We start from the raw sequence: 281,253 nt of genomic DNA, 5'->3' as shown, positions 1-281,253 counted from the left end.
GCGCTCAGGGGAGTCCTCAGGCCCAGGGCTGGCACCCAGGAGGCACGTGTCCTTAATGGACGCCCAGGTGGGCGAGAGCTGAGTAAGGACACAAGGGGGCACCTAGCTTACAGCTTGCAGAAAGTGAGGTTTCACAAAAGAAGCCACTTTTCACATGCCTACCCGTAAACCACACCAGGGCACGCTTCCTGCTTCTAGGCATTAGCCACAGGAGAGCAGAATTCAGGCTGGGGTCAAAGAGAAGGCCAGCGGGGTAAGAAATTACAAATATGACCTTTAAAACATGCACAATAAAGATTTCCTGCTGTGACGGACACCAAACCCAGAGGAACGCGTATGTCTCTCACAACCCTGGCGGGTCTTTCGACGGCCCTGCCAACCCAGGGCGTTGCCCGCCCAGTGCATTGCGGTGGGGGTGTGTCTGGCCACCACTGGTCAGTCCCGCCAGGAAAAAGTAGTGGCCAGAACACCTCTCCCTTCAGGGCTGGTCAGAACCCGCTCCTTCATCAGCACTTGGCCACTCTCTCTGTATAGAGAACAGAGTCCCTGGGGAAGGTCTCTCCTAACTAGTTAAAGGAAGAGAGAAGGAGAGATTCTGGTGGCCAGTTAGCAACCCTTCTTCGGTACTTGTCGTCGTGGCTCTTGGTCACCAGACCCCAGTCTTTCCCTCCTCCCACATCCCCCGCTCCCGCCCACCTCACCCGACACTGGGTCATCCCAGCCTCCGTGGCTCCACCCACCAGACCCTCCAGCCTGGGTTTGCTTCCCTTCCCTCCCCCTCCCCGCTTCCCCCAGCTTTGTTGAGATATAACCCACCCATTTAGAGCCTACGATTCCATGGCTTTTAGCGGACCCACAGAGGGATGCACCCATCACCACGCTCCACTTTAGAGCACGTCCCCCACCCCCAAGAAGCCCTGCACCCTTCGCGGTCGCAGGCCGCTCCTTCCCCTGCCCCCAGCCCCTGGCAGCCACGAATCTCCTTTATGTCGCCTAGACTTGCCTGTCCTGCACATTTCATGTAAATGGGACTGTACGGTTTGTGACATTTTGTCTCTGTTTTTTTTTCCACTGAGCATAGTGTCCCCAAGTGTCATCCACGTGGTAGCCTGTGTCAGAATCTCCTTCCTTTTTTTTTTTGCGGTACGCGGGCCTCTCACTGTTGTGGCCTCTCCCGTTGCGGAGCACAGGCTCCGGACGCGCAGGCTCAGCGGCCATGGCTCACGGGCCCAGCCGCTCCGCGGCACGTGGGATCTTCCCGGACCGGGGCACGAACCCGCGTCCCCTGCATCGGCAGGCGGACTCTCAACCACTGCGCCACCAGGGAAGCCCAGAATCTCCTTCCTTTTTAAGGACGAATAATATTTCACGGTACACACAGACCACATTTTGCTTATCCGTCCATCCATCTGTGGACACCTGCGCTGTTGCTGCGTCTTGGCTGTTGTGAACGATGCTGCTGTGAACACAGGTGTGCAAGTACCTGTTTGAGAGCCTGCTTTCCTCTCTGCTTCGTGCTTCTTTATGGCCAAACAACATTCCATTGTGTGGATACACCATTTTGTTTATTGATTCATCAGATGCTGGGCATTTGGGCTGTTTCCATTTGTTGCTGTTATGAATAACATTGCTGTGAATATTACAAGTTTTGTGTGGACATATTTTCGTTTCTCTTGGGTATTCCAATGTGTGTTTTTTTCCCACACCCCCAAGTGATTCTCCTGTGAGACACTACCTGGGTGTCTCACAAATTTAATTCAATTCTGACACTACCTGCCTAGAGTTAGCATCAGACCCCACAGGTAAAGGGCTCAGTCTCACATCTCCACCTTAAGATGCCAATCCCAGATCCAGGTTGTCACCTGTGCTTCTGACCGACTGGGTATAGGTTGGAGGTTCCTAAGACCCCCTCTTGGGGTTTGATTTGCTAGAGTGGCTCACAGAACTCAGAGAAACATTTTACTCACTAGATCATCAGTTTATTATAAAACGATGTAACTCTGGTGGAAGAGACGCCTGGGGCAATGTGTGGGGAAAGGGTCAGGAGCCCCCATGCCGCCTCCAGGTGCGCAGTCCCCAGACCTCCGTGTGTTCACAGCCCGGTCCTTTTCAGTGCTTTCGAGCCTTCATTGCCTGATTGATTAAATCATTGGCCACTGGCGATTGAACTGAACCCCCAGCCCCCTCCCCTCCTCAGAGGTCTGGGGGATGGAATGAGAGTGACAGCCGTCTAATCACACCATTGTTCCCCCTGGTGACCTGCCTTTCGTCAAGGGCAAATACAAATCTTAAAAGTGTTCTCCACAGATAATAAAAGACTTTAGCCGTCTGAGTGAGTAGACTTAATTTATTCCAACTGTTATTTATAAACTAGTGAGTTTTGTATTGTGATTCATGACGAAAGTTTTAAAATGGAAACTATGAGATCTCTGTCTGCGTCTGTCTGGGTGACTGTGCGAATATCTATGTATGTCCTTATGGATATGGTATGTTTCTACCTCTGGAGGGTATTGCCAAAATTAACTTGTCAAAGAGCTCTATATAACTGACTTAAAGAAAATTAAGTGCTTATATAAGTTTTTAGAAATATAATAGAAACTAACCCAAATGAATTTCAGGTTCATGTGATCTGGGAAATTTTCAGTATTAAATTAATATTTGTTATTAAAACTAGTTTAACTTTGTTGGTTTAATTCATATAGACATTTCTTCAGCATCAACATTAAGTATAATACTTTTATTGTATCAATACCTAGGTTTACTAAAAGTCAAAAAGTTCATGTTATCTTTGTTATAAAATTTGTCAAAAAAAATAGTTCGTATGATGATATCTTCATAAGTGAATTAAATGTAAATGAGATAAGAGTTGTTAGGTGAATTCTTTATGTTTTATGACACTTAAAAATATTTTTTCCATTCTTTTTGGTAACTGGAAACTTTAGAGTTTTGTTAAGTTAAATGACAGAAATTTATTAAATATCTAGGTCATTCCCCCCAAAATAAGATGCTGAAACATTAATTACTGAACATAGGCTTCCTTTTACAGAGAAACTAAAGATATTTGGGGCTATTAGTAAATATATTCGGTGCCACCCTGAGTAATTATCTGTGAGAAAGTCCATGTTTCTAGAAATTGTAAAAAGTATTTGTAATTCGCCAACCTACAGAATGCTAATGCAAAAGACAGTCCATGATTGCCTACTTCTTAATTTTTACTAGAAATTAAGGTTTCTAAGGGTTAAAATTCTAATTAATATGTGTAATTAAAACTACCAAAATTAATAAGGAAAACATCTTCACATGCAAGGCAATTTGTTTTAAAAAGTCTAAGGAATGGAAATGCATTTTGTTAAGGGAAAAAAAGTGACTTTGTCCTAAAGCTGCTGGTTTCTAAATGGGAAAGAAAACAGGGGACAAACAATATGGATATAGGAAGTTATAGAAAGTTTGTAAACAAAATGAAACAAAAAAGCAAACGTTTAGAAGGGAATTTTATATATGGTCAGAACTGGCTAACACTGGAATGAATTCAATTAAGTAAATGATTTTTAATATCAAAAGCAAGCTTTGTTTAAAAAATTAAACTCTGTTTTCTCTGTTGAAAGGAAACGTTTTCTTAGATTATTGGTCTGATCTTAATGAGAAATTGTAGACAAAGGTTTTTTTTATCTTTAATGTAATCTGTCTAGAAAAACAAAGATTCTATATTGTATAGCTCAGGCTTTTTACAATATACATAATTTTTTATATTTGCCTGTGAAGCCTTTAATTGTTATTTTGGTAAAATGGATAACTAAGCACTGCTTCACAGTTACCTATGATCCGATTTGACCAAGTGCTTTTTTAAAAAACTTTTGGTATTTGTTGCAAAATTCCCCGAACCAAATTCTAAATGAAGTCTTTTTGACTTAGAACTAACTTCGAGGTATGAGATGTTTCAGAGGGCCCCTGAAATAACACAAAGATTTGTTCTCTCTCCTTGTAAAAAGGAGATGTTAAATGAATTAGGCTTATTTGATATTTTAAATTGCACGGGAAGCATTGTCAAATAAGAAGTAATACTAAGCCTCCTTTATGTTGTGTCCGTGTAGGTGTATGTTAAATATGTTTCTGAAACTATGTGAAATTTCTGGAAATCTGGTGCATCCTGGTATAATGTCATCAGTCATAATTCTAGTTATTATCTTAAAATGCTGTATGTCAGTGAAATAACCTAATTTCCTTGTCAATTGCATTGTGATCAGGTCTTTAACCAGCCATTTTAAGTCTTTTTTCATTTATACACATTGCTTTACTCTGGTCTTTATTAATGTTTCCTCTTCAGAGAGATTCCTGGAAAGGGCTCTGACACTTTCTCTAGACTACAGGTTTCTGATAAACTTTTAGATCATACCATTCAACTGGGTAAGAATTCACAGAACTCTACTGAAGAAACTGATGGCTTCATAAAACTACTAACAACAGGTCAAGATCAAGAATTAATTCCATGGGGGGCTTCCCTGGTGGCGCAGTGGTTGAGAGTCCGCCTGCCGATGCAGGGGACATGGGTTCGTGCCCCGGTCCGGGAAGATCCCACATGGCGCGGAGCGGCTGGGCCCGTGAGCCATGGCCGCTGAGCCTGCGCGTCCGGAGCCTGTGCTCCGCAACGGGAGAGGCCACAGCAGTGAGAGGCCCGCGTACCGCCAAAAAAAAAAAAAAAAAAAAAAGAATTAATTCCATGAAACTGAATGAACTGGTGAGGAGAATTATCACTTTTATGACTTTTTGTTTTAAACATTGCGGGTCATTTTATGTTTTGCTTTTCCAGATTTAAGCAAACCTTTCCTCTCAAGCTATCTAGGACTTGCAGCAATTTGATAAAGTATACCTTTGTAGACAAAGATGAAATATCGATCTTTTCTCCCTACCTAATCCCTCCAGAATTTGGAAACTCTGAGTGGGTATTCTTGTTTCCATGGCAATATAATTATTTGCATAATTTCAATAAGACTCTGTTCTCCTTATAACAGGACATAATTGGAAGCATTGGTTCTTTTACCAAGGCTTTGACTGGAATGTCATATTTGAGAGGGACATGCATTGTCTCAGGCCAGAAAGCTTTAAGGAACTAAGCCTGACTTTATGGAGCCAAAAGCCCATTGGGAAAACAGCCTGGGACCTGGCTTACAGGGTTCCCAGCAGCCTAAACATGTGAGTAGGGAAAGTCACTTCCTGGCAGGTGCATAAACCTCAAGATATTTGGGGACCTGGAGAAAAGACGAATGGAACCCAATCTGCAGGTACTGCAGGCGAAATCTGATGTCAAGTTCTTGCTTGGCTTTCCTGGCCTTGAGAGGACTTTAAAAGTTCAGGCCGGGGGCTTCCCTCATGGCGCAGTGGTTAAGAATCTGCCTGCCAACGCAGGGGACACGGGTTCGAGCCCTGCTCCGGGAAGATCCCACATGCCGCAGAGCAACTAAGCCCGTGCGCCACAACTACTGAGGCTGCGCTCTAGAACCTGCGAGCCACAACTACTGCACCCACGTGCCACAACCACTGAGGCCCGCATGCCTAGAGCCCCGTGCTCTGCAACAAGAGAAATCACCACAATGAGAAGCCCGCACACCGCAACAAAGAGTAGCCCCCGCTCGCCGCAACTAGAGAAAAGCCCGCGCCCAGCAACAATGACCCAACGCAGCCAAAAATAAAAATAAATAAATAAATAAAAGTTCAGCCTGAGGGGCTTTGCTGGTGGCGCAGTGGTTAAGAATCCACCTGCCAACACAGGGGACATGGGTTCGATCCCTCGGCCGGGAAGATCCCACATGCCGTGGAACAATTAAGCCCGTGCGCCACAACTACTGAGCCTGTGCTCTAGAGCCCGTGTGCGTAGAACCCATGCTTCACAACGAGAGAAGCCACCGCAATGAGAAGCCTGCGCACCGCAAAGAAGAGTAGCCCCTGCTCGCCGCAACTAGAGAGAGCCCGCGCGCAGCAGTGAAGACCCAACACAGCCAAAAATAAACAAATAAGTAAATTTTTAAAAAAAGTTCAATCTGAGATTCTTTATCAACAGTTCCAGCAAAGCCAATTTAAATTATCATAAAAATATGAACAATTGCTCTTCTTGTTCCACTTATGTAAATAATTGGGTTGAGTTTATTGAAATCAGACTTACTTTGCAAAAAAAATTACTTTGGCTAACTTTGGTAGAAATGAGGGTAATTTTAGAGAGAAAAGTTATGTTTCAGTAATACTTTTGCGGATATCAGGTTCTAGTGCTGTTAAATTGCCTTTGAGGTTTTGGTATTTACCCATAATCTGGACTAGATCCTGAATTCTCCTAGTTTCCTCTAATATCTGGCTATGACTCCAAGCTAACATTTCCAGTTTCCCTCCCATCCCTTTGACTTGGAAATGTTTAGAACTAAAAATGCCCTTTTCCCAAAGTCATGCAAGCTAACATCAGACAACTTGATTTAAATTTCAGAGAAATCACCATAACAGCTCAAGTACAGACAATCTTCACGTCTGCTGTTGTACGAGCCACTCAGAAAGTTTACCTAAACCCTTGATGACATGATCAGAGACATTTCACACTGCAAAAGATGCTCTGACCCTGACATCGAGAAACCTTCAGCGGGCTCCCTTCTGCACTTAGTGCCTTATCGTGACCTGGATTGCAACTCATTATACTAATCGTTGTTCTACTCTGTTCTCTCCGTGTTGTTTTTAAAGTGTTTGTGCTTTGTGTCTCTCTCTGCTGTACTGTGATGCCCTCCACAGCAGTGATGGTGGTTTGATGTCAGCATGACTGGCCACTCCTGTAAGATTCGTCCTGATAATCCACTTTGAGCTCGTTCTTCCGTGTGGTGTGAGGGACCTGCCTCTAGGAGTGATTCCTGATTCCTCTGCCTGCAAGTCCCTCTCCACCACCTGCTACCTGGAAAACTCATATGCGTACATCAAGACCCTGCCCCGTCACTGACATATATACACTACCAAATGTAAAATAGATAGCTAGTGGGAAGCAGCTGCATAGCACAGGGAGATCAGCTCGGTGCTTTGTGACCACCTAGAGGGGAGGGATAGGGAGGGTGGCAGGGAGACGCAAGAGTGAGGGGACATGGGGATATATGTATACGAATAGCTGATTCACTTTGTTATACAGCAGAAACTAACACAACATTTTAAAGCAATTACACTCCAATAAAGATGTTGAAAAAAGCCCCAAAAGCCCCTGCCCCACGTCGCCTCCTGTGTCGAGGCTGTCGCCACACTCCTGGGCAGCTTTAACTGCTCCCCGGGATGTGGGCTCACAGCCAGTCCTGCGCGGAAGCTGGTCATCTCTGAGTCACACCGTTAGGTGCACAGGAGGCTGACAATCACGCAGCCAACATTTACGCCAACGTTCACCGAGCGGGGCCTACGGCAGGGACTTTGCAGTCCCCCCACGCTTTGCAGGAGCCACGCAGCCCCGTGATACAAGCGGGGAAACTGTGGCTCAGGGACATAAGCACCTTTCCCAAGTCCACATAAGTAGTGAATGGATGGATAGATGAACAGATGAATTGTTTGTAAGAGATGGATTCTACGTGATGAGACTAAATTGAAGCCCAAAACTCTCTCTTTGAGCCCCTGAGAGCATCTTAGAGGTGTGCCCTAGGAAACACAAAAATCAGATACCCAGTGTAGGGATGTCAACGGAGAAAACAGCTACATTGGAGAGCAACCTCGTGGGCTTTCAAGAGAATCTGCTAAAACCCAGAACTCCTATAACTAGCAGCTCTTGCAAGACATCGGGTGTCAATTTTCCAAGTGCTAACTAATTCAGAGATGTTTGGAGTGGAAGTTCCATACACCACAATCTCTGGGAACGAAACTCCATTGTAACAAAGCCGAGTCTTTGTTTTTAATACGTGTCCTAATACATCTTCAAGATGGAGCGAACCTGCTGGCCAGTTTTCTCCAGGTGGTCCCTGCCTGGTTGTAAGCGAACAGGTCAGCCCAGCGAGGGGCTGGTCTTGTGGGTCCCGGGCTCCCTCCCCCCTCCCAGCTCCCTGTGCCACCCAGCTTCAGCCCTGCAGGCCCGGCCCGGGGCCAGCGCTGGGTCAAGGCCACTGCACCATCCCCCGCCAACCAAACCCCCACCCCAGCTCACGCCAGCTCTAGCCCCGCCCCGCCCCCACCCCACCCCCTCTCCCCACCCCCCCTCCCCCTCCCCCACCCCCACCCCTTCCCTTGCCTTCTTACCGCTGCCGCCCCCCAGCTAGGCCCCGCCCAGGGAGCGCTCGGAGGCGCATCTCTTCAGGAACCACCAGTCCTTACTTCCACTCTGGACGGAGCTCAGAAACGCACGCACTACTCGTGACTCCGCGGCCTCCGCAGCTGCCAGTCCGCGGGCCGGGGAAGTGACCGCTGATGCCCAGGAGCTCGGAAGCACGGCCGTCCTCAAACGTTAATGTGTATTAGCTTACAGTCAAATAACCTGCAGTAAAGCCAGAAGCACCGCTTCCTAATTACCATCGGCCCCTCGCTGCTCCGCGTGGGGCGCACCCGCGTGGGCCGCAGAGGCTGCCGCGCACCTCCGCCAACTCCGGCTCGGAGCCCACGTGGGAGGACTTAGCGAGAAAATCCGCCAAGGCCACGCCTCAGGCCTTGACTCCGGTTCTGCTGATGGTGTCGCCTTCAGGAGGCGGTAGAGAGTGTTCATAATGCAGATCAAACCGAAATGGAAAATTTCTTCCTCCAGCAAAGGACGGCCCCGCGGAGGCCTGCTGTCGGGGGGGGGGGGGGGGGGGGGCGGGGGGACAGAATTCCGCCTCGCGACACCGTGACCCTGCTCCTCGGGGCGATCCCTGCTGGATGGAGCTGTGCCCAGTGCAGGCTCCAAGTCAGGTGGTCCACTAGGACCTTCTATCTCACGCTCACCAAGCCAGCTCCTTGCAGGGGCCTCAGTGTGCCGGGCCCAGACCCCTAGGCCCAGGGAGGGCGGTGGTCTCCTTATTGATGACGACGATGATGATGACACAGACCCTGATCGTTGCTCCGTGGTTTGGTGTAAGCGCCTCGCTGTCTCTAACTCTGCACCTGCCCCAGTGTTGGCGCCTGTCTGTCTGCCCTGAGTCGAAGCCGGGACACCCGCAGAGCACGGAGTTCTGGGGCCCCCCAGGGCCCTGCCCTCCGCTGCTGTCATTCCCCCCGTTTCCCTTCACAGGCAGGTTTTCTTTCGTGTCCCCACTGCTGGGCTCGCCTCCCTCCCAGGCATGGTTTTAATTCCATTTCATCTTCATTTGAGAAATGTCGTTAGAAACAATTTGGGGGAGAGATTCTGAACTCCTGCGTCCTCTGTTCCCGGGTCTCCGCCGCCCCCTGGCGGCTCCCTCGGAGGCAGCACCCGGAGCCAGCGGCCCCGGGGACACGGCCCCCTGTGCGGGGAGGCGGGGTGGCCGCAGGAGGACAGCGGCCGGTTACGAGGATGAAAAAAAGCTGGGGTGAGGAGAAGCCACACTGCCGTCGGCTTACTGGGCGTCAAGGTCCCCACGCGTCCTCCCGTCCCCTCACCGCGGCGGGCAGGCGTCTTCCCGCTGCTCCGGGTCTGGAAGCCTCCCTCTGCGCCCCCCGCCCGCGTCAACCACCACCCCCACCCCCACCCCCTCCCGTCTCCTTCCTCCCTCTCTCTTCTCTCTGTCTCTGTATGTCTCCCTGTCTCTTCTCTCTGTCTCTGTGTCTCCCAGTCTCTGTGTCTCTCTCCTCCCAGCGTTCTCCTTCCTCAGGGAACCTTTTCCTTCTCCTTCCACTTGCTGTGGTTGGTCTTCCTGCATCTCTTTTGTCCCGTGCTGGCGGCTCCCTTCCCTGGAACTCACCCACGGCTGCAGGCTCCAGCCTCTCCCCTGCACAGGTCCTCGTCCTCTGTCTGCCCTGGTCCCCCTGCGACCCCCGCTCAGTCCCTGGGCCCCATCTTCACAATACATCCCAGGCCGGCAATTGTCCATGTGGCTGGAGCTGTCCCCAGCACTGAGCCTCCCTCTGTGACCACTGGCCCTGTGGCCCTCTGGGGCATCTGGGCCAGCAGTGGACGGCCATCTGGAAGGCTGGACTGTTGCCAGCTGCTCGGCCACCAACAGGAGATTGTTTCCTTTTCAGAGCATCTGTGGAAACTCACACAACATCCCTGGAAGGACAGAACCATCTCACCGTGGGTTCAGCACTGCTTCTGCCAGTGCAGTTTCGGTGCCTGGCACCGATCTTCCACTGGGTGTCATCGGGCATCCCCTGCTCCTGGCATCGGGGACACAGAGGAGAAGGGGCCGAGCCCTGCAGCCCTGGGGCCGATGTGTGCACGTGTGTGAGCGTGTGTGTGCATCTGTGTGAGTGTGTGTACGGGCGTGTACATTTGTGCTGTGGGTGTATAGTGGTACCTATGAACGTGTGGTGCATCTGTGTGCGTGTGCACACACGTGTGTACCTGTGGGTTTTATGTGGGCATTTCAAACCCAGCATAAGAGCAGCTTCTCCTCTTGCTTCCAAGGAGGGCAGAGATGCTGACTGACTGCACCTAAAGAGGGTGATGGGCACCCCACCCCGGGTGCATAAGGGGATCCCAAAACCATAATAAGCTGACCAAATGTGTGTGTGTTGTCATCACTGCACTCTGACCCTCCTAAACAATGTCGGTAAAATGTCCCCCCGGACTGGCAGCTCCTCTGTAACCCCCGACAGGAGACTGATTCCAGGTATCCACAGAAAAATATCTTCCAACCTATGTTAAGATTTTATAGCTAATCAACAAGGAGCTACTGTATAGCCCTGGGAACTCTACTCAATATCCAGTAATAAACTATACGGGAGAAGAACCTGAAAAAGAATGAGTATATGTGTCACTGAATCACTTTGCTGTACACCTGAAACTAACACAACGTTGTAAATCAACTCTAATACAAAATAAAATTTAAAAATAAAATAAATTAAAAATAGGTTTTAAAGGTAGCCACCAGGAGAACAGAAATTGGATGGAGAACTTCCAAACCATCATCAAGACAAAAAGTGGAGCAAAGACAATTCAGCCACTACAGTGAAAGGCTTGGGGGGAGGGGTACAGTAAAAAGTATGGTAAATAAGAAATACAAGACCAGACGGCCAGGTAAATGCAAAGCCGCTAACGATCACAGAAAAGCATCAAGGGCTGAGGTCCCTACTAAGAACCTTCCAGATTTGAGGGGGTGGGAGAGGGATTAGTGGGCAATTCTGTATGCTGTTTATAAGAGATACAGTCAGAAGCTAAATGAAAAGGAACCTTTGAACATAGAGGGAAAGACAGAGATTAAAGCATCCACACACACAAAGAGAAAGTGGTTGTGCCACTCTACGTCTGAACAAGTATTAATTAAAATAGAATGAAGATGGAAAGACTTAATCTAGAAAAAGGAAGGTTTTATATGGACTAAAGGTAAAATCCTCCAAAAAGACGTAACAGTAGTGAATAGTGCAGCTAAATGCTCACCTTCAGGATGTAGGGAGCAAAACCCTTTAGGACTTTTCGGGTGAGCTCCACCCTCACAGTGAGACACCGGACACGCTCACAGAAGCTGACGAAGTGGAAGGGAAGTAGGTAAGTAGGTCCCTGGGGATGGAGTTACCTGGTCGGAGGGCAGGCCGAACGTGTGGTCACAGTAAGCAGAGGAGGCTGGGGACGGGAAGGTGGACTCGCCCAGTGCCGCACGGGGGCCGGGATCACCCACGAGCTCCCTCTGCGCCCCAGTAACGCAAGGCCCCGTTTCCCGGGACCCTTTAAAGAGACCTTTGTAAACAACTTCCTGGTTAAAGCTGCCTGGAAATGGCCTCACAGCAGCACCGTGGGCGTTTCCTGGAGAACGGGGGTCGGGGGGACGCTGAAGCCAGAAAGCACAGAGCAGATGCCCCCAGGAAAGGGCTCGATAAGGCAGGAGGAAACTGAGAAAACAGGAAATTGACAAGTAGACCTGCCCAGGAAAACCCAAAGCTGGACTTCGGGGAAAAATGAATTTTATTAAAGATAAAAGACAAAGAAGTAAAATAATGACAGAAACTAAAGGGATGTCAAAAGTTAAAGGAGGGCTTCCCTGGTGGCGCAGTGGTTGAGAGTCCGCCTGCCGATGCAGGGGACACGGGTTCGTGCCCCGGTCCGGGAAGATCCCACGTGCCGCGGAGCGGCTGGGCCCGTGAACCATGGCCACTGAGCCTGCACGTCCGGAGCCTGTGCTCCGCAACGGGAGAGGCCACAACAGTGAGAGGCCCGCGTACCACAAAAAAAAAAAAAAAAGTTAAAGGAGAACTTCATGCACAAGTTTCTACCCAGCACTTTGAAGGTCTAAATGAAACTGAGGAACTATGGGATGAAATGGACTCGTTCATTTCTCCCCATATATTTGGGGGCATCTCCTGTGAGCCAGGGACAGACAGACCAACAGGGACCACTGCCCTCGGGGCACTGACTCTCTAAGGAAACTAGACGATGACCAGCAGTATGTGACGTGGTGGCCGTCCGCCGGCCATCAACACCAGGGAGACCCACAGAGCAGGTCCGAGCAGCGGGCAGTGCCCCCTTATGTGGGAGTGGCCAACAGTGAAAGATGGACAGCGGTCCTGGCCCTGGGACCAGCCTGCCCGCAGCAGCGTCCCCCTGCATCCGACAGGCGTTCACACACTCACGGTCACACACGTACACACACGGTAACACACACAGACAGACACAAATACACGAGCACGCACAATCAAACACACAGACACACCTGGTGATAGAGACACAAACAATCACATGCAGTCTTACACACAGACACACACAAAGGAAAAAAGAACGTGAAGGAAAACCCCAGGCAGCATCACAGGAGACTGGATGCAAACACCGTGCAGGTTTCCATTTCACATCTGTTTCTGCTGCACGAGCCACAGACAGGCAGCACACGCAACGCAGACAACGGTTCGAAGCCGCAGGCCCTCCGCTTCCCAGAGTTAATGCCTGGTCGTTGTTTGGAATCTCTCAGGCACGTCCACGTGGAGGTACGTAGTGTTCTGAACTTGCCTAAATAAAACACCAGCAAAAAACCAAGTGAGGGATCAAAAGAATAACTTGTCCTCGACCTGAAGGAAGCCTCCTCTCGGCCTGCGAGGGTGTTTCCACGCTACCACGTCCATCAGTGCGATTCCGTACGTTAGGAGCTCAAAGGTGAAAACTCTCAGTGAATCAGGAGCACAAAAGCACATCCTTCATTCACGAAGCTGGAAACCTACAGCAACTGCCCTGCTTATTTCTTAGACATTAAAAGCATCCCATTAAAACCCGGTGTCAAACAGATAACTGCTTTGAGGAGAACCGACATCCGAACAGTACTGAGTCTCGACATCCATCAATATAGCGTATTTCTCAATTTTTAGTGATAATCTCTAAATTCCCTCAAAATGTCGTGACGGTCACCAGAGTGGTCTTACACATCTTCTGTTAGATTCATAGCTGTTTGATATTTTTGATGCTTATTATAAGCGTCAGCTTCCAAATTCTATTTTCAACAGTTTGTTGCAGGCACAGAAATAATTGATTTCTGTGTATTGATTTTTTTTTTTTACTGTGGTAGAATAACATAACATAAAAGTTACCATTTGAACCATCTCTAAGGGAACAGTTCAGTGGCATTAAGCACATTCACATTGTCCTGCAGCCACCGCCATCACCCAGCTCCAGAACGTCCTCGTCACCCCACATAGAAACTATACACCCTGTATATTGATTTTGTATCAATCGAGGCTGTATTAGTTTGCTAGGGCTGCCATAACAACATGCCACATACGGGGCGGCTTAAACAACACACATTCGTTGTCTCCAGTCCCGGAGGCTGTAATCTGAGATCCAGGTGTGGGCAGGGCTGGGTCCTCCTGAGGCCTCTCTCCTTGGCGTGTAGACAGCTGTCTTCTCCCTGTTTGTCCCTCTTGGTGTGTCTGCGTCCTGATCTCCTCTTCTTATAAGGACACCAGTCACGTTGGACTAGAGCCCATCCTAATGGCCTCATTTTCACTTAATCTACTTCTGTAAAGGTCCCAGCTCCGAAACAGTCACATTCTGAAGTCAGTTCAACCGGTAGCACTGGCTCTTGTGGATTCTTCTGTATACCCAACTATATCATGTGTGATGACATAATTTAATTTTTCCTTTTAATTTCTCTTTCTTACAGCAGTGGTCAGGACCCCAGCACTGAATATAGGCACCCAGTCTCAGAGGGACAGATTTCTGTGACTCACCTCGTTTGCTAGTCAGTTTTTAAATCGAATGAAGGAACATTGGATTTGCTCAAAAGCATCCTCAGTCTCTGTTGAGATGATCGCAGGACTTCCTCCTTTTTTTATTTACTTAAAAAAAATATTTAGGGACTTCCCTGGGGGCGCAGTGGTTAAGAGTCCGCCTGTCAATGCAGGGGACACTGGTTCGAGCCCTGGTCCGGGAAGATCCTAAGTGCCGCGGAGCAACTAAGCCCGTGCGCCACAACTACTGAGCCTGTGCTCTAGCGCCTGCGAGCCACAACTACTGAGGCCCGCGCACCTAGAGCCCGTGCTCTGCAACAAGACAAGCCACCACAATTAGAAGCCCGCGCACCACAACGAAGAGCAGCCCCTGCTCAATGAAACTAGAGAAAGCCCACGTGCAGCAACGAAGACCCAGCACACCCAAAAATAACTAAATTAAATAAATAAATAAATTTATTAAAATATATTTATTTATTTATTTGGCTGTGCTTGGTCTTCGTTGCGGCACGTGGGATCTTTGTTGTGGCATACGGGATCTTTTAGTTGCAGCATGCGGGATCTGGTTCCCTGACCAGGGATTGAACTCCAGGGCCCCTGCACTGGGAGCATGGAGTGTTAACCACTGGACCACCAGGGAAGTCCCAGGATATCCTCCTTTCATTTGTGAGCCACGCCAATGAAGTTTCCAGTGGGCATTTTCTCCGGATGCACTATATTTTGTAAATTCCTAGGCATGTTTTTTTCACCAGTTAACATCTCTGAAGTCAGGTGCAGTGTTGCCATGGATGTTGTCTTTTTCTATTATTATTGAAGTATATTTGATGCATAATATTGTATATCAATAAATTACAATGGCACAATAGAATGATTCGCAATTCTCAAAGGTTTTGCTCCATTTATAACTATTATAAAATATTGGCTATATTCCCTGTGTGTACAATGTATCCTTGTAGTTTTTTGTATACCTGATAGTTCGTACCTCTTAACCTCCAACCCTACATCGCCCCTCCCCCCTTCCACCTATCCACTGGTAACGACTAGTTTGTTCTCTAGATCTGTGAGTGGCAGTGGATGTTGTCTTATAATCACTGCGCCCTGGTGGCAACTGTGACATGTGGACATTTGGTCACCACCCACGCACAGGAAAACTTGGCGGTTTCTCCTGTGGGTCCGGCTGGACAGCCGCAGGCGCTCCACAGCTGTCACCCAACAGGCCGTGTAAGGACCATCTGGAGAAAGGATGTGAGTCCTGACTTGTCTGAAACCCTGCCTAACACTCTCTAGTAAGTGTTTTGTTTTGTTTTTTAACTTTAAAATTTTTATTTATTTATTTTTATTTTTGGCTGTGTTGGGTCTTCACTGCTGCGCGCGGGTTTTCTCTAGTTGCAGCGAGAGGGAGCTGCTCTTCACTGCGGTGCGCGGGCTTCTCATTGCGGTGGCTTCTCTTGTTGTGGAGCACTGACTCTAGGCACATGGGCTTCAGTAGTTGCAGCACACGGGCTCAGTAGTTGTGGCGCACGGGCTTAGTTGCTCCGTGGCATGTGGGATCTTCCCAGACCTAGGATTGAACCCGTGTCCCCTGCATTCTTAACCACTGCACCACCAGGGAAGTCCCATAGTAAGTTTTTTTTTTTTTTTTGCGGTACGCGGGCCTCTCACTGTCGTGGCCTCTCCCGTTGCGGAGCACAGGCTCTGGACGCGCAGGCTCAGCGGCCATGGCTCACGGGCCCAGCCACTCCGCGGCATGTGGGATCCTCCCGGACCGTGGCACGAACCCGCTTCCCCTGCATCGGCAGGCAGACTCTCAACCACTGCGCCACCAGGGAAGCCCCCATAGTAAGTTTTTGTTTGTTTGTTTTAATAGCATTGTCAGAACTTGCAGAATTGGCATCAGCTGCTTTGAAGGGAGAGACAGTGGACCACTGTTTTGAAAAACACTGCACTGAAACCCATGGGGAAAATTTTAAAACACTCTGGAAAGGGGCACAAGTCGGTTTGAAGAAGTGGAAAGACATCGTCATCCCCTTGGACAGAGTGACCCAAATTGTAAAGTGTTACTTCTTCCTAAGTTAATTTATAAATTCAATGCAACCCCAATCAAGATACCAAGACACGTTTATGGAGTGAAACGAGTTGGTGATACAGTTCTTACGGAAAAGCAAACATGTAGGAAAAGCTAGGAGTGCCCCGAAAAAGAGAAATTGTGAGGACTCAGCGGATGTGACGACACCTGAAAGTCTCTGTGACCTGATTAGAGCCGCGTGGTGCCGGTGCCGGAGTGGACTCGGACCACAGAAAGGGCCCGGCTGGGTGGAAAGTTCATGGATGACAAGGGTGGGTCACAAATCACGGGGTAAAGACAGAATCTTCAGTGATGGCGTTGGGAGAACCGAGTAGCCCTTCGGAAAAGGGATTCATGTTCCTCTGGTCGTGAGTGGCCGCTGGGGCTTCTCTGCTCTCTACTGAGCATGGGTGCTATCCGCCAGGCCACCAGGGACACATGGCGTCTTTCAAGGCCCTCCCTGGCTTTTTCACCCCCCAGATGTCCACGTGAAATGTCTGTCTGTCTGGGTGGTCCGTCACTTGCCCCGACCACTACGGGGACCTCAGGCTAGCTGGGGTGTTGGCCTTCTCTGTCAGTTGCCACAGAGTTTGCTGTTGTTGTTGTTGTTGTTGGCAACGCCCTGAGCATGGAATTTTCCAGACTCAGCTCCAGAGAAAGCCGGCCCCCTCTGCCACGGTCCTTCTGCTCTCCAGGCTGGGCCGGACTTCCCTGCAATGGGTCTTGTGGGCGGGGAGGGAGAGGAGCAGGCCCTGGCTAAGATGCCACAAACTCTCACGGTTCCTGCCAAGATTCAGTAGATTTCCCTGGATAAACATGTCTCAAGGGACTTCCCTGGTGGCGCAGTGGTTAAGAATCCGCCTGCCAATGCAGGTGAAACGGGTTCGAGCCCTGGTCCGGGAAGATCCCACATACCGCGGAGCAACTAAGCCTGTGCACCACAACTACTGAGCCTGTGGTCTAGAGCCCGCGAGCCACAACTACTGAGCCCGCATGCCACAACTACTGAAGCCCATGCACTTAGAGCCCATGCTCTGCAACTAAAGAAGCCACCACAATGAGAAGCCCACACACCACAATGAAGAGTAGCCCCGCTCGCTGCACCTAGAGAAAGCCCACGTGCAGCAACGAAGACCCAACGCAGCCAAAAAATAAATAAATTTATAAAAACAAACAAACAAACAAAAATGTCTCAATTTGTTGCATGCATTTGGACAATTCCTAGAGTTTTTTTTGTTTGTTTTGTTTTTTGCGGTACGCGGGCCTCTCACTGCTGTGGCCTCTCCCGTTGCGGAGCACAGGCTCCGGACGCGCAGGCTCAGCGGCCATGGCTCACGGGCCCAGCCGCTCCGCGGCATGTGGGATCTTCCCGGACCGGGGCACGAACCCGCGTTCCCTGCATCGGCAGGCGGACTCTCAACCACTGCGCCACCAGGGAAGCCCCTTTGCTTTGTTTAGTCGTTCTACATTTAAGTTGATTCAGGGTCAACCTCGCTCATTTTATAACAGCATCTCCTTTTATTTCATCATTCATTTATACAGTGGATGCCAGGGCCCTATCTGAGGGGCTGGATATAAAGTGATGCACGTAATAGGGTCCTCCCTGGCCAGGGGGCTCTCAGCAAGTGGAGGAATCAGCACAGAGTCTCTGGGAGGCTCCTGTTCTTGAGATGTTTGAAAATGTTGTCTGCGATGCTACGAAAGGGTCAAATGTCAGACACAATAATGAGTGAAAATGGACACAGAAAGAACAGGCCATTTGATTTCACTATCACAACATCCTAGAACAGGCAAAATTGATCTATTGATAGAAGTCAGGTCAATGGTCAGCAGCCTTGGGGATGGGGCAGCAGGGATTTACGGCAAAGGAGCGCAGAGAAACCTTCCAGGCTGATGGAAATGCCCTGGGTCTGGACCGGGAAGGTAGTTACAAAGGGGGGTACATTTTTTTTTACAACTCATTGAACTGGACAGTTTACATTGGAGCATTTTATCCTGTATAAATTATATCACATTAAACCTTCCAATTACAAAATTTGAAAAATTCAAAAATTTCACATTTCAAAAGTCTGTGGCCTTTCCCTGCGCAAGAATTGAGCTGGTTATAGAATTACTGGATTACACTCTCTTTCTCTGAGGTCCCTGTAGACATTGCTCCTGGCATGGAATGTTCCTGTGGAAAATTCAGAAACGAGCCTGATAATCTTCCTTGTAGGTGAGTTTTGTTTTCTTCCAGGGCCAGGAGAAAAATGGGGTGCCCACAGGATTCTCATCTGGTTCTTCAAATTCCAGGAATTCTGGGCTCGTTCTGATACGGTTTGAGGAGGCCCCACTTCTCCCCATGGAGTTCTGCGCCAGGTGAGAAATAAAAGAGTGAGGTTTGGGGGACCAACATCCTGTTTATTACCGGTAAAGCTGCTGTTGGAGAATATGAGCTCAGGGGTCTTTTTAATAACGACCCTCAGAATGTGCAGACTTGCCCCCCAGGCTGTCCCTGTCCTTCCCTAAGGGTAGAGCCCAATGCTGGAAACCTTGGAGGTTGGAAGAGCACGGAAGAGGCTTGGGCAGGTTGGTTCCCAGGGAGGAGTGGGGACCCCTGCCCTGCCCCTCCCCTTAGCTCTCCAATAAGCAGGGCCCCCTCCCCAGTCTACGGGGAGCGCCATCACGGCGGAGGGACACATCCGCCACCTCTTGTCTCCTAAACAAAAAGCCTGTGGTGGACGAATGAGCCCCCTCCCAGGGCCGTCCACGGAGACCCCGACCTCTGGTCCCTGACCTCCTGGGGCCTCTGGGAGGCAGTGTAGCCTTTACCTCTAGAAGGTTCTGAAGCGGTTAGAACCATACTTAATTCCAGTGCCATTCTCCATCTGTGATGGGCTGAGTCGTGCGTAGCAGACCTAAACCCCAGGACCTCAGAATGTGACTGTGTTTGGAGGTGGGGTCTTTAAAGAGGTGAGTAAGGTAAATGAAGTCATAAGACTGTGACCCTAATCCAATGACTGGTGTCCTTATAAGAAGAGGAGGTCAGGACACAGACACACACAGAGGGACGACCTGGTGAGGACACAGGGAGAAGACGGCCGTCTACACACCGAGGAGAGAGGCCTCGGGAGGACCCAGCCCTGCCCACACCTGGATCTGGGATTCCAGCCTCCAGGACTGGGGACAACAACGTCTGCTGTTTAAGCCCCCTGGTCTGTGATGTTGGTTACAGCAGCCTGAGCAAACTCATACCCCGTCCAGGGCATAAGTGCGTTATTTCCCTCCTATTTCCCAAGCTTGTGTCTGGCCAGTCCTGGAACAGGCCATCAGAGATTCTGTGATGACATCATAAACTCAACACACAATTACGCTTCAACGATACAACAAGAGCTAACACTTCTATACCGTCTGATAGTAGCAGGTACTTTTAAAGGATTTCACACATACTGACTCACTCAGCTGTCTCAAGAGCCTCATGAGGCTGGCTTGCCGTGACCCTGGCTTTTATGAGGGAAGAGGACAGCAGGTCCCCCACAGAACCTCTCCAAAGCCTTGCAGGTAGAAATGTGCAAGGCTGGCCTGGTGCTCGGGCATCGGGGCCTGGAGCCTGGATTCTTGTCTCCAGGGCTGTGGCCTCTCCAAACAGCCAGCTCTCCACAGACGGCTCAAGCTGAAAACAGTCCCCCCGTCGTTCAGTCCAGGGGGAGCGTGAGGCCCAGGCAGTGGTTTGTGTCAACTCAGCTGAATCAGGTGTCTCCAGGACACAGTCGGCCAGAGAGGAGCAAAACTCAGCAGCCACTGTGTTCTTTTTTAAAAATACTATTCTTTTTTTTTAGATTGTGGTAACAAACACACAACATAATATTTACCATCTCAGCCGTTTCGAGGTGTACATGTCCGGGCACGGAGCACATTCACATGCTGTGTTACCTTCCCCACCATCATCCCCAGAACGTTCCGTCTTCCCAAACGGACACTCTGCCCCCATGAACACTCCCTCCCCTCCCCTCCCCCAGCCCCGGACCCCACCATCTCCTGTCTGTCTCTATGGATCTGACTCCTTCAGGGACCTCACGTGGGTGGAATTAGACAGGGTTTGTCCTTCTGTGTCCGGATTATTTTCACTTAGCATAACGTCCTCCAGGGGCCATCCTGCGGTAGCCTGTGTCAGGATTTCCTTCCTTTTCAAGGCTGAGTAATGCCCCACTGTGTGCATGGACCACAGTTTGCGTGCCTGTTCTCCTGCTGACGGACGTGGGCTGCATCCACCTTCAGGCGTGTGAATGATGATGTCGTGGACACGGGTGAGCACGTGTCTCTCCGAGACTCTGCTTTCACTTCTTGTGGGGACACAACTCACACGCTCTTAAGGTCACGGTGGCCACAGGCAGTGAGGCAGACACAGGCCTGGCACTTTGCAGATGTCTCCACTTTTCCTGCCCTGAGCCCTCTTCCCGACGGGTCCCCGCTGCCCCACAGGGACCCCAGGTGTTGTCGGGCGCTTGGCTGTGGACTCGTGGAGGCAACAGCAAGGGGGGCAGCAGCCGGGCCTGCGCGAGTCCGGACCCAGCTGCAGGGGAGGCGAGGGCAGCCACGCCGCCAGGCCCTCCTTCCCTAGAGCTTCAGACACTCACAGTGGGTCCAGCCCCGCTGCTAACATTCTTTATTCCGTGAGCTATTGCATCGGCTGCCGTGTAGCAAGTTACCCGCAAACGTCACGGCTGGAAACAACACGCGTTTCACCACCTCCCTGCTTCTGAGGGTCAGGATCCGGGAGGGGCTCGTCTGGGTCCCCCAGGGCCGTGGTCTCCCCTGAAGGCTGCCCTGGGGAGGCCCTGCCTCGAGCTCCTCCGTGGGTGCTGGCGGGTTCACTTCCTGGAGGGCTTCCTTTGCCGGCAGTTATCACGGGACATCCAGCCATTGCCGCGAGGGCCCCTCCCCCCAGCCCGCACCCGCACCCGCACCCGCACCCACCTTCTGTGGCCCAGGCTCCGCCGCGTTCCAGGCTCTAAAGCCCTCTCCCCGGGGCTGGGGGGGGGGGTGCTCCTGAGCACCCCCACGTGGTAGGCTGGCCCCGTCCTCAGGGCCTGTTCAGCGCCAGCAGCCCTGGCCCCTCCCCACACCCCCCCATCTCCTCTCCCTGAGCTTCTCCAGGGGACCCTCCCGTCAGCACCCCCGGGAGCTCCACGCCTGGTCTTCAGCGGCGGCACCGTCCGCCGGCTGCCCACTGGGGGTGCTGGGGTTCTGTTGCCCAGGGTCTCGGTGTTTCTTGGGGCAGGGCTTCCCCCCACTCCACCCACCCCAAGCTGCGCCCGGAGTCTCCCCGCTACCCTCCGGGGGAATAAACCCCGAAGGCACCTGCAGGGGTCCCAGGGTGCAGGGGGTGGGGCTAGGGGTCCGCTGCTTCGCGAGCCTTCACCAGCCTGCCTCCCTCCAGCGACCCCCGCCTGCGCTCACCCCCGTGGCACCCTCACTGCTCACGGCTGTCAGGACGCGGGAGTGGCTTCCTCCCCCGCGGGCTCTCCCCGTGGACACTCCGTGGGTTTGCCCCTCTCTGCCCTGCACTGACCACTATTCCTTGGGGTCCGTGGGCACCAGCTGCCCCCACGCCTGCGAGCCCTCGTCCGCCTCCATCCCAGGTCGCACCATCGGCAGCAGGTTCAAGGCCCCTCGCACTTCGCTTTCTGGCAGTGGATCAGCAGTGGGGGGTGGGGGGTGGTCACCCCGCCCCACAGGAGCTGGGCAGGGCCATTTCTCTGTGCATCTGGGGCGGCAGGGCCCAAAGAAGGGGCACAGGGCCAGCCGTCCCCCTCCTGGCGGGAGGAGGTCCAGCAAGAGGGCGACGTGGTCTGAATTGTGCGTCTCTGGCTGGCGATTGGTCGGATGTCCCCCTGGAACAGAAGTCCAAGTCCTTGCCTCGCCTGCAGGACCCTCTCTGCAACCGGCACCCCCTCGGTTCATGCCGTCCTTCCCCAGCCTGCGGGCCTCGGGGCCCCTTCCTGCTGGCCGGACGCACGTGGGGGTGTGAGGCTCCCCCAACCCACATTCTGAATTGAATGAAATCTAAGAGAAAGTACTGAGCACTTGAAGCCAGGCGGGGTGTCCTGAGTGGATACCCGTGCAGAGCGTGGGGCGCTGGGGGGAGAGCCACATCCTGCCTCCCAGGGAAGGGGCATCTATAACTCATGCAAACAAAATGCCGTTTGCCCCGTGAGCCCCTCCGAAAATCCAGCCGCGCAGTGGGACGCCTGCCTGTCCACGGCAGAGTCCTCTGCTCAGACTCCTGCCGGTGCTGGGGGCAGTTTGCAGTCTTCCTGGGGGTCCCTGGGAAAGCCACCAAAAGCACGTGCTCTGAGTTTCCTGGGGGAGTGACCTCACTTCTGTGTGCCCCTCCCGGGGCCCTGTGACCCTGTCCTGGGCGCTCTGAGCCAGGAGGGCGGCCCCAGGGAAGTCCCTGCCTCCCGCCCCTTTCCTATTAGAATTTCAGTGGGACCTTCGACTTGATGGATGGCTTGTGGCGGGCGCTCGGCCTGGCCCCGAGGCCCACCTGCTCCATGTGGCCTGACTCTGACGGGCTCAGTGCCGGCTGCCGCCTTTGTTGTCTTTGTCTTTCCTCCCTCCTCCGAGACCCGAGCAGTAGGCTCCCATCCCGCAGGCCTGTAGGGCGGCCAGGGCCTGGCCGTGGCTGTGGGAACTGACCGGGCGCTGGGCTGGACAACCCTTCATGTAGAGAATGTCCTGCCTGGACCCCCCATGGCCATACGGCCCAGGGTCTGGCCCAAACATGGGCTGGTGCCCCACTGGCTTCTAGAACCTTCTGGTGGCCCCTCCTCCTGCCATCTCTGGCTTCACCTGGGTTGTCTCAGCTGACCACCCCCATCTTAACACCCAGCCCCCGCCTACCCACATGTCATCCTGGGGGGCCCGGCCCATCAGATTTGCGTCCTTCCCCAGGGCGAGCACCCCTCCGTCACTGACCCCAGCCATCCCCTTGGCCACACCCCCTGTGCTGGCTGTCCTTGCCGTCCAGCCCTGGCTCATCTGCCCTCCACAGCCTGGGACCCCTCCCTCTCTGCAGGAATGCACATCCCCCTCTCTCTCCAGGATCGCCCAAGTCTGGCCTTCTCCAGAAACATCTGGTCCCGTGCGGGCGAGCATTCCATCCAGAACTTAGTCAGTCTTGGGGCAGCTGCCTGTCTGAGGGCCTGCTGGGCGCTGGGGCAGAACAGTGAGCAACGGCGGACAGGCCTGCCCTCCGTGGAGGGCGTGGCTGAGGAGGCAGATCTCCGGGGGAGCAGCTCCTGGTTCTGGGCCTTTGCCCTAATGTCGTGTATCTGCCAGATGCACCTGCTGCTGCCAACTCCTCCTCCCAGGTGGGCACTGTCTCCAGGTCTGGACAGGAGCCTCTGGACACCCTTCTTTCCTTACGCTCGGCCCCTGGCCTGGCACTGTGCTCATGGGAGGGCCTCTGTCCACTCTGGCAGGACCTGCTCCAACTAGACACACAGGACGCTTCTAGAACTTTCCTTAGTCACGTCTCTCAAGGTGTTCTCCGCTAAATTTGTGGCAATTTGGTGCAGCAGCAGTAGACAGCTGTACAGTAGGGCAGAGCAACTGGAAAGAATTAAAGACAAGAGGACAGCAATTGATGCAAGTGGAATATGCAGCAATAACAAACTCCAGGAGAAACCAAAGGCTGTCCAAGGAAGGTGATGAAGTTACACTACCTTCTACTAGAGCGGGTGGTGTGGAGACAGGAGGCTGTAAACACTGGCCGTTGGTTCAAGTTTAAAAGCTCTCTCCGCATGGAGTACATGAGGAAGGACAGGTGAGGGGCAGGTGAGGGGTAATAACAGAGCTAATCCTCACCTGACACAACAGAAGTTAGTGAATGACATCTCAAATTGACCGAGGAAGAACCACAGAGGAGAGCAGAGACGGCTGCATAACATGTGCGAACGCACTGAATGCCGCTGAATTGTACACCTAAAAATGGTTAAAGTGGCAAATTTTAAGTTATGTACATTTTACCACAGGGGTCACTGCCACCACCCTCACTCATGGACAGGGGCAGGTCAGGAGGGGACGGGGCCCTACCGGCTCCAGCAGGGGAGGAGGAATTTGAACCCAGCAGGCTGACCCCTGACCTGGGGCATCTGAACACTGGGCCGTCCTGCCTCATGCCCTCAGCAAAGCAAGGGAGCCCAGGGTCTGCCCTAGGGTGTCAGGGGTCCCGGGGGTGCTCAGAGACCCAGCCAAAGAGGAGAGTCCCCCCAGAGGGCGGCAGACCCCCTGCAGCCCGATCTCACGCTGCTGAGCTGCCGGCACTGACTGCTCTCTCCCCGCTGTCACCTGCTCGGATGAACTTGAACGTTCAGGTCTATTAACCCCGAGTCACTTTATTTCCGTTTTACCGCTGGCCTATTTTCTCCTCATTTAAAACCAATGAAGGCGCATGTGGCGGCCTCTCAGGACGACGGCTCTGCTGCTGGGGGTGTTGGGGGCGTCCCGGCTGGGCCGAGCTTCAGGCCGAGTAACCCCTGCTTCTGGCGCCGTCGCTCTGCTGTGAATCCCACGCCCCGAGCTCCGAGTTAGGTGCCTGGAGCCACAGAGCGCGGGAAACCAGTGCCGCAGAGAGCACGTTCCTTTGGAAACGCCCCTGGGTTTCCTGTAAACCACAGCTGTAGGGGTGCTAGGGGGGAGGCACCTGGGGGGCCGCAGCCTCCGAGAGGTGCTGTCCCCAGCAAAAGGGGGGCCCCTCTGGGCCTTGCCCCTCCGTCCCTCCACTGGACCTGAGGGTGAGGGTGGGTGTTGCTCTGCCCCCTCCCCTGGCCCACCTCAGCGTCCCCCCAGGCAGCTGGGCCCCCAGGACACACTTCAAGGCCACGAGGCCACTGCCGTGGCCCAGGGATCTGAGAAAGGCCTAGTGTCCCGGCCGCTCCCCCTGCCCACCTGCGCACACCTCTCACGCTCACAGGGTCGCCAGGCAGGTGGCAGGACACCCTTATGTTAAAACTCAGGTAAACAATGAATAATTTTTCAGCATAAATATGCCCTAAATATTGCACGGGACGTACTTATACTGAAAGATTGTTCGTTGTTTATCTGAAATTCAAATTTAGCTGCACGTTCTGTGTTTTCATTCATTAAGTCCGGCCCCTCCTATGACACTGACGTTGGTGAAGGGAAAATGCCTCTGTGGGGGGTGGGATGGGTCCCCAGCACCTCCCCCCCGAACATCCCTCCTTGGGCACCGCCCTGCCAGCCTCTGCCCTCCTCCTGCCGCAGGGCCTCGGGCCAGATCCTGAGCCTGGTCTGGAAGATCCCGGGGCTCATCTTGGCCACACGGATGGCTGGATGCGTATTCGAGAGCTAACTGTCCCTCCCGACCTCAGCCACGGCCGTGGCCCATTCCCTCCCCTGCCCGCCAGGTGGGTCCATCCCCGTGTCCTCCCCACGGCCAGGTAGAGAGGAGAGCAGAGCTCCTGGAAAGGAGTTGAAAGTGCAACATAATTTGAAGAAAGGGACAGGATTCTTTAGGTCAGGGAGGGGGGGCGGGGAAGGACCGGGGAGGTGGTGTGAGTGGCTGACTCCCCCGCAGCCCGGCCCCCAGGCACAGGCTGTTCTGGCCACCCTTCCATGCTGGCCCGAGATGTCAGCTGCCTGGTCGGTGGCTCTGGCCCGGCTGCTGTCCAGGTGCGCCAGGGATGGGACTCCATCTCTCGGTGTCTGCTCGCTGACGGCCTTTAGGGTTCCTCGCGCCCACATCTGGGTGAGCTGGGAAGGAAGCGAGCGCTTCATCTGCCCTCTGGTGCCGGCAGGAGATTCAAGTGCACGTTCCTGCCACGCGGGGACACTCACAGCTGCCCCACTGTGACCTTGGTGAAGACGCACTCTTCCTGCCCTCAGTCAAGGCATCGGGCCTCTCTGCTCCCCCCAGACACCTGCTCCGTGAGGAATAAGCTTTCTTTACCCTCTTGGCGCCTGTGGTGTCATCAGTCTCAACATGAACCACCTGCTTCTGAAGGCGACTGTAGCACCACGGCCGCGGGTGGGCTGGAGGTGCCTCCGTCACAGCACACTGGCCCAGATGCCCTCAGCGCCCTGGCCCGGATGCCCTCACGTCGTTTACTGTCTCCAGTGCCAGATCCAGGTGTGGGCTAGGCTGGTCCTCCTGAGGCCTCTCTCCTCGGCGTGTAGCTGGCCGTCTCCTCCCTGTGTCTTCACGGGGTCGTCCCTCTGTGTGTGTCTGTGTCCTGACCTCCTCTTCTCATAAGGACCCCAGTCCTGTGGGGTTAGGGTCACCCCAGGGTCCCTCAGTCATTTTACCTTCATCCACTCTTTAAGGGGCCCACCTCCAAATACAGTCACATTCTGAGATGCTGGGGTTTGGGCTTCAGTCTAGGAACCTGGGGGACACAATCTAGGCCACAGCAGGGCGGTGCTCAGTGACACAACTGGGCCCCTTTCCTGTTCCTGAGGCGGGATCATCTCGTGACGGGGGGCAGAGGCCTCAGCGGGGGCTGCAGCCCTGTCGGGCCAGCCCCGCTTCCACAGAGAAGTCCCGGCCGCTCCCCCTGCCCACCTGCGCACACCTCTCACGCTCACGGGGTCGGAGGGCATCTCCCCGTTGCTGCACCTGCAGCCGCTGTGCCGGTTCCCACCCTCCCTACGCTTTGGGCTGAGGCCTCTCCTGGGACGGGCAGCCTTGATCAGCTCCCGTCCCAGCTACTGTGCTCCGAGGCCTGGCCACGGCAGAGGCGTGTACCCAAGAAAGTGGTCTCCGGGACTTTACAAAGGTCTCCAACAGCTGCACCCAACCCTGAAAGGCTCTACCTTCAGGTGACCAAAATGAATTCCAAATCCTAACCTGTGGCCCGAGCTCCCCACACGGGGCTCTTACTGCAGTGAGTTGCCTTCCTGAATTTCTGGCATATGGCTCCGTGGGACAGGATTGGAGTTTTTCCGATGAGTGTGTGATGAGGTGGAGTCAACAGATGACCAAGGTGCCAAACATGGGCAGCCTCACCCCCTCACGCGGGGCTAAGGAAACGGGGCAGGTGAAGACCAAGTGACTGATCGTGGTGTTGAAAGGGTCCTGAAAAAACAAGAGAAAAATCCCATATTAAACACCAATTTCATGGGAAACACTAATATTGCAAAAATGCAAATCTGCCAGCTATTCACGTACAAAGAATCGACGCACAGGCTTACCTCGTGATGCGACGGGCAAACTGCAAGAAACAGGGACTCAATCCACTGAGTTATATTGACTTTAATTATTAACATTCAACATAATTATTAGATATTTTTCTTCTGCTTACATCTGAGGGAAGCTTTGCCTGCACTTTGGAGACATGTGACCCGGTTCTGGGGGCGAGAGGATGTTTGATGTACTCCTAATTCTGTAAAGGCGAATAATAATAACCAAATTGAAAACATAAATAAATGGCCCCATTAGGAGCCAGGAGCAGACAGGAGGGGAAGCTGGGTTGGGGCAGCTCCCTGTCTCCTGCAGCACTTCCGGGGCTGGGACCTCTCCAGGGTCCCTGGAGCCCCATGTCATTAAACAAGTAAATACAAAGACAGTCTTACTGAAAATGCATCGACTATTAAGCCACAATTCGCCGGATTATAGGCGTCATTACGTTTTATCAGTCTGTCTGGTTATCAATCAGGTGGGGACTCCGCGCGCGGAGCATTTTCTGCCCTGGCGCTCGGGCATGGTTTCTTCGCGGCCAGCTCGAGAACGAACGAGGGAGAAGGAAGGGCGCACACCCCCTGGCAACCGCAGCACCTGCATTTACTGCGCTTTGCCTAATAAGTGTAATTTCCAGCGTGGCCTGCTTCCTCCTTCCTCGGTGGTGGCGCGGGCGCACCGTCTCCGCGCACCGTGTCCTGCGCGCTCCGCGTCGGTTCACCCCGCGAGCGAGGGAGGAGGGGGCGAGTGGCTGGGCTGTCTCTCGAGGAATGGGATTAATGCTCCAAAAATAGGCGGCCAGTGCTGGGAGAGCCGGCTTGGAAACGCCCTCCGTCGCCTCTCCCTCCTCCCCGCACCCAGCGCCCGTATTGGGTCCAAGAGGCCAGGCTCCCTACGCTGTCCTGCCGCACCTGCGCGTATGACCTGCCGCACACTGCCCACCCCGCCCCCACCCCCAAGAAGTCCCGCGGAGGGAGGGGGAAGAAACAAAGCCCTACTTTGAAGAATATGACTCCCATCGTTTTTCCGGCCTGTTTTTTACGTTTTTAATTGTTTAAAAATATACATAAAATGTAACCTCTTAAGCATTTTTAAGCGTGCAGTTCAGCGGTGTCAGTACCTTCACTCTGTCCTGCAACCAGCTCCAACCGCTCGCTTTTTAACTCCCCATTTCTTATTCAAATGCTGATGGAGATACAGTCGTGGGGAGAGTGGAACCCCCCCCCCCGCGCTTCCCCCCTCAGCCCCCCACCCCAGGTGGGGAGCAAAGCCAGGGGTCCCTGGATCTTGACCCTGCAGCGAATGAGGTCCCTACACTCTGGAGGCTCCTCCCACCCGTGGGTGGACCCCCCACCAAGCTGGGGGTGGGGCTCAGAGCCTCCTGCGACCCAGGGCGGCCCACCCACCTCTGAATTACTAGAAAGTCTTTCTGTGTCCTCAGGCTAGATCCTTGTCGCTGGAACCTGTACCCCTCGGGGCCTTGGGGTCACTGAGGAACAGGCCTCCCCATTTTTCCTGGGTCAGCTCCCCATGATCAGAGGCACCCACAGACTCCTGAGCTCCTTGGCTCCCTCTTCAGCGCTTCAGGTGCCCAAAGAGGGGGAAGGCGCTTGTGTGCAGCAGAAGGCTGGACGGGGCCTGGAGGAGCCCCGTCCTGAGGCTGCAGGGGCTCGGCCCCTCCCCCAGCAGACAGAAGTATGGGGGCGGGGCTGGACGCAGGAGTTGCCACTGAGACCCCCAGGGCCAAACACTCCAAGGGCCAAACACTGGGAACCTCGGTGTATCTCAGTGTGGTGCAGCCAGGGAGGCACCTGGGACTGGCCCTGGGGCCACCGGGTCACCTGCTCCAAGGCCCTCGCCTTTGTCATTTCTCCCTACCCCCACCCCGAGCTCATGGGGAAGAGTGGAGACCCCAGGAAGTAGTGACTTGCAGCCAGCCCAGCCAGGAAGAGTAAAGTTCTCTCTTGGGGTCTCCCCCAGGGCAAGCTGGGGGAGGGCACGGGTGGGAAGGCTTGCCTGCTGGCAAAGGTCTTCATTTCCAGGAGGACAGCCTGAGCGCTGGCGTCCGGTCCCCGCGTGGCTTGGTCAAGGCTTTGCCAGGGCGAGTGACCCACCCAGCTAAGAAGCAGGAGACGCCCCTGGGACACAGGCCAGTCTCCTAAGCCGTGGGCCAGGCCTGGGGAGCCCTCCACCCCGTCCGCTTATGCCTCTCCCATCCCGGCCCTCTCACTCACCTCTGCAGCCTCTCTTCCTCCCCGTCTCTCTGTGATCTGACTTTTCCAGCATCTCAGGGCCCCTGGGGGTCGTCCTACCCTCACAGTTCCCAGGTTTCTGTGTCCTCAGGTGGAATGGGCAGCAGTGCCTGGTAAGCACCTCTGGATCCTAGTCCCAAATGGTCAGGAGGGAGACCCCACTTGGCCCCGCGTGGGCAGCTGGGCATCCTGGTCCAATGAGCCACGGCTGATGTCGCAGGGCACCAACCGATCCGACTCCGAGGTTACAGCCATTGACAGCAGGAGGACCCTAATCTGGAGTGACAGCCCAGGGGTCTCCACTTTGCCAGAACTGTAAAGGGGAAGATAACAATACCTGACGACACAGACATTGAAAATGCACTTAGCCCGCAAAACACTGTAACCGAGACTGAGAGTCAAAGCACAAGCATGGAAAAAAAACATTTGCAGCAAGCATGCTAGAGGGAATGCTGATGTCTTCAATACTAAAAGGGGGACTTCCCTGGTGGCACAGTGGTTAATCCGCCTGCCAATACAGGGGACACAGGTTTGATCCCTGGTCCGGGAAGATCCCACATGCTGTGGAGCAACTAAGCCTGTGTGCCACAACTACTGACCTGTGCTCTAGAGCCCTCGAGCCACAGCTACTGAGCCCATGGGCCACGACTACTGAAGCCCACATGCCTAGAGCCCATGCTCTGCAACAAGAGAAGCCACCGCAGTGAGAAGCCTGCGCACTGCAATGAAGAGTAGCCCCCGCTCACCGCAACTAGAGAAAGCCCGCGCGCGGCAACGAAGGCCCAACGCAGCCAAAAATAAATAAATACATTTATTTTAAAAAAAATACTAAAAGGTCTCTTGCAAATCAGTGAGAGAAACCTGAACGCCTCGAAAGAAAAGTAGGCAAAAGACATGTAGAAGTCATTCACAAAAGAAAAATGCAAATGGTGACTAAATGCAAGAAAGAATACTTGCAGCCTCACCAGTGACCGGAACCGTCCCCGCGAATGAAGAGGGTGATTGCCCTGCATCCGAACCGCCGGGTGTCAAAACATGACCCAGTTCTGTGAGGGTGGACGAAGGTGGTTCACTAACATATGGGTGATGAGGGATGAACAGGAGGAGAGAGGGCAGTAAATCAACACAACTGTTCTAGAGAGAGGGCCGTGTTGGGGGTGGATAGAAGGCGTGTAAAATGCAGTACCCGCTGCCCTAACCACCCTGCGCCGGGAAATTCACTGTAGGAAAGCCATCGAGAGGCACATGAAACATGCAAGTGCAGATGGGCCAGACCAGCGTCTTTGTAAGTGAAGGCATTATACAGCTTACACAGTGTGAGGGTGAATTTCATATGTCAACCTGGCTGGGCTATAGGGGGCCCAGACATTTGGTTGAACAAGAGTCTGGGTGTTTCTGGATGAGATGAATGTCTGAATCAGTGGACTCGGTAAAGCAGATGGTTCTCCCCTATGTGGGTGGGCCTCATGCAATCAGTTGAAGGCCTGAAGGCTGAGCCTCCCCAAGTAAGAGGGAACTCCGCCTGCCTAGCTGCTTGAGCTGGGACATCGGTCTTCTTTTGCCTTTGGACTGGAACTGCACCTCCCGGTCCCCTGAATATCCAGCCCGCTGACAGAGGAGAGAGATGGGATGGAGATAGAGATACAGAGAGAAAGGGAAAGGATGCACAGATCTCCTGTTGGTTCTGTCCCCCGGAGACCCCGGCTAATACTCACAGTTATGGTGCCTGCACCTACTGCAGCCCCTGAAGGTAATGCCACAAAAGAACCTGTGAGGAGGAAAGTGACTCATTGGCCGAGTGCCCGCCATGTGCCAGGCTGGGCTCTGGCTCCTGAGATCCACCCAGAAACAAAACAAGGACCCTGCCTCACAGGGCTGAGTTCCAGAGGGAGACCCCGCCAGAGGTAACGTCGAATGGACCTCAGAAGATGGTACCTGCCGTGGAAAAAGAAATGGTGAGCAGGTGAGAAGGATGTGGAGTCTTTGGAAGGAAAAGTTGCCAGTTTCAAGAGGCGTGCCACAGTGGGCCTCATGTGATGGGCTGAATTGTGTCCCCAAATTCACATGTTTAACCCCAGCACCTCAGAGTGTGGCTGTGTCTGGAGCTGGGCCTTTAACGAGGTGAGGAAGGTAAGATGAGGTCACTAGGGTGGGGCCCTAACCCCGCAGGACTGGTGTCCTTATAGGAAGAGGAGGTCAGGACACAGACACACACACAGGGACGACCCCGTGAGGACACAGGGAGGAGACGGCCGTCTACACGCCAGGGAGAGAGGCCTCAGGAAGACCAGCCCTGCCCACACCTGGGTCTCAGATTACAGCCTCCAGGACTGGGGACAGTGAATGTCTGTTGTTTAAGCCGCCCCGGCTGTGGCACTGGTTATGGCCTCCCTGGCAAGCAGATACCCTGACACTTGACGAAAAAGTTGCAAAAGCCCTTCCAGGCCGTGAGGACGAGTATGCCTGGCACCCAGTGCCAGCGAGGGGCCACGATGGGAGGAGCAGCGTGAAGCAGGCCGCTGGTGGGAGAGGACGCCCGAGAGAGGGGGTGAGGGAAGCCCACCTCGCCTTCTAAGCTGGGTGACAGGGACCCAGGGAAGGGTGTGAGCAGAGGAGGGGTGGGATCTGACTCCCAGTCTTAGCCCCTGAGAGGCCAAGGGAAAAACCAAAGACAGCAAAGGACTCAACTATGAATATACGTGTGCTCCAACTAACTACATAACTTAGGTGAGATGGACAAGTTCCTGGAAAGACACAAGAACCAAAACTGACTCCAGGAGAAATAGAAAATCTGAATAGACTTGTAACAAGTAAAGAGATTGAATTAATAATTTAGATTCCCACAAGGACAAACCCTCGCCCAGATGGCTTCTCTGGTGAATCCGACCAAACACTAAGGAAGAATTAATACCAATCCTTCACAAACCCTTCCAAGAAGAGGGGGGAACTCTTCCCAACTCATTCTATGAGGCCAGAACCACCCTGATAGCAAAACCAGACAAAGACATCACAAGAAAAGAAAACTACCGACCAATTACCTTATGAATATAGACACAAAAATCCTCAACAAAATGTTAGCAGACTGAATCCACCAACATTATGTACCATGACCAAGTCGTATTGATCCCAGGAACGCAAAGTTGGTTTAGTGCTCGAAAATCAATTAATGTAATACACCACATCAACTGGCTTTTAAAAAGCCACATCATCTCAGTAGACTTGGCAAAAGCATTTGACCAAATCTGATGCCCTTGCATGATTAAAAACATTTAACAAATTAGGAATCGAAGTGAACTTCTACCACTTGATAAAGGGCATTTACAAAATCCCATAGCTCACACCATATTAACAACGGAAGACTAGGTGCTTTCCTCCTGACATCAGGAACAGGACAAGGATGTCTGCCCATCACCACTTCTATTCAACACTGTCCTGGAGGTTCTGGACAGGGTAATAAGGCAAGAAAAAGAAATAAAGGCATCCAGATTGGAAAGGAAGAAGTAAAGCTGTCTCTACATGCAGATGGCATGAGCTTGAATATAGGAAACTTAAGGGATCTACTAAAAACTACCAGAACTAATAAGTTTAGCAAATTTGCAGGATGCAATGCAAAAAACCATGTGTGTTTCTATATGCTAGCAAGAGCAATCTGAAAATGAAATTAAGAAAACACTTACCTTTATAATAACATCATAAAGAATAAAATACTTAGGAATAAATTTAACGAAAGAAGCACAGCACTTGTGCTCTGAAATGCTCTCAGTGAACACACATTCCTTGGCAACTGAGTCACGTTAGCCTCATTTGCCCGACAGCGCCTTTAGAACACATTGGTCCCACCCCTCCCTCCACACCCCCCCTCCAAAGCTCAGCTGCAGACTCCTCCTGTTGCCGCCCCTCCTCCCGCCCCTCCCATCCTGGGTCCGTGGCTTGTCCTCCATCTCCTCTGTAGGCCCGCCTACCGTGCCATCTCTCTGTGTCCCTCTGGCCTGTCTTCAGAGCTGCACACCTTCCTTGGGGGGCCTCGCTCACACCCAACATCACTTACCTCCATGGGGGTGACTCAGGGCTGTGAATGTCTCCCCAGCTCACTTATGCGGTCCACCCACATCATTTTTTTTTTCTTTTTTTCACACTTATTTATGTGGCTGTGCCGTGTCTTAGTTGCGGCACACGGGATCTTCGTTGTGGCATACGGGATCTTTTAGTTGCAGCATGTGGGATCTAGTTCCCTGACCAAGGATTGAACCCGGGCCCCGTGCATTGGGAGCACTGGACCACAAGGGAGTCTTAGCACTGGACCACAAGGGAAGTCCCCCACCCAGGTTTTGTAATCATTTATTTGTGTGATTCTCTCTCCAGGGCAGAGGGTCAGCATCTGGGGAAGGGGCTGCCACACTGTGGCCATGAACCCCAGGCAATGTGGAATGAATGAATGAATGAATGATGACGCTGTCTGCCCTTAGCCTCAGGAAACAAGTGCTGGAGTCCTGGAGCCAGGGCCGGTGTCCCTGGGCCTGGGGATGCCAGCGGGCAGGACGGTGGGAGGGGGAGAGCGCACCCCTGCAGCAGTGACAGCCCGGCCAGACGCACCGCATGGCACCTAGAGTGCCTCCTGGCGGAGCTGCTGTGGCCTGTGCCCCAACCCCAACCTGTGGCCACAGCTGTTCGCTGCCCTGTGTGTCTCACGGGGGCCGAGCGAGCCTTCTCTTTCCAGCTCGTCCTCCTGAGGGCCCTTGCTTGGGGCTGTGGGAGCTGGGAACCCGCAGCATCGGCCCTGCCTCAAGGAACCTTTAGGCTGCAGTGGAGTTGGGACGACAATCCTTGCCGTCTCTGCTGTGCACTCAGGTCCTCAAGCAGCCCAAGCCCGCCTACTCCAGGAAGCCCTCTCCTTCTCACATGCCCACAGCCGGGGGGTGCTGAAAATGGGCAGAGGTCATGGGCTTTCTCTCCCCACCTGGACCTTGGCCCCGCAGGGCGGATCCCATTTGTGCCGGTCAGCTTTACTAAAGTAAAAATCACATGCGGTAAAATCGACCTGTAGGGCTTCCCTGGCGGCACAGTGGTTAATAATCCGCCGGCCAATGCAGGCGACACGGGTTCGAGCCCTGGTCCAGGAAGATCCCACATGGCGCAGAGCAACGAAGCCCGTGTGCCACAACTACTGAGCCCACGTGCCACAATTACTGAAGCCCACGTGCCTAGAGCCTGTGCTCTGCAACAAGAGAAGCCACCGCAATGAGCAGCCCACCCACCGCAACGAAGAGTAGCCCCCGCTCACTGCAACTAGAGAAAGCACGCGCACAGCAACGAAGACCCAACACAGCCAAAAATAAAAATAAATAAATAAATAAATTTATTTAAAAAAAAATCGACCTGTAGTTCGATGAGGTTGACAAAAGCACTGTGGCGTAACCACAATTGGGCCCTAGAGCGTTTCCAGCACCCCGCAAGGCTCCCTCCACCATTTTCCAGCAATCTCCTTCCCCCAGCCCGCACCTGGCAACCCCAGTCTGCTTTCTGTAACTTCAGTCTTGCCTCTTCTAAAACGTCATACATAAAATCACACAGGACACTATTTCTTGAGACCAGATTCTCTGCGTGATGTTTCTGAGGTTCACCTGAGTCCTGACGGGCACCCTATTTACTGTGGAGCAGTTGTCCACTGTGTGGATGGACCACAGCTTGTCCAGCCAGTCACCCACTGGAGGACACTTGTGTTGCTTCCGCTTTTTGGCTATTACAAATGAAGCTGCTATGAACACTGGTATGCTGGTTCATGTAGACTAAGTCTTCATTTTGGGGGGGAAATACCTACGAGTGGGATTGTTGGATTGTGTGGTAAGTGTATGTTGAACTTTGTAGATTATTGCCAAACTGATTGCCAAAGTGGCTGTATGTTTACATTCCCGTCAGCAACATGCGAGAGCTCCAGGCGCTCCAAATTCTCTCCAGTAGGTGTTGTCAGCGTTGGGAGTTTTAGTTGTTTTAATAGGTCTGTAGTTGTGGTTTTACTTTTCCTGGATCACATGACTAATCTCTTTGACCATTTTTTTCCAGGTGCTTATTTGCCATCCATTTCTCTTCTTGGTTGAAGTGTTTTGCCCGAGTTTTAAATCAAGTTTTCTTCTTATTGAGTTGCAAGAGTTCTTTATGTACTCAAAATACAAATCTGTTATCGAGGATGTGTTTTGCAAATATTTTCCCCAATTTGTGGCTTTTCATTTTCTTTACAGTGTCTTTTGAAGCACAGATTAAAAAAATATTTATTTATTGGCTGCATCGGGTCTTAGTTGCAGTGTGTGGGCTCTTCGTTGTGGTGCGCGGGCTTCTCTCTAGTTGTGGCACATGGGCTTAGTTGCCCCGCGGCATGTGGGATCTTAGATCCCTGACCAGGGATTGAACTGGCGTCCCCTGCATTGCAAGATGGATTCTTAACCACTGGACCACCAGGGAAGTCCCCAAAGCAAACATTTTTTAATTTTGATGAGACCCAATTATTATTTTAAAAATTTTATGGTTTGTGTTTTTCACATCTTATGTAGAAAAATCTTTGCATAACTTAAGGACACAAAGATTTTCTCCTGTGTTTTCTTCTAGTAGGTTCATATTTATAGTTTTTACATTTATGCCTGTATTATTGTTGGTTAATAAATATTAATCTAGTTGATATTTATAGATAATGTAAGCTTTGAGGTCCTGTATTAACATATGATGTCTCATTATTTCAGTACCTTTTGCTGAAATGACTGTCCTTTCTCCATTAAATGACCTCTGCACCTTTGTTGAAAACCTATTGTCATAAATGCAAGGATTGATTTCTGAACTCTAGCCTCATTCTTTGATTTATGTGTCTATCTTTAAGCCAACACTGTTCTGTCTTGACTGCTGTACCTTTTTAAGTCTTGAAATAAGGTGGTATAAGTCTCCCAACTTCCTTCTTCCTTATCATTGTTTGGAATTTCCTTTGCCTTTTGCATTTCTTTATAAATTTTAGCATCAGCTTGTCAATGTCTTTTTAAAAACTGGGTGGTTTTGCTTGAAATCGCATTGAACCTATAGATCAATTTGGGGAGAATCAACATCTTAACAATATTCAGTCTTGGAATCCATGAACGTGAAACCGAGCAGGGCCCTGCAGGGGCTTCAGGGACAGACCCCCTCTAAGTCCCACACCTCTTGTTTGCAGAGAGGCTTCAGCCTTCTAGGCCTTCCCCATGTTCTGAAGAGCAAATTTAATCAGAGAAGTGAGAAAATGCAGAAACGTAGGAAAGTGGTCAAGCAAGACAAAATAATAGTAGTTTAGCCATAAAGCTAAGTCAAGTTTCCTTCTCAAGGGCTATAGATAACATCCTGAGCCGTATCCTTGAGTTGTTTTGCAGATACTGAAACCTTCACCAGGTGGAACAAGTTAACTGCATGCTGACCACCAGCACAGAGACCCCAGATCAGCTGGAACAGGAAAGTTGATGATTGAGATTCCTGAAACATCACCATCAACCAATCAGAGAATTATGCAAAAGCTGGTCACCCACCCTCTGACCCTCTCCTTCACAGTGTCTTTAAAGACCCTTCCCTGAAAGCCGTGGGGGAGTTTGGGTCTTTTGAACAGAAGCTGCCCATTCTCCTTCGTTGGCCCTGCAATAAACTGCACTTTTCTTCACCACAACCCAGTGTTAGTAGATTGGCTTTGCTGCACATTGGGGTGAGTGGACCCAAGTTTGGTTTGGTAACGAACACAGTATGACTCTCCATTTACTTAGGTCTTTTTTAGTCTCTCAGTGGTATTTTATAGTTTTCTGGGTACATATCTCACACATATTTTGTTAAATTTACCTCTAAGTAATTCATGTTCTTCAATTCTATTTATAAATTGTATTGTGCTTGTAATTTCAAATTCTAATTATCCATTGTTAGGACACAGAGATAGGATTTTTATATTTTGGCTTTGTATCCTGTGACTTTGCCGAACTCACTTGTTAGTTTTACGAGTATTTTGTAGTTTAGGATTTTCTGCAGACAAAAATGTCATCTGTGGATCAAGATTGTTTCCATTTTTCCTTTCCAATCATATAAAAATATAAGGTATAACTTGTTTTCCTTGCCTTATTACATAGGCTAGGTTCTCTAGTAAAGTGGTGATAGTAGATGCTTTTGCCTCATTCCCACTCAGTCTTTCACCATCAAGTACGATGTCACTGTGGGTTTTTGAAGGTCCCCTTTATCAACTGAAGGCGCTCCCTTTTAGTCCTAGTTTACTGACATGTTTATGTGTGTGTGTTGTACATGTGTGTGTTTAAACCATAAATGGGTGAATTTTGTCATGCTTTCTTTGGGGGCATCTATTGAAATGATTGTGTGGTTTTTCTGTTTCAGACCAATCACATTGTGAATTACATCAATCAATTTTGAAATGTTAAAGGAACTTTACATTCTTGGAATGAGCCCTTCTTGGTCATATGTATTATTCTTTTAATATATTGCTGGAATCAACTTGCTAATATTCTGTTAAGGATTTTTTTCTGGGCTCATGAAGTATATTGAACTTTAATTTCCTTTTCATGTCATTTCCTTATCTGGATTTGGTACCAGGGTTAAGATGGACTCCCGTGAAGAGTTAGCGGGTGCTCCCTCCTCCTCCGTGTTCTGAAAGCACTTCTGTAGTGGCCGTGTTATTTCTCCTTTAAGGGTCTCCTGTAATCCTCCAGCGAGGCCTCCCACCTTGACATTCTCTGCACCAAGGCCAGCACTGGAGCAGGCAGATGGAAGCCTGACCACTAGGGGTTGTGCTCTTGACCCCCACAAAGATGGGAAGATGAGCTATTCTGTTGTGCATGCACTAAGTTTGAGAGTTTGTGCAACGGATACCAGGAGGAGTGCAGGAGGGAGCCTGCCCCACAGCCCTGGAGTGAGGGGGGCTGGCAGTGGTGATTCAGGGATGAGATGGGAGTGGATGTGGTCACCTGGAGAACATGGAGAGGCCAGTAGAGGGGTCCCCCACGGAGCCCTGAGAAATGATGATGGGTATGGGCTGCACGGACACAGAGAAGCGAGAAGTGGCCAGAGAGGGAAGAAGACCCCAGGAGCACAGGGTGAGGTGGGGGTGGGGACGTGGGAACCTTGAAAGCCGGGAATTTTAGCCCAAGAGTATCCAGATAAGAATGGTCAGCTGGGACTTCTCTGGTGGTGCAGTGGTTAAGTATCTACCTGCCAATGCAGGGGACATGGGCTGAGCCCTGGTCCGGGAAGGTCCCACATGCCGCGGAGCAACTAAGCCCATGTGCCACAACTACTGAGCCTGCGCTCTAGAGCCCGTGAGCCACAACTACTGAAGCCCTCATGCTTAGAGCCCATACTCCACAACAAAGAGAAGCCACTGCAATGAGAAGCCTGAGCACCACAACAAAGAGTAGCCCCCGCTCGCCACAACTAAAGAAAGCCTGTGCGCAGCAATGAAGACCCAATGCAGCCAAAAATAAATAAATAAATAAATTTATTTAAAAAAAAAAAAAAAAAGAATGGTCAGCTGGGCCAGTGCTGCTGAGGGCACAAGAATGATGCGTCTGGTAAGTCCTGCAGGCTGGGGAGGCCCAGGTGACTGTGGCAGGCACAGCTCCAGCAGAGGAAGATGAGGAGGCCAGGGGCATGTTCCTTCCCTGGCAGGTTCCCCTCCTCCAGGTACCGGGATGCCATCCCTCCTCTGCTTGCCCACGGCCCTAGCCCATCTCTTGCCCACCCTTGACCTGACGACTCCCAGTCTGCCTTTAGCCCCTGGAAAATTTCTCTAGTCCAAGGTCCCAAACTCTTCTTATATCCAGTTTAAACTGCACCACCCCCCTGAAGCCTGGCGCTGTCTGCGGCAGTGTTCCCGACTTGCACTGCACACCTTTGGAGGCACCTAAAGACTCTTGATCTGCAACCTTTTAAGAAACGCGTGGGAAGCAAGGGGGGACCTGCAAGGGCCGCGTGGAGCAGACAGGTGTTCTGAGTTCAGACAGGGGAGAAAGAAATGCAAACAGGCCCTTCCAGGAGGGGTGCTGGGAAGACCTGCGAGTTTCCAGAGTTCTCTCAGCCCTCCCCCCAGGGCGGGCAGGAGCAGAGGATTAGCCTGACGGGAGTGAGGGCTAGCTGTGGAGCCCTGGGAGCCGCAGAAAAACTTCAGGTGAAACTCGGCCACCCAGGACTTGGTGGCAGATCCGAGCCAGGGCAGGGCACCCAGCGGCTCAAAGGGCGTGGGACCCTCACGTGCAGGGTTCGGGGCTCCCTGCTCCCGGCCCTCACATCTCTTCTCCCACCACCTCTGTGGCACTGGCTTAGGCAGCACGTGTTTTCCGCAAGGAACAGGGGCCCTCCAGGTCTGGCTCCACTGCAGACGCCTCTCCCGAGCCCTCGAGGCGTCGAGCCCTCGAGGCGTCGGTGCCGGTGCACCCTCGGCCCAACCGAGGAAGAAGGTGGGCTGGCACAAAGGCCTGCTGTGTGGCCTGGGTTGAGTTCCTGACCCCGCTGTGCTGGTCACAGTGGTGTACCCGGGAAAACAGAGCGGAGGAGGGCAGCAACCCGGGCACGGCCTTGGGACGCACAAGGTCACGTCTGGGCCAAGAGCCACGCAGCGCCGCCGCCCCCGGGATGGGGGTGGGGAGGGGCTCGTAACTCCTTTCCACCCCGGTGGTCGCGGCCAAGAGGGACGGCGCCGGGAGCCGGGGCAGCTGACTGCCCACCTCCACGGCCCGCCGCCTGCACCATCCCGGGAGGCACTTTAAGAGAGGGCCGCCGCAGCTCGGCATCCGGGCGGGGTCGGGGGACTAAGGGCGGTGGGTGGCGGGCGAGGGGCTCGAGACGCCCAGGCCCCAACCCAGCCCGGGCCTCGCCCGGACCCCACCCCGGCCTCGCCTCCCGGAGACCAGCTCCCAGGAGCGCTCTCCGCGGCGGGGCGGAGCGAGGCGGGGAGCGGGGGGGGGCCTGCAGAAGACGCCGCTGATTGGCCAGTGTCGCTGATTGGCAGGCGCGAGAGCCACTCGCTGCCGCCGCTGCATCCGGCTGCGCTCGTACGGGTTCGGCTTGGCAGCTCGGCTGGGCTCGGCGGATCAGCTCGGCTCGGCTCGGCTCGGCAGCTCGGCTCAGCTCGGCGGCTCGGCTCAGCTCGGCTGCGCGACCGCTGACGGACTGACGGGCGTGCGCGGGGGGCGCGGGGCGCGGGGCGCGGGGCGCGGGCCTCGGCGGCGGCGGCGGCGGCGGCGGCGACGGCGGCGGCGGAAGCCTTGTGTCCCCGCCCGCCCGGTCGTCTCGGAGAGGCGGAGGCAGCGCGGGCCGGCCGCAGCAGAGCGGGCGCAGGCGCGGGGGGCGGCGGCGCGGGGGAGGCGCGTGGGGCGCTGAGCGAGCGCGGCCCGCCGGGCGCCGCCGACCCGGCCCAGCGGACTGACGGACGCGCACGGACGCGGCCCCTCCCTGCCGCCGCCCGCCCGGGGCGCCCACCTCGCCGGCGCCGGGCCCGGGAGCGATGACATCGACGGGGAAGGACGGCAGCGGGGCGCAGCACGCGCAGTATGTGGGGCCCTACCGGCTGGAGAAGACGCTGGGCAAGGGGCAGACAGGTGCGTGCGGGCCGGCGGGGGCCGGGGCCGGGGAGACAGTGCACACGGAAGGCCCAGAGGGCCGGGAACACCGATGCGGGCCGGGGGCGCCGGGGGACCGGGAGGGCCGGGGGCGCACAGGCCCGCCGCCGGGGAGGCTGGCGCCGGCGCGCCGAGTTGGGGCCCGGGAAGGAGGCCGCCCGGAGCGGGGTGCTGCAGGCCCGGCCCACGTCTCCGGCCCGCGGCCGCGAACAATGGGAGGCCGGGCGCCCGGTCTCGCCGCGGAGCCCCGCAGGCCGCGCGGCTGCGGTCGGCCGGGCGCGGCCCAAGGACACTCGGCGCGGACGGCGGCGCACTGGCCCGGCCAGCGCCCCTCGGCCCGGCTGCAGGCTGCAGGTGCGCGGCCCCCGCCGCATTGTGCGCCCGAGCGACCGGGCCCATTGTGCCGCGGGAGGAGGGGGCCGAGCGGGCGCCCATCTGCCGTCTGCCGCGGCCGCGCTAATAGGCGTGCTGCCCGAGCAGCTGCGCCCCGGGCCGCGCGACCCCGGCCGCGACCCCCAACTCCCGCGGCCGGCGAGCAGCGAGGCCGCCATGCGCGTCCTGCAGGGACCGGGCCACTTTGGCCAGGCCGGGACCTCCCTCCACGGTGGGAGTGGGAGAGTGCCCGGGCCACTCAGAGGGCTGGACAGCGCCTTTCTTCTCCCAACCTGTCAGGATGTCTGCGACACTGCACTCCTCCAGGGGCGGGAGAGGGAGACCGGTACTGGGCCCGACCGCGGATCCTGGGCCACGGATCCCACACCGGCGGTGGAACAGACCCCAGCCTATGGGAGGAGGGGGCTGGTGCTGGGCAGCCGTCTTCTGGCGATTGGGTTAGATCGCAGCCCCAAGGCCAGTGCCCTCATCTGGCTGGCCGGGCGTTCGCAGAGTCGCTTTGTGGGACACTGGGCTCAGCCATTTTCTTTCTTCTCCCTGGATGGGCCTCTCCTGGCGGCCCAGAGGTCCGATTGGCACTGCCTCCTTCTCCCTGCCTCTCTGGGACGTTCCTTAGACCTAGGGCAGGCAGGCAAGCGGAGCAAGGGAGGAGGAGGGTGCGGCAGGGCTGGGCCCACCCCACTGGTGCAGGGCTGGGGCCCAGGAGGGAGCGCTCTAGCCAGGCTTGCTGCAGGCCCTCCCTGAGCCCCCCAGGGTGGCCCAGAGGCGGAGCCTGGAGGTGGAAGGAAAGTGGGCCAAGCCCCGGGCTGGGGTGGGGGGCAGGGGCTGTGATGTAACTAAGGCAGAACGCGTGAAGGCGTCTGGGCTAGAGGCAGTGGGAGCCCCCCCGCCCCCTGCTGGGCGGGCAGCCCTTGCACCGTGGGGCCCGGGGCAGTAGTGCAGTGCTGTTGGAAGTCGGGGTGGCAGGCCAGGTTCGAAGAGGAGGTGGCAGACAGCCCGTGATCAGCTGAGTTCAAAATGTGCATGTTTCCTGGGAGGAACAACTGTAGTTGGTGAAATTCTCAGTGGGGGAGGGGCTTGGGGCAGCAGAATGCAGGAGGCAGTGAAATAATCTAATTATCTTACCACTAGAATGTTATTATAAGGAAACATTGGCGCGCGAGCGATGACAGCCGTGAATTATACGCAGGTCTCCCAGGGTAGGGGCTGGTCTCCGTACTCTTCATTGAGCTATTCTGTCGTACAGTTAATTACAGGAGGGTTCCACTGTAATTAACAGTAACGAACACAAAAGGATGTACAGTGTGTGAACAGGCTGTGTGATGTTTAGAAGCAGCTCTGAGTGGCCCCTGCATCCAGCGGCCTCTCTCCTCAGGCCCTTCTCTCGTGAGTGGGATCAGGTCTCTAGCTGAGGCCCCCTCTCTGGGGGTCTGTCCGTCCTCTGTTCCTTCTGGCCTCCCTGAGTGCTTGGAGCTGCCACTCGGGGTCCTGACGGTTGGAGCACCTGCTTCCCAGGAAGGCTGGGGAGGAGGCTGTCCTGTTGGCGCCTGTCTCTCCGTCCTCTCTGGGGCAGGGTCGTCTGGAGTCTGGGGGACGTAGGGCCTCGCGGTGTGTGTGCCGGGCCCGGCTGCTCCGCTTGCTGGCTGCTCTTTGGCACCAAAAGCCAGGAAAGCTTGATTTCCCAGGCCTGTCCTTTCGCTCCCGAGATAAACCTGACCTTCTCTGGGGGCCAGGCTTCTTGCCAGGACAGCTCGGTGGAAGTGTGCCGCCTCCCTCGCCAGCCATCGGTGCTGCTGGGAGCTGCTTCCCGGAGCCGTGCAGCCCCCAGGCCCAGGGTGCGGTGGGGCCTGTGCTTTGTCCCTCGACTCCAGCCCAGCCCTTCTCGTCTCACGGACACCTCCGTTCTCCCTGCTCTTTGCCCGCCCTCTGCCCAAGTCCTGTAAAGGGGGAGCTGAGGAGGGTAGACGTCGGCGGCTGTGGGCCGCGTGGGGCAGCTGGGCCTCTCAACCCAGCTGATCCGGGCACTCTGGCTGCGTGTCCCGAGTGGGGGCCTGTTGGGAGGCGGGCCCGCTGCTCTCCCCCAAAACGCCTCCTCTGGGGAGTCAGATGCGGGATGGGGGTGCCGCCAGGTGCAGAGTGCAGGTGTGGGCAGAGCCGCCTCTTCCGCCCGGCTGGGGCTGGCAGGGTCCAGCTCACACTTTGTTGCACCTTTTTAGCCCCTGGTTGGTTCCGTCTTGCTTGTTTGGCGTTGGGCTCAGGGAGCGGGTCCGTCACTCCTGCTGGGTTGGGCCTCCCTGTCAGGGCTGGCGAGGCCGTGGTTGAGAAGTCATCTGCTCTGCCCAGCTCTCCTTGACGGCCTGGCGCCACCTCTGCAAGCAGCCCGGGAAGGGTGCCTCCGCCTGGGCCGCGACGTGGTTTCTGGTCGAGCGACGGGCCTTCCGGGCCTGCTGGGGTGGGTGTCGCTGTGCCCTGTGGCGTTCACTGCGGAGGCTCCGCCTGGCCCCTCCCTCATCCAGGAGAGACTTCTTCAGCTGGGGGGTGGGGAGGACACCCCCAGAGGGTCCAGCGGGGACCAAGTAGGCCCAGGAGGTGAGTGGTGTGGGCTGTGCCGTCTTCACTCCTCCAGCCCCATCAGGCTCCCCATCAGGAGCCCTGCCCAAGCCAGGGCTCAGCAAGCCCAAGTGGGGCTCGGCGCCCATAGGCCGGGAGGACCCCGGGCTCGATGGGGAGGACGGTGGGCTCTGGGAGCCTTTCCTGGAGCCAAGGTCCACGGTAAGATGTGGAGCCCGCCCTCGGAAACCCTTCTCCAGTGGGCAGGAGATGGGGGCGGGGGAAGGCACTGAGACAGGGCTTTCAGGCAAGGGGTTGGTCCAGCTAAAGAGAGAAAGGGGCGGTGAGGGGTCCCTGCTGTTCATCTGGCTGAGCTCGCAGGTTGGTGGGTGGGCAGGGGGAGAGCCCCCTCCAGGCTCTCGAGGGACCCTCAGGAGAATTAATGTGGGTGCTGGTGGCAGGCAGGCTGGAGAGGACTCCTTGGGTGGGATGGGGCAGGTGAGCGAGGGAGACACAGGTGAGCTGGGAGGAGAGACAGGTGAGCTGGAGGGAGACAGGTGAGCTGGGAGGAGAGACAGGTGTGAGCAGGAGAGACGGGTGAGCTGGGAGGAGAGACAGGTGTGAGAGGGAGACAGGTGAGCTGGCGGGAGAGTCTGGCAGACCCTGCGGTGACCCATGGCCCAGAGATGGAGGGAGCCCAGCTCGGAGCCGGAGGCCGAGGCGGGCGGGGCGGCACCTGGGGCGCGGGGGCCGCATCAGCTTTACAAGGTGGAGCATAAAGAGGCAGCTTTTTTTTTTTTTTTAATTTTTAAAAATATTTATTTATTTTTGGCCGCATTGGGTCCTCGTTGCTGCACGCGGGCTTTTCTCTAGTTGTGGCGAGCGGGGGCTACTCTTTGTTGCGGTGTGTGGGCTTCTCATTGTGGTGGCTTCTCTTGTGGTGGACTGTGGGCTCTAGGTACGTGGGCTTCAGTAGTTGTGGCACGCAGGCTCAGTAGTTGTGGCTCGTGGGCTCTAGAGCAAAGGCTCAGTAGTTGTGGTGCGCAGGCTTAGTTGCTCCGCGGCATGTGGGATCTTCCCGGACCAGGGCTCGAACCCGTGTCCCCTGCATTGGCAGGCGGATTCTTAACCACTGCACCACCAGGGAAGTCCAGAGGCAGCTTTGAGCCTGCGAGAGGCTGCAGTGCGTCGGCTCTGGGGATGGGGCAGGCAGGGGCTGGCCCAGGATCCGGCCTGGGGTGCCATGGAGGGCTGAGGCTTGGAGAAGGAGTGGGCCTCCCCATGTGGCTGGAGGCACTGGACTTGGGGTGCACAGTGAACGTGGGCAGAGCAGAGTGAGGGGGTGGCCTCCAGTGGTCGCGTGTGGACCGCCTTTTGTGCCTCATGGTCCGAATGGTCGCAGGCCACATTGCCCTTTGCTGAGTCCAGAGCCCCCCCGCTCTGTGCCTCAGGCTGGTCTCAGTCCATCTAACCTGTTTTATAAGTGAGGGAACGGGCTCAGAACCTGAACTGGGTCCAGGGCAGTGGCTCCCGGGGGACGGCAGGAAAGCCCACAGATGCTCACTGCACGAGCCTGGTTAAACGTTACGACCATATTCTCAAATAGTTGTGGGCAGACCTTGGGGGGCAGTGGGGATCCCCCACCTGTCTCCCTGCCCCACTGGAGTGGTTAGAAAGACTCAGCAGCCCATCAGTGACTTTGGTGGGACAGAGGCTGCTCAGCCATCCTCCCGAGGCACAGACCCGCCCCCAGGGAAACCCCTTCCCCAAGCCGAGAGCTGGCCCTGGGTGGGCTGTCCTTGTTGATGGAGGGCAGCTCTGCACCGGGCTTCCTGGGGCGATGGGGGTCTCGCCTCAAAGGATAGGCATTTTCCTGAAGGTAGGGATGGGAGGGTCCTGGGGTGGACAGAGCCCTAGGACCCTGGTCCCAGAGTGTCCCCTACCCACCGTGGTCCCCTGTGGCTCTGAGCACCTCTGAGTTTTCACGTGTCCCGCCTGCCTCACCACTGGCTGTGGCTCTGCAGGGATGGGGGTAGGGGTGTTTGTACCAGGAAGGGCGTGCGGGGCAGAGGGCACGGCCCGGGCGAGGGGGCAGAGGTGAGACATGCTCTTTGCAGAGCCGGCTGCTGCCCAGTGCAGCTCTGGCCTTGGGTTCCTCCGTGCTGGGGGTTTTCCACAGGGGGCATCAAGGCCTGCAGTCCCCTGCCCGCAGGGCCCCCAGCATGATGCAGAAAGAGTGCGTCACCTGTGGCCACAGCCTCTGTCCACCACGTGCCGGCTGTTGTCCCCAGAGCCGTCTGTCCGGAGCGGGTTTGGGGGGCAAGGCCAGGCCTGGCTCTTTCTGGAAGAAGCCAGGCCGGTGCTGGCCACGGCTCCGAGGTCCAAGCAGAGCCTGTCTCCAGCAGGTCCTCATGCGGGACTCACGGGGGGACCCTGCTGGATATACAGCCATCTGCGCCGTGCTCAGGGCAGAGGAGCAGAGGGGTCTCAGACTCCGGGGTCTGCTGGAGGGTGGCCAGGGGTACCCGAGCCTTGCTGGTGACCGGCAGGCTTGGCTGTGCATGCTGGGGGCGTGTGTGGACTGGGGCCTCCAGGGCTTGCTCCCCCTGCCTCCTGGCCCGTCCCAACCAGCCTCGAGGGCGGTGTGGGGCCGCCGAGGGCTCTGCCACAGGAGGCAGGGTCCCCTGCTGCCCACGGCAGCGGCTGACCGGCACTGCCCTGGGCCTGCGCCTGGACGGGGGCCCAAGCGAGCGTGCGCTTCCTCTGCCCACACGCGCCTTTTTCTGGCTACTTCCTCCCCTGGTGTTCATCACTGGGGCTTATCTGTGGGGCAACCACTGGGCCTGAAAACGTCAGGGGAGGGAGAGGAGGCCGGCATCTGAGAGGCAGGTGGGCTTGGCAGCAGCACTGACTGCATCCTCTCTGCCTGCGCATGAGCCCTGCTCGGTGCCTGGCACCTTCCGTGTGCCCGGAGCAGACAGGTCCTGCCAGGTCAGAGGCCCGCGCTGAGGATGACCCGCGTCAGCCGGGCTCCCGAGTCAGCGGTGCAGTGGGAGGGTGCGTGGCTGGTGCTACGAGGAGCGTTAGGGCGACTTCCTGGGCACCTAGCGCTCTGGTTTGGGGAGCACCTGTGCCTTTGAGGCCAGTGGACACAGAACCGGTGTCTGTGGGGGCCTGGCTGGGTGGCGGTGCCCACAGAGGAGGCTGTGTCCTCCGTCTGCCCGCGCCCACAGGCTATGCCTGGAGCTCCCCGGGCCCGGGGCGCTTCCTGCCTGTGTCCCCCCGCACAGTCTGGGCTCCTTGGAGCGGGGCACGCTGGTGCTCCCCAGGGCCTGCTGCCACGCAGAGAGGGAGCACGGTGGCGGCCGCACGCATGGCAGGGCGTTTGAGGTGGTTGAGAGGCCTTGCCGCCTGCCTGTGGCCCTGTGTGCTGCCCACGTGGCCTGGCTTCCCCAGCGGTACAGCCAGGGCCCCCAGGCCCCCGAGGCCACCTTGGACCCTCATGGGGTGGTTCTGTGCCTCTGGTCCCGGAGGTACAGCCAGGAACGGCCCCCGAGGCTCTGGTGCTCCGTAGCTGAGGGGCTTTGAGCCTCAGGCCCCCCGACGGCAGGGGTGCTTCTGTGAGGCCATGATGGACGGGAGCAACGTCGGGGGCACGTCTGCTGTGCTTGGTGTCCAGCAGGAGGCCAGCATCTGTCAGGGCCCAGCTAGGGTCTCAGGGGAGGGGAAGGACCCCCTTCCCTGTGGGTGGTACCTTGCGTTGCCCTGGATTCTGCAGGAAGTCCTCTCAGACATGGGGCAAGCTGGTGCCTTCAGACAACTGCTCCAACGGAGCTCTCCCCGGTGCCAGGCCCGGCCAGCCCCACTGTCTCCTGTGGGCTGGCTGACGTGTCCACCACACACCACTGGGTGGTGGGCCCCGGGTGGGCCTCCATGAACCTGCCCAGAGCCCTGGGTCCTGGCCAGGGATGGCCGAGCTGCCCGCCCGCCTGCCCGAGGTTTCACCCCAGACAGGGGTGCCGGCTGCCAAGCGGGGCTGCCCCGAGCTAGCTGCCTCAGACTCCGGATGGGATGGAGGCTGGGTTGGGGCAGAGGCCGCAGGGACAAAGCAGGGATTGTGCGGGCTGGGCCCTGAGAGGCGGCCCAGGCCTTGTTCTGCAGCCTCTGAGGGCCCAGTGTTCTGGAGCTGGGCAGCTGGGAGCACCGCCCCCCAACCCCAGGATGAGAAAACGGCCCTTCTCTTCTGGTGGTTTTCTTCCTGTTCGTTCTGCTTTCGTCCCTCAGGGCCCAGGGAGGCTGCTGCTGGGCCTTGGTTTCTTCCCTGTGCCCTGGGGTGACAGCGCCTCCGGGTGGATTTCAGGGGTCACCGAGGTCGATGCCTGTTGAGCGCTGCCACGGCATCCCGGGAACACACACCCTGGCTGGGGGCGCTGACCTGTGAGGACAGAGGCACTTCTGCAGGTGCTGTCACATCCTTGTCCACACAGGGCCCCAGGGCTGGCCGCCCCGACTTGGGCCTCCCGCAGACCGTGCCCACAGGCCTGGCCGGGGGTGGATGGAAGATTCTGGGCCCTTGTGGTTCTGGGCTGGGGGGTGGGGGGGCACCGCGGGGCATTTCGCCATTGCTGCCCACTCTGGGCTCAGACTGGGTCCCAGGGCTGGCCTTCCTGGCCCCAGGGCGGAGGTGGGAGGGCAGCCTGCGTGGCCGCCTGCATGGCCCAAGTGGTGTAGCTGAGGCTGGGGGCGTGGCTGGGGACGTGGCGGGCTCCTGCTCCGTCTCAGGGCCGTGGGTGCTTTTCGGGGGCGGCAGGAGGCTGTCATGCCAGGAATGTGGCATCTGTGGGGGGCCTTGGCTGTGGTGCCCCGGGCGACTCTAGAGTTGCTGGTAGCCGCTGGCCTGGGTGGAGGAGCAGGGTAAGTGGGGGGCCTACGTGTTGGGGGATGGCCGCCTGGGAACCTGACGGGTCCCTACCCGTGGCCGACTTCGGCCTGGATCACAGGCCACGAGGCCAGAGCAGCCCCAGGGAAGGGCAGGGCAGGGGCCCTGAGGCCGGGTGCTTCCTGAGTCGGGTCCAGCGTGTATGAGGCGCGCGGGTCCAGCTTCCTCAGGTGTTGACGCTGGGCCCGAGCTGGAGTCCGGGGCTCGGGCCGGCAGGGCGGTGGGGAGCCCGGGGCTGCAGAGGCTCGGTCGTCTGGCAGGGGCCTGCAGTGGAGCCCAGGCAGCCTCGTGGGCCGGTTTCTTCTCTGAAGGGTGAGGGGCAGGTGCTCGGCGGGCAGCTGCGGGGACGCGGGGATCCCTGATGCCTGTGGAGAGGGGTGCGCCTGGAGTGTGTGTGAGGGGCTCAGGGTCCTCCGAGACCATTCAGAGAAAGTCCCTTGGCTGGCCCATGGAGCCAGGAAGGAGCTGGATGGGCCGCTCCGTCCCGGGCTCACTCTGGCCGCCCCCAGGAGTCAGCCAGGAGGCGCAGAGCATTTGGGGTCATCCAGGGTCTCGGGGGTCAGCCTGCGTGCAGAGCCCCCGGGGCAGGGCCTCCAGCCCAGACTGGGTGGGAAAGTCAGCGTCTGCAGGCCTCCGTGTCCCTGTTGTGACTCAGGTGTGAGGGTGAGCGACACAGCGAGGGAATGTGTTTGCTTGGGACCAGGCAGGGGGCTGGCAGCCTGTGTCACCCTCGGGCCGTGGGCCTGAGAGTGGGCTCAGCCTTCACGTCCGGCCCAGGCCCAGGGGCCGAGGAGGAAACAGGACGAGGGAGGACAGATGGGCATCGTGTTTGCTTATCCCCGCGTATGTGGTATCTTCGTGCATCGCTTGTTCACGGGGCAGTGAGTGGGGAGAGTGGATGCGGACTGTGGCAGAGCTGGGCCGCCAGCTCTGCGCGGCTGAGGGACCCGGGGGTGGGGGCACAGTCTGGGCTGGGGAGGGGCTTGCCTCGTCCCTTCCCTCTGCCACATGGTGCCCTGCGACGCGGCCTGCCCTGCCTGTGGCCCCCCCGCTGACCTCTTGCGCCCGACCTGCGGTGTTCTGGCTGGAAGATGCCTCTGTTCTGGGGGCCCACCTGGGGTGGAGGCCCCATGTTCCTGGGCCGCCGTGGGAGCCGGCTTCTCGTTTCCCTCTGCAAACGGGCATTTCCAGAGGCAGAGGTAGAGAAAAGAGCACCCTGGACCCCGCGAGCCCCCCCCAGCCCAGCGACACAGACACGGGGTCAGTTTGCTTCACCCCCCACCCCCAGACTTCCCTGAAACGTAAAGATTTCGGGCTGGGTCTAAAAGACAGAGACCCTTTAAAAGAAGCACCATTAGTACCTTGAGAAGTTAACCCTGATTTCCCAGCCTGGCAGAAATACAGTCAGATGCTGCATTTTTAGCGGCTAAGGGCTGTTTCCTGGAACCCGAGTCCCCGTGGCCCCCCGCGTGCGGCGTCTGGAGGCCTTGGGGCCTCGGCGCCGGGGCTGCTCCCAGGGGTCCTCAACCTCAGGATCTGCGCGTTTCTGACTTCCCAGGGGTGCTGATGCTGGCGGGGTCCCACTTGGACAGGAAACCGTGTGTGCTTGTGGCCTGTCCCGCCCTCACTCCCGCCCCGACCCTGATGTGATGGTCATTGGTGCCGGCGTGCAGTGAGCAGCGAAATCCAGGCCTGGCCTTGCCTGGGAGCGGTGGGTCCACTGAGCCCAGAAGCTTCACTGCCGTCACGCACACAGAGGTTCAGGCCCAGTGGGGGTCACGGCATGTGAGGAGTGCCCCGTTTGGGTTCTGTCCTGCGGGGGTGGACGTAAGGCAGGTGAGGACGGCCGGCCGGTCACTCTCTGGTCCCTCGGTCCCGAGCCGCTGCAGCCCTGGGCGGGGCGTGTAGGTGAGGGAACAGGCTCGGTGGGGGAGGCCCTCCTGGGGAGCTTGGACCAGCTTCCGCCAGGCGCCTGGTCTCCTTACATCCCGCTGGGCCCCTCTCCGTGTGCAGCCTCACCCTCTTGGCTGCAGTGGCCCTGTCACGGAGGCCCACTTGGAGCACCCACTGCCTAGGGTGGACAGTCAGCCTGCCCACGCCCGGCCCACGCCTCCAGCTTTTGCCCCAGGCCCTCTGCCACCACGCCTGGCCTGTGGCTCCACGTGACCTCACACAGGAGCCGCTGAGCTCGAACCCCTTGTGCTCTCTGGGGTTTGGGGTTTTCCGCTTGGTGTCAAGGCTGCTTGAGGCTGGGGCACACGCTCCTGCAGCGGGGCTCACGCTGGGGGCACCGCGCCTTCCCCAAACGCGCCTGCTTCTGTGCGAAGCCGTGGGCCCTGGTGACCTGGGAGAATTGCTCTTCTAGGCCAGCGTGTTCGTACACGGCGTGGGCTGCCAGGAGACCCTGCGTCCAGGGGCCAGCTACCCGTGAGCAGTGTGCAGGCAGCCTAGGACCCCTGCACTGTGCAGGGTGGCCCCTGCCCTCCCCTCCATAAGTCTCCAAGGAGAGCAGCGGCAAGCCCTCAGGTGGTGCCCCATCTCTGCTGCGCTCTGCCAGGGCGGCTTGTGGGGACGAGGCTGGGGCCACTCACTGGCTGCCCCCTGTTCCTGAGGGGGCGCCGAGGGGCCTGGGTTGGCCCTGCAGCCTGGGGCCAGGCCCTCTCCCTGGGCCGGCCTGTGGGAGCTGTCCAGCGCGGCAGTGCTGAAGTCTGCAGCTTCCGCGGCCCAGGAGGGAGGCTGCGGTTAGCAGTTTGTCCTCAACCCTCCTTTGCAGCTGGGCAGACCTGTGGGAGGGTCTGTAAGTCTTTGGTGAGCTCCTGCACCTGTCTCCCCGGTGTGGGACTTGGGCTCTGTGCTGAGGAGGTGGGAAGGGGGAAGCTGCCTGGTGTGCTCCCAGGGGAGACCCCGGCCTCCACTCCCCTCCTCAGTCAGGAGGAACTGGTGGCCAGTTCTCCTGGGGCTGCTGCTGACCTGCCAGGGCAGGGGGCAGGCCAGGACCCCACAGAGTGTGAACATGAGTACTGCTTGCCCTCCAAGGCTGCCGGCACCTTCTCTGGCCCTGGGGTTGATTCAAGGTGACTCTGCAGGGCAGTCCCTGGCGTCCCTGATGTCCGCTTGGTGTCTCCGAGGTGGCAGGAGCTGCTGCAGTGAACCCTCCCATCCAGAAGCCCTTGGAGACCCCCGTCGCCCGGGTGTGGGTGCCGTTGGGGGCACAGAGCAGCCAGGGAGGCCTTGGCCACCCGGCCCCGTGCTCTGTAGGCTGTGGGTGCCCTGCGTCGCCTGGGCTCCCCAGGGAGGGGCAGGCACACCGTGAGAGGCTCTGGTGCACACCAGCCAGTTGTATCTCCTGGCTCCCTCCTGCGTCCCCTTATTTCAAGGGTCTTGTGGCCCAACGGTGGATGAAACGCAGGAGTTTCTGCAGCACGCTGGGACATCAGTGGTGGCCTTGGGGCAGCCGAGAGGGGAGACCTGCTGGGGCCCGGGCTGTGCACCGACCCTCTGAGTCAGGGGTCTGCCCACCTGAGCCCCTACCCCTGGGGACAGAGGTGTGGTGGGTGTGAAGGCACGGGTGTTGCCCTCCCGCTGGTTCTGCCATGTGCTGATCTGTGGAGCTCCTCGTGCACACAAGGAGGGTCCTCTGACCTCAAAGTCCATGCCTGCAGCCCCCTCCCCAGGCCTGGGCACTGGGGGGAATTGAGCCTGGACTCAGGAAGGCAGGCCCCCAGCTCCAACCCCCACTAACCCCCCGCATCCAGACCAGCCTCCTGGGCTGGCTCGGCGGGGAGACCGGAGACAGGAGACGTTTGGGAAGGCCCGAGGCCTTGGAGGTGGAGGGACTGTTTCCTGTGGGGGGGGGGGGGCTGGACTGGGCAGATGGGAAGGGTTAGATGCTGGCTTAGCTCTAGGGGCAAGAGCTCGTCTCTGATTGGAGGTTTGCTGACTCTAAACCCCAAATCCCAAGGGATTTATAACTAATCATAAAGTGGCACAGATAGGACATCCTCCAGCAGATGCTGCGGGGCGACTGAGGGCATCTGTGGGCGGTCGTGGGCTGCGTCGGCCTGGGCATCAGGGCAGCCGTGTCGGGGGCTTGGTGGGGGCTACAGGGGCCCCTCTGGGTGATGCCCAGTGGCCCAGGGTCTACGGGCCGGGTTCCCAGATTCACTTCCAGCTTCGCTGCCGGCCCTGGCAGGGCACACGGTGTCCTCGGCCTCCTCAGAGAGCTGGCTGCTGCCCTCAGTGCCACCCACGTCCGTACCTCCCCCTCCTGGGTCCCTCTGCCTGAGGGGTGCTCAGACCCCTGTCCCACAGCCCGTCTTTGGCGTCAGCTGGCCGTAGGGCCTCTGACCTCGGGGGCCCTGCTTCCCGCCACCCTGTGTGCAGTGCACACCCTCCTGTGGGCATCTGTGCGCGGCCCTGGTGTCTGCAGAAGGGGACATGGGAACCGGCTCTCTGTCGGTGGTGCTGGTGATGCCCCCGTCGGGATCCAGGCTTGTGGGGCAGGAGAGTTGGATCTGAGGGGGCCAGGCTGGGCTGGTCAGTGCTGTGGGCCTCCAGAGGTGCTCAGGGCCTGGCAGGGGCTGGGGGGCCAGCCAGGGCCTCTGACCTCACAGGCTTACTCTGCCCCTTCTGTCCAGGGGGCTGTGGCATCCCGAGTCACCCTGGGTGGGTGGCCTCTGGGTGCCAGTCCCACCATGCCAGGTGGTGTGCGTGGGGTCCCGCGCTGACCAGAGCCTGGTTGGCAGCCCTCTTGGTGCTGCTGGGGAGGTGCTGGTCTCTGGCCAGTGGACACCTGGGGGCATCTCTGGGAAGCTGGCCGGGCTCTGTGCTGGGGACAGTCCTGTCCTGGGCAGAGCGACTGGGCAGCCAGGGTTCGGGGGAGGCCGGCTCCTGGGCCTGTCCATGCCAGTCCATGCTGGGTCTGGGGCCCAGGCTGCCTCCCCCCGCCTGCTACAGTGGGCCTTGGGGAGAAAAGATGGCCCCTGGGGAGCCTCTCTGGCCCTGCGCAGGACCTCGGGCATGGTGGCCGTGGGCACGTGCCCCAGGCAGCGTCTTGGGGGCTCTGCGGTCCCTTGCTGGGCCTCAGGAGCTCACCACTTGGGTGAGTCCTGCCGAGCCTGGGGGGCTGCAGGCCAGCACCCATCCCCATGGGGGTGCCTCTTCTCTTGGACACCAAGTGGCCTGTACCCTGGGGGAGCGGCCCCCAGAAACAGCGTGGGCGTGCGGGGGGCCGTCAGCTCCGGGAGGCTCACAGTGGGTGTTGATGGAGTGGTTGGCGGGGGGCGCCCGTGCTCCTCCGCTTCCCGTTGCTCAAGGAGCTGGGGCAGGTGGGGACAGGTCAGTCAGCAGGGTCAGCAGAGTGAGAGCCTGGGGATCCCGTGCTGGCAGGACCATGTGGGGTTCTCTGGTGTGTGCACCTCAGGACAGGCGGTCTCCTGGAGGTGTTGGGTTGGGGACTTCATAAACCAGGCCTGCGCTCCGTGGCCAGCGCCGAGGCCAACCTCAAGTTTGCAGGTGCAAAGATGTACACGTAATGGAGCGCCTTGCCTGCCCGTCCCTGGGGGGATGTGCCGGGGGGAGGTGTGCGGGACAGTCTCTGCTGCCTGGGTCGGGGGGTCAGGGCAGAGGCCCAGGGGACCCTGAGCAGGGGCCTGTGGGTGGCGCACCAGGGCAGGGCTGCTCTGCACCCCCTCTGGGCTGGGCTCCTCTCCTGAGACCTCGTGCCCATTTGCGCCTTTGAGTGGCAGGTCCCACTGCCCGGCCCTTCCGGCCGCTCCGCAGGTGCCAGCCCCGGGGGCGGGGAGGAGGTGGCAGAGGTGGGCGTCCTGCCCGGGCTCCGTGACCGTGGACAGCTCCGGGCAGGTGGGCCTCCTGGAAACAGTCAGAGGCGCTCAGGGACCGGGCTGATGTTTGGGAGGACGAGGGGGCAGCTGCGGGCAGGCGGGTCTCTGCCTCTCTCCTCCTCTCTGTCCTTCGGAGAAGCTGCCCGCTGACCGCCAAGCAGCTTCTATTATTACCCGCGCTGGAGGTTACATCTGCCGGCGCCCTTCTGGGGATGGGCAGACTCTCCTGGCACCTGATCCCGCTGGGCGGGGGCGGAGCTCGGGCCACAGGCGTGTTTCCCACTTCCTGCTGGTACCGCAGGCAGGGTGTGCGTCTGTCTGACCATCCTTCCGTCCATCCGTCCGTCCGTCCCAGGGACCTGGGCAGGGAACTTGTCTGGCTCAGGTGGGAGCAGTCTGCACACGGCCTGCCTGGCCCAGCGCCTTGGTGTCCATCTGGTGCCCAGCACTGGCCGGGCCCCTGGGCAGCCAGCAGCTGCCTCAGCCCCTGGCTCCCCCAGGTCAGGCACCCGCCATGAGCGGTCTTGAAGCTCCACGGTCGGGGCAGGTGCCGCGGTGCCAGCGCCTTCCCCTCCCGCCCGGGCGCCCTGACCCAGGGGCATCGGACGGCTGGCTTCTGAGACGAGTCTAGGGTGGGGCCTGCAGCTCCCCGACCCGCGAGCAGGGTGGGGAACACAGGCTTCTTGGCCCGGGGGAGGGTGGGACACCAGACCTACCTCGTGGCTGGGGAAACCAACTAACTCAGCAGATAGTTTGTAAAACGTGGATTGGGGTTTTTTTTTTAATGATAAATGCAGACTTGACACTGCAGAGTGGTCCTCTGGCCCCCAGCCCCTCCCAGGTGGGGACACGGGATCTCAGCCACAGACCGGAGAGGGCTTGTCTGCCCCGCCGCCGGCCCCCGCCCCACCCTCCTGTTCCTTCTTCCCCTGCCCGCTGCACCGCGGGTGCCCGTGTGGCTTCCGAGGCCAACCCTGGCAGCCCTCCCAGGTGTGCCAGGCCAGGGGGCTGCCGGGGGTGCCTGGTGGCCACAGGCCGGCCCGCAGATGAGGGGCACCTTCCCTGCACAGGGCTTCGCTGGGGCCTGTGTCGGGGCCTGGAGGCGCGGCCAGGGGGCCGGTGGGAGCTGGGAAGCGGGCAGGGGCGGAGCGCGGCCAGCCTCTGGCGTCTGGTCACCTGCAGCTCCTGCCCCTCGGGGTGGGGGCTGAGGGGAGGCCCAGGGGCTTCTGGGAGGTATTTCCACACCTGGCTTAGCTGTGAGCGGCTCTGGGCCTGGCTCCACCCCGAGGGCCCCCCACGCCTGGCAGGTGTGAGTGGGGTTGTGTGGCGTTGCATCTGCTGCCAGAGAGGCTGTTGGTGTGTGTGCCTGGGCCTCCCGGGGCAGGCATCCCAGCCTCGTCACCAAGGCAACCCCATCACCATCCCTGGGGCCTGGAGGGGGTGGAGCAGGAAGGAGGGAAGGCCTGGTGCGGGGGTGGGGGGGGGCGGGGGCGGTCCGTGTCTGCTGCTGAAGCCCCCTGGGGCCTGGCCTGTAGGCAGCCTTCCTGTCCTGGCGACCCCTTCTCTTCCCCCCCACCAGGCGCTGGGTCACTGACCTTGAAGCACTCCTGCCGGTCACCATGGCTCTGTCCCTCCACTGCCCCCCCCATGTCCCTGGAGGGCTGGACAGCTGCTGGTGGTGCATGCTCACGTCGCAGCATGGCGTCCACGCTGCACGTGTGACCTTGGTCCCCTGGAGTCCAGCCCCCTCGTACAGCTGGCTGCTCGCGTGCGGGACCCGGCACCCTTGTCTTCACAGCAGCTGCGCCCCCTGCCACCTGCTCCCCACAAGCCTCCGACCCCTCCCCTTCCTGGGTCCCTTGGGCCAGTCACCCTCCTTCCTGCAGGCCCTTGGCAGGCGACCCCAGCATCAGTCCCCAGTCCTAAGGCTTCTGAAACTAGGGCACCAGCTTAAAACAACAACAACAATTTACCAGATTGAATTACTGAATAGTTACTGAATTCAATCAAAATGTTTCATTGGGCTAATTTTACAGCGTTGAACTGATAAAGCAGTTAATAAAAAGCTCACTTGGTCATCTGCCACCATGGGAAGCGGAGATGCGGGGCCCGCTCGCTGGCCTCTGGGAAGCCCTGCTCCTCCCAGAGGCTCTCAGAGCGAGAGCAGGCAGAAGTATGGGCAGGCAGGGCAGGAAGGGGGCCCGGCCGGCTGCTGGCTGGAGCTTCCCCCAGCGCACCCCAGAACTGATGGTTTCCCAGCACTCGTGCCCCCCAGACAAGGCCGCCGGGTCCCCCTGGCCATCCCGCCCCGAGGCTGCAGTCAGAGGGCTGAGGGGCCCAGGTGCTGGCCTCTCCCTCCACCTCTCCCCGCAGAGGGGGCTCGGGGCGCACAGGTCAGGCCTCCGAGTATCTGGGGCTCTCAGGACGTGCTGCTGAGTACACAGTAGGTGGACGCCCCTTGGGGACACTGGCTGCGTGGGTGGACTTTCCGTGGTGTGGCTGAGGGATGTCTTGGGGGGCCCTGCTGCATCTGGGGGAGACCCGGCCTGGAGGTAGGGGCGATGATTTCCATGCTCTGGGTGTTGGCCAGGGTACCTCGGCTGAAGGAGAAGCGTCCACCCTTGTGCCCCGGCTTCTGCGGGTGGGACTGTGGAGGGGGTCCTGGCGGGGGTGGGGAGTTGGCACTGGGGTTGGAGGGGGGGAGGGGAGCCCTGTTGTGGTCACCATGGCAACCACCGGGCTGCTGAGGTTGGGGCAGTGACTCTGCGGAGAGGGTGCCCTGCTGGCTGGGCCCTTGGTCCAGGAAGGAAGCCATGGCCCCCCTGCCCTCTCCCACCAGCCCGGGGGTGTGGGGACCTGGGGTGGCCCTCAGCGCACGGCCGGGGCCTCCCTGGTTCTGTCCCTGCAGCCCTGTGTGCGGCCCACACCCCGCCCTCCTTGACCGCGTTCCTTCCACAGCCCCAAGCAAGTCCCCGCTGTGGTGGGAAGGAGCCCCGTCCTGGCCACACCACGGTGGGCGGGTGCCAGGGCAGCTGCCCTTGGAAGGAGCCGGGGTGTGCGTGGTATCACGGGGCAGGGGGGCTTCACACTGCAGCCTCGGGCTGTCCCCGCTCCCTCCCGCCCCCGCCTCCCAGGCCCACGGGGGCCGCTGGGCAGAAAGAGCCGGACGGACTGGGGAGGGCCGGGGCCCTCCTGCTCCTGTGGCCCCCGTGACTCTGCCTCGAGCCCGGCCTGGCTGCCCCGTTGCCGGGGCCTGTGCCTGAGCCTGGGGGGCTGTGACTGCACTGGGAGTGTCTCAGCCCGCCCCGCGCCTGTTCAAGGGTGCGTCCGGCTCAGGCCTGGCCAGCCTGGCTGAAGCCCCTGTTCTGGTGTGTTGGACATTTGTGTTTCTCTTGGGAATCACCAGTCTCATCCTTGGCTCCTTTGAAGCAGCCGCGTTGGCGGGTTTCTGAAGGAGCTCTTCACATCCGAGGGCCGGGTTCACTGGGCCTTTCCCTCCGTCTGGGGGTGGGATGCTCTGAGTTACTTCTGGCTGTGGCCCTACCAGTGGTTCCGTTGACACGAAATCCCAGGGAAGGTGGGCTGTGGACAGTGACCAGGCTGCTGCGGAGGGCGGGGTGACGGGGCACTGGGACGCCCTTTCGCAGGGCCCAGGGAGAAACACTCCGGCACTTTAAGTGTGCCCGTCGCTGACACCTCCATGGAGCTGCTGAGAAGGGGAGACTGCTGGGGAAGCAGGTTTTAAGGAGCAAACCAGGGCTCAACAAACACAAGGAAAAGGAAAACCCTGAACTCCACCTGGTCTCGGGCTGGGTGCTTCCGGGAAAGTCACTGAACCTCTCTGAGCCTGGGGCCCTTGTGAGAGGGGCAGTCATGGTGTCCGCCTGGCAGAGGTGTGGTGTGACATGGCTGCAGCCGTGTGTCTTCTTGTCACCGCGATGGCCGTGCCCTGGCCGCAGAACGAGTGCGGTGCTTTCCTTCTCGGTGGTCTCCTTGGTCTACCTGGAGTTTATCTGGGCAGCATGTGTAGGCGGGGCTGCCTGCTGTATTTCCCTGGCTTGGTCATCTGCTGGGCACCGCCCGCTGGGCAGCCAGGACTCCCGGAGCTCACGCCTGTCTCATGATGGGGTAGGGGGAAGGCTGGCCTCCTGGGGATGCTCCTTGGGTTGAGCCTGCAGCAGGCCAGGGCCCTGCTGGTGGGGGCACAGCATGGGAGATGGGTCAGGGACCAGACAGGGCACCAGCCATTCCCTAGTGCGAGACAGGTCCTGCCCTGGGCAGGGCTGGCACCATGGCGGGGCAGGGGACGGGGGTGGGGGTGGGGGGAGCTGGAGTGGGGGCCCTTCGCCTGGCCTTTTGTGCAGGAGGCGGCTGAGGCCATGCCCGGTAGCTGGGGGCAAGGGTCTCTGAGGCCGGTGAGGGCTGCAGCCAGTGGCTTGCTCTGAGTCCAGGGCCCAGCTGAAGGGAGCAGGAAGGAAGGGGGTGGGGGAGAGCGCTCGGTGCCCCTGCCTTTCCTGCTCCCGTTGTCATGGCAACAGATGGTGGTTTGGCAGGAGAGAGGAGGGGGAGGGCTTTGTATGAGGAGGGCGCAGGATTTGGAGACCAGCTGGGATCCTTCAGGGACAGGGCGGGGCTCTGGCGACGCGGCTGAGCAAGCTCCTCCCCTGGGCCCCCAGCGCAGCCCCCGTTCACAGGGCAGGTTTTAGACAGAAACCCAAGTCTGAGCTTCCTTTCTCTGGAGTGCCGGCCCCGCCCCGGCTCCCAGTGGCCGCCTGGCCCCCCTTGCTCGCCCCTCCCTCTCTCTCTCCCCTGGCTCCTGGACCAGGGCTGCAAATCAGAAAGAGACCAGTGCCCCCACCTGGACACCCCGCGAGCCTGGGGATGGGGAGAAGACCCGGCGGGAGCACAGGAGCCTCAACCCTGTACTGCCACCGGCTGCAGGGGCGACCGCCATGGGGCGCCATCCCAGGATGACCGAGTCCCAGCCAGCCCTGCGCTGCGACCCCTCCGCTTGGCCAGCCTCCCTCTGCCTGTGGAGAGGGGGGAGGGAAGGGGCCCAGGCTTTCCGGTGTGATCACCTGAGCAGGGCCCTTACCGCCACCCCTGCACCTGCCTCCCTCCCTCCCACTGCACCTGCCGCTTCTCCCCAAGGCCAGGCAGGCGCTTCCTGCAGACAGCCTCCCTGCAGACAGCCTCCCGACCTGCAGGCCCAGTCCGGGCTCGGCCCTGATTGTTCCCCAGGAGCGTGAGTGTGAGCCCGTGTGTGAGCGTGAGAGGGGGGAAGGGCCCTGTGCACGTCCATCAGGCCCAGCTGAGCCCCAGCTGTGGGTTCCCAGGGCAGAGTGCACGCCTGAGCTGAGTCTTTGGCCTGGTGCCGCCCACCCCGTGGGTGAGGAAGCTGCCGGTCACCTGCTGAGGTTTGGAGACCCCTGCCTGGGCCACTGCAGGGCGGGCTCCCCAACCCAGTCTGGCATCGGAGGCCCTGCATCGGCCCTGAGCCCCAGCACAGCACAGCTCGGGTGGAATGGGGGGCGGGGACAGGGCCCCTCCTCCTACCCCGCCCACCGGGCTCCGGCTGCTTTTGCAGGCTTGTGGCCCCGCCCAGGACCAGCCGCCGCACACAGCCTCCTCGCGAAGATTGGCCGGAGGGCTCTGGGGCCCCTTTCTCTGAGACCTCTCGTGGCTCCCGGGGCTCAGGCCTAGGCCAGGGTCTCCGGCCGAGCAGGTCGGCACGCCAGGTGTGCCCCAGCGCCCTGCGAGCACCCGTGGGGCCCCGACCCATCACCAGCATCCGGCCACGTCCCCCTGCAGTCTCAGCTCAGTGCCTCCACAGAGCTTGCCCTGGCTCTGCCCTGACCCCACCACCCACTCTCAACAGGCCGGGGGACCCCACCTCTGGAGCCCCAGGCCCCAGCGCTGATCCCCGGAGACCCTCCAGGGACCCTTTCTCAGGACTTGTCAAGGGCCTGGGTTGGCACTCGGGTGAGACTGACCACCACCACCCCCCACCCCGCCCCCCCGCCTTGGGAGGCCTGGGGCTCCTTCAGGGCCTGGACAGCAGGAGGCCTGGGGCCTGGGTCGAGGTCCCCTCACTGCAGAGGGTCGGGGGGCCCAGGCTGCAGGCTGGCTCCTGACCTTTCTGGGGGAATGAGGTGTGTGGTGATGGGTGGGGATGTCAAAGCCACACGTGTGTGTGTGTGTGTGTGTGTGTGTCTTTCCATGACGGTGGGCTCTCGGGCAGCTCCCGACTCCTGCCTGGCACTAGCCAGAAGGGGGAGGGGTGGAGGGTGGGCTGGGCAGGGGGGGAGGGGCAGTGTAGCCCAGGCAGCTTCCAGGGCAGACACAGTGACCTGTCCCCAGGGTGGGGAGTGGCTCAGAGAGCCGGCTGGTGGGAGCCCCTCTTCTCTCTGCCCTGTGCCCGCCCCCGCCCCCCGCCCCGGGGAGACTGTGCTGGAGTCCCAGGGCAGCAAGGCCTGGGGTGAGAGTGGTCGTGCTGCCCCTCTGTGCGGGGTAAGCTTGGCCCCTGGCACTGCCTCCTGCAGGCCCCTGGGGGGGAGGGGGGGAAAGGACCCCTGGGTCAGCCCAGGCCCCGGTGTGGGCGCAGCTCACCAGCCCTTTCCCCGGGGCTGTTTCCAGAGTCAGGGCAGCATCCGCAACGCCCCCACCCTTGGGGAAGTGACTGGAGACCAAGGGCAGCTGCCTGCCAGCAGGGAAGCCAGAGAATTTTGTGGCTGGTTTGGTAAAATGCCCGCCTTTTCTGGGGGGACTTAATTGGACTGTTTTCAGTTTAAGAAAACTGTTCCTGGAAGGTGGGGGAGGGGCAGGCCAGAGCCAGCCCAAGTTTGGGGTGAGGCCGCTGAATGACGTGACGTGGGGCAGCCAGGCTGGGCGGGGTGCCCAGGCAGATGCCAGGGGACTGCGGTGCAGCTGCAGGAGGCGTGAGACACGGGGCCCTGTGGCCGTCCTGCCCCGCCAGCGGCACCCTCAGCCCCGTCCCTCACTTCCAGGTGTGCTGCTGTCTGCCCCCGTCCCAGCCCCCAGCTCCCCGACAGAGCCCCCTGTCAGGAAGGGAGTGGGCGCAGGGCGTCTGGGGCCTGCGGTGCGGAAGCTGAGCCCTGTCTTGGGGGATCCCCACACTGTTCCCCTGTCTGCCACGAGTCCAGGTGGTGCCTTCCTGGGTGGAGCTGGTGGGAGCCAGGAGGAGGGGTCCTGACCTGAGCCCCGGGGTGAGCGGAACCTGCCTTACCCCTTCCTCCACCTCACACTGTCTTTGGGGTGCTCGAGGGGCAGGGCAGCTGTGACTCCCGGGCAGGTGCCCTGGCCACTGGTCCCAGCTTTGGCTGCAGGCAGAGAGAAGGAGGTGACCCCCTGGGGTGGGCTTAGGGACACCAAGGCCAAGGGCAGCCCTAGCCAGTGGCCAGCACTGCAGGGCAGGGGACTAGGGCCGCCCTCGGGGGCCACAGGCTCATCCGCGGGGCCTGGATGTGAGTGGGGCTGCCCGTGCCCGTGGCACCTCCTGGTGACCTGTGGGGACACGTGGCAGCCTGCCCCAGCCCTGCCGGACCCCCGTGGAGAGCGGCCCCTCCCTGGGGGCTCGGTGCCCCCTCGCATCCTGACATCCAGAACAGGCCGTAGCTGAACGGTTCTTAGGACAAGTGTGTTTGGTGATAATCGGTGACAGTCGGTGATAACCGCTTTCCTGATTCGTTCTTTGGATCTAAAACTATCCTCATTAACTAATTTGATTCATTTAAAAAGAAGACTTTACTTTCAGACTCAAAGATACTAAAGTATTTCGTGTATGAACCAAGGTTTGCACCTTCCAAAGACATCACAGCCCGAGGTTCACCCTGTGTCATTGCTTTGAGCCGTGAGCGCAGGGGAGGCTCTGGGGCGGGTGGGAGCCTCCGAGTGGCAGCCAGAACTTTCTTCCTGCAGAAGGTGGCGTGTGTCGGGATTCGAGGACGCCCTCCATGTAGATGCAGCATCTGTCGCCGCCTCCACACATGGGACAGAGACCCACCTGTGGGCAGCGACTGCCTGGAACTGGGAGGGTGACGGACTGCGTTTGGGGGAGATGGGTGTTTATTTTATCTCTGACGTTTGGCATCGGTGTGTGGTGGCAAAAAGTAGACCCGTGTCTTTCTTTTTTAAAAAGTTGAGATGAAATTCACGTGACATAAAAGGGACCATTTTAAAACGTACAGCTCTGCAGCGCTCAGCGTGTTCCGTGTGGTGCGGTCACCGCCTCCGCTTCCAGGACAGTCTCATCGCGCAGAGGAACCCGGAGCCCGTAAGGAGAGGCTCCTGATGCCCCTTCCCCAGCCCTGGCAGCCGCTAATCCGCTTCCTGTTTCTGTGGGTTTATGTATTATTGTAGATGTTTCACAGAAATGGAATCACGCATATGTGGCCTTTTGTGTCTCCCTGCTTTTCCGTAGCAGAAAATCTTCAAGGTTCGTCCAGGTTGTAGCTGTGTCAACCTGTGTCCCCCTTTAAGGCTGAACGATCTTCCTTTGTGCGGATGGACCACATGGGCCAGGCCGCGCAGCTCGCGGGATCTTAGTTCCCTCACCAGGGATTGAACTCGGGCCCCGGCGGTGGAAGCGCCGAATCCTCACCCCCGGAGCACATTGTTTTATCCGTTCATCTGTCGATGGGCACTTGGGTTGTTTGCCCCTTTGGCTGCTGCGGGTGTTCGAGTCCCTGCTTTCGGTTCTTTTGGGGACACACCTGGGAATGGTGACCCTTAGGTTTAATTGTTTGAAGAACGGCCACGCTGCTTTCTGATGGACCCAATTTTAGTCAGTTTATTTTTGCCGTTAACGTCTCCACAGACAGGGCCCCCCCATTGCCTACCCCCACCTGTTGGGTGGCCCCCACTGCCCACCCTACCACCGTCCGCTCTTCCTTTGCAGAATGTATTGGCTCAGAGGGAGGGTGTGACTCGCCGACATCTGTGTGATGCTCGCAGGTGGTCCTGGTCCTGGTGGGGCCTCCCTGGGCTGCTGCCTGCCTGTTGTCCTGGGCTCCGTGGTGGCCACGGCTCCCCTCGGCCACTGTCGCTTGGGAAGGCAGCTGTGGGAGCCCTGGGCGCCCAGCCTGGGGCTCTCAGCGCTTCTGTGTCTCAGTTTTTATAGATTTGGACAAGTCGAGAGTTTGAAGTCTGTTGCCAGCGGGGACCCAGAACAACACGGTGGACAGAGTTTACCACTGGTTCCCGTGGTAGCCCTGGGCTTCGTCCAGTGCATGGGGCACCTCCCAGTAGACAGGGCAGTGTGGCCTCCGAGGGGCTGGGGAGGGGCCGCGGCTGGGAAGCCAGGCTGCAGGGGAGGGAGAGAGGCCACACTGTCGAGGGCTGTGTTCTGGCTGGGGTGGGGCCCAGCGGTGCCTCGACGTGTCCGTGGGAGTGAAATGCAATAAAACAAAGTGAGGAAAAAACCCCAAACCTTGTGCAGCACAAGCCCGTATAATTTACCATTTACTAGGTTCACCAGACGTAAGATCATTTGGTCCAGTTGCTGCGACGTTGTGGCGGGAACGAGAGTGCACCCTGGTCCACTGGCCGCTCGGAGGGGCCGGGCGCAGATGGCTTGCTGAGCGCTGCCCCCAAGGCTACCTCTTTGAACCGTTTCCAGTTGCACTGCTTTGGGGGTGAACTCACACCTCAGGGTCTTGACGGGCCAAGTTAGGCAATCCCCAGTGACCCCTGCATCTCCCCCCAACCCCCCGAGGTGGATACCTGTGGCTCTTCCCAGGGCATCCTTGGGTTTCTCTGTACTTGCAGATACCGCAGTAAACGCCTGTCTTGTCCATTAGCTGCAGCAGATGAGCGTACTGCCGTCCTCACCTCTCTTTCCCTCCCATCCTCCTTTCTAGCAGCTACTTTTACCTGTTTTTTTAAGAACAGTATCTCTGTCCTTCAGCCCCACCCATGCCTTGTGGGATTGACTGTTGGTTGACTCTCAAAAGGGAAAAATCATAAAGAGGGTTTTCCTAGATGTCACTCGGGAATTGTTGGTCAGTGCTGGGCTAGGTAGTGTGCTGGGATCACCCGTCCTGGTCACGTGACCCGCTTGAAGGAAGCTGTGCCTGTGCGCCAGCCTGGTCTTTAAGGAGTTGGGAGAATCAGGGGTTTGGAGTCCATCAGCGGAATCTCTTTTCTGAGACCCCATGAATGTTTATGTTCTTGACACATTCCATTTGCATCACCATGACTTTCTTGAAGAGTCCTTTGATTTTCCTGGAGTTCCCAGTTGCCTTTCTTTTTCATTGCACTATTTGTTTTTTTTTTTTTTTTTTTTTGCGGTACTCGGGCCTCTCACTGTTGTGGCCTCTACCGTTGTGGAGCACAGACTCCGGACGTGCAGGTTCAGGGGCCATGGCTCACGGGCCCAGCCGCTCCGCGGCATGTGGGATCTTCCCGGACCGGGGCACGCACCCGTGTCCCCTGCATCGGCAGGTGGACTCCCAACAACTGCGCCAACCAGGGAAGCCGCTTCATTGCACTATTATTATAAAACTCATTACACGTATTTATGGGCAGGCCATCCGATCTGTCAAGTTCCCTTTTTCTCGTGGTAACCTCTTTCCCGGAGCCTTCCGTCCTGCTCTAGTCTGCCATGTTTCTCTAAGAGGCCTCCTTTGGGGAGTTCCCAGGACTCCTCTCTGGATGGGATCTTAACTTCCTTCTGGTCTACCACCTCCTTTTGTCAGGTGACTTCCCAGGAAAAGCGACACGGGAGGCACCTTCTCTGCGGACTCATGCTCCTCCCATTAGCTCCCGACCTCAAGTGCTGATGGGAGATTAGATGCCAGTCTGACCCACCTGCCTTTTTCTTTGCCCCCATTTACATCAGAGCTCCTCGAAAGTGTTATTCCCGTTGAACCCACATCTTTTCCCTCTACCTCTTGACCCGGCCACCCTGCTGCATGCATGACCCTTACAGTGCCAAGTCAGTGGTCACTTGGCAGTCCCTGCCCCGTCAGCAGCATCAGACGCAGTTGGACATCCTCCTTCACTTAACTTATGAAGCCCCACGTTGGCCCTTTTCTTCCCCCTCCTCCCCACTCCGCTTCTCTGGACCGTCCTCATCTTGCCAGCTTGCGAGCTGGGGTGCCCCCGGCCTTCCTCTGCTGATGGTCACCCGGGTGACCTTGTCCATTCCTGCATCTTAGGGTTTGCATGGCCCATTTTTATCATCCTCTTACTTTCAACCTGTGTGTGTCCTTACAGTTGAAGTGTCACTTGTAAACCACACGTACTTGGGTTTGAGTTTCCTTTTTCCCCTGTTTGAGTCTCTTTTAGTTGGAGTGTTTAGATCAATTACATTTTGTGTAATTACTGACACGCTTTGGTTTAAGCCCGCTGTCTTTCTATTTGTTTTCTATTTGTCCGTCTGTTCTTTGTACATTTTCCTCCCTTTCCTGGCTTTTTTGGTGTCAACCAGGTATTGTTTTAGTCATTCCACTTTCTTTCCTCTTTTAGTGTTTTCGCTGTACCTCTTTTATTATTTCTTTAGCGGTTACTGTAGAGTAGTTGTTCGCAAAGTCTTAGACCAGGGACCCCTTGGGGAGATCCTTGTGGGGGGTGGTCCATGAGGCCCAAACCGTTTTCATACGTTATAGGATATCATTATACGATGGTATTCGCCTCAACACAGGGAAATTTCCGGAGGTTCCCCACGTGTCTTCTTTGAAGCCAGATGTTAAAGAGATCTGCCAAGATGTTAGAACAGTGCCGCTCTTCCCACTAGCTCTTTAGAGCTTTGAAAAAAATGGCTATTTTTGATAAAAATTATTTATGTTTGTGTATACTGGATTTATTATATATACATATTAAAAATATTTATTTGTTTGTTTATGTATTTGCCCCGGGTCTTAGTTGCGACAGGCGGGCTCCTTACTTGTGGCATGCGAACTCTCAGTTGCAGCATGCGTGTGAGATCTAGTTCCCTGCGCAGGGATCGAACCCAGGCCCCCTGCACTGGGAGCGTGGAGTCGTAACCACTGCACCACCAGGGAAATCCTGGGTTTATTATATTTAACGAGTTAATAAATATTTGTAAAATTTCTCAGTTTTCATTTCTAATCCAATAAATATCAGTAGATATAACCACATACATAAAAGCTCTTTGGTGTCCTCGGTAACTTTTATGAGTATAAGGGGACCACGAGGCCACAGAGGCTGAGACCTTCTGACTTAGGGGCTGCAGCGTGCCTGCCTGCCACAGTCCCACAGTCCTCATGGAGTTGGCGCTGCCCCACGTTGCAGAGGGGAGGGGCCTCCTGACGCAGCCCTTCATTTCTGGGCCCCTGTTGTGTCTGGCTTCTGCCTGGTGGTAACCCCACAGTACTTTGCTGCTGCATCTGCAGAGTCGATTCTTTAAAGAGATGCTCTTTCCGGGGAGTGTGTTCCCGTTTCGTCCTGTGTCCCCTTCTTGGGGCGACCTTTCCTGCCTGTGGGTTGGGGCTCCCTCAACCTGAAGAGTTTCCTTTAGTGCTGTTACAGCGCTCACAACACATCCTCTCAGCTTTTGCCTAGCTACAGATGTCTTTATTTTGCCTTATTTTTGAAGGATATTTTTGCTGGTTATAGAACTTTAGGTTTTCTTTCAGCACCAAGGATGTGTTAAGCCATTGCCTCCTGGTCACACTGTTTCTGGTGAGAAGTGAGGCACCACTGGTGCTCCCGTGATGTGATGTGCGTTTTTTGTCTTGGCTGCTTTTACGGTTTTCTCTTCCTCTCAGTTTTATCGGTTTGGCAGTGATACGCCTTGGTGTGGTTTTCTGTGTTTCTGTCATACTTTTGGTTCAGTGGCCTCATGGACCTGTGGGCTGAAATAGCTAATAATTTGGGGAGATGTGTGGCTGTTCTCTCTTACGATCTGTCCTCCACCCTGTCCCCCGACCCCCCTTCTCTCTTTCTGGGACTCCAATTACAGGTACGTTGGACTGTCGGGTGCTGCCCCCAGGTCTCTCGTGCTGTTTGGTTTTCTGTTTGCTCTTTTCCTCCATACTTCAGCTTGGATGCTGTATATTGGCCTGTCTTAGAGTTCACTAGTCCTTTCTTCTGTTGTGTCCAGTCTGCTGTTAAGTCCATTCATTGAATTCTTCTTGTGCATCTTTTCGTCTAATTAAAAAATACATAGATAGATAGATATAGATATATACATATCACTGTGAAATCCTTTCCGGAAACTTCTGCTTTTTGGGTCAGCTGCAGCCTGCTCCTGCTGTGGCTCCTTTTCCTCTTGAGGGTAGGTCACTTTTCCTGCTTCTTTGCGTATGTCGTCATCTTTATTGTGTGCCAGGCGTTCTTTATTGAAAAGAGCAGCGCAGTGGGTAAGGCTTCCCCAGAAAGGGCTTGCCTTTCCCTCTGCCAGGCCTGTAGGGTGGTAGGACTTTCTCTGGGTCAGGACTAAGTGGATACTTCAGCGAGTGTCTGTTCAGCTCTAGCCAGGTGTCTCAAGGGCGTAAGCGCCACAGTGTGGACCCGCTTTTTGTTGCTGTTGTTTTGAATGCCTGTCCCTGGAGAAGCCCAGTGAATACTTGTCAGCGAATGAAGGAATGAGGCAGGCTCCCGGGATCTCACCTTCGAGAGGCCGTGCCTGGGCGTGGGCCAGCTTGCAGCCAGGGCGTGGGCCGACCAAGGGCCTCTTGCTCTGGCACGCCCATCTGCTCCAGGGCATTGTTTCTGTTCACTCTTAGCTACTCCCTTTGGACAAACATCGGGCATCCTGGACTGATCATCTCTTATTGTTTCACCTTTTCTTTTTGCTCTTTGCTCCGCCTCATTGGGCATTTTCTCATGCTTTTAGCCCTTATCTCAGCAGTTCCTTTCTCTAGCCATTACTATTATATCTTAGAGCTCTTTCTTGCTTTCTCATCCTTTCTGTAGATTTCTTGTTTTATAGGTGTAGCAGCTGATTAAATCCTGGCAAGTCAATGCAATAAACAGTAACATAATTTTAAAATGTCTGTTTCTACCGAGTCAGCGCTGTTTCTCTCTCGGGCTCCCTCTAGTGGCGTGGTTGGCTGTTTGCCTTCTGTGTGAGAAGCAGAAATATTTTCTTGCCTGGGTCTCTCCTCAGGGGGTCTCCGGCCTGGAGTTCAGAGCGTGGGGTGTCTGGTGGGGGCACGCTGATGGCAGGGGCTGAGCACTCAGCGTGTGACAACAGGGACGAGCAGGGCAGCCTCCTGGCCCCTGTGGTCCTGGGCTTTGTCCCTGGTTGTGTCTGAGTCTTGGCCTGGAGGGAGGGGATGCTGACCCGGGCTGTCCCCACATCTGTGCCCTTGATACGTGCCCATCTGTTTTTGCAGCCCCGTCCCAGGCCTGCCCTCTGCTCCTGGCTGACGCTGGCACCTGGAGTCTCTCTAGGGCACCCTGGAGGCCGGCAGGCCCGGCCCCTGCCCTGTCCCCCATCACCAGCCCCCTGTCTTCCTTCTTCAGGAGGTTTCTGGAATGTTTTGAGATCTCCTTTCCACCACCAGGCTCCCTCTTTTTTAATCCAGAGGGTGGGGTCAGAAGGAGGCAACTGCAAGGGACCTGGGTCTGTCTGGCCAGCAGGGCCCTGGCAGCTTCTCCAGGTACTGGCTCCCAGCCCAGACTCCTCCTAGGGTCTCCCCGCAAGCATCTCTCCTGGCCCCTCCTCCCCAGAACTCCACCCAACTCTGCCGTCTCCTCCATCACCCGGGCCAGCAGAGTCCTCTGGGCTCAGCCCTCCCCCGTCCAGCTCCGTCTTCTGACTCCCAGTCTGTCTCCACTGGAGATGCTTCTGAGCACGCGCCCCCGTGTGGCCTGCTTAGGAAGCGCCTCTGGGCGCCTCCGGGCCACGGGGCTTGTTCCCGTTCCTAGCTGCTTCCAGAGCCCCTTTACTGGGCCTAGAGGCCTCTGTGTGTGGCTTCCCCTTCACGACCAGCAGGTGCCCAGCATCTCGCCCCTTCTCAGCTTTGACCTTGGGAGCCTGGCCTGAGTGTCTCTTCGGGAAGGAGGGGCTGTGTCCCCAGGATCACTGCGGCCCCCACCCGCAACCCTCCAACTGTGTCCTGGCCAATGAAGTTCTTCATCCCAGGGCTTCCATTGGTGGTTCCTATCAGCAGTTTCCCACCGGGCACAGAGCTGCGAGGGAGCTGCTTGGTGGTGGTGTTGGGGGGAGGGGGGTGTGGGCAGGCTTGGGTGATCATCTTTTTTCAGCGGTTCTGGGCCTGAAAGCATTCCAAGGCCCTGAGGGCTGCGTTGGGCTGTGGGGCGAGGGTGGCTGGCCCCACCCTGGAGACCCCCTGGCTGTGCTGAGGGTTAGAACCCTCAGCTGTACGTTTTCGTGGGTGCAATCCCAGATGCCTCTGGGAGGGGGAGGGAGGAAGTGTAGGATGCTTAGGACTGAGATGTGTGTGTGTGTGAGAGAGGGGGATGGGGTGTTTTCTCATTTAATCTTTACTGGCATCAGGAGAGGGTGTTAGTACACCCCTGTGGCTGGAGGGGCCACCCAAGTCCCCACCCCTGGCAGAGATGGGGAACCAGGCTTCAAAGCCTCGGCCCTGACCACGGCCATTGTGCCCACCGCTGTCCAAATATGGCTGGCTCAGCGGGGGAAGGGCCTTCAGGTACCAGAATAGCGCCCCGAGGCTTCGTCAGGGGCGCAGAATGGCCGTGCAGGTGGGAAGGGCTCTTGGGGATGGGTGGGGAGCGGCCCCCATGTCCCTTTCCTCCCGTGGGTCAGGGGCTGCCCTGGGGCTTCCGGCCTGTCCCACGGAGGGGGCAGCAGTCCCCTTGTGTTTGGGTGCTGTGGGCGGGGCAGGCAGGGAGCCCAGCGGAGGCGGCTGAGTGGCTTCAGTGCGTGTGAAATATGTCAGGGCTTAATTAATTTAATTTGAGAGGTTCCTTTTCGGAGCGTGAACAGTTGTCTCCCAAGAGACGCCACCACCGCCTCCCCCTCCCTCCTGCCTGGCGCTGGTGGGCGAAGGAAATAGCGGAATCTATATTGAGAGCGCGCCCCCCCCGTCCCCCCGGGAGCGCGGTGAGGGGTGTCGGGGTGTCACCGGGAGCCCGGAAGCGTGGGCGCACCGGGGGCGGATGCAGCGCAAAGCTGGGGCGCACGATCGGGGCATCCCCGCCAACCGGAAGGGGGGAGGAGGAGGTTGGGGAGCTCCGACCCCAGGAGGAGAGGCTGAGAGAACCGGGGCGCCTTATCAGCCCACCGAGAGCTAGGGCTGAGTGCGCGCGGGCGGGCGGAGAAAGGAGGGAGGCGCAGGGTGGAGGGGCGCGGGATGAACCAGGCGGGGCCACTAATGAGGGAACGCGCGCGCTTTGATGTCGGGCGGCAACTTCAAAGAGGCCGCCCCCTCCCGCGCGGGTCTGAGTCCGCGGAGGCCCGCGGCGCGCAGCGCGTGTTTGAAGTGGACCCCCTGGGCGTGGGCGCCCCCTGGGCAGGGACCCGGGGGGCCGGGGCAGGTCGTGGTGCTGTGCTCCCTCCCCGCGCTGCGCCTGGAGGAGCAGACGTGAGGGAGGAAGAGGGGGCGGCTGCGGAGAGCGCCCCCAGACGTCCTCCAAGGCCTGCTCTCCCGTCCAGTAGGAGGGATTACTGGGGCGCGGCCGCGGACGCAGGTGGAGCCCCGCCGCGCTGCTGGCCTCTCTGTGGCCATTCTTCGTTTATTCATCAGGCCTACTGTAGGCCGAGCCTGCAGTCCCCGAACTTCCCCAGCCCAGCCATGGGGCCCCTGGTGGTCGGGTGTGAACGGAAGTCAGGCAGGATGGAGAGGGCGCTGGCAGCTGGGTGCCCGGGCCGCTGGGGGGGCGGGGGAGCTGCAGGTGTGGGGGGGCTTCGCCTCAGCGCGATCCCCCCACCTCCCACCCTCGCTGGCCCAGAGCAACGTGAACCCTCTCCCAGCACGGTCTCCCCCTCGGGCCTTGGAGGTGGCGAAGGCAGTCCCCCCAGCCCCTGCTGGGGGGGGCGCTTTGGACCTCCCTGAGCACCGACTTCAGAGACTTGGAGGGGGCGAGGGTCCCTCCCCGGGTGGAGCCGCCTGGGCCCTGCCTCCGACTCTCCCAGGGCTCCACCTGGGTCCTGGGCCACCAAGCTCCATCCTCTGCCCGGCCCAACTCCGGGCCCTGCCTTGGTGCACTCCCTCCGAGGGGTGGGAGCTCCTGTAGCACCTCCCACCCCACGGTTGTAGGGGGGTGTTCTCCTGCACTCCGAGGGCCCTTCTGTGGGCCCGAGCCGTGGGAGACCCTGTGGGGGGCCTGGGTGGGGCTGCGCGTCCAGGCGCTGGAACCTGGGGGGGCCGGCGGCATCTCCTGAGGTGGGGGCTGATGCACGAGGGGCCGTGCAGAAGGGTGTGCGTGCCCCTGGTGTCCTGAGTTTACAGGCCAGAACAGTGCCACGTCCCCAGGGTGTGGCGCAGGCAGGCCTCCTGCTCCGCACAGGGAAGAGCCAGGGCTGTGGCCGGGGGAGGTGCCCCAGGATCGCCAACTGTCTTCCAAGGGCATCCTGGCTCTGGCGTCCACCAGCTGCAGTGTGGTCCGGAGTAAGTCGCCTGCTGTCCCTGGGCCGCGCCGGCTCCTGTCCGTGGTGCTGAAAGGGACTTCACGTGCCACCGCCCACCGCCCACCGCCTGCCCCTCCTGCAGCCCCGGGCAGCTGCAGGCATTCTTTCCAGCATCTGTTTTTCCTCCACCTCTTTGCCCAGCACACCTTCGACTCCCCAAGCCTGTAATGAGGGGGTGATGGGGATGGAACTTGTGTCTACACCAGCTGGGGAAGCCCCGGCTCCGGGGCTGTTTCACCCTGACTCCCTGGGCAGTGGCAGTGAATGGACCTTGGGGTCCTGCAGGCCTCACCCGGCCTTGTGTCCCCTTCGGAGAAAGGGAGGAGCCATTGCAAGGATCAGGGTTCAAGTGGAACATAGCCGGGAACCTTCGTCCTGACCAGACAGTGGCGTGGCTGGAGCAGGGGCCACATCCAGGCCTGACCACTGCCCAGAGCCCGCCCACCCGAGGGTCTCAGCCATGGCGCCAGGCTGACCAGGTCTGCGGCCCCCAGGGCCTGTGCCCCAGATGTTGCCGGTGCAGGCAGGGCGAGGTGGGTGCCAGCCAGGCTTGCCGTGAGAGCTGCTCAGCGCTCACAGAGGCAGCGGAAGCCGACAGCCCACCCCCAGTCCCGTCCTTAACCTCTCCAGGGCCCCTGGGTGCTCCAGCACTGTAGGCAGCCGCCCGTTGCGGCGGGCACAGAGGCCTTTGCCGCGTGTATGTGGGCCTGGGGAGGGGCTCCCGTTACACTGAGTGACGTGAAGGTCTGTGCTTACATAGAGGCCTCTGGAGTGAACGGAAACCCTTCTGAAACGTACCGGGAGGTTTGGGGTGAGAGGAGACTCAGCTAAATACCATGTGAGCTGAAGGGACCCTGCACAGTTCCCTGGGGCCCCACACGACTGCCACAACCCTGGTCCCTAGAACAACAGAATCTTACCCTCAACTCCAGGAGCCGGAAGTCTGCGGTGGTTCTCCTGAGGCTCTGAGGGAGGCTGGTTCCAGCCCCTCCCCCGGCTTCCGGTGGCTTGCTGGCTCTTCTAGAAGCGTCCCCACGGCTTCTTCCTCCGTCTTCACGTGCGCCTGTGTCTAATCTCCCTCTGTCTTTCTCTTATAAGAACTTTGTCATTGGACTTAGGGCCACCCGCCCTCCATGCAGGGTGATCTCCTCTTGAGATCTGTAACGTAAGTACCTCTGGAAAAGCCCTTTTCCCAGACAGGCTCACGCTCACGGGTTCTGGGCGTTAGGACGTGGACACATCTTCCTGGGGCCACCATTCAGCCCCTGCACACTGGGCTTGGGGCCCCAAGCGGATCCCCGTTTTGCACTGTCGCTCTTGCCCGTGGGCTCAAGAGCTGCTCCGCTGCGGCCGGGAGCCCTTGGCCGTCGCCTGGCTGTCACCTAGCCGTCCCTGGTCCTGCAGGATGAGGGAGGGGGTGCTCTTCCTGGAAGCCTGGACCCGGGTGCCACCAGGGCTCCTCCCCCACAGCTGGGTACCCCGAGTGGGGGGTGATGGCAGGAGAGCCAGGTGGGGTTAACCGTCACCCTAGTGGGGTGGCCTCCTGCCCCCCGTCAGGATCCCCCACCCACGCAGGCAGACAGTGGAGGGGGCTGTGCTGGGGAAGAGACGGGGTCAGTGTAGGAGACAGAGGACGGGCTGAGGAGTCCCCTTTTCTCAGCGGCCTCCCGGTGGCAGAAGTTTCCCCAAGGTTTAAAAGACAAGGATACAGCCCCCTCCACCCACCCCCCCGGGAGTGGGGAGGGCCGTGCGTCATCCTCAACCCACCGCCAGCATCCGTGCGCCTTGCTGTCCGTAGGGCTCCCAACCTGGCCGGGCCTGGGAGGGTTTAGTCCCGGGAGCCGGGCAGGCCCTTGCTCTCCCCCAGCGATGGCGGGAGCCGGCCAGCTGGCTGGGGGTCGAGACAGACCAGGGTTGAGGCTCTGGCCCTGGGACGCCCTCTGGGTGGACTGCCTAGGGGGAGAGGCCGCCCCTCTTCCGGTCCCAGGGTTTCACAGGCACCTCCTGCCGTCCTATGGGGCTGGGCCGGGCCGGCCAGGGCCCTGTTGGGGGATTAGTTTTCCTGCTTCCTCAGGTGAGGAAACTCAGGCCTGGGGCGGTTCGGGGTCTCATCTGAGAGCACTGGCTGGGACCACCAGGCTCGACTGCCGCTGAGGCCACGTGTCCTGTCTGTGAGGCTGTCCCCCACGTGTGTTCAGCTCACACTGGACACCGTCCCAGGCGTTCCTCTGAGGCCTGGCGGTTGTAGGGCTGAGTGTATTTCTTTGATCTCTGTTGCTGTGTAACAAGCTGCCCCCAAAACCTAGCGTCTTGAGATAGCAAACGTTCTCTCACCACCCTTGAGGGGCAGGCGTCCAGGGCAACCGAGCTGGGTGCGTGGGGCTCAGGGGTCTCACGAGGTTCCAGCTGTGGGCTGGACTGGAGGCTCCCCCTGCCCCTGCTGTCACCTGGAGGCCACGTGGCCGTCTCCAAAGGGCACTGCCTAGAGACAAGGCAGCCGTCTCCACCCGAGCAAGACCCCAGGGACCCCAAAGGAAGCTGTGCTCTTGTTAGCACCTGACCTTGGAGACAGGAAGCCATCTGTTCTGCCACGTTCCATTGGCCACACAGACCAGCTCTGGTGCAGCGTGGGGGCGACCACACTGCCCGGGGGCCGGTTTCCAGGAGGCACGAGTCACCGGGGGTCCTCGTGGGGCTGCAGTCCACCGAGGCGGGCGGAGCAGCCAGTGCCTAGGTGGCAGGAAGGACCTGCACCGGGAGGCCAGACGCCACTGCACTGATGCCAGAAGACGCGTCCCCTCCCAGGCTGGGGACTCAGCCCCATTCCTTCTCTTGCCCCGTCTCAGTGAGGGCAGCCGAGCCCGTCTCGCCCCGATCGCTCTCTAAGGCTCCCCTGGTGCCAGCCGCGGGCAGCAGGGCCGGGCAGCAGGGCTGGGCAGCAGGCCGGGCAGCAGGGTGACCAGGTTTGCTGACTCTTCCCAAGAGCCGGTGTGGAGCCGCCTCCCCCATCGTCCAACGAAAGCCTGGGCGGGAGGGTGACAGGGCTGCTCCATCCTCTCCACCCCAGGAAAACAGCATCCCCCGACGCCCCTACAGTGGGCGGGAAGTGGGTCGCCGTTAGCTGTGCTTGTGGCCCTGGCACCACGTTAGCTGGCCACGTGGTCCAGAGGCACAGTGGGGAGTGATGCGCGAGGAGGGCCGGTCACCGCCCCGGGCGTTAGTGGTGCTCGGTGGTCCTGTGCTAGCGGCTGGATGCTGCTGCCTCCCGGGGTGCTCAGAGGGGCTCTGGGGGGCCCAGGCAGGCTGCCCTGCCCTCCTCCGGGCTCAGCAGAAGCCTGACGGGGGACTGGAACTGCCAGGTGACCCGAGCTGGGCTGTGGGGCATCCTGCCCTCCACCCCGTCTGGTCACCCGTGCCCGCGTCCCCAGCGCGAGGAGGCCGGTGTGGGCACACGGACGGGGGCTTCGCAGGAGCGAGTGTGTCCCGTCCCTTCCCCCCAGGGTCTGTTTCCTGTCCCCCGAAGGCCTGGGCTCGTCGGAGGCCGCGGCCCGGCTCTGTCAGCACCACGGACAGCAGCTGGCGCAGCGCTGCGGCAGAGCGGGCTCTGGTGTCCAGGCCGCCTCCCGCTGGCTCCCGCGGAAGTAACAGAGAAACGTGCCGACTCCCCTCCCCCTCCGCCAGAGCCTCGGGGCCCGCTTCCGGGGAGACAGGCTGACCCCCACCCTTTATCTGAACCTTCGCCCTCTTCTGGGGGGCGCGAGGCAGAAGCCACAGGAGGGGGTCTCGGGGTTGGCCCCTGAGGCAGGGGACTCCCCCGTGGGGTCGGGCGGGCAGGAGGGACCCCGGAACCCGTGAAGCTGCGGCTCGGTGTGTCAGGCAGTATGGAGACGGCGGGGCGGCGGGGAGAAGGGCCTTTTAGGCAAAAACTCCAGGGCCCTGCAGAGCTGACGCCACCGAGGGAGGGGCCCACGCAGGGGACAGCCCGGCCCGGGGGTGGAGGGGCCTTCTCTCTTCCTTCAGCTGGGTCCATGCCCCAGGGATGGTGCTCACGGTGGCAGCATGGTCTAGATCCGGTGATTTAAACGAGAAATGGCAAAACCAGCCTTTACTCTCTTTGCCTTCCCATCTGTGTGGGCACCGCATGCGCCCTGCACGTGTCACTTTGCAGGACTCTGCCAGCAGGGCCCGGGGCAGACCCGGCCGCTGTGCAGAGCCCGTGGGATTTGTGTCGCCGAGGTCACACGGCCAGTCGGCGGTGTGGAGGCGCGGGTGGGGGCAGCCGCGCACGGGACCCACGTACGTGTGTGTGCGCTAGCTTGCACGCACCCCTCTCGTGCCCTGGTTCCTGTGTGCAGAGGACTCCCAGGCTGGCACGTGGTGGATGTGCAGAGGACACGGCCGGTGAGCGCTGGCTGGCAGCGTGGAGCTCAAGCCAGGGTAGGCTCGAGGTCACACTCCTGTGTTGTCACGCGGTGTGTGAGACACAGGTCATCCGCGGGGGAGATGGTCACGAAGCTCTCCTGCCACAGACCACGGCTGAGCGTGGCCCCCAGGCCCTGAGAACCTCCCTCCCGGCCTGTTAAAGAGGGTGCTGGGAAGGCCCTGGGTGATGGGAACCCACAGGCCATCTTCAGGGGCCATAAGTGTAGGAAAGGCACCCCAATCCTGGGAGGGAGGCTCCCACCCATGGGACGCCGCCCCTCCGGAAGGGTGGTCACAGTGCCGTGTGGTGGGGGCTGACAGACTGAGCCACGGTGCCCCCGTCGCCATCGGGCGTTCAGATGAGGTGGGCAGCGCGTGGGCTGGGTGGGTGGGGGGATGGTAATCAGAGGTGGAACCTTACAGAGGAATGTTGCTGACAGAAGTGGGACCTCCCTCTGGTCCTGATCCCCCTGCAGCTGCCACTTGGGGGTGGCCAGGAAAGCCATGGGTGCAGGACGCTCACTGGGCCCCCAAGGGGTGGGGTGGGGCCAGCTGGGGTCTCAGGACCTGGTGGCCACAGGCAGAGGAGCGAGGGGCCCTGGGGCGGGGAGAAGGGCCCTCCAGGAGGTGCTCCAAGCATGCCCTGAGGGAGGCCGTGCAGTGGCCTGGCACCTGGAGAGGAGACGGACAGGGACAGCCGAGGGCCTGGGGCGGCTCTGAGCTCAGGACGAAGGGCGGAGGGGCAGGCTCCTGGGAGCCGCACTGTCTGCCCACAGGGACTGCAGGGCTGGGGGCTGCAGGGCTGGGGCAGCAGGGCTGGGGCCTGCGGGGCTGGGGCAGTGGGGCTGGGGGCTGTCGGGCTGGGGCTGCAGGGCTGGGGGCTGCGGGGCTGGGGGCTGCGGGGCTGGGGGCAGTGGGGCTGCAGGGCTGGAGCTGCAGGGCTGGGGCCTGCGGGGCTGCGGGGCTGGGGGCAGTGGGGCTGCGGGGCTGGGGGCAGCGGGGCTGGGGGCTGTGGGCAGTGGGGCTGGGGCTGCGGGGCTGGGGGCTGCAGGGCTGGGGCTGCAGGGCTGGGGGCTGCAGGGTTGGGGCTGCTGGGCTGGGGGCTGCAGGGCTGGGGCTGCAGGGCTGGGGCTGCTGGGATGGGGGCTGCAGGGATGGGGCAGCAGGCCTTGGCCGGACCACCCTGAGAGGTCGAGAGGGGAGCCTGATGCCGCCCGCACCAGACCAGGGCCTTCCCCTCCCAGGTGGGCCTGGGCACCCACAGAGGCTCATCACTTGGGGGTGGAAACAGCGCTGGAGGCTGGCGTGCAGTTAGAGGGAGTGACCCCCCTGTGTCTGTAGGGAGGGGAGTCCTCCGGCGGCCCCGCTGACACCCCCAGTGTTGACTGCCCTGTTGGGCTACAGGGCTGAGCCTGGGGTGCAGAGGGTCCTCTTTCCTGCCACCCCACCCCCCACAGCTGCAGCAGTGTCACCTGGCCTGGACCCCTGTCCAGCCCCAATGGCAGTCTCTGGGCAGTGGAGTCTGGGCCCCCCTCTGGGGGCTCCCCACTGGGCGGTGGTCCCTCGTGCTCTGTTCACTCCTACGAGCTGGCAGCCCCCGGGTGCAGGGCTCTCCGGCAGGGTTCTTCCCTGAAGGTACCTGACCAAGAAGAAAAGGGAGGCCAAGGATGACCAGAGAGCCGTAGGGTGAGGCATCTGCTCAGGACCACCCCTGCCTGACCTCTGACCCCACAGGCTTGTCCAGCCACCTCCCATGCTGGACCCCTGCAGGTCTGAGAACCCCGCGGGCTGCACCTTCTGCTCCCCACCACTCCTGGGCCGCCCGGGGCCCTGGCCTCCTTCCTCCGACCAGACTGGTGCCCTGGGTTTGACGGCTAACCAGGGGCCAGCGGGGGCTGCAGAGGGCGCTGAGCCAGGCCTGGAGAGCTCCCTGCCCCCAGCACTGTGGCCGCCTCTTGGCCCTCGAGCCATAGTAGATGAGTGGAGGGGCCGGGGTGCTCGAGAGGGCTGTCCTGCTGCCCCGTGCCCTTGGCCCAGGTGCGGGGAGGTCCCGCACACTTGGGCGCCCTGGGGCGGGGTCTGCTCTCAGTTGGCGGGTCCTGGATCCCCTTGACTCTCCCAGCCGTGCTCAGGAGCCCCGGGAGGTGGGGGCCCGTGTTCGTGCACACGCGTCCTTGTGCCTGAGCCTGGGGTGTGGTGGGGAGCTCGTGGGTGGGCCTGGGGTCCTCAGGACGCCCTTGAGGAGCCCCTTCCTGCAGACAGCGCAGCACCCTCAAGCACCCGCCGGGCGGGATTGCCTCTGTTCCTCCCGCAATTATCTGTGACGCCCTGTCCTTGCCTTCACTTGACATGCGCGGTATTTGCTGCAAAAGGCAATAATTAGAGGTGAAATCACAATTGGAAAATGAGCCAGAGCTGTTGGAGGGTGGGGTAATTAGGGCGGTCTTGGGCTTCCCTAGCACGCCCTCCCGAGGGTGCACTCTGCTTCCCGCCTCCAGGGAAGTGGCAGGACTGCTTGGAACCCACACATCCCACCCCAGAGGACCCCGGGGCTGCAGGAGACCAGCACAGCCAGGGCGGCCTGGAAGCTTCACCCAGGAGGGGCACCTCCATGCTGGGCTTTGAGGGGTGTGTAGGAGTCTGTGGGCAGAGGACTTTCGGGGAAAGAGGCAGCAAGCGGAGGAAGGTGAAGGCAGGGAGATAGCCACCAGAGTTCTAGGACGCGGCCCAGGGCAGCCCCCTGCCCCCCAGCCACGCGTCCTGGCCGGGGGCCCAGCCCACAGGCCCGCTAGCGGCTGTGAGGGGTTGGCAGGCTCGCGCCCTGGCATGGGGCTCGTCCAGGGCACCTTGTCCACTGGGTCCTTTGTCCTCCTGGCCTTTCTGTGCACCAGCTGGTGATGGAGTTTCTCATCTGTGAAGTGAGGTCCCCGATGTCACATGGCCCCAGCACTCTGTCAGCAGGCTGGCTGCTGTGGTGGTCAGTGATGGGGGTGGTGTTAGAGGCCACTTAGTTTTCCACTTCCGGAGGTCGCCTGCGTCCCTGTCCAGCTCCCTTTTGAGTTGAAGCTGACTTCCCTTTATTCCCCACGTGCCCCTGACCCCTGAGGACACGCGTGTAGGGGTGTGTGTGCACGGGTGTGAGGCTCATCTGAGGGGCGTTTCTGGGCCATCTGTCCTGGGCATTAGGGACTTGTGCCCCCGGGGAGCGGCCTGGCCGCCGTTGCTGCGGCTCCTCGAGGCCTGTGCACCTTGTCTGGGGGCCTTGCCAGGCAGAAGCCTGCTTCTCACTCAGGCCGGCTCCCCCTCCGTTTCTGCGTCTGGGCCCAGACCTGCCTGGAGTCGGGGTGGAGGGGTCAGTGCCAGGCCCGGTTCCCATCCTGGAGGCTGTGGAGAGCAGTCCTGGGCCACGGCTCTGAATTACAGATGCCGGTGGCGCTCTTCCTGCTGCCCGGGGCCCGTTCTCTGTGCTCGGCTCCTGACCTGCAATCCCAGGGCTCGGGCTCTGGATCAAAGGCAGCTGGGGAGAGCCCCCAGGAGCCCGCAGCCCTTCCCGGGTGGGAGCCGGGGCTCAGCGGGGCTCCCCTGCGGGACCTCTGTCCTTCCCTGAGCCGAGGAGCTCCGGGCCCCCAGGCTCAGGGCTCAGGGGTTCCACCGGGCCTGGTCCCCCGCCCCTCGTCCAGCCCTGCCTGCTGCTGCTCCCGTGTCTGGGGGGCACAGGTCATCTCCCGGCCGCCAACTGGCTCACTGCCCACGGGGAGCAGGAAGGAGGAGGACGCGACACTGCTGGGAGGGTGTGACTGCTCGTGGCCCCGAAGGCTTGATAAAGAGATGTGCCCCTCAGGGGAACGTGTTTTCGATGCACATGGCAAAGAATTCATTTCCCGTACAAAACAAAGGGCTTTGCAAATTGTTAGAGCCGCCCTTCAGCAGCGTAAAAAGGGGCAAGTGCAAACCCGAGTGGTTGGAACCGTGAGACTGTGTCAAGGTCGTAACTAAAGCAGCAGCAGCAGAGTCGGCAAAGTGTGAATGAAACCGAGGGGCGTCCAGCGCTCCACATCCCTCAAAACGCAGGCTGCAGTGCCGTGGGGAGCAGGTCGTCCTACGCTGCATCCAGGCGCCCGAATGCCAGGGGTGGCCCGAACTGTGGCGGTCACCTCCGTGCCCATCGGGGAACACAGGCCACCTGGGGGAACGTCCAGGTCGGGCCCGGGCTTGGGAGGGGAGAACGCAGGGCATCTCGGTCTGAGGCCACAGAAGGTCCAGCGGAGGCCAGGAGGCCAGGGGGCAGTGACCAGGACCGCGGCTCCCTGCAGCGTGGTGACGACAGCAGAGGTGAATCGGCAGTGTCCTGTCCAACGGGAGATGCAGGGAGGCGGGCTGCGGGGCCGCAGCTGCCGGGGGAGGGGCCTTGGGCCTGTGCTGGTGTCCTGGGGAGAGCAGGGAGCTGGACACAGGTGTCGGGGGCACCTTGTCCAGGGGTCCGAAGGCCAAGAGGAGGGTGACAGGTGGGGGAGGGGCCTGTGGGACCTGAGGGCACCCTGGCTCCCCTGCCGAGGGGCTGAGCTCCGGCTAAGGTCCGGGGGAGGGACTCCAGGTGTCGCTGGAGGGGCAGACGGCCCGTATGTGGCGTGGGTCAGAGTGACCACACTGGGGACAGCCTCTGGCCAGCGACCAGGGAGCGCGGGAGGGCAGATGTTGGCCTGGGGTTGGCCCAAGACAGGCTGGGGGGCAGGGGCACAGGATCCCGGCGCTGAGTGAGGGGCCGGGCTTGGGTGCGGGAGGGGCCCTGCTGGTCGGGCCTGGGCGGTGGCCAGACGGGGTCTGAGGGCTCCCCTCGCCCCCAGGCCTCGTGAAGCTGGGGATTCACTGTGTCACGTGCCAGAAGGTGGCTGTCAAGATCGTCAACCGCGAGAAGCTCAGCGAGTCTGTACTGATGAAGGTGAGCTTGGGGGCGGCCAGGGGAGGTGGGGAGGCCCAGTGGGCGGGGTGGAGCCAGGCTGCAGGCGAGCTGCCTGGGAAGGGGGTTCCTGCTGGGTCCTGTTGCCCCATCTGTTGAGAGGGCTGGCTGGCCTCAGTTTCCCCCGTTAGAATCAGGAGGAGACCCCTGTCTCTGAGGGAGAAGAGGAAGTGCGGGGTCCCAGGAGGCCTCACAGCCCCTCCTCCTCCCCGCTCCCCCCACCTCAGCATCCCCTCAGCCCTGGTGGAGTCCGGTCCCCTTAGGGACTGAAGCAGACCTCACGTGACTGGAGGACTCCTGGGTGGGACCAGACACTCAGCGGGGAGGGGCTGCCCAGGCTCTGTTCCTCATCTGTCTGCTCATCTGTCCGAACGGCTGTCCTCTCAGCGGGCAGGGGTGAGGGGCAGAGGGGGGGCAGGAAAGCAGGTGGGCCGTGGTGGGCGCCGGCCAGTGACACAGTGAGGACCCCTCTGGCCGGTGGGGGCGGGGGGGACCGGGTGGGCCCAGCTGGGGAAGCCTGGGGGATGCGCCACGGGCTGGTTTTAAGGGGAGGTGGCGGTCGTTTGGATGGGGTATGGGCGGTGCTGGTGGTGGCTTGACCGATTCCCATCCTGCCTTGGCCAGCGCCCGGCTTGGGGGCGGGTCTTACGTGTCAGTTTGGGGCGCTAAGGTCAAGATGCCACAAGATATCTGAGTGGGGAGACAGGAGCTATCTCAGTGGAAGTGGACCCGGGGGTGTAACCGGGCCCCCCCCGGAGGCCTGGCAGGGACCGAGCGCAGCTGGGGGAGGGCAGGGAGGCGGCCCACGGGGTAGAGATGCCAGTGCGAGGCTGGACCTGCCCCAGGAGCCCAGCATCCCGGGGGCTCTGTGACCCCACAGCCTGGACGGGTGGGTGGGCGGCGCACGGGTGGGGGGATGAGCCCGGCCTGCCGTGACGGCGCCCCCTTCCCCGCAGGTGGAGCGGGAGATTGCCATCCTGAAGCTGATCGAGCACCCCCATGTCCTCAAGCTGCACGACGTCTATGAAAACAAAAAATATTTGTAGGTATTGCTGGGTCCGGAGAGCTGGGGGGCAGAGGGGGGCCGTCCCGGGAGGGGGTCTGCAGGACAGGCCATGGCGGTCACTGCTCCTTGACCAGGTCCAGGGCTGGCCAGCGGGGACTTGCAGAGCCACTGGCTTGAGGATGGGGCCTTGTGGGGAGCAGACTCGGGGGAGGGGGGCGTTGAGGGGCAGGAGCACCTCAGGCCCTTTCTCCCGGCCCCAGCGAGCCTCAGGACCCCGCCGCTCTGCTGGGGGCTCCCACGGACCCCGTGCCAAGCCCCTTGGAGCCCCCGTGTGCTCCCTCACGTGGGTGGGGACCCCAGGCCGGCGGACCGCACTGTCGCCACCCAGGCCCCTCCCCCAGCCTGCTGTTGGGATGCTGAGCGTGGCTGGCCTGTCACCAGCGAGGCCACTGAGGCTGGCAGACGTTTCCCCGCATGGGCAGCCCCCCTGTCCCCCGCTGTGTGGCCTCCGCGAGCTTCCCTGGGGATGTGGGTGGCCGCTCACAGGGTCCCCTCGGGGGAGTCAGCTTTGCCGCTGCCCCGTGTGTGGCCGTAGGAAAGGCCTGCCTGCTGGGCCGCGTCCCTCGGGGAGGGGACGGGCAGCTGGGCGGGGGGGTGCGGGCAGGGGGCTGGCCTGGCACGGTCCCCGCAGGCCCCCTGCCCCAGGGGCCCTCAAGGCCTCGAGCCCAGCCCTGACTGGGCCCCTGATGCAGGCTGGCCTTAGCCGCTGCAGCGCTGTCTCGGGCAGGGGAGGTGGGGGCAGGAAGTGGCCCTGGGGGAGCAGGGGGCCCGGGTTCAGCCCCGGCCCCTCCGACAAGCAGCGCCTGCTCTCGGGCCTCCCTCTCTTCCTGTGCCAGCCGGGGACCCAGCGCTGCATGAGTGCCCAACTCTGAGTGTTTAACTGCAGATGGGATGACAAGAGCCACCCCCCATGGGGGCCCTGGGATGAGCAGGGCCCCGGTTACCACGGGATTGGGGGTGGGAAGCAGGTGGTGGTCCTGGGCCCCCGACACTGCTGAGCTGAAGCCGCCATCGGGACCCCGTGAGGGCCACAGGCCCACGTGGGGACCCACCTGGCAGTGTCTTGATGACATGCATGAGTTTGGGGTATGGGTGGGTGCTGGGCAGGCCTTGCCCACCTCTGCACACAGGAGACCGGTCACACTGCCTCCTTCTGTTCAGACACTTGTGGGGGTGCCAGGCAGGGGGAGAGGCCCCCAGGAGGGGCAGGAAGCAGGGAGGGGCCCAGACAGCAGGCCAGGCGGGGGCGCAGCTGAGCAGAGGCGGGGTGACAGGATGCCGGGAGCATGGTGGACAGCGGCCGGCCTTGGTGCTGGTGGGCCCAGCCCTCCCGGGGGTCCCAAGGCGGCCCAGGGAGCCTGGAGGCAGGGGAGCGGGCAGGGGACCTCTGGGGCACCTGAGGTTGGGGCACCGCTGGGCCTGTGCTGTGGCTTCCCGCTCAGGAGCAGGGCAGGTCCCCTGGGACTGGCCCCGCCTCTGCTCGAACCCCACCCAGTGTCCCCACCCTGTGTCTCCAGCCGTTTCCTCCCCCCAACCCCTCCTCTCTGCAGACAGGCTGCCCCCCCGCCCGCTCCAGCCCCTCCATTCCTGCAAGACCAGCTCCTGATACAGCCCCCCGAGGCCCACACCCTCATCCTCACCAGCCCTGGTCCCGCACGTCCCCTGTCACCCACCTCCCCTCCCCAAGCCACCGCAGCCCACCAGAACCACCCCTCCCTGGCTCCCACCAGGGGCTCCTCGGGGCCTGTGCTCAGCCCTCCAGGCCCAGCTCCCCTGAGGCCCGCAGGCATCCATGTCCACGTGTCTTGGACCACCCCCCCGCCCACCCCTAGAAACCAGCCCCTCAGATTCCACTCCAGGGAGGCTCAGCTTGGACACAGCCCACTGCTCACCGCAGAGGGGCGTGGGGTCCCCATGGAACCTGGGGCGCCATGGGAAGCCCACGCCTCCAGCAGCTCACCCCTACCCTCCGGCATCACCCCAGCCGTGAGCCAAGCTGGGGGCGTTCACCACCTGCCTCCCGGCCACACCCACCCAGTCCCTCGTCCCACACCCGCCCCCTATCTTCCGAGACCAGCTGTGCCCTGTCCCCCACCCATGCCTTTTTGTGGTCTGCCCTGCTGGCCAGGGCTCCCTGAGGGCCTGAGTGTCTGTGTGTCCCCCCGCTCCTCTGGGAGCCCAGCCCGGGGTGGCCAGGGAGGGCCTGGAAGGGCCAAGCCTCAGGCTCGCAAGAAGGTCAGCAACTGCAGTGCCCCTCTCGCCTTGGGGCCCAGTGTGGCCCTGCTCCTCTGGACCTGCTTCCCTGGAGGCGGGCGGGGACCCCACCCGCTGAGGGTGCCCAGTGCCGGGACGTGGTGGAGGATGGCGCCGGGATGGGGTGGTGGCCCACCGCCTCTGGGCCGCGGTGCCCTGGCTGGGTGCGCCCACCCGACGCCCACCCGTCCCCCGCAGATACCTGGTGCTAGAACACGTGTCTGGTGGGGAGCTCTTCGACTACCTTGTCAAGAAGGGGAGGCTGACCCCCAAAGAGGCTAGAAAGTTCTTCCGGCAGATCATCTCTGCGCTAGACTTCTGCCACAGTCACTCCATATGGTGCGTCCCCCGCCCCTCCAGGTGCCCTGTCCCCCACCAGCTAGCCCCCGTCCCTGCAGGTGTGCCTCCCCCCACTCTTGCACTCCCCCCGTTCCCCCTGGATCAGGCAGTGTATCCTCTACTGGCCCCCCAGCCCAGGGGCATCAGAAAGCTTTCTGCCAGGTGCCCACCCAAGTCTCCTTGGTTTTTTCAGGGGTCCTGGGGTCAGGGCACCCTCGGTCTGGGGGCTCCAGGTTGGCCTCGGCCCAGAGTAGGTGTGGTGGTGGGAGCAGCGAAGGGGAACGCGACCTCAGGGAGCAAAGCAGAACTTGCCCCTTGCTGGCAGAGTCCCTGTCCTTCTATCCTGCCACCTTGAAGCCGTCTGCCCCGTAGGAGACTTCCGATTGGCTGCTGGTGACATCACCAGGCAGCGCTGCCATTGGCCTCATGTTGTGAGGGCGGGGTTTCGGGAGGGGCGGCAGCTCCCACCCCTGTCAGCCTCAATCCCGCCTTCCTTCCCAGCCACAGGGATCTGAAACCAGAAAACCTTCTGCTGGACGAGAAGAATAACATCCGGATCGCGGACTTCGGGATGGCGTCGCTGCAGGTTGGCGACAGCCTGCTGGAGACGAGCTGCGGGTGAGCTGAGCCCCGGACCGGCTGCCGCTTCTCCATAGGCCAGGGGCTGCTGCCCCGCCCACAGCCTGGCCCCGCGGCTGCCCAGCCAGGTGGCCCCGCAGCCCCAGGACCCCCCAGCACCCCACAGCCTGGGCTGGAGGCAGGGCCCCGGCTCTGCTCCTGGCACCGTCTCCCCGGTGCAGTGAGGGGCTGCAGGCGACCCGCCTGGCCCATTACATCCCTCGGCTCTGTGGCCAGGCTCGGAAAGGCCGGTCTTGCCCTGGGAGCTCCCTGCCGTGCTTGGGAGTGAGGCTGGCGTGCCAGCTTCCTGGCTGCAAGCACTCTCATGGGGGTGCCTCACGGTCCAGCCTCTGGTGACCGTCTCCTTGGGCAGGGCAGGTAGGCCCCTGGGTCCCAGGCCTGGGCCTCCCCCAGGAGCAGGCAGGGAGATTAGGTTGTGAGGGAATCAGCACCGAAGCCCTGGGGCCTCCTGGTGGGCCTGAGGGTCCCACAGTGGGGCATCCGTCCCAGGCAGAGTTTGCGGTGGGGGCGGAGCGGGGAGGGCCCCTCCCTCCGTCTCCACCTGCTGCGGTCCTGGGGCCGGTCCAGAAGCGCAGGGGGCGGGACGGCTGGGTGCGCGGTGGGTACTGAGTCTCCTGCCCTGACTGCTGCCTTTGCCTCCAGGTCCCCCCACTATGCCTGCCCGGAGGTGATCCGGGTAAGTAGCCAACCCACCACGCGCCCCCATCCTGGTCCCTGTCCCGCCTAGGGGGCCTCCCTGCCCCGGAGATCGTGGACCCCCAGGCCGGGGCCTGGCCTCCTGTCCTTGGCGCCGCCCACGGGGCCAGCTCCTCCCAGATGCTCCCCTTGGGCCTCTCGATCCCCGGAAAGACCCCGGCCCTGCGCCCGCACCAACCCCAGTGCTGTCCACAGGGGGAGAAGTACGATGGCCGCAAGGCAGACGTGTGGAGCTGCGGCGTGATTCTGTTCGCCCTGCTTGTGGTGAGGCTCTCCCCGCCCTCGCCCCCGCCCCGCCCCCATCCCGGCCCGCCGTCGGTCCGCCCCCGCGGTGACCCGGTCCCGCCGGCAGGGGGCGCTGCCCTTCGACGACGACAACCTGCGGCAGCTGCTGGAGAAGGTGAAGCGGGGCGTGTTCCACATGCCGCACTTCATCCCGCCCGACTGCCAGAGCCTGCTGCGCGGCATGATCGAGGTGGACGCCACGCGGCGCCTCACGGTGCGTCCCTCCTCCCCCAGAGCTCGCACCTGGGCGCACGGGCGCGGGGCGGGGGCCGCGGGCGTGCGCCCGGCGTGAACGTGCGCAGGGCCGTCCGCGCGCGAGCGCGGTCCAGGAGCGCGGAGCCACTCCGGCCGTCCGGGGCCTGCCCTGTACGCGCGAATAGTTCCTCATGACCGACGCCAGTGGCCAGGGGGTGGCCGGGGTCTGAGGGAAGCCCCAGCCAGCCGTCTCTGGCCTCCTCTGGGCTCGGTTCGTGCCAGGATGTCAGGTCCCTCGGGGAAGGGGCAGCAGGACTGCCCAAGAGGCCGCCCTCCCCAAGCAAGCCCCCCTAGTCAGGGTGGAGGGCGGGGTAGCCCCAGCCTCCTGCTGACACCTGCACCCAGCGCCTCCCGCACGGGTGGGCTGAGCCCTGGCTGCTTCCCCCTGCTGTCCTCCCTCAGGCCTCCCGCCCTGAGCCCCGGGGGCTCCTGCTTCCCGCCCCCCACCCACGCCCTCCGCCGTGCCTGCAGCCCCCACTCTCCCCAGCTCTCTGCTCTCTCTAGGGTGGCGTTTTCTCTTCCACTTGACATAGGCAGGGTCAGGGGTGCTGGCCTGGAGCCCCGTGCTCCCCCACTCTCCATGGCCCCCCCACCCCTCCCCCGCCTCCAGGCCCTCCCTACCCCCGGGCCCTCCTCCCTCCCCTCCCCTCCCCCGCGCCCTGCTCTCTGCACACTCAGGCCCCCCCCCCTTGCTCCTTCGTGGCCCCCTGGCGCGGCCTCTGCCCCTTCCTCGCACTAACTGCGTCTCTCTTTCCTTGTAGCTAGAGCACGTTCAGACACACGTTTGGTATATGTAAGTAGCTTTTCCTCCCTCGTCGCCTGCTTTGCCTGCGCTGTGGCCTGGAGGGCCTGCTAGGGAAGGCGGGGGGCGGGGGGCGGGGGGCCAGCGCAGGCTTGCCTCCAGCCTCGGGCCACCCGGCCAGCTCTTGGGGGCCTCTGGGCCGGCCTGCGCTGGGCACGTGCAGGATGCAGGAGTGTGCAGGGGCTGGGCACAGGGAAGGCAGCAGGATTCGGGGCCCCAGGAAGGGGGGGGCGGAGGAGCCTCGGGCTGGGCCAGAGGTGAGTGACTGGTGGTGGCGGTGCCCTGTCACCCACAGAGGAGGCAAGAACGAGCCCGAGCCGGAGCAGCCCATCCCCCGCAAGGTGCAGATCCGCTCGCTGCCCAGCCTGGAGGACATCGACCCCGACGTGCTGGACAGCATGCACTCGCTGGGCTGCTTCCGGGACCGGAACAAGCTGCTGCAGGACCTGCTGTCCGAGGAGTGCGTCTGGGAGCCGCGCCGGGGCGGGGCCTGGTGGAGTCTGTGGGTGGGAACACCGCCCCCCAGGAACCCCCATCCACCCTTCCTGGCGCCTCTCGCCCGCTGCAGGGAGAACCAGGAGAAGATGATTTACTTCCTCCTCCTGGACCGGAAAGAAAGGTATCCGAGCCACGAGGACGAGGACCTGCCGCCCAGGAACGAGATAGGTATGAGGTCCCCGGGTGGCCCGGCCCACGCTGCCCCCTCCAGGCTGCCCGGCCCTGACCCCCATCTGCACGCAGACCCTCCCCGGAAGCGCGTGGACTCCCCAATGCTGAACCGGCACGGCAAGCGGCGGCCTGAGCGCAAGTCCATGGAGGTGCTGAGCGTGACGGATGGCGGCTCCCCGGTGCCTGCGCGGCGGGCCATCGAGATGGCCCAGCACGGCCAGAGGTGCGTGCCTTCTGGGAGGGCCCAGCGCTCTGCCTCCTGGTGCCCCGGCCCAGTCAGCGACGGGGCCCCTCACGGGCTGTGCTGGGCCTGGCCTGGCTCTTCTCTGCGCCCCCGGCCCTGGGGCTGGGCTGCATGGGCTGCACTGGCTGCACTGAGCTGAGCTGGGCTAGACTGCCCTGGGCAGGGCAGATCTGGGCTGGGCTGGACTGAGCTGAAGTAGGTTGATCTGGGCTGAAGTCTGGGCTGGGCTGGGCTGGACTGAGCTGGGCTGGACTGGCTGAGCTGAGCTGGACTGGAGTACACTGGGCTGGGCTGGGCTGAGCTGGGCAGGGCTTTGCTTTGTTGGCCTGGGTTAAACTGGGCTGGGTCAGGCCATCCTGGACCGGACCGGGCTGGGCTGGGCTGGAGTGGATTAAACTGAGATCTAAGCTGAGCTTAGCTGAGCTGGACTTCAGGGGGCTGAGCCGGCTGCTCAGAGATGAAGCTGTGCTCAGAGCTGCAGCCCAGCAGGCATATCCCCGATGGACGCTGAGCCCACGTCTGGGTCACCTGTGGCAGTGCAGGGCCCAGGGACGTGGAATTCGGGGGCAGGGCGGTGGGTGAGGAGCAGGTCTGGGCTGTGCAAACAGAGTGCCCCCTGGAGGAAGGAAGGGCACCCAGGTCCTGCAGAGCCTCTGCCGACTCGGGGCTGGCTGGGCGAGACCAAGCTTTCCTGCCCAGGCAGGGGCTTCAGCCATCTGGGGACGGCCCCTTGGGCCAGGCCTCCGAGGACCCGCAGGGCTACTGGGCCCCACCGTCAGGATTCAACTGGCTGCCCAGCTCACAGGCCACAGCCCCGTGGTGGTGCCAGGCCCTCCCCGGGGAAGCAGGCTGGCTCGGCCTCTGACCTGGGCTCCTGGCCTCCGGGGCTTCCTTCCAGGCCTCCAGGCCGCGTGGCCCACCCGCCGTGGGCTCGCGCACTGGGTGGGGGGACGAGCAGCGGGAAGGTCTCTGCTGGCCGTGGTCCTGCCCTGATCGTGCCTTGTGTCCCGCTCGCTGGGGGTGCACCTCTCTCTCCAGCGGCCCGGGCGAGAGGTCACCTCTCCCCAGCCCACCTTTCCCGAGCCTTGTCCTGGCTTCCGGTCCAACACCTGCAGGGCAGCTTGAAGGCTCGCCAGCGCTCCCGGCACCAGCCACCCACACCCCGCACACCGCAGCCGCCTGGGCAGGCGCAGGCACAGGGGCAGGGGCTGGGCGTGGGAGGCCCCCCGTCGCGGCTTCTGCTTTGCCTTCCCGGCCTGGGCACCTCGGGGGCCGGGGGTGCCCGGGGAGGGGTGGGGTGGGCTCAGCTGCGAGCCGTCCTTGCCCTGGCGCTTCCCCACCCGCTGCTGCTTCTCAGGCTCTGCCTCCTCTCTGGCTTGGCCACTTGTTACCACAACAGGCCACACCCGCTGGGGCTGGAGGGGTCCCGGGGCTGGCGGCAGTGCTAGGCATCCTCCAAGGCCCGGCCAGGCCACCCTGCCAGGCACGTCACCCGGGCCGGGTGTGCTGTGGCCCTGGTGCTCTCCTGCCTGACCCCGCCCCTCACGTCTGTGCGCCCTGGCCTGGGGCCAGGTGGGTGGTGCCCAGCTCGGAGCCGTGTGGAGGTCTGGCCTCCTGGACCGCCTGCTGGGGCTGCGTCAGTAACTCTCTTTTCTCGCTTTGTTCCCGCTGTAGTAAAGCAATGTTCAGTAAAAGCCTGGATATCGCTGAAGCCCACCCCCAATTCAGCAAAGAAGACAGGTATACACCCTGCCCACCCATCCCCCGCCCCCCAGTCCCAAAGACAGCGGCGGGCCTGGTGGCAGGGCTGGGCCTGAGGTGCATCTGGCCCTCTCCTCTTTGGCAAGGGAACCTTCCAGCGAGCCGGGGAAGGGCCCGGGTCAGGCTAGACTGAGGCCCAGAACGAGGAGCGGGGCTGCTGGGACGAGGCCCATGGCCGGCCCCAAGAGGGGCCGGGAGACCCAGAGACTCTGCCTGCCCTGGGCCCCTGGGCTGCAGGCTGTGAGGTCCCTTCCGGCCGGCCCTTGCCCTGTGGTCAGTGGGCCTCCGTGGCCCTCGTTAAGCTCCCCTCCCCCAGCCCACGCTGGCCCATATCCCGCAAGGGCCAGAGTAGACGTGGCAGCCCCAGGCGGCTGCAGGCTCCTTAGGAAGGGGCAGGAGGTGTGCCGGTCCCAGGGGTCTCAGCACAGGGTCTGGCCTTCCAGAGCCCCAGCCCCGCCCCTGCAGGGCCTCCTGCCCGGCGGTGACAGTGGCGGGACCTCGCTCGCCCCCGGGCCCCCTCTGCCTCCCCCCGCACCTGCCTGCGCCTCGCCCGCTCTGCTCCGCGCCCTGGCTGCTCTCGTGCTGGCGCCGTCCTTCCTCAGTTCAGTTTCCAGGGACCGCCTGGTTAGACAGGAGGGCGTGCACGCGGCTCCCTTCTCTCTCCCGCTGCTGCTGCTCCTCTCTCTTTGTGCCGAGCGGCAAGCTCACGGCTGGCTTGTGGCCGCTGGGGTGGGTGCCAGCTGCCACCGACCAGCCCCCCGGCCCTGTTCTCAGCATCGGGAAGCTTCGGGCCCGGCTCTGAGTGCAGTCCTGGACTCGGGCAGGCTGGGTCGGGGGTGCTGAGAGGAGGGTCAGCGCTGCCCCCCGGCTCCGGGCTGTGTCAGCTAGCGGGGTGGGAGTCGGAGGGTCATCGCCATGGGGCCCCGGCCCACAGGTGCTGGGGGACCGGCCAGCGTGGGCTCAGCTCCGGCCCGAGGCCCAGGGGCCAGCTGCGGTGTGGGCAGTGTGGCCGGGCTGGTGGGTGGGCGGTGTGGACGCCCTTCACTCTTTTCTGTCCTCTTCTCTCCCGTGGCTGCCTCGACCCCTCCGGTTTCCTTGCTCTAAGGATGGCAGGTGCCGGCGCCCAGGGGTGAGCGGGCGTTTCCTTTCCCCCGAGGCCACGCGGGGTGGTGGAGCGAGGCCCCGCAGGCCTGGCCCTGCCCCGAGAGGTGTCCAGTTCCTGCCCTGAGGGGGCGGCGGCTACATGCGTGTCTCCGCTGGGCACGCTGGGCCGGTGGCCTCTCTCTGGCCAGGCCCAGGCCAGGTCTGCAGGCCAGATGGGGCCGGGGTGGACCGAGTCCGCGTCCCTGCTGACGCCCGTCCCAGGTGTTTGTGGTGTGAGCAAGGGGAGGGCCGTGGGCCTGGAGGGGCTGGGCTGGTGCCAGCTGGTGGCCCAAACGGCAGGGTGTGAGACGCCGGGCGGAGTGCAGGACTCGGGGCCTGTGACAGCTCAGCCTCGGGGTTCAGCTGGGCTGCCTCAGGGCACCGGGGCTGGCATCGGCTCACGGGAAGCCCTGTGTCCTCTCACCCTGGGCCCCGAGAGATCCTTGCCGAGGGCTCCTCCGTGCCATCCTGGACCTGGGGCCTCGGGCCTTGGACACAGGACACCTTCTGCGTGGGGGAAAAGGAGTCCCACGGTCTCCAGCTGCACCACTGGGGCTCTGATGGGGCCCCCAAGGGGCGGTGGGCTCTCCTGGGCCTGGTGAGAGGCGGGGTGGGGACAGCAGGACAGCCCCAGGCACGACCAGGTGTGCCGCAGACTGGGGCAGCCTCGGGGCTCTCAATCAGGGCTCCAGGCCTCCTGGAGGGTCCACCTGAGGGGAGAGAGAAGCCGAGAGCCGGAGGCCCCTTCCTGGTCTGAGCCGCCCTCTGCACCTGTGTCCCCAGGTCTAGGTCCATCAGCGGCGCTTCCTCAGGCCTCTCCACCAGCCCACTCAGCAGCCCCCGGGTAAGTGAACCCGCCCCAGCTCCGCCGCCAGCGTGCCCCCGGGTGGGGGGCGGCTCGGTGGGCCCCCAACCCCGCCTGCTGCTGGGGCTGCCCGCGTGGTGGCAGCTGCTGCTCTGTGGGCTCCGGCTGCCTTCGCTAACTGCACGTTTTTTGTTTTGTTTTGTTTGTTTTCTCGTGTGTTCTTTTCTTTTGTGGCGAACGCTCCCCCCCCCCCGCCTGCCTGCCCCCGCTGGTCCTGCCTTGGGGTCCCCGGGTGCTGTGTGTGCATGCGGGGCGGGTGGGGCACGCGCTGGGGCCGCTTGGCTCTTGGGGGCCCGTGCGCTCTCCCTCCCGCCCTCGGCGCTGCCCTGTAGCCTGTTAGAAAGTTTGTCTTGCCGCCCCCGCCCCCCGAGCTCCCCTTTGTGGCCTGCCCCCCGGCCACCTCCGTGGAGCCCGAAGCTGGCCGGAGCGCCGCGCGGCCCGGACACGTCCTCCCTCCACAGGCCGCCCCGCGGCCCAACCCCAAGACCCAGACCTTGCCGAGCAAGGCCAAGCTGACCGACAAGCCGCTGCAGGGCACCAAGTCCAACCCGCTCCCGGCGGGCACCCAGGCCCGGCCCCTTGTTGCGGGAGGCCTCAGCCCCCAGCTGGCCCTGACCCCGGGCTCACCCACCCTGCCGGCCCCTGCCCGGCTCCCACCCGCCGGGACTGAAGCCAACACCAAATCTGTCCCCACCATACAGGTGACCCCTCACCCCTCTCCGAGGGGCAGTCCCCTCCCTACCCCCAAGGGGACGCCTGTGCACACGCCCAAGGAGAGCCCGGCCGGCACGCCCAACCCCACGCCACCGTCCAGCCCCAGCGTGGGAGGGGTGCCCTGGAGGACACGGCTCAACTCCATCAAGAACAGCTTCCTGGGGTCACCCCGCTTCCACCGCCGGAAACTGCAAGGTGAGTGTGGCGGGACACGCGGGGTGGGTGGGGCTTGGGGGGGCTGGTGGCGGGGGCCCCGAGGAGCACTGCCCGTCCTGGCGAGCGGGGCAGGCAGGGGCCGGCTTCAGAGGGTCTTCCCCTCCCCCTCCTGAAGGCGCTGGCGAGAGGTACCCCCAGTGTCCACGTGTCCCCAGGCCTGCCCACTGTGTCAAGGACCCCGCAGTGCAGGGATGCCTGCCCGGCGGGTGCAGCCTTGGGACTCCTCTTGCCTCCATTGTTACCCCTTGGCCCAGGGGCCTGTTCAGGCCGGGCTGCCTGAGCCCCACAGAGGAGAGCGGGCCAGTGGGCGGGCATGGGTGGGTGTGGTGAGGAAGCCCACGGGGCTGGGGCAGTGGTAGGCAGCCTGCCCCTGTGTGCTGGGTTTCGAGGGTCAACTGGTACCTCCAGGCCACCAGGCCCCACCAGCCAGCCAGCGCGGTCGACGGGCGGTACCATCTATGCCGGGACAGCAGGGCTGGTTGGAGGCCAGAGGCGGTGAGGCCCGGTTTCAGCACCAGAAGGCAGGACAGCTCCCTGTGACCCGAGGCTCCTGCGGCCGCGGCAGGCAGGAGCCGGGAGCTGACCTGTGCCTGTGGGCCCTGGAGACAGTGCCGTGGCTCCCGAGACCCCACCCGCGGCGCAGGCGCCCTGGCGGGGGAAGGGTGGAGTGGTCACCACACTCTCCCTGTCCTTCCCGTGTGCAGTTCCGACGCCCGAGGAGATGTCCAACCTGACCCCGGAGTCGTCCCCAGAGTAAGTGGCCCTGCCCGAGGTCAAGTGTGACCTGTCGCCGCCTTCTTAGTGCATGGGGGTCTGTGACGGACCCTCCCATGTGTCAGGCCGGGGGATCCACTGAGGGCTTTGGGGCCCCTCAGCGCTGGGGTCTCTGTGTCTCCACCTCGAATGCCAGGCCAGGGGTCAGGACCTGGGCGGTGAGGGAGCTGCTCTTCCCAGATGTGCTCAGAAGCCACAGCCTGGGGGTGCCTGGGACTGGGGGTGGCAGGGGAGAGCACAGCCATGCCTCAGGGTGACTGTCCACACCTGCTGAGAGCCCCGGCCTCCACATGGGGGAGCGTGTCGGCCCCCAGCCCTTGGTGACCAGGGGTGCGGTGCCTGCGGGGAGGCCTCCACCAGGGAGGGGCGCTGGGCAGTGCTGACTGGGGCTTCCCAGGGTGAGCCCAGCCCGGAGTGTGGCCGGACACCTGGCAGCTCGTAGGGATGGAGGGTCTCAGGGAGGAGGTGAGGAGGGGCGGCCGGCGGGAACCGTGTCCAGGGCAGGGTGGCCTTGGCCAAGGTCAGGACACATCGAGCCCCCGGCTCACCGTCCTGCAAGGGCAGGAAGCAGGGCCTTGAGGCGACAGCGGGGCAGTGCTGCAGCCCAGCCAGATGTCTGGGCGGGAGTCCCGTGTGTCTGGGGTGAAGACCCCAGAGAGGCGCCAGCCTTCGCTCCCCACCACCTCATGTGAACGTGAAGTGCGGAGTGGACGCAGGGCAGCGCCCTGTCGTGACCTCACCGGCAGCCTTCGGCCCGGCAGGAGAAGCTGCCGTTACCCTGTCGCCGTGACCCCGCATGGGGCCTGTGGACACAGCAGGAGCGGGCGGGGGTGCAGCTGAAGGGCAGCCAGCCTGAAGTGTGGGGTTTCGAGATCTCCGTGATCCCACCGTTTGTCTCCCTTCGGTCACGGTTTCCTGTTGTCATCAGAAGCTCTTGCAACCACGTTTGTAACAGAATTGTAAGGTTTATCAGAAAACTCAAAAAACAAAGCCACCCAGAGCAGCTGACACCACCGTGCAGGTGGCCTGCAGCCTCCCCTGCCCATTCTCGAGTCCTGGAGGCCTCGTCCCCCTCCTGAGGGCCCCGGCCAGCGTCGCCACCCGGTGCACGTGGCTGACGGGAAGGAGCAGATGGGTGGCCCTGGGGGGCCGCTGCACCCCCAGCACCCACTCCTCCCAAGGACGTGTTTGCCCGCCCTGAGACGTCCCCTCCACCAGCGGCCAGCAGCCTCGTGTCAGTGGAGCGTGTGCGTCCGCGTGTTCCAGAACCGGCCCGTGGGGCTGGCGAGCCTGGGGACTGTAGGCTTCGCAGGCGGGAATCAGGGCGGCTTCTCCGTCTCAGTGCTGAGAATCCCTTCCCCTCCAGGAGCCTCAGCCTTTGCTCTCGGGACCTTCCAAGGCCCGCCACGTCCAGAGTCTGCTCGTCACCACGTCTCAAAGTTGCTCTCAAGAAGCACACCCAACCTCTACCAAATGGGCCCAGTTGACGCCCAGACTTACTGTCACAGGCCTTCCCGGCTCATCCAGGCTGCTTGCGAACCAGACACCAAAGTACAACACGGAGACTTTCTGTTGCTCTGTCTCTTCATCGAGGGAGGAGGGGCAGAAGCGCTCGCCGCGGGCTTCAGAGCCGCCTCCTGGCCCACGTCCTGGGCTCAGGCCCCAGTGCGGTGCTGGGGTGAGCAGCGTGGGTGGCCTGCACCCCAGAGCTCTGAGCACGCCAGCAGCCACAGAGACGGCAGGATGTGGGGAAGGAGGCGAAGGTGGCCACCAAGTACGGCGTGGCGTCGGGAAGGATGTGTGTCCCCGCGGCTCTGCCTCCGTCAGGTCTCTGGGGCCGGCTCCAGCCGCAGGAGCGGACGGCCTCTGTCGGCAAGCTGCCTGCTGCCGCCACATCGCCACGGGCTGGAGAGCCGGCTCTGGAAACGGGCAGGAAAAGGGAAGGTGCACGGCAGGAAACAGCAGCCGCGCCTTAGACCCCGCGGCTCACGCTGCCAGCGCCGCCGGGGCAAGACACCGGGCCGGCCCTGGCCCCGGCCCAGCCTAAGCTGGGCGCGTCTGCCAGCGGGGCCCTCGCCGTCTCCGCACTACAGCTGCCTGGGTGAGAGCAACAGTCAGCAGTCGCTCCCAATGGCACGTGGCTTGGGGTCAGGCCCTGTGCACGGCCCGGCCGGGCCCTGCTTCAGGGTGTTGGCCAGCGGTGCTCGTCTCAAGGCCCAGCTGGGGCAGAATCCTCCACCGAGCTCGTGGGGTCACGGGCAGAATTCAGGCTCCTGGCCACGTGGGCCTCGCTGTCACGTCCGTCCGTCCCCGCCGCGTCCGTCGTCAAAAAGAGGTGGAGACCCGCTCGCCAGACGGAAGTCCAGCCTTTTAGAGACTGAGGTCGCACGCGACCCCAGTCACCTTCCCCCACTCCCCGTTCTCCTGGTCAGGAGCAAGTCCCGGGCCTCGTCCACACGAGGGAGGGGCCCGCACAGGCTGAACCCCGGAGGCAGGATGGTGGGGCCGGCAAGGGGTCTCCCCCACACTGGTGTGCGCCGTAGGGCAGGGCCCCGCCGCAGAGAAGGGGGGCCCCAGAAGCAGGGCAGAGTGACGAGACCGGAGGATGATGGCGTAGAGGGCAGGGAGGCGTACACGTGATGCCCGTGAGATGAGGGGTCTCGTGTGGGAGGGCCCTGCCAGCCTCGGGACCCCTGGGCTGGCCCCTGCCCTGCCCCGTACAGCGGCTGGGCCCCCAGGGGTCGAAGTGACCACTGGGTTCCAGAGTGACCTGGGCTGGGGCAGCGGGGCTGCAGATGGCCAGGGGGCTACCAGTCCCCAAGGACAGAGAGTGGTCCGCCACGGGGAGGGGCAGGTAGCACCCGGGGCCCCCAGCCCCGGCCCTCTGCGCCATGTCACCCCTGTCTCTCCTGTACATACCTGTGCAGGGGTCCCTGGCCTGCCCCCCACCTAGCCCCAGGCGGGGCACTTTTCTCCAGGAAGCTGCAGGATTGCGGCTTAGCGAGTTACCCTGAAACATGGTGGCTTCAACAGAGAGGAGCAAGGGTGGGGGTCAGGTGGGCTCAAGGACAGGACACCCTACCCCCACCCTCCTTTCTTTCCTGGTGGGGCTCCGGTGGGCGCAGCCCAGGCCCGAGCAGGCAGGGGTGGTTGGGGTGAGGTGCGAGGCTGAGGGCTCTGCGATTAGCATCAGGGCTGTCGGGTGAGGGTCAGGGCAGGGCAGAGGGTGGTCAGGGTCAGGATGGCGGGTCAGGGCGGGGAGTCGGGGCCAGGGCAGGGTCTGGCTGGGACAGCAAGCTGGCCCGCAGCCCAGAGGGGGGGCTCGGGGCTCAGCCGGCGTACCCTGACCTGCCCAGCCCTCCGCCCCGCCCCCAGGCTCGCCAAAAGGTCCTGGTTTGGGAACTTCATCAGCCTGGAGAAGGAGGAACAGGTCTTCGCGGTCATCAAGGACAAGCCGCTGAGCTCCATCAAAGCCGACATCGTCCACGCCTTCCTGTCGGTGAGCCTTGCGCCGCGTGGCCGCTGCCCCTGGGGCCCCGCCTGGGCAGGGCCAGGGCAGCAGGCACACTGTGGCCGGGAGGCGGGCTGTGCACAGGCCCGGGGTGGGGCGGGCCTCGGGGGGGCACCTCGCTGAGACGGGGGTGAAGCATGGGCGGCTGCGAGGCGGCTCTGAGGAGGGAACTTGAGGCCTCGACACGGGGTGGGGGGCCTCTGCTGGGTCTGGTGGATGCGCCTACGGCCTCAAGAACAGTCCTGGAGGGCTGGCTCCGTGTCCTGTGTGCCCCTGCCCACTCCCACGTGCTGCCGGCCTCCTGCAGCCCCTCGCCTCCCACTGGAGGCTTTTGAGGTGGGCTGTGCTTGGGCCTTGGGTGGGTTTCCATCCGTCTTTGCTGGGATCTTTGGGCGCGTGGGGCAGAAAGCCCTGAAGAGTGTCTTCCACAGTCACTCGTGTCAGGAGGCCTCACCCGCCCTGCCCTGCGTGGGGCCTGCCTTGTGCCGGGCCCCCCGGGATCACAGGTTAGGGGTCCCTCGGCATCCCCACAGCCTAAGCCCGGGACCCTGCCTTGGTATGGGCGGGGCCTGCTGGGGTGGCCGCCTCAGCCCCTCCCACACACTTGGCCACCCTGCCTCCCTGGGCGCAGCGAAGTTTCCCTTAGGGCTTGGGGGCCAGCTTGGCACTCCTCCCAGAGGTCTCCAGGAACGGGAGAGCTCAGCACCAGGTGGGGACTTCGGCCTTGTGCCGGGTGTGGGCACCCTGGCCCTGCTGAATCCCCCCAACCCCGCCACTGCAGCCTCTTCTCCTCCGGGCCCCGGGTCTGGGCCTTCCCTGGAGCCCCCCAGGCCTCTCCTGGGACACCAAGGTTTCCCCCGTGATGTGAACTCAGCCCCTTCTAACCGGCGAGCCAGCACCGTGCTCCCCCAAGGAACAGAGCCCGGTCCTGGGGGCGATCCCTCTGAGGCGAGGCCGCCTCCTGGGTTTGTTTCGCCGGACATTTCCCTGGCCGCTGCGCAGCCCAGTCACGCAGAGGCCCCTCGCCTGTGCCCAGGGCCGCGGACCCCGGAGCCAGCAGAGCGGCGGGCGCTGTTGTCAGCGGTGCCAGGGGCCTTAACCCCGGGGGCTCTGTCTCAATTCGGGGCATGGGCTCTAGCCCCAGGCTTCGCTGCCGCTTGCGGGGCCTCCCCGCCCGCCCCTCAGAGCCCTGCTCTCTGCTGCCGTGTCGCGATCCATCTGCGACCCGTGCGCAGCTCCGTCTCGCTGAGGCTCCTGGGGAGCCAGTGCTGCTGGGGCCTCGGGCGGCGGCCGGCTCCCTGCCCTCTGGGGGTTCCTCGCTCACGCCACCCCCTGCCCGCAGATCCCCAGCCTCAGCCACAGCGTCATCTCCCAGACGAGCTTCCGGGCCGAGCACAAGGCGACGGGGGGCCCGGCGGTGTTCCAGAAGCCCGTCAAGTTCCAGGTGGACATCACCTACACCGAGGGCGGGGCGGCGCAGAAGGAGAACGGCGTCTACTCCGTCACGTTCACGCTCCTGTCAGGTGAGCTGCTGGCGGAGGCCGAGGGCGGGGCTCCCGGGGGCGGGGCTCCGGGCCAGCCCTGCCCCCGCCTCACCCACCCCCCCCCACCCCCCCCAGGCCCGAGCCGCCGCTTCAAGAGGGTCGTGGAGACCATTCAGACCCAGCTGCTGAGCACACATGAGCAGCCTTCTGCCCAGCACTTGTCAGGTGAGGGGGGGGCTCAGCTCGGGCCGCCCTGAGGGCTGGCGATGGGGTGTGGCCCCTCCGCGTGCACCCCCGGGAGCAGGGCCCTCCCGGCACAGTGGCCGGCCGTCTCTGCACACCAGGGGGGTAGGCCCAGCACGCCACACTGAAAGGCGCCTCTTGTCCACTGTAGACCCCCCCCCGCCAGCTCCGGGACTAAGCTGGGGTGCTGGGCTTAAGGGCCAGAAGGTGGCCACCAGCTACGAGAGTAGCCTCTGACGCTGGCAGGTAAGGTGTCCAGCCCCGCCGCTGGGGCAGGGAGGGGCTGCGGGCAGGTCCTCTGCGAGAGCCAGACTGGCCCCGAGGAGGCACCCTGTGCCCACCCATGTGTCCAGCGGCCACCTCCCGGCCCTGGACAGGCCCCGCAGGCCCAGCACCCAGCCGAACGGCTGGACACAGGGGCAGCCCGGCCCCAGGCCAGCGAGAGCAGGCTCCGGCAGAGCAGTGACCAAGGTGCTGCCGGGAGCCCTGCCGCCCTCAAGGGGTCCCCCACGTAGCACTCTCCAGGGCTGTGGGCCTGGTGCCCACACTGGCTGGCATGTGAGGGGCTGTCCGCCACCCACCCTCCCCGTGGCGGGCAGGACACAGGGGCCCTGAGGTCCAGTCAAAGCAGGGGCTCCCCAGCTGGGCCTAGAGGGGGCCACACAGGAATGGGGCTGCCCAGGCCTGCAGGTGCCAGGGGCCCGGGAGCCTGAGGGTCTGTGCCGCTCGGCACCTGGCGGGGAGTGGCTGCAGCCCTGTGGGTGCGGGTGAGCCCCGGGGGCACGTGCATGAGCTGTTAGGGAGGGCGAGCGGCGCGCGTGCGCTCAGCGGGAGCTGGCAGCTCACCACGAGGCCTGTGTCGGGGTGTGGGGTCTGGGGAGCACAGGGTCCAGCCCAGCCCCACCTCTCAGAGCCCCCTGTGGCCAGCCGTCTGTGCTTCTGTGTAGGGTCCTAGAGGCCAGACCTGCCCCACTGTCCACCCGCCCCTGCCATCCTCATTCCATCGTCTGTGTTTCACCTGCCCCCCTTTTCTCCCCCCAGCGTGTGCCTCACTGCCCTATTGGTGGGTTGGGGCTGGAGGAGCCCCGACACCCTGGCCCTGGGAGCCAGGCTGGCCCGGGGGCCGGTGCCTTTAAGGCCTCCACGTCGGAGCAGAGCAGTGCTCAGAGGGGGAAACCGAGGCTGGGGAAGGACAGAGCTTGTTCAGGGAGGCAAGCAAGGGGCCTGGTGTGCCGCCCAGGGGACAGCCGTGCCTGCACCCACCCCGCCCAGCGCCACGGTCCCTCTTTGCTCCTGGCCAGGCAGAGTCCCACCCTAAGGGATACCATTCTGTCTGTCGGCGAACGTGCCCTGCTCTAGGTCCCAGGCCCAGCAGTAAGCAGGGCGGACACGGTCCTTCTGCAGGGCCCCATCCCCGTTTTAGCCCTGGGCCCAAACCCACGTCCCTGGAGACTGTTGGGTGCCTGCCCTGGGCCAAGCCCATCTCCCCTGCCTTCCTTCAGGGAGCCCTGGGCCTGGGGAGCCCACTCCGGGACCCCAGCCCATCCCTTGGCCCCGTCCCCAGGCCTCCCCGAGGGGTCAGCCTTTCCCAACACCCTCCCCCCATACTGGACACTCTGGCCCAGCAAGCTCAGTCCTAGAGCCACTGGAGGAGGGGGCAGAAGCGGGGGCCCCTCGGGCACCAGGCCAAGAGATCTGGTGGCCACTCCAATAGGGCCCCCACCCAGCCCAGGGAGGGGAGGCCCCAGTGAGGGCCGGGAGGCAGCCGCCCTCCACCCCAGGCTCTGCTGCCTTCCCTACCCCCAGCCCTAACACGGCCAAGCCCCGCAGAGAGCGGGAGAGGGTGTGCCACCGTGAGTCGAGGGGCGAATGGGAGCCTTGCGGCCACGTGAGCCACAGAGAGCCAGGGTGAGGACACGGAGGTGGCAGCGTAGACCGCAGCCGGGGACCTGGCCCTCTCGGCTCCGAGGCGTGTGTCCTGGGCCCAGAGGGCAGAAGGGAGGGCGGGCCAGGCAGGACGCTCCACTGCCCAGGAGAGGGGCCCCACTCCAGGCTGGCCCTCTGCTGAGCCCCTCCTCTCTGAGCCGCCCACTCCAGGCTCTACCCACCTGAGCCCCACCCCTTGGCCACAGCCCCTCCACCCCACTCCAGGCTCCGCCCCCTCCCCCAGGGCCTGGCCGAGGCTGCAGGCAGCACCGGCTTGAGGTCTGAGCCGGAAGCCTTTTTCACACGTCTCCCTCCCCCTCTCTCCGTTCTGTGCTCCAGACACCACTAACTGTATGGAAATGATGACGGGGAGGCTTTCCAAATGTGGTAAGAACCCCTCACGCTCACCTGGGCCCCCCCAGCCTGTCACCCCCACCGCTCACCCTGCACCCCCTGCAGCCTGCTCCTGGCTGGGTGCTGCCCCGCCACCCCCCGGGGCTGTCCTGGGATCCCTGTGTACACGAGGGGCCCGGACATGCGCACGTGGCCTCGCTGGCCCCCACGGCGCCCAGCCGTGCCCAGCCCCCCAGCCCCTGCCACAGGCAGCCTCGGTCACCCTCCAGGGCGGGCACAGGCCCGGCCCTAGGATCAGGGCAGGCCATGGAGGGACCCCAAGGCTCAGCAGGAAAGGGTGCCCCAGCCCCAAGGCCAGCAAGGGTCCCACGTCTGGGCCCTGGCCGGGGGTCAGGGTGGCCCCTAGGCCTTGGGCCGGAGACTGGCGTCATGCCCTCTCTGCCCACTGGAGGGGGGGCGGGGAGCGGCTCCTGCCCAGGCCCTGAGCTGCCTGGCCGCAGGTGCGCCGGCCGCTCGCCCTGCCGCAGCTGGCGGGGAGAGGGCCCTGCCCGTTCCTGCTCAGGTGGGGGCCAGGTTTAGGAGATAGAACTGAGGTGACCCCAGTCGCGCATCTGGACCGTGAGCACAGGCCCCCGGGTGGGGCGGGGCCCCGCTTCTGCCCCGCCCTTCTTGCCCTCCAGACATGCCCTCTGGGACCAGGGCCCCCACTGTGGCTGCCTGCCCCGCCCCCCTACACCCCAGCTCCATGCCTGTCCACCCACCCATCCGTCCGTCTGTCCACTGCTGACCTCTGTGTCCACGCTGTGCCACCCGGGCTGGCTGGGGGCCGGGCTCCAGGCCTCCTGGGAGGAGTGTGGCAGGCCTGCTGGCTCCAGCCTCCCCGGCCGCCAGCCCCAGGGTCCTGCTCGGCCCCGGCCTTTACGCGTCTGTCTCCAGAGCTGGGCCGGCCCGCTGGCCAGGCTGCGGGGCTGACGGAGGCCGAGGCTTAGGTGGAGGGAGGGCCGGTCCTTTGGGAGGCCTGGCGAGGGAGGAAGGTGCCCACTGGCCCCAGCTTCCGCCCCGCAGCCCAGAGGCCTCGAGCCCCCACCGGCCGCCTGCCCTGCTTGCTGCCGCGGCCCCGCTCACCCGCTCGGACCCCCTCACGGGCCTTTCGTTCATTCGTCTGTTGTTCTCTCTCTTCCCTCCCTCCCTCCCTCCTTTTCTCTCTTTTCTTTTTTTCTTTTGTCTTCTGTTCTGTGCACCCAGGCAGCCCATTGAGTAACTTCTTTGACGTAATTAAACAACTTTTTTCAGACGAGAAGAACGGGCAGGCGGCCCAGGCCCCCAGCACGCCCGCCAAGCGGAGTGCCCACGGCCCACTCGGGGACTCCGCGGCCGCTGGCCCCGGCCCTGGAGGGGACGCCGAGTACCCAGCGGGCAAGGACACGGCCAGGACGGGGCCGCCCGCCGCCCGCCGCGAGCAGCCTTAGACACATAGCCCCCTCCCCCTGCACGGCCCCGACAGTGGCCCCCAGGCCGCCTCGCCGCCCGCTCGCCCGCCCGCCGCCCGCCCGGTGTGGACCCGGGGCTGCGCCCGTCTGTCCGTCTAGACTGTTGTGAAGCCGGGGAGGAAAGGAAAGGGGGCACCGGGGGCCACAGCCGCGGCTGGGCCACCCGCGCCCGCTCTCTCTTTCTCTCGCTGTCTCTCTCCCTGCCTGTCTCTGACAACGCCACTGTTTCCGCTCTGATACCAGGAATTATCCCGAAAAGTTAACATGTCATCTCCACGAGGCCGTCCTCCGTGCTCTGCACCGGATACCGGCTGACCGAAGGCAGCTGCCGTGGACCTGCCCTCTCTCCTCTCCTGCTGCTGCCGCCCACTGGGCAGTGAGGCCCTGCCCGCCCGCCAGCTCTGCCCAGTTTCAGCTCCGCATGGCCACGGGGAGGAGGACCCGGCCCCGACGGGAGGCCGCCTCGGGCCCACCCGACTGGACGCGCGGTGACCAGTGCCCCCGGCGGGTCCGGCCAGCCTCCGGGGCAGGCCCAAGGGGGTGAAGCAGCCGTCTGGCCCGGCCGGCACGGCCTCTCCTCAGCACGTCCCCTCCCTGCTGCTCCCTCCTCGTCCACGTCCATGCACCTCAGCGCCGCCCACCTGCCTCGCCGCATCCCACCCCCCAGCTCCCCGGGGGCTGCAGGTGGAAAGAAACCCCGGGGGCCCCGCAGCACCTGCCCACCTGCCCACCCGCCCGCCCGAGGGCAGGCCGAGATCAGTATTATTTACTTGCTGTTTTAACTTATTGAGTTTCTTTACTTCTCCGTTCAGGGAAGGGGCAGCAGCAGCAGTGCCGTCCTGCCGTCTGTCTGTGTGTGTGTCTTGGGCAGGGTGGGGTCTGGGCCAAGGTGCCCCGTGGACAGAGCGGTCGGGGTGCCGGGGCCGCGGGGGCAGCCGGCCGATGCAGCGCCGGCAAGCTACTGTAAACTTTAAAGAATTCCTGCAAGATATTTTTATAAACTTTTTTTCTTGGTTGTTTTTGGAGAAGGGTGTTGGCGGGGGGGGACCACGGGGCAGGGCTAGGCTTTGAGTCCGGTTCTTACTATACACATGCATATAAATATATTTAGAGAACGGCACGGTTCGCTCCGTCCCCGGTTCTGTGCCGTTATCGTGGAGAAGCGACTCCAGTCCTATGGGGGCCGGGCACGGCCAGGGCCCCTCCGCCAGGCCCGGGCTGGGGGCCATCTTGGTTTTGTGTCCGAGTGCGGGGCGGGAGGAAGGCCCGAGCCGGCCGCCTATACACCACATGCGAGATGGCAGGGCCACTGCAGGGTTTTTTTTTTTTACTAAAATGACCAAAAAAGTTAAAAACAAAACAAAACAAAAAGCAACAAAGGACAGAGAGAACGGTAGCGGCGTCCTCGGCAGCGTGCTCTCTGTTCCCGGAGGGGCCGTGAGGCACGTGTGGCTGCGCCCTCGCTGGGGCAAGTCCACTTCGCATCTGGCGTCTCTCCTGCCCGCCCTGCTGCCTCTCCCGTCATGCATAGATTTTAATGCTTCTGTTCCATTGACCCCCTACCACAGGCTGGGATTTCAATACATAACAAAAAATGAAACACCTCTAACAGCAAAAGCCGCGGCACAAGCGGAGGTCCAGAAAGCAATACCTCTCGTTAGCCTTCCTCTTTTGTACTCGGGACACACACAGACGTCACGGAAACGGACAAGCCCCACCCCGTGTATCCCCTGTCAAGTAACTGTGAGCAACGTTAGTTCCGAACAATAAATTCCTTCAGCAAAGACACCCACGCCGGTCTCCATGCGGGCGGGCGGGCGGGCAGGCGGGCGGGCAGGGATGTGGGACCACCTGGGACCGCCCCTGCCAGGTGTGCGTGTGCTACTTCCGCCCCAGCCAGAGGACGGGCCCTGTGCCGCGGGTCTGCGCGGGCATCACACGGGCTGGGCCAGGTGGGAAGCAGCACAGGGAAGCACCACCAGAGGCTGACACGGAGCTCTGCTGGGGATGGGGTGCCTGGCGAGTACGGCCCCCTGCCCGGCCACTGCAGCTCTGCTGCCACCCCGAGACCAGCACCTGGGCTTCTTCCTGGAGGATGAACCTTCTCTCCACTCCTTCCGTGGGAAGAGGCAGATGGGGAGCGTGGCCCAGCCCTGCAAGTGATGAGCCAAGGCTGGCGGGCAGGCCCTGGAGACGGCGGCTGGCAGGGCAGTGTGGTCCCAGCCGTGCCCACCATGCCCGCCAGCCAGGGACGGAGGCACCATGACCACGCACCAGGGAGCCACCCCCTCTGCCGCTGCGGCGTGAAGGACAGGTGCAGCCTCCCGAGTGCCACGGACCACCCAGCCGCACGTCTCGAGGGCAGCACCTGGCAGTCACCACGCAGCCCTGAGGAGGGACGAGCAGCAGCCCGACGGGGGGTCCCGGCAGAGACCACAACGCTCTCGGAAGCCTCCCCCAGCCTCTCAACGTGTGGAGGGGGTCAGGTGTGGCCTGGCCACTCTGCACCCAGCCGTCTACACCACCGCAGCACTACCGACCTTGGGGCTGCGTGGTTCTCTGTGGTGGGGACCGTCCTGCCCGTGGCAGAATGTCAGCGTCATCCATGGCCTCCACCTACTAGATGCCGGTAGCAGCCTCCCAGCCCCACGTGACAAACTGTTTCCAACCTTGCCATCCATCCCTGAGGGTGGACAGATCAGCCCTAAAGAGTTCGCGCTCTTGCCTCCTACACCCCCTTGCTGGAGGGCGCCAGGAGCGTGCCACGCTTCACTGGCTTAGTTGTGAGCTCGGGAGCTCTGCTGGAAGGACACGAATGAGGGTCTGCTGACATGGAGCTGCGGCCCTCTTTTGCCCAGCCCCTTTGAGGGAGGCCTCAGAAGGTACTCTGGGGCCAGGTCCTGTTGCTGTCTCTGGGCTGCATGGTGTCCCATTAACTTTAGCTTAAAAGCCAAGTTGGAGGAGGGGGTTTGGTTGCTACGTCTCGCCAGGGAACGTGGTTATGTGGCTCCTGGCCAAGCCACCAGGGTTCCCTGACCTGTGCTTCTGCATGTGCTTTACTGAGAGAGCAGCTGACACACACAGGCCTCCTCTTCTCCCACTTGGCCCTCTCAACGTTTGCAGTCTGATGTGTCAGCCTTAGCGGGCACACGACGGAGTCCCCAGAAGGAAATACCACAGAACACCCAGCAGACGGCCAGCTTTCCGTATGCCCACCACCGCACTCCTTTAGCGGGAAGGGGCCGCTTCCCTGCGATCCCACTTCTGAACCAAAGCAGGCTCAAAAACTGTTAGTGTCACATATTTACTAAAATAGAAAATAAAACCCAACACACGAGGACTCGCTACGTGGCAGATACCTCTGAGCACTTCACGGTGAGCATTAAGCCGAATGGTCCTCACGCCATTTTCTATGAAGTAGAAACGTAAATGGGTGCTTGTGAAAAACAAAAAGGATATGTGGTGGGTCCAGCAGCTGGTGAGAGGATGACTTCTCAGGCCCCACTCTCAGGTAGCCAGCCCGACTGGCCTGGGAGCTGGGTTCCTGGTGAACAAACAACGCGGTGTGCTCGCCAAAGCAATCATGGATGGGGGTGGGGGAGACAGTCTGACCCGTGTCCCCACAGGGGCTCTGAGTGCTCCCGGGCAGCAGAGGCAGAGTGGGCGGGGGCACACACGAGGGAGGGGCTGTGTGAGCAGCGGCCCAGCCTCATTCTGCTCTGCCAGGAGCCCGCCCTAGACTCTGTCCATGCTCTCAGTGGACAGGTGGGGCAGGGGCCCCAGGCTCCTCGGCCGTGAGATGGAGCGATTCCTGGCGTCACGAGGCTGCCCCAGGGAGCGCGCTGCTGGAGGTGGGCTGGCCTCCTCCTGCCCTCCCCTCTCCCCGGGCTTCAGTGCCCACCCCTCCTGCCCTCACCCCCGGCCACCAAGTCCACCCCACCCCCCGTCACACTTCGCCTTGCCTGGGCCCCCGCCGCTCCCCACCACCAGCCCAGGTCCTCGGTGTGACTCAGAGAGGGGTGGGGCTGCTGGCACGGAGCAGACAGTGGCCGGGACCAGGAGGAGAGAAAACCTGTGTGAGCTCCAGGCAGGGACGGACGTCTGCGGAGGAGGAGGGCAGCAGAGACGGACACACACGAGGGAGGGGAGCCAAGTGCCGGCCTCGGGGCCTCAGGTGGGATTGCGGGGTCTATGCTGTTAGTCACAAGCCCAAGCACTGCCGTCTGTCACACTCATCCTTGGAGTCAGGCCCTGGGTGAAGTGGATCATCTCTGTGGGCCCTCAGAATGACCCTGTGAGAGTTCCATGGCCCGGCTCACAGATGTATGAGTCCCCTACTGCTGCTGTAACAAGTTACCAAAAACCAAGTGGCTTAAAACCACACAAATGTGCCATCTTAACATCTGGACGCCGAGAACTGGGTCTCACTGGCTACAATCAAGGTGCTGGCAGGGCTGCGTTCCTTCTGGAGGCCCTGGGGAAATCCATTTCCTTGTCTTTTCCAGCTTCTTGAGGCCGCCTGCACCCCTGGCTCGCAGCCCCTTCCTCGGTCTTCAAAGCCAGCAACATCAGATGAGCCCTTCTCACCCTGCCATCTCTCTGCTTCTCCCTCTTCTGCCCCCTCCCAGTTTTGAGGAACCTTGTGATTACACTGGGCCCAGATAATCTCTCCATCTCAAGTTCAGCTCATTAGCAACCTTACTTCCACCTGCAGCTTTACTCCCCCTTCGCTATGGAAGGTAACATGTTGAGTTTCCAGGCATTAGGCTGTGGACTCTCTTTCTTTTGGCGGGGGGAGGTGCGCATTAGTCTGCTTACCGCAGACTGCCCTCTAGCAAGTCCCACATCTACCTCACGTGTAAAACACCCCCCGATCCTGAGGTCTCCAGAAGTCTCAACCCATTATGGTTTCAAGTCAAACCCCAAATCTCATCTAAATCATCTGAATCAGGTAAAAGTGAAACTTCGAGTATGATCCACCCTAGCACAAAATTCCTTTCCACGTTGAGCCTGTGGACCTAGGAAAGTTATCTACTTCCAAACTACGATGGTAGAACAGGCAGAAGATGCCAGGTGCAGGGTCGGGGGACAGGGCCCCACAGAAGCCCCTCACCTCTGCCCACAGGGGGCTGGACAAGCTCCAGGGTTGTTCGTGCCACGGCCACCCTGCCCAGCCTGCGCTGCAGCACACACCCCTCTCTCGAGCTCTCCCTATGCCCACCCCTCAGGCAGTGCTGCCCTGTCCAGAGGTGGTCCCTGCAGCAGAGCCCCTGGGACGGGCGGGCTGCCTGGGAAGCACCCCCAGCCGACTCCAGCCCACCCTCTAGGGTCCCTGCCGCCTGCGTGGAGAGGGCACAGCACAGGGAGTGAGTGGTCAAGGGCCCCTGGAGACTCGAGACACAAAGCACAGCCCCCGTCCCCCGCAGACACGTTCAGCAGGGGGGCCTGTGGTCGGCCCCTGCAAGAAGGGTGGCACCTGCCCCTGGCCAGCACAGCCTTGGTCAGCGAGAGGGCTCCACCGCCCGGGCTGCAGGGGAGGGCGCTGCCCCAGGGGCGCAGAGGGGCGGGGAAGGGCAGAGGAGAGGGGTGTGTGGCCAGACCAGAGGGCACCGAGACGCTGAGGACACACGCAGGCGCTGACCTGAGAGAAGTCTTTTTATTACACCCGCACAGGGAAGCCAGGCTCTCCCCCTGCCCCCGACCGCGTCTCCGCACAAGCCGCCCGCCAGGGCACCGGGATCCGAGCCGGGCAGCCCAGGGGGCCCCTCCTGGGCAGCGGGGGCAGCGCAGGGAGACAGGGCCGCAGCTCGGTGCTCTGCAGCCTCCCCCTCCCCACCCGCCCTGAGCCACCAACAGCCGAGGTCCAGACCAAGCGGGAGAGAGGAGGAGAAGGCCACCCCCAGCCCTAACCAAGACGAAACACGGTGGAAGCGAAGCCTGCGGTCCCCACCTCGGGGGAAGGAGCCCCGCCTGTCGCGTGTCTCCCCGGAGGCCGAGCCAGGTGGCGGGGCAGGCGCAGAAGACCGGGAGAGACGGACCCACAGAAGGGGACTTGGACGGGGGCGGTCCCTAAGTGTCTGCTGAGCAGACGAGCGGAGTCCCAAAGTTCTCGGTGCCGGCGGCACAGAGCGCCCGCGCCCACACTCCGCGCGCCGCCTCTCCGCACGCGGGCGGCCGGGCTCACCTCTCCTTCACGTGGTTCTGTGCGCCCGCCGCCCCGCCCGCCCCGTCCCCGCCCCCGCGGCCCCCGCCGCCGCCGCCGCCGCCGCACAGCACCTCCGTCAGGTCGTCCATGACCGCCGTCTCTTTGGGGTCGAGCAGGTTGAACTCGCGGGCAAAGAGGATGAAATGCACGTAGAGCGTGTTCAAGTGTCCGTGCAGCTCGAGCGCCAGGGTCTCCTTGAAGTGCGACGAGTAGATGTGCGCCAGCACGTGGAACAGGTACTTGCAGATCTTCTTCACCAGGGACTCGAAGGAGCTGGGGAACTCGCGGCCTGCGGGGAGGTGGCCGTCAGCCCGCCCTGGCCCCACGGCGCCGCCCCCCGACCCCGCAGCCCTCACGGAGCCGCCCACCGCAACACCTGAGTGACCCAGCACCCGGGGCGGGGCCGCGAGGGTGGCTGCTCGCCGAGCTGTACTGGGTGCCTCTGTGACGAGGGGCCCGCGACCCCGCCGCGCATGGCCTAAAGCCGGGACAGGCGCCCGGGGCGCTCTCTGTGGCCTGGGCCGCAGAGGAGGGGGGACCCGGGAGACGGGCACCTCCTGTCGGCCAGGTGCTGCCCTGGGCAGCTCAGGATGGGTCTGGGGCCCCGCCGGGCCTGCTCAGGGCTGTGCACAGCTGGGGGTGCTGCTCGACAGCTGCAAGCCCCCCCTCCCCGGCAAGGGGACCTCGAGGGCCTGGCCATGGGGGGAGGCGGGGTAGTGGAGGCCGCAGGTCCCAGAGCCTGGGGTGGGAGGGGCCACGCACCGTATTTTGTGGGGAACACGTCCTCGTCGGTCACCAGCTTCTGCACGGAGCTCATGACAAAGTCGACGTACTGGGGGGCCGTGCACTTCACCTTCTTGCCCCGCTCATCATACCAGTAGTACTGTCTGTGGGGACAGAGGGGGGCGGTGACGCCCGCGGCCAGGAGAGCTGGCTGTGCACAGCATCAGGAAACCAACGCGCACCTTCTGCTCTACACGTGGCCTCAGGCTTCGTCCTCTCAAAGGAACGCGTGTTGTTTTACGCATTATGTTAGATGTGTCCACGCTCTGTGCCTACCCCTTCCCGGAGGCCCTGCTGTGACTTGTCAGCTGGGCCTCGAGCCTCAGTAGCATCCCGGCTGCCACCAATAGAGGTCAAACCTTTGCCCTGGGCCGGGTGCTGAGGAGGCCTCTGTACATGGGAATCTGGCCCCTGGACGCCCCCCAAAGACCTCAGCCTGCCCCGTACACGGGGGTGGGTGTCGGGCAGACAGTCCTCAGGCTGCCCTGGGCCAGGGTGTTCGGGGTGTGGACACCTGGGTGTTCTTCTTACTGCGTAAGCCCAGCCGTGAAACCAAGCGCGTCTCCTAGCTCATGTAAACATGACCTATCCTCCAGCAGAACAAACACAAACCCCTGGTGGGCTCCCCCTGCAGCCACCAGCATCCTTCCCACCAAGGGCTCCAGTCTTCCCAACAGCAGGCCCTGTACCTTAAGGCTGGCTCGCCAAGAGCTGCACCAGAGCCCACAGCGGGGGCTGGGGGGACACAGGCTGCATCTGTCAGTGAGCGAGCGAGTGACCAGAGCACCCCCTTCCGTGGCCTAGCCGCCAACCCTGCCACAACCCTGCCCCAGCCAGCAGGTCTTCATGGAGACCTCCGCCCAGCATCCCCGCCCCCATTTAGATGACGTTACTTGGCTTCAGAACTGGCTTAGACCAGGTTCCCCCAACACCTCACCATCCCACCTTATCCCAGGCCAGCACCCCAGGCTGGCTCTGAGCACCCTGCCCTGATTTCCTGAGCTCACTAAGCACCCCTGGGTGACAGCCACGTGGGCTCACCCACCTCCACCACCTTGCCAGGCCTGTCGTCAGGACAGCAGGTCCCCATCTCTCGTGGCCAGCCTGACTCCAGCCAAAATAAAAAGGCACAGCCTGCCCACGTGACCTCAAGGCAGCCCTGCTGCCCACCGCGCCCCTGCCCCCCACTGCCTCTAGCAGGAACCAAGGCTCTTCCCTGCCCCCAGGACCGGTTAGCTTATTTGTGCCCCTGGCAGGGCTGGGTGGGGGTCAGGCTGCAAGACAGGGAAAACAGCCCACACACAAATGGACAGGCCACCAGGAAAAAGGCCAACCTTCAGTGGACAAGGGGACACAGCCCTGACTGCCACTGGGTATCAGGCCCCGCCCACTGCCACCCCTGCTCCTCCCACCCACTAGCAGGCAGACTACACTTCAGTGCCACCTCAGCAGAGCCCTCCCTGCCACGCCTGCTCCCAGGCTGCCCCTAGGCACTGCTGGCCCCGCAGGGAGACGAGGCTGCCCCACCAGGCCCCCGAGTTGGTCAGACAAAGCCCCAAGAAGCTTGCCAAGCTCCCTGCCGGTCCCCAGCAGGGATCCAGGGCCCTCCCCACCACAGGGTGGCCCTGCTGCCCGTCCTTCCCCGGCCCGGACATCGGCACCATCTGAGGACATGCTCAGTGAAAGGACAAATGAATCGTCCCTCTCCTCACAACAGCCCCTGGGGTCCCCGGACCAGCTCGGGAGGGGCCCCAGCCAGAGGTCAGACACCGGCCCCAGCGATTCCCCACCCTGCTTGGTGCTGGATGCGACTGGCCCCGGGTGCCACACTCAGAAAAAACCACCGGAGCTAGAAAACGGGAAACATTTTCATGATGTCAGGCCCAGAGAGACCAGCCCCTTCGGGGCACTGTGGTCGCCCCGCCTGCGTGACAGCTGGAACACTCTGCTTTCAACGTTCCTCTTCTTCATTTTCATTTTATTTTTGAACTGTCACACAGTAAAGCTGACTGGTTTGGGCATGCAGTCTTATGCATTTTAACCCAAATAGAGGACCCACAACGGGGCACAGCTCCCACCCTGGCCCCCGGCCTGCTGGTCAGTCCCCAGCACACTAGTGACGTGTCCTCAGGAATGCCACGCGATGTCCTGGGCCGGGCTCTGCGATCCATGCCACTGAGATGGACACCTTGTGGACGCGCCAGTCTGTCCAGACATTCACCTGCCGAAGGACATGTGTGTGGCCTCCTGTTTGGGGCAATTACGGGTCAGGCTGTTAAAACCCTCCCGGGCAGGTGTTTGTATGAGCACTAGTTCTCGTTTCTCCAGGGTGGACGCCCAGGAGTGGGACAGCTGGGCCCACGGTAGGTGAACGCCTTGTTTCCTGAGAAACCATCAACACGTTCTCGGAGCGGCTATCCTGCCAGAACCCCCTCCATCCTCACCGGCACCCGGCGCGTTTTATCAGGCGCTCCTGCAGCGCGGTCTGAATTCATACTTCCCCACCTGCTCGTGAGGCAGAGCCTCGCAGGTGCTCATCTGCCCTGCTTGGGTCCTCTTCCATGATCTGTCCAAGTCCTTTGTCCACTTGTGACCAGATTTTCTTACTGATGGGCTGTGAGGGCTCTTTGTCCCTTCCGTGCACTGGTCCTTTCTCGGATATGGGACTATTCTGCAGTCTGTCCTCCCGTTCTCCTCACAGTGTCCTTCTCAGAGCAAAAGTTCTAAATTTTGATGAAGCCCAGTTTACGGATTCTTTCTCGCCTATGGACTGCGGCTCGTGTCAACGACCAAGAACGCTTCGCCTAACGCTATCACGAAGGTTTCCTCCTGTGTTTTCTTCTAGAAGTTTCATGTTTTATGTCTAGAATTCACTTCAGGTTAATTCTGGCAGAAGAGGACATGCAGCTGACTGGGTTTTCCAACAGCTCTGGTTGAAAAGTCTGTCCTTTCTCCATTGAATTCCTTTTGTATCTGTCAAACATCAAAGGGGCCATGTTTGTGGGGGTCCATTTCTGGACTCTATTCTGTTGCACTGATCTCTGTGTCTCTTCCTTCACCACCACCATGCTGTCCTGATTACCACAGTTTTATAGTAAATCTTCAAAATAGGCTGTGGGACTCTTCCAACTTGACTGTTCTTTTTTCAAAATCACTGTAGCTATTCCAGTGACTTTGCTATTCCATATAAATTTTAGAATCAGCTTGTTTCTATCAATAAAAACTCTGCTAGGATCTTAACTGAGATTGCAATAAATGAATTTACACTTCTGGTGTGTTGAGTCTTCCCATCCATGAACACAGTGCGCCTCTCATTCACGCCAGTCTTTGATTCCACTCATCAGCATTTTGTAGTTTCCAGCATAAAGGTCCTGTGCATGTTTCCTTAAGTCTGTACCTAAGTATTTCATTGTGCTTGGAGCTACTGTAAATGATATAATCTTATCAATTTCGTGTTCCAATTGTACACTGCCAGTATACAAACTATGATTGATTTTTGTGTGCTGACCTTGCTAATGTATTCATTAGACTTTTTGCTAGAATCCTTGGGGTTTTTTTTTTCCTACATAGACAATCATGTTGTATGCGAATACAGTTTTATTTTCTTCTTCTCCAATTTGAAGGACTGCTATTTCTTTTTTTGCCTCACTGCATGACCCATCTTGGGTAAATTGCGGTATTCTGTGCCTTCCAAGGAATTGGTCCATTTAGTCTAAACTGTCAAATTTAATGTACGCGGAGATTTTGGTGATGTCTCTCCATTATCTCCTGGGTTTATCACCAGGTCCCCTTTCCATTCCTTATACGGATCATCGGAACCTTTTCTCTCTTTACCTTTGTTAGCGTTACTAAAGGTTCCCAACCTCACCAACCCTTTCAGGCGTCAGCTTACGGTCTCGTGAACTTTTCCCACTGTTTGCAGAAATCAACGTCAGTGATTTCTGTTCTTGTTTTACCATTTCTTTCCTTCTGCTCAATTTAGGGTTTTTTTTTGCTCTTCTTTTTTCTAGGTTCTTAATATGGAAGCTTAGATTGAATTGAGATCTTCTTCTAAAACAAGGGTTTAATCCTATAAACTTTCCTCTAACCCTTGCTTTAGCTGCGCCCCACAAGTTCAGATATGTTGCATTCTCATTTGCATTCAGTTTAAAACATTTCCTAATTTCCCTTGAGACTTCCCCTCTGACCCATGGACTATTGAAAAGTATGTTAATTTCTAAACGTTTGGAGATTTGTCCTCTTATTGATTTCTAATGTAATTATGGTCAGAAAACTTGCTCTGTATCACTCCGATCCTTTAAAGTTTGCTAAGGTCTGTTTTGTGAGCCAGGATATGATCTACACTATTTTGATGAATAATCCCAGTGCACTTGAAAGGGATGTGCGTTTTACTGCCGAGGGTGGAGTGTTGTGTAAATGTCAATTCAGTCCAGTTGGCTGATGGTGTTATTTAGTTCCAGATTCTTGCTGACTTTCTGCCTACTAGTTCCGTCTACTACCAAGAGAGGAATGTTGAAATCTCCAACCATAATGTGATTTTGTGTGTTTCTCCCTTTGGTTCTGTCCATCTGCTTTGTGTAGAAGCCCTGTTGTTTGGTACATACACATTCAAGGGCAGTACTTTTGATGAATTGACTCTTTTGTAAATAACGCAATCTTCTTCTTTATCCCTAGTTATTTTTTGCTCTGAAGTTTACTTTGGTATTAACATAGCCACTTTAGTTTTCTTCTGATTTGGTATATCTTTGTTGGTATATATTTTCGCATTCTTTCACTTTTAACCTACCAATGTAGGTTAGTGAATTTCTTGGGACTTCCCTGGTGGTCCAGTGGTTAAGACTCCACGCTTCCACTGTAGAGGGCGCAGGTTCGAACCCCTGGTCGGGGAACTAAGATCCCACATGCCACGTGGCACGGCAAAAAAAAAAAAAAAAAGTGAATTTCTTGTGTACACTGAAATCCATTCTTATGATCTGTCTTGTCACTGGCACGTTCACACCATTGACATTCACTGTAATTACTGATCGGTCTGAATTTAAGTTTACCATCATTTACTATTTGTTCCCTTTGTTTTCACTCCTTGTATTTCCTGCTTTCTTTTGCGTTATTTTTAGTATTTCCTTTTAATTTATCTATTATGATTTTGACTATGTCACTTATGTAACTTTTTTAAGAGATTGATCAAAGGATTATAAAATGCATATGACCTTTCCATGCTGTACCTGGAGCCAAGAATCACCTCCACAAGTGGAATCACAGAGCCGACCAGCACACAGGGCTCTCTGCTGCCCCAGGACACTACTACTGTCTCAGTGTTCCGTCCACACATGCTGAAGACCCATCAGACAGGGTGATGGGTTTTGCTCACCCACCAGACACGCTTTAAAGAGCTGAAGGAGAGTGGAGCGGCCCATCACATCTCCCGTCTCTTGCTCTCCCCGAAGCCTGCTGTCCCGCCTTCCCTTCTAGCGCCACTTCCTTGCTGTGTGAAGAGCTCCCTGCGCAGCTCTGCTGCTGCGAGTTAACCCTCTTGGGTCCCCCTTCCTCTAAGAAGCGTCTCTATTTTGCCTTCATTCTTGAGGAGCATTACGTGGACCCCCGGGGGGCCGCTCTTTCCCTTCAGCGCCTGAACGGTGTTCTGGAGCCTCCTCCCGCCCCAGCGGGGGAAGGAGAGCCGAAGCCGCCGGCACCGCATCCGCACAGGGGCGGCGCTGCTGGCTCTGATGCTCTGAAGGTGTAGAGCCTCTTCGGCAGTCTGATTATGTGCTTGCGGTGGATGCGCTGGGCTTATGCTGCTTGGAGCTCACTAAGCTTCCTTTGTGTCTTGACCAACCCTGGTAAGTTTTCAGCCATATTTCTTCAAATATGTTTTGGGCATGGCCCTTTCTCCTCTTCTTTTGGGACTCCAACATTAGCCTTTGGTTTCTGTCCTTCAGGCACCAGCAGGGTGGAGAAGGGCCTCTGGCCTGGGCTCAGCCCCACGCCAGGCGCCGGGTGGACCGGATGGTCCCGGGAGAGCAAGTGGCTCTGTGGACCCTGACGGGCCTCCCTTTTCCTATTAAACTAATTCATGTGTTTCCATTCCTTGATCTCAAATGATTCCTAGGAAAGCATTTATATGCATATCAATTCATATAAATCTACAAAAACCCTACAAAGTAGGTTACAGATGAGAAGAATGAACAGTAGAATTCTCCAAATCCCCAGGTTTCCAAGTTTCACATGGCAGAGCCAGCATCTAGACACACATCTGCCTGACACCAAATCCTATGCTCTTTCAAGGAGCCTCTTCTCAAACACATCAATACTGGAAGGGCAGTGGTGCCACGGAGGGGCCCCGGCTTCCCCACTCGCCAGCCCACAGGCCAGCTGTGATGCCGCCTGGTCAGGCACACAGCTGGCAAACGTCCTCCCAGGACGCCACACACATGGCTCTGCAGCGCTGCCCTTGCCCACTTCCAGCTGCTGTGGCCACGTCTGCTCTACAGAGGCCACTCTGTCCCATGCTCTTCTCCTGCCCAAGCTCACCTCAAGCCTGCTCCCAGCACTGCCCACCCAGCACTGCCCCATCCTCCCTGGGCCATGCCTGGCTGTGGCTATCTGGGGACACACGTGACACCTGAGCATACCATCAATGGGTCTCGCTGGGTGAGTAAGGAGTGAAGAGCAGCTGTCTTCTGCACTTGTGCCCTCTGAAGGGCGGGGGAACTCCACCCTCTGCCTGTGCTGAGGCTTTGGGTGGGCTCTCAGCAAGAGGAGGGCCCACATGTCTGGGCCTGAGCTGGGTCTGCCCGCAGCCTACAGGCAGGGTGAACTCAGGACGGCAGCACTGACGTGTCCACTAGTGGAGGCCCACTGCTCACATGTGCTCCTATCAGCCCCTGGCCTGCAGAGGAGACGTCAGAAAGGAGCTTCTGTGCCCCCGAGCCACACCCCGCCCGGGATGAGCCCCTGCAGACCTGGCCTCTTGCCTGTGGCCTCTTCTGTGGCTTCTGCTACTTGGGCCGGTGGCAAGCTCAGGGCCATGTGGTGGCTCTCCTATCCATGTGGCCTCCAAGAGCTGCCACAGAGGCAGTGGGGTACCCTGGAGCCCCTCAGGGATGCCTGCTTACTGAGGAAACGAATGGCACGTGCTTCCAGAAGAGAACAGCCTGCACCAGGCCTGCAGGACGTCACCTCACGGGAAGGTGCCAAGGCGGCCCAGCCCCACGGACCAGCTCCACGGACCAGCAGCGGGTGGGGTGTGGTAGGGCCGCCTCCACACAGAGCAGGAGCTCTGGGTTAGAGCCATCAGCCGGTAGGGCCAGGAGCCACAGCAGAGAAGCACGCCCTGCTGTCTCAGGAAGCCCAGCGGGCACGTCCTGGGGAAATGTCCTTGCCCCCAGGAACGCGTCCTGTCAGCCCCTGGCTGGCTCCCAGCACCCGTGCCCCGGAGGGACCCACACCACTGGGGTCCCAACCTCTGCAGGGCTCTGCTTCCCGTCGCCCTGCCAGGCCCCGGGCCCGTGAGGACAGGAGGTGCAGCCTGGCGAGGACCCTGCTGAGGAAGGCACTGAGCCACTGGGAGACCTCGAGCGGAGGCCGCGAGCGTGGGGTCTGAGAAGACGGAGTGCAGCGGCCGGGGGCACGGCCACAGCCTGCCCGAGCCCCCAGGACAGGGCCGCACCAGGCAGTGACTCACGTGTTGCACACGGCCATCGTCTGGCACGCCTCCCCCGTGCAGAACTCTGAGATGGTGCTGTACTGGAGGTTGACGTGGTGGAAGAACGTCGTGGCTGGAAGGGAAGAGAAAGGCCGGGCGTGAAAACGACACCGGGGCGCCACTCTGCGTCTGCAGCGTCCTGCAGGCCCGGGGGGACCAGAGCCCCTCTCCTCGGGCCCCTGCTGTGGGGGCTGTGCTTATCTCAGACCAGAGACCGAGGCCCCAGCGCAGCATCATCCTCGGGAGTGGGCGGCACGGACCAGACGGTGCTGAGCGGGGCAGGGTGCCCGAGGACTGAGACAGAGTCCCCTCCACGAGGGGTGGGGCAGCAAACCTCCCACCCCAGCCCCTTGACCACACCCTGCTCTATGGTCACCAGCTGATCGGGGACACCGCTAAGGCAGGCGGCAGCACCAGCTCATGGCCACAAAGCCTACCGCTCTCAGGAGGAGAGCTGGCGCCTTGCCCTGCATGGGGCATCCCACGAACCCTGAGCCTGTCCGGCAGGCGGGGGTGAGTCCGCCACCCTTCCCATAGGCCATGGCCTTCCCGCCACCACAGCACTGCCGGCCTTGCAGCCATGCTCCTGTCCCACGGTGCCCCCCTGGCCCTGGTGTCCTGTCCCCCGGTGCGACCAGGACCTGCACTGAGTCCCCGCATCTGAGGGGACCCTGAGTGCCTGGCAGGGCTGGTCACCCCAGGCCTCGGCTTCCAGCTGACACGGGTGGTTGGGGGGGCGGTGCTGAGCACCAGCTCCGGGGGGTCCTGCGGGAAACGGGGGGCTGCCCTCCTGGCCCTGCCAGCCCGCCCCCACGCACTGTTGCTGGCCAGCCACTCATTGAGGTCGATCTCCCGGGGCAGCACCACCAGCTCCTTGAACCCGAAGTCGGTGATCCTGGACTTGGTGTACTCCGGCTCCAGGTACACCTTCTTCTCCTCGGCGACGGGCTTCTTCCCGTTGGGCTTGGCTTTGGACTTCCTGCAGAGACAAGGGAGCGCGGGGTCACGGCAGATGCAGGCGTGGAGGCTGCGGGCCGGCCCGGGAGACGAGCAATGCCGGGGGACGCCTCGGGTGCTTCTGCTCCTGTGGGCCCAGGCGTGAGAGGAAGCTGCCCTGCGCCCGTGCCCTCCCTTGCCACCGTCAGGGGCCCAGGGCCCAAACCTGGAACCCAGGGCGGGCAGGGAGCTCCGGGACCATCGAAGGGTGTGGGGTGGTGGCCACACCAGCCGGCTCACCTGCCACACGTGACACCGCGGCCCTGCAGCCCCTCTTGGCCCCCACCTGGGCCTGGGGTCCCACTGCAGGGACACAGGGATGCGCACCACTCGGCCAGGCCGTGAGCCTCTGTGCAGTCCCACCATGCGTCCTGCTGCGCAGATGATCCAGCAGCCCGCCCTTACTGAGCACCCACTGTATGCCGACGCCCCAGGCCACCCCACTGAGGCCTCCTGTCATCACGAGCTCATGGCTCACCCGCCTGACACCTGCCCGCTGGCCTGTGCTCTCTCCCAAGTAGTGCACGGTGCAGGTTCCAGGCAGAGACAGAAGTAGGCGTGAGCAGATGTTACAGAGATTTGATGAAATGGCCACTTTTCACTAAATCTTTCTTGGTCAGGAAAACAGTTCTTTTCCATTAAAAACATGCTGTCACAGAGCACAGGATGGGCCTGTTACGGCTATTTTTACATGCACGAATACGTATTTTTGCAACGTCTTTGTTCTCCTACAGCGAGTGTCAGTACCTAACCCGTGAAGCAAAGCTCTTTGGGGCTGAGGGAGCCTCAGCCCCACCTCGGCGGAGAAGGCGGCGGCCCCAGAACCAGCCTCCCGCCAGCTGCCCCCAAGGCCGGAGCCGGGGCCACGGTGTGTGCGGCCCAGGCAGGCCAAGGAGATGGCGCATCCCCTAAGGAGGAAAACTGCCCAACAGAGTGGCCCAGAGCCTGCGGCCGGGACGCCAGCCCGAGTCACCGTGTCTGCCACAGGCTGGAGCCCGAGCTGGACGAAGTGAGTGGTGTGCCGAGGGGCTGCCTTCCAGGCGCCGCCGCCCCACGTCAGCCAGTGTGGAGCAAGGCTGCTCTCTCCCGCACCTGTAGGCCCACGACGTTTCAAGGTTAAGACTGGGTTCTTGGGCCGGCGTGGGTTGAAAAACTGAAGGAAAAAACCCCTAAGAGCGCGGATTAGTCTCTTGCTTCTTTTACTTGAATGACTGAAATCTTTAGTGGCAGACATCACAATTTCCAGAAAACAAACTGCAAATTAGTCAAACCGTCCTGAGTCTCACTGACCAGAAGAGGCCACTTCCGGCTGTAGACTCTCAAGGAGGGACCACCTGGGACAGAGGATGATCGAGGGAGACTGAGGGCCGGCACAAAGCCCAGTGCGGCCTCCCACCCCAAGGGGCAGCCACAGGCCGGAGGGACGCTGCCTTGCAGGGGAGGGTGGGCGGGCCGAGGACCTGGGCCCGGGGCCTGGGGCTCGCGGCTGAGTCCTACCAGCTCATACCCCCGTGGTCTCCAGTGCCCGCAGAAGGAGAGGCGCTCCCGTTGCTGCCTCCGGCGCCTGGGTGAAAACACTGCGGCCCCGCACAGGGCGCAAACTAGACACTGCCGTCCTCTGTCCCAAGGGCTCTGTGTCCCTCCCACCCCTGCCAGCCCCGCTGAGGCCCACATTTGGCGGCACGGGGGGTGTCACACGGGATGAAAGGTCTGCAGCTCCTGACCTTGCCGTTTTTTCCCTTCTGTTTTGAAAAGTTGCTAGTGGTTTATTTAAGAGAAACAGGAAGGAAAAATGCTCCCTGAATGCCAGGGAAATGTTTTCCCTTCAGCTTCTCACAGCAGATCTTTGCCTTAAAAGGCAATGTGTGCCTGGCCTCTGGGTGCAGCGCCGGCAGTGGCCAGTGCTGGGCAGGGGCCACAGTGTCCTGGGGACGGGCCCGGGGGGGGCTGGAGCTGGAGCGCGGGTGTGAACACCGCACAAACACAACCACAAGCAGGGGGCACTCTGGGGGTCCCCACGGCGGGCAGGTGGGGCTGTTCACTGGGGACAAGTGTGGGCACAGGCTGTGGGGGCCCTGCAGCCGCTCCCAGTGTACACAGAGGGGGACAGGGCCCCAGAAGGGCTGAGGGCGCCCTGGGCTCCCCGGAGATGGGTGGGTGGGGTGCTTTCCTGACCCCGGGTCTGTGCTGAGCCACGTGCCACCCGTCAGAAAGCCTGCACTCGCTTGGAAGGCCCCCATGTCCACAGCCCCAAGCACACAGGATGCACCTCCAACCTCAAGCCAACTTCTGCTCTGGTCACCCCTGAGTGTCCATCCGCTGGGCAGATTCCCAGCTACAAGCCCGGCCAGGCTTAACCGACCCCCTCGCCTGTGCTCCAAGCGTGTACCTGCCCGTCCCCCACCACAGTGCACACCTGGCCTGGGCCAGCCACCCACTCGGAGCCTCAGTGTCTGGGTGTAGAGGCTGCCGCCACCACACGTGAGGGTGGGATGAGCGGGGGCCTGGGCTGTGAAGCCACTGCCAGACCCGCCTCCTCGCCCCGCGCTCAGGGAACACACGGCAGCAACAGCGGCCGGGTGGCCTTTACATGAGCGACCACGGGCAGAGCGGCAGCAGGAAGCGGCCGTCACGGAGGGGCGTCACGGGGCCTCGGGCACAGGCCTGCTCCAGGGTGCCATTGTGCTGAGCGTGTGGTGTCCTCGTGCCCACACGTCCCTTCCAGGGAGACCGAGAGCCCCTCCGGCTGAGGGCACCCTCCATGTTTGGTTCTCAGAGGGGCGGGGGGGGGGGGCAGCCCCAGGAGGACCTGGGTTTCTGCTCCGTGCGACAGGCGTAGGGGGCTCTGGGCCATGATCTGTGTGGTCAGAGGCCTCCACCTCCTCGCCCCGCCTCACTCCTCCGTCCGCACCTGCCCTCCTACAACCAACAGGCAGGAGCGCCCCGGGGTCCCCAGGCCCCGCCTCATCACCCAGCACTGGCCTAGGGCCCCCAGACCCAGCACGGCTGGGAACGGCTCTCCTGCCAGGTCGGCCAGCCCGGACCTCTCTGCCCTGTCCTCGAGTCTTCCTTCACACCCTCCCCCAGGAGACGACGGCCATTGACCAGGTGGTGGCAGGACTGAGTGACAAGCCGGCCTGGGGCGAGTCTGGGGACGTGGAAGGGCCTGCCACACCTGAGTGCCACCACCCCAAGTTCTGTCCTTTCTAGAGAGGTGAAGGCTCCTGGCCAAGAAGCTCGGCCCCTTAGAGCACAGAGTTTCAGACGACACATGGTGACCTTGGAAGTGGGACAGGCTGCTGTGTGACATAGCGGCGGCACCCATCCTCGGTCCCTGAGGCCGTGTCAGCAGAGAGGACGGGACTCTCCGCCCAGAGGCACCAGGCTCCTAAACGGGCCCTGTCCAGCCTAGGGCCAGGCACCCTCTTACCAGCTGGGGCTCCCACAAATCCGCAAAAGGGAAGGCTGGGCATGGCCCCGGTGTGGAGGGAGAACTGTGGAACCCCTGGGCCGCGGGCAGGAGGGTGGATGCCAGGCCTCAGCCCACCCAGGGTCCACCGCGCCCTCCTGGGAGAAAGAATACGGCTGTGGGCACACGCGGAGAACCCCCCACCCCCGTCTTACTGTGGGCTCCGAGGCCGAGTCCCACCCGGCCGACGCCAAACACCTGGGAGGGGGCGCGGCTCCGCAGGAAACACCTTCTGACGGTCTCCCCAGTGGACGCCCACACAGCCTCACCCCTCAGCCTCCCCTGCTCCTGAGGCCTTTACTGCGGCGAGGGGGCAGGGTCCCCACACCCGAGGCGTGGACCCAGCTGGGTCCCTCCGCCAGTGTGCCTGGCCTGGCACATTCCTGTCTACACGACCCCGCCCAAGGTCACTCCACCCAGTCCCCTGGGATGGCCCCTCGGCTCAGTGTGGCTTGGGCCAGACACAGATGGCCATGCAGCCCAGCCCACCGGGTGAGATGGCTGGAGCGTGTGGGAGGGGTCCAGCCCAAGGAACGTGGATGCACCGCGGGCCCCGCCTGCACACAGCCCCGAGTGCTGGGGTGGGCGGCGGCCGAGGGAACCCACCGAACGCCGAAGGCCCACGCCTCGAGCTCAGTTCACTGTCTCCATCCAAAGGCAACTCGGCTGGCCCAGACTCCAGACCCCAGGCACGGCCACCCCTGGGGTGCACCACAAGGACGCCTTGGTCGGCACGGTCCTGCCCTCCAGGGGGTAGCAAGCAGCTTCCGGGTTTTACAAACAAATGAATCCTCCAGGCATCGTTAGTGCTGGGCAAGGGGCCGGTGGTCTCCAGGCAGAGCCGGCTTGGCTGCAGCCAGTGAGGTGGCGCTGGATCAGGGGATGAGACGGGCAGGTGGGGGAGGCTCCCCTCTCTCCTCAGGGCCCCGCCCACACTGCTGTCCTCCCCCCCAGCCCCCCCAGCCAGTGCCTGGCTCGCAGTGCTCCCCAGGTGCTGGCACAGATGCCAGAGCGGCCAAGGTTCTCACCAGGAGGGGGATGCAGGGCAGATTCAGCAGGGGGCACCTGCAGGAAGTCAAGGGAGCCTGGAGGCCTGAAGGAGGGTGGGCAAGTCTGGAGGTGGGGCGGCCTGGAGTCAGCCTTGTGGGACAGAGGGGGTCGAAGGTCTGGGGTGGGGAGTGGGGTTATGAGGCTCCTGCAGATGTGTGAATGTGGACTCAGAGTAAAACACAGATGCCGGGAAGGTCCCACAGGAAGGCCCCATGGAACACTGGGCGGTGCCACAGGTGGTCTTAGAAAGGAGGAGCCCACAAACAGGGATGCCCACCCTCCCAAGCCCCCAAGTTCTATGCAGTGGGACTGGGAAAACCGCACTCTGACACTTAGAGACACCCCCCCACCCCACCCCGCCGCCTGGACCATGTTCTCACCGGTCCTAACTGGCCCTGGTGACCAGCCCCTTCCCAGAGCAGAAACTCAGAGGCTGAGGGCTGGGAAGACCCCCACAGAACCCCTGTCAAATCCCCACGGGCTGCACGAGGCAGACGCTGTGGAGAGAGACACGCAGGTCACCTCTCGTTTAACAGCCTGGCAGTCAGCACCCAAACAAAGCGCACTTTCACAGTCGCGCGTCCCCTACAAAATAAGAGGCCAGTTGAGAGGGAAGCCACGTCCCCTACAAAATAAGAGGCCCGTTGAGAGGGAAGCCACCGGGGCAGACAAGCGAGGGCTGCAGACACCCGAGACCCACCGTCCATGCACACCAGGTGCTCGGGGCACTGCTCCGTCCAGAACCGCAGCCACGAGGCGGCCACGCTGCTCAGAGCCCGCATCCTCCCCTACCCATGAGCTAATAAGCTGCTCTTCTTCTAACACCTGGCTGGACCGCCACCTTCACTGGGAAGTCTTCTCGGATCCCCCAGGGGGACGGTCTTGGCCTCCTTCTCGCAGACAGCTCAGAGGGCTGGCCCTGCCTTCCTGTCCTCCGTGGAGCCTGTTTCGGCATCCGGGCCCCTCCCACCATGCCATGTGCACACAGGCACGCACCGGCCCCCACTCGCTGTGGGGACGTCACCGTTCCTGATCTGAACCAACGACCTGGAGGGGGCACTGCCAGCTTGCCCCACACCTTTACATCGCAGGGCAGACTCCCCGTGAGTCCTCCCTGGGTGGCAGAGGGCGGCCCCTGTGGGAGAGGAGGGTGCAAACCATAGGAAGCCGGAGACACAGGTCATAGAGCTCACTGCTGGTCCCACCACCAGCCACACTTGGCCCTCACCCCGGACCCTGACCAAGAGGCCTGCTTAGCTTGGTTGCAATTAAAGACAGGATTAGAAAAGCAAAAGATACTTTCACTTAAAAGTTAGGACCCACCCAAATTACAGGCAAATACAAGATTATTACATTGAAGGAAACCTGATTTCAGTCTAAACTGTGACACATCCTGGGTGAGGAGGGACAGCGCTCCTGACCCCGCCAGGAGCCTACCCTGGGCCCCCTCCCCTCCCAGCTGGGCTGAGCAGGGCCCCCCAGTGCTCTCCCGAATGCCTGAAACAGATGCTTCCACCCTGAGACAGAAGAGGCGCTGGAGTTTCTCCAAACCCCTCGTGTGGGACACCGGAGGCTCTGCTGCAGCAGGTCAGAAAAAGAGGTGAGAAAAGAGGTCAGAACCTGCTTTTCTGGTAACGCCCCTACAGCAGACAAGGCCCAGGGCAGTTCTCTAGATAAGGCCGCTGGTGGACAGACTGGTCATCCTGCCCGGGGACCAGAGGCCAGACGCCGGGGGCAGCGAAGGCTCTGTCCAGCAGGCTCGGGAGGGCACGAGGCAGGTCTGCTGCGGTCTGAGACGTGGTTCATCAGAAAGACGGACACCGGTCATGGGCGCCCCCTGTTCTTACCCAGACCCTCTGGGCCAAACACTTCCCTTTCAGGCCCCCCCCACCAAACAGTAGGAAGCACAGGACTCTAGGGAGAACCTCACTCCAAACATAGTTCTGACCATGTCCAGCTGGTTCCCAGGCATCCACAGGTGGGGCCGTGCCTGCCCGGGGCCCACCAGCCCCCCAGTCCCACCGGAGGGGTCTGCACACCACGGCAACTTGACCCAGAGGACAACTACGGCCACTCCTCCCGAGATTGAACCCTGGGGCAGGGACTAGGGACAGTCACACAGCCCTGCCGTCCCTGCCACGTTCACCTGAGCACTTTGCCGACTGCTTGAAGCACCATCTTGCAGCTGAGCCCGGTCTTCGGGGGCTGGCTGAGCAGAGCCCGGTCTGTGGGGACACTGCTGTGGTCTCCCAGCATGATGGGCAGCGCGGAAGCAGGCTGGGAAAGTGGGAGCCCCGGCACCGGCGCTGCTCCCCGCCGCCCTGCCCTCAGAGCAGCCCTGACTCGCACTGACTCGGAGCCAGCCACGCCAGCCAATGAGGACAGCGGGGGAGGAAGACGGGCTCTGGCCGGGCAGGGACAAACAGCTGCTCCTTTTACAGGCGGAGGCCGGCCAAGTCTGGTTACACGAGGGAGTGTCTCAATCGCCTTTTCAAAGTGGCGCCGTGCGGGCGCAGCGTGGGGCGAGGCCACTGCCGAGGGGACAGGCATAGCCCAGAGAGGACCCGTCAGTGAGGCCCCGCCGTGGCACGAGGGCCCTTCCGATGTGGCCGGGAAAGCTCTCTGAGCAGGCGGGGCTGGGCGGGCGCCCCAGCTGGGCTGCAGGGAACGGCTGACCATGCACCTGCAGAGTGCAGACGCGGGCGTGTGGTGTCTGCATCCACAGCCTTGGGAAGACAAGGCCGGGGCGCCCCAAGCAGGAGCCGAGCTGCAGTAGGCAGTGGGCGGTGGAGATCCCAACGGACACGGCCAGAGGCCTCCCGAGGGGGCACAAGAAGCTGTGTGGCCGAGGCCTCCTTTACAGCTGGGCCACACACAGGAGACCACCAGGGACTGCAGAAGCAAACGTGTGAAAGAGGACGACGCTCTCCGCAGCCCTCATCTCTGGCTGACCATGGGGACAGCTGCCAATGGGGGCAGCACGGCCACGCTTGTCCAGAAGCCCCGTCCAGCGGCAGCACAGCACGCCGGCCTCAGCCCAGGCTTCTGTCCCCGACGCTGTGTCCCACAGAGGGCCCGGCCAACCATCCATCCAGGCTCAGGCCAGCTCTGTGCGGCGGCAACTCCAAAGCCACCGAGAGGACTACCTGACGTGTAGTGGGGCAGGCTGACTGCCCGGGCAAAGCTGGGGACGCCGACAGAGTCCCGGCTGCACGTGAGGACCAGGGCAGGAACCCAGGCACCGCGCTCACCCAGTGAGCGAGTGAGACTTGGAGGCCCTGGGTTGGGAGGACACAGCCTCCGGGCAGTTGGAATAACTGAGCAGAAGGTGCCTCTAGGCTCATCTTGTTATATTCCCTGCCCTGGTCCCACAACCAGCCACTTCTTCAAGAAGCCCTGGGTCCCTCTATTGGAGAAAATTAAAGACCGAGACCTGGGACTTCCCTGGTGGTGCAGTGGTTAAGAGTCCACCTGCCAATGCAGGGGACCACGGGTTCGAGCCCTGGTCTGGGAAGATTCCACATGCCGCGGAGCAACTAAGCCCGTGCGCCACAACTACTGACCCTGCGCTCTAGAGCCCGCAAGCCACAACTACTGAGCCCATGTGCCACAACTATGGAAGCCTGCGTACCTAGAGCCCGTGCTCTGCAACAAAGAGAAGCCACTGCAACGAGAAGCCGGTACACCGCAACAAGGAGTAGCCCCCACTCACCCCAACTACAGAAAGCCCATGCACAGCAATGAAGACCCAACACAGCCAAAAATAAATAAATTTTAAAAAATGAATAGATAAAAATAAAGACCGAGAACTGACCTGGTCATCCCACTGCTGCTGGGATGTCGTTTTCCTAGACCCTCTCAGCTGACAGAGCAAGGAGACGGGTGTGCATGCCAATCTATATGTTTACATCCCCACTCACGTGTACACTGCAACCACATTAGGCTAGACGTGAGTTCATCCTGACGCCTCCATCTCTGATCCAACCCCCGGGGATCATTCTGACCTCCCCCACTGATGGTGATAAACCTGGAGGTTCTGAGTGGCTTTGTGAAACCACAGAAGAAGAGGCTCCCGTGCTGTGAAGGCAGCAAAGCCATCGGGCCCAGAACCCTAGTTGAAGGTGCAGGAAAATGTGGTGCACTTAAGAGCAAGTGGGAAAAGCTACAAGGTTGAGTCCAATGAAAATAGAAAAGAATAAGGAAGAGTAATAACCAGAACACTCCAAAAAGACACACACAAAACAGATGAAAACTGTACCTCGATAAACTGGAATTTGAAAACCTCAGAAATAAAGTGATTTAAAGAAAGATTTGAGGGCTTCCCTGGTGGCGCAGTGGTTGAGAATCCGCCTGCCGATGCAGGGGACACGGGTTCATGCCCCGGTCTGGGAAGATCCCACATGCAGCAGAGCAGCTAGGCCCATGAGCCATGGCCGCTGAGCCTGCGTGTCCGGAGCCTGTGCTCCGCAACGGGAGAGGCCACAACGGTGAGAGGCCTGCGTACCGCAAAAAAAAAAAAAAGAAAGATTTGAAAAGAGAGACAAAAGAACTCAAAGTAAGAATCACAAATGAAAGTTCCTGAAATGAAGTCTAGACTAGAAGAAACAGCAAGGCAGTGCCATGGGAAACAGAAGATGGAAGGGGATTTGGCCAACCACTGAGCTGAGGGCCACAGGATGGGAGCTGTGAGCCCAAACAGCTTGTATCCCGTATCCCGAGATGTTGCTAAATTCACCTTTTTTCTTTAGCTCTAGCAGACTTTTTGCAGTTTCCTATAATTTTATAAGTATATATGACCCTGTTATTTCCCAAACAAACTACCTCTTCCTTTCCAATACTTATACCTTTTATTTCTTTTTCTTCTTCTCTCTCTCTCTCTCTTTTTTTTGCCTCATGGCACAGCTAAGACCATCAGCACAGTGCTGAACAGAAGTCGTGAGAGACAGCATCCTTGCCTGGTTCCTGATCGCAGGGCAAGATGTTCAGTCTAGTCTTTCAATTGAACATTTGATATGAGCTCTAGATTTTTTCCGGGTGCCCTTTACCACTTGAGAACATTCCCTTCTATTCCTGGTTTGCTGATTGCTTACGTGAATATTTTGTCACGCACTGTTTCTACATCTAATTGAGATTTTTTTCTCCTTTATTCTGTTAATGTGGTGAATTATACTGACTGATTTTCAAAGGTCAGCTAAGCTTAGACTTCTGGGAAAACATCCTCTCTGGGTTATGACCTGTTATTCTTTTTATGTATTTTTGCCGGATTCGCTTTGCTAATGCTTTCTTAGGGAGTTTTACACCTGTGTTCACGGAGGACAGTGCTCTGCAATTGTCCTTTTCTTGTTAGGTTCTTGTCTTATTTTAGCCTCACTGAATTAGTTAGGTAGTATTTCCTCCTCTATGTTCTGAAAAAGCATGTGTAAGAATGTCTGCAGTTTCCCAGTGAGGGGTGCTCTTGGTGTCTTGTGGGTGGAGGCCCCACACAAAGACCCATCCTGCCCCAGCATCGACAGTGCTGTGCAGGCGGCAGACACTCCGCGAGGGGCGTGCAGCTCACGTGCTCCCGCGCCCACGAGGCCTCCACACAGTTACACGGCTGCTTCTCCACCTGCTCCTGGGCCAGCATCACCAGCATCACCTGGGAGCCTGTCGGAAATGCCAGTTCTCAGGCTCACCAGCCCGGTTGACCGGAAACTCTGCAGAAAAGCCGGGATGTGGGTGAAGAAGCTCTCCAGGCGAACCTGACACGCGCGACGCTCTAAGGACACCTGCTGAGGGCGGTGTGAGCACCAAGCACATCCCACCTGGAGAGCCAACCCTGCATGACAGGAGCACCAGACACAACGTAACTCAGAAGATGCAAGAGGAAGGGGAGCGGCAGGGGTTTCCAGCTAATTTCAACACTGCTCCTGTGAGGGAACCAAGAGACAACAGCCAAAAGACGGCGGGACTGAGGGCTTCACAAAGGCAGCTGCTTGAAAAAAACAAACATTTCTAAATACTCTTTTTATTGTAGCAAAATACACGACATAAAATTTACTATTGCAACCATTTTTAGGTGCACGGCTCAGGGGCATAAAGTATATTATTCACTGCTGTGCAACCATCACCCCCATCCGCCTCCAGAACTTCTCCATCCTCCCAAATGGACACTCTGTCCCCATTAAATACTCACTCCCCTCCCCTCCCCCAACCCTGGGCACCCACCGTCTACTTCCTGTCTCTATGGATGGGACTCCTCTAGGGACCTCACGTGAGTGGAATCAGACAGGATTTGTCCTTCTGTTTCTGGCTTATTTCACTGAGCATAATGTCCCCAAGGCTCATCCATGTTGTAGCCTGTGCACCTTTTAAACCAGAAAGCCCTAAAACTGCCAGTTGGGACGTCTACTCCCAGTAGAGAGGGAGTAATGAGGACTGGTTTTTACCTCCTGCTTCAAACAACAGGACACTGGACAAATGTCTGACAGTTTTCAAGACACTGGACGTCAGGCAACAGAGCGCAGTGATCCCTGCAAGACGGGAACCGGCGAGGGGACGCTGCAGTGGCCTGCTCCCGCCTGGATGGATCAGCATGGTAGGAAGGGGACCCAGGAGGGCCCCGAGGGATCCCAGCTGAGGCGTCTCAGCGGGGAGTCTGAGAGGCCAAACAGCCAGAGGTCAGGGGGCAGCGCCCCAGGGGGACAGGACACTGAGCGGAAAGCGCTGCAGGGAGAACTCGGCAGACGTGCTGAGGGGCCCCGTGGGGTCCCTGGCTGAGCTCGGGACAGGGCACATGTACAAGGAACTGCTGCGGGAGGGACAAGCCACCCAGAAGGATCTGCAGGACCCTCCTCAAGGTTCGCATGGGCCCAAAAAGAGCTCCTTCCCCACCAGCCAGAGTGGCACCAGGTGGAGACCTCCAGAGGTCCTGTGTCAGTGGTGAGAAAAACCAGCCTGAAATGAAACATCGCCATAATCCCACCAACACAGAACAAACACAAGAACTGAAAAGACTCAATCGTTTCCAACTGAGTCCAAGGAACACAGACACACAAAAACAACCAGCACCGAACAAGGCAAAGACCCCAAGGCCTTGCATCCAACCTCAGGAAAGGAGGAGAACAATCCATTACTAGGAATCAAAGCAGTCGATCAAAAAGGACCCCAAAATGGCTCAATGACACAGTCAGAAGACAGTGGTGTTAAAACGTCACCATGACTGTATCCCATCTGTTCCAGAGACAAGAGAAACACTGGACACGTGATAAGGAGATTTAAAAAAAAAACGTGGTTTTTTTTTTTGAAGATCTAAATTGAACTTGTAGATATGGAAACTAAAATATCTGAGACAAAAGGTACCCTGGGGACGTCCCTGGGGGCGCAGTGGTTAAGAATCTGCCTGCCAACGCAGGGGACACGGGTTCGAGCCCTGGTCCAGGAAATCCCACATGCCGTGGAGCAGCTAAGCCTGTGTGCCACAACTGCTGAAGCCTACGCACCTAGAGCCCGTGCTCCGCAACGAGAAGCCACCGCAATGAGAAGCCCGTGCACCACAACCAAGAGTAGCCTATGCTCGCCGCAACTAGAGGAAGCCCGCGCACAGCAACGAAGACCCAACTCAGCCAAAAATAGAATAAATAAATAAATTTATTAAAAAAAAACTGGGGGAAAAACTAGCGTTTTTAAAAACAAAATAAAGTGGTGTGTGTGTGTATCTGTATGTGTGTGAGTCATGTATACATGTGTGTACATGCGAATGGGTATGAATGCGTGAGTTGTGTGTGTGTCTACGCGAGCGTGTGTTGTGTGTGCTGTGAGTGGATGTGTGTGCTGTGAGTGGATGTGTGTACTTACAAGCATGTGTGTGAGGTATGTGCATCTATGTGGGTAAGTCTGTGTTGTGAGTGTATGTGCGTGTTTATGAGCACACGTGTGAGTTGCGAGTACAGCTGCCGGGCAATGGTGCCCTTTCTTCCCACCCTTCCTCCCCTGGCCACCCCCAGTGCCCCTGCCCCCCACCCCAGGCTTGCCCCGCCGGCCCCTGACGGTACCGTGAACAAGCTCATGCAGCCGGGGGCCACGGCCCTCCCACTCCTTCACAGGTACGTGGCTGGTGTCAGAATGCGTCTCTCCTCGCCCTCCCAGTTGCACCTCTTTTACACGCGTGAGCTCCAGTAAGGAGGCAGACACAGACTCAGGTGCTCACGTCCACCCAGGCACCCTGCCTGCCTGCCCCTGACCCCTCCAGGAGGCCAGCCCCAGACACGCAGAAAGGGCCATGTGCCAAACTGGGAATTCTGTTCGGAAGCAGCGGGAACGAACGCTCAGTCCTTGCACGTAACAGAGCAAGTCGCCAAGGGCACAGTCCACGGAAGGTGACGGGGAGCTGGACAGCGTCAACAGTAACAATGTTTGTACCCCAAGAGACACTAGTAAGAAAATGGAAAGACAAGCCACAGCCTGGGAGAGGAGGTCTGCAAATCACACACTGATACAGGACTTCTGTCCCCAACAGACAAAGCGCTCTCAAAATGCAACAACTGAAAAATGGACAAGAGACTGTAATAGACATTTCCCCAGAGAAGCTACACCCCACACCCACCAGGATGGCCGAAGTCCGACCACGGAGGCTAACAAGGGCTGAGCGGGACGTGCAGAAACCAGAGCCGCTGGAGGGGGTGGAGAGGACAGGGCGAAAGTCTTCCAGAGCCACACATGCCCTTCCCCAGCCACCCAGCAACTCTTCTCCTTTCTGCAGGCAAGGACGAAGGCGTCGGGCACACGAAGACACCGTCAGTGCCCACAGCAGCGCGATTCATGATCTGCGAACACGTGGGGAACAGCGGAAATGGCCTCCAGCTGAGCCAACTGTCTTATTTGTGAAAGAGCCCACTTCTCAGCCACAAAAGGAAGAAAGTGCAGCTACGCACAGCACCTGGGTGAGCCTCAAAGCAGCAGGCTCAGAAGGGGCAGACCCCACACGCCAGACGCTCGGGGAGCCCTCTAGACGGATTTTAGCCAGAACAGAAGGCAGGAGGCAGGTCAGTGGTTGCCAAGGCCCAAGGGGGTGTTGAGGGGACATCCAGTGTTCTATATATACTGTCCCTGTGGGTGGTCAGAGGCTACGCACCTCTGTTGAAATTCAACAAAGCTTACATTTTAGATTCAGTGGAATGTAAATTACACCTCGTAAAAGCTGACCAGAGGCAAACACACCAACAAGAGAGCAGCACTCCTGCTGGCGCACCAGCAGCGAGTCCCGCAGGCCTGCGGAGAGCGAAAGAAGCCACCGCCCCAGGGCCACTGGCACGGGATTCCATTCACAGAACACCCAAGGGCAACCAGGTGCCAGATGTCAGGCGAGGACAGGAGGGTCGCAGGGCCTCTGCGTGCTGCCTCCTTGCCGGTTCTGTGACATGGGCAGGGCGTGGTGCGCTAACCTGAAACCCGCGCACACACGTGCACTCGGAGTTGTGCTTTCTCTGCATGTGTTATGTTGCAATGAATGATTCACTTTAGAAACACAGGAAAGAAAAAGAAGACAACCGTGTTGGGATGTCTTATTTCTACACTGGACGGCACTTACCGGGCTGACTACCACTTTCTCAACTCCTTTTTGTAGGACTGATCCATTTCATGGTAACAAATAGCTTCGTCTATGTTTTCAAAAATGAAAAAGTAGGCAAAGGTTTTAGGGGACTGGAACGGCCACACAGAGGCTATCTTCTCACGGGCCTGCCCTGTCTCTCTCCTCAGCACCTGGAGCGCACCGGCCTGCAGACAGTGTCCGCCCCTCCCCCCGCAGGCTCCTGAGCCCATCCCCCACTGCCACCCACCCACGCTGGGGCCACATCCAGATGCCCCAAAGAGCCTAGCCAGCTCGTGCCCTGGAGTATGGGAAAACTGCTGGGGTAAAGTCACTGTTCTCATGAGTGGAAAGGTCCCGGGGAGTGACTGAAAAAGGTGCTTCTGTGACTTCAGTCAGAAGTGCTGGGACGTCTTGCCAATGTCGCAGCCAATGCTACCCCATGGCGTCGCCACTCCGCGGGGTCACCACTCCATGGGGTAACCACGCTGGATCTCAGAGGGGAAAACTAGAGTTCCACTCCAAGAAACCAGCTTGGGACCAACGGAAGAGCACTCAGGACACACGCGGCAGTGGTGGGAGAGGCAGGAGTGGAAGGGTTTCTGCAGCGACACCCTCTGGTGCAGGGACAGAGGTCTTCATCCCACACCACCCAGGGGACAGAGGAGGAAGGAGAAGCCCCTCCCACAGAGGGCTGAGGCCATCTCCTCACCTCCCCCTGCTTGCGAGTGGACCTGCTACATCCCGAGGCGGGTGGCAAGAGCCTCGCTCTGCTTCCCGAGACCGCGCTGGCCCGGGAGCCCCGTGCACATGCACCAGCAACGACAGACAGGAAATGACCTCCCGGAATCCCAACTCCTGGGCCTCGGTGCCCCAACTCCATTCCTGTGGCCTCCCCGAGGGCTCTGATGACTTCCCCAGCTCCGATGACTTCTCACTTGAACCCTGACGTCCCCATCCTGCAGTGGAGGAAACGGAGGCACAGCCGAGGCAAAGTCCAGATCTGACGCAGGCCACCTGCTCCAGACCCTCTGCTCTTAACACCAACCCCCTCCCCCGAGGGGACAGGCACCTCTGGAAGGGAAGGAAGCTTATTTCTATGCCTGGCTAAAGCTCAGCTGCCCCGGCAGAGCGCAGGGCCCTCAGCGGCTCGTCACAAACAGCCCAGGCAGCTGCTCAGGAGGCAGGTGGGTGAGTCCGACTTGCAAGGGCCGGATCCGCGCCTCCCTCTCAGCCCTGCTCGGCAGAGGAAGCGGCTGCAGTTAGAAGCCCCGAAACCACCACCGCTCCCAGGAAACTGCCACCACGCCTCATACCAGAGAGGAGAAAGGGCTGCTGTACCTTCTCCCCTCCGGTGTGAGAAAGCCCCTGCTGGGCTCGCCCCTTCCCAGCCTGAGTGCGGCTAGGTCTGCTGGCGCTGGGGGAGAACGGGGCCGGGCTCCGGCCCATCGCCCTCCAGGGCTAACCCTACATCCCTCACACACCTGTCCAACACCCCTGCACAGCACCCTGTGGGGTCAGGGTGGAGGTCAAGCGCCGGCCTGGAGCCCGGCTGCCAGGGTAAGCGTGGAAACGCCCAGATGCTGGAGCAGGGCGGAGGCCAGGCAGGAAGAGCGCCTGGAAAGGGAAGGGGGGAGGCAGGCTGCACCCCTGCAGGGCTCAGGGCCAGGAGAGCAGCACAAAGTTACAAGGCAGAGAAATGCCCCACACGTCATGGTGGCATTTCAGGTTCAAGTCCAGCCAAATGCCACCCAGTGGGAGTGGCTGGTGGAGCCTAGTCGGTCTGCTGGGCCCCTGGCCACCACCGACCACAGGGGTGCCCAGACTGCACAGTAGCCACGTCTGACCCCTGCAGTGCTGGCTGCCAGACGAGCAGACGCAGAGCCAGGTGGTGACCAGCGAGGGCCTGGGGGCACCAGGAGCAACGCTCCCCAGTGCGCTCCACGCCCACAGAGAGGCCAGCTCATGGCCAGGGACTGGGACACTGTTGCCCCCCCCCGCCCAGTCTTCACAAGCCAAGCTGGCACGGAGCCCAGGCCGCCTAAGTAAAGGGTGATAAAGGGTGATGTGGGTCCTGCCAAGTCGCCCCGCCCTCCCCGCTGGTATAAAAGGCTCGGAGGCAAGATTTAGCCCAGGCTCAGTCCACAGGAAGGAGGCTCAGAGTGCACGCAGAAGGGAGACGCCTACGCCTGTCCCCGCACAGGCCTGTCCCGGCAGGCACTCCGGCACCAACACTGGGAATCTCCCCCAACCAAAACACTAAAATCCAATCAATAAACAGTCTTTCCTGAGAAAAACGTCAGAGAGAGATGGAAGAGGTCCACTGCACGTGGAAGGGCTGTAGGAAGTTTCCAGAGAGGGAAGGACCCCAAGAGAGGTCAGGCTAGGAGCCCAGTGGAGGCGGAGAATGAGTTCCTGCCCACAGCCCCCCACCCGCGGGCCCCAGGCTGTCCCCTCACCACCGCCAGGAACGCCACCCGTCAGGGGTCCGGGGAGAACTCGCGGCGACTGTCAGAGCTGCAGACCTGAAGACGTCCACACGCCCCACATGAGCATAAGATGCGCTGAGCCAGCTGAGCAGCTTCACGGCATGCTTACAAACCTGGCCGCGCCTGGGTCACGGCACTCAGAAGGCCGTGAGGGTCAACGATCATCAAAGAGCTCCAGCCACCCTGCCGGGCTGGTGTCCTGCGTTGTCCACTTCCCACTGCGGCCATCAGGCCTGGTGAGGGCCTGGACCTGGGGGTTTTATATGGGAGAAACAAGGGGACGCAGTCGGTCACACAGGAGAAGGAGGAGACTCTTCCCCTGGACACCCGGCTCACCAAGGTCAAAGGGCGGCCGGCAGTCAAGCAGTCCCCATGGCATATTCGCCTCCGACTGGAGATCTGTTTTCTTCTCTAAATTAGAGGGAAGGCATCCGACGTGGGAGTGTCAGAAAGTCAGAGGAAAGCCAGAGCGAGATATGCTGCAGCCCAGACCTCAGATTCCTCCAGGGGAGGCCCGGCTGGCAGGAGGGCAGCGCTCAGGCCAGAGGAGCCGCAGGGAAGAGGCGCTCGCGGGACAGGGGTGCAGACGGCAGCGCCCACCACTGCAAGTTGGCGCCGCCACACAACAGAGTCTGCCCTGCAATCGAGAGAAGGAGCTGCCGCATGGCTGCCGGTGACCACAGAGCAGAGGCAGAACCGGTCCAGAAAGCAGAGGAGCGGCAGGAGGGCACGGGGAGGCAGTGCCTCGAAGGGAACGCCATTGCCAACGAGAATCCATCCTCATCGAGGGGCGCACTTCAACTCGGAGGACGCCGTGGAACGTAAATTACACCTCAACACCACTCATATTACTCACACGCGCACACACACACGCTTTTCCAACGCAATCCCGTAACTTCGGAGACAAGAGCGGGGCTGATCGCTACCAAGACAGGCCTAGAGGATGTCCAGCCTGTGACCTGCGCCTGCCAGGTGAACACAAAGGTGTTCACAAAGGTGGTTGCCTGCGCCCAGGGTCCAGGTGACCGACGTCATCAGAACTCACTTCATGATGAAATACAGGATTATGGGTGAGCTTCCCTCCACTGGTCATGGATTTTCCCAAAAAATGTCTTTAAAAAGTAAGCACTGCACGTAGGATGAGGAAGGACGGAAAGATGCTGGGGGAGCAACGTGGACACGCGTGTCTGCGAGCTGACAGCCACCCCAGGCACGGCACGCCGACCACACGGAGTTAGGTTTAATGTGGCGTGTCTAAAAACTGAAGCCAGGGATTATTAATTGGGAAAATTAAGAATACAGACATCCCTGACTTATGGTTCGAGTTGTGATTTTTTTGACTTGATGACAGTGCAAAGGGAAATCACGTTCAGTAGAAACTGTACTTGGAATTTGGCATTTTGACCTTTTCCCAGCAGTGAGACCGGGCAGCAGTGCAGCCCCCAGTCAGCCCGCAATCACAAGGGTGAACCTGACCCACAACCATTCTGGACCTACACAACCATCTGTTTTTCACTTTCAGTACAATATTCAATCAATTACACGAGACATTCAACACTTTATTACACGACAGGCTTTGCGTGAGATGATCTGGCCCAACTGTAAGCTAATTTGTGTGTTCTGAGCACGTTTAAGGTAGGCGAGGAGGTCAGGTGTATTGAATGCATTTTCAACCTTCAATATTTTCAACTTAGGATGGGTTTGTCAGGATGTAGTTCCCATGGTAAGTTGAGGGAGAGCTGTATAAGGACAGGCCCCAAACAAGACATAGGATTGGATCCAACGCCTCGGAAGTAACCTGAACCACCCTCAGTATTTTCTGAGTGGGTTCCTGACAGGGAGCCCGGAATGAAAGTCTCAGCCGGGGCTCTTCAGCTGCAGCCCCTCCCTGCACCCCCGGAGGTGACCAGCTCTGACCAGGTAGCTCCCCAGCCCTCTGCAGGGCTGCTGTCCCTCCCAAGGCCGAAGACCCCCTTCCTCTCCCTTCGGCACTGGGTCTCCTCAGAAGTTTCCTGAAAGGGGGCTGATGAGATGCACTATTTTTTTCAGAATTTACATGCAAGTTTTATTCTATCCTCACGCAGGATTAACCGTTTGGCTGATGTGAAATTAAGTCCATGTTGCAAGTCCTTTTCTGACAGTCTCTTGAAGATTATTTTTTAGTTTCCGGGTTGGGATTTTGTTCGGATTCCTGGTTTGTTTTGTTTTGTTCCTCTCTGTTCCTCTCTTCTGAAATCCTTTCTTTATCCCTTGTGCTCTGAAATGTCACAACCGTGTCCCTTGCTGTGGGAACAGGGAGCATTCACTGTGTGGGGCATGGGGTGAACTCACTTCCTGTGATTCTGGAAAATTTTTGAGTTGCTTAAAATTCCCTCTTTCTGTTTCCTGCTCTTTCTGGAATTCCCTTGTGGCCGCAGAGCCCCCTGCACTGATGCTCTAATGTCTTTACTCTTGCACTCCCGGTGTCCATACCTGACTTTTTGTTCTACTTGCTGGGAAATACACCCAAATTTTATCTCCTATCCCTTTACCAGGTTTTTAATTTGCTATCGCACCTCTAACCTGCAAGCGTTCTTTTTAATTCTCTGGATGTTCCTTCTTTGTACCAGTCAGTTCTTACCTGCCGGGGTTCTCCATGGTCTGTAAGTCTCTGAGGAAACTAACGACAGCCCCATTTTACTTGGTTGTTCAGAGTCTGCTCCCTCTTTTTCTTTAGGTTTTGGTCTCTGCCGTTCCTGTTCACACGTTCCACAAAACACCTGGTGGCCCTGGCCACCCACTCATACTTAAAGGTGGCACTGAAGTGCGCGGGCGGCACTCAGGGCATGTCACTGGGGGACCGTGTGCCTCCCTATAGCAGGTAGCACGGGTGCTGTCCGTCGGCTCCCCACTGTCAGCGTCTGCAGGTCTTTTCTCTTGGGCGGGTCAGACTCCAGGCACTCTTCTACCTGGAGAGTGGACTGCGGTTGCCAGGTCTTGGGGTCCAAGACTGGGCTGGGGAAGCTCATCACTGTGGTTGCGGGATGTCCTCAAGGCTTCACCTGCACGCTGGCGGCCCTGGTGCAGTGCTGGACTCGTGCTCTCCGGACAGTAACCCTCAGATTCAAGGTAGGTGGGAGGGAGCACGGTGTCTAGCTGCTTCTCCTGCGCACCTCCAGACCTGCAACCGGCTCCTTCGGAGGCTCCGAGGTCCCACAGATCCGGAAGCCATCCTGAGGCTCCTCAGGAGAAACTTCCCAGCTCGCTCAGGTTCCAGCTTCCTCAAGCCTGCGTCCACTTGCTCACCAGCTTTCCAACTTCCTCCTCTGTCTGCTGTTTTCTCCCACCTCTGTTCCCGTGGGTCTCTGCCTTTCCAGAACCCTCAGCTCTCATTCCAGTGGGCCTGGGCAGGGGGTAGGTTCCACACACAAGTCCAGCCCAGCCTACTCAGGCATCAGGGCCAAGCGCCACACAGGATACTGGCAGGTGGCCCCCGGCTCCCCTTCCGTCAAGGGCCCCCTGGGCTCTCCCCTTCCTGACGGCCCCCACACTCAGCTACCAATTGATGCCCACACCTCCTGTGCCCGTCTGTGGGCAGGGCTTCCCACCCAGCTAAGGCAGATTCGCAGAGGCAGGCCCTGCCCTGCCTGCGAGGCTGGCTGGCCTCATCTAGACAGTCTCCCGGCACAGCTCAGCCCCTGCCCAACCCCCCACCCCAGGCAGCACCTCAGGATAACCCCTCCTTTCATCCCCCACCTTCCGATGCCAGGGAGTCAGAAAACCCCTTGGGGGCTTCCCTGGTGGCGCAGTGGTTGAGAGTCTGCCTGCCAATGCAGGGGACACGGGTTCGAGCCTTGGTCTGGGAGGATCCCACATGCCGCAGAGCAACTGGGCCTGTGAGCCACAACTACTGAGCCTGTGCGTCTGGAGCTTGTGTTCCACAACAGGAGAGACCACGACAGTGAGAGGCCCACGTACCGCAGTGAGGAGTGGTCCCCGCTCACCGCAACTAGAGAAAGCCCACGCACAGAAACGAAGACCCAACACAGCCAAAAATAAATAAATAAATAAATAAAATTTTAAAAAATTGAATCATATACTCACCTTTCTTTTTTAAAAAAATAAAATAAAATAAAGAAAACCCCTTGACCCAACACTGAGGGTGAGTTGCACCCTGTCCAAGGCCATGGGATATAACCCAAGTCCCAGCCCAAGGCTTCCAAACGGACACCACTGTCTCTGTGGAGATGTGCCAGAGATCAAGGTCAAAGGACATGTCTGTCGCCCACCGGACCCTCCACCCGGAGCCCGGCCAAGGCTGCTAACCCAGGCTCCTGCCTGCACAGGGAGGGCGCGGCACACGGGAGGCCTGCTCAAAAAGGGGGGCCCCCGGCGAGCCCCGGTGCACACGGCACCTCGCGTTTGTGGGACCGCACTGCCACCAGCCACACCCTATCCTCTCTCGAGATTCTGACACCCCTTGGAGAAGGCCTGTGTGTCTCAGAGAGGTCCCCACCCCCTCTGCTGGGGCCACAGGCAGAGTCCCTGGTCCTGGCAGTGCCCCTGGCCCAGGCCTCAGGCCATCATGGCAGAATGGCCAAGTAGAAAGTAAGCTCCGTGTGGGGCTGCTGTTTTCATGAGGACCCTGAGAAGTAAACACTTCACTCAAGGTCAGCGAGCAGCAAAATGCAGACCCTCCTCTTGGCGGCCCCTTAGAAAGGTGCTCAAACACAGCCAGACAGTGGCGGTGGGCCCAGAGCTGGGCCTCCCCAGAGCTCAGAGCTAAGCAAGGAACCAAACACGGGCACAAAATGGACACATTCCCCTGAGGTCCGTCACCCTGACGGGTGCCACCAGACCGAGTGGGCACAGGCTGTCTAGAATCCCTCAAACAAAATCCCAGCATGGGGCGGGGGAGCGGGAAGCAGGGTAAAATGAACAGGCCAGGGGCGGACCGCCTGAGACAACAAAACACCTGTTTCACCTTCCAGACACTCAGAGATTGAAACACTGAGGTCGCCCAGCATCGGAGGGGATGAGGCGGGGCGCCCCCCGCCCCCGCGCAGGTGGGAGTGGGAATCACGTGCAGGCCCGGCGTCCGCCCGCAGCTCCCACCTTCCCAGGCAATCGGGCGGTTCCAGCCAAGCCCACCGGCCGCTGCCGGTCCGCCGTATGATACGGGCCACCCAGCGGACCGGCAGCAGCCAGCAGCCCGCGCGGACGTGAGGGGCGGCCGGCAGTAGGAGGGACCACTCAGTGCCCGTGCGCTCCAGCTCGCGCCTCTCCTCTCTCCCGGTGGCCAGTGGCCGCAAGCCCCGCCCCGGGCCCCAGGCCCCGCTGGCGGCCTCCGGCGCGCCCGGCGCGCCCTCTGGTGGACGCAGGAGTCACACGCGGGGAGAAAAAGCGGCGCTTTCAACCTGCGGAGCCCCCCTCTCTCCTCCAGCAAGTCCGGCAAGGTGCTCCACGTGCCCCCCACCGCCCCCCACCCCCGGCCCAGAGCCTGTGTTGGAGAGAGAGCCCAGGGCCGAGAGGTGGGTCGGTCCTCCTCCTGGGGGCCCCTAGACACAGCCCAGAGGCCTCGAGAGCAGGCTCGGTGGGCTCCGAGTAGAGAGGGGGGCCGTCACTTCCCGGCCTCGGGACGGGGCAGCTGCCCGACTCTGTGCCTCCTTCCGTCTGTGAAATGGCAGCTGCCCACCAGTCCAGCGTGTCCCCACTCGCAGAGCGTGGGGCTTGGGCCGGAGGCCGACTGGCTCCTGGGCACCCTGGGCCTGGCCAGGAGAGCACGGGAGCCTCGGGCACACGATGGGAGGGAGCATTTTCCAAATGAACGGAACTGACGCGGTGAGAGAAAGAAGAGCCCCGGCAAGCGTGTCTGCGGGTAGAAAAGTGAAATCTCCCTGCTGTGCAAAGAGAAGACGCCAAGCCCAGCTGCTTCCAAGGTCTTACTACATCTGAGTGTGGCACCAGCTCCTGGCACCGGAGGGAAGTCCCTCTGCGCGGGAAGCACGGGAAGAAAAAGTCCCTTTCCCGGCAGTGAGCACAGCACGCGCACCTGAACAGCATCCCGAGACTGTGCCGAGCAGTTCACAGAGGAAAGCTCATAAAAGGTAATAAAAGACATCAAAACAGGCTCAGCCCCACTAAGAAGAAACACGGTGAGAGTGGACTGACACGTCACCCATCAAATGGAGGACCATAAAGGACAGACAGCGCCAGCCAGGGCAGGGCCTGGGCCACCCAGCAGGCAGCCGGTAACAGAAAGCGTGTGACAAGATGTAGCATCAAGGGAGGGCCCCCAACGGGCTTCCTACAAAACAAGTAGCGGGCTTCCCTGGTGGCGCAGTGGTTGAGAGTCCGCCTGCCGATGCAGGGGACACGGGTTCGTGCCCCGGTCCGGGAAGATCCCACATGCCGCGGAGCGGCTGGGCCCGTGAGCCATGGCTGCTGAGCCTGCGCATCTGGAGCCTGTGCTCCGCAACGGGAGAGGCCACAACAGTGAGAGGCCCGCGTACCGCAAAAAAAAAAAAAAACAAGTAGCAAAGAGAGATGGACCCACAACGGTGTTTATGACCACCTCACAGGAAACAACAACCTCAGGTAAACTATGATACACTCACACGGGTTACACTGGCACGCAGCCTTCATCAGTGTGTCTACACCTCAGAAGGGTGAAGGCTCACACCTATTCTCTCCCTCTCACCCAATGAAGAGAAAATGAGACACAAAGTAAAGTAAGTGCCCAGCTCTGATCTTGGAGGCGAGTGGGGACCACGCAAAGGCTGTGAGCTCTGAGAAGGGACGTTTCCTGGCTAGCACACAGAGAGGTCTGTGTCAGATGTCTCCTAGACCAAGCTCCCGGCCTGCCTATGGCCACTGTGAGAGCCTGGCATCACCTCTCTCCCATCACCTCTGTGGGCAGAGAATGGGCCATATGCGAGGATGGGCCCTCTGCGGGCCCAGAGGATGCTTGGAGCGCAAGAGGAAGTGGTCAGCTGTCCCACGGGGCCTTGCTCATCTGTCCGTCAGCTCTGATGGGGCTAAGGGTTTACTTCCCTCTCCCCAGAATCCCCAGTTACCCAGTGTGGGTAAGCGAGCGAGAGGGGGCAGGGTCGCAGTGTCCTGAGCTGCCATGGTGCCCACTACATGCCACGGTCCCCTTTACAAAGTGGCTGCTTTCATGCCCTCAGACCCCACTGGCTCACAAGAAGCTCTGCAGTGCTGGGTCCTTACAGCCACACGGGATACACAAGAAGGCAGCCTGGGGATCCCCTCTAACACCTGACCCAGGAACCTTGCGCTGGGTGTCCAGCTACTCGCCTCACAAGGTGCCTCGCAGGGGCTCCTCCAAGGCAGATGGCCAGGCAGACCTGTCTTGCCGGGCACTCTGGCCACGGGCAGGCTGGTGTGCAGGAAGGGCCCCGCCGCCTCTCTGGGATGCTAGCAAGAGGCCAGGAGACGCCAGTAGAGGGGGCTGAGATGCACGTGGCACCGGGCACCGCCCCCCACAGACCGGCCACAGGAGACCCTGGTTCACAGACCCAAGACCTCGCTGCCCTGCCTCCAAAGGGGTGGCCAGCAAGGGGAGCCGACAGAAGGAACAGAGGCTGGAGGGAGGCCAGAACACTGCGGTAGCACAGGAGACTGGGGACGGGGGGCCTTCCTGGGCGGCCTCCAGCCACCCCAGTGGAGGAGTGGATGAAGACAGACTGTGGCACGAAGAAGACACTGGACATGGAACAGAGGGAGAAGCTACAAGTGGGCCCAGCACATTCTGGAAATCTGGGAGGGGCACGCCACGGGCACTAGTGTGGGCCCCACCATGACACAGAGCAGATTTCTATCGGGAGGGCCACCAGAGCCCAGGTGTTCACGCGAGGTCTGATGGAAAAGGACACTGACTGGAGCAAAGCCTGTCCAGAAATCCCAGCGGATGCTGGCATCCCCGACATCACAACCAGGCAGAGGGGCTCTGGCATGACCGGCCAGCGACACGGAGCAAGGGCAAAGCCTGCAGACAGCAGTGGGGAGAGTGGGCCTTCTTTTTAGGCAACTTCAACTAAATACTCCAGAATCAGCAGAGATGAAAAGGAAGGGTCTTGCTGATTTTCATTAACAAAGGCTGCTTTCAAAATCCTTCAGTAAGAAACGTGGGCCATGCCAGTCACTCAGCCGACGCTTATCTGGGGCCCCTCTTGTTTTGCAGCTTCTCTGCCTCTGGCCCCAGAGGCAGCGGCCGGGCTTCTCCTGGCACCGTGTTCTCCCCCTTCTGTCCACACCGCCTCGCGCCTCAGGAGCTGAAGGTGCACGTGTGCCTCAACGTGAGTGGGGCTTCGGCCCACAGCTCGGGAAGGGTGGAACCTAAACGTGTGCACACTAAGTGTAAAAGGGTTAAAAGGAAAGACTATCTACGTAGGTCTGGTTGTCCAGTTACGTGAAGTCAGCAGAGATAGGCGACCCTGAGCCCTGGGCTGCCCCTCGCCCATGGCGATGAGCAGCGTGGCGGGGCCCCTTCCTCTGACCAGGGCGAGACCTGGGAGCTGTACGTTCGCGGAGCCTCTTGCCCATTTCTCTGTGATCTGACAGGGTCTGCATGTGCCTTCTGTCAGTGACGTGTGCACTATGTGTCCCCGGGTGGCCGGCCTTTTCCCTCTTGAAGGATCTATGTATACATACACACGTGCCATGTCTTCTTTATCCATTCATCCATCGATGGACACTTAGGTTATCTCCATACCTTGGCAATCGTGAATAGTGCTGCAATGCATGTAGAAGTACAGAAATCTCTTCAAGGTGATGATCTCCTTCAGATACACTCCCAGAAGTGAGGCTGCTCATCATACAGTAATTCCATTTGCAGTTTCTTGAGGCGCCTCCATGCTGTTTTCCGCAGTGGCTGCACCAATTTACACTCCCACCAGCAGTGCACGAGGCTTCCCCTCTCTCTACAAGCACGCCAACTCTTGATGCCTCTTCTCTTTCTGACGATGGCCATTCTGACGGCTGTGAGGTAGTATCACTTTGTGGTTTTGATTTGCGTTTTCCTGATGACTGGCGATGTTGAGCATCTTTTCATATACTTCTTGGCCATCTGTGTATCTTCTTTGGAGAAATGTCTATTTAGGTCTTTTGTACATTTTAGCTCCTTGGATATTTTGGATATTAACTTCTTATCACGTGTGGTTTGCCAATATTTTCTCCCATTCCCTAGGCTGTCTTTTCATTTGTTGATGGTCTCCTTTGCCATGCAGATGGTTTTAGTTTAATGTAGTCCCACTAGTTTATTTTTGCTTTTGTTGCCTTTACTTTTGGTGTCAGATGCAAAAAAAATCATCACAAAGACCAATGTCAACATACTGCCTATGTTTTCTTCTATAAGTATTACGGTTTCAGGTCTTATGTTCAAATCTTTAATCCATTTTGATTTCATTTTTGTGTGTGGCATAAGAAAGTGGTCCAGTTTAATTCTTTTCAATGTGGATGTCAAGTTTTCCCAGTACCGTTTATTAAAGAGACTGTCCTCTCCCCACTGTATATTCTTGGCTCCTTTGTTGTAAATTAGTTGACCATATACACATGGGTTCATTTCTGGGCTCTGTCTTCTGTTCCATTGATCTTTATGTCTGTTCTTATGCTAATACCATACTGTTTTGATTACTGTAGCTTTATAATATAGTTTGAAATAACTGACGGTGATCCCTCCAATTTTGTTCTTCTCTCTCAAGATTGCTTTGGGGTCTTTTGTGGCTCCATACAAATTTTAGAATTATTTTTTATATTTCTGTGAAAAATGCCATTGGAATTTTGATAGTGATTACAGTGAATCTGTAGCTTGTGCTTTGAGTAGTATGGACATTTTAACAATATTAATTCTTCCAATCCATGAACATAAAATATCTTTTATGTCTTCTTCAATTTCTTTCATCAATGTCTTACAGTTTTCAGCATACAGATCTTTCACCTGCTTAGTTTATTCATAAATATTTTACTCTTTTTGATGTTACTGCAAATGGGATCATTTTCTTAATTTCTCTTTCTAACAGACAGGCAAGCATCTTTAAGAAGATAGCTGGGAAGCTCCATCCTTGCCCCCATTTGTGACTGGGCCCTGAAGGTGGAGGTCAAATGTTCTAGGAGCCCATGGCCAGAAAGCCACACAGGAGTCAGGCAGGCAGACGGGAGGCTCTCCAGGCCGAGGAGGCAGCGTGAGCACAGGCCAGGGGTCTTGGCTGAAGAGGATACATCAGAGGCCTGAGCAGGCTGCAGTGCAACGGGCACCCATGGGTTGGGGGTCAGGGATGGAAGGAAATGGGGACTTCATCCCTTAGGCAAGGAGGTCCAGAGGGTCTTTTAAGCAGGAGTACAACACGGTCAGTACTCTGGTGGTTTGCAGAAGATCTGAGCCAAAGACAAAGACACGCTCCCCAACTCCACCCACGGGTGCCCGGGTCTAGAAGAGCCTGTGGCCCTGGAGCTGGGTCAGCCCAGGGAACCATGGGCCTGCCTGGAGGGAGCCCAGTGAAGTTGTGACCCTCATGTGGTCACACCACCCACAACTGGCTTCTGAATCAGGCCCTGCAGCCAGGACCGTGGGGTGTGTGAGCAGTCAGGCTCTAGGACCAGGCGCACAGGCCAAACAGTGCAGTCTCCACCGCAGACCCTCCAAACGTCATTTTAGGGGACATTTTATTGTTTTTGTTAGAAACCAAGTGACCCGGACTTCTGGGAAAGAGATGAGAGATGGAAAAGCGCAGTGCAGTGGCGCCTGTGAACTGCTCCTGGCAGGTACACCCAGCTCCCGGAGGCCAGCAGGGGCCCGTGATTACCACTGCTCTCCCATCTGCTGTGTGACCAGGAGGATCCTGTGACCCCCAACTACAGCGAATCAGCAGAAAGCTGGGGACATCTGCAGGTGCAGTGTCCTGATCCTACACCTGAACTATCAGAGCCGACTCAAAGACCAGTGACCTGTGGTCCCATAGTTCCCCGGGCTCTGGGAAGAGTCACAGGGTGGGGCAGCTCCCTCACTACACCCCCACCCCACCGTCCAGTCCCGTGGCCTCCCTCCCCTGGGGACAGCCAGCCCAAGCCCAGCACCGTCATCGTCCCCCTGTAGCGCCACAGGCGCTGATTCCTGAAGGTCCACGTATGCTGTGGAAGCACAGCTGTGTGCCCAGCCCTGACATCCCCCCACCGTGGGTAAACGCAGGGCGAGGGCACCATGGAGACGCAGCCACCATGTCCCTCACAGCAGTGCCTGTTCCCACCACACGGTCACCGCGGCAGGCACGACAGGAACAGACACCAGGACACCGCCACCCGCCAGCGAGGTGCCAAGGCCCCCACACACGGGGATCGCCTGAGGCTTGGAGACCTGACACAGCAGCCAAGGTCACACAGCTGGTGGTGGACGGGGGACCGGAGGCCAGTCTGTGAGATGGCAGAGGCAGTGTCTCTGACCACCACATGCACTGCCACCAACACCGGCCCTCGGCCAGCCCTGTCCCCACGGGTCCTGCCTGTGCTGATGGGAGCAGGGAGGACCCGCACGCAGGAGGAGGTGGACCCAAGGCAGGGCGGATACCGACAGCAGACCCCTCGGGCCCCTGCCACTCCAACCCCACGCCCCCGGCACACAGCAGAGCTGCTCCACCCAGAAAACGACCACGCAGGTCGCACGGAGCACACGTGCAGCCCAGGGAGGTCTCCAGCTGGGAGGTAAACTGGAATCGCCCCAGTCCCCGAGCGGAGCAGAGAAGGGAGGGCTTCCGGGGGGCACAGACCTGCTTCCAGGTCGGCGCCGTGCACGTCCCCCCAACCCCGTGCTGTGTGGACGGCCACGGGGGGCCCCGGTGGGGTGAGGCAGGGGGGGACTCCAGCTTGGTGTCTGGGCAGGCCCTGGATCTTGCGTGAATGGGACATGAGCTCCACTGACGCCCCCAGGGGCACAGGCTCCACCATCAGGGTGGCGGCGCTGCGCCCTGGCGTGGAGCCATCTCAGGAGAGAGGGGACATCTGCCATGAACACCAGGCCCCACTGCTGTCCTGGTGACAGTTCAGACTTAGGGGCCGGCAAACCACCAACGCTCCCACCTACAACCACAGGTCCCATGAGGAGGTGACACACAAGAAAAAAACAAAGCACCCCAAGAGGAAGCACAGCTCCCCCCCAACCCCGCCACGGCTTCACACGAGCAAGGATGTACGGATCGTTCCTGCCTCGTGGGGCTGACAATCACGCATCCTTAAAACCCAGCTGGCGCTTCCCTGGTGGCGCAGTGGTTAAAAGTCCGCCTGCCGATGCAGGGGACGCGGGTTCGTGCCCCAGTCCGGGAAGATCCCACATGCCGCGGAGCGGCTGGGCCCGTGAGCCATGGTCGCTGAGCCTGCGCGTCCGGAGCCTGTGCTCCGCAACGGAAGAGGCCACGGCGGTGAGAGGCCCGTGTACCGCAAAAAAAAAAAAAAAACCCAGATGCACTAGGCTGGCCTGGGAGGAAGTGCATGAAAGCCAGCAAGGTCATGACAAGAGGACACATTTATTTTCACATGAATTATAAATGCCGGGAGCTCCTGACAGAACTCAGCTGAGCCCTGCACTTCTTCGGCCAAAAAGGTAGGAGGCCTTCCAGCAGGAACACGAGAATGTACTAGAAAACAAGGGTTTTTATCACAAGGCATTTCTCAGTCTCTGCTGCAGTGCCCACGTCCAGAGAAGCGCCGGGGTCTCACTCGGACAGCGCAGAGCAGATGTGGGGCGGTGCAGCGCTCTGCAAACAGCACCCCGAGACCCAGGGCCCGCTGCAGGTGGCAACCCAGACCCAATCCGACGCCCTGCTTCGGAGGCAGGGAGCAGGCCGGGCAGGGAGGCAGCAAGGACAGCCTGCGTGATGACGGGCGCGACCCGCGAGACCACCAACGCATGCCCTCGGTGCTTTTAACGCTCTGTGGGGCATGAGCACGTCTGCGTCCCTGAAGCTAGTAAACCTGACCGCGGTCACAAGAACACCTGCCACACAGCAGGCATCTCCCAGAAAACACATCCCAGCCAAAACCAGTCTGCAGGGCAGGGGCTGGGAGCCCCCTCCCCTGATCCGGGTGCCCGGGCTCAGAAAGCAATCGTGACCCCAAGATCACCTGACCTGCAGACGGCACACAGAGTGGGTGCTCAGCCCTCCTCGCCGGCACCCCCTCCTGGGACCGGACCCTGCAGGGCTGATGCCCCGCGGCCAGCTGCCCACAGCCTGGCTCAGGGTGCCCTGGTGCCTGCCTGCCTGCTCCCGTGCCGAGGGAGCGAAGCTACCTGTGGGTCTGGGAGGGAAGACGAACACCCCAAAAGGGAAGCACCTGCCACATGTTTCGTCGAGCGAGCAGGGCACAGGACCCTCGGCCAACAGAAAACACTCCTCTCGTGGCAGGGAGTGAGCCCTGTCCTGTGAAAAAGCCGCGGCCCCAGCGGTCCCCAGTGCACACCCCGTGTCGGTGATTCTCAGGAAGATGGGTAGGCTCAGCCCTGCAAGCCCGCTGAAGCCCCTCCGGCCCCTGGATGCCACGCAGCTCATCCAGGACACAGAAGGAAAGTCACCAAGCATGACCCGCCCCACACTCTCAGCAAGAAGTTCCTCTGAGAGGACGCCGGCCCTGCGGGGAGGAGTGAAAGGCAGGGCAGCCCAGGGGGTGATCCAAGGCCTGGATTTTCTTCTTGTGACTCCTTTTCTGTTCATTCATCACCTTCAACAGCTAAGAGAGAACAAGGGCAGTGGGACTGGGAAGAGGGTGGTGCGGGTGGGTGTTCCGCAGGGTCGGCGGACGCCAGGCTGCAGCTGCTCGCTCGCTCGGGACGGCTCAGCCCTGAACTCCTGCCGTGCAGAGCTCCCGAGAGGGGCCTGGGGGCATCCCAAGCTCAGCTGGGCTCCTTGGAGGACGACACTGCTCCAAGCTCTCCGTGTCACCCCTGCGCCCACTGCCTGCCATCTTCTCCACGGCCTCGGGAACCACACACGGCCCCGACCAGCAAGGGCCTCCTGAACACGTCGTGATGGCAGCACGGATGGAATGTCTTTCCCGACAGAATCAACTAAATGGCACGCACAGTCCCCATGCTTGTGTGTGTGTGTGCACGTGTGTGGGCTCACATGCGGCCAGGAAGGAAAAGGGCAGGGCGCACAAGCTCTGGTCTGTCCCTACGGCCCTGCCCAGGCCGCAGCCCAGAGGCGCACACACAGGTCCCGGGGCTCTCCTGGCCCAGACACACGCACATGCAACTCGCTGTCCCACTGCTCACTCGGGCCTCCTGCTGCACAGACAGCGCCGACCCGTCTGGGTTCCCTGGTCAGGTTCCCAGCACAGCTGCACCTACCGTCCCCTCATCTGCCATTAGAACGCATGCCCAAGGGAAGCACAGCTAGCCGGGAGGGGCCAGTGAGACAGCCCCCGCTGACTGGGTTCTAGCAACTCCCAGTTCCTCTCTCTGCTCTTAGCTGTCTCTTTAAGAACAAGTTCTATCATCTTAATACTTGGGATTTAATACCGTTAAAGCAGAAAGAACTCACCCCAGTCGTAAGAAGCTAGACCACTGAGCACTACAGAAGCACGCACGGCCCACGCACACGAGCAGCTCCCGCCCCAGCCCTCCCGCGAGGAGACGCAGACTGACCGGCAGCCTTCCTCAACTGCACTGCAGGATGCCGGGCAGCACCCCTGGCCCCCACCCACTAGGGGCAGCAGCAATGCCCCACCACACCTCCAGGCCCTGCCCGGCGTCCCTGGAAGGTGAGACCACTCCAGGTGGAGACCCACTGGCAGGCAGCCCGCTCGTGGGGAGGGCAACGGGAGGGTCCCTCACCTGACGTAGGGACCAGGTCCCGAGCTGCCAACGCACCAGGCCCTGGAGCCAAAAGTGGGCACGAGTCAGCACTGGCCCTTCACGGGCACAGCCTGGTAGGCGAGGAAAGCAACTCAGTGCCGCCAGGCTCAGTGTCTCTGGGTCCCTTCGCGGCATCAATGCGGGGCCACAGGAAACAGTCTGAGAAGAGAACTCAACGCCTCAGGTCCCCCCTCTCTGAGCAGCCAGAGACTCAGTTTCCAGCTGACGACACCCCGAAAGCGCCGTCTTCCCCCGCCCGCCGAGGCCTGCAGAGTGCAGGGGCCGAGTGCCCGCTACGCCCACCTCTCCTCCGGTCCCGACCAGCACTAATGCACACGGGGACATATGAAGAACGCCAACCTCGCCTGTCCTCACTGGCGGCCCCCCAGCCTGTGTCAGGGGCCTCTGGATCATGTGGGGCCGTGCCCTCCACCCGCCGCGGCAAGGAAACTGGCTCCCTCCCACTCCTACGGGGCATGGGTGGCAGGGTGAGGGACCTTGTGAAGGCCACGAGCTGGGTCCTCCTGTCCACCCCACTCAACACGCCTCCGCTCGCAGCCCCCCGCAGCTGTTAGGAAGGCCCCGCCGAGATAAAGCTGCGGCGGTGGGGGCGCCCGGCTGTCTCCCGTCCGCCTGCTGGGCTGGGGGGACCCCACTCAGTAAACATCACCTCCCGGCACCTCCGTCCCCCTCCCTGCCCGGGGGCCACTGGGCCGGCGTCTCCGTCCGTTGAATCAGAAGAGTCCTTGTAAACCAGTCACGGGGCTGTTTTGATGAGCAGCCAAGGAAGCCAAGCCGGGTTAAGCGGCCACAGGGGTGCAGGGAAAGGGCCCGGCAGGGAGCGCTGCCCCGACGCCAGGACTGACCCAAACCACCGAAGAGCACGGAGGGCTCTGAGCGGGCGGTGAAGCCCCTGTCGTAAGGGTTCCACGTTTTCCTTCCCCTCAGAAGCCTTGGCTGAGGCCATGAGGGCCAGAGTGGGGGCAGCCCCACGCCTCCAGACACTCTTCCTCCCCGAGGGTGTCCCCCGGGCCACGCTGAGGACCTGCTCGGGCCGTGACACCTGCCGAGCCAGCCTGGAAGTAGGGAAGGAGGAGTCCACACTCAGCTGGAGAACCCAGCGTGGAGGCCTCCTCTGCAGCCCCCGGCGCGCCCCGAGAACGCCCTCCCCGTGCGAGACAGGGCCCAGCAACACTTCTGAGAAGCCTGCAGGAAGAGTCTCTGCCCGGGGGTCTGCGGCTCCCATCAGCCTGCAGGCTGGCAGGAAGAGGCAGGCAGCCCCACCCCGTGGAATAAAAACACCACCGCCCAGAGGCCTATTTGTTTTGGAAGCGTCTCACTAAGGAGCAGCTGGGACAGGTGATAACCGCTTCCTCTATGCCCCTCTGCAACTCTCAGTCCTGAGGAACCCGGGGAACAGGCCAGAGGGGCCTGTCACGACCAGAGCTGCACCGCACCAACAAGGGGATACGAGTGCGGGATCTGAGGAGGACAGAGCTGCTGGAGAGCCAGCCTGGCAGGCCAGGCCTGCGCCCTCTGCACATGGCCCTCTAGCAGCCCGGGACAGACTCTCAGTGCAGAAGGCGTGGACCGACAGCAGGCCGCCACAGCACCTTCCACCTTCCATACCGAGCTTCGCCATCTCGGCGGGAGGGGCAACGCGAGGGGTGGCCCGGGAGCTCCCGCAGCACCCGGGGGGCGGGAGAGCGGACCGGGTGAGCCAGTTCAGGCCGCGCCCTTCCCGCCACCCCGGGATCAGCCCCAGAGCGACACTCAGCACTGGCACCTGGCGGGGGAAGGGGGGTGTGGCACGACCAGGGGACCGGGAGCGGGCAGGTTACAGATGGAAGGCGCCATCGGCAGGGAACGGGGTCAAGCGGCCTCCAGAGCGCCAAGCCCCTGACCCCTCGACCCCTCGCCTTCCACACAAGTCACCCCGAGAGCCAGACCTACTGCATAAGCCTGGGCTGCGGGGCTAAGGGCAGCCGTGCATCGGGACACAGGGCTGGGTCCTTGCCACAGCAGCACTCCAAGGGCAGGGCAGAGGTGACAGTGACAAGGCGGCCTGGGGGCCGCAGGGTGCGGAGCCCTTGCACTCACTTTTCATGCAGGCGCCGCCTTGCCAGGTAAGCCCCACCTCACTCTGAGGGGACAGAGGGCCTTCTCCACGGTGGACACCTCATAAAATCCCACCACCACCCGCTGGGAAGGTTACTGCTACGCCCATTTCACAGACAATGAAACTGAGGCTTGGGGAGGTAAAACAGGATGACTCGTGAAGCTGTAGTCGGGGTTCAAACCCAAACCATCCAGCCCCCGAGCCCTGTTCCCATCTCTCACCTCCCCAGGTCTCAGCTCAAACGGCACCTTTTCCAAGACGCTCCAGAAGCCCTACTAAAATGGCTCTCGAGCACCCACCCGCCGGCTTCCACCCTGCTTCCCGGCATGGCCAGGATCCCTCCGTGGGAGCGCTGCGCCCCCGTGCGGCATCATCCCAGGACACACATGCCAACCACTGCAGGGAGGACGCACGCATATTCCACCGCAGGTGACCGTGCAAAGGAAACTTCTTCAAAGAGAAGAAAACCAGGTGACGAGGAGAACGTGGCCACGGCCCAAAGCCACACGGCTCCGTTCAAACAGGACCACGGGTCACACGTGGCCCAGTCACCCACCAACGACCTCCTTGTCTTCTCCTTAAGTATCCGCATTCTATCCTCCGGTTCCAACTGTTCCTAGTCCCATGTCCCCAGGCTCCGTCCCATAGAACAGCCCTGCACACCACCGGGGGTACCCGGGCCGGGAGAAATCCTGTGCAGAAAGAAAAACAAACACGAGGAAGACAAAGAACGGCAGGCCCTCCAGCCAAGTCAGCTGGGAACAGCCTGCGCCACCGCCTCTTCCGGACACGGCCACTGCTGGCGGGGGACACGCACAGAAGTCACCGTTGGGCACTGAGACCAGCTCCCAGACCAGCCTGCGGGGCCGACGCGCCCAACACAGGCACGGAGGGTGCCCCGCCGAGCACACCCGTGCCTGGGCTCGGCCTCCCTCCCAGGCCACGTAGGCCCGTCCCTGACAAAATCAAGAACGTGTGCTTGGGTGCGTCTAAGTTTCCAGGACCACAGCAAGGACAATGTGGGACAGGCTGGGACAGTGAGAACATTGACACAGAGGCAGCCTCCAGCGCCCACTCGAGCGAACCCCTCCCAGGCCACCATGAGCTCTGGACAACAAGTCCAGCAGCCAGCGCCCCAGTGCCGGCCGGCTTTCCCAGCATCCTGAGAAGAGGCCTCGGTGAGCCCAGCAGACAGTGACGCCTGGGGGTGAGAAGCCAGGACGGAGGCTGGAACAGGGCACTGCGGCTGCCCCGGGCCCTGCCCACCCCGCAGAGCCTCCCTGCGGTGCTCAGGTGGGTCCCCGGGGACACTTGTGCAGGGTTCCCTGCAGACACCCCAAGCGGGAGGACAAATGAGAAATGACACGTTGCCAAGAGTGTCCAGGCACGTGGGGCTCATTCTGCAAGGGCTCCGTGTGACCGTGGCCCTCTTTAGAGGAATCTGAACGCACCCTAGCCCCAGGCGAGCACTGCCACACACCCAGGCCACAGTGACTGCCTGCCTGGAAAGCAGCTGCTCCTGCGTGTGCCCTGCAACCACAGGTTCCGGGGCCCACCGGCCGCAGTTTTTCTCCTCGTGCCTCTATGCCTTTGCACGTGCCGTTCCTCCTTCCTGGGCCGCGACCTTTCCTCCTTTCTGCTTGGAAAACTCCTGTGCACCCTCCCGAGCCGCCCTCCCGGCCCGCCCTCCGCCGCCACATCATTTGCTCCTGCTGCCCAGCCTGACAGAGCGTGGACTGTCTTCTCCGTCGGCGACACTGATCCTGAGCTCGGGGTCTGGCCCAGGACAGACGGTGAACGCAGTCGGGACTGGAGGTCTCGCGGCAGGAAGTGGTCCGGCTCACGGTGGAAGAGGCTGGGTCACAGCAGCATCTTTCAGGATCAGCAAAAAGCAGGAACAATCCAGGTGTCCGTGGAGAGGCAACACACGCGTATCTCCACACCATGGAGTATCATTTGGCCACAGAAAGGACAGCTGACACCAGCAACACCACCGATGAACTTTCACAACATTAAGCTAAGTGAACTGGCCACAGAAGACCATGTGTTGTGATTCCGTTCCATTTCCACACGAAATGCCCAGAATAGGCAAATCTGTAGAGATGGAAAGTAAACCAGTGATTGCCTAGGGTCAGGGAGGGAACGGGGCACCCTGAACGTGAGATTTCTTTTGGGGGTGAGGTGAACATTCTCAAACTAAACTGTGGTGATGGTCAACTCTGTAATTTTACTAAAAATTACTTAATTGTACGCTTAAAGCAAGTAAACTTTATGGTAGGTAAATTATACCTCAAGGAGACTGTTAAAAAAAAAACCCAAACCCTAGAGAATCGAGCGAGCTCAGCCTGGGTGCCCTCATATGGGATTTGACTGCCAGCCACCACGACACCCTCCCCAGAGGCCAAGTGCCAAGGGGAAGTCATGAACACCCGGTTCAAATGCCCGCAGAGGTGGCATCCACGGGGTTGGATCCCCTTCACCTGAGTGCAAGATTCCTGCCGGCAGACCCATCAGGCCCGAAAGCCCCCGACCGCATAGCACACCCTGGGCGCTGCCCGAGAGCGCCAACTCCACCGCCCTGTGGAGTGAATCGCCAGGCCGGGAGGCCTGTCTCCTCTGGCCAGAGCCAGGAAGCCCTACCCTGCGCCTCACCCCACCTCAATCTGCCACCGGGGAGGAAAGGAGGTGCTGATGTCAAGGCCCGAGTGGCCCCAGCAAGGGGCTCGCAGGGTGCGGGCTGGGCTAGAGGGCGCGGGCGGGCAGGTCCCTGCAAACTTCACCCCGTAGGCCCCCACCAGTCAGGAGCAGAGGAAGTGTGTTTCCTCTTCTGTATTCCCAGATGCTGGCTGGGAAGCTTCTGGACCCAGCTTTGTCGGGTAAAATGTAAACCACACGCCTATCGTCCGCTCGCAGATGGCTGCCGCTGCCCGCTGAGGACAGGACAAAAGTGCTCGCCACACTCCCACACTCTGCGCTGCTCCAGCTCATGCAGCGTCTGCTCTGGGCAAGGGTGCCACCCTGTCAGCTGCTGTCCAGAATGGGTAGAGCCAAGGACGCCAGAGGTGACCTACACAAGAAGTGCAACCCTTTTCAAGTTGGAAATTACTTTTGTAAAAAAAGAGGGAAAAAATTACCACACACCTTGGCGCTCAATGCCAAGCAGAGGAAACATACAGTAAGACGACGGATGCGAGCTGCTCGTCGCAAAACTCTCCTGCAAGTGAGCGCCAGCAAAGTCCAGCAGCAAGTCGTAACATGCTGGCTTTCTTTCTAGCTTCCCTGAGCAGGTTTCCTGCAGGCCTCCCTTTCCTCACACACGGCAGGGAGAGCTGAAGATAAGGCTGCCAGCATTACTCAGCAAGGCCCTTTCAGTGACAGGGAAGGTGTGGTCTCACTCGAACATCTGTAACCCACTCTTCTGGTCATAACAGTGATCAGAAGGCGAGGAGGACGCACCGTTTGCCTACGGCTGAGTCCATACTTTGTCCCCGTGATGGACAAATGCAGAGAAACTGCTTCTCAAAAGAACAAAAAACATTAAAAACATGAGAACTCTATTCCAAACAAACCGGTTGACACGAAATGATGTGAATTAATAAAAATATCAAGAAACAGTAAAAAAAAAATCACACATCTCCTCAATTCTTCCAGGCTGAAACCTGGCTAAAGGATTAACTGAAGTCCTAGCATTAAGCATGTAAAGGGCGTCGGGCAGGAGCCAGGCCCTTAACGCGCCGCCGGCTGGCTCTCCTCACAAGAGGGGCCAGGTGGAGTGGCAGGTGGACCAGAGTGGGAGAGCTGGGGTCTCTGCCGCTCACTCCCTCTGCAGCTGTGAAGTCCAGGCCTCTGCATCCTCATACTTCACAGCAGATGCTCAGTAAACTTGTGGGAGGGACAGAGGGCCACCCGGGTCCTCCCAGCTCTAGCATACTCAGACACCACCCTGGAAACATGCTCTCGAGAAGATCAGAACTTGACTACTGAGATTGTTCCACTTTTTTTTTTTTAAGGGGGGTGGTTCATAGTTAAGGAAATGTTAAAGAATTCATGATTCACCAAGTCTGATATGCAATCCACCAAGTTTAAAAACACATGCACGAAGATAAGCAAACTCCATCCTAACCCCTTTCTGGAGATCTCTAGTTCCCTTTCAGAACTGCCTACTGCCTACTTTACATCCAGTCGGCTCCTTCCCTCCCCAGAGACCACAGAAGCAGCAGCTCCAAGCCTGTCCCTTTCAAAGCTGTTTTCCTCCAACACTGGGCCCGGCCTCCCCCCCACAGGGAGGTAAGTGCTCCGCTGATCTTACCCAGACAGTCCTGACAAGCGCCTGGAGAACCAGACCCTTCTAAGCCTAGCTGTGGTAAACTTCTGGTTGTTCACAATGATGACAATACAGTCCCTAAAGCACAGACCTCAGGCAGTTAAAAAAACGGACTGCTGGTCAGTTTCCAGGCACAGAGTTCCTGCTTCTTATGGACATGAGCACATAATAACCACACACAGACAAAATACAATCAGCTGCCCCCTCGGCAGCCCAGCTGATCGGGCTGGTCCCTCCGACCCTAAGCCCTGTTAACTCAACTCAGCCAATCAACAGCCTACTCCCCTGAAACCGGCTCATGGGAGGCCAGGCAGCCTCCAGAGCAGTTGCTCCTGATAAACACAGAAAGCGAGCATCTATGATTCAAAATAAAGCAAACACAGCTGCCTGCCCTCGACTCTTGGTGCCTGTGGGTTACGAAGGCCTCCTACAAGCATCTCTCCTTACTAACAGCAACCAGCATCCACCAATGCCAGGCACTGTGGTAAACGCTTTAGTGGACCCTTCCACAACACCATGCTGCAAGGACCATGACTTCCACCTTACAGATGACTTTTTAAAAGCAGGCCTGGAGAATTAGTAAGCACCTAGAGTCACACAGCTAACAAGCAGTGGGGCTGGGACGGCAGTGCTGCCTCTGCAAGAAGCCAGGTGAGCGGCCCTGCCCCGCGGCTAGCCGCCTGCATCACCCACATGCCACCCTCAGCCCTGCACTCTGGCTCCAGGTCTACCCCGTCACACTCAGCAACTCTTTGGCCTCTTTATTCACCCTTCACGCTGTCTGGTCTCCCCCTTCACTAAACTCCACCCAACCTGCCAGGAAGGGTGGGTCTCATTCATGTCCCTGACTACGCCGACAGCACCCTCCACTCTGCCTACACCCCGAAAGGGCCTGACAGACACTGACACGAAACGTACATCGGACTTTTCACCTCCCTTCCCGGACTTCAGTGTCTAGACAAGCCTTTCCACCGGTCGAGGCCAAGCACACAGCAACCGCTCCCTCACTCCCACCCCAAGCTCCCGGAGTAACTAACCTAACTCCAGAGGGGTGCTATACAAACCAGAGCTGGGCACAGATCGGATGGAGGACCACGTTACTGGGTGAAAAGTGCCAGCCCTTCTCGATCCTCAAAAAGTAAAAAAAAAAAAGAGAAAGAACAGGAAAAAAAATGATGTTTTTAGGGAGAATAACTTATTGAAGACGACGTGACGTTCTGTACGTTTATCTAACTTCCAGCAAGCCCAACACACACGCCGACGAGAGGGAGAGCCCAGCCCAGGCTCCGGTGCTGATGCTTCCTTCCTACCCCGCCCTGCGGCAGCCGCCCGCGGAGACGCCGATCGCACCCCGGCCCCGCCGACCTCGCCCCGGCGGACGCTGGCAGAGTTGGGTTGTTTTGCTTCTTTTCCCTCGTTTTTCAAGGGGCTGTTCTCTGCCGGCGTCAAAGTTATCTCTTCCCGAAGCAAGTTCGCCACGGCGACCGGCGAGAGCAGCCTCCGTCCGACCTCCCCCGCCGCCCGACACCCAGAGGCGAGGTGTGGCCGCCTGCCCGGGGTCGGCTCCCGGGACGCGCCGCGCCGCGCGGGCGCCGACTGCAGGCCGGACGCGGCCCCGCTCCCGGCCCGGCCCCGACCCCGCTCCGGGGAGCCCCGGCCCCGCGCCCAACCCGGGGACGCCCCTCGCCGGCCCGGCCCGCGCCGCCCGGCCCGCCGCCCTTGACCGGTGCCGCCCGCGGCGCGCCCCGCGGCCCCTCCCGCGGCCCGGCCCGCCAGCCTCGCCACCCGGCCGCCCGCCGCCCGACTCACCCCATGAGCCAGTCCATGGCTGCGCGGGGACCGCCGCGCCCGCCGCCCGACTCTCTCGGCCCTCAGCTCGCGGCGGCGGCGGCCGGAAGTAAACACTCGCTCGCTCACTCCCACACGCGCGCCGCGGGCGCCGCCGGAAGTGACGTAAGCGCGCTGCCTGCTGGGAAACGTAGTCCGGGCTGTCCCTGCCGCCCCTACAGCCCTGTCCCCCACCCACCTACTGGAGCCTGCGCGGGGATGTCCCCTGACACCCCGGTATGTCCCCTCACACCCCAGGATGTCCCCACACAAGCCGCTGTCCCCTCACACCCCAGGATGTCCCCTCACACCCCACTGTCCCCTCACACCCTGGATGTCTCCCCACGTCCGGGATGTCCCCTCCCATCTCGCTGTCTCCCTGCTCCCCATACTGCCCCCTACGCCCTGGCCGCCCCATGTCGCCAGAACGCCGCAGCCCCTCCCCCCTCCTCGGGTCCCCTCGGCCACTGGCTTCTCTCCAGGCTCAGTAAGCTTCGCATGTCAGGCTGAGCCGTCAGCTGGCAGCAGGGGAAGTTTTCGGGGACAGGACCGGCACGGTGTTGGGCGCTCCCGGCTCGGCCAAGGGAGCGAGACCCTCTGAGCCCCGCGCCCTCGCATCCCGGCGGCCTTTCCCGTGACCCGAGCCCCACTCTCTGCCCTTCCCGGCGGCGGAGACCAGCCCGTGACACCCCTCCATCCAGCCTCCTGGCAGCCATGGGGCCCTGGACGCGGGGACAGTCAACGAGACAAACAGAGGTCTGTGGGGCGGCTCCTTCCCCAAGGAAGGAGAGAGCCTGGGGCAGGCGCTGGGCTTTGGCTGCCCTACAGGGCAGATGCCTGGAGGGACGGGTGCCTGTCCAGGGACCACATCGGTGGTGGAAGCCGCTGGCTGAGATCAAGAATGGAGGAGACGGTGCTTGGGACACATGGGACGCTTGGGACGGATGACACGCTGCGTCCCCACCCCACCCCACCCCCGCCCCCCGCCCAGTGCCGCTGCCCTTGGCCCTGGTCCCGCCCCACCCTACGGCCCCACCTGAGTCTCATCAGCTGCTGCCCCCTGTGTGGAGGTTGCCTCTCTCCCTCTGGTGCCTTGCTGATCATGAAACTTGTGGGGGAAAATTGCGCACTTGACCACCAGCCACCTGAGAAGAAATAATGAGGAATGACAGAGGGACGAGGGGAAGTCCTGTCGCATGTCCCATCTCAGGGAGGAAAAGCACGCAGATATGGGCCAGGGCCTTCGTCTCCACAGCTGGACAAGTGGCCAGGGTAGTTAGGACTTTGCCTGTGGCCGGCCATCTGCAGGTTGCATCTCTACCTAGGACAGCGACCCAGACCATTCTTCCCCGAGGAGTATGAGCCCCTGGGGACCCTGCCTGCATCCGGCTGCTGTAATCTTCCCTAAACTGTTACCCGAGCTTCGGGCCACCCCCCAGGTTGCATCCATCTTCCTGCCCCGCGACCCGCCCCCCCCAGCCCCCCATCCCACATCCCCGCGGTAGCCTGGGCCTCGGGTCCCTGCTCTTCCACTTACTGGCTGGGTGACTTGGAGAAATTGTTTAATGTCCCTGTGACTCAAGTTCTTTATTAGTGGAATGGGAATAATAGTGCCCTAAGAAACTTCATAAGGTCACAGGTGTAGGCTGAAGATGGGGAAGCAGGGAGTTATGACTCAGCGTATTGGGAGTGTGATCCCCGTGCGCAGGCTGCTTACCTGTGCTGAAGGTCCATCCCCCTTCCCCCGATGGTGGTTTACCGCTGGGTACACCCCACTTTATGGCTTTGTGTCACCCAGTCCATAATGGGCCATTCAGATCACACAGTCATGAGACGTCCCGTGGTCTTATGTACGGTCTGAAGTGGAGCCCAGTGGCAAGTCAAAACTCACATCTCAAAGAATCATGGTTTATTTTGTAAGAGGATGTGGCTTTGCTCCAAGACCCTGGGGCCCTCCTATCTCGTTCACCCGCTAGAGCTCCACGATCTCCACCGAGCACCGCTGGATCCATTGAGTCATAAGTGCCAACTGGTAGAACTGCATGTGCTGCAGCCTCAGCTAAATCTTCTCCTCAGTCTGGAGCACATTCAAATCTGGCAAACCCTCAGGTCTCTTGCGAACTAGATGAGACTAGCACCCTCAGTGAGCACTGGTCAGAGATGATACGTTACCTGCCCAATGTTCATAGCTTTTCTTCTCCCTTCCTCCTCCCCCTCCTCCTTCTTTATCCCAGCTTCCCGTGTAGACAGGGTGGCCAATGAGATGGAAGTGGAAGTTGTTGAGTGGCTTCCAGGAAATTCTTTTTGTCTTTCCTCCCCACCCCAACCTGGCCCAGTCTCCTAGCTCCTGCCAAGAATAGGAAAATGACGGCTAGAGCTTCTGCAGCCATCTGGGACCATGAGGCACGCTAATGACGGCAGAGCAGAAAGATGGAAAGAATTTGAGTTCTTGCTGAAACTCTGGAACCTCCACAGCAATCCTGAACTTCTTACCTCTGGACTTCTTTATTTGAAAAAATCTCAAGTCGCTGTTCTTTCCAGTTTCTGTTACTTGAAGTTAAAGACAATTGCCTGATTGATATATCCATCAAAATGTGTGTGTTCTTCCCAGTGTTGAGGTGCTCAAGGTGTCCTTCACTTTGGAGGGGATGTCCAGATTACTGAACCTCTAAAATTTCACTTAGGTGTGGCAAGTTCCCAAATTTTCATGAGGTCTATCCCTTTGGCAACCACGTATGTTATTTTAGTGTCTAGAATATCACTAAGTCCTGGGTTCTGCAGTCTATCAACGGGACATCGTCCATGTGATGGAACGGTGTGGCATCCTGACATAATCAGACTCTGCGTGGACTAAACCATGGTGGAGGGAGTAAGTGCTGATGTGACCCTGCAGTGAGATGGTGGAGGTGCACCCCTAACCCTGGCAAAGGACAGCTCACCGTTCCTGGTGCTCTTGGTGTGGGGGTAGGGTGGGGACTGTTGTACTGACTGGCTCCAGGAAGGATACCACATCTGGAAGGCCAGCTGTAGCTGTCCACATAATCAGGGCCTTAAACTTGCAATAACCCACTGTCAGTCACCGACAGCCTCCACCTCCTGCACAGACAACACGTATGAGTGAAACTGGAACGTGACAGGCCCTCTGCGCCTTGCAGTTCTCTGGTGGCGGCACCAACCTCTGTGACTTCCCTGGAGGTTCAGTTCTGCTTGTGGTCTTACTACTTTGGCAGGAAGGTAGAACTGCAGGGTTTTCCACTCAGCCCTCTTTCCATTCATCCATCTACTTGGCAAATAAGTATTGTGTGCCAACCATGTGCCAGGCCCTCCATAGGTGCTCGGAATGCAACGGCAGACAAGACGGACAAGAAGTAACCCCCACAGAGCTTACAGACTAATGGGAGTACACAGTCAACGAAAAAATCAAGGCATATAATACTTTAGGCAGTGCTAAGCGCTCTGGAGAATGAGGACGCCAACGACGGGGACAAGGCGTTCTGGCTGTTACAGGTTGAATTGTGCCCCCCCCAACCCCTCAAAAGAGGTATGTTGAAGTCATAACCCCTCAGTACCTCAGAATGGGACCTTACTTGGAAACGGAGAAATTGCAGATTGAATTAGTTAAGATAAGGTCGTAATGCAAATAGCATGGGCACCTAGTCCAACGGTGTCCTTATAAAAAGGGGCAATTTGATCACAGAGGGAAGATGGTGTGAAGAGACACAGGCCAAGGAGAGGCGTGGGCCAGAGCCTTCCCTCAAAGCCCTCAGAAGGAACCAGCCCCGCTGACACCAAAGATTTTGGTTTCCGGCCTCCAGAACGGTGAGACAACAAATTTCTGTTGCCGTAGGCCACTCAGTTGTGGTCCTTTGTTACAGCAGCCACAGGACACTGATGCAGACGCCAACCCTCAACCTTGTCCTTTCCACCAGCCACCCGCCTTCTGCCCAGATTCTGCCCAGAAGGGCGCCTGGAGCTGTGTGCCAGCAGGGAGTTCCTGGGCAGGGAAACGAGGGGCTTGGTTTTCCCAATTATGCTTTGCTGTAGACTGGGGACCTGCAGGAATCCTCCAGAAGGAGTTGTCTTCCATTGTGGGGCAGAGGATGAGGCTTCCAGGATAACAGTGACCACGTGGCAAGTCTTCGCGGAGAAAGCTGACTCTCAACAGTGACCCCGGGTTCAAGCCGCGCCCTGCTGGGTCCTCCTTCGCTTTCACTGTCTCCGGCCTGACCCTGTCTGTCCGTCCCATGGGCCCACTCACTGCCCATGCTGTGGGCAGAGGGCCCGCCTCTGGCTGCCTTCCCTTGTGTCCAACAGCCGATGGGGGACGTGGCCAGTCGGAGGTCCAGAGCATCCTTCCCAGTGCCGGGCTGCCTGGCCGGAAGGATACACTTTCTCCTACACCTCGGAGGCTGGAGAACAGTGGCTCCCTCTTGCCTCCTGAGCTGGTTCTCGTGTGGGACAGTCCCCAGTGAGGCTGAGGGTGAGTGACAGCAGCGCGAGGGCAGCAGAGAGGGCTGGCCTCACGGGGCAGAGGGTCAGCATTGCTTGTCTCAGACGAGCCTGGGGGTCTGCTTTGGGGAAGGCACCTCAGAAAGCCAAGCCCCTGGGAGCTGCAAGGTCCTCCCAAGGCATCGGTCCTTCCAAGCCTCCAGCCAATGCTGCAGAGAACGCCCTCCTGCAGACCCGCGCTGCCGGGCTGGCTGCCCTACACACACGCCTTCACTTCAGCCTCACGCCCTTCTGGGCAGTGACTGCAGGGAGGAGACCAGGGCTCCTAGCGGGACAGGAGCTTGTCCAAGGTCCCCCCGTGAGCAAGTGGAGAGCTGGGATTCCAGAACCCTCTGTTCCTAAGCCCGCCGTCTTCCCACTACCTTCTGCCTCACAGAGGGGCTCTCCTCCCTGGGACTTGGGAACGGTGGAGGACGTCACCCGTGGGAGCAGCCCGCTCAGCGGCCCTTCTGTCTGGCGGTGGCAGGAGGGCTGAGCTGCCTTCAGGCTCCAGCGCCCCTCCCCCTGCCCCCTCTGGGGGGCATTTGGCTCAGGCCCTGAGGTGGTGGGCACTGCGGCTCAGGGCCAGGTATCCATAGAGACAACAGGAATCACTGTCACCTGGGATTACTTCTGGGGCACTTACCACTGGCCAGGGGCCATGCTAATGCTTAATGCCGGTGGCCCCTGGCCTCTCCCCTCCCCCCCAGCCTCTGCCCTGTTCCATCCAGCCTTCCCCAGCTCAAGTCCCTGGATTGGCTGGGGCAGGACAGGCTAAGCACCCCTAACCCATGGCCAGGCCCATGGCCCCTGGCTGGTAGCCGTGAAACAAGCAGGCCCAGGAAAGAGCCAGGAGACTGGGCCGTCCTCCCAGCCCTGCCACGAGCCTGCTTTGGCTCACCCTTCTCCATCCAATGGGAGGGGGCTACGAGATCGGGGGTCTCCAGATGCTAGATCTCCTAGTCTGCAGGAGCCTAGTGGCTTTTTTTTTTTTTTTTGCGGCACGCGGGCCTCTCACTCTGTGGCCTCTCCCGTTGCGGAGCACAGGCTCCGCACGCGCAGGCTCCGGACGCGCAGGCTCAGTGGCCATGGCTCACGGGCCCAGCCGCTCCGCGGCATGTGGGATCTTCCCGGACCGGGGCATGAACACGTGTCCCCTGCATCAGCAGGCAGACTCTCAACCACTGCGCCACCAGGGAAGCCCCACCTAGTGGCTTTTACTGATCAACCTGGTGCCTGCTCTGATCTGCGAAGACCCCATTTAGTCAGCGGGGGAGGCCGGCTCTGCAGCCATAAAGCCTTGTTCCCAGAGCAGGTTGCTGAGCAGTGCCGTGAGCAAGGTCTGAGGGGCTTCCTGGTCATCCTGAAGTGTGCACGTCTACCTGCTGACACCTGCCATGGGCTGCACTGTGTCCCGCCCAAAATGATATGCCAAAGTCCTGACCCCCAGTGCCCCAGAAGGTGACCTTACTTGGCAATAGGGTCTTTCCAAATGAAATTAGTTAAGATAAGGTCATGAGGGTGGGCCCTAGTCCAATATGACCGGTGTCCTTACAAGCGGGATATTTGGACACAGACACACACACAGGAGAATGTCACGCGAACATGAAGGCAGAGATCAGGGACTCTCAGTGCCACGCCCTGCTGGGCAGTGGGGGCAGAGGCAGACCCCCAACGGAGGGGGACAAGTGTCTATATCTGCTCAGCAATGGGGGGGATTTGAGTGAGGCCATGCACCTAAGACTGGGGGAGCCATGGACACACTTGCAGACCAGGGCAGGGGCACCTTCCAGGGAGAGAGAAGGACTTGCAGAAGGAGGGTGCTCCGCTCAGTGGAGGTGAGTGCGGTGGGGGCCGCTGGAGGAGACCAGAGGCTGGAGGCCTGGACGTGGGCGTCACCATCCCGATGAGGGGTGCAGGGAGTGGAACTGAAGCAACAGGCAGGAGCCACAGCCTGTGCTGCTCACTGGAGGGCCGTGGGGTGAGGGGGGGGAGGGAGGGGAGGGCGTGTGGGCAAGGGGCAGGGGAGGGAGACGAGATGCCAGCTAGACTGGAGGTGGCACCCAGCACCTGGGCCTTTCCGGGTCTGAAGGCCAAGGGTGAGATCTGGCTGGAGACACAGCTGTGGCTGTTGACGGCAGAGGTGTCTCTGAGGGTGTGGCGGTGGGGCTGGGAGGCCCGGAGCAGGTAAGGCTGCAGATGGGCCAAGGGCGAGGCCTCAGAAGGAGGGTGGGGGCAAGGAGCCGTGGCGCTGGAGACCGCTGAAGACCCGAACTCCCAAGCCACGCTTTCCTCCCAGCCAGCAGGGCCCCCGGGATGCGTGGAGGCTGGGGGTCCCGGCCCGCGAACCGGCCGCCCCTCCCCGAGCGCGGGCAGCAGGTGGCGCTGCCGGGCTGCTCGCCCGGCTCCGGGAGCGCGGGGTGGGAGCCCGAGGCCAGAGAGGAGCTCACCGTGCGCCCCCTGAGGGGGCAGGCCTACTCTCGTGTGGCTCGGCCCGGGACGCAGGGAAGGGCGCTCGCCTCGTCCCCGCCCGGCAGGTGTTTGCCCACCTGGGGCCGGACCGGGGGCTGGGGCGCGATGCCCTCGGGCTTGGCGCGAAGCAGGTGCTCACCGCGCCCCCCTCCACTCGCGGCCCGGGGCGCGCGGAGGGGCGGGAGCCCAGGGGCAGCGGCGCTTTGAGGATGAAGGACGTCGCGGCGGGCCCGGCTAGCGGCGTCCGGGGGTGGGCGCGGCCTTCCGGCGTGAGCTCAGTGCGAGCGCGCGGAGCACCCACCACACCCAGCCTCCCGGTCCCGTGAGCCCGGGGCTGGCCCGGCTGTGCGCGCCGGTAGGGTGGGGTCTGGGCTCCCAGGAGGGGTACCTCAAGGGCCGGAGTGTGATGGGGGCGCTTCCGGAGGGCCCAGAGGCCGGCTGCTCCCGCCCCAGCCAAGAGGCTCTGGGCGCCCCTACACCTGGGCTGACGTCGCCGCCCAGCGGGACAGCCCCGCACTGGCCGGTGGGGCCGCGCCCACGGTCCCCCCACTGGCGGTGCAGCCGCATCCTTCCCCTCGGGGAGGAGCAGGGCAGCCAGCCACCGGCTGGGTGAGGTGAGGCCCCCGACCGTACCCTCCCCCAGCCCGTCCTTCGACCCCAAATCCTGCCCTTCCTGGAGTTTCCTGTTAGGGTTGCCTCACGGGGAAGGGCCTTATCAGCAGCTCCCGCGCCACCCTCTGTTCCTGATCTGCCCTAACGCCTGCCACCCAGCTCCCCATGGCAGACCCCCAGCAGAGGCCAGGAGCGGAGGGACTGGCGCCTGGGTGGGGGAACCTCAGAGAGAGTGCGATCTGAAACTAGGTGTGAAATCACTTGCAGGGGCGGGGGTGGGGGGGGAGATACTCGGGGAGGGAGCCTGGGGTTCTCTCTTCCACCTCTGGGCCCACGTGGGGTCTTAGTCCTGCAGGCCTGTGGTTGCCCAGTATCGGCCTAGATGTCCAGAGCCCGAGATACGTGGGACCCCCATAAGCTGCAGCGTGTCCTGGGGCAGGTGGGCAATGCCGCTGAGCCAGGGAGGTTCTGGTAGACGGTTCAGATAAAGGTGCAGGGGGCGGAGCCTCCTTCCTGCCAGGCCTAGTTTCCCTTGATGCCGGGTCCCTGCGGAGTGTGTGTGCGTGGGGGGGGGGGGGTGTTGGAGGGGTCTCCAGCGCCAGGGGCTTGACTGGGGAAGGGGCAGAGGAACGAAATCTCATTTCTGCCGGTCCTGGGAGGCACCGGGAGGAGGGGCCGCTCTGCCCTCAGGTCACCTGGGAGCCGAAGGCTGAGAGCCAGGCCGTGAGCTGCGGCCGGCACTGGTCACCATCCTGTCCCAGACCCCCGCCCTCCCCCGCCAATGTGGGCATTGGGCTGGCTGGACTTCACCCTGCTTCCGCAAATGTTTCCGGGTGTGAACACCCACCGGACGGGCGCGCTCTAAAGTGGGGCTTTGTTTCCTCCCTTGGTGTCTGGCGCTCAGACCCTTTCTCCTCCCGCCGCTCTCCAGGACTCCGGCCCCTCACCACCCACCCTCTCCCTTCCCCCCACGTCTATTTCAAGCTCTCCTTCGCTATTTATAGCTACGTCCGCCAATTGCGTCAGGCTGAGTCTGGCTTCCGCCCGCCCGGATGCCCATGGTGCCAACACAGCCATCCCGGCCAGTCACCTGCCCTGCTGGGCCCCCGCGGAGGCCCCAGGTGTGCAAGCGGGGAGAGCGCCCTGGTTGGGGTTGAGGCGCCGGCGAGGAGTCCCGGGAGCGCACGTGCTGCGGCGGGTGGGCGGGGTACCCCGCTTAATTGACGGCGAAAGGGGCAGCTTCCCCTCTGTTCCCAGAGTTGCCCGGCTGGGCTGCCCTGAGGAAAGGCCTTCGCAGCTCTGGTCTCACATGTGGTGTTTGCACAGAGACTGAGAAACCGAGGTCCGCCTGCCGCAGCCTCCCGCAGGCCTCCCCCTTCCCAGCCCCTCCCCCCCGCAGTTCCCCAGGCCGGGAAGTTTGAAAGCCTGGAGGGAGCTCCCCCAGGGACCTGCCTAGAATTGGCCAAGCCTGGCCCTGGCATTACCCTGACCCGCAGCTTTTCTGTCTTTGGCGGGGGGGGGGGGGGGGGGGCGGGGTTTCACTTGTCCTCCCCGCCCCCCCTCCCCAGCTCTTGCTCTGGGAACTGGTCGCCTACGGCAGCATCTTTCCCTCCCTTCTGCCCAAGGCCAACTTTGGTCCCGTCCTCAGGGGGAGCCGCTTCTTTCTTGCCCCCAACCCCTTCTCTCTTCTAAAACCATCACCACATAATCAGGGCCCCACCACTCTTTCAAAAAGACCCCATGTCTGGAGACCCCCAACCCCTGGGCCAGAAGCAGGTCCTGGGACTGCCTTTTACTAGTCTCGACACCCCTGCCCCCTGCCAAAAACGATGAGGTTTCTCTGGGGGCTCAGCCTCATGAGCCCCCACTGACTGGGTGGGCTAGGCACCCACAAGAAGCCCTGCTGGGAGTCAGCCCCACCCCCAATTGTCTGCCCAGCACCCAGCCCCCTCCCTTTCTGGGAGAATGGGACACCAACTCCCCATTTCCATTCTTCAGACCTCGAAGTCTCCATGGCTTCTCCTGGATGGCAGAGGGCCTCTCCCCTGCTCAGGATGGACCACTTTTCTGCAGAAGAGATGAACCCCACCCCCAGCCTACCTGCCGTCCAGAGCCACGCAGAGCCGTGCGTCCCTTCCCATCCCTTGGCCAGAGGTGGTCAGCTTCCCAGCAGGGCACAGTCCCACCTCTGCCCTCTCCCTACACATGCCCCAGCCTCTCCACATGCAGCTTGGCCTCCGGATGCCAAGCCACCACCCACAGCCTTACTGAGAACTGACCATCTTCGCTCTCGCCCTGCTCTGAGCCCCAGCAGTTCTGTCTTGCCCTGCTCTGAGCCCCAGCAGTTCTGTCTTGCCCTGCTCTGAGCCCCAGCAGTTCTGTCTTGCCCTGCTCTGAGCCCCAGCAGTTCTGAGCCTCAGGAGTACCTCGACAGATCCATCCACAGAAGCAGGGTCTGAGCTAGACGGGGCCTCAGGGGCCACTGAGGCTGACCCTGACCCTCTGGGGGACATTGGAGAAGTTGGGCCTTGAAGAGGGTTGACTGGGTCTCTACAGTGGTGTGCAGCTCCGACACTGGTAGTTTATGGTTTATTCATTGAACGCTCACTGGACACCTTCTTTTTTTTTTTTTTTTTCAGTACGCGGGCCTCTCGCTGCTGTGGCCTCTCCCGTTGTGGAGCACAGGCTCCAGACACGCAGGCTCAGCGGCCATGGTTCACGGGCCCGGCCGCTCCGCGGCACGTGGGATCTTCCCAGACCGGGGCACGAACCCCTGTCCCCTGCATCGGCAGGCAGACTCTCAACCACTGCGCCACCAGAGAAGCCCCACTGGGCACCTTCTTTAGCAAGGACAGGATGCCTATGGTCCAGTGGGAGGATGGAGGTAAGCACACAGCTTTAATATACGGCCGACTAATAGAGGTGCACTAGGTGTGATGGAAGGTTACTACTCACCCACCTTCTTCCCCTCCCTCCCTGCCTCCCTCCCATTTACCCATCCCTCTACCCCCTACCCAGCCATCCATATACCCCTATTCACCCATCCACTTCTTAATCACCCATCCATGCAACCAGTCACCCATCCATCCATCCACTCTCCCTCCCATCCACTCCCCACTCATTTATCTACCCACTCACCCATCCACCCACCCCTGTAATGTAAATGCCTGATAATTCGCTTTTTTGATTGTGAAGTTAGTGCCTGGCACTAAGCTTTTGATTGCTGAGGCATTCATTTCAACGACATCTATCTGGGGCTTCCCTGGTGGCTCAGTGGTTGGGAGTCCGACTGCCGATGCAGGGGACGCGGGTTCGTGCCCCGGTCTGGGAGGATCCCACATGCCGCGGAGCGGCTGGGCCCGTGAGCCATGGCCGCTGAGCCTGCGCGTCCGGAGCCTGTGCTCCGCAACGGGAGACGCCACAACAGTGAGAGGCCCGCGTACCGCAAAAAAAAAAAAAAAAAAGGCATCTATCTGGAATAAACACAATGCCAACTACACGGCTAAAGAGCCAGGCCGCCCCACCCGTGAGGGTCCCCATGAAGAAAGCCCTGGGTGACCTAGATAACTGACCCCTTGTGTGACCCCGTGTTTCCCTTCCCTTATTCCCACTCCTATGTCTTAATTTACCAATAAAGAGTGAACCCGCGAAACCCTAGGCACCCCCCACTCGAACCCAATACAAGCAGAAGCCCAGGCCCACACTCTGTCTCTCTCTGCCGGTGACCTCTCTGTGTGACCCCAGGCGTACCGTGTACCTTCAGGCCCGGTAGTTAACCTTGTTTTTTCAAAGTTCCCTGATGGTCGTTGCCGAGATGTGTGTCCTACTTATGGGGGCGTCCACAAGTAAGACAGGCCCAGGCAGGGGCCGTGGGCATCCCTAGCCCATGGCATCGCTGTCTATAGGCTGAGACCAGCCGCAGACAATCCCATGCCACCCATCTACCCCCACCCCCGCATCCCAAAGCCATCAAGTGCCTAAAGCCCTTGGCCTAGGGGGGAGACACAGAGGCAGAAGCAGGGGTGCCTAGCATCTAGGAGACCTGGTGTGGTGGGGACCAGACTGTGGTGGTCGAGAGCAGGGGGGAGGCCAGCCCCCAGGGTTCAGATCTAGCCTCACTACCTGGCTTGTTCAGCGCTTGGGCAAGTTGACCCCTGGGAGCCTGGGGGATTCGGAGTCTTCCACTGGCCCCAGGGCCCCTGCTGGGTACCCCACCTCCCTCAGGGTTAGGTGCTGCTCCAAACGGCCGTCAGCTTTTTCCAGTCCTCCTTTCATTGACTCCAGGGGGCTGCCAGAGTTATAAATAGATGTTCTCGAGCTAAAAATAGCCTTGCCAGAGAGGCAGTCAGTGTTTCTAGCTTTCGGCCTCTTTGAGGACTCCTGCGGGTGCAGGCTTCAAGGACCCTACCTCCTCCGCAGCCCCGGCCCTCCCGGCCTGGCCCTTGCACGTTCTCTTGCTTCTTGAGACCACACGTTTACTACACACGCGTGTGTGTGCTCATATAACACGTGTGTGTGGCCACACACACATGCACAGACACAGGTCTGGCCGGTGTCCCTGGTTTGGGCTACCTGCCTGCTTGCAGAGGGGGAGGGTCCCCAGGATAAGCAGGCCAAACCTCCGGAAGGGTCAGACCCCCTGCGGGGAGGTTGCACTGCATTAGCCAGAGGACGCTGGGGCTGAGGGCACAGACCTGCTGGGGAGGCTGCCCAGAGACTTGGGAGGTGAGGGTCCCCGGAAATGCTGAGAGTGGCACCTGGCACAGAGCTAGCGCTCAGCGTGTCAGAGCCGTCGTTACAGTAACGGCCGGGCACACTTTGGAATGGCCCAGAGGAGTCAGGTCTACAATGTGTCCCATGAGAGCACGGCACGGACGCTCAGAGCTGCAGCTGTAAACACACGTGGGCCGGGGAGCCTCAGCCCCGCAGCACTGACACTGCAGTCTCTGCAGCCCTGGCAGTGAGGGAGGGAGGCCTGCAGGGGGGCGCTGGTGCCAGGGAGAGGAAGCCGGTGGCTGGGGACACACACCAGTACTTCCCACCAGGTACCCTTGTGTGCCTTTGGGCCTTGAACCTTCAACGAGTAATTTAAACAACAGCGTAAAAGCCAGTTGTAGACACTCTGTATAGCTAGACCCCCATTTCTGTTGGGAAGGCAAGCTGTGGTGTGGTACGTACGTGCGTGTACCCACACGCTGCTCACGCGTGCACACGCACGGAGGTGTGCAGGGAGCTGTGGTTATTTCTGGAGAGTGGGGTGGGGGCAGCTGAGGGGAAAACTGAGCCTCCATTTTATACGGTTCTAAGTTACTTAAATTGTCAGTAGCCTGAAACAGCAAAAAAGGCTGCGCTACATCGTACACCTGCCCCTCTGCCACAGCAGGCCCACTGGGTTCTGGGTTCGGGGCTCTGAGCAGTGAGTCGGGGGCAGTCTGACTCTCCAGGCCCCACACCCCAGCCTCCTGGCCCCAGGAAGCCCCTCTACACCACCGCCCACCAGCCCAAAGAAGGAGGCAGCCGGAGGCGTGGAGAAAACATCCATCTCAGGATTTATTACAACACGTCGTTTCCAAATACAAAAGAAGGGGACAGGACAGGGATGAGAGAGCGGCCGCGCTGGGAAGGGGTTCTGAGGTGGGGCAGCCCCGTCCAGAGGGACCGGGAGCCATGCGGGGGGACCTGCCACCTCTCCTCCGCTGGACTTTCCAGCAAATAATAGGAGGGGGCCGGGTCCATTCTGGGGGACCCCTGATGCCGGGGCACTGGGCCGGCAGGAGGGGTGGGAGGGCCAAGAGAGACTTGGAGAGAGCTGGGGCCCTGCCCCCTCCCCTCCCTGCCTGGGACAGTGGGTGGAAGTGACCAGGGAGGGGCTCTTGCCCGGTGCCCAGTGCCGCCAGCATGGGGGGCAGGGGGCGGCCGAGACGGGACCTTCTCTCATCACAGCTGCTCACTTCGACCAGCGTCTCATGAGCAACAGCCCCCACGCGCCCCAGGACAGAAGCCACAGCGGCTCCAGCCCTGGACAAGGACAGAGGGTGGGGAGAACGGGCCGTGGGACCCGCCCCCAGGGTGGTGGGGCCCAACCAGCGGCCCTGAGCACTGTCTCCTGGACAGCTTAGGGGTAGGGCGCGGAGTGGGGACCAGTGCATCCTCCACACCCGGGGTCACCTCAGGAACACAACGCGATAGACAGACAGGAGGCAAATTTACATAATCAATAATAATAATAATAATTAACCAATAGTAATAAATAGTTAAACCTCTAGTCCATAGATTGCAAATACAACAATGATAGCTTATGCTCTTGGGGGACGGGGTGGGGACACAGGGAACAGGAACAGAAATTTTGTTCAAAGGGGGGATGACGGGACATAAGGCGGGGGTCAAAAGAAGAACAAGTAGAAGAAACAGCTAGAGGGCAGCTGGGGGCAGGCAGGCCCCCCCCCCCCGCCCCGCAAGGCCTGCCTGAGGACTCAGTCCTGCCCAGGCCACCCCTTCTGCCAAGCCCCTGGCCTCTCCCCAAGGTGACCAGCCCCCACTCCTGGACACTCTAGGACATCTGAAGGTTGGGGGACACCCACTCCTGCCTCCCAAAGCCTTGGGTCCCACTGACCGAGGAGGGGTAGCTGGGGCTTTGCTCCTGCCCTCACCCCCAGGCTGGCCCACCTGGGCCAAAAAGCCACCTGGGAGTAGGGACTGGCATGTCACCTTGAAGATACCGGGGAGGCTTCAGAGGAGAGGAGAGGGGTGTACAGGGGTCTCTCTCCTCCGAGGCCCCTATGGAGGTTGGGCAGACGTGGGGGACACCTCCTGCATCTGCTCACATCAGGGATATTTACGTGGAGGCGGCCCTCCCAAGCTAAGGCCCCCACCCCCGGAGGCATAAGGGTCTGCCAGGCGCTGACTGCCCCCTCCCTCTGCAAGGCAGCCACTCCTCCTGGAGGGACCTCCACCTGCAGAACAAGCCCCTAAATCTATCTGCCCCCTCTGACCAGCCGAGCCAGCACTGGCGGCCCAGCTCCTCCAGCCTGCCACCCCCCAGGGGCCAAGCTCCCCCTCCTGCTGGCTCTCCCACTGGCAGCTGGCGCTAGGGGGCACCCCCAAAGCGGAGGAGAGGGCAGCAGCCTCCCCTCGGGCAGGGGTGGGGGCATTCCACCTGCATCCCTGCCCTGTGGACCCATGTCATCTGACACTCGGGAGCCCCCTTCACCGCGCTCTTCCCCTCTTCCAGACCCCAGTCCTCTGAACACCCTGGGCCCCCAACACCTGCCAGGCAACGGGCCCGGGGGCATGGGCGGTGGGGGTGCCCTCTAGGGCACCGAGACCTGGCGCCTGGAGGTGGCCGGGGGGCTGGCGGTGCCTCCTCCGCTCCCGGGACACCTCCTCCCACCTATGGCTTTGGTGAAGTGCCCAGAAAGGAGCAGAGAAGGAAGAGGGAGGAGAGGAGGTCGTGGGGCGGGGGAGGGGCAGGGAGGTTCTGCGGCTCAGTTTGTGGCAAAGGTTTTTTCATCTTTTTTTCCCCTTATGTAAAAAGTGCACGAAAGCTCAGCAGCCTCTTTGCAACGGTCAGCAGTGTTTCCTGGGGGAGGGGGGAGGGGGGAACCCCAGGCCTGGCACCCCAGCTTGCAACTGAAGGTGGCCTCATATTGCTTAGAAACGTGGGCTTCAGTTTAAATACCAGACAGTAAAAATAGAGCTCCGAGGACCGCCCGCACTGTTGCCAAGTCATTGCCAGAATGAACAGCTTAAATAAATAAAAAATGGAAATATTTACTTCTCGATAAAAATCGCAGTAAAACCATTTACCTTTCATTGCATTATATATAATACGTATTTATAGCGGGCCCAGCCGAGGGAGGGCAGCGGAAGGGCTGGGGGCGCCGGGTCCCCGCGGAGGGGCCGCTCCCGGCCGCGGTCAGGACACCTCGATGACCTCCGCACTGCCCGAGAAGCTGGCCTGCTTGCCCAGGGCGGCCCGTTCCTCGCCGCGCGCGCGCCCCTCCACCATGCCCTCCTCAAACTCCATCTGGCAGCTGCGGCGCTTGAACTGTGTCTCCGGGGCCGGCTCGTCGGGCCAGCCGGTCCTCGCGTCCCGGGCCTCGGGCCTCGCCGTCTCCCGCCGCCGCAGGTCGCCGCCTCCCGCGCCCGGCCCGCTGGCCCGGCCGAAGGGTGCGAACCGCGCACCGCCCGCGCCCTGCGCGCCCTCGGGGCTGCAGCACCAGGGCCCGTCGGGGGACGGTGTGCCCGGGGAGTCGAGCGGTGGCGCCCAGCCGCCAGGGCCGGCCGGCTGGCTAGGGCCGGGCAGCCCGGGCGCCGACAGGGCCGAGAGGCCGAGCCGCGGAGTCTGCCGGGCGGCGTCACCGAAGTTCAGGCCGAGGCCGGGCGCCGGGGAGCCGGCCAGGGGCCGGGGCCGCCGGCGGAGCCTGGGGCGTGGCTCAGGCGGCGCGTCCGGGCTGTCGGGGCTGGGGGAGGGCAGGCTCAGCACGCCCCCCGATGGGCTGTCCAGCTTGCAGAGTTTGGAGGCCTCCCCGGGGTCGGGGGGCCCGGGGTCTTCGGGCTGCCGGCTCGGCGCGTAGGCCGACTTGATGTCCAGCGAGAAGGAGCGCTTGAGGCGGTTGGTGTCCTGGAGGCGGTCGGAGGAGAGGTGCAGGCCACGCAGCCCCTGCTGTAGCGCGCTGGTGGCCGGGGCCGGGGCGGGGGTGGGGGTCTCCCCGCCCCCCACCTGTGCGCCCTCCCTGGTGGTGATGGCCGCTGCGCTCCCGGTGGCAGCACTCTCTGAGGTAGGTGGTGGCAGCGGCGGCAGTGGGGCGGCAGGGCCCGGGAGGGGCTCTGGGGTCCCAGGGTGGGATGCCCCGTCGCCCTGCAGGGCGGCCAGCAGCTTCAGGCTGCGTTCGTACTCCAGCAGCTGGCCCAGGAAATTGAAGTTGGGCGAAATGGACGGGCGACGGTCCTTCACGAACCTGGGGTGAGAGCCGCTCAGTGGGGGCGGGGCTCCCGCCAGGCCAGGCTGCCCACCTGACTCTCCCCTGCCCCCACTGCCCACTCCGGGGCACAGAGCTGACGTGCAGACCCAAGTGTGCCGGGGCTGGGCTCAGGCCCCCATCTGCAGCTGGGGCAGCCAAAGGGGGGTGCCCTTCACTGCTGGGCCCATCCAGTGGCTAGTGGTCGAGAGGGGAGGGGCCAGGCCCAGGCGGGAAGGAGGGGCTACCTGTAGGCGTCGTCGGAGGACATGCCCATGGTCTTCATGATGTAAGCGATGGCGATGGTAGCGGAGCGGGAGATGCCGGCCAGACAGTGGACGATGACCTGGCAGCTGGACAGCTTGGCTTTATCTGAGGGCAGGGGGGCCAGGTGAGGGCTGGGGCTGCAGTCCTCCCCGACCCCAGGTTCAGGACCCCTGGCCCCCTGCTTCCAGCCCTCCCCCGGGACTGGGCAGGAGGGTGCTGTCCACCTCACCGATGAACTCGATGGACTTGTCCAGCCAGGGCAGCAGCTTTTCACAGTAGTTGTCATTGATGGGAATGCGCAGGAAGCGGCTCTCACAGATGAAGTCAGGCTTGGGGCAGGAGTTGCTGGCGTTGAGGACGTAGCTTATTCCGTTTTGGGTCATCAGGTCCTGGGAGGGTGGGAGAACAGGTTGCAAGGGGGTGCGGCTGGGCAGGAGGCCCAAAAGCTGGGATGCTCTTGTGGTGGGAGCCTGCAGGCCCCATGCGGGGAGGAGGGGAGAGTTGGGGAGGGGGTGGTGAGGCGGCTGGCGGGCCCTGAGAGCCCCACCTGTGGCCTGGCCTGCCGTAGGCTCCCAGGAATTTTATGGCTGGGCTGCCTGGGCGGTGGCTTTACCCTCTTCCCTCGTCACCATTTTTAAAACACGGGGTTCTTTCAGGGCTGGCCCGGGGCCCAGTGACATCAGCAGTTTGGCATGTGGGCTGCACTGCCAAAGGGGCAGGGAGTTGCCTCTCCACCCAGCCTGGCCAGGCCCTGCCCGAGCCCTGCTCTGGTCCTGCCAGGCCCCCTTGGGTCCTCCCGCGCCCCCAACCCGTGCTTCCCCCACACCTGTGTGCATCCGTCATTCCCCCAGACCAGCCTAGGAGCTGCTTCGGACTCCGGCGGTGCACGCACCTTGTTCAGGACATCCTTCTGGGAGCCCAGGTAGAGGTGAGGCAGGATGCGGGTCAGGCCCACGCTGGGCACGGGCAGGCAGGGCTGGGAGAGGCTCATGGGCAGCAGGGCGGCAGGCTTGCCCTCACAGAGGCCGGGGAAGCAGGAGGAGAAGGTGGCAAAGCCCCCTGCAGGAGGAGAAGCGGAGAGACATGCGTCACGGGGTGGGCCGGCTGGGGCAGGGGAGCCAGGCCACCCACCCACCACCGCGGCTCAGCCACACCCACCCGGACGCCCAGCCCAATCGGCGAGCCTCTGGCCTGAGCACCTGGTCTCCGTGCTGGTACTGGAAGGCCATTCTCATCGCAGCGGGGGCGTGGGCCGGCACATTTACATCACCTGCCCCTGCGCTAATTCCTCCTCACGCTAATCAGGGGCTGGCCTCGCTGAGGACGCCGCTGTGATGCCCATAAAAGTCAGGGCCCATAAAAATGATGGGCCCTGCAGGTGCAGGGCCCACAGAGGGGCGGGCTCAGAGGCCACGGAGGTCTTCCTGCAGGGGTATCACCAGCCCCTTCACACTGTGGCCTGGGCCAGGCTGGGCCTTCCTGCCTCTCCCCCTGGGCTGATGCAATCCCTCCCTGCCTCCAATTGGCCAGGAGCCCCGGGCCAGGCTTGGATGCCAGGACCGGGAGGCAAGGGCTTCTGAGGGCCAGCCTGCCCCCCCACACTGGGCATGACATCACCCACTGGAGCTGGCACAGCCAGCAGGGGCATCTGCGCTCAGGTTACGGCTCCATTCCACCCAGCAGGGGACTACGGAGGAGCAGAGGCTGGGCTGAGAGCTGGGAACGCTGGGGACCGGCAGCGCGCAGGCCACACGCTATACACGTGGCTGGCATGTGTCCTGCCGCCTTTCCCGCACGTGTGCGCTGGGCCAGATTGGTGGAGGGAGACCCTCCGCTGGCCAGAAAGGGCTGAGGGGGGCCCACGGGCACACGTCTGACTCTGCGAGTGACCGCGGGCCTCAGTGTCCTGGTCCTGTGCGCCCCAGGCATTGTTATGAGGCTCAGGGAAGAGGACCAAGAAACCACTGGGCCAAGGCCTACCCCATCCCGTGGAGGAGGCAGGGGAGCCAGGCAGGTGCCCTGTGCTTTCCTGCCCTGCCCCACAGACACAGCTGGTGCCAGAGACCTGGCTGATTCCGGAGGACAGAGATGCCTGGTGGCCTCAGCCTTCGCCCCGGTCCAGCTCGGTGCCCAACTAGAATGCCTGACGTGTGCACTCCCTGTGCCCCCAACAAAGCCTTGACCTTGGGGGGCCACAGAGGTGGGGGACCTCCAGCCTAGGGGTGTGGAGGTATAAGCCTTGGAGGGAAAGGGGTCCCTTCCTCAGAAACCTGCTGGCTGGACAGGGAGAGGCAGGTGACTGACAATGCCGTGGCTCTCAGGTCCCCAGGAGGGGAGGTGGGCTTAGCTGGGTGCCAGGGTGGGCCCCAACTCACAGTCCAGAGCCAGGGGCCCCTTGGATACTCCTGCTGGAGGACAGCGCCCACTGCGGACGGGCAGGGTCTGCACCGTCTCTCCCAAGACTCCTCTGCCCCGGTTCCCCTACTCGCTGCTCTCTCAGCGTCAAAGACAGACAAGTATGGAGGTGGGGGAATTCCATCAGGAACCTCCCACCTAAAGAGAGTCTCAAGGCAGGTGCAGAGACCTGCCAGCCTTTGCTGCAATTCCTGGAACCCCCAGGAACGCCCTCCAGGAAGGGCCAGGCAGCTTGGGGTGCCCCCTACAAACCCGCCGTAGACACCAGGTCTGGGAGGCCCTGAGACTGCAGTCCCTCCGCGATTTCAGGGCCACCCCAGGTTCTGGGGATGGGTGACAAGCGAGGGTGCCAGCAGCCCTGGACCCTCTGCAGGTCCCCCACCCCCACCCCGGCCCGGACTCTCAGGGCCTCGCCGAGGGCTCTCCAGGGCACCTTCCTTCCGGAGGGACCCCCCCCCAACCCCCTGCTCTCTCTGCCTTGCAGGTCAGGGGAAGCCACACGCAGCTCCCAGGCTTCACAATGAAACCCCGAACCCGCACAAAAGCGCACGTCCTGGGAGGACTCCCGGCCCTACCCGCCTCTTCCACCAGGCGCTCCTGCTCGGACCGGGGCGGCGCGCCCGGGAGCCCCCACCGCCCCGCCGCGGTCCCAGGCTGGGGCCGCACCCACCCTCCGCGCAGGGGCTGCTCCCTCCGCCGTCTCCGACCAGGGTGCGAGGGCGACGCGCGCGGGCTGAGCCGCCTGCGGCGACATCACCAGCCCGCATTCCGCAGGGACGCGCACCGGGGCGCAGCCGGCTTGGGCAGGACCGCCCGCCGCTTAAAGGGCTAGGCTCCCTTTCCCATGCCCGCCCCCACCGGACGTCACCAGCGGAGCAGCTGTGGGGGGAGGGGCGCGGCATTGGTCACGGCAGCCGGTTCTGGACCCCGGCACGGCCCGCCCCCACGGCCCTCTCCAGCAAACCTTGATGTCCTGGAGCTGCCTTCTCTCTGGCTGTGCCCCACCCACGGAGGGGGCCTGGTCCTCCCTTCTGGCTTCTGCGGTGCTGGTGATCCCCGAGAAGAGACTCACTTCCCCTTTGTGGGCGGGCAGCATCGCTCTAACCCCCTCAGCCTTGCCCTGCCGTTCTCACTGGTTCAGGTGGGCACCGTGGGCCAGGCCAGGAGGCCGTCCCCAAGTTCGGGTCCTGATTTGACGTCACTGTGAGCCTTCCCCATATGGTGGGGGGTCACGGCTTCTCCCTGGCTTGGCCTTCAGAGAAATGGGAGCGAATACTCTAACCCTGCAGGGTGAGGCAGTGCTTCCTAAGGCTGAGTGAGCCAGGTGGGGCACGGCCGGGTCCCAGGTGACCCCCCTCAGCCCCCCAGGGAGACAGACCATGAGAGGCTCTGGGCTTTCCCTGGACAGCCCAGGGGTAAGGGAGGGCGCTGCTCCAGTACCCTCTTCTCAGACTCCCAGAAGGGCCTCTGGTTGTCACTTCTGGCTGGGACACATGTGCGTCCACACACACACACAGGGGCTCCCATCTGGGCCCTGGGAGGGTTCCCGTTCTGCCCAGGACCCCTGTAAAACTGCCCCCCTGCTTGGTCCCCAAACCGAGCCCAGCGGCTAAATCAGAGGATCTGCATTTCTGTGGCTTCTGGTTCCCAGAGTTCACACACACACACACACACACACGCACACACACACGCACGCACACACACACACGCACACACACACGCACGCGCACACACACACGCACACACACACGCACGCACACGCACACACACACACGCACACGCACACACGCACACACACACACACACGCGCGCGCACGCACACACACAGAGCCAGGTGCAGACACCCTCTGACCTCGCAGAGCCGGCCATGCAGAGCCCTCCGTCCTGGACACGACGCACGTGTAGAGGGCAGCATGCACTCGTGCAGCCCCTCCTCTGAGAGGTCTGCCCAGAGCTGCCTGGCTCCTGCAGCTGGTGGAGCCCGCCTGCCGCCGCCGCTCTCCCGTGCCCACCGACCAGCACCCCGTCTGCGCTCAGCAGACGCTCAGGGCGGGTGTGCCGAATGAACCGAAGCACCCCACCAGCTGTGGGGGGGGTGACGCCGGCGTGCCCCCCGCCTGCCACGGCCCTGGGCAACCAGAGGCCGGGGCACCCAGGCGGGGAGGCCACAGGCCCTGGGACAGGCCCTGGGCCACCTGGGCAGGGGGTGGATTCCGCAGAAGTATGTTAGCCACTGCCTACAGGAGGAAGGAGTGGGTAAGAACCACAGTGCAGCCTGCACGCGTGCGTGTGTGTATGGGGGGCTGGCCAGGCTGCTTCTGGGGAATGGGAAGCCCTGTGGGGACTTCCACTCGCCCACCAGACAGCAGTCATGATCAAGCAGGCTGTTGTGAGGCCACCTGTGCCAGCTGGAGTGTTCAGGGGACCCCCCCCCGTGTGGGACAAGTTCTGGCTCAGTGCCGTGTGTGCGTGTGCGTGTGCGTGTGTGTGGCGGGGTGGGGGTGGTTTCCAAGGCAGACCGGGTCTTGGCCTAGATTCCTCCCCCATCTCCCCTGCCCCAGGCCTGTGTCGGGGGTTCCCTCCTGTCCCCCTCTTCACCTGCTGGTGGTGGGGATGGGCCTGTGCTGGAGGGGGCTCTGAAGTGTGGTGGCCCAGAGGAGGGGTCCCTGGAGCCCCTGAGAACTCCAGAGCTACGGAGGTTCATCCCCACCAGGCCCCCACTGCCGCAGCACACACTGGTCTCCGGGCTCAGAGAGGAGAGCAGAGGCAGAGCCAGAACATGACTCCTGAGACAGACCCCCCCCCCGCCCCCGCCAAGCTGCCGGCGGCGGGGAGAGAGGCCTCCAGACGCACCTGTGAGGATGGCCACGCTGTCGAAGCAGCCGTCCAGCTTGCTGAGCAGGATGGAGAGGAAGCTGTCTGCGGCCAGCACGCTGGCGTCCCTTGTGCTCTGGTCATAGACCACCACGTCCTGCGGCTCCGTGGCCTCCACCTGGGGGCCAAGAGGGCAGAGGTCAGGGTGGCCGGGCACCTGCCAGCTGCCACACCCCCTGCTGCCACTGCTGCCGCTGGTCGGGGGATGGAAGGGAGGGGCTGCCGCTTGGGTGCCCCAAGGGGAGTGGGGGCAGGCACCCAGCCACAGTTCACACCTGGACAGGTGTAAATGCCCACAGCCACACGGGCAGACCCTCGGAGCGGGGAGGGCCAGGGGGACACGCATCCCCGACGCGGCCGAGCCCAGCGTGCGCACTCACACGAGTGAAGGTGACAGACACTGTGGGCCAGGCCCGCGTGGAGGAGACACGGGGAAGGCAGTGGGGCTCCCGGCAGGTGCACACAGGGGCCAGGTGGCAGGCGCACAGGGAGGCCGGGGCTGCTGGCTCCCAGGGAGGCTGAGGGAAATCAACTCTTCCTCAGGGACCCGGGAGGCACACTTCGGGGGTTCTTAAGTGGGGGGGGGGGTCTTTGGGTCTGGGCTCTCCTTTCCTCCCCGGCCAGTGACGGGGAAACTGAGGGCTGCGGCAAGACCCCTCCCCCCAGTGATCCAGGCAGCAGCAGCAGGAAGCGGGGGTTCCGGCTGCCCCCGCCCCTCGGATGCCACCGGGGCCCAGATGTGGAGCAGCTCCCGCTCAGACGGCAGCTGATGCCCCGCCCCCCAAGCACGCTCAGCCCTTAAGCCAGCTGAGCTGCCAACCCTGGGCCAGATGATGTCACCGGCAGCCAATGGGAGAGCGTCCTGGCCGGGAGACCTCGCTAGGGGTTATTAATCACTGGATTCCCCTCACGGTAGCCATAGGGAGCCGGTTCTGCCCTTGGGGTGGGGGGACTCCCATCTGGGTCCTCTCACATCCCAGCTCTGCACGGGGCAGGGCCTGAGACCAAGACCCCTCCCTCAGGCTCTGGGCTGCCTGGCGGGCCACCCCTCCCCCACTGGAGGTGCCACTGCCTTCCCAGGTCACGGCCCAGCAGTCCCGGTCCCTCCCCAGTGCGGACTCAACACTCCTTGGGAATAGAGACAGGATTGTTCTCTGCAGGTGACCTGAGACATTCTTGGGGGCCACAGAGAGAATTCCGGGTCCTCAAGACTCCGGAGGGGAAAGAACGGGGGGCTGGGGACATGAGCTGTCTGCGTGAGACCCTCGGCCACCAGGCCCGTCCTCTTCCAAGTCCACACAGCCATCAGAGTGCGGGCCGAGTGGGGACCCAGACGGGGTCAGTGGCTCTGGGAGGGAAGGAAGGGGGGACGGGTGTTGAACCTGTCAGCGGAGGGGGGAGGGGCCTTCTTGTAGCCCTAAGAGGGAGCGGGGAACTGCTCTACAATGGCTCAGATTCCAACCCTTAGGAGCCCAGGTTAGGTTCGAAGGCAGAGGAAGGGGAGCTGCCCCAGCCCAGGCCCCCGGAGGACCCTGGAGGGGATGGGCAGGCACAAGGCGGTACCTGGCTGCGACAGGTGGGCTGGATCAGCTCCGCGATGGTCACCTTGCCCTGCTGCAGTCGCCGCTTCACCAGCTTGGAGCAGCAGATGTTGACGGAGCTGAGCACGTGCCAGCTGTTGTACTCCACGAAGGAGCGGCTGTCAATGACCAGTGGGCCCCCGGGCCCACCCCGCAGCAGGCTGGCCAGCTTCTTGGCATCCATCACCTTCCGAGGGAGCCGGTCCCCGGCCATGGCGTGGCAGTGGGCAGTGGGGAGGGGGTGAGCCCGGGAGTGAGCAGGGGCCGCTCCCACTGCCCGGGTGTGGCCTAGGGCTCCGAGTGCCTGGGCATGGCGCCAGACCTGTAAGGACAGGCAGACTGTGAGAGGCGCTGCAGGCCCCGGGGGTGGGCATCGGCAGGGCCGGCCTCCGAGGGGCTGGCGGTGGCACTGATCCAGGGGCACCGGCGCGTTTGGGCCTGACGTATGCCCGTGGGGCCCTCCCTCCCTCTGGCTCCTCTGGCTCCTCTGGCTCCTCTGTGCAGGTCGAGCTCCCTGACCCCTCTGGGCTCGACTCGGGGAGTCTGTGACCCATGGAAGGGTGCTCGGGAGTGGCCCGTCCACTGCTGCACCCTCCCGGTCACGGCGCCAGCCTCTCAGCAGGACACGGCAAGGCAAGTGGGGGCTCACGGAGGGAAGGGCCTCGGGGCTCAGGCTGGGCTGGAAAGGCAGGACGAGGCCTGAGGGCCCCTCTCCTGGGCCCTTGGGTCCACGGACCCTCACTCATTCCAGAACACCTCATTCTGCCCCTGCATCTCCTGTCATCCCACCCCTGGGATGCAGACCTCTCCCCAATCCGGCCTCCACATCTTCCCACTTCCCCGCACCCAGGGCAAGGCAGGGTCCGGAACATGCCCCCACCCTCCCCCACTGCCAAGCCCTCCCGCCTGTCCGTGGCACACCCTCCGTCTCCAGCCCCTGCAGCCCAATCGCTGCATAAGCTGATAATCTGGATGGCCGGGGGGGGGGGGGGGGGGGGTGAGGGGGGGAGGAGCTGCCTCCACCAGGTGATGGAGGCAGAAGCCAGGGCGGGGCGCTGGAGGGGGTTCAGGCGTGGAGTTCTGCAGGCCAAGGTTTAGGCATGCCATGGGCCAGCGTCCTCCTCCTGCAGGGGTGACAGTGCAGCGGGACACCCCAGGCACAGCAATGGCCGGGGGTCTAGCGGGCCCCTTTTGGGGACCAGTAGGTCCAAGGATGGGGTGTGGTGGGGGGCACCCGAGGACAAAGGTCAGTGTGGGTGACCCGCATGTAGGACCCCCTGCTCAGGGGCGCCCAGAGGGAGCAGGAGGTGGGTGGGCACACGGGGGCTCCAGAGCCTGGGCGGAAGGCCCCTTCCACAATTTGCGCCAAGGCTCTGCCACCCCCGTCCTACCTGCCAGGCCTGGCCTTTCTCTAGGCACCCCCAAGCCTCAGAGCGCCGCCCGGAGGCATGCAGCATCAGGACGATGAGTTTGCTTTAAAACTGCGGAAACTGAGGCTCAGGGAAGGGGTGGGATCAACCCGATTAATGAGACTGGACAGAACCCGGGGCGTCCACGGCTGCCATTCACTCAGGGTCTTCCCTCTGCCACATCCCCAGCCATCTTGGGGGTGGGGGAGGCCGGGAGACAGATGCTCCCTCCAGGGACCACAGAGAGGGAACCCCCTCTGCAAGCCCCCAGCCTGTAGCTGCAGAGAGCGTTGGGGTGCGGCACCTGAGGACACTCGTCACCTTTCAAACAGCGCTGATTACACTGGGGACAGCTGCCACCATCTCTGGACCACCCCCTCGGGCGAGCTCCTAGGCTGGGGAGGGGGATGGCGGAGGTCACAGAGGTGCAAGGCAGGTGGGGACCGGGCCCGCGTGGTGTGGGCAGCCCCAGGCTGGGCCACCGGAGCTGCTGACAAGGGGGTTGCCAGGATGGCCCTGGACAGTGCTGGGGCCTTGGGGTCCCGTTCACAGACACCCCACTCCTCAGGCACTCCAGTTCAACTGCGGGGCAAGGCCTGGGGGTGTAGCTGGGGCTGCTGCCCTCCTGAAGGCCACGCCAAGCAAGTTCAACAGCCACAGGGCCTGCCTACTAAGGGGGTCCCTGCCTGTGTGCCAAGGGGTCCCCAATTCGATTCCTGTCTGAGCTGTTCTGAGACGCTTTTCCTGAGTGCTAACCTGAACCTTGTCAAGGCTGTGGCAGGCCGTGGCCACCAGGTCCCCTTTACACGCTGCTCCTGCAGGCCTGTGCAGAGCCTCCCACCCTTTGATGTGGACCACAGCCCAGTTCAGAGGCCCAGGACCCTGACAGGGATGCAGTGGGCTGGGGACACGGTGGGCCAGAGGGTCCTATCCTCATGGGTTAGGTGGGGGTGGGCTACCTCCCACCGAAAACGACAGAAGCCAAATGGAACTCTGGTGCGGGGACAAGGGAGGGGGAGGGAGGGGAGAGGCCTTCGCTCTCCCGGTGGCCAGCCTGCGCGCCTCCCGCCCTCTGGTCCTTAAATGACCGGAGGGACGTGGAGAGTTGCCTACTCCACAGATGGGAAAGGAGGCTAGAGGAGGGGCAGGGAGGTGAGGTTGGAGACCCAGGGAGGAGACTGGGGGCAGAGCTGGAGGGGGGGTCAGCTTGATCCCAGGCCCGGTACCTGGTCCCCGCCCGGCCGCCGCCTCCCAAGGAAGCCTCCCGCTCGGCCCTATTAACCAGTGTAGTATTGTTATTTGCAGCCGAGGGGGACTCATTAGCAAGTTGGCACCTCCGTCGTCTCCATGGCAACAGCAGAGGTGCCAGGCAACCGCTGCTCCTGCGGCAGCAGCACGGAGCAGCTCGCTCTGCAGAGCCAGGTCCCCTCCTCGTTCGCTGGCTCCCACCCCGCTCCACCCTGCAGGTGCCCAGTAGCTGGGCCTGGACCACCCCAGCCAGGCCAGCCCCTCTCCATCCTGCTCCACCGGGTCCTAACCTTCCTCACCTTCCAGCAGCCACGTGCACAGGCTCCCTCCCTCCCACCCCTGGGAGGCCTTCTCTGAAAGACCAAGGTCTGGCCAGAGCACCCCTCCTTTGAGAGACCTACACCGAGCTGGCCTCCTGGGTGGGCACCCGCACCCACAGGGCCTCCTCGGACCTGGAGCTCCTGCGGCGTAGACCCGTCACCTCCTGAGGTGCAACACACGGATCAGGGCCTGGAGCTGGGCAGCAGGGTGGGAGGGGTGGAGACGCTCAGGGCAGCCTTGAGCAGAGCAGTGGGGCTAGAATAGGCCAGGTGGGCACAGAGGCAACAGACATGGTAGGGCCTGGGCCTCCCCGCTTTTAAGACCCACCCCAGGCTCAGCGAGACCCCTTCCCTGGGGAGAGAGCACCCAGAGCCTGGGCCAGGTGTGAGGGAGGCACAGCCCCACACACCCCTATCAGCGGGCCCAGGGCCAGGGAGACAGCAGTTCCTAGCCCAACAGCAGAAGGAGGCCCCTCCCCCCCCTGCCCTGGCTGGGCATGGCCTAGGAGGCCGCAGGCAGTACCCGGGCTCCCCGAGGCCAGGTACGTAGACGCAGCGCTGCCTGGCCCCCGTGCTGCATGCAGGCTGGACACGCCCCTCGGCACACTGGCTGAGCTCAGGGCCTGGTACTTACCCCATTCCCCGAGTCCACCCCAGCTCTGTGTGCAATTATTCACATGACAGTGCGTGTGCACATTCATGTGGTCACTGGACGCGTGCGTTCTCACATTCTGTGTGCTGAATGCCCCAAGGTCCCAGGGTGCCTGAACCCCAGGTGCAGCTAACGCATCTCCTCACACGGGCTCCCACATCCTCCAGGCGGCACATCCATGTCCCTGAGCACATGCATGACCAGGAAACTCCCAATCAAGGGCATCTTCACCAGAGGACTTTGCGCTCAGCGTCTAGGGATCCATGACCCCCAGAGACGGGCAAACAGAGACTGCAGCTCACTCACAGTGTATCTCCAGCCCTTGCGGAGCCTGGTCACACAGGCAGGCCTCAGGAAGAGCTGACGGTGGACGGACCCAAGATGCTGGGTGTCAGCTCACTCTGACCCAGGGGAAGGTTTGGAGGCAGAAACTGCTACACTCAGAAGGCCAGGAGAGAGACTGGTAGGGGGTGACCTTCCAGCGGCAGGGGGCCCACATGCACAGACCAGGTCAGCTCGCTTGACACTTTATGTTACCAGATGTTCTCGCCCCCACTCTCTGCTCCCCCTCAGCTCTCTGGGGTGAGTGGCACAGGACCCAAGCTGGCCTTCATCTGTCCCGGTTGGGCTTGGCAAGGCCAAGCAGAGCCAGCCTGTCCTGGGGAGGCTATGGACTTGGGAGACAGTGGGGTGGAGGCCCTACCCGCTCAGTTCCCGCGGATCGGGGCTGAACTGGGATAGGAGGGCTTAGCATGGCGTGTGGGTCCTTGGAAAGGCAGGCTCGGGACCCTACGAATCTAGGTTTCCTCTGTTCCTGCCTGGCTTGTTTTAGCCCCACTGATCTGCAAAACTTCTGCGGGTCACCATTCCCCCCCACACCCCCCGCCATGTTAAATACCTGCGCCAGCATCTACCCGTCATTGTCCCGAGGGGTTCAGGCAGAGGCGGCCTCAGCCTATACAGCCCCGATGGTCAGAGTCTGACCCACATCACTCTTGCTGTGGGTTTGGCCCCTTCCTCTCCTTTCCCTATGAGTTGCACATCTAGGACATATGCAGACACTCTCTGGCTTCCTCCACCCCCAGCCCATGGTCCCCCGAGCTCTCTGCCTGGTTGAAGCTTCTGGGCCCCAAGGTCAGTCTCAGCCTGAGAAGAGAGGTGATGCTGGGAAGGGTCCTGGAGCAGAAGGTGACTTTAGGCATCTTTCTGCATCTTTGTGCATGGAACCTGCTTTTCCCAGAGGCAGCCTCTGGGGCCCAGGAGCCTTCCCAAGGGCTGTGGGCAGCAGGGGACCAGAACCTGCCCAGCAACTCTTCTGGGGCCCTAGGCTGACTACAGCAGGAGGTGTTCCAGCCAGACTTCAAGATGAACTCCCAGCTCCTGGTCACATGATCTGGCCATCTCTGGCAGGTGCTTATCAACCATCTGAGGAGCGAACACATGGGACATCTGTCCTCCTTGAGCAGGACGGGGCACTGGATGCTACACTCATTCCCGGGGCTGCCCTGGGAGCAAGGTCTCAGGGAGATGACGGGAAGTGCACAGACCCTCAGACCTCCGCAGACTCCCAGGAGCAGGGGCACAGGGCAGGAAGAACACCGCTCCCCTGGCCTCCAGCACCCCCCCACAAGCTGCACAAGAAAACTGCAGACGCCACACTAGATCCTGTCACCTCTCTCCTCCATCCTATGGAACCGCCTACCCCCGCCCCCTCATTACTGCGGAGCCCAGGCCCCAGCGCTCCACTTTGCAGAAGCCAGTGCATTTTTGCAGCAGGAAATTAGAAGGCAAATTCTCCCAGAAGGGATGACCTGGTGGGGGCTGGGCGCACTGTTGCCCCCTCCCCTCCAGGCCAGACTATTACATACCCCCCACCCCAAGGTGGGCGCACAGGCTGAACGAGAACGGTTGCACTCAGCCTGGCAGTGCCAGCCCCTCCCCCAGCCCCCGCCGCGTCTGCAGCAGGCTGGCGGATGGCCTTTATTCCGCAGAGGCCAGCTGAGCACCCCGAGGTGGGGGAGCCCATGGTAGCTTGGCCAGACCGGGGAGATGGATCTCTAGTCCTTCCCCGCCGGACGCGGAACGACCTCTGTCCTGAGGCTCCCACCGGCCAAAGACCCTCTGCTCCTATGGCCCAGGCCTCCGCATCTCCCAGCCCGGCCCGGGAAAGGACGATCTTCTCCAATTCTGGCCCCAGCAGGGGGCCGTCCGGGGGCGTTTGGGGCTTGCGCAGAGGCTCGTACAGATCCACGCTGGATCGCAATGGTCCTCCTCGTCCTTAATTCATGCCCCTCCCCCACCAAAAAAAGAAGGAATTGCGCGGAGAAAGGTGGCGAAGCGGTGGCCGGGTGTGGGCCGGGCCGGGGTCCGCTGGGCGCCGCGGTAGGCGGGGGAAGGACTTATCGGCCCGGTCAGCGGTGTCCCCGCAAGCCGGGTTGGGGGCCAGCGCCCCGCGGGCCGGCGCCGCTCACCTCCAGACGGTCTCCTCCATTCGGGTGCCCGCCCGGCGCAGCCCCCCGAGCGCTCCCTACGCGGCGCCCCGCCGGCCGGGCAGGGCGCTCCGGCCGCGCGCCGGTTAACCCCCACCCCGCCGGCGCCCCGTGCGTCCCCGCGCCCCGCGCCCGGCGCCCCCGCTCACCTCGTTCACGCTCGCCTCCGGGCCGCCCCGGGGACCCGCGCCGCGCTCAGAGCGCCCGCTCGGCCGCGCAGCCCATGGGCCCGGCGGGGGCCCGCGCAGCCGGGGCAGGGGCCGGGGGAGCGCGCGGGCCGCGTCGCCGCCGCCGCCGTCGCCGCCGCCGCGGGGAGCGCTCGCACGGGCCCGGGCGCGCGCACTGCGGGCGGGCACGCGCGCTCGCGGCGCGCATCCCACCCCGCGGCTCGGCGGGCGCGGCCGGTGAGGCTCCGGCTCGGGCTCGGGCTCCGGCGTCCGGCGGGGGGGCCGCGGAGCCGGCTCGGCCGCCGCGCTCAGATGCGAGTGACAGGCCCGGGGCGGAGGGCGGGGCCGCCGGCGGGGATGAGGTCATGCCGAGCGAAAAAAGCCCCTGACGTCACCTGCAGCCAATCAGCGTGCACGGCTCGGGGGCAGGTGACGTCAGCCGGAGCCCGGGCTTCGGGTGCAGATTAAAGGCGGCGGCGGCAGGGGGCGGGGGGCCAGGCTCACCGCCGCCGCCCGGCGCCCTCTGCCCTCACCCCTCACCCCGGCACCGGCTCTTAAAGGGGCCGCGCGGTGTCCGATCCCGCGCCGGGACCCCACCTCCTGGAAGACCTCTCAGTCCCAGCCCTCGGCCCCACCCGGAGACCCTAAGACTCGTCGCACACACACCCGCGGAGGGTCCAGTTGTCCGGGTTCCGAGCACGAGGGTTCTCTCCCGCCGGCCTGGCCGGAGCCGGCGCCCCCTCCTCTCCCCGCAGCCTTTGTTCGTGCGGGGCCTGCCGCGGGGAGAGCCTTGCTTAGCCCGGGGCCCGGCAAGAGCGCGCACTGCGAGCCCGGCCCTGCGCGGCGCTTTACCTGCGGCATCCGCGCTTCCCCTCTCCACGACCCCTGGAGGTGGGAACCTGGGTCTGTATTTTACTTGGGAGGAGATGAGAAGCTCAGAGACGAGAAAGTTTGCCTCAGGTCACATGTCTCATGAACTGCGGTGTGCGTGGGGGGCGGTCCCCCGTGCAGCGCTGTTCCCCCAGCCCCACCGATGACCTCCAGACTTTGTCGCTTACAGTGAAAAGTGGCCCCTAAGCAGCGCTCTAGGGGACCCGACCTGACAGTGTGACCCCCACCGCTCCGTAAAGGCAGTTGAGGGTCCGCCCCTAGCCGACCGCGGTTGGAACACAACCACTGGGCGCTTGGACGCTGGTTGTCCAGAGCGGGAACAAACATAGGTAATTACACCTTGGGCAAGTGTCGAGCGGAAATACCCTGGAGCCGGTGGGCGTCCGGGTGGTCACCCAAGATGGGACGTGCAAGCAGTGACTGGAGGCCAAGTAAGCGCCCTGGTGCAGCAGGGACCACCCCAGGCTGGAAAGGCCTTTTCTCTCCGCCGGGTGCCAGAGCAGCTGAGGGGGAGGGGGGGAGGCGGAAGGGGACATGCTATCATGCATCTACGATGGGCCAAATGTGTACTGAGCTCCTGTGTCGGACACTGGGGGCTTAGCTCTGGGAAAGGGGAAAAGACCCCTGCCCAGGGAGCCAAGGAGCCCTGGGAGTCTTTGAAGGTAATTATTTTTGGGGGGAGATGTGACCAGACGGCCTAAGCATTCCTAAAACTCCTCCCCCAGGGCTACCAGGTGGAGAGCGAGGGCAGTTCCTCCTCCAGCCTGGAACCCCCAGCCATGGCAGGTCCCCGGGGGGCCACCCTAGGGCTCCAAGAGAGGCTTTGGCCCCCAGGGAGTGCAGCCCCTTCCCATGGAGGGAGGGATCTGAGAGGCTGTTTGAATGAAGGTTCACAAAAAACGTTGCAGGGGACTGCTTCCTGCACCGTCCTGGGACAGGTGGGCACTCAGGATCCCAGAGCTCTGAGTGGGACTGGGAGAGGGCAGCAGGAGGGGGATGGGTAGGGCTCTGGAGGGCCTCTCGGCTTTCCCATGCTCAGTTCTCCAGATCTCTGGCCTCAGAGCTTTGCACACAGTAGGTGCTTAGTGAGTGCTTGGGGCCCCTCCCTTGCAAGCCTGAGGAGTGCCCAGGTAACTTTGAGTATATGGGGTGTGTGTGTGTGTGGGGAAGAGTGTGTTCCTGGCTCAGAGCCAGCACGTAGGAATAACAAACATCCGTGGGGGGTGGAGGGGGGGTGGGGCTGCGGCTGGGATCAGGTCCTTCCTCTTTCCCTGCCCCAGGTGGGCCCCAAAGGAGGAAGGTCCTGCCTAGGGGAGAAGCCCTGGCTGGAGGTGGAACCTGAGCTCAGGGAGATGCCCAACCCCCATGCATGGCCAGGTCAGGTCCGCGATGGAGTGTGGGGTGTGGCAGTGGCCTTGCTACCTTTGGGCTCACTCCATGTCTGAAAAGTGGAGGAGGCTGGGTCCTGGGAGGGGGTAGGAGGATTCAGGCTCAGCACCCCAGCTGGCCTGGTGGCCTGAGCCTGTAACTGAGGCCCTTGGGGAAGCATGGACAGACCCCCCCCCCCAAAGGCCCTGAGACCCGCAGGAGTGGGAGGATAGAGGAGCTGTTGCCTGGGGTGGGAGGATGCCCAGCTCGGCTTGGTCCCGGGGCCAGGCCCAGGACGAGCACAGTGGAGAGGAGAAGGGAGGGCCGTCCAGGTGGGCTGCTCTTTTTCCCGGCCCAGATGTGGTTAGCACCTGCATGTGGCCCCAGGGGCAGCTTCTGGCTCTAGGCCTGAGCAGGCAGCAGTAAACTGAGGGAAGGGGATGGTGTCCTAGTGTCCCTTCTGGGGGGTGGCGGTGGCCTGCAGCTTCCCCCTCCTGTGCTTGGCCAGGGGAGTGTGTTTGGGCCAGGATTATTTTATTTCATTTCATTTCAGTTTTTTGGCTTCACCTCGCGTCTTGCGGGATCTTAGTTCCGCCGACCAGGGATTGAACCTGCATCCTCGGCAGTGAAAGCACGGAGTCCTAACCACTGGACCCCCAGGGAGTTCCCAGGCCAGGATTATTTTATAATCCTAAGGGTCATTTCTCGTGCAAAACGATGGGGCAGTGGTACCCACTCTGGAGAGGACAGTGACTTCCAAGGCCACCAGCTCTGGCCCTGGGTTCTCTGCAGCCCGGGGCTAGACTCTATCCCTTCCCCCTTCGCCACCCCCAACCCCCTACTCCGCCCAGGCGGAGGGCCAGCGGTCTAGGCGCCTCGCCTGGGCGGTGGTCCCTGCCGCTCACGCCCCCAGACCCGCCCAGGTCAGCGCGGGGAGCCAGCATCTCCGCGGGGCGCGGCTGTGGAGGGGCAGGAACGCCTCGCGGGGGTTACGTCTCCCCAGCGGGGCCCGGCCTCCGGCTGGGGCCGCCGCGCCAGGCAGGTCAAAGTCCAAGCCGGGCAGGTGATCGCGGCCGCCGCCTCAGGGTCCCCAGGGTGGAGCAGGGCCCTGCACGGGGCCGGGGAGGAGCCGCGGCCGCGAGGGCTCAGGTCCGGCCAGGCCTGCCCTGCGCGCTCGCAGCCCGCAGCCCCCGAGGGACCCGCGCCCCCGGCCGGCAGGTGCGAGCGCGGTCGTCCACGCGGTCCGTGCGCGCCCCCTGCCGGCCGCCTGCGCCCGCCTCGCCGCGGGACCGCGCCCTCCCGGGCATTTCTTAAAGTTTCTTTCCGGGCAAAGGAAAAGCGGGGTTCCTTTTTTCCTGCTGACTCCCAACTCAGTGTTTCAACAAATAAGTATACCTGTATCCGTGGCGTAACAAGTCATAGAAAGTTCCCTCGCGACCCTTCCCAGCCCGTTCTCCCCCGCCCTCCTGAAGATCCCCGTCAGTTAATGTTGCCTGTTCTTGAACTTCATAGACACGGAGACAGGAGGCGTGTATTCTTTTGTGTCTCGCTTTTTTCACTCAAGGCAATACTTTTGAGGCTCATCCACGTTCCCGTGTCCCACAACCTGACTGTAAATGTCTGTGGTATTGTATTTTGTGGGTGTGCGGTGACACTTGAACCAATTCTCCATTTCTATGCGTTACATTCCTTCCATACCTTGGCTATTAAAAGCAGTGCAGTGAAGCAGCATCCTTCTATATGCTTTTTTTTTTTTTTTTTTTTGCCACTCCTCAGGGCCTGCAGGATCTTAGTTCCCTGACCAGGGATCCAACCAGTGACCCTGCAGCAGAAGCGAGGAGTCTTAACCACTGGACCACCGGGGAAGTCCTCCTTCTTATGCTTTTACTAACACATTTCAGGTTATTTTCTTTCCTAGTATCTTATGACAGTTTTAGAATGTACAAGTAAATACAGAGAATGATATAACAAACACCTATAACTCCGAGACCCAAACATGTCAGCATTTTCCCATTTTGCTTCAGGTTAGAAAGCAACAGTGCAGACCCCCGCGGGCTCCCTGGACCTCTCCTGCCCCTCTGTCCAGAGACAGCCTCCACTCATGATGGCAAGTGTCTTCCTGGCTCTGTCTTTATCATTTTGCTGCATGTTTAAGCCCCATGTACACCACATGGTATTATCTTGTACGCTTTAAGATATTTACGTATAAGAATCATAGTAACTGTTCTCTTTCAGTTTGCTTTTCTTCACGTTGCAGTCTGTTCATCTTTGTTGATGCAGATGAGGCTCGTCCATCCATTGTAGCTGTTGTGCAGGTTTCCGTTGATGAATGGATTTCCTCTATCGACGTTTGGTTTGTTTTCCTACATGGAGCAGTGCTGCGAGGAACATTCTAGCAGATATCTCCCAGCGCCACCTAACTCGTAACTCATAGTCATCCCGGACCAGCTGTGTCAGCATCACCTGTGAGCCTGTTGAAACGCAGACTCTCAGCGCCCACCCCAAGCCTGCGGAGCCAGAATCTGTGTTTTAACAACTCTGGGAGATTCATAGGCACATTCGATTTTTTTAAATATTTATTTATTTATTTTTGGCTGCGTTAGGTCTTTGTTGCGGCGCGCAGGCTTGCTTTAGTTGTGGCGAACGGGGGCAGTTCTTCGTTGCGATGCATGGGCTTCTCATTGCGGTGGCTTCTCTTGTTGCGGAGCACAGGCTATAGGCGCGCAGCCTCAGTAGTTGTGGCAGGCGGGCTCAGTAGTTGTGGCTCGTGGGCTCTAGAGCGCAGGCTCAGTAGTTGTGGCACACGGGCTTTGTTGCTCTGCGGTATGTGGGATCTTCCCAGACCAGGGCTTGAACCTGTGCCCCCTGCATTGGCAGGCGGATTCTTAACCACTGCGCCACCAGGGAAGCCCCCACATTTGATTTTTTGCTTTTTTTTTTTGCACCATTTTAGTTAATGGTTACAATCATTGTGCCATAAAATTGACTTTTTTGTTGACTTTTTATTGTGGTAAAATATGCGTAACATAAAACTTACCGTCTTGACCATGTCTAAGTGCACAATTTGATGGCGTGAAGCACGTTCACATTGTTGTGCAACCATCACCACCATCATCCCCAGAACTTGTTCATCCTCCCAAACTGACACTCTGTCCCCATTAAACCCTCACTTCCCTGCCCTCCCCAACCCCTGGCCCCCGCTGTCCTACTTTCTGTCTCTATGGATTTGACTCCTCTAGGGACCTCACGTAAGTGGGATTATACGATTTGTCCTTTAAAAAACTATTTATTTTTAAAGTGAACTATAGTAGATGTACACTATTGTGTTAGTTTCAGGTGTACAGCACAGTGATTCGGTTATATATACGTGTGTATATATATTTATATATATATAATTCTTCAGATTATTTTCCATCGTCAGTTATTACAAGATATCAAATGTAGTCCCCTGTGCTATACCACAGATTTGTCCTTTTATGACTGGCTTATTTCCCTTAACATAATGTTTTCAAGATTACCCTGTGGTAACATGTGTCAGAATTTCATTCCTTATTTTTTTAATTTAATCTAATTAATTAATTAATTAATTAATTTTTATTGTTGGCTCTGTTGGGTCTTAGTTGTGGCTCACGGGATCTTCGTTACAGCATTGCGGGATCTTTTGTTGCGGTGTGTGGGCTTCTCTCTAGTTGTGGTGTGTGGGCTCCAGGGTGCATGGGCTCTGTATTTTGCGACACACGGGCTCTCTAGTTGTGGCACGTGGGCTTAGTTATTCTGCAGCATGTGGGATCCTAGTTCCGGACCAGGGATCAGACCCGAGTCCCCGGCATTGGATGGCGGGTTCTTTACCACTGGCCCACCAGGGATGTCCCTCCTTCCTTCTTATGACTGACTAATATTCCATTGTATGGATGGACCACATTGTGTATCCATTCATCCGTCGATGGACACTTGGGTTGTTTCTACCTTTTGGCTGCTGTGAATAATGCTTCTGTTGACATGGGTGTGTAAGTATTTATTGGAGATCCTGCTTTGAATTATTTGGGGGATATACCCAGAAGTGAGATTGCTGGATCATATGACAATTTTGTGTTTAACTTTTGAGGAACCAATAAATTGTTTTTCACAGCAGGTGCACCGTTTTGCTTTATTTATTTATTTAGTTTTATTTTTGGCTACGTTAGATCTTAGTTGTGGCTTGCGGGATCTTCGTTGCAGCATGCAGGATCTTTCATTGTGGCATGTGGGCTTCTCTCTAGTTGTTGCATGCAGGCTCCAGGGTGTGTGGGCTCTATAGTTTGTGGCACGCGGGCTCTCTAGTTGAGGCATGTGGGCTCAGTGTTGTGGTGCGAGGGCTTAGTTGCCCCGTGGCATGTGGGATCTTAGCTCCCTGGACCAGGGATCAAAACTCCATCTCCCGCATTGTAAAGCAGATTCTTTACCACTGGACCACCAGGCAAGGCCCAGTGCACCATTTTATATTCCCAACAGCAGTTCATGAGGGTTCCAATTTCTCAACATCCTCGACACAATTGACTCGAATTTTAACACATGTGTAGTTCTGTGACTTTTAACACATGTGTAGGTTCATGTACCATCATCATAGTCAAGATACAGACCAGTTCTCCTAAGACTCTCCCTTGTGCTCACAAGGATCCTGATAACCACAGTGGGCCCCCCTTGATAACCCAGGACAACCTCCTCATTTCAAGGTTCTGAACTAAGTCATATCCGCAAAGTTTCTTTTGCCATGTAAGGTATTCACTGGCTCTGAGGAGTAGGATGTGAACATCTTTGGGTGTCCATAATTCTGTCTCCCACAGTTGGCAGGATATCTTCCTTAAGTATCTGGAAGTATTCATTGTTGAAGACGTTGGTCTTCCGCTTTCTTCATGGGAAGATTTTCATTTACAGATTCATTTTCTTTAACAGATACAGGACTATTCACACTTTCTATTTCTTCTCATGTCAGTTGTGATAAAACTGTGTTTTTCAAGGAATTTGCCTATTTCATCTAAATTTTGAAATTATTCGTGTAAATTTGTTCTCATACCTAGTTATTATGTTTTTATCGGGTGTAGGATATGTAGTGACGTCACCTTTTTATGTCTGTTAGTTGTAATTTATCTTTTTCTCTATTTTTTTGATCAGTATTGCTGGTGGTGCGTAAATTTTGTTTTTTGTTGTTGTTGGTTTTTTTGTTTGTTTGTTTTTGTTTTGTTTTGACTGTGCCCCATGGCTTGTGGGATCTTAGTTCCCTGAGAAGGGATTGCACCCAGGCCCTCAGCAGTGAAAGCATGGAGTCCTAATCACTGGACTGCCAGGGAATTCCCTGTAAATTTCGTTCGTCTTTATGAAGTTTCTCTATTTTACATCTGATTTCAATTTCATTGAATTATGCTCCTACTTTTACTATTTCTTTTCTTCTACTTTATTTCACATTCAGTCTGCTTTTCTTTTCCAGCTTCTTGAGATGGAAATTTATTTGATTTTCACCTACTCTTCTTTTCTAAGACATGTGTTTTGAGCTATAGAGTTTTCCTTAAGCACTGCTGTCCAAAATATCTTCTAATTTCCACTGTGATTTCTTATGCTTATGGGTTATTTTGAAGTCTGTGATTTAATTTTCAAACATTTGGGGACTGAAAAAATATATCTTTCTCCTATTGAGGACATGTTTGATTCCTCTCTGTCAAAGAACATACTCTGTAACATTTCAGTAGATGTCAATTAGGTCAGGTTGGCTAATCACATTGTTCAGATCGCCTATATCCTTAGTGATTTGTTTTATCTCCTTGTTGTATCTGAGGTATAAAAATTAAAAAATTTAATTTTACTGAGATATAAAAATTAAAATTACTGAGATATAAAAATTAAAATCCTCAATCCTATTTGTGGATTTGTATATTTCTTCTTTTAGTTTCGTCAACATTTGCTTCATATATTTTGAAGCTGTTTTTGGTTCATAGGCATTTAGGGTTGTTTTCTTTTTGGCCTCATGGCCTCCTTCAGCATCATGAAATGCTCTTTGTTATCTCTGGTAATAGTTTATCTTAAGGTCCACCTTGTTTGGCATTAATATAGCTACATTAGTTTTCTATAAAATCAGTGTTTACATGGTATATCCTTTTCCCACCTTTTCACCTTCTACCTTTCTGGGTCCCAATGTTTAAAGTGTGCCTTTTGTAAATAGCATGAGTTGAGTTTACTTTTACTTTTCCAATCTGACATTTGACATTTCTTGGAGTGTTTAGATTATGTGTGTTTTTGCTGTAATTGCTGATATTGTTGGGCTTAAGTTGCTGTTTTTTAAAAATTTTATTTATTTTTGGCTGTGTTGGGTCTTTGTTGCTGTGCGTGGGCTTCCTCTAGATGCGGCGAGCAGGGGCTACTCTTCACTGTGGTGTGTGGGCTTCTCATTGAGGTGGCTTTTCTTGTTGCGGAGCACAGGTTCTAGGCGTGTGGGCTTCAGTAGCTGTGGCACGTGGGCTCAGTAGTTGTGGCTCGTGGGCTCTAGAGCGCAGGCTCAGTAGTTGTGGCGCATGGGCTTAGTTGCCCCGCGGCATGTGGGATCTTCCCGGACAAGGGCTCGAACCAGTGTCCCCTGCACTGGCAGGCACATTCTTAACCACTGCGCCATCAGGGAAGCCCTAAATTGCTGTTTTTATTTCTTTCATTTCTTCTCTGTTCCTTTATTCCTTCTTTCTTGCCTTCTTTTGGATTCATTTTTTTTTTTTTTTTTTTGTGGTACGCGGGCCTCTCGCTGTTGTGGCCTCTCCCGTTGCGGAGCACAGGCTCCGGACGCGCAGGCTCAGTGGCCATGGCTCACAGGCCCAGCCGCTCCGCGGCACGTGGGATCTTCCCGGACCGGGGCACGAACCCGTGTCCCCTGAACCGGCAGGCGGACTCTCAACCACTGCGCCACCAGGGAAGCCCATAACCCGAGTTCTGATACATACTATTTTCATTATTAGTCAGTTCTACCTATTTTTTAGTTTCTCTTTTGATTTTCTCTTTGGCCCGTGCATTATCTAGCAATGGTCGAAATGTTCCTAATGACCAGCGTTTTGTGGCTGATGCCACAGACTGATTTCTGCTGGATACGTGAGGCGGCCAGAGCACAGGGTCCCGGCCATCTGGTCTTTGTGGGGACGCCCTCGGCGGGCACATGGGAATGTTTCCTAAGAGGCCCAAACGTCTTGAAGAATCCGCTGTGTTCTCCAGGCTCAATAAATCCTTCACATCAACCTATGGTGCCGTAAATATTCTGCATCCTTAGCTAACTCTTTGCTTGCTTGATCATCAGTGACTAAAACAAGTGTGTTGAAAACCTCCCACTTGATTCTGGAGTTTTAAATTTCTGCTTGTGATGCTGCCAGTTTTCCCCCCGGTAGAACTGGAGGCCCCGTGAGCAGGTACCCACGGAGTTAGAGTTGCGCTGATTGTGGCTGGTGTACCTTCTCCCATCCAGTTTCTTTCCACCTTTCTGTGTGCTTACGTTTTAAGCGTGTCTCTTCTGACTAGTGTAAAGCTACTTGGAAAGCTCCCGTATTCAGGGGCTTGTGTCCTTTAACCCATGAGCCGAATCCACGTGGCTTGGTGTGATTTCTGACACATTTACATTTGTCCCTACGTTCTTTGCACTTAACTGTCCTATTTTTATGCTTTCTTTCACTTCTCCTTGTGTGTATGGGGTTTTAAAGATTTGTGTGTGTGTGTGTTGATTGATTTAGAAGTTGTTTACCGTATTCCCTGTGTTACTGACAGCCCTATTCATTTCATACCTACTTGGTTTTTAAAGATTTTTTTTTTTGATGTGGACCATTTAAAAAGTCTGTATTGAATTTGTTACGATATTGCTTCTGTTTCATGTTTTGGTTTTGGGGGGCTCGAGGCCCGTGGGATCTAAGCTCCCCGACCAGGGCTCGAACCCACACCCCCTGCACTGGAAGGCGGAGTCCTAACCACTGGATGGCCAGGGAGGCCCCTCCCTATGTATTTTTAAACAACACATTGTCTAAATGCGATTGGCCTTCTACCAGCCTCCAAGAGCAGTGCAGGAACTCAGGAAACTTCGCCCCTGCTCCCTTTCCCGTCCTGCGTGGGGGTGCGTCCAGTGTCTGAGCGCCATCTGTTTTCCTGTTGCCTCTGGGCTCATTTTTGTTTATTTTTACAGTCAGTGTTTGATTAAACTCACCCGCGTGTTTGCCAGTAGCTCTGTTCACCATTCCTTCCTGCACCTGAGTCCTTCCTCCTTCCCGAAGCCCATCCTTGGCAAGCTCCCTCACTGAGCATCTCTTAGCAGACTCCACTTTCCATGAGAGTGGCTGGATTTCCCCCCTCACTCTTGGTACTGTCTTCACTGGGGACAAGCTTCCAGGTTGGCTGTTATTTTTCTCAGTGCTTTAAAGAGGCCAACCTACTGTTTCTGCTGCTGTTGCTGGGGTCCATCTGGCGGCCCCTCCTCTCTAGGCACCTGCCATTCTGTGTTCGCTTTTGCTAAGAGCTTTGCTGAGGGTTTCATTGTTTAACCTGCTTTATGTGCAGTGTGCTTCACGAAGCTGAGGATTCTTGCTTTTCACCATTTTGGGAGATTCTCTTTGGAAATGCCCTCTCCTTGGTCTCTCTAATCTCTAATTGGACAAATGTCAAACCTGCTGTTCTGTCCCCGCATGACTTAAAAAGAAACCCCAGCTTTACGGGCATAAAATTCACATATCATACAGTTCATCCGTTTAAAACACACAATTCAGGGAGTTCCCTGGTGGCCTAGTGGTTAGGAATCTGTGCTTTCACTGCCGAGGGTGCGGGTTCGATCCTTGGTCGGGGAACTAAGATCTCGCCAGCTGCGTGGCAAAAAAAAAAAAAAAAAAAAAAAAATCACAAAATTTGATGGTGATGGCGTGCAACCATCACCACGATCAATTTGAGAACATTTTCATCTTCCCCCAAAAGAGTCCCATGCCCATTATAGTCACTCCCTGTTACTCCCCAACCCTACACCCCCACCCCCCCATCCTAGGCTACTTTCTGTCTCTAGATTTGCCTGTTCCGGATATTTCACAGAAAGGAAACCGCGTACCATGAGGTCTTTTGTGACTGGCTTCTTTCCCTCAGCACGTCGTATCTAGGGGTCCTCCATGCTGTCGGTGTTTCAGTACTTCATCAATACTTCACTCCTTATCACTGAATGTTATTCCATCATGTGGATAGACCACCTTATATTTACGAATCCATCCGCTGATGGATACTTGGGTTGTTTCCATCTTTTGGCTATTTTGGGTAATACCGCTACACATGTGCATTAAAGTTTTTGTGTGGACGTGTGTTTTCATGTCTCTTGGATAGATGCCGGGAGTAGAATTGTTGGTCGTATGGTTGAACCTTTAAGGACCTGCCAACCTGTCCCTGTGTGTCCGAGGTGACTTTCTCAGTCACTGTCTTTTGCCTCCTGGGCAACATTCTGGGTATTTTCTCTGGATTCAGCTTCCCCTTCAGCTGTAGCTAACGGAAGGCTACTTTGAGTTTTAAATGTCAGAAGTTCGACTGTCTTTTCCCAAAGATGCCAGGTCTTTTTGAAACTGTTCTGATACCTTTCCAATTTTTAATGCTGAAATATTTCCAGCACATCCTATCCTTCAACTGAGAACGCCTATCTCAGAGGTTCCAGGGTTCTAAATCTGCCGCTTGTTCTTTTGACTCATACAACATCTGTCCCAGGTGGTTTGGTTTTTCCTATGGTGTCTAATTTTGGGTTGTGACTGCACGTTCATCTGTGCTTAACCCGTGGGAATTGTCCTGTGAAGCCGGAGCCGGGGGTGGATTCCTCGAGAGACCTTCTCTTACTTCCCGACATGGGACCACTTCTGGGGGCCCCGTGGCCCCACAGGGGGTACTGCTGTGCACTCCACATGAGGGCAGGCCCGTGTTCCCCCCAGGTGCCACACTGAGCCACATAGGTTTTCCTTGTCAGCCGCCTTTGCTGGTGTTTGGGTTTTCTCTGGCCCACCTTTTCCTTGTATTAAAAACAAAACTCTGCTACATTTTAGCGATCTTATTAGCTTTATTCAGCAATTCATAAATCAGGCAGCATCCCCTCCAGCAGATGGAAAGGGGCTCCAAGGAGCTGCACAAAATGAAAGGCTTTTCTAGGCCGAAGGCTGTGGACAAGGCAGTTATAGTAGCCAAGAGTGGCTGGGTGTGTCAAGGTCACTTTTCTTTAGGGGCTGGCAGGGGTCAGTCAGGCAGATGACCTCACCAGAGTGACCAGCCTATTCCTGATGGACTGGTTTAAGATTCCATTTCTGGGAGAAGTTGAAACTGTAATTAAGTCTTGTCTCGGTTTGGTGATGTGGGGGTAGCAACAGCAACTTGATTTTTGGCCTGTTGCCTTGTTTTTAACACCCGCGAGTGAAGGTCCGGGTTTGTGCAGGGAGCAGTCCCTATTCCCGCACAGCCCCGTCTGGGGGGGGTCTGAGTTTGGCCAAGATACCGCCACCTTGGCCTGTTCCCCCGCCCACCGCCCTTCTCTCATCAGAAGCTGCCCCCTCAGTCACCTGTCTGCTTTCACTTCCTCCTTGATTTTGATCTTGGAGAATGTCTCTTACTCCAGTGGAGCTGAGCAGAGAGGAGACCGGAAGAGAAGGAGGCTCCCTGGCGGGGGCAGGGCGGGGCACTTGTTGTTGGGTGGTTTACTAACTGCCCGCCATGCAGTGGCCTGGGGGCCCTCCCGCCCCAGCAGGAGGCTGGTTGCCTGGTGTCCAGAGCGTATTTTGAAGGCGCTGATGCTTGGAGCAGCCACGCAGATCAGGCTGCTGGGGACCATGGTCGAGCGGTGGATTCTCAGAGATGAGGGAAGGGAAGGGACGGGGGACTCTGGGCACCTGCCGGGCCTGGACCAGGGCTGGGAACCCAGAGTCCGGATCCTCAAGGCAATTCTGGCCCCTGTGGGGGCTGGAAAGACCAGAGGCGAATATCTGTGACAACTGCTCTTAGAAAACTAAGAAAATAGAAGACTCCGTTACCAGATAAAGCCTGTCCACCGAAAGCTGGCAGCAAACGTAACACTCAGGGCAGAAACTGGAAACCGTCTACGAAAGCCTGGTAGCAAGAAGGGGCTGCTGTCGAGGTACGCTGGGGAGGAGAGAAAATCGTTATATTCTTGAAGAGAATGTGATAATTTACATCAAAACCTCAAAGACCCAACGGGTAGCAAAGTCAAATTCATGTTTTCAAGGTTTCCAGATCAAGAAACAAAAACAAGTCATTCCTTTTCACCATAAATAACTAGAGAATCTAATGGAAAGTAAGCCATTATTTAAAATACCAACACATCTTATGTATCTAAGAAATAATCTATAAAGAATGCCTGAGACCTCTAAGGGGAAATTGTAAAAATCTTTTATTTTATTTTTTTAAAGAACCTAGAAGAACTGAATAAATGGAGAAATAGCCCATGTTCTCGGGTAGAAAGAGTTAACATTATAAAACGTTAATTTCCCCACATTACTCTATATATTCAGTTCAATGCCAATCGAAATCCCAGAAGGATTTAATTTTGGAATTTCTCCGTAGATGTAAAACTTCCGTGTAAAGTTCATGGATAACTGAGGCAATTATGAATAACGGGCAGCAGGGGACCCTCTGCAGATGTTGGGCCACTCGATAAACTCTCAGTTACTAATAGTTTGCTACTGGCGCTGGAACAGATAAGTAGATGAAGGGACAGAATAGGAGCCCAGAAAAGACTGTGCGTCGGGAAACTTAATTTTTAATAAATTGAACATGGACGATGGCTCACTCCATACAGGAAGTTAAAATTAGATACTTACTTCACACCCCCTGAATCCAGATGGATTGAAGATGTAAAAGCATATGTAAAAGGGAAAGGGAAAACGTAAAAAAGAGTAGAGGATAAAGTCGGAGGTCATGTCTATCCTCCTCGGGGTAGGAAAGGAATTCTTAAACATGATCCCAGAGCGTAAGTAATAGTTGGGAAAAGGCTGGATATAACCACATCAAAACCACAGATGTATGTCAGCTCAGTGGAGGTCACTGCGGCACAAGGATGGTTAGATATCTGGGCGAAGATATTTGCTGTGTTTATAACCACTAAAGGGTTAATGTCTAGACTGTAGTGGTAACCCCTGCAAATCAACAGGAGGGCTACCCACATGTGGCTCTCAAGGACATGAGGAGATCTTTGCCCTCATTTCTTTTTTGGTACGCTGGCCTCTCACTGCTGTGGCCTCTCCCGCTGCGGAGCACAGGCTCCGGACGCGCAGGCTCAGCGGCCATGGCTCACGGGCCCAGCCGCTCCGCGGCATGTGGGATCCTGCCGGACCGGGGCACGAACCCGTGTCCCCTGCATCGGCAGGCGGACTCTCAACCACTGCGCCACCAGGGAAGCCCTGCCCTCATTTTTAATTAGAGTAAAGCAAATTGAAACAAAACCCCACTTGAGTGTTGGAGAGAGGGAACACTCTCACAGTCCCGATCGAGGGCACCCTGCAGGTATTCAGTGAGACTGAGTATTCACGTACCCTTGACAGGGGGGTTCCTCCCGGGTACACACCCCGAGAAGCCCTCAGGCAGACGCTAAGGTCAAGGGTGTTAATCGTGCTGTTTTCTGTGATTGCAAAGAGCCCCCCAAAGGGTGGTGGATGCCTGCAATGTGGGTACAAATGCAACGGGGAACACTCTTTAGTGGCCAGAAATCACACCCTGTGTTTTCTTTTTTCTTTCTTCCTTCCTTCCTTCCTTCTGGCTGCGTTGGGTCTTTGTTGTGGTGCGCAGGCTTCTCATTGCGGTGGCTTCTCTTGTTGTGAAGCAAGGGCTCTAGGTGCTCAGGCTTCAGTGGTTGTGGCGTGTGGGCTCAGTAGTTGTGGCTCACGGGCTTAGTTGCTCTGCGGCATGTGGGATCTTCCCAGACCAGGGATTGAACCCTTGGCTCCTGCATTGGCAGACGGATTCTTAACCACTGCGCCACTGGGGAAGTCCCCACACCCTGTGTTTTCATGTGCCAATACAAATAAATCTCAAAAACATCAGGTTTGCCTTTTTTTTTTTTTTTTTTTTTTTTGCTGCGCCACTCAGTTGTGAGATCTTAGTTCCCCGACCAGGATTGAACCCAGGCTCCAGCAGTGAGAGGGCAGAGTCCTAACCACTGGACCCCCAGGGAATTCCCCAGATTTGCTTTTAAAAAGTGAGAAACAGGACAAGCTTTATAAAGATACATGCTGAAAAAATACTATGTACTTGTCATGACTGTATGCACGTATATAAACTTACGGAAGACAGACTAGAAAGACGTGCACAATTTGGGTGCCTGCTGGTGGAAAGGGTGATGGGATTGGGGGTGATGGGATGATGAGGAAGGAGAAAAAAGTTAAATAAGGAAACGGGGAGATTCATTAAGTTATCATTAGCTTCCATACGATTCTCGGCACATATACGATGCGTAAATGTATGCGTTTGGATGTTCTATAGATGCATATTTCAATTGGGTGATACGAGCCCTTTACAACTACAGAGATAAACTCTGTCCTCAGTGTAAGATGTGAAAACCATACAGAGAAAGGAGCGAACGTCTTGCTTTCTCCCTTCTCACCTTGTCCAAATGGAAGAGGGAACCATGGGTCATGGTTTGAAGATGTATATATCTCTCTGCCCTGCCCCGAAATGGGACCACACTGCATATCTCACGTAACTCGCCTATTTTCGTGACGCTTTTGCCCCATTTTCATTCTCGTCCTACAGTGAGATGCTGAATCAGTCAAAGTGCTTGTTTCTTCATTTCTAACCATTAGGAAAACTCACAGTTGCCTTTCTGTCACTGGCTTCCGGTTTATTTCCACGCTGGAGACGGGGCCCTATGCGGCTTCAGCCCTTTGAGATTTGTGGACTTACTTTATGGCCAGCCCTGTTAAATTTTGAAAGTGTTCTATGTGTGCTTAAAAAGCATGTGTGTTCTAAGTCGGTCGGTCAGGTTGTTAATTTTGAGGTTCAGATACTCCAGATCTGCCCTGATATTTTTTTTGTCTGATTGTGTATAAATTACTAAGATAGGAATGCTAAAATCTTCCACTATGATTATGGTTTTGTCTTTTTTCACCCTGTAGTTTGTCAAATTTTGCTTTACTTTTTAAAAAAAGACTATGTCATTATGTACACATAGATTTTAAATGGTTAGAACTCTTAGTTTATTGAAGTGATTCTCTTTCCCTAGTAATTCATTTTGGCTTTTATTTCATTTTTACTGAGTATCAATATAGCTTTCTTTGCCTGTCATCTCTTTTTCAATCCTTTTATTTTTAACCTTTCTATATCCTTATGGTTAAATGTCGCTTTTGAAATTGCATGTAGTTGGATTTTAAAAATCAAGTCTCGCAATCTTTGTATTTAAACTAGTGCATTTTGTTCATTTCCTTTTAAAGTAATTTCTGTCACATTTGGGCTTAAATCCACCTTCTTATCTTGTATTTAATATTACATCAATTGATCTATATTCTTCTCACTTCTCTTACATTCCTTGGGTTGATTAATGCTTTTCCCTTATTCTCTTTTCTCCCCGTAGCAGGTACTGTTATACTCAGCTTTGGTTTTCGTCTCCAACGACCCCTACTATTTATGTGTTGGATCTTCTTTTCCTCGTTTCGATCCCTCTCTCTTGAATCCTTTTTTTTGTCTTTCTTCATTGCCTTTTGGCTTTTAAAGTTTGTTGTGCTTTTTTGCTCTTGTGTCCCTTTCATTTTAGCCTTTATTTCTTTTTTTTCCCCCAATGTTTATTTATTTATTTTTGGCTGTGTTGGGTCTTAGTTGCAGCGTGCAGGCTCTTCATTGCAGTGCACAGGCTTCTCTCTAGTCGTGGCATGTGGGCTCCAGAGTGCGTGGTCTCCATAGTTGTGGTGCGTGGGCTCAGTAGTTGTGGCACGCGGACTTAGTTGCCCCGCAGCATGTGGGATCTTAGTTCCCCGACCAGGAATTGAACCCATGTCCCCTGCATTGGCAGGCAGATTCTTAACCACTGCTCCACCAGGGAAGTCCCTTAGTCGTTATTTCTAAAATGCTTTTTCTTTGGTCTCTAATTTTCCCTTGAGTACTGTCACCTCATTTCTCAAATGTTCTATTTCTGATTTACGTTGTGCATCCATGTCTTGTGTACTTTCTTTCCACTGTTCACGAGCAGGCTGCATTTCTGTCTGTTTCATGGCCTCTCTGCTCTGTGCCCCTTGCCCGTCAGGACTTGCTGAGGACCCTTGCTCCCATTCTCCGCTGGAGTGAGGAAAACCCTTGTGGTTTCGCATGCTCAGTGCTGTGCTTTTCTGATGAATACCTGTTGGTTGTTTTGATGGTTTCCTGTCTTTGGGTCTGTCAGCTGTCCCTTTGTTTCTCCTGCGTGGCTACTGATACCGTGAGGACCTGTGGCTCTTGGAATTTTGTACTTTGGGGTTCACCTCACTGTGTTATAAATTTCAGCTATGAGTTTTTGTTTTCCTGTCTAGTTGCTTTGTCTGTTTTTTTACGTGGGGATATAGGAATATACAAAAACTCTGTGTCCACTACTGGTGGCACCTTTCTAGAATTCCCCTATTTGAATTCTATTTTTCCCCAAATTTGAATTCTTGACCAAAATACGTTAAACAGCATTCTCTTTAAACATCATCAGATAAACAACGACCATGTTCCCTAGTGAGATGAGACCTTTGGCATTCTTTTATTCCCTCCCCTCCCCTCCTCAATGTAGTTGAAAATTCTAAGATTTTATTTCTAGATTATTTTTCTCCCTCACATCGTCTCTCCTTTATCTCAGAATTCCTTTCTTCAAAATTACATTAGATTTCTCCCCCTAATTATCAACAGTTATTTAGATCTTACTGCATGTTTTATTGGAACTCATTGCTCACCAATGTTTCTGGCTGTTGTATTTTCCTCTCTCTTTTCATTCAGTGTTCATTTCATTGGAGAACTTTCTTGAGTAACTCATGTCCCCTCCTCCCCAGAAATGATGTAATTTCTAAAACCTTGAACATGTAAACTGTTCTGAGAATGGCATGCCAACACAAGACAATTTTACTTTCTTCAGATTTTCCCCCACATGTGCCACACTGAACTTGCCTTTCCTGTGGGGAGATGGGTCTCTTGTGGTGCTGTGAGCAGTGCTGTAACTTTCTGGTCACTCTTCAGTTTAAATTCTAAAATTTTAATTTTGTATTTGAATCAAAGGTGGACTGTGCAGTCAAAGGCTCTGCCACTGAGAGAATAGTGTGGAGGCTCCTCTAAGAACTAAAACTAGAACTACCACACGACCCAGCAATTCCACGACTGGACGTATATCCAAAAGAAACAAAAACACTAATTCAAAAAGATGCATGCACCCCAATGTTCACAGCAGCGTTATTGTTATTTTTAAATTATTTTTATTGAATGCAATTGACATATGACATTGCGTAAGTTTACTGTGTACAATTGTGTTTGGTTTTTTAAAAATAACTACTTAATTATTTGGCTGCGCTGGGTCTTGGTTGCAGCACGCGGGATCTTTAGTTGTGGCATGCGAACTCTTAGTTACAGCATATGGGATCCAGTTCCTCAACCAGGGATTGAACCTGGGCCCCCTGCATTGGGAGCTCGGAGTCTTATTCACCGGACCACCAGGGAAGTCCCCCAGAGCAACATTATTTACACTTGCCAAGGTATGGAGAAAACCCATGTCCATCAACAGATGGATGGATAAAGAAGATATGGTGTATATGTACAATGGAATGTTAGTTATAAAAAAGAACAAAATTTTGCCATTTGCAGCAACATGGATGGACTTGGAGGGCATTATGCTCAGTGAAATAAGTCAGAGAAAGACAAATACCGTATGACGTCACTTATATGTGGAATCTAAAAAATATAACAAACTAGTAGCTAAAACCAAAAAAGCAGACTCATAGATATAGAGAACAAACTAGTGGTTACCAGTGGGGAGAGGGAGGGGGGAGAGGCAAGATAGGGGTAGGAGAAAAAAAGGGTTATTAAGGGATTATATGAAATCATCTGTGTGAAACTTTTTTCTTTTTTAAAAAATTAAATTAAATATTATTTTTCATACAATTTAAAAAGTTACTTTCCATATACTGTTATTACAAAATATTGACTATATTCCCCACGTTGTACAGTACATCCTTGAGCCCATCTTGCAACCAATATTTTGTACCTTCCACTCCTGCACCCCTATATTGCCCCCTCTCCCCAGGATGGGAGTAGTATTCCATTGTGTATACTGGGTTTTTCTTATGGAAAACCCGAACGAACATTTTGGCCAGCCCAATATATCATCTTCTTTGTCCATTCATCTGTTGATGGACACTTAGGTTGCTTCCATACCTTGGCAATAGTCAATAATGCTGCTATGAATATTGGGGTGCCATGTATCTATTTGAATTAGTGTTTTTGTATCTTTCAGATTATATGTCAAGTGTAGAATTGCTGGATCTTATGGTAGCTCTATTTTTAGTTTTTGGAGGAACCTCTATACTGTTTTCCATAGCGGCTGCACCAATTTACATCCCCACCAACAGTGCACAAGGTTTCCCTTTTCTCCACACCCCTGCCAGCATCCGTTATTTGTGTTCTTTCTGACGACAGCGTTCTGACAGGTGTGGGGTGGCGTCTCATTGTGGTTCTTATTTGCATTTCCCTGATGATTAGCGATGTTGAGCGTCTTTTCATGTGCCTGTTGGCCATCTGCATTTCCTCCTTGGAAAAATGTCTATTCAGTTCTTCTGCCCATTTTTTAATTGGGTTGTTTGGTTTTTTTGATGTTGAGTTGTGTGAGCTGCTTATATATGTTGGATATATATGTTCTATATGTTGGATATGTTTATATATGTTGGAACCCCTTATCAGTCATATCACTTGCAAATATTTTCTCCCATTCAGTAGGTTGTCTTTTCATTTTGTCAATGGTTTCCTTTGCTATGCAAATCTTTTAAGTTTAATTAGATCCCATTTGTTTATTTTTGCTTTTATTTCCTTTACTTTGGGGGATGGATCCAAAAACTATGGCTGCGATGTATGTCAGAGTGTTCTGCCTATGTTTTCTTCTAGGAGTTCTATAGTATCAAGTCTCATGTAGGTCTTTAATCCATTTTGAGTTTACTTTTGTATATGATGTTAAAGGATGTTCTAATTTCATTCTTCAACATGTAGCTGTCCAGTTTTCCCAGACCACTTATTGAAGGGACTGTCTTTTCTCCACTGTATATTCTTGCCTCCTTTGTCATAGATTTATTGACCATAGGTGCATGGGTTTATTTCTGGTCTCTCTATCCTGTTACGTTGACCTATGCGTGAAACTTTTGAAAATTGTAAAGCACTCTATAGAATTTAAAGAATCTTTCATTCAATTAAAAATAAAAGGTGGGCTGTGCCTTGATGGACAGGGGATCCTGGTGTTTTACACCTCCCCTCCTCAATGTGGCTGGCTCTGGGGTCCTTCCAAGGACCACCAATCCTGTACTGGGACCTGGGTGGAGAGGGAGGCGGGAGGCCAGGCATCTCTTACTCAACTGGGTGCACACACCAAGTCCCTGCTCCAATGGCTGTCAGCACTCACGACCGTCTGCCCATCGGGACCTCCTGTGTGGGCACCCACTGCCACCCCCCTGGGGCCGAGCCTCTTGTCCTGGAAGCAGAGAGGGTGAGGATATTTGGTGGTCTCTGGAAAGACAGAAGCCCGTGGACGGTTTGTGAACACGCTGGGCATTCCGGCCTGGATCTCCCAGCACAGCTGACGGATCCAAAGCACATTTACGAGGAAGATGCTAATCATCACCACACGTGAAAGAGGCTACGAGGAAGGAGTCAAACCAAGTATACAGTTGGCGTAAGAGACAGGAGAAGTTTTATTGAAGGGAAAGTTGGTTGTTTTTTTTTTATAAACAGATGAAGTTGGAGGCAGAGGAAGGAAGGAAGCTCTTGTAGGGAGAGGAGGGTTCCAGGGAAACAGGACACGGCCCAGTGGGACACAGGGTCCTCGGCCATCACTCTGAACATGGACCTGGCCTTGCAGATCTCAGCCGGCCCGGGAAGAGCAGAAACTGACACACACATGAGTCAGAAAGGCCAGTCGTCGTGGTCAGCGGCACCTGATTCTAAGGAGATGCATCTCCAGTGACTAGAAAATACACGTCTCCTGAGTGAGGAGGGTAAAGACAGGTCCCAGAGGGAGAGCTGAGCCGTGGAGCGAGATACGTACACAAGTGAGAAGTAGAAGGTCGTGGGTATATCAGGGAGGGTGTGTGCAAAGGAGCTGATTCAGGGAAACCACAAGAATACGGGTTTCACCAAACAGTGAGACACCCAACGTCTGGGTCCCGAGCTCTAGATCTGGCACTGGCAGCAAATGGGGACACAGCAGCTGGACTGGAAGGAGCCACAGCCCCCTTTGCCACAGCTGGAGCAGGAACAGGCTGGCATGCAGCAGCACACGATGGGCACACAGCAGCTGAAGCAACAGCAGCCCATGTTCTGGTGAGTGGAGGGTGAAGTAGGTCAGAGGAGCAGGTGGAGAGAGAGGGCAGGTGCTCAGGTGTGGAGCCTCCTGGGTCAGGAGCCCTTATATACCTGCCGGGGCCAGGTGCCAAGTGCACAAGGTGCCCTTCCTTGTGACTCTAAGCCCTGCTTTCCCCTTTGCTCTTGCCTTCCTCGTGGTTCATCCAGGAGGAAGGTGATCATCCACTTTCTTTGTTTCCTGTCTGTCCTTCCTCTTCCCCTTTGTTTTGGCCCCTGTAATTAGGACCTCAGCTCTAGGCTGCCAGGGCTCCGCAGGAGCCCCAGGGCGCTGGTCACCTGGTCTCTCTGCTGACCTCAGGTGACCTATGGACGACATGGTCCACCCAGGGGCTCTTACCTTTGCTGTGCTCGCTTCTCCCTGACAGTGTTAATCTTACATGGGTGGAGTTTAAAGGTCATGCATGGTCTTTCCTGGAAACAATAAGAGCTAGAGAAGAAAACAGATTGCCCATCATCCAGTCGCCTGAAGATGACTTTTTGGTTGATTTCTAGGCATGAATAAGTATGTCGGTATTTTTGCCTCATTTTACCCGAGACTTTTGTCAGCTTTTTTGGGGTACCCTTTCCTTTAATATCCAAATAAGAATGGTCTAGTTCCCATCCTGGTATTTAGAAGAAAATCCCTTCCCCTCCTTGAGTATTTCTGAACCTCACAGGTGCCTCTGGTTCCTGTTCTTTCCTTTCTCCACTCACACCATTCCCTCCTGAGGGTACTTCTTTCAGCTGCTGGTCTGTCTCCCTCCTCAGCCTTGCTCTGTGAGAGAAAGAAGGTTCCTCTCTAAACACCAAGCCGGGGGCTTCTCTGGTGGTGCAGTGGTTGAGAATCTGCCTGCCAATGCAGGGGACACGGGTTCGAGCCCTGGTCTGGGAAGGTCCACGTGCCGCGGAGCAACTAAGCCCACGCACCACAACTACTGAGCCCGCGCACTACAACTACTGAAACCACGTGCCACAACTACTGAAGCCCACATGCCTAGAGCCATGCTCCGCAACAAGAGAAGCCACCACAATGAGAAGCTGCACACCGCAATGAAGAGTAGCCTCCACTCGCCGCAACTAGAGAAAGCCCACCGAAGACCCAACGCAGCCCAACGAAGACCCAACACAGCCAAAAATCAATCAATCAATAAAAATTTAAAAAAAAAGCTTTAAACACCAAGTTGTTGCTGATACAAGGCTACTTTGTTGAAGGGATGGGTCTAAGCCCTGAAGAGGGCATAAGAGGATTACTTTACTGAAAAGGAAGACTTAAGCCTGAGTCCCAGATGTCACAGCTCCTGAATCCTCTCGGGCCCCCGCTCCTGCTGGCCACCTTCCTCCTCGGGCTGCCAACCCAGCTGCCCTTGGCTGGACATCTTCCCTTTTGCATGAGAATTCCCCTCCTTTCCTCCGCTTTTCTTCCAGTCTCTATCTCTGATTCTGGCCCTGACAAGGGATCCTGCGAATTACATGATGATCTTGGTAGAGCGGCACGTTTCTCCTCACGAAGTTAGCCTTTTACTCGATTACAGAGTGAAGTTCACTAACCAGTCTGCAGCACCGTGTTCGGTTGTGCCCTTATCTCAGGGCTTCCTCGTGAATGGTCAGGTGGTGATCTCTACATCCCTCTGGTTTGACTAGATTTCCTGATATCGAACCATCCTTGCATGCCTGGAATAAACCCAGGTTGGTCACAGTGTGTGTTTTATTTTGGTACACTGTCGGATGCTGTTGATTAATGTTTAGAAAATTTGCAGCTCTCTTCAGAAGTAAAATTTGGAGGGGATTCCAGGAAGATGGCAGCTTGAGTTGTAGTACCTTTCCTCGACTGCCAACTTTGATTCCAACTCATGTGAGGTTGGCGGGGAGGGAGCTCATGCATGGGGTTGCAGATGAAGCTTCAGGCTTTCCTTGAAACTCTGGGCTTATTGAGAACTTGGGAAAGAGTCAGAAACCCTGGCCTGGGGAAGGATTGGGGTGTAGTGGGTCTGGAGAAGGACTTGGACCACAGAGAACCACAGAGTAGAGGGGGAGTCAAGTCAAGTGTCCTCACTCTTAGTCCCCAAGGAGGTAAGAAAAAGGAGGGATGGGTCCTCTCTTCTCCTGGAGGAGCAGTGGACACATTGGGAAGCAGGGTGGATTCCACCTGACGGCCTGAAGGCGTCTGACCCTTGCCTTGTGCTGATGGTCCACGGGGCCAGAGCCCAGGTTGCCTCCCCCATCTTGGGAGGGTGCAGCCAGCACAGATGCCCTAGCAGGTGGAGTGGGCACCACGGGGCAGCAAGAAGTCTTACATCACACTTAAGGGGCGACGGAGTTGGAGGAATGAGGAGATTGGGCACCAGCTCCTACTAGAATGGAGTTTCTGGTGGAGTTGAATGACAAGTAAACAAAACAGAATGAAGAGTAGCTTAGGTGAGTCAGATGTGCTCACACACACACACACACAGATTTAAAAACATTTAATAGGCTTTATTTTTTTGGAACAGTTTTAGGTTTATAGAAGAAATGGAGTGAAAAGTACAGAGGATTCCCATATACACCCTTTACCCACCCGATTTCCCATAGTTTTTGCATTTTGCATTAGTGTGGTACATTTGTTACAATTGGTGAGCCAATACTGATGTATTACCATTTAACAAAAGTCCATAGTTTATTTTTTTAATTTATTTATTATTTTTTTATGTATTCAAAAAAATCAATTAATTTATTTTTGGCTGTCGGGTCTCAGTTGAGGCACGAGGGCTCAGTAGTTGTGGTGCACAGGCTTTGTTGCCCTGCAGCATGTGGGATCTTAGTTCCCTGACCAGGGATCGAACCCGTGTCCCCTGCATTGGAAACGCAGAGTCTTACCCACTGGACCACCAGGGAAGTCCCCATATTTTACTTTAGAATTCACTCTTTGTGTTGTACACTCTGTGGGTTTTGAGAAAAGTGTAATGACACGTATCCATCATTACGGTATCATACAGAATAAGAGCTTCACTGCCCTAAATATTCCCTGTGCTCCATTTACTCATCTCACCTCCTTACTGCCTCGCCCCCCACCTGCAAAACCCTGATCTTTTTACTGTCTCCACAGCTTTGTCTTTTCCAGAATGTCACGTGGTTGGTATCATACACTACGTCAACTTTTCAGATTGGCTTCTTTCACTTAGTGACATGCTTTTAAGGCTCCTCTCTGTCTTTTCATGGCTTGATAGTTCATTCCTTTCTTTCTTTTTTAAAACATTTTTATTGGAGTGTAGTTGATTAACAATGTTGTGTTAGTTTCCGGTGTACAGCGAAGTGAATCAGTTATAAATATACATATATCCACTCTTTTTTTAAGATTCTTTCCCCATATAGGCCATTACAGAGTAGTGAGTAGAGTTCCCTGTGCTATACAGTAGGTCCTTATTAGTTATTTGATCATTTCTTTTTAGCACTGAATAGCATTTCATTGTCTGGATGGACCACAGTTTATTTATCCGCTCACCTACTGAAGGGTATCTTGGTGGCTTCCAATTTTTGGTCATTTTAAGTAATGCTGCTATGAACAACCATGGGCAGGTTTTTGTGTAGACATACGTTTTCCACTCCTTTGGGTAAATACCAAGGAACGTGATTGCTGAATAGTATGGTAAGAGCATGTTTAGTTCCCAAAGGGGCTGCACTATTTTGTATTCCCACCAGGGTGTATAGAGAGGTATCTCCTTGTCATTTAAATTTGCAACTCCTGAGTGCTCTGTGACATGGGGCATCTTTTCATGTGATTACTTATCATCTGAACATCCTCTTTGGTGATGTGTACTTTCAGATCTTTTGCCCACTTTTAAATTGAGTTGTTTGTTTTCTATTGTTGAGTTTTAAGAATTCTTTGTATATTTTGTTATTTATTTATTTATTGGCTGCGTTGGGTCCTCGTTGCTGCGCGCGGGCTTTCTCTAGTTGCAGCGAGCAAGGGCTCGTCTTTGTTGCGGTGTGCGGGCTTCTCATTGCGGTGGCTTCTCTTGTTACGGAGCACGGGCTCTAGGTGCGCGGGCTTCAGTAGTTGTGGCACGTGGGCTCAGTAGTTGTGGCACACAGGCTTAGTTGCTCCACGGCATGTGGGATCTTCCCAGATCAGGGATCGGAACTTTGTTCCCTGCATTGGCAGGGGGATTCTTTTTTTTTAAACATCTTTATTGGAGTATAATTGCTTTACAATGGTGTGTTAGTTTCTGCTTTATAACAAAGTGAATCAGCCATACATATACACATGTTCCCATATCTCTTTCCTCTTGCATCTCCCTCCCTCCCACCCTCCCTACCCATCCCTCTAGGTGGTCACAAAGCACCGAGCTGATCTCCCTGTGCTATGTGGCTGCTTCCCACTAGCTATCTATTTTATATTTGGTAGTGTATATATGTCCATGCTGCTCTCTCACGCTGGGACAAAGTGAGAGAGTGGCAGGCGGATCCTTAACCACTGTGCTAGCAGGCAAGTCCCTCTTTGTATATTTTGGACACCAGTCCTGTATCTGAGATGTGTTTTGGAAAGGTTTTTAATTCTCCCCCCAGGCTGTGGCTTGTCTTTTCATTCTCTTAATAGTGTTTTTGCAGAGCAGATGTTTTTAATTTTAACAAAGTACAGCTTATTTCTTTACAGATCATGTTTCTGATGTTGTGTCTAAGAAGTCCTCACTCAACCCAAGGTCACCAGATTTTCTCCGCTTATCTTTTAGGAGTTTTATAGTTTTGTGGTTTCTACTTAGGTCTATGATCCATTTTGAGTTAATTTTTGGGAAAGGTGTAAGTTCTGTGTCTATATCCATTTTCTTTTCTGCTGTGAGCATTTGTGTACAAGCTTTTGTGTGGACATATGTTTTCATTTCTCTTAGTTATAAACCCAGGAGAAGAATTCCTGGACCATATGATGACCTGATGTTCAGCTCTTCAAGGAACGGCCGGATTGTTCTGATCCAGTTACATTCCCAGCAGCAGTGTATGGAGGGTCCAATTCTTCCACGTCGTTACCATACTGACCTTCTTTATTACGGCCATCCCATGGGTGTGCAGTGGTGTCTCATTCTGGCTTTGATTTAAATTTCCCTGATGACTAATGATGTTGCAAATCTTTTCATGTGCTTGTTGGCCATTTCTATATCTTCTTCAGAGAAATATCTATGAAGATCATTTGCCCACTTAAAAAAATTAATTATTTATTCTTGGCTGCTTTGGGTTTTTGTTGCCGCACGCGGGCTTTCTCTAGTCGTGGTGAGTGGGGGCTAATCTTGGTAGCAGTGCGCAGGCTTCTCATTGCAGTGGCTTCTCTTGTTGCTGAGCACGGGCTCTAGGTGCACAGGCTTCAGTAGTTGTGGTACACGGGCTTAATTGCTCTGCGGCATGTGGGATCTTCCCGGACCAGGGCTCAAACCCATGTCCCCTGCATTGGCAGGCGAATTCTCAACCACTGCACCACCAGGCAAGTCCTGCCCACTTTTTACTTTTGAGTTGTAAGAGTTCTTTATATATTCTGGTCACTAGACCCTTCTCATATACGTGATTTGTAAATATTTTTCTCATTCTGCAGATTGCCTTTTCACATTTTTGGTCGTGTCCTTTGATGTACAAAATTTTTACATTTCAATGAAGTACAGGTTACCTATTCTTTTCTTCTGTTGCTTGTGTTTTGATGTCATAGCTAAGAAACCATTGCCAAATTCAAGGTCACAAAGATTTACCCCCAAGTCTTCTAAGAGTTTTATAGTTTTGACCTCTTAATTGTAGGCCTTTGAGCCCTTTTGAATTAGGTATTGTATATGGTGTAAAGTAAGGCTCTAACTCATTCCTTTGCATATGGAGGTCCAGTTTTCTCAGCACCATTTAAAAAAATTATTTATTGTATTTATTTATTTTCCTTATTTTTTTGGCTGCGTCAGGTCTTAGTTGTGGCACAAGGGATCTTTGTTATGGTGCAGGGTCTTTTCGTTGCCGTGCTTGGGCTTCTCTCTAGTTGTGGCATGCGCGTTTTCTCTCTCTAGTTGTGGCATGCGGGCTGCAGAGCACGTGGGCTCTGTAGTTTGCAGCACATGGGCTCTCTCATTGAGGCATGCGAGCTCAGTAGTTGTGGCGTGCGGACTTAGTTGCCTCACAGCATGTGGGGTCTTAGTTCCCCGACCAGGGATCGAACCCAAGTCCCCAGCATTTGAAGGTGGATTCTTTACCACTGGACCACCAGGGAAGTCCCTCTCAGCACCATTTGTTGAAGAGACTATCCTTTCCTCACTGATCTTGGCACCCTTGTCAGTAGTCATTGGCAGTTTTTTTTTTTTTTTTTTTTTGTGGTACGTGGGCCTCTCACTGTTGTGGCCTCTCCCATTGAGGAGCACAGCCTCCAGATGCACAGGCTCAGCGGCCATGGCTCACGGGCCCAGCCACTCCACGGCATGTGGGATCTTCCCAGACCGGTGCACAAACCCGTGTCCCCTGCATTGGCAGGCGGACTCTCAACCACTGCGCCACCAGGGAAGCCCAAGTTCCTTCAGTTTATAAGTAAAAGTAAAAGACACATTTTTCATTTTCAACCAGAACTTTATTGAACAATGTATTCACCATTTTGTCCTACTACCTTCTGCCATTTTTCAGGCAAATTCATAATTCCATCTTCCCAAAACTTTTCATCTTTTTGAGCAAAGAACTGTTCCAGGTGCCTTTTACAGTCTTCCAGGGAATGGAATTTTTTTCCATTAAGAGAGTTTTGTAAAGACTGAAATAAATGAAAATCCGAAGGTGCAATGTCTGGTGAATATGGCAGATGAATCAGAACTTCCCAGCCAAGCTGCAACAGTTTCTGCCTTGTCATCAAAGAAACATGCGGTCTTGCATTATCCTGATGGAAGATTATGCGTTTTCTGTTTACTAATTCTGGACACTTTTCATTTAGTGCTGCTTTCAGTTGGTCTAATTGGGAGCAGTACTTGTTGGCATTAATCATTTGGTTTTCCAGAAGGAGCTCATAATAGAGAACTCCCCTCCACTCCCACCATATATACAACATCACCTTCTTTGGATGAAGACCGGCCCTTAGTGTGGTTGGCGGTGGTTCATTTCGCTGCCCCACGATCTCTTCTGTTCCACATTTTCGTACAGTATCCACTTTTCATCACCTGTCAGAATTTGTTTTATAAACGAAATGTTTTCACTACATTTAGGTAGAGAATCGCATGTGGAAATACAGTCAAGAAGGTTTTTCTTGCCTCACTTACGTGGAACCCAAACATCAAAGTGATGAACATAACCAAGCTGGTGCAAATGATTTTCAGTGATTAGTTTGGATATTTTGGTATGTCAGCGATCTCCCTCGTGGTATAACGTTGATTTTCTAAATTAATGTCTCGATTTGATCGCTATGAACTTCAACTGGTCCACCTGACCGTGGAACATTGTCCAGTGAGAAATCTCCAGCATAAAACTTCACAAACCACTTTTGACACGTTCAATCAGTCACAGCACCTTCTCCACACACTGCACAAATCTTTTTTTGCATTTCAGTTCTGTTTTTATCTTTCTTGAAATAATAAAACGTAATATGCTGAAAATGTTGATATTTTCTTCCATCATCAATACTAAAATGGCTACACAATAATTCACCAAATTTGAAGTTTTTAAAAAATGAATGCTGAGGGACTTCCCTGGTGGCGCAGTGGTTAAGAATCTGCCTGCCAATGCAGGGGACACGGGTTCGAGCCCTGGTCCGGGAAGATCCCACATGCTGTGGAGTGACTAAGCCCGTGCACCATAACTACAGAGCCTGTACTCTAGAGCCCGCAAGCCACAACTACTGAAGCCTGCACGCCTAGAGCCCATGCTCTGCAACAAGAGAAACCACCGCAATGAGAAGCCCGCGCACCACAATGAAGAGTAGCCTCCACTCGCCACAACTAGAGAAAGCCTGCACGCAGCAATGAAGACCCAACACAGCCAAAAATAAATAAATAAACAAATAAATAAAAGTAATAAAATAAAAGGGGAGAGGGAAAAGATAAAATGAAAGTATTAAAAAAATGAACGCTGATATGACAGCTGTCACAATATGATCTAACAAAATTGTCTCAAATGAAATTAAAGATAACTAAGTGCTACTAGAGCCACATCTTATGGAAAAAAACCGAATGAAACTTTGGCCAACCCAATATATGAGGATTTATTTCTGGGCTTTCTTTCGGTTCTGTTCCATGGGTCTATGTGTCTGTCCTTATGCCAGTACCACACTGTCTTGACTAAAATAGCTTTGTAGTAAGTTTTGATATCAGCAAGTGCAGGTCCTCAACTTTGTTCTTCTTTTCAAAGATTGTTTTGGATCCCTTAAGTTCCCATAGGAACTTTAAAATCAGCTTGTCAGTTTCTTCAAAGAAGCCAGCTGGAATTCTGATAGAGGTTTCATTGAATCTGTAGATCAGTTTGGGAAGTATTGCCATCTTAATAATATCAAGTCTTGGGCTTCCCTGGTGGCGCAGTGGTTGAGAGTCCGCCTGCCGATGCAGGGCATGCAGGTTCGTGCCCCGGTCCGGGAGGATCCCACGTGCCGTGGAGCGGCTGGGCCCGTGAGCCATGGCCATTGGGCCTGCACGTCCAGAGCCTGTGCTCCGCAACAGGAGAGGCCACAGCAGTGAGAGGCCCGCATACCACAAAAAATATATATATAATAATAATATCAAGTCTTTGTGTTTGTCAGCTCGAGCTGCCATAACAAAATACCATAGACTCGGTGACTTAAACAACAGAAATTTGTTTTCTCACAGTTCTGGAGGCCAGAGTCCAAGATCAAGGTGCCAGCTGATTCAGTTTCTGGTGAGAGCTCTCCCCATGGGTTGCAGATGGCTGTCTTCTCACTGTGTTCCCCACACAGCCTTTCCTTAGCATGTGCATGCCTGGGGGTGGGGGGAGAGAGAGACAGAGGGAGAGGGAGGGGGAGGGGAGGGGAGGGAGCGGGGAGAGAGGGCTCTCTGCTGTCTCTTTTCATAAGGACAGTAATCCTATAGGATCAACGCCCACCCTTGTGACCTCAGTTAACCTCGAGTACTTCCTCAGAGGCCCCACTTCCAAATACAGCCATACTGGGTGTTAGGGCTTCAACGTACGACTGTCGGGGGCACATAAACATAACAAAACGTGTGCTGTCTTTCAATGTATTTAGATCTTCTTTAATTTCTTTCCATGATGTTTCATCATTTTCAGAGTGCTTTTTCCTTTGTTAAATTTACACTGAAATAATTTGCTCTTTGTGGGACTGTGGAATTGCCTGCTCAATTTCAGATTGTTCATTGTGAGTGAATAGACACGCAGTCAAGGTTTGGAGGTGGATCTTGTATCCTGAAAACTTGCTGGGGTCTTTTATCGGTTCTAAGATCTGTAGAACATTAACAGCTCTTAAAAATTCACCAGTAGAACACAAACAGTTGGGTAGAAAATAGGCAATTCACTGAAGAGAAATGTTCAATAAAAATATGAAAAGTAGATCAAATTCCCTGGTAGTCAGATAAAAGCAAATTAAAGTAAGAATGAGATATTTTATATCTACCAGTCTGGAAAAAATTAACGAGAACGATAGCACCTATTGCTGGTGAAACTGGGGAAAAGGGTGCACTTATACATTTTGCCTGGGAATACAGATTGTTACAACTTACTGGTTTTGAAAGCATCAATTAATACAATTAGGTAATATCAACACAATTAGCCTTGAAATTGCTAAAAATAAAAGCAAATATAAGCACACACACACACACACACACACACACACACACACACACATATATTTTTTTTTTTGCGGTACACGGGCCTCTCACTGTTGTGGCCTCTCCCGTTGCGGAGCACAGGCTCCGGATGCGCAGGCTCAGCGGCCATGGCTCACGGGCCCAGCTGTTCTGCGGCATGTAGGATCTTCCCAGACTCGTGTCCCCTGCATCGGCAGGCGGACTCTCAACCACTGCGCCACCAGGGAAGCCCCACATATATATTTTATATTTATGTTAGCACTGGCAAAAAAAGTACCACCAAATTGGAAACCAATAATAATTCCCTGTACGAAGATTAGATTAAGCCATACCAGTTGAATGGGAGACATTTCCCCTAGGCACTGGTTGGTGATAAATGCAGATGCAGAGAAATGAGCATAATAGGATCCTGGTTTTGTTACAAACAGTACAAAATATCTCACGTGTATTTTGGGTATGTCCCTGGTGGGGGGGGGCGGTTAGCATGGTGGTTGGGTGGGATGGGGGAATGGTAGGAGGCAGGCCAAGAAGAGGACAACATAGAAGTGAGTCCCGTGTGTGTTACGTGCTCCTGCTATGTGAAAGGTATGCATGTATAGGCATACAAACCACGAAAGAGTCAGACCTACACCTACCTCCTAGGATGGATATCCATGATACATGTTTTGGTGAAAAAAATCAAGTTGCTTACAAAGAAACGTGAATAGTATAATTCTATTCTATTCTGTTAAGATGTTACGGAAAAACCCGAACGAACTTCTTGGCCAAACCAATAACTGGTATTTGCAGAGGGTAGTTAAAATGCACCCATCAGCAGTGTTTGATTTGAGAGCTTGTGTGCTTTTCTGTGGATATCCACAGGGTATTTTCCTATTTCAAGGTGGACACACCAGTAAATCAAGAAACCCACTATATTATTTGAGAGGTTTTTTGCATCAGGGGTACAGTTAATATCTTATTAGGCCCAAGAGAGTGGTTCCCAGCGTTCTGAATTTCATGGGTCTATAAAATTTTACAAAACGGTGCTAAGGACCGGCTTACTGTTGACAACTTTTTTTTTTTTTTGCGGTACGCAGGCCTCTCACTGTTGTGGCCTCTCCCGTTGCGGAGCACAGGCTCCGGATGCGCAGGCTCAGCGGCCATGACTCACGGGCCCCGCCGCTCCGCGGCATGTGGGATCTTCCCGGACCGGGGCAGGAACCCGTGTCCCTGCAGCGGCAGGCGGACTCTCAACCACTGCGCCGCCAGGGAAGCCCCTGTTGACAACTTTTGACTTTGCTGACAAAGGACTTGGAAAAGCACCCACCACTGACATCAGTGTCAGGCAGGGAGATTTTAGCATTGATCATGAGCAAAGGTAGAATCTCAGTGTCAAGTTTAGCTTTTTGCATTGAATCTTTTTTAACTTCATGAAAAACAAATTTTTCCTCGTTATTCTGTGCGTGGGGAGAGTTTTGTCATGAACTGGAGCCCGTCTGCCTCTGGCCTTGGGGAGCATCGCTGCTCTACACTGAGGTGGAGAAAGACCGCCATCCTCATTTGCGTCCCCACGTGCCTAGTGGTCTTCTACGTGGCATCTGGGTTGGGCATCGCGATGCTGTGGCCCCGGGCTGCACGCTCGTCCTTCCAGCCTTTCCTCCCATTTCCACGGCACCTGCTCAGCGCCTGGCATCACCCGCTGGCTGCTCACATGTTTCCTGTCTGCCTCTCTCGACTGGACGGTCAGGACCTGGAGAGCAGGTCCTTTACGCTGTTCGCTGCTGTTTCCTGAGTCAGAACGGGGCCTGGTATCCAGCAGGTGTTGAATAAGAGCTCGTGGAGTCAGTGAAGGTTTGCAGCCTTTTCTGAGAACCTGAGATGCTTCTCTCCTGAGACACCATGGGTCCCAATGTCTAGAATGTCTTTCTTTAGGAATTATTTGGAATATCTGGATCATTTTATCATTTATATGTTATTTTTTAAATAGATCTTTATTGGAGTATAATTGCTTTACAATGTTGTGTTAGTTTCTGCTGTAAAACAAAGTGAATCAGCTATACATATACATATATCCCCATATCTCCTCCCTCTTGCGTCTCCCTCCCTCCCACCCTCCCTATCCCACCCCTCTAGGTGGTCACAAAGCACGGAGCTGATCTCCCTGTGCTATGCGGCTGCTTCCCACTAGCTATCTGTTTTACATTTCGTAGTGTATATATGTCCATGCCATTCTCTCACTTCGTCCCAGCTTACCCTTCCCCCTCCCGGTGTCCTCAAGTCCATTGTCTACGTCTGCGTCTTTATTCCTGTCCTGACCCTAGGTTCTTCGGAACCATTTTTTGTTTTTAGATTCCATATATATGTGTTAGCATACAGTATTTGTTTTTCTCTTTCTGACTTACTTAACTCTGTATGACAGACTCTAGGACCATCCACCTCACTACAAATAATGCAATTTCATTTCTTTGTATGTCTGAGTAATATTCCATTGTATATATGTGCCACATCTTCTTTATCTGTTCATCTGTCCATGGACACTTAGGATGCTTCCATGTCCTGGCTATTGTAAATAGAGCTGCAGTGAACATTGTGGTACATGACTCTTTTTGAATTATAGTTTTCTCAGGGTACATGCCCAGTAGTGGGATTGCTGGTCTGTATGGTAGTTCTAGTTTTAGTTTTTTGCGGAACCTCCATGCTGTTCTCCATAGTGGCTGTACCAATTTACACTCCCACCAACAGTGCAAGAGGGTTCCCTTTTCTCCACAGCCTCTCTAGCATTTATTGTTTGTAGATTTTTTGATGATGCCCATTCTGACCGGTGGGAGGTGATACATTATTGTAGTTTTGATTTGCATTTCTCTAATGATTAGTGATGTTGAGCATCCTTTAATGTGTTTGTTGGCAGTCTGTATGTCTTCTTTGGAGAAATGTCTATTTAGGTCTTCTGCCCATTTTTGGACTGGGTTGTTTGTTTCTTTGATATTGAGCTGCATGAGCTGCTTTTATATTTTGGAGATTAATCCTTTGTCAGTTGTTTCATTTGCAAATATTTTCTCCCATTCTGAGGGTTGTCTTTTCATCTTGTTTACAGTTTCCTTTGCTGTGCAAAAGCTTTTAAGTTTCATTAGGTCCCATTTGTTTATTTTTGTTTTTATTTCCATTTCTCTAGGAGGTGAGTCAAAAAGGATCTTGCTGTGATTTATGTCATGAAATGTTCTGCCTATGTTTTCCTCTAAGAGTTTTATAGTATCTGGCCTTACATTTAGGTCTTTAATCCATTTTGAGTTTATTTTTGTGTATGGTGTTAGGGAGTGTTCTAATTTCATTCTTTTACATGTAGCTGTCCAGTTTTCCCAGCACCACTTATTGAAGAGGCTGTCTTTTCTCCATTGTATATTCTTGCCTCCTTTACCAAAGATAAGGTGACCATAGGTGCATGGGTTTATCTCTGGGCTTTCTATCCTGTTCCATTGATCTGTATTTCTGTTTTTGTGCCAGTATAATACTGTCTTGATTACTGTAGCTTTGTGGTATAGTCTGAAGTCAGGGAGCCTGATTCCTCCAGCTCCGTTTTTCTTTCTCAAGATTGCTTTGGCTATTCGGGGTCTTTTGTGTTTCCATACAAATTGTGAAATTTTTTGTTCTAGTTCTGTGAAAAACGCCATTGGTAGCTTGATAGGGATTGCACTGAATCTGTAGATTGCTTTGGGTAGTAGAGTCATTTTCACAATATTGATTCTTCCAATCTGAGAACATGGTATATTTCTCCAACTGTTTATGTCATCTTTGATTTCTTTCATCAGTGTTTTATAGTTTTCTGAGTACAAGTCTTTTGCTCCTTAGCCAGGTTTATTCCTAGGTATTTTATTCTTTTTGTTGCAATGGTAAATGGGAGTGTTTCTTTAATTTCTCTTTCTGATTTTTTGTTGTTGGTGTATAGGAATGCCAGAAATTTCTGTGCATTAATTTTGTATCCTGCAACTTTACCCAATTCATCGAATAGTTCTAATAGTTTTCTGGTGTCATCTTTAGGATTCTCTCTGTATAGTATCATGTCATTGGCAAACAGTGACAGTTTTACTTCTTCTTTTCCAATTTGTATTCCTTTTATTTCTTTTTCTTCTCTGATTGCTGTGGCTAGGACTTCCAAACTATGTTGAAAAGGAGTGGTGAGAGTGGACATCCTTGTCTTGTTCCTGATCTTAATGGAAATGCTTTCAGTTTTTCACCATTGAGTATGATGCTTGCTGTGGGTTTGTCATATATGGCCTTTATTATGTTGAGGTAGGTTCCCTCTATGCCCATTTTCTGGAGAGTGTTTATCATAAATGGGTGTTGAATTTTGTCAAAAGCTTTTTCTGCATCTATTGAGATGATCATATGGTTTTTATTCCTTAATTTGTTAATGTGGTGTTTCACATTGATTGATTTGCGTATATTGAAGAATCCTTGCATCCCTGGGATAAATCCCACTTGACCATGGTGTATGATTCCTTTAATGTGCTATTGGATTCTGTTTACTAGTATTTTGTTCAGTATTTTTGCATCTATGTTCATCAGTGATATTGGTCTATAATTTTCTTTTTCTGTGATATCTTTTTCTGGTTTTGGTATCAGGGTGATGGTGGCTTCGTAGAATGAATTTGGGAGTGTTCCTCCCTCTGCAAATTTTTGGAAGAGTTTGAGAAGGATCAGTGTTAGCTCTTCTCTGAATGTTTGATAGAATTTGCCTCTGAAGCCATCTGGTCCTGGACTTCTGTTTGTTGGAAGATTTTAAATTACGGTTTCAATTTCATTACTTGTGATAGGTCTGTTTATATTTTCTAATTCTTCCTGGTTCAGTCTTGGAAAATTGTACCTTTCCAAGAACTTATCCATATCTTCATGGTTGTCCATTTTATTGGCATATAGTTGTTTGTAGTAGTCTCTTATAATCCTTTGCATTTCTGCAGTGTCAGTTGTGATTTCTCCTTTTTCATTTCTAATTTTATTGATTTGCATCCTCTCCCTTTTTTTTTTTTGATGAGTCTGGCTAAGGGTTTATCAATTTTGTTTATCTCCTCAAAGAACCACCTTTTAGTTTTATTGATCTTTGCGTTGTTTTCTTCATTTCTATTTAATTTATTTCTGCTCTGATCGTTATGATTTCTTTCCTTCTACTGACTTTGGGTTTTCTTTGTTCTTCTTTCTCTAGTCGTTTCAAGTGTAGGGTTAGATTGTTTATTTGAGATTTTTCTTGTTTCTTGAGGTGAGACTGAATTGTTATAAACTTCCCTCTTAGAATTGCTTTTGCTGCATCCCATTGTATTTTCATTGTCATTTGTTTCTATGTATTTTTTAATTTCTTCTTTGATTTCTTCAGTGATCTCTTGGTCATTTAGTAGCACACTGTGTATTAGCCTCTGTGTATTTGTGTTTTTTACAGTTTTTTTTCCTGTAATTGATTTCCAATCTCATAGCGTTGTGGTCAGAAAAGATGCTTGATACAACTTCAATTTTCTTAAATTTCTGAGGCTTGATTTGTGACCCAAGATGCCACAAATGACATCTGGAGAATGTTCCGTGTGCACTTGAGAAGAAAGTGTATTCTGCCACTTTTGGGTGGAATGTTCTATAAATGTCAATTAGATCTATCTGGTGTATTGTGTCATTTAAATCTTGTGTTTCCTCATTTATTTTCTGTTTGGATGATCTGTCCATTGGTGTATGTGGGGTGTCAAAGTCCCCTACTATTATTGTGTTACTATAGATTTCTCCTTTCATGGTTGTTAGCATTTGCCTTATATATTGAGGTGCTCCTATGCTGGGTGCATAAACATTTATAATTGTTATATCTTCTTCTTGGATTGATCCTTTGATCATTATGTAGTGTCCCTGCTTATCTCTTGTAACAGTCTTTATTTTAAAGTCTATTTTATCTGATACGAGTATTGCTACTCCAGCTTGATTTTTTTTTTTTTTTTTTTTTTTTTTTTTTTGCGGTACGCGGGCCTCTCACTGTTGTGGCCTCTCCCGTTGCGGAGCACAGGCTCCAGACGCACAGGCTCAGCAGCCATGGCTCACGGGCCCAGCTGCTCTGCAGCATGTGGGATCCTCCTGGACCAGGGCACGAACCCATGTCCCCTGCATTGGCAGGCGGACTCTCAACCACTGTGCCACCAGGGAAGCCCTCCAGCTTGATTTTGATTTCCATTTGCATGGAATATCTTTTTCCATCCCTTCACTTTCAGTCTGTATGTGTCCCTAGGTCTGAAGTGGGTCTCTTGTAGACAGCATATATGGGTCTTGTTTTTGTATCCATTCAGCCAGTCTGTGTCTTTTGGTTGGGGCATTTAATCCATTTACATTCAAGGTTATTATTGATATGTATGTTCCTATTACCATTTTCTTAATTGTTTTGGGTTTGTTTTTGTGGGTCTTTTTCTTCTCTTGTGTTTCCCGCTTAGAGAAGTTCCTTTAGCATTTGCTGTAAAGCTGGTTTGGTGGTGCTGAATTCTCTTAGCTTTTGCTTGTCTGTAAAGCTTTTGACCTCTCCATCGAATCTGAATGAGATCCATGCTGGGTAGAGTAATCTTGGTTGTAGGTTTTTCTCTTTCATCACTTTAAGTATATCCTGCCACTCCCTTCTGGCCTGCAGAGTTTGCACTGAAAAATCAGCTGATAACCTTATGGGGATTCCTTTGTATGTTATCTTTTGTTTTCCCTTGCTGCTTTTAATATTTTTTCTTTGAATTTAATTTTTGTTAGTTTGATTAATATGTGTCTTGGTGTGTTTTTCCTAGGGTTTATCCTGAATGAGACTCTCTGTGCTTCCTGGACTTGGATGACTATTTCCTTGTCCATGTTAGGGAAGTTTTCAAATATAATCTCTTCAAATATTTTCTCAGACCCTTTCTTTTTCTCTTCTTCTTCTGAGACCGCTATAATTCAAATGTTGGTGTGTTTAGTGTTGTGCCAGAGGTCTCTGGGACTGTCCTCAATTCTTTTCATCCTATTTTCTTTATTCTGCTCCTTGGCACTTATTTCCACCGTTTTGTCTTCCAGCTCACTTATTTGTTCTTCTGCCTCCGTTATTCTGTTATTGATTCCTTCTAGTGTATTTTTCATTTCAGTTATTGTGTTGTTCATCTCTGTTTGTTTGTTCTTTCATTCTTCTAGATCCTTGTTAAACATTTCTTGTATTTTCTCAATCCATACCTCCATTCTGGATCATCTTTACTATCATTACTCTGAATTCTTTTTCAGGTAGATTGCCTATTTCCTCTTCATTTATTTGGTCTTGTAGGTTTTTACCTTGCTCCTTCATCTGTGACATATATTTTTGCTGTTTCACTTTTTTTTTTTTTTGTGAGTGGGATTGTGTCCTGTCTTACTGTTTGTTTGGCCTGAGGCTTCCAACACTGGAGTTTGTAGGCTATTGCGTAGAGCTGGGTCTTTGTGCTGAGATGAGGAACCCTGTGAGAACTCACTCCAATGAATAGTCCCTGGGGTCTGAGGTTCTCTGTTTGTCCAGTGGTTTGGACTCAGAGCTCCCACCGCAGGAGCTTTGGCCTGACCCTGGGCTCGTGAACCAAGATCCTGCAAGCCATGTGGGGTGGCAAAAAAAAAAGAACAATAACAAAGTAAAAAGTAAAATTAGAGTAGGAAACTAACAGATATGTTAGAAAGAATATAAAAATATAGATGAATCAACAACCGGAAGGTACGTCAGTACCACAGTAGTATAAAAGAGGAGGAAGGAAAAGAAAAAAAAGAAAAAGCGGGGTGAAAAGGCCTTGGCTGTGGGGGGCAGGGCCTAAGCAAGGGCGAGGTTTGGGCAGTGGGCGGGGCCAATGCTCAGGACCCACAGAGCTGGGAAAGGCCCCGGGGGATGTGGGGGGTGGGGCTTAGGCTCAAGGAACGGAAGGGGCCTAGGTGTGCCCCCCACCCCTGGTCGCAGAGGGCAGGGACCTCACTTGGGAGCCCAGCAGGCTTCCTGGGCTCTAGTGGGTGGGGCAAACACCCTCCTCTCCTCTCCTGCTCCTCCGGTCTGGGAGGGCCCCTCCTGCCTGCCTCACCTGATCTCCTTGGTCTCACCCCTATGCCCCCAGGACCAGTGAAGCTTGGAGAGGGGGGTGGCCTTGGAAGGCAGGGGACCAGCCTGGGAGCTCAACAGGCTCCCCAGCCCGAATGGGCCAGGCGACCGCCCTCGACTCCTCTCCCTCTCTTCCCAGAGAGTCCCTTCCACCTGCCTCTCCTGATCTTCCCTGCCTCAGGGGTGCCGATCCTGTCTGGCCTCCACTTCTCCTCCCCTCTCAGTCCCCGTACGTCCTACTGGTTCACTTTTAGGGTTCCTCCCATCTTCTTGGACGTCAGAGTCCCCCACCAGAGGCTGGCAGGTGCCCTAGTTGTGGGGAGATGCTAACTCTGCGTCCTCCCACACTGCCATCTTGATTCCGCCTCCTGTATGTTATTTTAAACCATGTTTTTGAATCAACATAAAAAACGTGTAGTTTAAAAAGGCAAATGAGATAAGCTCAGATTCTCCTAAGAGACTGGTCCTGACTGTGTTTTAGAGCAGGAAGGAGCCCCAGCTGAGAAACAGAAATATTACTCAAGGTCCCGAGTACACAGAAGCTGAGAAAAGGCTATGTCCTGGCAGGTCCTTCCTGACAACAGAATCGTCCTTTCAGGTGGCAAGGATGCACACGCGTCTGTGCCCTCCACCTGCCGCTCACCCTGTGGGTGGAAGACTTTCTCACATCACCAAGTCACACTGGCTGTACTTTTAGGGACCTCCTGAATTCTTGCTTCTATAAATAACGATCTGACTCACAGCCTTATTATGTTTTTTTCTGGGGAATAACCAGGAATTGTTCCTTAGGACACATTCTGAGAAAACGTATCTCTCAAAAAGGCTATGCCAGTTAAACATTTGTAAATATCATGAAACTTCGTCAGTGTTCACTCCCACTGGGTGTTTGCTAGGTTTTACGTCTACAAAGAATGTAAAAAAGAATCACAGTGAGCCCAAGGCTTGTGTTGGAGAATGTGTTTATTTAGGGGCTCTTCAGGGTCTGGAGCAGACCTTGACAGACAGAGGACAGTGAGAGGTGTTGGGGGGGCAAGGCCCAGGGAAGAGGAGAGATGGTTTGGGGGTACCTGGCGGCCCCAGGGCAGGGGGTCATTAGCTACCTCCTGGGGGCCCTGACCCAGCACAGCTCAGGTATTACAGGTCGAGCAGAAGAGAGGTGATGGAGACAGGGAGATAGGTAGGTCTCTGGCAGTAACAGCACTAGCTGATCCTTGGAGTTCAGTGAGGAAAGTGGTGAGTGTTTCTGGTTCAAACCCCGATGAGCATCAGACACAAGTGCAGAGACAAGGAGTGGGGGAGGGACTCCAAGATGGGGACAGAGCATGAGGTGACCCTTCGGCTCTGTCAGGATCCAGAGTCTCAGGTGATGCCTTTCCTGATAAAGATGGACAAGGCTCTGGGCTCTGAGGATATGGGGCGTCTCACTGGTCATGACCATGGGAGCTCAGATTGGAGCCACTTGTAGGGGGGTCCGAGGTCAGAGCCCCAGATCTTGCACTGGCAGCAAATGGGGACACAGCAGCTGGACTGGGAGCCCCCACAAGAGCCACAGCCCCCTTTGCCACAGCTGGAGCAGGAACGGGCTGGCACGCAGCAGCACACAGGCTTACAGCAGCAGACGGGAACACAGCAGCTGGAGCCGCAGCAGCCCATGTTCTGGTGGGTGGAGGGTGGAGTATGTCAGAGGAGCAGGTGGGGAGAGAGGGTGGGTGCTCAGGTGTGGAGCCTTCTGGGCTAGGAGTCTTTATACACTTGCCAGGGTCAAGCTGACCACATACTGGCTTCCTACTTCCTGTTCGTGCCGTTTCTCCAGGGCACATTGAGTGAGTGTGTGTGTGTGTGCACATGCACGATTCTTGTCCCTGGCCTCTCATTGGCTCTGCCCACCATCCTCTTTCTCATGTTTCTAAATTTAACCTCTTGCCATTTTGTTTTGCAGCTATTATTATTTTTTGGTTGTTTTGCAGTTATTAATGGAAATTAATTTCCAGAATTTTTAGCTTTTCTGGAATTTTCTAGGAATGGGACACTTGCAGTTCTTAGGTGTGTGCTGTTCTCTCTACCGAGTCCCCAATGAAGCCCAGACCCTCACTTACCTGAAGGTGCCTTTGATGCCCCTTCTCTACCCAGGAGTCTCCAACACCATGTAGCTCAGGGTAGAGGGGAGACAGCCCCTGTTCACTCCCAATTCTAGGATCCCCTCTTTTAGGGATTCCTTAGGGAATCTTAATTTCTAAATAAACTTTCTGGTTTATTTTATTATTCATCTGTCATCTTAAAGTAATTTTAAAATTGTGATAAAACACACATAGCATAAAATCTACCATGTTAACCATTTTTAAGTATACAATTCAGTGGCATTAAGTACAATCATGATGTTGTGTAATCATCACCACCATCCATTTCCAGATTGTTTTCTTCACTCCAAACAGAAACTCTGTCCCCATTAAGCAATAACTCTCATTCCCTCTCCCACCAGCCCTGGTGGTTTGGGGTCTGGTTTCTGTCTCTATGAATTTGCCCATTCTAGACATTTCATAACAATGGAATAATAGCAATGTTTGTCGTTTTGTGTCTGGCTGATTTCATTAAGCATAATGTGTTTGAGGTTCATGCATGGTGTAGCATATATCAGAACTGCATTGTTCTTATGGCTGAATAATATTCCATTGTGTGTATAGATCACTTTTTTTTTTTTAACCCATTTATCTGTTGAACACTTGGGTTATTTCCACCTTTTGGCAATTGTGAATATGCTGCCAGAATGAGAGTGTACAAATACCTGTTTGAGTTCCTACTTTCAATTCTTTTGGGTATATACCTAGGTGTAGAATTGATGAGTCACATGGTAATTCTGTATTGGTTACCGAACCAAACTTGAGTCCACTTACCCAACACACAGCAATGCAAATCTACTGACACTGGGTTGTGATGAAGAAAAGTGCAGCGTTAACTGCACAGTACCAAGCAAGGAGAATGGGCAGCTTATGTTCAAAAGACCTGAACTCCCCCATGGCTTTCAGGGAAGGGTCTTTTTTTAAAAAAATTAATTAATTAAATAATTGGTTAATTATTTTTGGCCATGGCTTGCAGGATCTTATCTCCCCGACCAGTGTTTGAACCCACACCCTCAGCAGTGAAAACGTGGAGTCCTAACAACTGGACTGCCAGGGAATTCCTGGGGGAAGGGTCTTTAAAGACTCTGTGAGGGAGGGGGTCACAGGGTGGGTGATCAGCTCACGCACAATTCTCTGATTGGTCGATGGTGACATAACAGGGTGGTGTTTCGAGACTCTCAATCATCAACCTTTTGGTTCCAGCTGATCTGGGGCTTCTGTGCTGGTGGTCAGCATGCAGTTAACTTTTCCCACCTGGTGGGGGTTTCAGTATCTGCAAAACAGCTCAAAGATATGGCTCAGGATATTATCTATAGCCCTTAAGGAAGAACTAAAGTTCTTGACTTTGTTTTATGGCTAAACTCTTATTTTGTCTTGCTTGACTGTTTTCCTTTGTTTCTGCATTTTCTCACCTCTCTGCTTAAATTAGCTCTTTGGAACTTAGGAAAGGCCTAGGAGGCTAAAACTTTTCTACAGACAGGAGGCAGGGGACATGAGATGGGGGGTGGTCTGTCCTTGGGAGTTGTTGTTATTGATTATTTTGGATTTTCTACACATGTGATCATGTCATCTGTGAGCAAAGACAGTTTTATTTCTTCCTTCCAAGTCTGTATACCTTTTGTTTCCTTTTCTTGTCTTCTTGCATTAGCTAGCACTTCCAGTATGATGTTGGAAAGCAGTGGTGAGACAGTAGTACATCTCTGCCTTGTTTCTGATCTTCGTAGGAAAGCTTTGAGTTTCTTACCATTAAATATTATGTTACCTGTAGGTTTTTGTAGATGTTCTTTATCAAGTTGAGGAAGTTTCCCTCTATTTCCAATTTCCTGAGCAGAAATCGTGGGCAATCACCATCAGGCAAAGTTAAGTTTGTATACTTCAGATAAAAGCCCATTTCAGATATACAATTTGCAAACATTTTTTCCCAGTCTGTGTTGTCTCTTCACTTTCCTAGTGATATTCTTTGAAGCACAAATGTTTTTAATTTTGATGAAGTCCAAGTTATCCATTTTTCTTTTGTTGCTTATGCTTTTGGTGTCATATCTAAGAAAGCTTTGCCAAATCCAAGGTCATGGATATTTACACCTCTGTTTTCTTCTAAGAGTTCCATAGTGTTAGCCCTTAAATTTGGGTCTTGGGTCTATTTTTAGTTAATTTTTGTGTATGGTGTGAAATAAGGGCCCAACTTGTGGTATCCAGTGGTCCCAGTACCATTTGTTGAAAGACTCTTCTTTCCCCATTAGATAGATCCGTCCCCACAAGTTTACCTGGCTGATGGCGATCTCCAGTGAATGATGCTGGGTCAGTGTTCCTGAGCCCAGAGGGAACTGGGGTCGGTGTTCCTTGCCCCTGGAACACACTGATCCTGTCTGCAGAGCCCTCCCTGACACCTACTGCCCTTTTGGTGATTGGCTGTGCAGTCTTTGTGTTTCCTGCCAGTGTTCTTGGCCTGCGCCGCTCTTGTCCCTCCAGAGATTTTTGTACCTTTGAGTTTGTGGAAGACAGGATTGGGTCTCACAAAAGGTTTCAGGCTCCTCATGAAAAGTTTCCCACCGTTCTTTGGTGTTGACAATGCCAGCAGTTCCTGGAGGAGCAGCATATTCGGAAAACTCCATGTAGAGGCGAGCTCTTTGCTTAGGGCCAGAGGTGCCTGCTCACCGCATGGTGTTGTATCTGGCGAAACCAGGCAAGTGATTTTTCTCTGACATCCGACATTGGGCTTGATGTGATCTATTTCTTCGTGTGACTTAAGAACATCTGCATAATTTATTTTCATTTTTGTGTTTTGCTTTTGATTTGAGGTGGGAAAGTGTACCTACCTTAAAAGTTTACAGCTCACTGAACTTTTGTACCATGTAAACACCACCCATTTCAGAATAAAGAATGCTCATAGTGTCCCAAATCTGCATATTTTTTAAAAGTTTATTAATTTTTAAAATGAAAAATAAAAAGATTAGGGACTTCCTTCGTGGTCCAGTGGTAAAGAATCCGCCTTCCAATGCAAGGGTCATGGGTTTGACCCCTCGTCGGGGAACTAAGATCGCACATGCCGTGGGGCAACTAAGCCCACGTGCCACAACTACTGACCCCGTACGCCTCAACTAGAGAGAGAAAACCCACACACCACAACTAGAGAGAAGCCACAATGAAGATCCTGCAGCTAAGACCCAACACAGCCAAAAAAAAAGATTAAGGAAACTTTACCTCATCCATCTCTCTTGGGTTGGGCACGCATGGATGTGATCACAGGCTTATAACATTTTGTGACTTTTTTTCATTACCTAATAACAAAACCACATCCCCAGGTTACAAAGATCCCACCGGCATTTGTACTGGTTGTCTGTACAACCACCCAAAGAATATATCATAAGTCATATAAACAAGCCTCAGTCATTCGATTTTAGGTGGTTGCTACTTTCATTGTCTTAAAAATAATTTTGTGTGAACTGACCTTGCCCACAAAATTTGTGAACATCCAGCATCCTTTCCTCTGGATAAATACTGAGAAGTCAAGGTACAGAATAAAAAGGTGTACATGTACTAAATTTTAGTAAATATTGCCAACACACCCTGGTTTCTGCTACCACTGATGGTGCACCAGACGTTTAGAAATGTTTCTTCGGAGAAAGGCTGTAAGAAGAGAATCATAGTGAGACAAGGCTTGTTGTTGAGAATTTATTTAGAGGCTTCACAAAGTCCAGAATAGAATTTCCTAGACCAAGAATCAGAATGAGCTGGTGTCAGGGAAGAGGGGAGGGGTATTTAGTGGGTCTGGGCCCCCAGGCTCTGGGCGGCGAGCGCCAGCCCTGAGGTTATATGAGAATCAGGACCCAGCAGTAAGAGGCCAGGAAGGAGATGTTAGAACAGCTCTGTGCCCCATTCGGAGCATGGTGGGTGGGTTTTCTGTGGCTTAGCCCCTGAAGGGCCTGCAGATGGTAAAGCTCAGCGGGCAGGAGGAAGATTCTTCTGAGTTACGAGTGTGGCAGTGAATCGTCAGATGGCTCAGAGGGCGTGAGGGGGACCCCCTTCTCCATCAGGATCTCTGGTCCTGAAGATTCAGACCGCATCACTCCTGGAGAGGATGGACCGAGAAGTGTGCACTGGGGGTATGGGATGTGTCACCACTCGTGGCCAGGGATGCTGCATTGGCTGGAACCGCTTGAGGTCTGTGGTCAGCATCTCAGATCTTGCACTGGCAGCAAATGGGGACACAGCAGCTGGACTGGGAGCCCCCACAGGAGCCACAGCCCCCTTTGCTGGAGCAGGAACAGGCTGGCACGCAGCAGCACACGGGCACACAGCAGCCCACGTTCTGGTGGGTGGAGGGTGGAGTAGTTCAGAGGGGCGGGTGGGGACAGAGGGCAGGTGCTCAGGTGTGGAGCCTCCTGGGTTAGGAGCCTCTGTGTACCTGCCAGTTGTTTATACTCGACACACGATGGCTTCCTCTTATGTGTTTACTTATTTCAAAGGCACAAGTGTTATTTTTATTTATTTATTATTATTTTTTTTTGCGGTACGCGGGCCTCTCACTGCTGTGACCTCTCCCGCTGCGGAGCACAGGCTCCAGACGCGCAGGCTCAGCGGCCATGGCTCACGGGCCCAGCCGCTCCGCGGCAGGTGGGATCTTCCCGGACCGGGTCACGAACCCGTGTCCCCTGCATCGGCAGGCGGACTCTCAACCACTGCGCCACCAGGGAAGCCCCACAAGTGTTATTTTTAAACTCTTTGCCGTCCCATGAGCTCCCAATAGCTCAAGCTGAGGTCTGCTTCTCTGGTTTCTAAATGCGGCCTCTTCCTCAAGGTATTTCTCTTGGTGAACAGAGCCTGAGCTCCCGGCTCGGGGAGCCCCTGAGAGCTGGTCACCCGCAGGCAGTGAGTCACCGTCTTCGGCTTTCCAGTTTCTGCTCATTGATAAAGATCCTCTGTCCCCGGCTCTAATGTTTATGTTTCTCTACTTAAAAATCAGTTGGTGTCATTTCTGTAAATAAAAGTATCGAGCAGAAAAATAAGACTACTTATAGTTCCTGCATCCAAACCACCAGTCTTAATATTTTGTTGATTTATTTGATTGAAATATAACTCATGTACAATGTCGTGTTAGTTTCAGGTGTACAGCAAAGTGATTCAATTATATATGTTTACACACACACATATATCTATATAGGAGTCTTTTGTGAACGCGTGTCTTTTGCTTATGCATGTAGGAGTGGGCTTGCTGGGGCGTAGGCGGGGGGAGGTTTAACTTTATAAGAAACTGACAGTTTCCACGATGCTCACGCCATTTTCATCCTTGCCGGCCATGCTGAGAGCACCAGTGGTTCCCCGTCTTCCCTAATACTTACAGGTTTGAACAGCCTTCGGTGTTCTCGTGGTGTGTGATGGTGTCTCGTGTTCGCCTGGATTTGTGTTTCTCGGGTGACGAGGGTTGTTGAGCACCATTTCATGTGTTTATTGGCCATTTATATGCTTTCTTGGAAAAATGTTCAATTTTGGGGTCCATTTTTATTGTGTTGGTTTTTTTTTGCTTTTCTTTTTTTGTGATTAATTTATTGAAATTCTTCATAAATTCCAGCTAAATAAACTGTGTGTGTATATATCTATATCTAGCTATCTATTATCTATCATCTATCTATCTATCTAATCTATTATCTATCTCTCTATTATCTATCATCTGTTATCCATTTACCTATTATCTATCTATCTATTGTCTATCTATCATCTACTTATTATCTCCTATCCACCTATCATCTATCTACCTCTCATCTATCTCTCATCTATCTATCAACAATCTATCAATCTATCCATCTCTCATCTATCTATTATCTATCATCTATCTATGTATTCTATTATCTACTATATCTGTCTATCATCTATGTATCTATCTACCTACCTATCATCTATATCTATCTATCAATCTATTTATTTATCTATCAATGTTCTCCTAGTATCTGGCTTGCTTCATCATTGTCTTGATATCTTAATAGCATCCTTTGACAGGGAAATGTTTTTTACTTTCATGATCCAATTTGACACTTTTATCTTTGAGGGTTAGTGCCTTCTTCTGCCCCTCTGAAAAAATCTAGCTTTCCTTATAGGAGCGTTAGTTTTTGTTTTTACGTTCAGTTCTATGATGGATCTCAAACTCAATTTGTGTTTGGTGAGTGTGAGGCAGGAGTTCATTCCCCACACGCTCAACCAATTGCCTCAGCAGCTGGACCTACAGAGACCCGGCAGGCGTGGGGTGTAAAGTGCATCGCCGGGCAGGTGAGCTGTCTGGGTGGGGAATCATCTCAGAAATGGTCAGCTGGCCAGTGAATACTTCCAGGAGCCGATGGCCCTTCCTCGCCCCTGGGGTAAGGAGACCCGCGGGATCAAACCTGGACCATCTGGGCGGGGCAGAGGGGTGGATGGGGAGGGAGCACGGGGGGCCTGCGTCTCAGCTCTTGAAGGAATTTCAGAGGTGGGGGAGCCACTCCTGAGAGGAGGGGGCAGCTAGGGACGGAGCCAGGACGCTGCAGGCTCTGGGTTTTCCTTCCGTGACGCCAGCCCCCGCTGGTCCTGCTGTTGACAGATATTTGGGGTCTGACGTTTACCGCCCTCATTGCCATGTACATCTGGTCTCTGTCCCTGGTTCCTGGCACAGAGCCCCTGAAGCCCTTGGAATTTCCTGGGTGATGGGAGTGTTTGTCCTTCATTAGCACCTGCGTGTGTGCTAACGAGGTTACTCAGATGGGACCCCTAGAGAGCCTCAGGATGGGGCCAGTCGTCAGAAAGTCTAGTGATCAGAGGGGACTTGCAGGCCCACCCGCTGACCTCTGGGAAGGGGGAGAGGGGAGCTACGGACTAAGCTCTATAAAAACTTCAACAGCGAGGGTTAGTGAGTTTCCAGGTTGATGAACACAGGGAGATTCAGGGAGAGTGGGCACCTGGAGAGGGCATGGAAGCTACGCACCCCTCACACGCCTTGCCCTGTGCATCTCTTCCGTCTGGCTGTTCCTGAGTTATACCCTTTTATGAGAGATCAATAATCTAGTCAGTAACATGTTTCTTTGAACTCTGTGAGCTGCTGTAGCAAATCAATCAATCAAGCAGAGGTCTGCTGAACTTCTGCTCTGTGACCAATCAGTTAGAAGCACAGGTGATAACCCGGACTTGATATTGGTGTCTGAAGTTGAAAGTGGGCAGTTGGTAGGACTGAGCCCTTAGCCTCTGGGATCTGACACTAACTCCAGATAGATAGTGTCAGAATGAAATTGAGTTAAATTTGTGGGACACCCATTCAGTGACCACTGAGAACTATAGACTTGTTTGGTGGTATTGAAAAAATACACATTGGAGTTTTCCAATTCGTTGGTGCCAACTAAAAATCGTCACTCCCCATCTGGTTCTACACGAATGTAGTCACTGTAGTCACTGACCTTCAACACCCCCTGAACGGAGTTTAAGGTGGAGATCAAGAATGAGGCCCTCTGTGCTCTGGGAAAAACTGGCAGGACAGGCCTTCAGAGAGTTAGAGATTTTCCAGGAGAAGATCTTACGAGCCCAATTTCTTGCATCTTCTCCCATCTAGAAAAGCACTAAAATCATTAACTGGGACATCTGATCCTCACAAGTAGCAGCAAACTTCTGCCAAAATGTGGGCTTGGTCGCATGTACCCCCTTCCCAAAAATCGCATATATACCGACCTCTCCCCTACTTCTTTGGAGAGTTCCTCGGAGCTACTGAGAGGCTGTCTCCTGAGCTGTGGTCCTCATTGTGCTCGAAATAAAACTTAACTCACAACTCTCACCTTGTGCATGTTTCTTCAGTCGACATAGGTGTGTGATGGTTCATGGTAGTCTCTTAGGATCTGTTTATTTCTGTGGTATCTGTTGTAACGGCCCCTCTTCCGTGTCTGATTTTATTTGAGTCTTCTCTATTTTCTTCTTGGTTAATATCACTAAATATTTGTCAATTCTGTTTCTTTTCCAGAGCCTAACTTCTGGTCTGGTGGAGCTTTTCTTTTGCCTTCTAGCCTCCATTTCATTTATTTCTACTCCGATCTTTGTTACTTTTTTCCTTTTGCTAACTTTGGGCTTTGTTTGTTCTTCTTTTTCTAGTTCCTTGAGATGTAAAGGTTGTTTACTTGAGATCTTTCTGTTTCCTAACATAGGAAAATATATTTTGCTTAATATATTTAGGAGTTTATTGCTATAAGCTTTGTCTCAGGCCATTTGGGCTGTTCTAACAAAATACTACTGACTGGGTGGCTTATACACAACAAACTTATTTCTCATGGTTATGGAGGCTGGGACGTCCAAGATCATAGTGCTGGAGGATTTGGTGTGGTGGTGGTGAGGGCCCACTTCCTGGTTCACAGGTGACACCTTCTTGCTGTGTCCTCATATGATGAAAGGGGTGAGGGAGTTCTGTGGGATCTCTTTATGAGAAAACTAATCGCATTCATGAGTGCCCCACTCTCATAACCTAAGCATATTCCAAAGACCCCACTGTCAGATACCATCACACTGGATGCTAGGATTTCAGAAAAGGACCTTGGGGGTTGGGGAGGGTGCGAACATTCAGACCACAGCAATTGCTCTCTTAGAACTGCTTTTGCTGCATCCCAGAAGTTTTGCTGTGTTGTGTTTCCATTTTTGTTTGTTTCAAGATATTGTTTGATTTCCCTGTTGGTTTTTTCTTTGACCCATTGCTTGTTCAGAAGTGTCTTATTTAATTTCCACATATTTGTGAATTTTTCCATTTTCTTGTTATTGATTGCTAGTTTCATATTGTTGTGGTCAGAATAGGTACTTGATATGATTTCAATCTTAAATTTGTTAAGGCTTTTACTGTGACCCAACATATGATCTACCCTGGAGGAGGTTTCACATGCACTTCAGACAAGTGTGTGTTCTGCTCCTGTGGATGAAGCGTTCTGTTGATATCTATTAAGTTCATCTGATATAATGTGTAATTCAAGTCCAATGTTTTCTTATTGATTTTCTGTCTGGATGATCTACCCATTGCTGAAAGTGGGGCATAGAATTTCATTGATATATTGCATTTCTGTCTATTTCTGACTTCAGATTTGTTAATATTTCCTTAATATATTTAGGTGCTCTGATGTTGGGTGCATCTGTATTTACAATTGTTATATCCTTTTGATAAATGCACCCTTTTGCCATTATATAATAACCTTTTTGTCTCTTGTTACAGTTTTTTTGGTCTTTTCTTTAAAATTAATTCATTTATTTATTTTTGGCTGCATTGAGTCTTGGTTGCTGTGTGCAGGCTTTCTCTAGTTGCAGCGAGCAGGGGCTACTCTTCGTTGCGGTGCGTGGGCTTCTCATTGCGGTGGCTTCTCTTGTTGCAGAGAACAGGCTCTGGGCACATGGGGTCAGTAGTTGTGGCACACAGGATTAGTTGCTCTGCAGTATGTGGGATCTTCTCAGACCAGGGCTTGAACCCGTGTCCCCTGCATTGGCAGGAGGATCCTTAAACACTGCACCACCAGGAAAATCCCACTTGTTACAATTTTTGGCATAAAATCTATTTCCTCTGATATAAGTATATCTATCCCTACTCATTTGCATGGAGTATCTTTTTCTTTCCCTTCATTTTCAGGTTATGTGTGTCCTTGAATCTGAAATGAGTCCCTGTAGGAAGCATCATATAGTTGAGTCTTAAAAAAAAAAACCACTCAGACACTCTGTGTCTAGGGTTAGAGTGGCAGGGTTGACAGGTGAAATTCAGGATGCCAGTGGAGCCTGGGTTTCCCATAGACAAACGCTTTTAAGAACAAGGCTGTCCCACATGTTACATGGGTGTAAATACCGCATCTGTGCTCAGGCGGAGACAGACGCTGTGCTGTTCTTCCTGCGGCCACACGATGTCGCCCCAGGACCTCCCAAGAGCTGGACCACAGGATGGGAGGCAGCTCACCCCCAGGCAGAGGCAGCTCTTCCTCCTTGAGGAAGTTACATAGAACATTTTGTATCCACTGCAGGGAACAATGTATTGACCTGTCCAGCGGCCCCTATAACGTCCCCGGGGTGAGCCCCCTCCCCAGGGTGGGGGAGGACTTATTACTACTTGCGGGGCGGTCTTTAGAGAAGGTCTTCATTCGCTTCGGTCCTTTGATGACTGCTCGGTTCACTGAGTCCTGCAGAGTGGGTCTCAGGCCTGAGCAGGTGAGGAGGGGGCTCCTGGGGCGTCAGGCTGAGCCATCGACACAGCAGGGGCCTCTGCCCTCCCGACGGTCAGCCATCGGTAAAGAGCTTCTGAGCTGCACCCAGGAAGATGGGCATTTCCGTACTGTACAAATGCTCCTGTACAGTCACGTACTGCGTGTTAGTGACTTCTCATCTTTGTGAAGGTGAAACGTGTTTTTTTTGTTTGCTGTTTGTTTGTTTGTTTTTGCGGTACGCGGGCCTCTCACTGCTGTGGCCTCTCCCGTTGCGGAGCACAGGCTCCGGACGCGCAGGCTCAGCGGCCATGGCTCACGGGCCCAGCCGCTCCGCGGCACGTGGGATCCTCCCGGACCAGGGCACGAACCCGTGTGCCCTGCATCGGCAGGCGGACTCTCAACCACTGCGCCACCAGGGAAGCCCGAAACATGTTTTAAAATCCTTTTCATGCTCCATGCTGGGGACGACGCCTGTAGACCCTTTCTTAAGTACTTTCAGTGCATGTACCCCTCTTTGAAATTCTAATACGCTTCTCTTCAGACAAGTATACATATATGCACATCAACACACAACAGAGGTTTAAAGACTCCACAGCAGACCCGATATCCATCCGTGGGCCGCAGGCTCCAGATTGAGAATTTACTAGAAGCAGAGGCACCAGGGAAGGGGGACAGAAGGGCACTTCCCGTTCCCGTTTGCCGGGGGCATCCCACGGGACTTGGTCGGGGGATCACGTGGGTTTTCCTCCTCTGTCACCTGGAACCAAATACAATGAGAGCAAAGGAACATTTTTTTTAAGATAGTAAAATGCTAATGGATTTAGCTGAGCAAGGAAACTTGCAGGCTTGTAGAGAGGCTGACAAGGGAGAATGTTCAGGACAGGGCTGCGCTTGCGGTGAACACCCCATGCAGAACAAGTGTCAGCTACCAGGATCGTCCCCAGCGAGGCTTGTCCTCTACTAAACTACTGGCCATTGTGAACACCTGCACTGGTACAACGTGGTGATGGACAGAAGGATGCCCTTCTCTCCAAACTGACCTACACAGCCAATTCTAACAACTCCCAGAAGGCTCTGTGAGGAGCTGAGCAAGCAATTCTGAAATGATATGGAAGCATGAAATCCCAGGGATCACAATGGAAGGAGAATCAGTCCCCCAGATGTGGAGCCTGGGCCCTGAGAGGCAGGGCTGGGTCAGGGCGGGGCAGGCGCGGAGGCCAGAGACAGTGGGGACATGGCACCCGAGAGCCTTACAAATCCGGGACAGTAATGCTGGCGGGTCATACAGGTGACATTTCTTATGTGTCGGGGATGCTCTAAGTGTCCTTCAGAAGTGCCTCATTGATGCTCACAACAGATCCCGAGACGGGTAGTGGCTCCAAGCCCCCTTTTACAGGTGATGGAAACACGGCCGTCCTGGGCAGGCACTCAGAGCCACGACCACGCAGCAGGATGCTCTGAGGGCCCCGGCTCCTGGAGAGGCAAGTGGGGTCACTGCCGGAGTCCACAACCAAGACAGTCAGTGAGAGGGGTACAGGCGTAGGCCGGCAAACTACAGACCAGCGGGAAGATGAACTGGGTTTATACAAAGAAGCGTGGCTGAATTTTCACAATATAATATTCAGCCAGTGAAAGGAATGAAATAAAATCTTTAGCACAACATGCATGTGAATCTAAAACAAAAACATCAAAAGCCACACCGTGTGTTTCCAGGACATACACGCAGGCATGGGTATCTTTGAAGTGCATCAGTGTGGGTTCTTTCTTGGGGAAGAAGGGAAAATCAGGAGGGGGTCCGGCCCCTCCTTAACAGGGAGACAGGATGGGAATAATGTAGACCAAGTAAAGGAGGAACAATTTTCAAAAGCAATTTTGTGATTCCAGCTTTCATGGCTAATCTCCTCGCTCCCTTGGAAGATACAAGAGGAATTAGTTTGGGGGGAAGAAGATTGCGCAGTTTGCAGCTTTCCACCCAAGGCCTCTGTTGATGGTCTCTGCTGTGATCATCATTTGTGAATTACTCAATATTAATCCCCGTCTTACTGGGTTCCCACCAGTGCGTCTCCTATCACTCTTCTTTGATGTGAGTCAGTCCTGATGGGAGGGACCTTGTTATCGTTTTGTCAAGGAGCCCGGCGTGCTGTAGTTCTGGACTTCTGTCCTGTTTGGGACTGTTTGTCTGTTTTCTTTTACTTGCACGATGTTGTGTCCACATGTACTCTTCTTGGGTCAGACTTTGTTTTCACCAGGTTTTTGAAGATATTGCTAATGTATCTTTGGGTTTAGGATGTTTTCAAAGGAGGTCTGAAGTCGGCCAGATGTCCATACCCTCCCGAGCCCATGGCGTGGGGACCGGGAAATTGTTGTTTTTCAACATTTTTTGAAACCGTGGAATTCTGCAACGTAGTCAGTGTACATCTTAGTCTTGAGCATTTTGGATCCTTTGTCCGCTGGGGAACGTGTGATACTCTTTGGGGCTCAGCTTGCAGACTTTCCTTCAGGTCATGGACAGTTTCTTACATTTAAAAATACATTTCATGCTGGAAAGGGTATAGAGAAAAGGGAACTCTCTTGCACTGTTGGTGGGAATGTAAATTGATACAGCCACTATGGAGAACAGTATGGAGGTTCCTTAAAAAACTAAAAATAGAATTACCATACAACCCAGCAATCCCACTACTGGGCATATACCCTGAGAAAACCATAATTCAAAAAGAGTCATGTACCAAAATGTTCACTGCAGCTCTGTTTACAATAGCCAGGACATGGAAGCAACCTAAGTGTTCATTGACAGACAAATGGATAAATAAGATATATATTGACACATGGACACATATATACGATGGAATATTACTCAGTCGTAAAAAGAAACGAAATTGAGTTATTTGTAGTGAGGTGGATGGACCTAGAGTCCGTCATATAGAGTGAACGAAGTCAGAAAGAGAAAAGTAAATACCATATGCTAACACATATATATGGAATCTAAAAAGGTTATGAAGAACCTAGGGGCAAGACAGGAATAAAGATGCAGACGTAGAGAATGGACTTGAGGACACAGGGAGGCGGAAGGGTAAGCTGGGACAAAGTGAGACAGTGGCATGGACATATATACACTACCAAACGTAAGATAGATAGCTAGTGGGAAGCAGCCGCATAGCACAGGGAGATCAGCTCGGTGCTTTGTGACCACCTGGAGGGGTGGGATAGGGAGGGTGGGAGGGAGACACAAGAGGGAGGAGATATGGGGATGTATGTATATGTATAGTTGATTCACTTTGTTATACAGCAGAAACTAACCCACCATTGTAAAGCAATTATACTCCAATAAAGATGTTAAAAAAAGAAAGAAGGAAAGGACACCTTTCAGTTCCTCTTACTGAGGTCTTTACTGCCCGCACTAAGGCTGGGTCCTCTCTGCGCCCCCCACCCCCATCTGTTAGCCTCTCTCTGGTGACTAGTAGCTTTGCATTTTCACCTACGCTGTGAACCTCTCAAGTGTTTTTTTTTTTTCAATGATGGCTATTCAATTTCTAGTCATCTCTGTCGTGCTCTGTGCTTTTCTGTTTCACTGATTTTATCTATAATGATCTCTGATGGTCAGTTTTTGTCTACGGGTCTCCACGTGTCCCTTTTCAAACTTTTCTATAGTTTTATCATTTCTTCCATGAGTCCTATTCAAATGATTCTGCCATATTTTGATTTGCTGCGTAACTCAACCATTTAGAGGAAATGCACTTTTGTTTCCCAGGTTATGTTTCCTTGTTTGTTTGTTTGTTTTCCTCTGTGTTGGGTCTTCGTTGCTGCGCATGGGCTTTCTCTAGTGGCAGCGAGTGGGGGCTACTCTTAGTTGAGGTGTGCAGGCTTCTCACTGCGGTGTCTTCTCTTGCTGCGGAGCACGGGCTCTAGGCGCACAGGCTCAGTGGTTGTAGCCCAGGGGTTTAGTAGCTCCGTGGCATGTGGGATCTTCCCGGACCAGGGCTTGAACCTGTGTCCCCTGCATTGGCAGGCGGATTCTTAACCACTGCGCCACCAGGGAAGTCCATCCGGATTATGTTTTAACTTAGATTTATTTATTTGTCTTTTCCTTCCTTTCCTTCCCTTCCTCCCTCCCTTCTCTCCTTCCCTCTCCTTTTTTCTACAGTTTTTGGGTGTAATTATCAGGACATCTCTTTACCTTTCTCAGGTTTGGGCAGCCCTGTGTACACCCTCTATTTATGTTGAAACAAAATGAGAAATCTCTCGTGTCCTCTCCCCAGTGTCTGCGGGCAAGGCTGCAAGCTCCCACTGGGTGGCTGGTCGCCCACTGTCCTGTCCAGTTGGTGTGGCCCTGGGGCACGGCTTGGGGAGGGGAGCTTGTGAGCTCCCAGGCCTGCTTGCACCTCCTAGTTCTTAGGACTTGGTCCCAGCTGGTGGGAAGGTGTAAACTGTCGTCCTGGGGCTGCCCAGGCTTCAGATGCAGGGAGTTTTGCTGGGGCCACGTGCGGGGCCCACATACGGGTCCTCTGAATTTCTGCCACCATCCACCTCTCCACCCCCACTGGTAACGCGGATTAACTGAAATGACACCCCGCCTCACTTCTCCCCAACGGTACCCGGCTTTTACTTCTCACATCCTCATCCTCATGCCATCTAAGTGTGCTGGCCAGTCAAGTAAAAGTGAAAATGACTTTAAAAGCATCATAAACCTGGGCTTCCCTGGTGGCGCAGTGGTTGAGAGTCCGCCTGCCGATGCAGGGGACGCGGGTTCGTGCCCCGGTCTGGGAAGATCCCACATGCCGCGGAGCGGCTGGGCCCATGAGCCATGGCCGCTGAGCCTGCGCGTCCGGAGCCTGTGCTCCGAAACGGGAGAGGCCACAGCAGTGAGGGGCCCGTGTACCACAAAAAAAAAAAAAAAGCATCATAAACTAAATGAGAACATAGACAGAAGTGGAAAGCAAACCACATTGTTTGAGCACGAGGAGTTTATGTCCTCCATACAGAAATAACTTTCTAAAGCAACAAAGAGAATTCAAAGACAATAAAATGTAAAGAATGAAAATCACCCTCACTAAAAAGAAATTAAAGCAATAAATGAGATGCCCTTTTCCATCTGTGAAATTCACGGAGATTTTAAAAATAAATGGTAAAACTGTCGTGAGGCTGTCCATATAGTCACCAAGAATTATGAGCAAACTGATGTCCTGGAGAGGCCGAAAGGCCGAATTAACAAGCGCTCTCAGGTGTGTTAAGATGGGGTATGAATATAAAATATCCTTCTCAAGTAAGTTTCTTTAATGACATGGATAAAAAGTCAGTCAAAAAGAACTATGCTTACATGGAGATCACAGCTGAAAAGGAAATATAGCTGTAGAGGTGGCAAGATAAGGTGGGGAGACGTTGATCCAAATGTTACCATTGGGTGCTGGGATTGTTGGTTATGTTAACGTCTTTCTTATATTTCCTGAGTTTCTTTTTTTGCACGATCATCCTGTATTTTAAGCGTCAGAAGTAATATAAAAAGGTGCTGTTACATGTGTACGTATAACTGATTCACTCTGATGTACACCTGAAACTAACACAGCACTGTGAGTCATCTATACCCCAGTCAAAATTAAAAGTGTGTTGTTAACCATATTTCAGAGGCTGTGGCCCATTCGAGGGAAGGCGTCTTGGTTGGGGCCGTTGATCCTGCAGGAAACCCCTCCTCTCGCCTGTCACCTGCGGAGCCGGTGACCAGGATAATTATAAGGTCCAGATGCAATAGGGAAGTGGCAACATTTAGAAAACTGAGAAAAGTTTCTAAGTGTTGGGTTGGGTCAGCGAAAACCTGGAGCCCAGCAAACAGATAAGCACATCCCAGGAAGCACCGTAAACAGTCATCATGGCGTGACCCGGCTCCAGCTGCTGCGTCCCCGTTTGCTGCCGTTGCTAGATCTGAGACTCTGGCCCTCAGCTGGCCTGTGCCGACGCCCAGCCCGCTGTCGCAGGCTCTTTCTCTCCCCCTCCCCATGATTTCACTCAGGGACTTCATTGCCTCTGGGCCCAAGCTTCTGAGACACATCGTCAGGATGGAGGGGACCCCGAACCCCTCCTCACCCACTGGGCCCTCCTTCCAGCTCTTTGCCCACACCTTCCCCCAGACCTTCCTGCTCTGCCCCCACCTCATTCAGAACCCAGACTGGCCCACAGAGGCCCCTGGAGCCACTCAGACCCTGAGAGCTGCCCCTTCTCAGGATGCCTCCGGGTCTCTGTGTGTCAAGACCTCATTCTGGGTTCACCATCACACAGATGTGAAGACCTGGCAACAGCAGGACAGTCACAGAATTGCAGCCTCTCGCACGTAACAGAAACGGGCCCAGTTTGCTGAACGAAAGTCCTGGCAAAGCAAATCCAACGTCGCGTTTACACAGTGACACGTCCTGGCAATAGAGGATGTGTATCAAGAATGTAAATGTGCTTAATATTGATAAACGTATGAGAATACTCCACTGCAGGGATAGAAGGGGAAAACCCATCAGCTATGTCCACAGTCCTGAGAAGGTATTGATCGAAGCACCAATACTTGATATGTAACAGGGAAACAGCAATGGGGTAATTCCTTAACATGACATAAACACTCGTGCACATACAATTCACGTGTTTCTGTGAACACACACATCCCCGTGTCTAGAATCTACTCTCAGCGTCGTCCCTGGAGGGAGGAAGGCTGTGTGGACGAGCACAGCTTATACCAAGGAGGTCAGGGCTCTGCCATCAGAGCCTGGGGACCGGGTGGGGCTGAGCTGGGGAAGGGGGTGTCCTGCCCGGGCTGGGGGCTCTCCGTCCGACCCCCAGTGTTTCTCCTGCCCCCGCACCCCCCCCCTCCTCGTGAGCCCTCACTCGGGCCCCATGAGAGCTTCTTGAATCAAACAGATGCACAGCTGCCCCTTCTTGAGTCTCCTTCCTGGACTGAGAGATATCAGTAAATTCTGGGAAGAAAGAAGGAATGTAAATTGTTGTCTTGTAGATCGTGTGTGTGTGTCTCTGGGCTTGTGAGAAAAGCAGGACTTTCTGTTCCCTTGCTTTGAAAAGCACTAGATACAGATTCTCTGCTGTTCACACTTCTTTAATAGACACAAGAGACACTTATGAGAATGTAAAGGACAGCCTGCGACAAAATGCACCTTAGGGTCATTGTTTTCTCAAAGCCGTGATGAGAGTGTGCGTTCCACCTGTGTTCTCCTCTCTCCCCTGACCTGGGGCGTCACAGCCAAGACCCGGGTGTGAGCCCCACACCCTGCACAGCTGTCAGCAGTGTGAACCACCTGTGTGCCTCATTTTTCTTTCTTCTCACATAAATGCCCACGTTTAGCCTCACCAGGGCCCAGGTAAGCCAGCACCCCCTGCCCTCTTGCTGGGCCTGTCATCTGGGGATGCCATGTTTCTGTCATCCCACTGCCTCTCTCCTCCTCAGGTTGGAGCCCAGAGAACCGGGAGGGAGGTGGTGGAGTCAGAATTCGTGATGATCACCTTTCTTTTCTCACCAGGCCAACCGTGCATTGGGGAAACAAAGAGTTGTAGTGTAATCAAGAGAAAAGAAACACAAATTTCCAACACGGGGAAAGAAAAGGGTGACATCGTTTCAGACCCCACAAACATCAGAAAGATTATAAAAGGATTTGACAATGTCTATAAATGGATAAACTCCTTGAAATCTAAATTTCTACAGAGTCAGTGAAGAAGAAATAGAAAATCTGAATCATTCTATGTCTGCTAAGTAAATTGAATCCATTACTAAAGCCTTCCCACAAAGAAAACCCCACACCCAGATGGCTTCATCAGTGAATTCCAAAAACAAAAATGAAGAGTACTAATTTTACATACATTTTTCTGGAGATAAACAAAGTGGAAGATTTTTGAACTTTTTATGAGGTTAGCATAACTCTGATACCCCAAACCTTCAAGGCCATTACAGGAAAGAAAAATGTAAAACCAAGCTCTGTCATGAACATAGATGCAAAACTATTTAACAAAATACATGTTAATTAAATGTAACAACATTTTAAGAGATAATATATTATGATCAAGTGGAATTGATTCCAGGTTTGCAAGGGTGGTTTAACATGCAAAAACAATCAATATAATTCATTACAAAACAGAAAAAAAAGAGGAAGATCCATTTGATCGTCTCTTTTGATGCAGAAAGACATTTGACGAGATTCCACAGCAATCCTAACAACAGGATCTCTCAGTCTCAGGCTGCTGGCATCTGGGGTAGAGAATTCTCTGTTGTGGGGACTGTCCTGTGCATTGGATGATATTTAGAAACATCCTCGTCTTCTACCCATGAGAGGCCAGCAGCACCACACACCTTAAGTCATGACAACCGCAAATGTCTCCAGATTTTGCCAAATGTCCTCAGTTGAGAACCACAGCATAATAAAAATTTTAGCAAACTGTGACTAGAAGTAAACATTCCTGTCTGATTTTTTAAATCTATAAAACTTACAGCAAACACTAAACTAAATTCTAACAAATATATGCTACTGGATAAAGAAATAAAAGTATGAAAAAACACCTAAATCCTGAAATACTAAACATTATACCCTAAAATCATGAACAAAACCTGGTTGCATCTGATCTCTAGGTCAATTAAACACTGACTTGGGGAACCCAGTCTGTTCAATAAGGCAAGAAAAAGAAATAACCAATAACAGTAAATATTGGAAAGGAGAAAATAAAATTGCTGTAATTCATGAATAACATGATTTTTGAATGTATGAGGTTCAAAGAAATCTATTATAATCAATCAGTTAATATAGCAAGATAGATGGATACAAGATCAATATAAAAAGTAATCGTGTTTTGCTAACAAGCTACAATAACATAAAAGATGAAATTTAGAATATATCATTAACAAGGGAATTTAAGAAAATAATGACCTAGGTATAAAACGAAAGAAAGAACTAATGAAAATTGCGACATTTTTTTGTTTTATAAAAGGCTCCTATAACTTTTTTTAATTTTTATTTTTTTAAATTTTTAATTAATTAATTAATTAATTAATGGCTGCGTTGGGTCTTCGTTTCTGTGCGAGGGCTTTCTCTAGTTGTGGCGAGCGGGGGCCACTCTTCATCGCGGTGCGCGGGCCTCTCACTATCGCGGCCTCTCTTGTTGCGGAGCACAGGTTCCGGACGCGCAGGCTCAGTAATTGTGGCTCACGGGCCCAGTTGCTCCGCGGCATGTGGGATCTTCCCAGACCAGGGGGCGAACCCGTGTCCCCTGCATTTGCAGGCAGACTCCCAACCACTGTACCACCAGGGAAGCCCGTGACATATTTTTGAGGGAAGTTAAAGAAGATGTAGGTAAATAAAGCCACGTATTATGTTTGTAGATTTGAAAAGCCAACATTATAAAGATGTCAGTTCTTCCAAGGTTTATATGTAGAATCAACGTCACCCATATCAGAATCCCAGAGGCTCACTTTGTTTAAATTGATAAGCTGACGGTGAAGTGTGTATGGAGGGACTTCCCTGGTGGTCCAGTGGTTAAGACTTCACCTTCCAATGCAGGAGGTGCGAGATCGATCCCTGGTCAGGGAGCTAAGATCCCACATGCCTCACAGCCAAAAAACCAAAAACATAGAACAGAAGCAGTACTGTAACAAATTCAATAAAGACTTTTAAAAAAATGGTCCACATCCCCCCCAAAAATCTTTAAAAGATAAAAATAAAATAAAATGTATATGGAGATTCGAAGGGCCGAGAGGAACCCAGGCCATCTTGAGGACCAAAGCTGGAGGACTTACTTGCCAGACATCCAAAGTTAGTGTGAAGGTAGAGTTTAAGAGAAACGGATTGAAGAAAGTCGGGGAGTGGGGGTGGGTGGAGGGGGTGGAGGGGGCCTGAATGATGGAGCAGCACACCGCCCCGTCCACAGGAGCCTCTGTGCCGTGTCGGCCTTATTCTACACCTGTGCTCTGCCCGATGGGGTGCACGCTCGCCCACCATTGGCTGTTGAGTCTTTGAATAGTAACCGAAGAGACTCAAGAACCGAATTTTTCATTTTGTTTCTTTATAATTACTAATCATTTTAAACAGCCATATGTGGCTAACGGCCACCGCACTGCACAGCACACTTACAGAGAGTCCAGAAATGCGCCCACGTCTTATACGATAACCTTATTTACAACCAAGGTGATTATAACCAAGGTTGCTTTAGTGCAACATGGAAAGGGTCATTTTTTCGATAAATGGTTTGAGATAAATAGACTATCTTACCTCACACCATACACAAAGGTCAGTTTCAGATACATTGCATTTCTAAATGTGAAAGATTTTTTAAAATAATAACACTTTTATAGGAAACCTAGGAGGACAACTTTACGAAGATCCATGTTCTCTTAAAGGGTAAAAATACAATAGTTTGGGATATCTAAAATTTAAGAAATCTCTCATTAAAAAGAAACCGTTAAGAAAATGGAAAGGCAACCAGAAGGGCTGGAGAAGATGTTGAAAAGGGACATATTTGTCAAAGAACTAGTAGCAGGCTACTATGAGTAATTTAAATATAATAATAATAACCTCTGTGAATAATTTTAAAGACACAAATAATCCAATGGAAAAATGCACAGAAGATTTTAACAGACACCTCACAAAAGGGACAGCCAAATGGCTAATAAGCATAGAGAAAGCTGCTCAGATTCTCAGGCAGCAGAAAAATACAAAATTATAGTCACAATACGATACCACTATACACGTGTAAGAGCAGCTAAAATGAAAATGACAAAGTACTAAATGATGGCCAGGCTGTGAGGTCAGCTGGGACTTTCACACGCTGTTGAAGAAGCAAAACTTGGCTCAATCATTTTCAAAAACTATTTCCTCACGACCCAGCAAATCCCCCTGATTATTTTACACCCAACAGAAGTGAATGGTGATGTTAACCAAAAAGGCAGATACAAAAATCTTCAAAGGCGCTTTATCCCAAACAGCCCAGAACTGGAAACATTTCAAATGTCCATAAACTACAAAGCAGATAAGTAAATTGTGTATTTGTCCAGTGGAACCCTTGGCGACAAGGAAAAGATGAACTGCCACATGTGACAACACAGACCTAAATGTTGAGCGGGTCAGCCTCCAAAGAGTACATCCTTATAAGTCCATCTCTACTTATGCTTGTCCAAAGAAAGGTGCCACTCACCTCTGGTGACATGGGCCAGGATGGTGTTTGGGTCTGAAGGCTTTCTATGAGAGGAGACACGTGGGGGCCTTTTAATCACACTGGCAATTTCAGCAGAAAGATTGAAATTATAAGAAAGAATAAAATTGAAATGCTAGAAATTGAAAACACAGCAACAGAACTTTGTGCCTCCAAAAGGGCTCATCAGGAGACTTGACAGAGCTGAGGACAGAATCTGAACTTAAAGATAGGGCCAGAGAAATACATACACTGAAATGCAAAGAGAAGAAAGAGTGAAAAGAAGTGAACAGAGCACCCAAAAGCCGTGTGACAAAGGAAAAGTGTCAGAAATGGGAAAAAAAAGGAAGGCAAAATGTATTTTCCTTATTTTTCATTGTTCTACTAGATCATGGACTGTTGAAAACACTAATGATCATGACGAGTTGGATGCTTAGAGCGCACGTGGATGTGGGATGTTGATCACCATGGCAACAGACACAGGAGGGAGGAATTGGGAAAATGAGGTCTTACCCCATACAGGAAGCAGTGTGATTCTATTTGTTGTGGACTCACATTATTAGAAGTGTGCATTTTTATATATGTGGAACCTGGAAAAAATGGTACAGATGAACCGGTTTGCAGGGCAGAAACAGAGACACAGATGTAGAGAACAAACATATGGACACCAAGGGGGAAAAGTGTTGGGGGTGGTGGTGGTGGGATGAATTGGGAGATTGGGATTGACATGTATACACTAATGTGTATAAAATCATTAACTAATAAGAACCTGCTGTATAAAATAATAAATAAAATAAAATTCAAAAGAAAAATGAAGGGTGCATTTTTAAGCGAAACTGTAAGTGTTCACTGTCTGTCAATGGCTTTTTCCCCAGTGCCCTTCTGTTACTGAGTCCAAGCTCGTACCACTGACCGCGCGACAGGCCAGTGAGTTGAGAGACAGGGTCTTGGGGAAGGAATGGTGACTTTATTCGGAAGCCAGCAGACCGAGAAGATGGCGGACTAATGTCCTAAAGAACCACCCGAATTCGGGGTAGAATTCGGGCTTCTTTTGTGTGAAGGGGAAAGGGGAAGCAGGAGGATCTGAGATTAGAGGGTGAAGGCAGATTGCAGACTTCCTGGAGCCACCTGGCCTTCAAGGAAGTGCAGCATTGCTTCGTTCTTCTGCTTGCTCACGCAGGCTGGATCACAAGGCGCCTGCAAATCCTCAAGTCCTTAGCAGTTATTTTTACTTTACAGTCTTATCTCTGCTTATTTGCAAGGTTTCCAGGCTGAAAGCAAACTTATCTACAACAAGTAATGGCCATAAGTAACCCAGGACCGTGGGATGGGAACGTTCTTCAGGGAACTTAATGGGCTATTTGGGAACAAACAACATTTCTCTACTGTTTAACTCTTGGCGTTCTGGAGGCGAAAGTGATGGACTACATGGGCCGAAGAATGGGGTGTGGGGGGGGAGGCATGATTTCAACTTGCTCTTAGTTCTGCCTTCCTCTGTCACAAGTCCCCTTAAAAGTTTGCATTTCATAGAATCCACGGGGAGTTTTAAATATTACATATCTACTCATCACATCAAAATGATGGGAGCTGACATTAAAATATGAAAATCGGATTGACGTGATGTTGAGCGAGATAGACAATTAGTCAAGCGTAGTCCGAGACAGTGGGTGTTTTTCATTAATCACAAAGACTATTGATTTTGAAGCAATATTTCAGTGTTGGCAAATGAGAGCCTGCAATAGTGGTGTGTATTTGTGTGTGTGTAAAGAATGGAAATTCAGTGAGTGTGTTGATGGTGATATCTCTCTTGTACAAAAGAATCATCATTTCATATAATTTTCTTTAAGGTAGGGGATGGGTTTCAAGCTGTGTTTTTCTTAATGTTTCTTCTTACGCATTTCCCACCATGAGACCAGAGCAGGGATTTGGAAAGGCAACCAGTTCATCCTCCTGAACCCCCCCCCCCGCAGCAGCCCCCCCAGGGGCCTCGGATCTGCCCAGAGGCTGTAAAGCCCCGAGGAATGTTCCCAGCAGACGCATTTCAGCGGCCATCAGCCCTGATCTGTAAAGGCCCAAATACCTTTCGATAAACTGACTTTGGGAACTTCGTATCTTCAAACATTTCTGTCTTTGGTGAAAATATTTCAAATCCAGCTCATCTTAAGAACTAATCTCTCCTACAGCTGCTGCTTGAAGATAAGGCCGGCTGTCCAGAGAGGCGCTGTCTGCGGGCCGCGGAAGAAAGCATTCCCTGGGAACGCAGCGGGGGTGGCTGCGTGCGCAGCCTGGCGGGACAGCGTGCCCTTGGTCTCAGAGAAACAGTCACGTCCGCAGTGGGAGACACGGTTCTGCTAGGAGTGGGTGACGTTTGGGAATCGTTCATTTCTGAGTGTGAAAGCACCACAGACGACCCTCTTTTAGCCTGAGATCCTGGCTGCCTTTACAACGATAGAAAAACACACATCGCTTGAGTTTTCCAATCCCAAGTAACGCAGAAACATGGAAAATGAGGGCAAACCCACACCTCATTCAATAACTCAGAGTTCCCGGTGATGATCGGGGCCGGAGTCCTTCTGCAATTGTGCTGCGATTATGGGATGTCTGACCGCCCTCAGCAGCCTTCCAGCCCGACCTCACAGGCCTGGTGCAAACAGCCGCCGGCGTCTGCAGGGACCGGCGCTCAGGCACCCCTGCGCCGTCTGGCGGATGAGATGCCCAGGGTGGCGGCTCCTCGTGGACCAAGAACGGGACGGAAGAAAGTTCCTTTTGGGGGGAAACAGCAGCTGCGTCCGTTTGGGGCTGCAGCCAGAGGACCTGGGCAGGGCTGGGATGTGATTTCCCATGTACCAGGCGATATCCATGGTTTACAGTTGTGACCAAACCCACCAGGGCCATGCTTGCTGTCCCCAGAAATGTGTGGGCGGCTGTGGGGCTAGCCCTGAGCTGCTGCCCTCACTCCAGGGAGGAACACTTATCCCACACTTTCTGCCTCATCATCTGTGACCTCGCCCACCTCCCACCATCTGCAGACCCAGGCGGGAAAAGGGATGAAAACGTGTCTCTCCTTGGGCTGGACCCCGCTTGGGGCAGTCGTGCCCTTAGGGACGAGGGTCTGGGCTAAGGCTCCTTCCGCCTTCAGATTCCCAGGGACAGTGGAGGAATTATCAGGCCAGAGAGCCAAGAAGAAAGCATTGCACGTGATACCTTTCAGTAATAATAATAAGACCTCAAGACTGTCTTAACATTTAAATGATCAGCAGAATTCCAGGTGGTGACAGAAAGACAGGAAATACCATTGGCGTGAAGCTCTTTCCTAATTAGACGCACCGGTTTCGAGAGGAGCTTGTCTCCCCGCTGTCTCCCGCTGTCTGCTCATGCACCTCTTGTTTTCTGAGGAAGTAGATCGAAGTATGTGGTCACTGAGGGTCTCCTAGGTGACACTGGGTCAGGAAAAACGACGGGCTTTCTGGTGTTGCCGGCAGAGAGATCATAGTTCAGAAAAATCACCCAAATCACAAAGTTAAAAAATTATAGGGCTTCCCTGGTGGCGCAGTGGTTGAGGGTCTGCCTGCCGATGCAGGGGACACGGGTTCGTGCCCCGGTCCAGGAAGATCCCACATGCCGCGGAGCGGCTGGGCCCGTGAGCCATGGCTGCTGAGCCTGCGCGTCTGGAGCCTGTGCTCCGCAACGGGAGAGGCCACAACAGTGAGAGGCCCGCGTACTGCAAAAACAAAAACCAAAAAACAAAAAACACTATTTGCTTAATAGTCAAGATCTGACTCCAGAGCTCCACTCTGAAACAGAAATGCTATTAGGGCTTCCCTGGTGGCGCAGTGGTTGAGGGTCCGCCTGCCGATGCAGGGGACACGGGTTCGTGCCCCGGTCCGGGAGGATCCCACATGCCGCGGAGCGGCTGGGCCCGTGAGCCATGGCCGCTGAGCCTGCGCGTCCGGAGCCTGTGCTCCGCAATGGGAGAGGCCACAACAGTGAGAGGCCTGTGTATGGCAAAAAAAAAAAAAAAAAAATTATAGAGTTACCGTTGGCCACTGGGGGGTCAGGTGGGGGCATTCAGTGGTGCTCAATGACCGTATGTGGATAGATTGGTGAGTTGCCAATTGAATGAGCCTGTGGATTAAGGAGCATTTCCAAGTCCCACAGACCTTCCAGCCTCACCAGACCAAGGACATGAGAGGGGCATGGAACTCCTTACACCCACTCCTGGCGCCGGCCAAGCCCCGCTCTAGTCGGCAGTGGGCTTTTTACCATTGTTTCCTGGGATGCATGTGTATCAATCAGAGTTCTCCAGAGAAACGCACCAATAGGGTGTGTATATATCCTATTGGTTTTCTCTCTCTGTAAGATTTAGTCTAAGGAATTGGTCCATGCAGTTGGGACGGGGGCACATCTGCACTCCGTGGGCAGGTGGACAGGCAGGAAACCCAAGCAGGCTCCCTGTGTTGCAGTCTTGAGTTTGAAATCTTCCTTTTCTGGGAAACCTCAATCTTTGCGCTTAAAGCCTTCAACTGATTGGGTGAGGCTCACCAAATGGCAGGTGACCTGCTTTACTCCAAGTCTTCTGATTTAAATGTTAATCTCATCTAAAAATACCTTCAAGGAAATATCTAGACTGGTGTTTAACTAAACAGCTGGGCAGCAAGGCCCAGCCGAGTTGACACGCAAAATTAACCATTGTAATAGGCATACAAGATGCTCTTGAAATGGCCTGCTCTCTTCTCCTGAACACTGGAGGACTGTCTTCATGGTTCCAGGACTTTGACATTGTATGATATCACCTGTGATGAACCAGGTGGTTGCTAGAACTGGTTTGCCCCTCTCACCATAAATGGTCCCACGGTTTCAAAAGTGGGAAGCATTCAGAAGATACAAGAGCAGATCTTTGCGGGCGCCCCCCTCCCCCCCGACGTCCTGGACAGACGCGCCAAGATCAAGTTCATCCACCCCATGGCGGATGTTCTGGATGAGGCTGTTGTGATGATAGACACCCCTGGCTGCTTTTGCAAGAGAGCTTTTAGGAGCTTTAACTCTTTCCTGTTGAATTCAGTAAAAGCTTCTGCATTTGGTCGAGTAATATACACTACCAAACGTGAGGTAGATGGCTAGTGGGAAGCAGCCGCATAGCACAGGGAGATCAGCTCGGTGCTTTGTGACCACCCAGAGGGGTGGGATAGGGAGGGTGGGAGGGAGGGAGACGTGAGAGGGAGGAGATATGGGAACATGTGTATAGGTATAACTGATCCACTTTGTTATAAAGCAGAAACTAACACACCATTGTAAAGCAATTATACTCCAATAAAGATGTTAAAAAAAAAAGAAAAATCACTCTGTGCCTGAATCTTGGGTTCTGAGATGTTCTTTTCTGACCAGGAAGGGGACTGGTGGAATGTGCAGAGATGGCCACCAGATGGCACTGTTGCCCGACAGAAAGCATGGAGTGGCCGGCGGGGATGGAGCCCCTTCCAGGAGCCGAGGGAAGAGCAGTGAGCGCCCGCGCCCACGCAGCAGAGATGTCTGAGTCCCGGAGGGGCCGACGCCACAGAGAGCTGCGGGGCACCGAGGGCAGCTGCTTTCGGGGAGCTGCCACTCGGCCTTCCCTTTGGGGACAAAACTTTGGCTCTGCCTCCCTTTAAAGCCCGGGACACCAGAGAAAATGGAACTCTGTTGCTGTGGGCTCATCATTTGAGTTCCGTGTGCACGACAGGCAGCGTCGTCTCAGAAACCACCCAGCCGGAGCCTCCATGCCCCAGATTCTGCAGAGCCACGTGCACTTCTGCTGCAGTTTTTATCCTCCCCAAACACCTGCCGGGGCGAGACCTTCTAGGTGCTCAAGGGGCCCCTTTTCCTCGACCCCAGCCTCCCCTGAGGTCAGGTGGGGCCTGGGGCTCAGGGAAAGGGAGTGGGCAGGAGTGATGCCCCCTCCGGCCCCGCCCCTTGGCATTCCCCTTTCTCTGCCTCTTTCTCCTATGTGATTGGAGGTGAGAGACTCCCCCAGGCCAGGACATGTGAGGAAGGAGCCAGGTCCCCGAGCCTCTGCTGGGAGGGCTCTCTCCCACGAGCTTCGTAACTGCCCCTGATTTGTGCCCTGAACAAGCAGATTGTAGCAGGTGCTGCGAGTTCCCACCTGCTCAGTTCTGGGCCACCTCTGGTCACCTGCGGACCCCAGTGTGGGAGCCGGGGAGTGTGATGGTTTAACTCCCTTCCAGGGGTAACCTGAGCCCATGAAGGACACATGAAGGGCAGGAGTAGAGAGGCAGACCCAGGGACGGTCCCCAGGGGCTCCTGCAGCCACACACACAGTGTCTGCCTCACCCCCTCACCCCGTGTTCTCCCTGAACCAAGACCTGGTGAGTCCGTGTCTCAGAGTCTGATTTGGAGGAGAAACAGACGAAGATACCTCCCTTGATTTCAGGCCTCGTCTGACGCACGGCAGAGCTTGGATTACCCCGACCGACGCCGTATCCTAGAGAGCATCTGGGACCGGGGCCGGGGAGTGATGCGGTCACTGGTCCCGTGGGTCACTGTCTTACCCGATTGGGAGCTCCCTCCGAGACTGGGTCTGCCTGCCCCCCGCCCCCTGGTGGAGTAGGTTTGTTGGGTGGGACCAGGCCCCAGTGGGCATTTGGAGTCCCTTAGCCACTTGGTGTCGCGTGACCAAGGCTTTATTTTCCCATCAAAATGCAGGAGAAAGCAGGGGTTTTATTTTTTGTTTACAAAGAGAAAAGTTCCTTGCTCCCCTGTGGCTTTCTGGAGCCTCCTTGTGGGCCCTCCATCGGCCCACGGCATCTGGAGCACACATGACGCCCAGAGCAGAGCTGCTGGGCCGCTGGGATCTTTCCCCACCTTGGTCTCACTCAGGGCTGAGCCTCTTGGGTCTCCTGGTAACTGGGTCGCAGCCGCAGAGCGAATGCGGCTTGGGTCACACCCAGTGGTCTGGAAGGCCCACCAGTCGCTGTGTCCTTTGCTCAGTGGCAGTGAGGTAGGGGACAGCCACCACCCCCCCGCACTTTGGAGCAGCCTGGACATGTCCGGAGGTGTCCCCTCCGGGGCTTCACTGAATTCACCTCCCGCTTTCTGGAAGGCGAGGGTCTCACCGAGGCCCCCAGCTCAGCTGCCTCCTCTCTCTGGCCCCATCAGCAGGGTGTCTTCTGAGTGCGGGTGGCGTGGTTCCCTGCCACGTGGTACCAGCGGGGTCCCCGCAGACCCACGACAGAGCCGGGCTGCCTAGTGTTGGTGGCGTTCACAGAAAGACACGGGCGAGTCTGCGTGGCTGCAGGCAGACGCTGACCGGGTCTCGGCTCTGCGTGGAAGCCGGAGGCCGCGGTGACGTGGCCAGGAGGGCAGGTGGCCCGGACGGAGGCTGCTCTCAGAGTCCTGATCTGACGGAGCTGCTTGTCCTTCTCTGAACCCGAGCTGGGACTGTGCACGGTCAGGACCGGAGGGTTTCATGGATCCGGAGAGCGACCTCGGGGCCTTTCGGTCCCCCCGATGGACTGGGTCCTGCGGGCTGGTGACCTCTGGGTCCACCTGCTCCTCGGGGAACCCGCGCCAGCCTCCTCTTGCCGGGAGTCCAGTGACTGAGGGGACAATTGCAGGACGGAGGCAAAATCCCTACCAGGCCTGCCCTGACTTGGGTTTGGGCTGGAATCCTGTTACTCACCTGCTTCCCACACCCTCCAGCTCGGCTCTGACTGGCGTGTGGCCATAGCCTTCTTCGTCCTCATAGATCCAATGTCAACAGGCCCTGAGAGACCGGAGCTGAGTCGTACCTGTGGAAGGCCACGGGGGTCGGGGCAAGGCACCTCCTCTGAGGGGATGCTGGTTGGGTCCTCGCTCAGGAAACTGGCCTCCGATGTGGTCAAGATGCTGAGAAGTTCTGGAAATGAGGGAGGGGAGCGGATGTCCCACTCGCCCGACTTCAGCTGCCAGGAGACAGGAAGGCTCGGGCTTCTCCGCTGTGGCAGAGGAAACAAGTGCATCCTCCAAACTGTACCCGTCGGGGCATCCGCTCCAGAGGAAGCCGGTGCTGCTGGAAAACCTCATGAGATAACGGATCCTCTCTTCATACACCCATGGAGTACCTGATAAAACTCAACCCCCCCTTGTTACAAAACCCCACGTCAAACAAAGGTGGAAAGAGAAGGCTTACGTGGGGAAAATATTATTTTTCAAAAGGCAGTGAGGACCAGAACTTTGAAATACGGACCCCAAACCGTCGCCACTAAAGGAAGGTTCAGAGACCCCCCCACCCCATGCCACCAGTGTTACTTGTTGTGGTGCTGGTGGGGCCGGGCTGCGGGGGTGGAAAACAGAAGAAGCCTCAGGAGAGAAACGCAGTCGGAAACCTGGGTGGGGGGCGGGTACCGGCGGACCCCTTGTTTGCTGTTGACGGATCACTGGGGAGAGAGCTTGAACTCGCTCCACCCGTGGGGGCTGCTCAAGTCTGAAGGGTCTCCCGGGTGCGGGACTTTCAGTGGGAAACGGGAAGAATCCTGTGCAAACTGGGATGAGCGGGCTGTGCTCCTGGCTATGACTGATGGCCCCCTGCTTCCTCCCCGACCCGGGAGGAGTGATGGATCTCATCTGTAGTTTTCCTTTGCGCTTGTATGACTATTGCTGGTCCTTTCATGTGTGCTCCGGCCATCAGTGTTTCCTCTTCTATATGAATTTCTCATTTACATTATTTGTCCGTATTTCTACTAGTCTTTTTGTTTTTGTCTTTTACATTTGAATTGCAAATATCCTTTGTCTCTTCAAGACCCCTTTGGACCTTAGCTTTAATTGAAACATGTCAGCACAGAGATATTCATAAACAAGGATGTCTACCGTGGCATTATGTGTCATGGAAACTGCAAAACAATACACAACAAATGATCTGGAAATAATATGATTTTCCACCAACAGGGTGACTGTTTAATACATGATGATACAACTCAACTATGGAATATTATGCAACTATTTGTAAAGAATGAGTTAAATCTACAGATGTGACCTTAAAATATTCCTGTTTGAGAAATAAAAAAGATCTCTGTCTCTCTGTGTTCACGTGAGCACAGAAAGCTGAAAATGTATACCCCAAATGTCTCACATTGACAATGTGGTATTGGAATTAGAGGGAGTTGGGGGGAAGTTTTCACTTTTAATTTATTTACCGCTATATTGTTTGCCTAGTAACAAAAGTCAGATTTTTTTTTATATCTAAAGGAATGTACAAATTAAAGAAAACTTGTCAGGATGCAGAACGACACACATATTGCAATCCTTCTATTTAAATAAGAACAACTGTTTGGGGAATTAGAGACAAAGTCTTTGACTTCAATTTTTCGAAAAGAGGTGAATTAGCAAAGATAAAAGCATAAAATAAAGAAATAGAAAAGAAGGGAAAAAACGAAAAAACTCAGCAGACCTGGCGTTTGGTCTTTGACAAATCTTGGCAAATCAGACCAAGAAAGCAAAGAGGCGGTGTTGGCTGGGTGGATGCCCGTGTGCGCCTGGCCTGGAGCACAGCCCTTGTCCATCTGGGGAAGACAGTGTTTATACGTGAAGTGGCAGAGAGAACAAGGAAAAATACACAAAACCCCAAACCCACGGCTTCACCTGACATCACCAATGACACAAGCGGCTGAAGTATGGAATAACCAGAAATAAGTTAAACAGAAAAGGTTTAGATCCACATGCCTTAAACTATAAAATCGAGTTAACTAACTTTATTTAATAATAAAATATGGGCCAGAAAAGAGACACCATCCATCCGTCTGTCCTGGGGCACGTGACACTGTGGTGACCCGTCACCCCACACCCCAGGCGTGTGTTCACACAGCCCCACGAGAAGCCGCGCTCAGCCCAGCAGCGCCGGCCTCCGTGGAGGCTTTTAGCTTTGCTTCTAAGTACAGCGGGGAGCCAGTGGGGCTTTGCAGAGCGGGTGAGAGGGGATGGTTTGGGTTTTTTAGAGACCACTGTCGCTGCTCTGTGATGACAGGTTGTCAGACGGAAAGAAGAATGGAAGGGACCGGCCGAGTTCTGAGAATAAAGCTTCCGGCACGTTACAAATGATGGAGGCTGAGATGGGGCCCGAGGGGGGCCGTCAGCCATAACTTCAAGATGTGCACGAATGTGAAGACATCGCAGGCTGAGAGCGACGGCTCTGTTGACGAAGGGGGTGTGGGGTCGAAGGAAGAGCCCGTCCCCAGCACGATGCCCAGGTTTCTTCCCGGGAGCCGCGGCTCCCCCCCAATGGGGGGGATGGGGCTCCGGGGCAGCCCTGTGCGGACGGGCAGGTGCCTGCGACCAGTCGTGCAGCGTCCAGCAGGTAGCGGATCACAAAAGCATGTGTGGGAGCACGGCTAAGGGGGAGGGTCACGCCGGGAATTTCTTGCATACAGATGTCAAATAAAGAAGTCGGGGGGAGGGAGAGGCAGAGAGAAGAAAAGAAGAGGAAGGGGAGAGGAGGCCGCTGGGAACGTTGCCTGGAGGAGACAGCAGCAGCCGCTGCAGGAGGACCAGGCAGGGCAGGGAAGGAGGCTGGAGGTGGGGACAGGAGCCCTTTGGGAGGAGGGTGGTGAGCTTGAGGACTGTGGCGGGCACCCGGGAGACAGGACCCCAGTGTGTCACTGAGTTTGTTTGAAAGATCCTGACGGCTGAGCCAGGTGCTGGGTGAGACACAGCGCCCTACTCAGAGCAGACAGGTCAGCCTGGTACTGTCTCGGGATGCAAATAAGCACACTTGCCTCAGCCAGTACCCTCTGGCTGCAGGCATCACCCGGGCAGCTGCCGCCTCCCACGAAGAGGAACTGCCCCAAGCCAGGCTCCATCCACCCTGGGTCACAGACAGAGGCCACATGACTCCCGGCACGGCAGGCAGTGTGGACATCAGCACGCTTGCATTGGTTCCCTACCAGCCTGCGTGCCCAGCAGGGATGGAGGGGCATAATGACCACGGGCCCCGATGACACTTGCACGGCCAGCAATGTCGTGGCCAGTAGCAAACATGGTAGCAAGCGGCAAACCGTGCAGGGAGTCCCCGCCACACACACACACACACACACACACACACACACACACACACCCGTGCACGCTCGGCCCCCTCCCCTGGGAGCAGCTGCAGGTGGTCACGCTGCGGGCGCCTTCACCCGCTTCGCTGCCTGAGCGGCCGGCTATGGGGGGGCCTCAGCGTGGGGTGAGGGTGCGGCTCCGGAGCGCACAGCGGGCCGGGCCGTGGCTGCTCGGGGCCTGGCTCACGTCTCTCCCGCACCAACCAAGGCTGCGGGACCGGAACAGAGACAAGCTGAGCAAGAGCCCCCGTGCTGGCCTTCGCTGAGCCGCGGCGTCGCTGCGCCCCGCTGCCCTGCAGGTGGCAGGCGCGGGCGCTGGGCTGCGGCCTGGCGGCTCCTCCCTGCTCCGGGGCAGGGCTGGGCGGGGCTGCAGGGCAAGGGGGAGGAGCCGGGCCCCGGCAGGGTGGCTGCTTCTCCTATACAATCCAGGGCCACGCGGCCTCCATCCTGCACGTTAGTTTCCTGCCTAAAACCTTCCTCTGGGATAAAGCCCTCTGCCTTGGCACCAAAAGCCGTGATCTGACCAGGAGCCACTGGTAACAGCCCTTCATTCCCTGCCGTCGGAGTTCTATGACCAGCCCTTCTGTGTGAGCCCAAAGGAAGGGCTCCGTGAACAGATTCCTCTTGTGTAAAGATGGAGAGGTTTCTGTGTCAGCCAGGACGGGGCGGGGTGGCGGGATGGTAATTACATGATTAAGTCACTACATGGATATGCAGAACCTTAGCTTTGCATCGCACCAGCGACTAGTGTTTGTCATCTCCCCAATCCACAGTTCAAGTGAGAAAAGTCACAGAATGTGCCCATCTTATTCTATCCACTGAAGCACTGCTGGTCCTGGTTATTCAGGTCACGTCCCTTTGTCATTAAAAAGCCCACAAACACAGGTATCTTCAGATAACCAAATTAAACTGATAGCCAAACAAATTCAGAGTGCGGTCAAACACTCGCTCAATATAATGACAAAGGTTGTTACCATTAATATCTAGAGGATCTAAAAATTGAAGAATACACAAAACCCACATAAAATGGGCAAGCTAAGATGTTAGCCACATGTATGAAAAATGTTCACCATTTTGTTAAGAAAAAAAACAAAAGGAAGGAAACAAAAGAAAAGAAAAAACTGGGAAAGGAAAGAGAGGCGCCCTTTCTCTCTCCGAGGGCAGCCTGGGAAGATGTTATCAGCCTCAGCTTTTGCTCTGAGGCCAGCTGACTGCTGAGCCCCATGCCTGCGGAGGGAGGGACGAAAGCATTTCTGCAAGCAGCCTGGCAGAATGGACCACAACCTCAAACCCTCCCTGTGCTTGGAAACAGCAATTTCCCTGCTGCAATTTCATCTACGGGAGCGCTAACAGGCTGACGCATGAAAGTGGCGCTGCTTAAAGATTTCTAACATAATAACGGAAGAGGGACAGCCCCACTTCAAATAATATTAGCCATTAAAGTCCTGGACCTAAAAAAGATGAATGTCCGGGGAAGTACACAGGTAGACAGCTCTATTTGCATAATCACACACATTTGCAAGGAAAAAGTCCAGGCAGATGTAGCAAAAACTGGAGCAGTAACCAGAGTGCTAAGTCTGCACGCGTCTGGGTGGTGGGATTTGGTCAACTTTGATTTATGTTTCATTCTTTTCTATAATGAAAAAATTATTCCAATTTGTCCAAACTCTAGTGTTATTTTTAAAGACCCAGTGCATTACAGGGAACTCACAGTAACAATGGCCTAAGCAAGATAGGATTTTAAGCCTCAATCACAGTTTTAAAATCTAGATTCCAATGAGGCTCTTTACGAAGAGGCACCAACAGATGCTCAGGTGTTCAAGCGCCTTCCGTCTTTCTGCTCCACACTCCTAGCTGGAGGAATCCATCCTTCGGGTTTTAAGATGGCTGCTGGAGCACCCGCCATTGCATCAGCATTCTAAAAAGCGGAAGGGAGCACAGAGGGAAAGACCAAAGAGTGCAGTAGCCAGCAGAGTGTGCTTCTTTGGAGAAAGAGGGTTGAACATAGAATTACCATATGACCCGGCCACCTGCCACCCCCACCGCCTAGGTGTCGACCCAAAGAATTGAAAGCAGAGATTCAAGTAGATATTTGCACAGCCATGTCCACAGCAGCGTTATTCACAATAGCCTAAATGTGGAAACAACCCAATCTCCATCAACAGGTGAGTAGATACACAAAATGTGGTCCATCCACACAGTGGAATACTACTCAGCCTTAATTTAAGAAGGAAGGACATTCTGACACAGCCTACAAACATGGATGAACCTTGGGGACATTATGCTCAGTGAAATAAGCCAGAGACAGAAGGACAAATCCTGTGTGACTCCACTCCCATGGGGTCTCCAGGGTCAACACATCCATAGAGACAGGAAGCAGGACGGTGGGGCCGGGGCTGGGGGAGGGGAGGGGAGGGAGTGTTATGGGGGCAGCGTGTCGGGGGGAAGATGGGAGGTTCTGGAGATGATGGTGTGATGGTAACACAACCATGTGAGTGTGCACTTAAAAATGGTTAAGATGCCAAAATTTACGTTGTATACATTTTACCGCAACTGGAGAAAACAGACGGAAAAAAGGAAAACCAGAAGGATAAAGAAGGCTCCTGCCGGCCAGGATGTGTGACCACATGTTAGCATCCTTTCTGGGCGCCTGGGATGCGGGCGTGTGTGAGCTGGTGTGAGCGAGGCCCGGACACACGCGGCGACACCTCAGGGCTCCATCCTGGGCGGAGGGGGTGGGGGCCGGGCAGCCTCGCGTGTCCAGAGTGGGGAGCCGGCGGGAAGGCCTCGGGGTGAGCAGGTGGGCGAGGAGGCGCCAGGGCTCTGTCTCTGGAGGAAAAGGGGTCCAGAGCCACGTGCTGTCTGCTGTCCCCGCCGGCTGCTGGAGTTTCCCGAAAGCAGTGGGAAGCTGCTGAGGGTATTCAAGCAGGGGCGGGGGGGCCGCACCTCTGGATGCTCAGGGGGGCTGCAGGCCCGGGGGATGCGGGGTGGCCCTGCAAGAGGGGTGGGCAGTGGGATTGAGGTGGGGGCCTTGGGGCCAAAACCCAGAGACGGGCCGGTCCGGGCTGCCTGACAGCTGCTCTGAGGAGGGGTCTGGGGCCTGAGCGAGGACGAGGCCCAGCGACCGCGGGGTCTCTGACCTGGACTCACGGGTTGGCGATGCCCTTCACCTGAGCGGTCACCCGGGGGATGGGGTGTGTGGAGAGGGCGGGGACTGCGGTCCTGCAACCCGGGGACCGAGGCTGGTGCCCGGAGGAGCCAGAGTCTGCAGAGGAGCTGGCAGCGTCCCGGGCACGTGGGCCACTTGGGTGGGGCCGGCACAGCCAGAAGACAGACACCAGGGCGTGGCTGCAGGTGAGAGCAGGGCTGCAGCCCCTAGAGCGGCTGCAGCCCGTGTTCTGGTGGGTGGAGGGGGGAGCAGGTCTGGGGACAGGTGGAGGGGAAGGGGTCGGGGCCAGAACCCTGTGCCAGGCGCCCTCTGACCCCGCTGTGGCTCTGCCCCTCCAGGAGCCCTGTCTGTGACCCCCACGTCCTCCTGTGCTGGTACTGACCCCCCACCGGGGCCCTGGGCTCTGGGCTCTGGACACTGGGTCCCTGTGAAGCAGGGCCCCTCAGAGTCCGGGGACATTGACAGAGCCCGGTGCCCACCCGCAGCCTCAGCTCCCAGACCACCCCAAGGGGTCCGGCATCCTGCCCCCTGGGCCTGTGAGGATGGGGGCATGGAGAAGCCCCCTGCCCTCCCCCTAAGGCCATTGCCCAGGCTGAACACCCGTCCGTCTCCCACCCAGGGGTCCCCGGACCCACCCCATCGGCACTGCCGGCCCAGAGCCCGGCTGACCGCCCGGGTGGCCAGGCCGGGAGCCGACGCGTCCCCCCCGTGGGGCCGTCCGGAGATGGCGTGACTCGCGTGGTGTCACAGATACTCCCACAGGGACGCCGCAGAGACCTGCAGAACGTTACAGCCAAATGAAAGCGAAGCCGAGGGGAGGCAGATGTGGCCACTGTAAACAGTCTGGTTTCTGAATGTGAACCAGGCTCCGGCCCAGGACTTCAGGTAAACATCTGTGTCAGCGCGCAGCCCCACCTCCGGGGAGGCCGGGGGTCTGCAGCGCCTGCTCTGGGACATGCCAGAGTGACCGCCGAGACGCTTCGTAATTAGGCGAAATTGGCCTTGCATTCCTTCACTAAATCCCCGAGATCGCTGCAATTTTAGGTCTTCTCAAAAATGAAAACATTTGGTAATTAAATGATACAAGTGAAAAAAAGCATAGAATGTTCTGTCAACTGGAAAATACCAATTAGGGAAGCAGTTCTGCCTTTCCGCCCACCTTGGGCTGAGCTGGGCGCTTATCTGGCTGTGAGGACTCTGCTGGGAGAAGGGTCTGGGGCAGGGCCCCTCCCCGGAGACGCCCCCCCCCCACCCTGGGGGAGGACGGATGGGCCGGGGCCTGGCCGGGAAGGGCCGGCTGCTGGGAGGGGCTGGGGAGGGGGCCGGCTGCCCGTGGCTCTGGGACGCGGGGATTTGGGGCTGGGAGGCCCCAATACTGCATCCGGCTGTGTGGCAGCACCAAGGACAGTGGCCGCGCTGGCAAATGCCAGTGATGAGTTTGCTTCCCTGCTGGCTGGCTGGGCCCCGGCCCTGTCCTTCCCTCGGGGAGCAGGACGTCGCCCGGTTGTGGTGGGCAGGGGATCCGTGTACGTTCGGCCCGGCTCGCCCCGCTTCCTGGCCTGGGAGCTTCCTTCCCATCTGCCCTGCTCAGCATCTCCTCCATCGGGGCTGGTCTGGGTCAGTTCTCTAAGGGTGGAGCTCCGTTTGTGTTTGGGGACCTCAGGTTCTCCCCTCATTTCTCGACTGAGATTCCCCTCCCACCTGCAGGCTCAGAGCCCTCAAAGGTCGGTAGAGAAAATGGTCACCCCTGCCAGGCCCAACCCGAGGGGGCTTTGAGACCACGTCCCTCTGCAGCCCACACGCTAAGAATGGGATTTACATTTTCGAATAGTTGGGTAAAAATTGAAAGAGTAATACTTTGTGACACATGGAAATTGCATGAGGTTCACGTTTCAGCGCCCGCAGCTCCCGTGCGTTCTGTCCCGGAGCACAGCTGCCCCGTCCATTTGCAGACTTTCTGTGGCCACTTTCTCGCTCAGATGGCGGAGCTGAGCTGCTGCTACAGAGCCCACATGCCTGCAAAACCTTCGCTATTTATTGTCTGGCCCCTGTGTAAACCGTCTGCAGACTCTGCCCTACGTCCCCACGCAGACGTCATCTCAGCTCAGGAGAGAATTGGCCCCGGGCTCAGGTCTCCATCCGTCCGCCTTTTGCATGGAGCGGGTAGGCCCTTAGAAAGAGCTTCAGCTGAGTGTCTGAATGCTGTCTCAAGATCCCTGGGCTTCCAGAAATGCTAGTCAATACGTGTACATATTTCTAGGACACTAACTTGCAATGGGCAAGGAGGGTGGAAACCAGGGGACTGAGAAGAGGTCCTCGTTCTCAAAGGTCTCTGATCAACCCATAAGGACACAAAAGTAACGTCATGTGGTACCTCGGGCCGAGCGTGGGCCCGGCTGGGTCCGCCTGGGGGACCAGAGCTCCAGCCTGCATGAGGGATGAGGCTGAACTCGATTCTCAGCCTCTCTGAGTTGGGTCCCATCTTTCCAATGGTGTGATGATAAACCAGTGGGCGTGTGTCACGTGTCTGCTTTTTTGGGAGAACGTAATTGCTGGGTCCAAAGCAGTGATGATTGCAGTGCGTATAATTACACACACCCAGGTCTGTACGTACACCCGCAGCTGCAGGGTGACCAATGGCGTGGTTCTGGACGGAAGCGCTGCTGAATCAGAAACACCGTGAAGCGGGTCACCCCGTGAAGGGCACAGCGAGTTCTCAGTGCTTTGCGTGGGAGAAGCATTTCCTGAGATGCTAAAATAGCAATTTTTATAGCTTGGTGGTAGAACAGTAATTTTTAAGAAGACAGATGGCCTGCCTGCATCTCCTGATAAGACAGCACCCCATCGCTCAGGTGAAGCGTGGATTGTAAGCTCACAGGGGATTTGGGGCACCAGGGGCCACCGACACGGAGCAGCTGCGTCCCCTCCCTCAGGGCTTTGTGCCTTTGTGACCAGACGCTGCAGCACCGCCAGGGGTGTGTGCTGTTCCTATCAAACCCCTGCTTGCCCTGGGCAGGACCCTTGACACATCCAGCTTGCGGGGGGGGGGGGGGCGGTGGCATCCTCAGTTGGCCTTTGTGCTATAGTTTGTGGCAGAAGGGAGGGGAGAGGAAAGTGACGGTTCACCTGTGAGCCGTAAGGACCAGGATTGCCACTCCCACCCCCGTTCACACTGAGGAGCTAAGGCTGGAGAAATGAAGTAGCTCACTCAAGGTCACGCACACTGAGGACCCAGCACCCCGAAAAGCTTCGGCTGCATCAGATGTCGTGCATGAACGTCCGTAAGGAGTCTGAATGATGTAACCTCCCTCAGAGCCAAAAACGTTTTCTTCCGGCAGCAGGAAAAGTACCGCGCATCGCGGTGATGCAGGCACGGCCAGTCTCTCGTTTGCCCTCGTCCTGGGTCTCAGCTCACAGCCCGGGGCCCCTCACCTGGGCAGGGCTCGCACTGCTGCCACCACCCCCTCCCGAGGCCACAAGGTCGCTGGAGTCCCTACCTGAATTCTGGCTTGGCGCCGCTGTTTCCTGCCTGGTTTCTCACTCCACGTGGGCACAGTTGAGGTGTCAGAAATCCCGGGAGGGAAAGCCCCGGGCTGAATGCCATGACCCTGTGGTTCCCTTTGCCCTGGTATCGTGGACCCTCAAGTCCTGCCTTCCTTGGGGGTCATAGCAGGATGCTCAGAGACAGAAAAACAAATGTACGTACATGCATGTGTGTGTAGATGGAGAGATTCTTTACCAAGAACTGGCTTGTGCGGGCTTCCCTGGTGGCGCAGTGCTTGCGAGTCCGCCTGCCGATGCAGGGGACGCGGGTTCCTGCCCCGGTCCGGGAAGATCCCACATGCCGCGGAGCGGCTGGGCCCGTGAGCCATGGCCGCTGGGCCTGCGCGTCCGGAGCCTGTGCTCCGCAGCGGGAGAGGCCACAACAGTGAGAGGCCCGCGTACTGCAAAAAACAAAAAAAAAAGAATCGGCTCAGGTGATTACAGAGGCTGGTAAGTCCAAAATCTGCAGTGTGGGCTGGAGACCAGGAGAGCCCAGGGCGCAGGTGAAGTCGCAGGCCGCCGGCTAGAGAACGCCCTCCTGCTTGGGGAGATGGTCTTTTGTTCTAGCCAGGCCTTCAACTGATTAGATGAGGCCCTCCACACGACGGAGGACAGGCTGCTTCCTGAAATTCTAAAGGCTGTTTAAATGCTAACTTCGTCACCAAACTCCCTCAGAGCTCCTCACGCCCTTGTAACCCCTCCCTCCGATGACTGCCTAACCCGCCTCATCCCCACGTGACCCCTGATCTTTCTGTCACTACGTATTAATGTGAATTTTTTATAGAAGTGGAAGGATAACGTGTGTGCTCTTTGGGGCTGGCTTTACCACTCAGCATGGTAATTCTGAGGCTCACCCGTGTTCCTGCTGAATAGGGTCCGGTTTTCCCATGTGCATCCTTGTTAAGGATGGCGTCCAACGTGTGACAACATCACACTGTGTTTCTACTTTCTTTTCTCCAGTTACTAAGAACGGTGAGCACTTTTCCACGTGCTTATTTTCCATTTGTATGTTTCAGTGAAATGACCGTTGCATTTCTGCCCACGTTTGAATTGGGTTGTTTGTTTTCTGATGGTTGAGATTTGAGGGTTATTTCTACATTCTTGGCCTTTATCAGATATGTGGTTTGCAAATATTTTATTCCAGTCTGTGCATGTCTTTCGCTTCCTTTCTCAGTGTCTTTTGAAAAGCTGAAGCTGCAGCTTTTTTTTTTTTTTTTTTTCAGTACACGGGCCTCTCATTGCCGTGGTCTCTCCCGCTGCGGAGCACAGGCTCCAGACGCGCAGGCTCAGCGGCCATGGCTCATGGGCCCAGCCGCTCCGCGGCATGTGGGATCCTCCCGGACCAGGGCACGAACCCGTGTCCCCTGCATCGGCAGGCGGACTCTCAACCACTGCGCCACCAGGGAAGCCCTTTCTAGGTCCTTTGCATTGCTCTATGAGTTTCGTAATCACCATGGCAGGGCTCAGCCCTCCCCAAATCCTGGAGGAGAGGGTGTAATGGGCTGACTGGGCTGCAGCTGTCCCATACGTGATGCCCCGTGACTCTGCAGGCCTGGAGCCCTGGAAATCTGCTCCTTCTTCTGGTGCCATTGTCCCGAGGAGGCCCTTTGCTAGCAAGAGGCTGATCCAGGGGCAGGAAGTGAGGAGAAGATTCTCAGTCCGGAGGACGAGAGGCGTCCTTCCCAGCTCTCCACCCCAAAGTTGTTGCGTGTGGACTCCCAGGCGTCCTGATTCGGGACCAAGGCGAGGGCAGGTGGCAGCAGGAGGTCCCTGCCCTCCTTGTCCTCCTTTCGGGCTCAGGACCTGCACGGACACAGCCCTGCTGCTGATGCGCTGACTCTCCCAGAGTGGATTCACTCCACGCCTCTCAGGAGACAGGACACGGCTTGCAGCATTGAGCTGACAGCTTTCCCAGGTTTTTCCAAACCAGTCTCAACAGCACATAGGCATCAACCATCGCCACTGACCTGGCATCAGTCAGGACCATCTTCCCTGCCGGGTCCCTGATGAGCGGCCAGCGCTCCCTGGAGCGTGTGTTTCCCTGCTGCCAGAGGATGGGGGCTCCGGGCACCTCTGCTGGTGATGCTGTCCTGGGACCAGGAAGGTCTTCGCTTGGTGACCCTCAGACATCCAGCCCTGAGGCTCGAAGTCGCTCTCTGTGGATGTCGCCACAGTAACTCCCATGAGCAGACGCTGGGCTGGGTGCTGGGGCGGGGAGTGGGGTCTGCTGGGCAGTTACAGATGCTATTGGGCTCTTTGGGGCAAGTTAATTAGATGCACCTCCAGGCTTAGAGGCCGGGGAGATGGAGCGGGTGTGCTGACCCCTGACCTGCCGGACAGAGCCCCGCCTGGACTTGGGCACGATGCCCTTTGCTCTGAAGTCTCAGCCTCCTCGGAGAATCGCTCTGATCTCACGATCTCACAAAGAGCCGCTTCCTTAGTTTACGTCCCAGGTAAGAGCTTCAGGAGACGGTCGTGGGTACCATCCTAAAATGACGGCCAGGATGCCAGGTCCCAAGTTATCACATGATAGACTTACACATTTATTCACTGGCTGTGCGCTGAGGCCTCCTCTCGTTCTGGGGATGGAATAGAGAGGCACTTGGTACTTGACCCCATGCAGGGCCGGGCGCTGCGTCCTTCCCCTCCCAGCCCTCGTGTGACCGCCCGCCTCCGCCCCCAGGTGGTCGGTACCTGGTCCCACCTGTGCTGCAGCCTCTCCCTTGTGCCAAGCCCGGGATGGCCCTGCGTCTGAGGCCAGCATCACCCGACACTCATTCAGCTTCTCGGGTGCTGCCGACTCCAGGGAGGCTCAGCAAGCAGGACCAGGGCCCCCCAGCCCAGGGCTGGGGTCACCCGCTGAGCTCCAGCCCCAGGCTCGCGGCTCTGAGCTGCTGGGTCTTCTGCCCCAGAAGCCGTTCAGTTCACCCCACGTGGGCGTTTCTGGCTTCAGGGTCAAAGTTGGCCTTTCCCTGAACAAGGTCCACCTCTTCCACAGACCCTCCCACTGACAATTGGGGGCCTGGAGGGACAGAGGCTGTGGAAAGAGAGCAATGAGGAGGCTGGGCTGAGCCCCTCCAGCCAGAGGGTCCCCAGACCTGCGTCCTCTGCCGTGAAATGGAGGTGACAGGAACCCCACAGCCTCCCAGGTTGACTTTCACAAAAACGCAAAAAGTAAGCATGCAAAGTGTGAACTAATTAGAGTGAACGACAGGGTTATTTTTAAATTGAAATAAATGTCTCTGGATGATAGCACAAATAGACACAAGGAGGTGACCATGTGCCCAGATCTCACCTGCCCCTGGCAGGTATATAGAGGCTCCCGGTCCTGGAGGCCCCACACCTGAGCACCTGCCCTCTCTCCCCACCTGCTCCTCTGACCTACTCCACCCTCCACCCACCAGAACATGGGCTGCTGTGGCTCTGGCTGCTGGTGCCCGTGTGCTGCCAGCATGAGAGCTGAGCTGCTGCCCACAGGCCCCAGGACTGAAGCCGTGTGGTGACTGCTGTATCCAAGCTCCCCGCCTTCTATCAACTTCCGTCACTCCTGTGTTTAAAACCAAGCGCCAAGGCGTCTCCAAAGCCTCTCCCTGACCCCAGAGACCTGTCTCCTCACTGCTGTTCTCTCCCACCCTCTTCTAGTGGTTGTGTGCTCCCGTGTTTCCGGGGGGGGTGTCCCTTGGGTGCCTCTGGAGGAATACAGGGTGCTGAGCTGCCATGTAACAAGCAAGGCAGACGCCACATGGGGAGAGTTTGCCCAAAAGAAGCAGGAAAAGTTAATGGATATATAAAAGGGGAACTAAAAGATACGGACAATAAAAGCAGAAGGTCCTACATGTAAATGATAGGAATTTGAGGCTGAGAGGAGGAACTCTGGAGGGAAAGAAAAAATTGAGAGAGTTTTCCCTGGAATTAAAGAAACACTTTTTTAAAAACTCTCATATTAAGAGGGTTTGAGAAGAAACGCACTCCTTCCCATAAGTACATTGTAGTACGAATGATAAAGAGGCAAATCCTAAAATTTCCCAGGTTGAAGGAACGTGAGCGTCAGAGGGCACCACGGGCCCCGGCCTCCCTAACCCTCCCCCCACTGCCCACCCAGCCACACTGGGCCCAGAGGACAACGGGGGTGGTTTACATGAAGGAAAGAACAGTCAACAGGAAAATTCACCTCCAGCCCCAAACATTTTCTTTTTTAAATTTTTGGCTGTGTTGGGTCTTCGTTGCTGCGCGCGGGCTTTCTCTAGTTGTGGTGAGCAAGGGCTACTCTTTGCTGCCCTGCACGGGCTTCTCATTGCGGTGGCTTCTCTTGTTGTGGAGCACGGGTTCTAGGCGCACAGGCTTCAGTAGTTGTGGCACATGGGCGCAGTAGTTGTGGCTCGCGGGCTCTAGAGCACAAGCTCAGTAGTTGTGGCACGTAGCCTCAGTAGTTGTGGCATGTGGGCTCAGTAGTTGTGGCACATGGGCTTAGTTGCTCTGTGGCATGTGGGATCTTCCCAGACCAGAGCTCAAACCCATGTCCCCCGCATTGGCAGGCGGATTCTTAACCACTGAGCCACCAGGGAAGCCCCCCAGACACTTTTAAATATGAGGGGATAGTACGAGGGGTTAATGTTATTTTTTTCATGGTGTCTTTTGAAGCATAACAAAATTTTAATTTTGATAAAGTCCAATTTATCCGTGTTTTCTTATACGGATCCTGCTTTTGGTGTCATATGTGAGGAGTCATGCCTGGACCAAGGCTACAGATATTTTCTCCTGTGTTTTCTTGTAACAGTTTTACTTTTAGCTCCTACATTTAGGAGCTAAAGGTCCTCCTTGGAGCGAGCTCTGTGGTTGCATGAGGAACCATGGTAGTTCCATCACTTGACGGTCTCCTACGCTGGTTCCATTAAGCCCCTGCTTCATCAAACGACAGCGATTCCCTATACCTTCCTCTTCTGTCACCTTGTAAAACCCTGCTGAAGGCAGCCACTGTGGCCAGAGCAGCAGAACATGGGATACATGGATGTAGGTCCAGAATGGGCTGCTCTCTTGTCCTGCCAGGACCTCAGGGAGAGGTTGGTCCTTCTGGCCAGTAGGAGGGCTGAGATTGGGATTCTCTTCCGTGCCGGCGGCGTCACTCCCGTGTGCTGTGGTGTGGGGCGTGGGTACCCCCCCCCGATTTCCGCAGGCCCTTCGTGCCAGAACCACGGAGGGGGTTCCTCCACATTCTTTCCCCTCCACTCACTTGTTTAGGTGACAATGTTTATCGAGCATCTACTCTGTGTCGGGCACTAACCCAACGATGGATTCTGCCCGAAAGATAAAGCTAGCAGACAATCGATTTATGAAATCCTGAAACCTGACAAATGATAAAAATCGGTGAATATCTCAGATATAAGCTGCAAAGGCTTATATGTTCAACCAGGTTCAAAGTCCTAAAGCTTAAAGCTCAGCGTTCAGTTTTTTAGAAAAAAGGGAAAGACTTAAAAAGCTAGCAATGTCTTTAACTTCTAAAATCCATCCATCAGAAATTGACACTAAACTTCATATAAAGGTGAAACATTAGAAGAAAAAAGCTACTACCTATTTTACTTAGCATTGTTTTGGATGATAGCACCATGATGAAATAAAAAGTAAATATAATTTAAAATATTTAAAAGGGGAGACAAAACCGCTAGAACAAATAAAATCTCAGTACAAGATAAAACACCATAAATCAACAGGTTTTCTATATACCATGTATAGAAAATCTCATGTGATAACTTTTCCCATTTCTAATTTAGAAATCATAGAACACTATAGGAAACTCCTTGGCAAAAAACTAAAATAAATGAAGAAAATTTCATATTAAAAAAAAAAAGTCTTAAGAGCCTACTCTCCTAAAGAAAAGATCTAAATAAATGAAGAGAAATACAACCTGCTCCTTGACTGGGAAAACTCAGTATAACTTCAATTCTCCAAAAGTGAATCTACAAATTTAATTCATCCCACTTAAAAGAATGGACGATTTGTACCTTACCAAGTTTCCTTAAAGTTCTTATTAAAGAGGATATATACAGACTAGCTATTAACTTTTTGAAAGCAAAATACAAAGGAAGCAGAATGAGATTTCCCAGACAGATATTAGAACAAACTACAAAGGACCAGGAATGAAAGAGCAGCGCGCCAACTCAAGATTAGGCAGACAGAACAATGAAGCCCACCCGGCCACTCCAGCAAGCCCACCCGTCCTGATTCAGGATAAGGTAGATGTGGCATCTTTACGTAACAGGGAAGAGGACAGCCTGCCACTCGAGGGCAACAACAGCTAATTCATCTGGAGTAAAAGAATTAAATCTTGGGCATCCCTGGTGGCGCAGTGGTTGAGAGTCCGCCTGCCAATGCAGGGGACAAGTGTTCGAGCCCTGGTCTGGGAGGATCCCACATGCCGCGGAGGAACTAGGCCCGTGAGCCACAACTACTGAGCCTGCACGTCTGGAGCCTGCGCTCCACAACAAGAGAGGCCACGATAGTGAGAGACCCGTGCATCGTGATGAAGAGTGGCCCCCACTTGCCGCAACTAGAGAAAGCCCTCGCACAGAAACGAAGACCCAACACAGCCATAAATTAATTAATTAATTAATTAATTAAAAAAGAATTAAATCTTAACTTAGACATGAAGGTAAAGACGAACCAAAATCTAAAGAGAAACATAAAAATATGAAGTTTGTGACAGGACATGCAGGGGAATGTTAGTGCAATCTTGGGGAAGGGGAGCTCTTTCTGTGGAGCGAAATAATGGGAATGTCTGAGATGTTCGACTTTTTTTTTTTCGGCCGCACCTCACAGCATGCAATCCCAGTTCCCCGACCAGGGATTGAACCCGTGCCCCCTGCAGTGGGAGTGCAGAATCCTGAGCACTGGGCTACCAGGGAATTCCCGCGACTCTTTCAAAATGAAACATCTCTCTACTGAAAATCCCAACCATAAAGAAGGATCACAGATTCAGAGGAAATATTCCTAATGAATATAATAAGAAACTATGAATATCCCTAATGTCCAAATTGATTACACAAATCAATAAGTAAGACGCCAGGAACTCAACAGAAAAATGGGCTGAGGGTATGAAAAGGTGATTCACAGAGGGTTTGGGGCAGCCTGGGTGTCATCTATGGAGTGTTATTCACTCGGTACATCCACGTAGTTAATTACATAGATTGCTTTTATATTTTAATTTAATCTTCCTAAATGGATCTATATAGGTTCAACACAATTCCTACCAAAACATAGGAAAAACGTTTTTTGTAGACATAGATTCTAAAATTTATATGGAAGGCAAAAGAACTAGAAGAGCTAATTTAAAAAAAAATTTTAAAGACTCACGTTGGAGGACTCACACCACTGGATTTTAAGACTTACTATAAAGCTGCTTTGATCCAGAGGGTGGTGCTGGAGACAAGATGGGCGCATGGTAAGTGGAACTGAAGGAGGTCCATAAACAGCCCCACACAAGTGCGGACACCAGAAAGTTTACAGCCGTTGAGTGGAAGGAGTATAGTCTCTTCAACAAATGGTGCTGGGTGGGGCAATCAGGTATCCAGAGGGTAAAAAAGACCCTTGACCTAAACCTCAAACGACCTTATAAAAAATTAGCTCAGATTGGATCACAGATTTAAACATACAACTTAAAACTTTTAAAAGCAAACATTGGGGAAGATCTTCAGAACTTGGCAGAGTTCTTAGACATAACATCAAAAGCATGGTCCATACATTTTTTAAAAAAATCATCAAAATTTGAAACTTTTGCCCTTCAAAAGCCCCTGTGAAAAGATAAGCTACAGACTGGGAGAAAATATTTGCAAATCACATCTCTGACAAAGGACTCTTATTTAGAATCTATAAAGAACTCTCAAACCTCGACCATAAAGAGACTAACAAAACGGACAAAAGACATGAGGGGACATATCACGGAAGAGGAGACGGGCGTGGCAAACAAGCCGCGAGGAGATGTCCAACGCGATGAGCGGTTAAGGAAATGGGAGTAAGGGCTACAGTGAGATACCGCTACACACCTATTAAAACAGCTGAAATAAAAAACGTTGACAGTCCCACAGGCTGGAGATCACACACCCAGCTGTGGGATGTAGAAGGGGGCATCCACTCTGGAGAAGAGTTTGACAGTTTCTTTAAAAAACTAAGCAAACACTTTACCCTAGGACCTAGCAATCACAGTCCCGGGCATTCATCCCAGAGAAGAGAAAACATGTCCACACACACACACACACACGCAAATGCATACGACTGTTCATAGGAGTGTTATCTGTAATAGCGAAAACTGGAAATGAAACTATCCTTCAAACATTAGTCTGTGGATCCCATGGGAGACGGCTGATCAATAAAAGAAATAAACTATTCACACACGCAATAGCATAGATGGTCCCAAGGGACAAAAGCCAACCTCAAACGGTCACATACTGTGCGATTCCATATATGTATCATTTTGAAAGAGACAAAATTATAGCCACAGAAGACAGGTAGGTGGTAGCTGAGGGTTAGGGGTGGGGTGGGGTCTGTGACCGTCAAGGGCATGGCTACGGGGATGGGTGGTAATGTCACACTGTCCCTTCCAACCAGACCACACGGAACGACGGCGGGTCCTGGGGCTACGTGTGCTGTAGTTAAGGGGAGGGACACTAGGGAACTGGTGAGGTGTCCATGGGACTCTAGATTCTATTTTTGAAAATTCCTGTGTGTCTATAATTATTTCCAAATAAAAAGTATGTTTTAAAAAGACATGATAAGCTTTAAAACAAAGGAGCATGTACTGTATGCAACCTTGTGTGTAAGAAAGAAGAGGGAGCAGAAAACACGCACATAGCTAGTTACTCTTGCAAACAAAGCCCACAGGAAAGGTAAACCAGAAAGGAGTGAGAGCAGGAAACTGGAACTTCTGCAGCCAGTTAAATGTTTTATGGTATCAAACAGGCAACATTAAATAAGATTAAAAAAAAGAATGGAAAACAGATAAAATGGAATAAAACCGGCATCTATAAGCATTTTACATGAATAACTGTCTGTGAGGGTCGAATGTACACGGATCCCCTGCCCACCACAACCGGGCGACGTCCTGCTCCCCGAGGGAAGGACAGGGCCGGGGCCCAGCCAGCCAGCAGGGAAGCAAACTCATCACTGGCATTTGCCAGCGCGGCCACTGTCCTTGGTGCTGCCACGCAGCCGGATGCAGTATTGGGGCCTCCCAGCCCCAAATCCCCGCGTCCCAGAGCCACGGGCAGCCGGCCCCCTCCCCAGCCCCTCCCAGCAGCCGGCCCTTCCCGGCCAGGCCCCGGCCCATCCGTCCTCCCCCAGGGTGGGGGGGGGGCGTCTCCGGGGAGGGGCCCTGCCCCAGACCCTTCTCCCAGCAGAGTCCTCACAGCCAGATAAGCGCCCAGCTCAGCCCAAGGTGGGCGGAAAGGCAGAACTGCTTCCCTAATTGGTATTTTCCAGTTGACAGAACATTCTATGCTTTTTTTCACTTGTATCATTTAATTACCAAATGTTTTCATTTTTGAGAAGACCTAAAATTGCAGCGATCTCGGGGATTTAGTGAAGGAATGCAAGGCCAATTTCGCCTAATTACGAAGCGTCTCGGCGGTCACTCTGGCATGTCCCAGAGCAGGCGCTGCAGACCCCCGGCCTCCCCGGAGGTGGGGCTGCGCGCTGACACAGATGTTTACCTGAAGTCCTGGGCCGGAGCCTGGTTCACATTCAGAAACCAGACTGTTTACAGTGGCCACATCTGCCTCCCCTCGGCTTCGCTTTCATTTGGCTGTAACGTTCTGCAGGTCTCTGCGGCGTCCCTGTGGGAGTATCTGTGACACCACGCGAGTCACGCCATCTCCGGACGGCCCCACGGGGGGGACGCGTCGGCTCCCGGCCTGGCCACCCGGGCGGTCAGCCGGGCTCTGGGCCGGCAGTGCCGATGGGGTGGGTCCGGGGACCCCTGGGTGGGAGACGGACGGGTGTTCAGCCTGGGCAACGGCCTTAGGGGGAGGGCAGGGGGCTTCTCCATGCCCCCATCCTCACAGGCCCAGGGGGCAGGATGCCGGACCCCTTGGGGTGGTCTGGGAGCTGAGGCTGCGGGTGGGCACCGGGCTCTGTCAATGTCCCCGGACTCTGAGGGGCCCTGCTTCACAGGGACCCAGTGTCCAGAGCCCAGAGCCCAGGGCCCCGGTGGGGGGTCAGTACCAGCACAGGAGGACGTGGGGGTCACAGACAGGGCTCCTGGAGGGGCAGAGCCACAGCGGGGTCAGAGGGCGCCTGGCACAGGGTTCTGGCCCCGACCCCTTCCCCTCCACCTGTCCCCAGACCTGCTCCCCCCTCCACCCACCAGAACACGGGCTGCAGCCGCTCTAGGGGCTGCAGCCCTGCTCTCACCTGCAGCCACGCCCTGGTGTCTGTCTTCTGGCTGTGCCGGCCCCACCCAAGTGGCCCACGTGCCCGGGACGCTGCCAGCTCCTCTGCAGACTCCGGCTCCTCCGGGCACCAGCCTCGGTCCCCGGGTTGCAGGACCGCAGTCCCCGCCCTCTCCACACACCCCATCCCCCGGGTGACCGCTCAGGTGAAGGGCATCGCCAACCCGTGAGTCCAGGTCAGAGACCCCGCGGTCGCTGGGCCTCGTCCTCGCTCAGGCCCCAGACCCCTCCTCAGAGCAGCTGTCAGGCAGCCCGGACCGGCCCGTCTCTGGGTTTTGGCCCCAAGGCCCCCACCCCAATCCCACTGCCCACCCCTCTTGCAGGGCCACCCCGCATCCCCCGGGCCTGCAGCCCCCCTGAGCATCCAGAGGTGCGGCCCCCCCGCCCCTGCTTGAATACCCTCAGCAGCTTCCCACTGCTTTCGGGAAACTCCAGGAGCCGGCGGGGACAGCAGACAGCACGTGGCTCTGGACCCCTTTTCCTCCAGAGACAGAGCCCTGGCGCCTCCTCACCCACCTGCTCACCCCGAGGCCTTCCCGCCAGCTCCCCATTCTGGACACGCGAGGCTGCCCGGCCCCCACCCCCTCCGCCCAGGATGGAGCCCTGAGGTGTCGCCGCGTGTGTCCGGGCCTCGCTCACACCAGCTCACACACGCCCGCATCCCAGGCGCCCAGAAAGGATGCTAACATGTGGTCACACATCCTGGCCGGCAGGAGCCTTCTTTATCCTTCTGGTTTTCCTTTGTTCCCTCTGTTTTCTCCAGTTGCGGTAAAATGTATACAACGTAAACTTTGGCATCTTAACCATTTTTAAGTGCACACTCACATGGTTGTGTTACCATCACACCATCATCTCCAGAACCTCCCATCTTCCCCCCGACACGCTGCCCCCATAACACTCCCTCCCCTCCCCTCCCCCAGCCCCGGCCCCACCGTCCTGCTT

At 56.7% G+C, this 281,253-nt stretch overlaps 4 protein-coding genes across 7 annotated transcripts; 1 reads left to right on the top strand and 3 right to left on the bottom strand.

The window, feature by feature from the left end:
* Positions 1-41,246: 41,246 nt before the first annotated feature.
* Positions 41,247-103,718, top strand: BRSK2 (BR serine/threonine kinase 2; the record flags this gene model as incomplete). Of its 4 annotated transcripts, none has more annotated exons than XM_082659763.1 (21): positions 41,247-41,340; positions 81,898-81,992; positions 82,967-83,052; positions 85,528-85,668; positions 86,170-86,286; positions 86,950-86,983; positions 87,199-87,267; positions 87,356-87,502; positions 88,305-88,336; positions 88,641-88,805; positions 88,914-89,011; positions 89,087-89,237; positions 90,933-90,998; positions 92,946-93,006; positions 93,729-93,936; positions 94,662-94,710; positions 98,107-98,230; positions 99,585-99,765; positions 99,862-99,951; positions 102,235-102,282; positions 103,543-103,718. In XM_082659763.1, 21 exons carry the CDS (start codon positions 41,247-41,249, stop codon positions 103,716-103,718), a joined length of 2,232 nt encoding a protein of 743 aa, XP_082515889.1. The 4 variants fall into 4 exon arrangements, with proteins under 4 accessions (XP_082515889.1, XP_082515887.1, XP_082515890.1 ...); XM_082659761.1 differs by having other exon boundaries at positions 103,495-103,718; XM_082659764.1 differs by lacking the exon at positions 90,933-90,998.
* Positions 103,719-109,395: 5,677 nt separating this feature from the next.
* On the bottom strand, positions 109,396-159,193 carry MOB2 (MOB kinase activator 2). Its single transcript, XM_082659768.1, has 5 exons — positions 159,093-159,193; positions 119,248-119,408; positions 118,409-118,502; positions 110,707-110,831; positions 109,396-110,233 (listed from the first exon to the last, which is right to left on the bottom strand). Exons 1-5 carry the CDS (start codon positions 159,107-159,109, stop codon positions 109,920-109,922), a joined length of 711 nt encoding a protein of 236 aa, XP_082515894.1. The 5' UTR covers positions 159,110-159,193; the 3' UTR covers positions 109,396-109,919.
* A 13,987-nt stretch (positions 159,194-173,180) lies between these two features.
* On the bottom strand, positions 173,181-183,063 carry DUSP8 (dual specificity phosphatase 8). The gene is made up of 6 exons (XM_082659766.1): positions 182,762-183,063; positions 181,178-181,316; positions 176,802-176,968; positions 176,139-176,298; positions 175,891-176,014; positions 173,181-175,642 (listed from the first exon to the last, which is right to left on the bottom strand). Exons 1-6 carry the CDS (start codon positions 182,990-182,992, stop codon positions 174,598-174,600), a joined length of 1,866 nt encoding a protein of 621 aa, XP_082515892.1. The 5' UTR covers positions 182,993-183,063; the 3' UTR covers positions 173,181-174,597.
* A 27,630-nt stretch (positions 183,064-210,693) lies between these two features.
* KRTAP5-6 (keratin associated protein 5-6) lies at positions 210,694-236,072 on the bottom strand (the record flags this gene model as incomplete). The annotated part of the gene is made up of 3 exons (XM_082660144.1): positions 210,694-210,817; positions 230,117-230,313; positions 236,031-236,072. 3 exons carry the CDS (start codon positions 236,070-236,072, stop codon positions 210,694-210,696), a joined length of 363 nt encoding a protein of 120 aa, XP_082516270.1.
* Positions 236,073-281,253: the final 45,181 nt, after the last annotated feature.

The sequence above is a fragment of the Grampus griseus genome, assembly GCF_964374135.1.
Source record: "Grampus griseus genome assembly, chromosome: 8".
Lineage (NCBI taxonomy): Eukaryota > Metazoa > Chordata > Mammalia > Artiodactyla > Delphinidae > Grampus > Grampus griseus.
Note: the sequence above shows the minus strand (reverse complement) of the source record. Positions and strands in the feature narration are given on the sequence as shown.

What these genes read in the sequence shown, in the direction of transcription:
- DUSP8 (XM_082659766.1), bottom strand. Translation starts at nt 182,992, where the DNA reads ATGGCCGGGGACCGGCTCCCTCGGAAGGTGATGGATGCCAAGAAGCTG. An exon ending in AGCCCACCTGTCGCAGCCAG is followed by an intron (nt 181,317 to 182,761) that starts GTACCGCCTTGT and finishes CTTGGCCCCCAG; the next exon opens with GTGGAGGCCACGGAGCCGCA. An exon ending in CAAGTCCATCGAGTTCATCG is followed by an intron (nt 176,015 to 176,138) that starts GTGAGGTGGACA and finishes CCCTGCCCTCAG; the next exon opens with ATAAAGCCAAGCTGTCCAGC.
- MOB2 (XM_082659768.1), bottom strand. An exon ending in TGAGTGGCTGGCCAGCAACA is followed by an intron (nt 118,503 to 119,247) that starts GTGCGTGGGGGC and finishes CTTCCCTTCCAG; the next exon opens with CCACGACGTTCTTCCACCAC. An exon ending in CGTGTTCCCCACAAAATACG is followed by an intron (nt 110,234 to 110,706) that starts GTGCGTGGCCCC and finishes ACCTCCCCGCAG; the next exon opens with GCCGCGAGTTCCCCAGCTCC.